The 288,358-nt window shown below is 43.2% G+C and overlaps 4 protein-coding genes across 9 annotated transcripts; 1 reads left to right on the plus strand and 3 right to left on the minus strand.

Moving 5' to 3' along the window:
- Window positions 1–46,386: 46,386 nt before the first annotated feature.
- On the minus strand, window positions 46,387–57,037 carry CASP3 (caspase 3). Its single transcript, XM_065404801.1, has 6 exons — window positions 56,951–57,037; window positions 54,966–55,090; window positions 54,286–54,414; window positions 49,704–49,879; window positions 49,065–49,182; window positions 46,387–48,031 (listed from the first exon to the last, which is right to left on the minus strand). Exons 1-6 carry the CDS (start codon window positions 57,022–57,024, stop codon window positions 47,805–47,807), a joined length of 849 nt encoding a protein of 282 aa, XP_065260873.1. The 5' UTR covers window positions 57,025–57,037; the 3' UTR covers window positions 46,387–47,804.
- Window positions 57,038–72,005: 14,968 nt separating this feature from the next.
- On the plus strand, window positions 72,006–113,552 carry PRIMPOL (primase and DNA directed polymerase). Its single transcript, XM_065405400.1, has 15 exons — window positions 72,006–72,049; window positions 86,550–86,641; window positions 87,394–87,578; window positions 90,816–90,907; window positions 91,704–91,845; window positions 93,218–93,365; window positions 99,659–99,952; window positions 107,204–107,369; window positions 109,071–109,168; window positions 109,845–109,931; window positions 110,035–110,143; window positions 111,283–111,365; window positions 111,452–111,498; window positions 112,888–113,199; window positions 113,535–113,552. Exons 2-15 carry the CDS (start codon window positions 86,623–86,625, stop codon window positions 113,550–113,552), a joined length of 1,800 nt encoding a protein of 599 aa, XP_065261472.1. The 5' UTR covers window positions 72,006–72,049; window positions 86,550–86,622.
- Window positions 113,553–114,554: 1,002 nt separating this feature from the next.
- On the minus strand, window positions 114,555–138,625 carry CENPU (centromere protein U). Of its 6 annotated transcripts, none has more exons than XM_065404987.1 (14): window positions 138,523–138,625; window positions 134,401–134,482; window positions 132,762–132,804; window positions 130,747–130,900; window positions 129,872–129,983; window positions 128,677–128,773; window positions 127,485–127,616; window positions 125,189–125,261; window positions 124,037–124,157; window positions 122,785–122,863; window positions 121,736–121,783; window positions 116,816–116,877; window positions 115,589–115,745; window positions 114,555–114,874 (listed from the first exon to the last, which is right to left on the minus strand). In XM_065404987.1, the coding sequence occupies exons 2-14, from the start codon at window positions 134,445–134,447 to the stop codon at window positions 114,737–114,739; spliced, it is 1,263 nt and encodes a 420-aa protein (XP_065261059.1). In that variant the 5' UTR covers window positions 134,448–134,482; window positions 138,523–138,625; the 3' UTR covers window positions 114,555–114,736. The 6 variants fall into 6 exon arrangements, with proteins under 6 accessions (XP_065261059.1, XP_065261058.1, XP_065261057.1 ...); XM_065404986.1 differs by having other exon boundaries at window positions 138,398–138,625; XM_065404985.1 differs by having other exon boundaries at window positions 134,401–134,518; window positions 138,398–138,625.
- A 7,383-nt stretch (window positions 138,626–146,008) lies between these two features.
- On the minus strand, window positions 146,009–203,541 carry ACSL1 (acyl-CoA synthetase long chain family member 1). Its single transcript, XM_065405332.1, has 21 exons — window positions 203,477–203,541; window positions 188,883–189,111; window positions 179,668–179,782; window positions 179,143–179,207; window positions 178,167–178,268; window positions 173,146–173,245; window positions 172,800–172,978; window positions 168,622–168,654; window positions 168,388–168,439; window positions 167,579–167,652; window positions 165,338–165,415; window positions 161,642–161,776; window positions 160,769–160,903; window positions 159,673–159,768; window positions 152,867–152,939; window positions 151,703–151,791; window positions 151,074–151,190; window positions 148,742–148,885; window positions 147,172–147,273; window positions 146,999–147,070; window positions 146,009–146,457 (listed from the first exon to the last, which is right to left on the minus strand). The coding sequence occupies exons 2-21, from the start codon at window positions 189,075–189,077 to the stop codon at window positions 146,317–146,319; spliced, it is 2,097 nt and encodes a 698-aa protein (XP_065261404.1). The 5' UTR covers window positions 189,078–189,111; window positions 203,477–203,541; the 3' UTR covers window positions 146,009–146,316.
- Window positions 203,542–288,358: the final 84,817 nt, after the last annotated feature.

Here is a 288,358-nt window from a genome sequence, read left to right on the forward strand (position 1 = left end):
AACTAAAGACACAAGACAGCAGCCTCATGTTTTTCCCCTCCTCCAAACAATCCACAAATAAGTGACTGGGAGATTGTTCTCTTCTAGGGTGGAGTGGGATTTTGGGGGGAAATGTCCCAATCTCCAGATCTCTATGGAAATATAGGTTTAAAGGGAAATAAATTTATGTACTGAAATTGGGCATGCACAAGCCTGAAAATAAAATGTTATGGAAAACAAACCTAGTGTCTAAAGTACATAAGAAATGGACCAAAATTAAAAGCCAAGTCAATATGGTTGATTGAAGCTAAAATAGGTCCACAAATTCAGTATGCTTGACAAGCACAACTCAGGTCTGTGCTACCACTACACTGAGTATGTGCAAAAACAATGAGGAGTCCTTGAGGCACCTTAGAGACTAACACATTTATTTGGGCATAAGCTTTTGTGGGCTAGAACGTGGGCTAGAACTAAAGCTTATGCCCAAATAAATTTGTTAGTCTCTAAGGTGCCACAAGGACTCCTTGTTGTTTTTGCTGATACAGACTAACACAGCTACCACTCTGAAAACTGAGTATGTATAAATTCAGCAGTTTGCCAGTGTATTCATGGCCAGCACATACTCAATTTCTTCACAGAAAGATCTATCTTATGTTCAGTTTGACCATTGCATCTGAAAATCTTAAGTTTAATTTTCAAGCCTTCCTTTAGTCTTTATTCAAAGCTTCAGTTGTCACTGAAATAATATATATTTCCCATCTTGGGCCCCAATCCCACATGTCTTTGCTCAAATGGAGTATGAGTAAAGATTTGCAGGAATAGGCCCTAGGATTATTCAGATCTTTGCAGTATGTTGTGTCGGAAAAGACATGGTCTAGTGGTTAGAGCACTATCCTGGGACTCAGGACCATTTCCCAGTTTCACCACAGACTTCCTGTGTGACCTTGGGCAAGTCACAGAGGCCTGGTCTATTAAAATTTATACTGGCCCATAGCTACATTGATCAGGGATGCGAAAAAAACCCACACACTCTAGTGACACAGCTATGCAGACTAAACCACCAGGATAGACGCAGTCATGCTGACAGAAGCCCTCTTCTAATGGCTAATGGCATTTGGGGAGGTGGTGTTCCCATACCAGTAAAACATCTCCTTCTGTCAACATACGCTGCATCTACACCAGGAGGCTATGCAGGCATAGGCTCTGTAGTGTAGTCATAACCTTAAGGTATGTCTACACTGGCAGAGTTACAGCGCTGTGCAGAGAGCGCTGAAAGAAAACCGCTGTTGTGTGTTCACAATTGTGTCAGCTGCCTGCACAATAGCATGTTCACACTTGCGGCACTTGCAGCTGTATTCGGAGCGGTGCACTCTTGGCAGCTATCCCACAGAGCATCTTTTCCTCTTCTGCTGCTAAGAGTTGTGGGAAGGCGGAGGGGGTTGCGGGGCATCCTGGGTCCTGTCCCAATGCTCCATGATGCATTGCTTCGCATCCCAACAATTCCTGTGCTTCCGTCTGCATTTGGCGCCATCTTTCAACGATTTGTGAACTGCGTGCTCCACCTCTTCAGTCTGCAGGAATGGATCCCGCACTGTTGACCAATATGCTGCTCACTCTGACTAAGGCCTTGTCTACACTGCCACTTTACAGTGCTGCAAGTTTCAGCTCTGTAAAGTTACAGTGTAGACAGGGCACCAGCCACTCGTGGCAGCACTTTAACATTGCTAGAGAACACATACCCTATCACGTCACAAGTGGCAATGGAGTTATTCCTTAAACTACAAAGGCAAGAGGAATGCAACATTGATCTCGCCACACGTAGTAGCTACAACATGAAATTGCTTGTGGCATTCACGGAGGTGCTGACCACAGTGAAAGGCCGCTTTTGGGCTCATGAAACAAGCACTGAGTGGTGGGATCACATCATCACGCACGTCTGGGATGACGAGCAGTGGCTGCAGAACTTTCGTATGAGGAAAGCCTCATTCATGGGACTGTGTGATGAGCTCACCCAGCCCTGCGGTGCAAGGACACGAGAATGAGAAGTTGCCCTTTCATGGGAGAAGTGCGTGGGGATTGCACTGTGGAAGCTGGCTACTCCAGACTGCTACCAATCGGTCGCTAACCAGTTCAGAGTGGGAAAATTACCTGTTGGACTTCTGTTGACGGAATAGTGCAGGACCATTAATCGCATCCTGCTCCGAAAGACCGTGACTCTGGGCAACGTGTATGACATTGTGGATGGCTTTGCACAAATGGGCTTCCCTAACTGCGGAGGGCTGCTAGATGGCACGAATATTCAAATTCTGGCACCAGACCACCTAGCCACCAAGTACATTAATCGCAAGGGGTATTTCTCAATGGTTCTCCAGGTGCTTGTGGATCACCATGGGCATTTTATTGACATTAATGCAGGCTGGTCCGGTGCACCTTTCGGAACACTGGCCTGTTCAGGAAGCTGCAAGCAGGGACTTTCTTCCTGGACCAGAAGATCACCGTAGGGGAAGTCAAAATGCCCATTGTGATCCTGGGAGACTCTGCCTACCCCTTAATGCTGTGGCTTATGAAGCCATACACGGGGCACCTTGACAGCAGCAAGGAGCAGTTCAACAACAGGCTGAGGAAGTGCAGAATGGCTGTTGAGCGTGCATTTGGCCATTTAAAGGCCCGCTGGCACTGCCTATACAGGAGGCTGGACCTGGCTGATGACAATATTCCTATGCTTATAGCCGCGTGCTGTACGCTCCATAATATATGTGAAGGGAAGGGTGAAAGCTTCACTCAGGGCTGGACTGCAGAGGCTCAGTGCCTGGAGGCTAAATTTGAATAGCCAAAGACTAAGGCTATTAGAGGGGCGCAGCTTGGGGCCATAAGGATCAGGGATGCCTTGAGGCAGCAATTTGAAGCTGAAAGCCACTAATATTTGTTCTATGCTCAGGAATGCAGTGCTTGTAATGCTAGGAGGTGATTGTGATTGGTGCAGACGATGCACTATGAAGGTATAAGAAAATTTTGCCTGTTGCTTTGCAGGGCTCTGTTTACTTTTAATTAATGGAATAAAGATTGCTTTCAAACCAAAACAATTCTTTTATTAAAAAACAACAACCGGCAGAGAGACAAACAAAAAAACACATCCGCACTGAGGGGGATGGGGGAAGGGAGGGTCCCAAGAGGAGGTGGGGTCCCGGGATGGTTAAAGATTTATGTATGTCCAGGTATCATATCCAACCTTCTCCTTTGGAGTACAGTGCAGCAGGTACTGTACCTCAGCAGAGCTAAACTGCAGAGGAACCGGTGTTGAGCGCAGTGAGTACTGGGAGTCCACAGGGCTGGACTGTGATGGGGCAGGAGTGGAATGCAGTGGGTACAGACTGGAGCCAGGAGGCTGATAAGAGTGTGTTGGCCGTGTCTTGGGGGCGCATGGGAAAGAGTTCTGTGACAGTGGCTGCAAGGGAGGGTGGGCGCGGAGCTGCTCGGTTTGCAGTGCTAGTAGCGCCTGGAGCATGTCCGCTTGGCGCTCCATAATGTTTAAGAGCTGCTCCGTGGCTTCTTTCTGGCGCACTGCGTTCTCCTTTCAGTCCCTCTTCTCGCTGTCCCACCACTCCTTCAATTCTTGCTTTTCGGCCGCGGAGTGCATCATGACCTCACGCAGAAAGTCCTCTTTAGTTCTTCATGGCCACTTTCTAATTCTGCGCAGCCGTTCAGCTGGCAATAACAAAGAGGGAGGCTGGACTCCCAAGATCATATCTGTGAAGCCAAAATGCAACATTTTACAGAAGCAGTATTGTTTGCAACACAGAGACCACTGATTTAAAACACAGTAACTATTTACATACCTATCACTAATTGGCTGACCCCAGGCAAGCACACCTGAGCCATAAGACCCCCAAAATGGTGAGTAACCGCAGAGGCAGGGGAAATCAGTGTTCCAGGATCGTACTGTGCACTGGGTACGTGGCTCTTGGGGAAAGCCAACACTGTAGTGGGGGCCTTATAATCATTCCTGTCCCCACATTTTCCACAGGCTGTGTTCATTATGGAAGATATCTCACTGCTGAGGGTGAGCAGGGAATCAAGGAAGGGTTTTCTCCAAGACTGCGGCTTCCACCCTGGCCCTTATGCGACTTACCTGTGTGCAGTAATGGTCCCTCCCCAGTGACAGCAGAGTGGTGCGGGAAAGTTACCCTTAATGGCGCAAGAAACAAAGCAGCTCTGCCAAAGAAACTGCAGCAGCGGATTGTCCAGTATCTCCATGGGAGTTTCCTGGAGATCTCCGAGGGAGATTCCCGTGAAGTGAGGGAGTCAATCAACACCCTGTTCCACCGCTCAGACTAGGCATGTGGTGGTATGTACATCATACAGACACAAGCCTGCTTTCTGCAACCCTCCTGCCCCCAACAACTCACTTCAACAATTCTCAAAATACAAGCCACTTACCAGGGGCCTCCTCTCCTGTTTCTGCTTCGCCAAGATCCGACAGCTGTGACTGGCTAGCCTCCTCCAGGGTAGAGAAAAGCTCTGGGCTGCATGCATCTCTGACCTCCGAGTCGTGCTCTGCCTCTGGGCCCTCCTCCCCCTCCACATCCTCGTCCAAGATTTCCTCCTCCTGGCTTGGTCCACTCTCGACTGGCACGAGAGCCACCGAAGTATCGACAGTGGCCTTCACAGTAGAGGTGGGGTCGCCACCAAGTATTGCATCCAGCTCTTTGTAGAACCGGCTGCCTGTGGGCGCAGCACCGGAGTAGTGGTTTGCCTCTCGTGCCTTGTGATAGGTGTCCCGCAGCTCCTTCACTTTGACCCTGGACTGCAGTATGTCCTTTCCGTCATACATCGTGAAATCTGTCCGTAGGTATCATAATTCCTATGGCTGGAGCGCAGCTGGGACTGGACAGCCTCCTCTCCCCAAATGCTGATGAGGTCCAGCAGCTCGGCATTGCTCCAAGCAGGGGATTGCCTGGTCCGTGGAGCTGGCGTGGTCACCTGGAAAGATGTGCTGAGACCACTGCATGCATCACCGAGCAAACAGGAAGGGGACTTTCAAAATTCCAAAGGAATTTAAGGGGTGGGAATGACAGTTGGTCACCTGAGGACAGGGCAGTAGAGTTCAAACCGATGACCAGAGAGGCGAGAACAGGCATTGTGGGACACCTCCCAGAGGCCAATCGCAGTGCTGTAATTGACCAGGGTGGCTACACTGGCACTGCGGTGCTGTAGCCCCAGCGCAGAGAGCTGTATGCTTCTCGTCAGGGTGGTTTTTTTATAGCGCTGCAACTGCGCAGTTTCTGTGCACTAAGTGGCTTGGCAGTGTGTACACCTCAGGATTTACAATGTAGAAAGCTGCTTTACTGTGCAGAAACTTACCAGTGTAGACAAGGCCTGAGTCTCTCTGTGCCTCAGCTCCCCATCTGTAAAATGGGAATGATAGTAGTTCTCTGCCTCTGAGGGGTGTTGTGAGTTTCAATACTTTATAGAGTGTGATGTGCTCAGCTACTACAGTAATGGGAGCCCTAATAATAAATACCTTAGATATTTTTTCAAACATGATGGTAAAATAGCATTGAAGATACACGTAGTACACCTCTACCCCGATATAACGCTGTCCTTGGGACCCAAAAAATCTTACCACGTTATAGGTGAAACCGCGTTATATCGAACTTGCTTTGATCCGCCGGAGTGCGCAGCCCCGCCCCCCTGGAGCGCTGCTTTACCGCGTTATATCCAAATTTCATGTTATATCGGGTCGCGTTATATCGGGGTAGAGGTGTAGTTAGGATGATATTTACTTCTTGAAAATATAGGCCCCAATCCAGAGGGCCAGAGGGAAGACAAATAGGGAACTAATCCTTACACTCTAACTCAATTTTGCACATGTGATAGTAATCCCATCGATGTGCATGCATCTTTGCATGATTGGGCCTCAAGTAAGATTGGCAGGCGTGGTTTGAATTTGTAAATCACATTATTTTTTTGTTTAAAGCACTGTATTCTAAATCTTAAAATAACAATAAGAAAGACAAAATGTGTATGACTGCAGATCATCTGTGACATGAAAATTCCCAACACACTGGCTCAAACAACTCATTCTGGAAAAGGAGAACAGTGACAAGGGTGAGCTTATGCAATATTTGGTGACTCTTATCATTTCCAGTTTGTTTACAGAATGATCTAGCTTTAAAAGATTTTAGTTTCTTTTTCACACAATTTACTGACATTTAAAATATTATAATACTGTTGTATTTAAAAATATACCTGCAAGGAAATCCTACATTTTTACAAAGAGCCAACAATGTCAATGACAATTGATATTTTAAAAAAATCCTTTGGCCCATCCAAAGAAAACAGAAATCAAGCTGTTTTAGTATATTTATTCATCTTTCCATATCTTATTTTTAGGGTTGTCAAGCGATTAAAAAATTAATCACAATAAATTGTGCTGTTAAACAATAATAGAATACTATTTATATAAATATTTTGGATGTTTTCCACATTTTCAAATATATTGATTTCAATTACAACACATAATACAAAATGTACAGTGCTCACTTTATATTTATTTTTATTATAAATATTTGCACTGTAAAAATAAAAGAAATAGTATTTTTCAATTCACTTAATACAAGTACTGTAGTGCAATCTGTTTATCATGAAAGTTGAACTTACAAATGTAGAATTATGTACAAAAAATAATTGCATTCAAAAACAAAACAATGTAAAACTTTAGAGTCTACAAGTCCACTCAGTCCTACTTCCTGTTCAGCCAATTGCTCAAACAAGTTTTTTTACATTTACAGGAGATAATGCTGCCCACTTTTTGTTTACAATGTCACCTGAAAGTGAGAACAGATGGCATTGTTGTAGCCGGCATTGCAAGATATTTACGTGCCAGATGCTCTAAAGATTCATATGTCCGTTCATGCTTCAACCACCATTCCAGAGGACATGTGTCCATGCTGATGATAGGTTCTGCTCAATAACGATCCAAAGCAGTGCGGACCAATGCATGTTCATTTTCATCATCTGAGTCAGATGCCACCAGCAGAAGGTTGATTTTCTTTTTTAGTGGTTTGGGTTCTGTAGTTTCCGCATTGGAGTTTTGCTCTTTTAAAACTTCTGCTCCAGGAACAGGTCAACAGTGCCTCTTCCTGCTGAAGACCCTGATCCTCCCGTGCCTGGAGGAACTCAAACTGCTCCGGGTTCCTCCTATCCATGTCAATCAGAAGATCCTCCAGGTGCTTTTTCCGTCTGGCTATGCTGTCTCTGGGGTGCTGCTCCTGCCATCCTGGTGGAATGGTTTCCCTCTTGGCAGCCGAAGGTCCTGCCAGTTCAAAGACAAGGCTGGCATCAGATTTTTTTCTTCCTTTTAAAGAAGCTAAGAAATCCCCACACAAACTTAGCAATGGAAGGCCACAATATTGATACTTTATAGCATGTCAGGAATGTGACTGTTACTATGTTTGCTTCTCAGACAACTTCTGCCGCCACAGAGGAAGGAGCAGAGGCTAATAATGGTAAAATACATGTAGTAATGTGGGGATTTTAAAATAAGTTTTACAATGTGTCAAGGGGACAGTGGGGGTGGGTTCTATTCCTTCCATAGGCTACATTACCAGTTGTCAATTTCTAGCTGGCTATCATTTGGAGAGCATAGCGATTTTCAAAGTGAATGGAAAAGGGAGGTGGCTTTCCAGTCCTGTGGAGGAATTCCAGCAATCTATGCCAGAGAGAAGTTTCTGCTAATGGTCACCCCCTGCATATTGCTGAATGGAGGAGTTTGGTCAGCTACGAAGGTGGACCAAACACTTCTGCACTGCTATTGAACTTCAAGAACCAGCTGGAATTTCTGCTACATCAGAGATTTCTGAATTATGCTTATAGGACTGAGAGGCCATTTGACAGGAAATTCATTATATTCTAAGCTAGCAGATGGAGTTTCAGTGGAGCGGAGAAACAAACCACTAACAACACCCACTCACCACAAACCCTCCTCCCAGCATTGCCAGAAAATCCAGCCCCTGTGTCCAGAGAACAGCAATAAAGGAACGGGGAAAGAAAGAGGCACATCACAACTTTATTTTGTTCCCTGAACTGTCCAATCAACACTGCAAGCTACTCACCTCTCCACTGCACTGTGCTTATGCAACCTTCAGAACAGATCCTTCACTCACCCATGCTTTCCAGGCTTTTGCAGCATGGCTCAGAGTGGGAAGAAGCCAGATACCAGGGACTGGGAACATTAAAAAAACGTTTTAATCTTGAAAAGGAGATTTGATGTTCCTGGGACAACCAAAGGATTCCCTTTCCCTTCCTGTACCTAGCTAGCCCTGCACCTAACCCCACCCCTTCCATGCGGCTCCCATTTGTAAGGGGATGGTAAAATGGAGGTGGAGGTAGAAGGTTAATCTGGGAAAATCACTGAAACTTTCTGTAATCTTAAAAGGAGTGAAAGACAGCTGTAACTCTCGACAACCATGAAAGTTTTCTACAATTCTCCTATATCCCCAACCAGGCCCTTTCCAAACCCGCCCCCTCCTTTTCTCCTGGTCCAGGCAGGCCCCAGACCATCACTGACAGTGTGCTGGTCAAGAAATGCACAGACACATGGGAACAATGATTCTTCATTAATGATCTGTTTTATAGCTTCTACCAAAGGCATAGCAGAGGTTCATGGGAATTAAATAAAATCATTGATTTACAGCCTTGTCTTCTTCGGGGACCATTTCAGGGTAGTGCGGAGTGGGGGCTGGGCTTAAAATCAGGGTCCATTATAACTTACCAGCTTTGGGTGCTAGTTCCTCCTGTGGCTCTGGGTCCTTCTTGAGCTCATCATGAGGGGTTGCTAATCCAGCTTCTCCGGGCAGAGGTGAAAAATGACATGCTCCTCTTCCTGCGGGACTTCCTCTGTATTACATGCTGCCTCTTTGCCTGGCATTGTCTGACAGGGCTGAGAAGGGGGTCATGAGTGGGTTCTATACTGGGAGCCCTGGACAATACTTGGTCCAGCTTGTCATAAAATGGGCACGTATGAGGATCTCTCCTGGAGAGGCTTGTGGAGTCTTTTACCCTCCAGTACAGGAGCTTCAGGTATGTCATCCATTCCCAGCACTGGGCCAGAGTCTGGTGAGCACCTGCCTCCTTCAGCAACTATGAAATTTCCCAGCATAGGTGAATGTTTCCTGCAGCTGCAGGCAGGGCCGGCTTTAGGAAGTGCGGGGCCCGATTCGAACAGTTTCGACGGGGCCCCGACAGGGATGACTAAAAAAAACCACGTAAAAAAACCACGTAAAGAAAACATGTGGGGCTTGTACTCACCGGGCCTCGCTCCTAGTCTTTGGCGGCGGGTCCTTCACTCACTCCGGGTCTTCGGCGGCACTGAAGGACCTGCCGCCAAAGTGCCACCAAAGTGCCACCCGGAGCGCCGCTGGGTGAGTAAAAATTAAAAAGGTGCATCTAGCCAGGGAAGGGATTCTCTGCCACTTGCACCCCACTCTGGGTGGCCCTGCCACTGAGCGCAGGGCCCTCTTAGGCGTGGGGCCCAATTCGGGGGAATTGGTGGAATTGGCCTAAAGCCGGCCCTGGCTGCAGGAGAAGTCATGGAGGACAGTGTACTCCTACCACACATCGAGTAGAACCTGGGTGTGGTCAGCAGGCCAGACAACTGTTCTCAGAACATGATCCATGTTCACCAGTACTAATCAAAGGAGAGCAGTGGAAAACTGTTCTCCGATGGTCAGCTCAGTTCCCTACTAGTAATGATAACAGAGGGGCATGGACCTTTATAGACTGGATAAAGGTCAGGTGGGAAAGGGGTCACTGCACTGTGGGACTGAGGCTGACGGGCTATTGAAACATGGGACCTGGTACACACCATTTTCCCCTGTCCACACTGTACAGTAGCATGGGAAAGGGGTCATGTCACATCCCAAGGCATGTACATACCCATACCCCTCAGGCGTGCGTGCTTGTTTTGTTTTTTGTTTTTTGCCTTCTACTCACCTTCAGACATGTGCTTCAGGGGTTTAGATATATGGACAGTAGGAGTTATGGCACTACTATGCATGGTGACACGTGTACTGTCACTAGTGTAGAAGTACCTTATTAGAACTGGGTCCCAGGCTAGTGCATTGTATCTTACTAAGCTCTATGTATCAAAGCTGTTTTAACTTGATGGAGTGTCAGGAAATCAGTAGATGAGAAATTATTTTAAGAATTTTCATTACAGGGCAAAAGCATTATAGTGAGAAGGGAGATTAATTATAAGAGTATTGTAATTCTTGTTTCATCAATACTAACTAATATCTTTATCAACAGTGCCCTGTAAATAGTCGCCTATATTTACTCTATTTAATCATGATGCAATATCAAGTTTCTTCATAGTCTGAATTAGTCTTGTGAGCTGCATTTTCAGACAGTCCTGATGATATGACCTGCATGTATGGATATTGTCAGAAGCTCCATAGGAATAGTCATTGGACCTCACTTTTCAATATAATGGAATAGCTGTCAGATTCCTGATTAACAGTTAGGTATGTACATTATTTGTTAATGACATTGGTACAGTTAATTTCCCCACTTGTAATGGAGAAAAACTTGGGACTGACTTCTCCTCTTACTTCAGTTTTACCCCAGTGTAAGTCATTGATTTTGGTTGACTTACATCATTGTAAATAAAAGGAGACTCAGGCTTTTGGTGTTTCTGGAAAAAAAAATTTTTTTGTAAATATATATATATATACATATATATACACACTGTTGTTTTATGTTGCTTTGAATAGAAAATATTTTTAAATGTTGCAAATCCTTGCCAATATGATAAATATGACCCTTCGTTGATCCTCTATTGAAATAATTATGGCATGAACCTTGAGAACAAGGACAGGACAGTTGGAAGGGAAGGCAAACAGCAATGAACAACTGGCAGTTCTGAAATACATTGCAGGCACAGGACATCGGGAACAGGAGACACATCTGGAGTTCAAAAAAGAACTAGATAAATTCATGGAGGATATATCCATCAATGGCTATTAGCCGGTTATTATCCAGGATGGGCAGGGATGGTGTCCCTAGCCTCTATTTGCCAGAAGCTGGGAATGGGCGATGGGATGGATCACTTGATGATTACCTGTTCTGTTCATTCCCTCTGGGGCACCTGGCATTGGCCACTGTCGGAAGACAGGTATACCGGGCTAGATGGACCTTTGGTCTGACCCTCTATGGCCGTTCTTATGAGTCCATGGTGTCTTCTGCAACTCCCCGGTTTGTTCTATGGCTTAATTAGGCCATGCTTGTAAAGCACTTTGAAGAGTTGTATAAGTGACAAGTTTTGTTGTAGTTACTATTATTGTTTATGCAATGACAGGATGTAACCTGAGGGAAGGGGGACAGGAATCATGGGACCCCAGCTCGACATTGCACACATTGTGCGGGCAGAACGAGGATGAGGACAACTTTTTTTCCTTTTTAATATTGCTGGAACTATGCCCAGTGTGGTCTTAATTCACCTTTGCCCTCTGCAGGCTGGTGGAGGCTGTGGAGATTGTGTAACCACTACTATCTGGGGCATCACTCAGAGCAGGAGCCAACAATCCCCAACTTCAGAGGTCATGAAGGGAAATAAAAAGTCAGTTTAAGATAGTTATGCACTGAATGTATGTCTTATCTTGGCTGCATGGGGCTTTCAGCAATTAGGACCCGATCCTTTATTATTACCATACTGTTTATTATTTGTATTACAATAGTGGCTGGAGAACCCAGTCAGGATCAAGGCCCCCACACTGGCCTAGACACTATACAAACATATATTAAGACATGGTCCCTGCCCTGAAGAATTTATATTCCTGTAGCTCTCAGCAAAAATAGTCCCACTGACTTCAATGAAACAACATGCGAGTAGAACTGTCTAAGTGGACCCTTAGACTCTAAGGCCCAGATCCTCAAAGTAATTTAGGCTCCAAACTTCCACTGAGTTCAATGGAAGTTAGGATCCTAAATACCCTTAAGGATCTGGGCCTACATTCTTACTCTACAACCTGCTGTTTTTAAATACAGACAGGTAACCCTTCAAGCTTAACAATGACTCACTTATCCGTTAATATTTATCTCCAGCCCTGCAGACAGATGTTGATGTTGGCACCGCTGTTAGATTGATGAGAAATGAGAAGCAGATGCCTTTTGATAATATAGGAACACCCATCCACACCCTAACCTTGATACTTTATACGATAATACATTATTTCTTTATATCTCTTGGTATTGATAGATTTCACTTAAGAATGTTATTCCTGATCCTTTGTTTTATCTCAGGGATTTTGTTAGAATTAATTGATGGATTAGTTAATGTTCTTGCAACATCCAGAAAAACAGTTTATTATGTGCTATGTATTGATTACTATTGTCATTTACTGTTCATTTTTAATTAGAACTCAGTTCTTTTCCATGTTAGTCCTAGTAGATGGACCTGACTAAACTACTGTTTATACCAGCTTTCCCCAAAAGTCTGACATGCATGCCACTGGAAGTATGCAGCCTGCAATCAGGTAGAACGGGAGTTGGTTTAAAAAAAATAATTAAAGCCCAGATCCTGGAAAGACTTGGTATGTGTTTAGCTTTACTCACTGAGAGTAGTTCCATTGCCTGGGATTATTACTCACAGTTTATTATGTTAAGAACATGTGTAAATCTTTGCTGGACTGGGGTCTAGTATAGTATCAGATGAAGAATCCACTATAACTACCCTGATTAAATTTTAAAAGATGATACACAATGTACTTTTTAATATTACATGTAGTATATTAGCTCTTTAATTTGAGAATCATGGGCTTATACTAAAATGTGAGGAAAAACATTTGATTTATGTACCATGTTGCTGTTGAATGATACACCAGTCAGATGCAGCAATAGAAACCCCAGCTGCAAAGGTGAGCAAAGGGGAAGAAATTTTGTTTCAGTTAAAAATTTCTCTACATTTAAAAAATATTTTCTTTTGCCTGTTTTTCTCTTTTCCAGATTTCACTTGCCTTTACCAGAAATACAAGTTATATAGCTAGTTACAACATCCCTTCCTCCTCCCTCATTTTGTAAATGTTTATCTGAATCCAAACTTGCAGTCCGAATTGCAAATAGTTATCTGAAATTTAGCTCGCCTCTATTCAGCAGTATTTACAGGAGGCATATAACAACTTTCTGTTCCTCCCCAAAGGAGGAGTAGAGACCCCAGGTCTACTTCCTGGGGGCCTTTTAAGGGGGTTACATTCAAGATCCCAATTAGGGAACAAGCCCCACGCCCCGACCCCATTTCCCCGGCAAGGAGACTGCAGGTGGAAGGGGTGGGGACGGGCCCCCACTTGCTCTGGCCCAGGGCCCCACAAAACTGTAATCCGCCTCTGGATTTATATCACGTCTGCCAGTTTGCAGCGTTGGTTGCTGTGTTACTGGAGTTTGTAGAGCACAAGGCCCTACCTCCGAAGACATTTTCCACAAATAGATGTTATTTCCACAAATCTAGATGGAAATCACCTTCATCTGTAACTCTTTCATTCAGAGAAAAGAACAGATTCTGCAATTAATTAATATTAGTGATCCCCTGAAATGATTATCATAACATCATAGTATTATTATGGCAGGTGTCACCAGGTGACACTGATACACATAGGCCAGGTCTACACTACAGACTTATACTGGTATAACTACATTGCTTAGAGGTGTGAAAAATCCACACCCTTGAGGAAGGTAGTTTTACTTAAGGCAACCCCCAGCTTTTCCCGTCGACATAGCTACCGCCTCTTGGGGAGGTGGATTAACTATGCCAATGGAAGAACTTCTCCCATTGGTGAAGGAGCATCTTCACTTAAGCAGCACAGGGGTGCACCTGCATTGGTGAATTTGCGCCTATGCAGCATTTTAAATGTAGCCCTGCCCTTAGTCTTTCAAGTCCTTTTTCTTAGTGTGCCAGGAAATATTCAGAATTAAGAAGACATGCTTTGCTGTTAGTTTTTGTTATGCAAGGGTCTGTGTAGAGCTTGAGGTCCTTAGAGAGAGCACTGTAAGAGCAGTGGGAGAGTTTGCTGTCTGCCTGAGGCCTGGCTCAACAACACAAAGTTAGGTCAACATAGGCCGATGCAGTCCAGTCAGTCCCAGCAGTTGAGCCTGGGCAAGCCTGATGCAGGGGAAGGAACCTGGGGTAAGTATGTAAATATATTTCCCATTACAATGAGGTACTGATGGCACCCCAGCTTAGCCAGGCAAAGCCATTGACTTTTCATTAATTTACTCTGTCCAGAAGAGGTAGCCAAAGGTGTCTAGGGATGGCAGTCTTATTTCTTCCTTCACAGTAGGACACTTCCCCACGCCAGTTGGTGGTAACTTTAGCAGGCACCATTGCAATAAATAGGCTAGCAGCATACAGGTCTGGGCAGCTTCAGGACACCAGCTGTGCTCTTTTTGCCGGTAGGTCCACAAGAGCCTGCAGCATCTGTTTGCTGCCAGAGAAGCCCCATTATGTCCTGGTGCATCTCCCTCTCCTTTTCCTACTGGGCCTGGCACCTGTCTGCTCTTTCCTTCTCCACACAGCCTGCCATATTCACCCTCCAGGCCCTGTGCTCACAGACTGATGCAGCACTGGCTTGCAGGATCTCACGGAACATGTCATCCCAAGTTCTTTCTCCTCCTCATTTCCATCACTGCTGGGGGCCAAACTCATCATGGCTGGTGCTGTGAGTGGTGCCATGCATAAGCAAGCTGAAGCAGAAGTGTCAATAAGCATGTCTTGATTAACACTATAGGGGGGCAAGGAAAGGGAGTAACTCTCACTTTCTGTTGTGATTATCCCGACAATGGTACCTCTGTGTGTTTTATCTGCAGCTGTTGCCATTATGGCCTTTAGGGGTCCCTCTTCTGCACCTGTGGAACTCCTGAGCCAGACAAGGAGGAGAAAGAAGAGGACTTGGGATGACCTGTTCAATGAGATCCTGTGAGCCAGTGCTGCATCAGACAGTGAGCAGAGGGCCAGGAGGGTGAATATTGCAGGCTGCATGGCAAAGGAAAGGCCAGAAGTCCCAGCAGGAAAAGAAGAGGGAGATGCACCAGGACATAATGGGGCTTCTCTGGCAGCAACCACAGATGCTGCAGACTTTTGTGAACCTACAACTTCAGCAATCACAGACTCACTTCCCTTTGTAGTTCATGGAAAACCGTAATATAGCACCTCCCTACACCCCCCGCCCCAATTCCACATGGCATCTGGGGCCGCATCCCTACCCCCACTGCTCCACACTGGAGGTCAGTAAGGAAAACCAGTTTCACATACACTGGCCTGTGAGAGTCACACTTTCTGTATGTGTAGCCAAAATAGACATGAATGTTCTTTCACCTTGTTAAGTTCTGGTCCATTAATTTATTTTATTTTTAATGTATCTGCTTTTAAATTGCACAGATTTTTTTTTTTTTTGCAGTGGTTTTGTTACTCAGCAAAATTCAGGTTTTTAGGGAAATAGTTCATCTTTATTAGTTCCCAACTTATGCTGCAGAGTGCCTAGAGGTACTGAAAATACTCACTCAGTTGTTATTATACAGTGTGCCACAACTCATAGGATCAGTGATAAACACAGCATAATAATCAAGATACAGCAAGCACTGCAAAGTTAATAGGTACATTGACAGTGTTCTATTCATAGATGTACACGAAGCACCACACAATTCCTACCTAGCAGGCCCCAGAACTGCAGGGCCAGGTACAGAACAGTCCACCACAACACATTACTGTGGCTCACTGTTAAAGTGCTCTTTCAAGGCCTCCCTCAGCCATATAGTTCCACATTGAGCTCTAATAGCTCTTGTACCTGACTGTTCAAACTCAGCAGAGTGCCCCTCCATCCCAGTGGAAACTTTTGCCTCACGGGTATTATCCAGGACCCAGCAGGAAGCTATAACCATTGGGATATTTTTCTCACAGAGATCCAGTCTTGAGAGTAAATACCACCATGCTCCCTTCAATCTACCAAAAGCACATTCAACATCATTCTACACCTGCTGAGCTCATAATTGATTATTTCCTTGGTGCTGTCAAGGTGGCTGTTGAACAGCTTCAAAAGCCAGCAAAGTAAGGGGTAGGCTGAGTCCCCCAGGATCAATATTGGCATTTTATCATCATCAGTGGTAATCTGCCAGTCGGGAAAAAAAGTTCCAACTTTCTGTGGGTTTTAAAGTCCTGTGTTCTTAAAGATGGAAGTGTCATGCACCTTCCTAGACCAGCCAACACTGATGGTGAAGCATTCCTGGTGTTCCACCAACGCTTGTATAGCCATAGAAAATTAGCCCTTTCTGTTGATATTCTCTGGGGCAAGGTGGTCTGGTGCCAAAATAGGGATATGCGTGCTGTCTATTGTTCCACCACGGGTCGGGAATCCCATAGCTACAAATCCATCCATTGTGTCTTGCACATTCCCAAGAGTCACAGTCTTGCATAGCAGGCCATGATTAATGTCCCTACACACTTCAGTGACAATAACCCCTCACAACAGATTTTTCCAGTTCCAAAATGATTTCCCTCTGACCAGTAGCAGTCCAGCATTGCAAGTTTCCACAGTACAATTGGCACTTGCTTCTCCACTGTCAGAGCAGATCTCATTGTGGTGTCCCTGCCCTGGAGAGCTGGGACAAGCTCAGTGCACAGATCCAGGAATGTGGTTTTGCAGATTCAAATGTTCTATAGACACTGCTCATTGTCCCAAACCTCCATTGTGATGCAATCCCACTAGTCAGTGTTCATTTCTCAGGCCTGGAAGCAGCATTTGCAGCTGCTCCATGAATGCCACCAGCAGCTTTGAACTGGCTTTGACTATGTCCCACAGCACTCTGTCCTCCAAGAAATTGTCTTGTTCCCTGCTGATTCAGTTCTTGAAGCTCTGCAAATACCGGAGGATAATGCATCCTGTGTTGGCAATGCTTATGACAATAGTGCAGAGCTGTGCAGGTTACATATATCAGTCAGAGATGGCGAACAGTGAGAAGGACCACATGCATTTCTGGGATTTTTAAAAAAAGGCATGAAAATTATGGGATATGGATGAAATTATGGGATGGAGAAAGTTGCATGCTGGGAAGTTGACCCCTTACCCCCAGTCACATCTGTGCAACTTGTTTCTGCCCCACTATGCATTGCCAAAACGTCCCAAAAGACAGGGTGCTGGACAGTGGTCTGTTGCACACTGTGATACCTACTGATGGTGCACCACCCTGTGCATCAACACAAGCACAGTGTGGACTCAAGAAGCCAAGTGGATATGCACACAAGCGATATATTAATGGTGGCAGCTGTATGCCAGTGTAACTTGCATTGGCCAAAGTATGTAGTGTAGACATGGCCAGAGGTCTCTGAATATAACCAATTTTGGATGCAGAGTTGCTCCCTGGGTTGGGTTGAGATTCCTGAAAGAAGGATTGCCCTGCATGGTGTTTGACCACCTTTGTTTCAGGGTTGGTGTATATGTGTAACTAAAACAAGTTATGTTTACAATATAGAATTTGTGTCATTGATTTCTCCTCCACTGGGAGGCACCTGCAAGGCCCTGGACTTTGGCCACTTCTTGACAAATGGGTGTCAGAACACCTGGGGTTGGACGATGGGGCAACAGTATTTATAGAAGGAACCTGAAATGCCTCTGACAGTTTTAGATGTTAAGCATTTTTTTAATGGTTTTAGCCTTTCTGATGCAAGAGCCTGATCCTGCCACCCTTATTTACACATGTAATCCCACAGAAGACAACTAGATTACACACATAAGTAAGGGTTTACACTAGGCTCATGTCGTTTAGATTCAGGCCTGCACTCTTGATGAGAGGGGCTATTGACTTCAATGGGAGTAGGATCAAATTTTTAATGAGTGTCTGTATTAATGTCAGGTGTTGTACATGGGCTAAATCCTGTTCACACAAGTCAGCCACTGAGCTCAGCGGGACTAATCCTGTGCACAAAATTAAGTTTTTGCATATGTGATTGCACAATTGAGGTGTTAAATGGAAGCAGGAACAAGGCTAGCATTGCCAATTTTGGTTGGACATATTCCTGGAGGTTTCACCACATAACATATTCTTTAATTAAAGATTAATCTTTAATGCCTGGAGACTCCAGGACAATCCTGGAGGGTTGGCAACCCTGAACAGGGCTCATTGATTGCTATGGGACTACTCACATAAGGCAAGTAGGATTTTTGCCCCATATAACTTAACTCCTTTCAAATGGCAGAGTGGCTGAGAGGCAAATAAAGCCTTGCACTTTTTTTTGAGAGAGACACATTGACCCCCATATGTAAAATAAATTAACTAGTGATAACAAAGGAAATTGCCCTAGAAGCACACATTTAGAATGAGGTTATAGAAAACAAATATTATTCGAACAATCCTACAGCAGATGTGGTCTGTACTGATTTCAGCATTTCTAAGGTCATTCACAGTAGGAGCCATTTCTTTTAAACAGTATAGATCAAATTCAGCCTGGCATAACTCCTTTGTTTTCAGTGCAGTTATACAGAGGAGGAAAGTTTTCCCTAAAAGTTTTATGAGTGCTCCAAAGTGTAGCGATTTTGATCATGGTACATAATATTTCCCAGCTCATACTAACATTCGACTACTTTGCCTCCTAATTGCTAGGAGTTTGCTTTTTAATAATAATTATTACCAAAGGTAAGGTAAGAAGGTTGCTATTTTAACATTAGGAGAGGGTTAATTTGTATCTGAATTAATACTGAAATGTTCAGCATTGCAGAAAATGTTCTGGATGGGAATTTTTTTAATTGCCAGTTTTTACGCCCATATAAAAATACTTCTCTGAACAGCATCTCTCCTTACCAACATTTGGATTATTATTTATATCATCATAGCACCTAAGAGCCCTAGTCCTGGGCCAGGACCCCGTTCTGCCAAGCACTGTACAAACACAGGACAACAAGATTGTCCCTGACCCCAAAGAGTTGCAGTTCTTTACAGTCCTCCAGGAAAACACCCGTGGAAGGTAGTTGATGAGCTGTCAAATGCAAGGGTTGGTTTGTTCACTTAAAACCTAAGAAACGTCCCCCTACCTCCTCCACTCCCACCTTCACCCCTCATAACAAAAATAAGATGCATCATTTGTGGCACTTTATCAAACTGCTGAAGAAATGCAGGCCAGGAAGACACAAATAATAGCTAATGTCACACACAATTGGTATTAAGCAAGCTATATTGCAGTGATGCCATTTTTTATTTAACATGTACATTATCAGCCGGAATGTGCTCTGCCATGTTGGCTGAACAGTAGGGTAGAGGAGTGGGAGGAGATCAGCATGCACTTAAGCCGACAACGTAGCGATGAAATAGAAAAGTATAACTGAAATCTAGCCTCTCTTTTCTCTTCATTTTATTGGTCATGTTCTTAGCTTTGCAGCAGTACATAAGCTCCATCTTTCTATTAAACAATCTCTCCATATGCATTTTGATATTTTCTTTAGGGGATGAGGAGAGCAGAAATAATACCAACAATGTGATTTTGCTTGTTATTTGTGTCTCTTGGCACTTTGACACTCGTGTTTTGAACGGTTTAATAGAGAGGAAATCAATCCCTTTTAAAACCTTTACGTTACCTTGAAATTTCAGGGCTGAAGTAGTTCTTGGTGTAAAGAACATGGAATAGAGCCAAACAGCTTCAATACACTTTAGCCGAAATTAATCTCAAAAGCTTCTGCACTTTACTAGACAATTTCACTCTAAATGGATGAATCTAGGGCAATTTTTTTCCCAACTAAATTGAGTGAAGTATAAAAGGGATAAGTGATACATCTTCACTCACTCTGCTGAAGCAGAGCAAATTTTATCTTCCAGAAACAATGAATTATTAAGATCTTTACCTCTAATTTTAGGTTTAAATGAAGATTTTGATTTAACCAGTTCAGAAGTGCTGTCTGTGAGTAAATCAGGCACTCTCTCTTCTTTTCAACATTTTTCTAACACCAATAGGCTTTTTTGGGGGGGGGGGAGGTTTACAGTTATATTCTGTGACAGGGCATCATCACTGTCCTATCTCTTTTCTAGCCACAACCCACTAGAACAGGGGTTCTCAAACTGGGGGTCAGGACCCCTCATGGGGACGCACAAGCTGTCAACCTCCACCCCAAATCCCGCTTTGCCTCCAGCATTTATAATGGTGTTCAATATATAAAAAAGTGTTTTTTAATTTATAAGGGGGGGGTCACACTCAGAGGCTTGCTATGTGAAAGGGGTCACCAGTAAAAAAAAAGTTTGAGAGCCACTGCACTAGAAGATCTTCTTCTGGTCAAACACCTTGTGCAATTTATTCACAGTGTTCTTTCCCAGCACCTTAACAAACTTGTGCAGCACTGTGTTTCCAATTGCATACAATCCTTAGCTCACTGATCCAAGGAGGGGAAAGACTGGTGGTATCTTCACCTGAGAAATGCAATGGCAACACCAAGGCCCTGGTAAGCCTGCCACTTTCTCCCCCCATCCCCTCCACAGCACTTCGTTCCTGTGCCTCTCCTATCCTGTGGGTAAAGGGTTAGTTAACCTTTGGGGCTCCTCTCAGCCCATCACAATTCACCAAGTAGGCACAGCTCCTGCTAATCAGGACTCTTCCTGAGCAACTACTTGTAGTTGCAGTGACTAGAGTACTGCATCAGTCGCTGCTTCCCAGAACTCCGTCTCAGATTCCCTGGTGTGAAAAAAATCTTTTCAATGACACAGATCAGTGGTACCACTAACTGAGAGTGAGTTTCTGTCCCTGAATGGGCATACTTCATGTGAAATCCCATTGAAATTAATGGGACTATCTGTGGAGTAAAGTAGAACTCAGTGTGTGTTCCTCCTTTCCTGCCTTGTATGGTGGAATGGAAGTGGGGGCAAAGGTGGCTTTAAGCTACCTTTGTGCTTCCTTAATTCTGGTTGTATGTGTAGCACTGGGTATGTCTACACTGCAGTTAGAGAGACAAGGTGGGTGAGGTAATATCAATCACTACACTCTCGAATGAACTCACACAGGAAAGTGATGAAAGACAGGAACACCCCATCACCTGCTGTGGGTGAACACTTGTCACAAAGCGATCACTATCATTCTGACCTCTCAGTCCAGAAACCTGCACAACGCTTTCAAAAGATGAGCCTGGGAGCTTAAATTAATAATTCTGCTAGACACTAAAACTCATGGACTGAACAGACACACTGGATTTATGGCTTATTACAACAATCTGTTACCCACTAACTCCCCCCCACACACACACACTTTGTCCTATGACTGCAGAAGTGTTAACGAGCCACTCACTCTACCTTGGATGTCCCTTACAATATGTGCTCACTACTTATGCTAAACAGTCTGTTCCACCTTGTGTTTTGCTGTGATCCTGGGAGTTCCTTTCCAAGATCTGAAGAAGAGCTCTACCTAAGCTAATCCATAGCTTCTCTCTCTCACCAACAGAAGTTGATCCAGTCAGGGATGTGTGCAGGAATTTAAATTTGACCCCATTTGGGGGCTCCGGAGGAGCTCAATCTTCCCTCCCTCCACCCGGCCCCAACAGGAGCTCAATCTTCCCTGCCTCTGTGGCTCCAGGGCCAGAGAAGTTCTGTGCCCCTGACAATTATTGGGGGGGCTGGTGCCCCTGCTTACCCCCTCTTGCACACACCCCTGGCTCCAATAAAAGATATTACCTCATCCAGCTTGTCTTTCGTATATCTTGGGACCAACACAGCAACAACTACACAGCACACACTGCACTATGACACCTGCGGTTGGCCCATAACCACTGGCTGTTTAATTGTGGTTTAGACACTTGAGTTAAGGCTAGAGCCCAGGCTCTGAGATCTGGTATCTGGCATGGGCCAGCTGCAGATATCTAATTGCAGTGTAAACATACCTATAGAGTGCAGCAAGGGATGCTCTAAATTGTGCCATCTTGTCATGACCCTCTATAGCAGTGGCTCTCAACCTTTCCAGACTACTGTACCCATTTAAGGAGTCTGATTTGTCTTGTGTACCCCCAAGTTTCACCTCACTTAAAAACTACTTGCTTACAAAATCAGACATAAAAATACAAGGGTCACAGCACACTATTACTGAAAAATTGCTCACTTTCTTATTTTTACCATAGAATTATAAAGTAAATCAATTGGAATACAAATATTGTATTTACATTTCAGTGTATACTATATAGAGCAGTATGAACAAGCTCCCGGCCAATGGGAGCTGTGGAGCTGGCGCTTGGGACAGGGGCAGCACGCGGAGCCCCCTGGCCATGCCTCCACTTAGGACCCAAGGGACATGTCGCCGCTTCCAGGGAGTCATGTGGAGACAGGTAGGGAGCCTGCCAGCCCTGCCAGACCCCCCGCCCCGCACCAGCAGGGGTCCTGGGCTGCCCCCACCCCCCAGAGCACCCACAGAACCCCAGGGTTGCCCCCTCCCCTCCCCCGAGCACCCACGGCACTCCTGGGCTGCCCCTGCTCCAGAGCACCCAAGATTAAGTCAGAGGTATATAGTACAAGTCATGGACAGGTCACAGGCCATGAATTTTTGTTTACTGCCAGTGACTTGTCCATAACTTTTACTAAAAATACCCATGACTAAAACGTAGCCTTATCTATAGACTATTATGTTGACATAGAAAAGCCAGAGTTCAGTGCTTTCTGACCATGCTGCCACTCACTTCTGCCTCCTTGAACCCACCCTCGACATGCCCCCCTATGTTAGGGACTGAGAGGGGGCAGCATAAAGCCATTATGCCAACTCTATGCCAGCACCTACAATGAGGGTGTTCTGTGAGGGCAATTTAAGTACACTTTTCAGACCCTTTATAACACTCTGGTGGCATCAAGGGGCCATGTTGTAATGCACAGTCTGTCTAATGTGAGCAAAGGTGGTAGAAATGGGTCCTAAATTTCTAAGAGGTTACTTAGGTGTTGCTCTTTCTTTTGGGAGATCCATCTCCCTGACTGGAACAGAGCTGGACTACTTGGTAGTTTGTCACTTAAAACCTTTCTATTTACAGAATTTTTTTTAAAAGCTCTTCTGCCTTATGTTAAAATAGGTATTAAATATTACCAATCCATGTGCAAGCACCTTTACAATTTAAGCTGTTGTAAGCATCATAGTCAGCACTTAATAATTAAAAGAAGAAAAATCTTTAAATCATGAGTTATTTCTGTTGATTGCCCTTGTGTATTTTTACAGAGCACATTGATCTGCCAAATGTGTCCGTGAGTCTGTCTATTTGTGAGAGAGAGACCCTAGGAAAGGAGCTAGGGAATAGATTTGTAGCTCCTTGCATACAAAACAGCCCATCTTTCCATATGAAGGGGACCAAATTCAGCCCTGACAAAAGCAGGGACAGCTCCTCCCACTGAAGTCAATGAAGTAACTGCAGTCATTTAAGTGCATCTTGTGCCCATGTGCTCCAGGACAATACTTTGCACAGGAAGTACAGCACATTCATTTTCTGAAATGATGCAATATTGTGACGTAAAACAGCTGGCCAGGGTGAGCTGTTTCTGGAATACAGACCACTGATGACTCATCCTTCTCTTAGCCCATCTCTCTGCACTTCTCTTTATGACAGGGCATTTCTGTCATTCTGACTGTTGCCCATTTTCAGATCTGCTAAACCGATATAACAAAGGCAAGACATATTTCATACACAAGATACAAGAAAAGTTCAGCATAGACAATCAGTGGCACGGGCTTGGACAACTATATCTTCATTGAGCAGTATAAATGCCAAAATTAATTTTAATTCATCCGTTCCCAGAACTTGCCATGTTTATTGAACTCTGAATTAATCATGGGGCAAGTTTACAAGGAGTCCGCCTGGTAAAATACTACTTTAATGCTGCTGGGATTGTTTTATATCATGAATTATATGCTAGGACGTCTTTTTACTATTCCACATCTAAGCAAAAATGTGCTTTCATTCTCTCACAAATGGAGTGTGAATGAAGGTGAACTTGTTGGTTTAGCCAGCATTGGTCACAAAAATCACTGGACAATTCTCTGCTGCTCTGTATTGGGGGAATTCTACTGCAGTCAATGGGTCGGAGCCCATTTGCACCTGAAGAGAATTTGGCCCATTAAAAAAAGAATCCAGCAAAGCTCTTTTATAGGTCCCAATTCAGCAATGTCCTTAAGTCTCATTGACTTCGCTGGGAGTTAAATGTACTTCAGTGCTATGCTGACTCAGGACAATAATGGTTTATTGATTACCATAGAGAAAAAAAGACTAGAGAAGGAATTTGTGCAAAGCGATTCTCCTTATGATTTATGGCTGAAATAGGGGGCAAACATATCAAATAAATCAAAGCAAGATCATATAACATTGATTTAAATACCAGGATCTTAATCGTGCTCCCAGGGAAGTCTGTGGGGTTTTGCCATTGATTTCAATGAAAGCAAAATCAGGCCTCTGTATATTAATTTTGGATTGTGTCATAAAAGTATTTTTTGATTTATAACTAAATGCATGATGAAGATTTAGTGTAACAATGCTGTTGATGATGACAACTTGTTTAGCATAAAACACAGGATTCATTTCTCCATTAAATTATTAAGAAAATAGTATTTAATGAAATATTCATTATACAAAGTGATACATAGCAAAAGTGCTTACAAAAAAACAAGCATTGCTATGACAAGTTACACTAGCCAATATGAAACAAGCAAAACAAAACAAAAGAAAGCTACATGGACCTTGTCCATATTAGAAAATTGTATGAGTTTGTGTTGGATTGAAATATTTATTTTCCACCAGTAAAGTTCCCATTATAAGAGCCATCTGCTAAAAAGTTGTTTGTGCACCTCTACATTTGGTAATCTCGAATGAAGCTATGTTCTTCTCTGGTTTTGTTTGAAAAAGGTGCTGTCCATCGTGTTAACCCTCAGCACTAGTTACCTTAAAAATGGTGTTTCGCAGGAAACAGAGGTGTTCAATATTGATGGAAAGTTGTCACTGTTTGGTGATGGCTATTTGGTGGCCTACACGATTTGTTCCTAGTAGACAAAACAGCCACCAAGTTTGGATCTGGAGCTGAACTTCCCCCAGGGTTTGGAGTTATTTGAATTTAAGACTATCTGAAATAGATGAGTCCACATAACAAAAAAACACTATAAAATTGGCACTAAATGGCATTTTTCCTGTCACTCTCGGTAGAGATACCAGGGTATTCCTGCCTCTGTTGCACAGAAGATTTCCCTACTGTCAGACCAGCAGCTTTCACCAGTAATGCCAAGGTCTGAATGAAGCTGGAGTCTAAAACTACCTCTTACCCTTAGAAGAGATTTCAGGCACATTGGCAGGACAATATGGGGCCCTTTCACTTCCACAAATGGTGCTGGACTGTGGATAAAAAGAGAACTTCAGTCTCAAGTGCTGCCAATCCAGCACTTTTCAAGAGCATTGAATTTACTTTAAATTGAAAGCAACATCCCCTTCCAAAACAACCCCCCACTTCCCAAAAAGCTGTATGTTAACATAGGCTGTGAGCCATGAATTCCCCCTTCTTTATAAATAATTCTTTCAGCAATGCCTCCTCCCCAAACCCCCACAAACAAAACCAAACAATCCCCAAACCAAAACAACAACATAAAATCACAACTTCTTGTGTAATCCCTGATCCAGCAAAGCATTTAGGCATAAAATGAACTTCAGGTATGTGAGGTGAGCAGAGCCATTTAAGTCAATTAAAGGTAAGCAGGTGTTCCAAGTGCTTAGCTAGATCAGGGCCCTAGTCATTTTCTGACATCGTTTCTAGAGCAGCTAGTCTGCAAGAGGTTAGATTGTGCTGCCATTGATTTTATTCACATATTCTTCCTATCATTAAATTGAAGATAGGTCAGCTATTGTAAACATCCCAACAATGCTTTCAGTGGAGATGGCACAGAGTCCAAAAACTGTGGCATGGGTATCCAGAAAACCTGAACATGACTATCCAGGCTTGGATCACATAATAGACTCTTACCAGCATTTAGTTACTATCATAGAAGCTCCCGGGAACATGACTGGACATTGAGCAGTAAATTATCCAGCAATGTGGATATACAAAAAGTTACACCTTTTAACAGAACTTCTGCCTGCCACAAGGACTGATTTTAAAACAATCCTTGTTAGTGAATTTAAAGCTTAATCCCTGGCAGTAGGAAACAATTCTTGGGACCAAATTCAGCACGGGTGCAAATGAACACATCTCCATTGATTTTAATTCCGTGTACGGCTCAACAGATGTTGATGAGACTTGGTTCAACTATAGATAGTTCAGGCTCTGTGGAGACTCACTGACTTCTAGAGGATTGTGTCTACTTAGAGCAGAATTGAATTTGGCCTTTAGAGTGTGATTATACTTTGAAAGGTGACTATAATTAGCATTGTGGGGATATATATGTATTCCCTTTCAAGGACTTCCATAGTGAATTCATTCAGTTTATAAGTCAAAGGACAATTTTTCTAATTGCCTATTTTGCAAACTATTCCTATTCATACTCATTTACTATATCTAATCAAATGTTGCTGTTAAATTAATTCTATCTATGCACTTACAGCAGAAGACTTTAGTTTCACAGTGTCTCTTCTGTTTCTGCACTTGATAGCACAGATTAAAAAAAAAGTAAAATATTAACAGAAAAAAAATCAAGCTGTGTTGTTCTTATCTCTTACTTCCCCACCAGTAATAAAGAACACAGACCATGTTCTTGTTCTATGGCAGGGCTGCTGTTTGAGGAAAAGTCACAAGGGTCATGGTGAAAAGAACAAAAGCTGTGGAATTTTTTTGAAATGTCCATCACTGGGGCATTGTTTTGAACCTCAGACAACCTTTAATTTTTCCATATTAGTGCAAATAACTCCTTGAGCTGAGATAACACGAGAGAGATATGGGTAGAATCATCACTGTACCAGAGCCAACCTTTGGAATCCTAATGGAAATCTCTACAGGATATTTGTTCATATCTTTTTGTTTTGTTACCCTGGGGAAGGGAAAACCTCTCTGAAAGTTCCCTGCTGTAGCCAGTGTGCTGTTGTTCCAGAACTCTTGTTCTCTGTTAGCCGGCCAGGCTGAGTCTGGCAACTCTCAAGATTTTCAGTGAAAATGATATAACTGTTTCCCATCCTGTATATATGGGTGCCTGCTCCCCCCATAAAAAAGGTCAAAAGTCAAGAATATCTAAAAAAATCAAACACGAAAACCATGACTGCTGTCCCAGCCCTGACAAACATGCAGCCCTAATGATACGCAAGGTGTAGCAGAATCCATTTTGCTCTTCCATAGCTCGGCCTTGCTAACCAGGGTACAGAGTTAGTTTGGGGTCCATCCTTGGCCAAAATCCTTTTGATTTTACTGTGAGTTTTGTCTCAGCAAGTACTGAATGAACACTGTAGGATCAGGCCCCTTGTCAACACAATTAGCAGGTGTGACTCAAGGACACAAAGGGCCAGATCTTCAACTAGTGTAAATTGGGATAGTTCCATTGATTTCAGTGCATCTAAACCAACTTATACCTGCTGAAGATCAGGCCCATTGGTTGAAATTCACCCCAAGCGATGCTTATGGACTGCCCTCTGCCTTTAGGTCTATTTCACTCATAATGAGTACTATGGTGAATAACACCCAGGGACAAATCCTGCTTGCCTTAGCCATATGAGCCACCCTGCAGAAGTCAATGGAACTAATTGCACGAATAAGGCAAGCAGGATCTGGCTCATGTAATTGTAACATAGATACTGTACTTCTCTAACCCAATCCAGGGCCGGCTCCAGGCACCAGCTTAACAAGCAGGTGCTTGGGGCGCCCAAGGGAGAGGGGCGGCACCTGCGGCAATTCGGGGGCGGCAGGTCCCTCACTCCCTCTAGGAGCGAAGGACCTACCGCTGAACTGCCGCCACCGATCGTGGCTTTTTTTTTTTTTTCCCAATTGCCGCTGCCGATCGCAATCGCGGCTTTTTTTTTTTTGTTGTTGCTTGGGGCAGCAGAAATGCTGGGGCCGGCCCTGACCCAATCACACTTTAAAGTAATCAGATTTGAATCAAAGTGTCCATTTCCCTGTTAAATCCACTGTTGAGTGTCGACAAATGCTGATAGGTGTGCAATAAATATCTGTGTTACCAAATTGCTATCTTTTATAAGAGCCCTGAGTAATCAAGCTTTAAAGTAAAAGGGGCCTGTTTGTTATAGGCTATACTGGCTGCATCTGTGATAAAGTGAACTTATCTCTGCAACTGGCATTTTAATCCTTTTGCAATATTTTGTAACCTGGTGAAACAAATGATCCTGTGTCTTAGAAAGTAGGCAAATGGTGAGCTATACTGCAGACATGTTATCTCTTCCAGTTATTGAGCAATCAGGATGTGAGTCAGAAGGGGAAATTTGTAACAGAAGAAATTTACCAGTCCTGCCTCTTTATTTTCACACCTTTCAAATCACAGGCCTGGAGTTGGCATTTCTGACATAACCTGATGAGTTTTGTACCACATCTCTTGCAGTTTCCTTGTTTTGTAGCAAGCTATTGTTCAATGCTAATATCTCCCAAATAAATCCAAGGTGTCTTATAATAGCATCTAAAAATATGTGTTTCATGACAGAGACTTATTTCAGTACCACAATGTTTTTATTTTTATGCAAATATGATTAAATTGCAAGTATAATTAAAACAACTGATCCAGAGCCCGATTCTGATCTCAGTTACTCAGAGTGACTCCACTTAACTCCACAGACTGAGATCACATTCTGACTCCTCAGAATTAATTTTTCCTTTTACTGCACATAAAATAATTATATCATACTTGCTAGGCACAGAAAAGAAAAAGAGGGTTTATTTGGGAGCTTTATGATTAATGCTGTTCAATGTAGTTTTTAAAATATATAGATCTTTACCTGAGGCATCAACAGCAGCTTAGTTTGTTAAAACAGAATAAATCCTAGCAATCTGATTTTACTTTTCCCATTAAAGCTGATTGCATTCCTTTTTGCACTGCATGCAGCTTGGATAGCGATAACAGTTGCTTTGGTTTCTATGCAGTTTAGTTATCAAATTTAGCTCTCTGAAATGGCAACTGCACAACATGACATCTACACCCTGAGCAAATGCAAGAAACAAAACATCACCCCAAGAGGTCTGCACCTTGCATTTTGCTGTGATGCTCAGAGTTCCTTTCCCAGACCTGAAGAAAGGCTCTGTGTGGCTCGAAAGCTTGTCTCTCTCATCAACAGAAGTTGGTCCAATAAAAAATATTACCTCATCCACCTTGTCTCTTTGGTTTCTGTTCTAGCTCACTTTCTGGTTCTGACAGGCTAGCATAGTTTGACAACGTTCAAGTTGCAAATACTACTGCAGGGGAATGAAGATATCCAAACAACAACAAAAAACAGTTACATTTAATTTATCAACACTAACTCTATGGAAACATTATTATTGATCTAGAGTTTTGTACAACCTGGCAGCTATGAAGTTTTCTGTTTCTTTTGTAAATTCAATAAAACCATCTATAAAACAATATGGCAGTCTCTGGATCATCTCTAAATGAAATATCACAACATCAATACTATAATACAGATAACTAAGATCCTGTATATCCCCTACAGTCCAGGTGAAGAGCATGATGATTTTAAAACAAAAACAATGCCTGTGACACTTCAAAATTGGTGAATACCATTTGGCACAAAGAGTCTTCAACAGGAATTCAGGGTGCTCTGCAATTTGCATGATTGGGCCTTTGTTTGCAATTATACATAAAAATAATGTCCTCACATTCCAGACAACAAGCTTCTTTCTTTCTTTTTCTTAAACTTCTTTTCATTACAGAATAATATTTCAAATAAAAGGAGCTAAGAAAAATCCTGGGAAAGAATACAAGAGAAAAAAAGAATCTAGAAAAAGACAAGAAAGCAAAGAATAGCCATCTGAGGAAAGAGAAGAGTTAAAGAAAAGAATAACCAGAGAGGAAATAAAAGCTGTCCAGGAGGATCACATGAAGATAATGCAAAACATTAAATTGTTCACAGTGGTTCATACTCATGGAGCATATGAGAATGACACAAGGCACTGCTGGCTTTTTTGTTATAACCCAGAAAATCAAGAAATAAAGCCCAAATAATTTCAAAATTCTGTAGCTCCTGTCATCTTCTATAGCCTGCTCTCCTCCTAAATGCCAGATCACACCAGTTCTTCACTTGTGCTGCCATATCACTGGAGACTCCCATCACTGCAGGAATATACAGGCAGTCCTTGACTTTACGACATTCGACTTAAGACAAACAGCACCTACAAAGTTTCTGAATTGACACCCTGATTCGACTTTACAACGCTCAGTCCGCATTGGAGTGTATTGCGGTTCCCAGTTACAATGTTTCAACTTACGATGCAATTTTCAGGAACCAATTGTGTCGTAAGTCCAAGGACTGCCTGTATTCTTAGCCAGCAAATGGGCCTGTTACAGGCACCTCTCTGGTGAATCACACAGCCCTTGTGATCTAGGAAGCATAAGGTAGGGTTAGCTGGTCCTGCCACTTTCATGGTCATGCTAATTCTACAACACCCCACTAGATTCCAAAATCTCATCACGATCAGACATTCCCAAAGAATATTAGGGAAAGATCACCCTTGGGCCTTAGACTTTCAGCAGTAATGTCTCAATACCTATTAAGCACATACTCTGTGGGTTCCAGTCAACCCACCAGGAAACATTTTTCTGTTTTAAAGCAAGTCAGCTAAGAAAGTGCATTTTGCCCTCTTTTCTCAGGAACTACAGTATGGACAGAAGCACAGAGAAGTATTTTTCCTATTCTAGTTTTAATCTTAAATTCCTGTAACTACTTTGTTGTTCCCTACAGACATTTCATGCACATTGAGCAAGTAGCATTTATTTGGAACAATGTGTGTGTGTAAACATTCAAAAATACTATGCTCAAAGAAAGTTAAGCTCACAAAGTCAAGCACTCAAGAAATTAGGATATGCCAGAGATTACCTGTGCAATATTAATTCAGCTCCCTTGTGCATATACATTATGATATAATCTTTAACCAGATGATCACTTACTATTTTTTCATAGTATCCCTGGCTCATTCATTGAATGAGTATTTCAAAATTTTTTTTATTCTCCTCATTCAATATAAGGCCCCAGGCCTTGTTAACCACATCCAAAGTTTGCACTGAGTACAGACTTATTAATTTCCTCTGGGGCACTTCTATGGTGCTTCACAAACATTAATGAATTTGTCTTGACAAAACCCCTGTGAGATTAGCTGTTGTCATCCCAATTTTACGGCTGGGGACTGTGCACAGAAATTAAGGCCAAAATTGTCAACGTATCCACCAATTTTAGGTACCCAATTTGAGACGGCTATGGCGTGATTTTCCAGAGTACATAGCATTTTTATATTACTTTATATGTTCAAAGCTTAGTACCAATCACCTTCAGTTGCTATTGCAAGCACTCAGTTCCGCTGCAAATCTTACTCAGGGTATCTCATCTTTGGCCCCAGAAAATGAGGAACACACAATTAGTGATCAGCTCTTAAAAGTTTGGTTTAAGTGACTTGTCTGGCCTCACATTGGACCTCTGTGGCAGAGACAAGGATATAATTCAATTCTCCAAAATGGGACTCAATTGCCTTAACCATGAGACCATCCTTTCTCTTCCGGCAAGCCCCTGCCTCAATCACTGCACATTGGAGTGTTCAGTGATTACTTAGTCTTTAAAGTGTTGGAAGAGCTTTACTTCATTCTATGTCTGGTACCAACTGGCTATGCAGAGAGCTTCATAGTACCCCACGCAGACTCTGTCTGGGAAGTTTGGCTCTTAAAGGTACAGCCCCTAACACCACACAGACTTCTACAACAAATGAAGTAGAAGTCCTATAGACGACAACCTAATTCACTACATAACTATGGTGGCCACTCAGACATACCCAGAATACCAGACATTTCAATACTTCCAGCAATGGTGTGGGCCCACCCCTTCCAGTGTGACCTCTCACGCACTGCAAGCTGGGACAGAGCAGTGCGTTCTTCAAAATGGCATCCTCCACGTGATACTGGACAAAACCACGTCCAATTTGGTCTCAGTACCAAGCAGTGGACAAATCATCCAAAAAGGGGACTGTCTGGTTCAAAACCAGATGAATGGCCTGCCTGTATGTTAACCTGATTCATTCCCAAAGTATCATGTATCCTGTACATTGAATTAGGTTGGGGTCCTGATGCCCTGTCTTCCTTCCACTGGCTCCTGTCTCCCACTTCTTCCCTGCTCCTTCCTAGTCTCAGCCTCCTACAAACCCAAGTCCCCCCTCACTCATCTGCATTCTAAGGCTGCTCCCTCCTCCTTCACTGCTTGGGTCTGTTGAGCATTTTTTTCACTCACACAGCTGTCCATTGACGAGCATACAGTATCTGAGGCACACTCCTCTACACTGGGATAACCTTCTTGTTTAATTGGCTGCCACAGCACATTTTAATCCCATCAGCAACTGCACAAACTATTTATAATCAGCTCTCTGATTACATTCCTAATGTCAATGTCCAAGTTAAAAGACTCTGTAAAAGTAGCAGAGGTACTGTATTATTCCCCTGTACAGCCCCTCTCTCAAAGGGGGCTGTCCTGGCTGCACATAAAAGTGGCTACTTATAACTTCATTGCTAACAATCTAGTAAATATTAATAACTATCCAGTACATTCATACAGTGCCTCTCCTAAGTGTATGTAAGTCAGTGGGAGACGTGGGTGCACACTACATTTTAAAACTGAGCCACTTCTTTAGGACAGGGCCAGCTCCACGCACCAGCACAGCAAGCAGGTGCTTGGGGCGGCCAACGGAAAGGGGCGGCACCTACAGCTCTTCGGCGGCGGGTCTCAGTCCCTCTTGGAGGGAAGGACCCGCCGCCGAATAATGAAGCGGTGGTGGTAGAGCTGCCGCCGATCGCGGCTTTTTTTTTTTCTTCCCCCACCACTTGGGGCGGCAAAAACGCTGGAGCCAGCCCTGCTTTAGGAGCCTACATATGGATAAGGTGCCTAGCTACAGGCATGCAGATTTGAACATTTTGGTCTGAACCTCTTGCGCCTTTGTTTCCATATCTATGAAATGGTGAGAACAGTATTTACCTACCTCAAAGGAGGGTTGAGGAGCTAAATTAATTCCTGTTTGGCTCCTACGCACTACAGGGATAAGTCCACTGGAAATAACTATTGTAAAGAGACCTACAGCAAAGAGAACAGCACCCCTGCACAGCACACAGGAGGGTGCTGGAAGGAATGCACACCTATTGGGACAGGCATGCATTCCATCCCAAACCAAAGGGGCATGGCCTGCACAAGCAGGTCCATCCACCTGCCTGGAAAGCTGTGTACTGCAAGCTGGCAGATATTAGGAAGCACAACTGCTCCTGAGAGGAGTCTTTGCAGCAACATATTGTGTAGGTTCTCTGGGGGCCGCCCTCCTGCCATGCACTCATAGGGTGTCACTGCTACTTCTCCCCCCATAGGTGTTCGTTTCTAGGGCAAGTCAGTAGAACCCCATTTATCCAAATCCTCCGTTATCCGAACAACCAGTGTACACAGGTCCTGAAGCAGGCGATTTCTCCTGTGGCTGCTGAATGGTGCTGCAGCCTCTCACTTTCCCATTCTCCAGATTATCCAATTTTTTTATTATCCGATCTGGCTCTGGTCCCAATTAGACCAGATAAACAGGGCTCTGCTGTATGTCATTTTAATGATTTATTTCAGAACCTATAGAACAGGGTCATGTTCACATTGGTGAATGCTCAGCAGCCCCAGATATAGACCCACATTTTAAAGGCATTTAGGCATTACTGCACTCAGAAGAGACTCAGGCAGCTCCTAAGGCCCAGCACTTCAAAGGTATGACTATGCCTACCTCCCCGTGAAATCAATGGGAGTTAGGCACTTGTATATCTTTGAGGAGCTCAGTCTGAGTGCTTACTTCATCTCTGAAAATGGGACGTAGACGTCTATGTCACTTAGGTTGTGCAATGCTGAGCAGAACACCACCTAAATACCTTTACTAAAACTAGGCCAAACCTGGAGCTGTGCAAATAATGGGGTTTTTTTAGTTCTCTGGCAATTGTGAAATTTTTTTAAAGAAATCATTTGGGTCAAACTGAAAACAAATTTTTCAAAATTTTTGACACATCCAGCAGTGGAAAAGAAAGAAAGCCTTTCCAGCTGAACCACATTTTGTCTAGATTTTGAGCAATTTTAAAACATTTTTTGGGGGAAAAAAAAAAAACAATTCTAAATAAGTTGTTTTGAACCAAAAATGTCAGATTTATTTTTCCAACGTAAACAATTCGGCAAAACCAATGTGAATTCATGAAAGGTTTCGGCATTGCATTTTTGGGGGCTGAAAAATTTCACCCAGCTCTAGCCATTATGTTCATGTGTAGCAGGATACCAAGATGATGTATGTTACAGCATATATAGTATACCATTTTAGAGGCTGGTTTGTGGGTTACAGACAATAATAAACATAAAATAAATGAACTAATGAAAGGAGCAGTTGTTCCTGGTTTTCATGTTATACCTGGATGCTTTTCTCTAATTTAGTTCAGTAGGCATCATATCAACCACCTTTAGACTTAGAGCAGACACTGTACTGGCTATTCATGTATGGCCTATTGTTTCTTGCAACTTGAGGTGCTATGAAGTTTCTGAATTCCCATCCCCATGCTTCCCATTTTAAAATTAAAAATATACATCAGAGATTATTTTATTATGATTATACTACCCAGTCAGGAGCAGGACCCCAGTGGGCTGGAAAATGTACAGACATAACATGAAAGATAGTTGCCTCAAAGACTTTACTATCTCGGTAGGGACAACACGACAGGTGGAAAACAAATGAAGGGGGGGGGGCAAGAAGGGTGGCCTAGGGCTGCACAGTTCAGAGGCTTTATGAAGGGGTGTCTTTTTACAAAAATAAGACAAGTGAATGTGAATAACTAACAGGGCAAAGATGCATCTTGAATTTGCTGGCCTTTCTGCATTAGGTCGTGCAGGGGAGATGTGGAGGGGGTGCAGGGAGGGGGGTTGAGAAAGCTACTTCCAGCTGAACTGGATAAAGCGGACCCATGTTCTTATTTTAACACCAAAACTTGAAGCAATGACAGGGAGAAAAAGAGGAAACTGTGACTTTTACTTTGAGAACATCTCCTCAAAAAGAAACTCCAAGGTAGATTTCAAAGAGCAGCATTAATTATATCATCTTAAGGAAAATTATAAGGTGCTGAGTGTTAACAGTTTCAACCACTCTCATTAAAGGTGTCATGGTTAAATAAGTAGCACGGATAATTTTTAATTAATATCAAGTGCTTATACTGTGATTTTCATCCATATATCTCAGACAACATAGTGTATGTTAACAGATCTTGATGCATGCCACAATACTGAAAAAGTTGTAATCTTACCTTTAAAGAAAGAAATAGGACACTTTGGAATGGCCTCCATTGCATGCTTTGGGTTTCTTTATTGTTAGTCACCAACATGTGTCTGGCTCCATACCAGTGCTTTGAAGTTTGGGTGGAGGTGCTGAAATCTGAACTTGATTCTGAATTTTGCACGTGGCCCCCTCTCTTTGGAGTGGTTGGAGCCAAATCCCCAACTCTCCAAATCCTTGAAATATGGGGTTGAAACCCCAACATGAATGCTGAGACAGGGCTTCATTCCTAATTATGATATGGTGTGATTATGAACCCTAGTCCAGCTCCCAGAGGACAAGTGTCTCCACCCCAAAAAAGCCACCACTTCGGCTGGTGGTCTCAGCAGAGAAACAAGGATTGACTGGGCATGGGGCTGGAACTCCTAGAGGGAATCATCCCTAATGGCCAGGGTTAAAACAGTGGTTGGAGCACTGTGTATTGATACAAACTTTAACAACAAGTATGACTGTGGTTGGAAAAAGGCACCTGCAGACGTTGCTTCTCAGACATTTGTACTACTGTTTTTACTGCAGAGTGGTGCAGGCACCATCAAAAAAACCTGCCCACTGAATTCTGATTTTTTTTTAATCTATCTTGTTTTTATTAATATCCACGACAATCCCAGCTTGATGCTTTAGCTCCAGAGTTACCTTTGTAGGCCTGACAGGCATAAAGATCAAAATGTGAGGCAAAATTCCTCTCTCTGGCCCAAACTATAGGTTTTTAATAACAATCTGCATTTATTCTGCTTGCAAAGCCGGTTACCGTACTGTGTTCCTCTCTAAAATAGCACTACCACAGACACTGCAAAGGATTTTTAGCACTACATTTCTATAATTGATGGATTATTTATTATAACTGTAGCACCAAAATCAGGGCACCATTGTGCCAGGTAGTGTCCAAACACATAGTAAGAGACAGATGCTGCCCTGGAGCTCTTGCAATCTAAACAGGCAAAGCAGACAAAGAAAGTCTTATCTTCATTTTAAAATGGGGAACTAAGGCACAGAAAGAGTAAACAACTGTCTCGGGGTCATAGTCTCTGACAGAGCTGGGAACTAAAGCCGGATGTCCTTAAGCCCAGTCCCAACCTCAACCACAAGAGTATCTTTTCTGTACAATTAAACAAATGTTCAGTATGACAAAGGCGAAAGAGCAGCATGACTTATTCAGCATTTGTTGAGATGTATTGGCATCTGTAACAATTGCATTCTTTCACTTTAAATATCCCATATTATAATGCTAATATGACACTCTAAGGTGATGCTTGCTTTAATCTGCAACCCTACATCAACAATAAATAAATAGGCCCCACAATATACAATAGGGGTGTGGTTGCCAGGAGGGCTGGTGCAAGCAAATTTGGGCCCCCCTGTGAAGATTGTTGATTAGGATCCCCAGGTGCAAGGCCCAGGATCCAGTGTGCAGTCTTTCTTCTCCTCCTGAAACTCATGTAGAGCTTCTCAATATGCAACGACAGTCAAAAAAGCTAACAGAATGTTAGGAACCATTAGGAAAGGGATAGTTAATAAGACAGAAAATATCATAATGCTCCTATATAAATCCATGGTACCCCCACACCTTGAATACTGTGTGCAATTCTGGTTGTCCCCTCTCAAAAAAGATAAATTAGAATGGGAAAGTACAGAGAAGGGCAACAAAACTGATTAGGGGTATGGAACAGGTTCCATAGGAGGAAAAATTAAAAAGTCTGGGACTGTTCAGTTTAGAAAAGAGATGATTAATAGGGGGTATGATAGAAGTCTATAAAATCATGAATGGTGTGGAAAAAGTGAATAGGGAAGTGTTATTTACCCCTTCACATTAACAAAAGAACCAGGAGTCACCAGATGAAATTAATAGGCATCAGGTTTAAAACAAATAAAAGGAAGTACTTTTTCACACAATGCACAGTCAACATGTGGAACTCGTTGCCAGGGGATGTTGCGAAAGCCAAAAGTATAACTGGGCTTGAAAAAGAATTAGATAAGTTCATAGAAGATATGTCCATCAACGGCTATTAGCCAAGATGGTCAGGGACAACCCCATGCTCTGGGTGTCCCTAAACCTCTGACTGCCAGAAGATGGGATTAGATGACAAGGGATGAATCACTCCAAATTGCCCTGTTCTGTCCATCTTGTATGAAGCATCTAGCAATGGCCACTGTCAGAAGACAGGATACTGGGCTAGATGGACCATTGGTCTGACCAAGTATGGCTGTTCTTATATTAGCTTGAGGGGATGAATTCCACGGGAGCAACTCAGGTGAACAGTAGATGATGGTTCTTGGTGAGTAGAGTTGGGAAAACCTGTGACATTCTCCAACAAGGGGCACAATAAAGGACGGACATATCTCAATTCATAAGAGGCAGAAGTTGTTACAATCTCAGAGCTCTCAATCAGCATGGATATGCTTGTACTTCATACCATGCAGCGCAGGTGCTGGAACAATCACACTAGCCTTTCAATCGGTCACTGGTAAGATGGGGCTCACCAATGCAGGAGTCTGCAAATTTGGTACTGTTGTCTGAATTCAAAGTCTAAGCTCCCCTGAGCCAATTGCTCATCAGGCCTGTCTGAACTGGGCCTGGTTACTAGAGAAAACCATCTCTCTCTTGGAACTCATTGATTCATTTTTGCCATGTTATGTATTAAGAAGAGAAAAAAAAATTCACATAGAAACCATTTCAAAATCCAAACAGTCTGATGTTATTAAGGACTTTTAGATGCAGGCCCACAAAAGGCAATGCACACACAGGCTGACTGAAATCACAAAACATTAATGTGCTAATGTTAGCCTGTGTGGGTTATTCTATTATCTACAGTGACACCAAGTGGTAATGAAGTAATGGTTCACATGCTGTCCTGTGATCTGCAGAGCTCTCTCTGTGTAGCTTGAAAGTTTGTCTCTTTTGTCAAGAGAAGCTGGTCCAGAAAAAGATATTGCCTCACCCACCTTGTCTCTGCGATCTGAAAGACAGACAGGATAGTCTGACAAGACAATTGTATGACCTATAATTATTAGTAGCATACCCTGTTTCCAAACATATATGATATGATGGAACAAAATGTATGGTGTGATTAAAAAACACCTTATTGTTACTGTTTCACTGATTTTGAATCATTTCTGCTAATTTTGATGATTTGTTAAACCCAGACAATCTGCTCAGCATTGTACCAAACACAAAATGAAGATAGTTTGAAAATGAAGAGCTGACAGTGCAAAGGAGCAAACCTACCCTGTGTGCTGAGGAGCTAAATATCTAACTTTATGTTTGGACTTTTTATTTACAGCATGTTTTGTCTAAATTACCTAATTTTTAAAATAGTCACAATAAATTAATAAGAGAAGGGAAAGGGATGGCTGTGGGAACACCAGGTAACATAACAGAGCAAGTTTTCAAAAGTGGTTTTTAAAAGTGTGCCTGCAATTTTTATTTGCTTACTTGGGAGGGAAAGGGTTAGTTTAAGAGAAAAGAAAACCATTAAAATGTGAAGGTAATGGCACAAAGGAACATTCACAGGGGAATGGAATGTTAATGGCCAATGAAGATGTCATGAAATCTATGGGGCAGGACTTGGAAAATTGGACCTGTACAAAGTGTGAATTACTAACATATAGTATTACCAAGGGACCTGGCTATAACTGTAACCATCACATATAAGAAAGAAATATAAGGCTTATGAGAGCTTATATAAGCATATAAGGCTAAAGCTGGTGTCATTGGGCCAATTCTCCCCTCAGTTACATCTGTATGACACTATTGACTTGAATGGTGTTGGGCAGGTATGACTGAAAGCAGAATTTTGCCCTTCATTTAAAGATTAACCTAAATTATCTTGGTAACTGAGAATGAACCTTGAAACAGAAAATATGTTTAGGGCCTGGACTGTCATTGAACACAGTTAAACCACGACAATTATAGAATAATCTTGGTAGCTTTCCATTTTTTAAACATTTGCTGTAAGAGACCTCAACCCTATTGTCCCTCTGCAAATTTGTGTACACAGAGTCAATCCTTTACCTCTCTCTAAAAATGCAAAGTTTCAAAAAATTCAATGAATAGAAGATTGTTGGGGGCAGACTAGATCTGGACAAGGAGAAGTCTGGAGATAAATGTGAGAAGGAAGGGACAGGCAGTAGAAACAAAAGTGAAACTGTTTGAGCAGCATATTCCAGAAGTCTTGAGGTCTTTCTGATTTGAGATCTACCATACCATTCTCTCACTAGAAGGGAAAACCTATAATGGCAGCAGGCCGTAAAAGAGACCCAGTTTGGGAATATTTTAATGAAGTTCCTCTACCTGTGGGTAAAACAGGCATGCATGCAAAATGCAAATAGTGCAACAAAGAAATGCAAGGCCTGGTTACCCAAATGAAACAACATTGTGAGAAGTGTTCCTCCTCAGGAGGAAGCTGCGCTGAAGATGATGAAAGGAACATGTCTGAACATGCAGGATCTTCAGGTTGATAAACTTTTTTATTTCATACTTCTTTCTTAAGGACTGCCTGTCTTCCCTCTGGACTATTCTTGAATTCTCATGTTTGAGCAAAAAATACAGTTGTTACTCTATGGTACTATCATTTTAGATGCAGCGGATATAAAAAATAAATAGCTGAAATAGGCAGATCTTCCTTTTATAATTTCACTTTTAAAGTAGTACTGAGTGTCAGTGAATGCAATGAGTAATACTAAATGAGCAGTATGGTAATAATAATTAAATAACTGTATTGACTTATTTTGTTTAGGAGAATCCATCCTCAACATACAAGATTCTGAAGACTATCCACCATCATATTCTACAGTTTCCGAGTTATCTGCCAATGACAGTGTTTCAGTCACATCATGTATGTGTCACAGCCACAGTATATCACTAGTAGCAAAAAAGAAAAAAGAAAAATCTCCATCATCCAGAAACTACCATAGTTACATTTGTGATAAGAACCAGCAGATTACAAAAAGAGGTAATTGATGAAAAAATTGCCCGGTTTGTTTATGCAACAAACTCTCCTTTCCGTATGATTGAGAACCACAATTCATTAATATGGTTCAGTCATTAAGATCAGGATACAGCCCACCCAACAGAGCAGATATCGCAGGCAAATTGCTGGATAAAGTGTATGAAAGAGAAATTGAGCAGCGTTCAAAAGGTCTAGAGGGTAAAATTGTTAACCTGAGTCTTGATGGGTGGAGCAATGTCCACAATGATCCTGTTGTATGTGCTTGTGTGACAACCGAAGAAGGGAATGTCTTCCTTACAGAAACATCAGGAAATGCACACACAGCAGAATACTTACAAGAAGTAGCAGTAAAAGCTGAACAAACTGTGAAAAAAAATTCAAATGTCTGTGTAGCGGGGCGGTCATCCCACTCTGGCCCTGAAGGGGTTAAAACAGCCCTGGGAAAGAGCTGCCCTGGGGAGTCAATACGGTAGGCTGATTGGGAAGGCAGCCACAGCTGGGGCCATGCCCAATTAGGAGACAGCTGTGAGCCAGGAGCTGTGGCAGTCTCTCTCTAGCAGTGGAGAGAGAAGAACCTAGCTGTGGGGAGCAGGGTACCAGAGGAAGAGCAGTGCTGGGGAAAGGCAAGAGGAGCTGGGGAGCTCCAGCCTGGCAACTCCCCAGGCTGCAGGCCTTGTGCAAGGCCTAAAGAAGATACTGGGGCTGCAGACGTACAGTCTGGGGTTAGGCAGAGGCAGCTGGTCCAAACCCCCTTGCCAATGATGAGTGACCATGACAGACTGTAGTTTCCCCCAGTGAGCGGGGGCTAGATGACGACTGGCAGTAGCCTCTGAGGCAAGGTGGGGATAGAGGGTTGGGGGTTCCCCTGGGAGGGGAGACCCAGACTGTGGGTTACTGCTGGGGGCAGAACCCAGAGAAAAAGGGACACGGGAGCCCTAAGGCAGGCAAGACACCGGCCTGCAGAAGGTGCTCCGGGCTGGACAAGAGCCAATTCCCAGGATAACTAGCAGGAGGCGCCGCGCTGGTGAGTCTCACTTCGCTACAGTCTAATATGCAGCTTGGTCACAGACAATGCTGCAAATGTATCCAAAATGAGAAGAAATTATTTAGAAGAGAGTCCCAAGCTAATAACATACGGTTGCAGTGCTCATTTGATGCACCTCCTAGCCAAAGACTTCAGTGTTCCAGAAATAAAAGCTAATGTTGTTGAAATTGCAAAATACTTCCGTAACAAACACTTTGCAGCAGCTGCTCTGAAAAAAGTGGGAGGAACCAAGCTAACTCTCCCATAAGATGTGCGATGGAACTCAGTAGTGGACTGTTTTGAGCACTATATCAAGAACTGGCCTAATCTGATGACAGTTTGCGAACAAAATCGTGAAAAAAATAGATGGCACTGTCACAGCCAAAGTTCTCAACATTGGGCTTAAGAGAAATGTTGAACACATGCTGAGTACCCTGAAGCCTATTTCTGTAGCCTTGAACAAAATGCAGGGAAATAACTGTTTATTGCTGACGCAGTTGAAATTTGGAAGGAACCGAGTGAGATCTTAAAAAGAGAAATATGCAATGACAGAGTTAAATTACAAGCATTAAAAAAACAAATGGGACAAGTACTATTTCCAGCTCATTTTCTTGCAAATATTCTCAATACTCGGTACCAGGGTCAAACCTTAACTGCTGAAGAAGAGGAGTTGGCTATGACATGGACATCCAGCAATCATCCCTCCATAATGCCAACTATAATAAACTTCAGAGCTAATGGTGAACCATTCAAGAAATATATGTTTTCTGATGATGTTTTAAAGAAAGTCACACCAGTGAACTGATGGAAGTCACTTAAGCACTTGGATTCAGAGACTATTTAAGAGATAATCTCACTTTTAACAGCAGTAGCTTCTTCTGCCAGTGTAGAAAGAATATTTCCTTCCTTTGAGCTAATTCATTCCAAATTGAGAAATCGTTTGGGACCTGAAAAAGCAGGAAAGCTTGTTTTTCTTTTCCAGATTATGAACAAACAGGATAATGAAGGTGAAGACGACTGAGTTAGCTGCAGAAGCCAATATTTTAAGTTTCTCATGTTGACCTGGCTGACATAGTCAATTTAATTTTTGGGTTTTTTTAACAAATATTTCATTTAACCATTTTAGTTAAAAACAATTTTAACAAAAACAAACCAACAAACCTGATTTTTAAAAAACGTGACTGTTTAACTAAATTAAAAAATTCATACACTTGTTTTGTTAAAATATTATATGTTTGCTGTTAAAGAAAAAATTCCAGAATACATAACGTTGTTGTTTTAGTTAAATAAAACCATTTAAATGTCTGTCTGGTGATATTCTCCTAATATATCATGTCAAGAAAGTCCTCCAAATATTAATGATTAACCTGTTGAATTGGAAATAGTTCACCTCCCAGTGACTTCATAAATATCTGCTTCAATTACCTTTGGTAAATGAAATAACCAAACAATCCTTTATCTTCTGATATAGCTGTAAAACGAATCTGAAAAGTTTTCAAAATAAATCACTTTAAAAATGAATATGTGTACCTTCTAAAAATGAAACCTACATCTATCTCTGAGTTGTGAAGGTGGTGTATTAAGGTTATAACAACCAACAAGAATGCACTTTTATGTAAAAATCCATGATTAAATCTTCCTGACTTGTGATTTAAATCAAATTGATTAGATCCACCCTGTTAAACAATTACAACCCCTACTCAATGGAGACCACAACCTGAAAGAAATCTTTCCCGAACCCCTCTGCTAGCCTTCCCAACCTCTCCAAGCTTATCATCCAGAAGCAACTTCCCACAGACCAGGACACACCAATTCAAAGCCGCACCAGACCTAGCCATAACAACAGACTCCACTGCTATGATGATCAAAACCCCATACAACACACCTTTCAAGATCTATGGGTCTTAAACATGTCTGTCACAACAACTATTTAAGTGAAAAGAGACACTCTCAAATGAACTCACATAGGAAAATGATAAAACACAAAAACATCAGGTGAATACTTTTCACAAAACGCTCATCCTATATCTGACCTCTCATCCAATGGAAACCTGGCAACACCTTCACAAGACGAACCTGAGAGCTTAAATTCATAACTGTGCTAAAAATAATGGTCTTAATAAAGACACTGGATTTATGGCTTATTAAAGCAATCTGTACCCCATCTCCCCTTTTTATCTTATGACTGAGGGGGTGTTAATGGGCCACTTTACCTTGAATAGTCTTTTAGAATGTGTTTTAACTACTTATGCTAAACAATCTATTCCACCTCGTATTTAGTTGTGACACTCTGAGTACCTTTTCCAGACCTGAAGAACTCTGTGTAGCTCGAAAACTTGTCTCTTTCACAACACAGGTTGGTCCAATAAAAGATATTACCTCACACACCTTGTCTCATCAGTAACAAGAAGTTATCTGAGTAGGAAGTAATTTAGTTACTGGGAACTGGGAGCCCAGGATCCAAAGTCCCTGTCCCTTTCCACTAGGGAAACCACGACTGGAATCTCACAGAGGGCCCAATACAAGATGTGAAGCAGCTCCTGACACACACACAAAATAGGAGCTAAGAGCCCATTGCAGGATCAGAGCCAGAGTTTCTGTCCCCAAGAGAGGAAGGCATACTCAGTGAAAGAACCTACGCACCAGAACCATTATCCTGCTAGTTAAGTGAAGTTTAAGGAGCATTCCAAGTTACTTTGGGCTAGACTCACAAAGGGACTTAGGCACCTAAGGAGGCAGGTAGTTACCTAATTCCAACATTTAGGCACCACTGGCATTCATAAAACCCTGCTCAGCTGCGACTTAATCCTCAATAGGGTCCTAAGTTTCTACTAGTACTGTCCCATAGGTGCCTAAGTTTCTACCAGTGGGCATGTGCAAAACTGCCTAAGTGCTGATACTGCCATGCAGCCTAATGCATGCCTCATTTCCTACAAGATTCTCAAACCCCACTAGTCTCATGGGTGGGACCCAATCTGGTTTGTGTGATCTGGGCCTGCCTAAATTACACAGGACAGCTGGTGCTGAGAATTTTTGGCACTGGCTGCCCATCCTATTATAGCCAATAGCCCAGTGGTTAGGGCACCTGCCTACTATGGAGGATACCCAAATTTGAATCCTCACATACCTGATTTGGAACAGGGGCTTGAAACAGGTCTCCCACTGCTCAGGTGGCCGCCCACTCAGCTTGCTGGCTTCTGTGACTCCCTTTCTTAGGCACCTAACTTGGGGGCTATGAATTCCACTGAGTGACGGCATTGCAACCCCTATATCCCCTTTGTGAATCTAGCTCTTCCTACCTAAAACTTTCATTGACAAACTTTAACAAATATTCCATGCTGATTTCTGAGGAGTAAGACAGAACAGGGCACTGATCCCCATTTCTCTGGAGGGCTCCATGTGCTTCATTCTTATTAGCACTAAAGTGAGTTACTCACATACACTAAAACAAACAAACAAACATAAACAGAGCTACCCACTCAGAATAAATTAAAGCAGTAAGCCCTATCTCAACAGAAATCAGTAAATCTTCCAAAATACGTCAAAGAACAGACTGTTCCGAAATAAAAGCATTGTTCTGTGATTTTTATGTCTGTGTGGCACATGATCTTTATTTTTGCACTATCCAATTCCTTTCAAGCAGAGCTCTTGGATAATTCCATCCCATTAGTTAAGGCTCTACTCCTTCACCTAGATAGATGAATTATTAATGCCATGCCACAGGAAAAGTTTAACTTTTCAGTACGCCAATCATCATTCTATTACAAGTAATTATTAGCTAGTTTACACCCACTTAACAAATGAAAAACTAGGACATATATCTTGCCCGGGGGCCAGTAGGTAAATGTGGAAGAATTTTGGAAGCATTAGTGTGAGCCAGAAGCCATCAGCTCCCCCCTTCCTGGATAACATGTACTGTGATCCCTTGCTTGAATTTTGAAATGTTATCGAAACATACAACCAAGTTGGTCCGGTTTATTCTTTTCAAACTCAAAGTTATGATTCTGTTTTGTCCTCAGGGTTCATCTACACTGCAGCTGCGGTGGTGGTGGTGGTGGGGGTTATCTGCAGCTCAGGTAGACTTACCTGCACTAGCTGTACTAATGAGGATATGGCAGCGCTGGCTGAACAAGCCAGTCTGATTTCCCTGGATAAGTACTCACTTGTGCAACCAGTGCTGAAGCTTATGTTGCTATGCATAGGTATTTTTAATGAGCTAGCTAGATTAAAGTTAGCATGGGTCTGAGTAAATGAGCTGTTAATCATACCCCCACCTGCAGCGTAGATATACCCTAAGTGTGAGATATGAGTTTTGCCACTGACTTCAGTGGGAGAGAGGGAGAGGGGAGTTATAATGATTTTTCTTTTAATATTTGTTCAATTACTTTAATTTTGTTGTAAAGGGGTGACTATTATCTGTAGTAAACTAGAGGCACTACTACGAATTAACAAAGAAAAAATACCCTGTAGAATGACAAAAAGAAGCATTTGCTGCTTTCAATCCATGCACATAAATCCTACTGGCAACAAATGAGAATTCTGCACTTAGATGAGTTAGATATTGACCTCATCCAACTTATTTTAAAGGCGTAGAACACATACAAACATAGGGCCAAATTCTGCCCTTAAATATATCTGCACAACACCAATTCAATTAAAGGAAGTTACATGCACATCTGAGGATATAATTTCAGAGAAATAACTGACAGAAAATTAGTTGCACTAATAACTCAATTGTTCGAATAATCAAATATATTTCCCTGGAGGTTTATAACTTTGCATGCATAATGCCAGATGTCCTGAGAACTGGGTTTCAAAGCATAGTATTTGAAGTTACCTCTCAATTTTTGGTGTGAAGAGGGGGAGGAGGAAGATGCACCATAACACACGGGGGGGGGGGAAAGCAATTAAATTAAAAGTTAGAACCTGATGATTTCTGCAGATTTAAAATGAATGGTAGAATAAAGACAGAAAAGCACTGTATTTAATTTAGTCAATACTTAATTTAATAAGTAAAAAAGATCCAAAGACTCCTTATTGAAATGACAAGGTGTAGTTGCTACCATTAGTTATGCAACTTATTTTTAAAAAAGTTTAAAAAGTCTTATCTGCAAGCGTTCAATGCAGCCATTACAATTCTGAGTTTTCTTTTTCATTAATCAAAAGGTGTAGATTGACACAGTCTGAATCAATGAAGATAAAAAATTATTATTTTATGATATAATATACAACAAAAAATCTGCTTCACTTCTGTTTTTTTATTTCCTGTACTCCAATATTAATGTAGTTTACTGTCTCAAAATGCAAAATCAAAAGAACTAATTTACTGTGTCATATTTTACTCAACATGCCTGTTTTACCAAACCTTTAAAGTTAATTATCTAATCTGATACTAGACAAAAACCACTGACTTTTCTCCAACACTACAAATCTACTTTATGGGACAGATGAAATGTGGTATTTATATAATGCAAAGCAAAACAAAAAATCCTATCAAATATGGCAGAAAAAGGAAAATTTACCATTCAGAAATGCAGTTCCATTTGCTGCCTTGCAGGATCGAGACCAAAGTGGTTGTGAGAGGTGTTGAGAACCCTCATATCCCAGGGAGTTGAGGGTGGAATGCAAAAAGCATTTTGCAAGACGGGTCTCTTAGTTCCTCAGCTCCAAAAATCAATTGTATGAATTGTATTTTTAAGTGGGTAGTAAGCACTGACAAGCTAAGTCTCATAACTTTTCATATTTGATAGAAAGTTAAAAAGCCAGAGTGTAGGACAAAAAATTGTTTGAAACTCTGAATAAGCTATAACATTGTATAAACGAATGTAATAACCTGCTTCTACAGTTTACACATTTCTCTGCAGTACTTTTAAAACCCACTCATTTGTAGTGACACTAATACAATATTGCCAAAAATAATAAAATGGCACTGGTATATGCCATATTCTGAATCTGTTCCCTAATTATGTCAAAAATGGAAAGAGAAACTATTTAGAATACACTAAATTTTTCTCTCTCTTCCTCCAGCCAGAATGAAATGTAATGTCATACTAGAACCGATAAGTGATTCAACCTCTCTTTCTTCCATTTTTCCAGAAAGTGGGTAATATAGATTAGTAGTAATGCTCTGGAATTACTTTCAAGTTTGTCCGTATTTAGTTACCTGAACCTGAGTTTCTGAGAGAGCAACACCAAATTCTACTGCTCTAATAATGAAGTTTAGCTCTGAGTAGAGTCTTAAAGTCTCATCTATATTACCTACATTGAGTAGTAAACACTAATTCAGATTTGAAAGTGATATTCAATGCTAGTTTTGTTTTCTCACAGTTTGTGCATACATTACAAATACAAATGTGTGAAATTATTTAGTGGGAGAAATGTAAGTTACAAGGTGAAGTTCTTTAGTGAGTGAAGTACAGTTCTTTGGTGAGCATGGACACAATACATGGAATCTGCTTCTTTCCATGAAAACCTGGTTGGTTTGAATACGAACTAAATTGTGCCACCTTGCGATTTACACGTGTTAGTATCTGCATAAGCTCAAGTTTCTTTGCATGTTGTTTCAGCATCAAACATAGCGACTGAATAAACCAGGAGCCTTCTGATGAGTTTCTCCAGGAGTAATAGCCTACAAAAGAATAAATTGTTAAGTAAAATACACTTAATTGGTCCAGTGTAGTGTCCTGTGACTGAGTAACGATCAGGAAAAAATAGTTTGTTTACAAGAGTAATTTTCTTGGGAACAATCAATCAAGAGTTAAAATAATTAAAAAAAGGTTTTAAAATAAATGACTCTAGCTTGTTACTTAAATAATCACAATATACTTTCAATAGACACGACCACTCCGTCTCCAAAACACAACACAAAGTTAGTTCAGATTGCCTAGCCCTGACCTCCTTTACTAATCTAGACAAACCCTAGGCAAAGGAAGAGTCAAAGCTGGGCAATCCATCTTTCACCACCCAGTGTTCTAAGCGCAGCAGCAGTTTCTATTTAATTACACCATTAAAAGATACATATACATCAGGAAGAGAGGACAGTATAGACAGATTCAGGTTGCTCAGACCTCAGTGTCACTGTCCTTGCCCTTCTCCAATCTACTGTATGCAGGAATAAAGCTAGTAAACTATTCCCTGCCATTGAAATTGTGGATGGCATTAGAGGAGTTCTAATACAATGTCTCATATGGACAATATGAAGAATTAGATGACCTCCTCACATTATGTTTGTATTAATCACTATTTCTGGGTTGTGCAGGAACTACAAGAGAGGGTGGAATCTATACATCAGAAGAAAACTTGATTGTCAGGTAATCCCAAAGGCATCCCAAATAGTAATGTACTTTTTGTTTCTTGCCATAATTTATTTGCATAGATCTGATTAACTGGGCACACAGTACTACTGCAAATGAATGTTTGAGTCTGGAGGGTTTGACAGTGAAAAAATACCTTAACATTCAATTTATTGTAGGAATAGGCATTTCAAGCGCTATCTTACTTTGCGCATAAGCACAAGAAAGTGAAAAAAGAAAGGCAACGGGAATTGTTTTATGAAAGAATAAAAAAATGTATTCAATCACCTTCAAATCAAGTTGAACATTAATACAAACAAATATCTATGTATTTTAGCAATGAAGAATTTTGACATGAGCCTCTCTTACCCGGAACAGTAGAATATGCATATAGGAAGTCTGCTTCTACAGGCATTTTCTGACATGTATTTTCCTCTGAGCTACTGTCTGTTTCAACACCAGAATCTAATTCTGTCCCTCTACAAGCCTGGAGAGAAGGGAGAGGAAACAAATTGAAGAAATAGCAAAGGTCAGCAGTAAACATCACCACGGTGTCCACTGTTAATTCAAACTTTGACATCTCCCTGATGTGAAAAACAATTAAATGAACTATAAAAAGAATGAGATTCCTATACTTAACATTTTTTAGTTCTGTTTGAATGCCAAGTACGGCAATCGGAGTTTATGTAATTGATTGCATCAGTTTGACTAAATTATGGGTTTATTAATTCAAAATTTTAGTTTTGCATATAAGAATCTATTGAAATTCTGACTGATGTTTCAAAGATTTCTGGGTAGCCCTGATGGAATGCATAACTTGACCTATTACAACATCCGCCTACTTACATAAAGCCAGACAGTGCCACCTTTACTCAAGGAGAATAGTATCTTACTCTGCAAGTAGTCCCTTTGAAATCAGTATAAGCAGTATAAAATTCTGAGCTTTGCCTCATCATCTAATGGAAAACTTGCATTATTCAAGTATGTAGCAGCTCAGCTGTGCTTTACCTGAAAGAAGAAGAGTTTTGGCTTTCCCACAAGACTCTTACATCGGTCTCCTCTGAACAGGCCTGTTAATATTTTCAATTCAAAAGGACCATCTGTACCATAGATTAATCCATCTTCACCATGACTTAACACAACACAAACAAAACTACTTCGATTGCTGTGATCATCTTTAGCAACTAGAAAAAGATAAGAGAAATAATTGGTGTTTGAAACTTCCCATGTGTTAGAAAAGTATGTTTATTATGATGTTAACAAGGACCTTATTTGGCAATATTAGGTTCAGCAATTGCTTACACATACACGTACAGCCAGGCATTGTGCCTCACCTGTGAGGATAAGAAACCGCCCACGGCAAACATTAGGAGTAGACTATGTAGTTGGCTGCCTTGGGCATCTAATTTTTGGGAGTAGCTCTTGCATGGCCACTCCCTACACTCCCAGCAGCCAAGACAGGTTCTGAGGATCTGCCCCTTTTAAGTCTCATGCATTGCTCAGAGCAGCAGTCATATCTGGGGCAAGAAGCAACTAAACAACCAACAACGCAACCCAACCCAGTCGCCTCCACCTGCACCAGCCGGGAGAACTTCGGGAGAGTGGGTGTTTGCCCCTTTAATGGTATCCTTCACCTCCTCTGCACTGCTGCATACTTGTAGAACAGAGTGCCAAAGTCTTTACTGCTAACTCTATAATACCCTGGGTAAAAGGCAAGGTGAATCTCTATGTCCATTTAGTCCTCCATTGAGAGGGTCAACAAGGTTGAAAATTGATGACAGCTATGATGATGATGGTTTTTGTGATATAAAAATAATACACCTCTACCTCGATATAACGCTGTCCTCAGGAGCCAAAAAATCTTACCGCGTTATATCAAACTTGCTTTGATCCGCCGGAGTGCACAGCCCCGCCCCCCCGGAGCACTGCTTTACCACGTTATATCCGAATTCGTGTTATATCGGGTTGCGTTATGTCGGGGTAGAGGTGTACATCCAATGAGATCTAGACAAAAAAACAAACTTTCTACATGGTAATGTTGGATCACTACCAACCTGGATTATATTTGAACCAGGGACCCTGTAGTAAGAGGGCATCTATCATATTACCAATCCCCCTCAATCATCTGTCTACTCTCTCAATGGTTAATTATCTACTACTTAACTTTTATTATAGATCCCTACCGTCTCATCCAATTTTATCTAGTGATATTTGATATTATTGACATTTATATTCTTAAACAAGAAGGCAGCATCCTCCAACACTATCTCCTAGTTTCAACAACTCCTATTTCATCTGTGTTTGTGGCTTTATATTTTCCCATCATTTACTAATATGAGTGTTCTAAGGCTCAGTTCTTGGCCCTTTTTATCATTGAGAACACATCAATTCTAGCTCATACTTAAGACATAACTTCTAGCTAAGCTTTTACCTATAGTAACCTATCTATATTTCTATGTTAATGACATCCAACTCTACATCTCCTTTAGTTAATTCAATGATCACTGGCTCCCATCTATTGCAATTAATTCCTTTTATAATTTTTCTAATCATTCTACTCTAACATCAAGCGATCCAGAATGTTCCCACCAGAATATTCTTTTCCTTCAGAAAGAGAAACCATGTTACAGGCTTTCGACCTCTGAATCCAATTCAAAATATCATTCCTGATTTCCAAAATTATTCATAAACTGCTCTACCCTTCCTCTAACCTTGCATTTGCCTATTCCTCATCTCACTCTGCTCCTATGATGTTATTCATAGAATCATAGAAGTGTAGGACTGGAAAGGACCTTGATAGGTCATCTAGGCCAGTTCCCTGCACTCAAGGCAGGCCTATGTAATAACTAGACCATTCTTGACATGTGTTTGTCTAACCTTTCCTTAAAAACCTCCAAAGACACAGATTCCACAAGCTCCCTAGGTAAATTGTTCCAGTGCTTAACTACCCTGACAGTTAGGAAGTTTTTCCTAATGTCCAACCTAAACCTCTTTTGCTGCAATTTAAGCCCATTGCTTCTTTCCCTATCTTTAGAGGTGTGGGGAAAAAGAACTAGGTAGCCTTCTTAATGACAACCAAAGTAACACCGAAGGCCCAAATTCAGGTCCTCTGACAGAAGCTGACTGCACAGACGGCCTTTACGTAAGGCAGTACAGGCCAGAACCTGAACTAAACTAGGCTGTGCAATCCCCTGCCAAATACGGTCATGGGCCATGACCAGAGGAGGGAGGGGAAGGAAGCCATGCGAAAGGCCTTAGCAACATGATAACCACTGGCTGATGGAAAAACATGATAACTGCTCATTGATGAAACATAGTAACGGCTTATATGAAGAAATTGCTTCTAGTAAAGGCCAGCTACCTGCCACCAGCCAATCATATCACCTTTGGGCGTCCTATAATAAACCCCCCCCGGAAAACAATATGTACCCTGACGAAAAACAACACCCCCGCTGGTGCCAAGTACCACCCATGTCAAAACCACCAAGAAACCCCCCCACCCATTAGGCACCCAATTCTCGTAAATAATGAGGAAGCTACCAGGAAAAAGGAACAGACCCCTACTCTTATTTCGCATAAATGACATATTATTTGTAATATGCTTGCGGTTTGACGGAATAAGCAGCCTGTGAGCTGCTGCTAGGTGTAGTAGTTTTCGGACTGCTACCCCAACGCGTTGGTATGTATTGCAATAAACTGGCCTCAGGCTTGAGTCTGTGAACTAAAATCAATGCGTGGGTGACTTTTTCCACGACAGAGGTTAACGAGAACAATTTTTCACCCTCCTCCTTATAACAGCCTTTTATGTACTTGAAAAAGTATGTTCTCCCCCAGTCTTCTCTTCTCCAGACTAAACAAACCATTTCCCCCCCCCCCCCCCCGCCCAATCTTTCCTCATAGGTCATGTTTTCTAGACCTTTAATCATTTTTGTTGCTCTCCTCTGGACTTTCTCCAATTTGTTCACATCTTTCCTGAAATATGGCGCCCAGAACTGGACACAATACTCCAGCTGAGGTCTTATCAGCATGGAGTAGAGTAGAAGAATTACTTCTCGGGTCTTGCTTACAATACTCCTGATAATACATCCCAGAATGATGTTCGCTTTTTTTGCAACAGTGTTACACTTTTGACTCATTTAACTTGTGATCCACTATGACCCCCATCTTCCATAGTACTCCTCCCTAGGCTGTCATTTCCCATTTTGTGTGTGTGCAACTGATTGTTCCTTCCCGAGTACTTTGCATTTGTCCTTATTGAATTTCATCCTGTTTACTTCAGATCATTTCTCCAATTTGTCCATATAATTTTGAATTTGAGTCAAGGGAGAGAATCATTCCAGGAGTGGGTGGGTCAGATTTTGTGGCCTGCATCATGCGGGAGGTCAAACTAGATGATCATAATGGTCCCTTCTGACCTTAAAGTCTATGAGTCTATGAATTTTAATCCTATCCTCCGAAGCACTTGCAACCCTCCCCCCAGCTTGGTATCCTCAGCAAACTTTGTAAGTGTACTCTTTATGCCCTTATCTAAATCACTGATGAAGATGTTGAATAGAACCAGACCCAGGACCGACCCCTGCGGGACCCCACTTGATATGCCTTCCCAGCTTGACTCTATTGTTCTCCTCCCCAGGATTTTACAGATTAGGTGGGGAAGTTGGTAGCTCACTTTTACTGTGCCATTATGTAGATTTCTCTCTCTCTAGCATGGTTTAGGGGGGCCATGTACTGTAATCAAAATGAGAGAGACTGCATTCTCAGGTCTGGACTTAGTTTTTCCTGCTACTGTTCTCCCAGAGACCGAGCAAATACATTTACAATACTTGTGTGTTAGGGACAAGGGCAGACCTTGCTAAGATGCCACAATAACCTCTGATAGGTGATATGCACAGAAGTAATGGCAGATGAGGGTAGCAGCCTTGTAGCAGAAATTAAAAAAAAAAAAAAAAAAAAAAAAAAAATCTCAAACATGTGCCTTTCTTTCACTATGAATGTAACAGGAAGGAGGTATTAGGAAACGTGAAAAGAAAAAGGTTAGTTAAACACAGTGGCATTTAAGTAGCGTAACTAGTTTAGAAATAGACAGTAAAGCAGACCCCTACATAAAGATACTTTATATTCTAAAATAGATTTTTTTTTTTTTTAAATCCTTCATTCTCTTTCCAAACTAGGAATTGTGACAGAAAAGTGACATGTAAATGATCTCAGTTAGTTCTGAACACCTACCTGGAGGTTAGAGAGTTCAGATTCTGAGGACAGCAGCAAAAATTGCACATAGGGCTCAGTCCTGCAAGGTGTTGAACATGGGGCTAATCCCACAAAGCACTGAAGCATGTGAGTAGCCATACATAGTCAATGAACTACTCACATGCTTAAAGTGAATCATGTCCTTTGCTGGATCATCCCAGAGGGCTCAGCAGCTTGCAGGATCAAGCCCAAATAACCTGTTTTTTGTTTTTCTTTTAGCATCCACAATTCTCCACTTGTAAGAAGTACTGGACCACTTATTCTTTTATCTAAAATTTTAAAGTATATAATTTTAGACTATAGATACATTTTAATAATACAGACGCAGATCATTACTACTTACCATTTTGCAAGATGTCAAACATTTGCTTCTCTGTACGATCATTGTGAAGATTGACTTTATATCCCAAAGTCATAAAAGTATCTCTGATGTGTGCAGCATCTGCATCAGTACCAGATCGGAATGACATTCCTTTGGATTTGAAAAGAAGAATCACTTTAATTTCATGTAAAAAACACAGTATAGCTGATTTGGGATGTCAGAGCCAAATTCTGCTCAGTTATACCAGGAGAAGTCTAGACCAACTCCACTGAAGCAAATACTCCAGATTTACACCAGCGTAGCAGAGCAGAATTTGACTCTATGCATTTATCACAAATAAAGCAAAAAGATTTTTCATTTCAAAAGGAAACTTGTTGGTTTTTTTTTTTTTTTTGCTTTGCAAAAACAGTCTATGGGCCTAAGCAATCACATTAATACCTCTAAAACTGCAAAAGTAAGATACTGGCTGTTAAAATCAGCTTGATAAGTATGATTTCCTACACTTGTAATTCCCCCCTTACAAATAGATATTTGGAAGTATCTACCATGAGAATTTACACACATTTAAACCATTACATTTTACATTTAAAAAAAAAAATCAGTCATCCGGTTGCATATTTAAGTTTGAAGAACATTACATTTTACCAATTTCTCTGAATTAAGAAGAGCTTTAAAATCAAAATAGAAATATGAACAGTTACCAGTGGCTGGCAGGAAGTTCTTATTATTTATTATTATACATATCCCAATTTCTGGATAATCCATTTTGTAACTCTCATCTGGCTGTATTCCAGAGTCCATGGATTTGCTAACAGGCAGGCTCTTTCTGTATGGAAACCAGATAATATAACAGATGAGTTTATAAAAACCAACCATTCTTAACAAGAGGAAACTTCCAAAACTGATTTACAAGCTTAGTCTTTTTCTAATTTTTCTCCATAATTTTGGTAAGGTTCTTTTGCAACTAGTGAAAGTGATGATAATTTTCACTACTTGCTCTTTAAATATTGTAAGTATCTCTATGAGATCAAAGCAACCCCTTGATTTTTAAGTCACTAGGGCTCCATATGGGTGTTGGAGTCATATGCATGCAACAGCTAGCAGGATTGCTTTGCATAGCCAGGCTCCAAACTGTGAAACTGATTGCATACAGTTCTGTCAAACATAGAGTTACACAAATGAAAAAAATATATATCTATTTTTAATCTCTCGTTTGCAGTAATATGCAACTTGTAACAATCTTAGGTAAAAATATTTAGACAGAAATGTGTCTAAGCTGATAGTACCCCTGCAAAGGGGAATATAAAAACCTAAATTAAGAAAACAGATGGCCAAAACAAGAAGCACCACCAACAAAAAATTGTATCCTTCATACTGTACCCTTTCATCCTCATTCATATACACACAACTCCTACTTACATCAATAGACAACAGTTATGTGTGTATCTGAGGGCAGAATTGGTGCTAAGAGTTTAAACTTAACATTCAATTCTATCAAAAAGCTACATTAACAGAAAGTTAAGATTGCACATGTAAGTGCTCAAGAGCTAGGAAATGACAAAGTTAAAACTTCATGTGCAAACTTAATTCTGTTCCCATGTGTACATTAATTGCAATACAGTCCATTACTCTGATCCTGCTTAAATTTTACTCATACAAATACTCACAGTAATGTCACTAATCACATGCCTGAAGTTAGCACATATGTAAGCTATTGCAAGATTGGAGTCTATATAATCACATCACATTCTATTTTTCAATATAATAAAATAAACAGGTTTTTAAAACCCAACAACAATAGGTATGTATGTGTAGCAGCTTGCAGTTCTGAGTAGCATATGTATACCAGATAGAGACCATGAAAGTAATTTATATTAATGCCCAGTGGACATACAAAATCCACAGAGCCCCAGGCAAAGACTAATGCAGAACATTTATCAAGTGTCTGCACTCTTTACAAGCTACACAAAAGTGTTCACAAAAACTGATATGAGTCCTGTGCAAAGTTATTCTCAATGGTGAAACTGTTATATGCCTTCTGGATAAAGTTGTCAAAGCACCAAGCCCATACAGCTTCACACACTCAACTTTATCCTTGCTGAGAATCCCTTGCCTTTACTCATTGTCTCCCTCCACTAAATGTTTCAACTAAGGTAGCCTCACCTTCATTGTACATATTACAATGTTAGTGCCATTGCACTTTAACCGTACTCTGCCTATGCAGAACCTGATTTTCAAAAGCTTGTAAGGCTGCCAAATCCAAACCAATGTTAATTGGAACACTAAAAGGAACTATTGGTCAGCTCTTAGGGGGTATACAGACTCCGCAGTCTATGTTTTTTCTTCTTTAATTCCTTGCATATTTTTTATTTATATATATATATATATATACACACATATACATATACATACACACACACACACACACATACATATATATATGTCTACTGCAAAACTGAATATATATTTATATATATCAGTTTTGCAATAGACTAAGTTACATTGGGTGTGAATCTGATTTTTTAAAAGAGTTATTTACTAACATTGCAATATTGATGAACTAATCTTTGTGATATTTATTCAGTTTGTGTTATTTGCAGTTTCGCCATACAATTTCATTAGAGGGCTACTTCTCAGGACATTAAATATAAAATTTATTAAAGAAAACTAGAAACACCACACTCACCCTTGGGAACCAAAGAGAGATTTTGCATCTGTCTCATCTTGACCTGATTGCAGTCCATCTTTTATATCTGCCATTGTTGTTCTTATTTATTAACTTGAAAACATAAGAAAATAGAAATGTAAGACACAAATTCCTTTTATTCACAATTTAACTACAGCTATTTCCTGTTGCTATGCTATTGTGAGGAACTCCAGAGGGACCTAACAAAATTAGGCAATTGGGTAGCATGATAGATAAAATCCAGTGTTTACAAATTCAAAAGAAGGAACTTGGGTGGAAGGAATCTGGATTCTATAGAAACTGTACCCACTATTAACTGTACCCACTCATTGTGGATGGTTTAATGAAAACACCAACTCAAAAAAAGCAATTAAAATATTAGGCTGTAGAAACAGATGGATAGAAAAAAATTCTGAAAATAATATAATGCTGTTATATAAATTCATTGTATTACTGCACCTTGAATACAATTCCGATCACCTCATCTCAAAAAAGCACAAGAGAAATAGAAGAGGTCCAGAGACAGGCAATACAAATGATTTGAGACTTCCATAGGAGGACAGATATTAGATTGTAAGCTCTTTGAGGAAAGGACCATGTTTTCCTATGGGTTTGTCATAGAAATTTCTGTCCGTTCCAGCTGAGGAATAAGGAGAGACGGACACTGCTAATCAAGCAAGGAGCCCCGGGAGGGGCGATCCGTTTATTTCAATTGCAATTAGGTTCGAGCTCATAAGTCAGCAAGAACAAAGAAAACACTTACACCAAAGCATTATATGCAGTTGCTTATGATAATCTATCGCTCTATGATTGGTCAAAATTTGCCATCATTACCATACATAATTAGCAAGCTACATGTATCTGCCCCTCTTATGTCCCCTTATTGTTCATTTACTTGCCCCCCACCTTTGTTATTTTGCAAACTAAGTAGTTAGTTATCTATAGGATACAGGCACAGGGAGATCCATTGTCTATAGGTTTGGAGTTTGGCTTTATTTCCTCTCGAAGGAACTTCCTGAGTTAAGACATAGCAATAGCTGTATATCTTCCATGTGTACGTGACAAATTTGCCCCCTGGCAGTTAAGTAGAATAATTTTATATCAGGTTCATCACTTAGCACAACTGGGTCTCATCCTAGTGAGCATATGGATGCTACTGTAACACAAATAATTAAAAAAAAAATTAAATAACAAAACAGTATAGAGAGCATATATTGGGTATTCCTATTTATCTTCCATCATAACACAGGAAAAGGAACTTGCAATGAAACAGAGGCAACAAGTTTAAAACCAATTAAATATATATAGATATATTTTTAAAACACACAAGTTATCAAGTCCAAGATTTAACAGCAATCTAAAAAGGGTTAGACATTTATACAGAGAGCAAGAACATTTATCGTTACACATTAGAGATGACAAAAAAGTGAGAGCTATAAACCCTCATGCTTCACGGACTAAGCCAGCTATGAAATGACAAGAGTTTGAAAGAAACTTCCTCGATGGGCTAGTTATTCCATATTTGTCCATTGCAAGGATTGTTGCATCACCTTCTGAAGTATGTGATAGAATGGATCTATATAAAATTTTAAATAACCAAAGATATCAAGTTGCAAGTATTGCTGATCAGACAAGATGAAGAAAAATAGTATTCTCTGCTTTGGTTAAGCGTGGAGCTGGCAATGCAAGTTTGATCCTTTCATAGCCACACTGTTGTTTATTGATTTCCCCCCTTGCTCTAGCCATATGTTGTCTTAATATACTGTGAATATCCTCAGAACCATGCAAGTCCCTCTTCTGTGGATGCAATTACTAATGCATCAAAAGTGTTAACACCATTACATGCACCTCTATTTTTAAAGACAAGTTTGTTATTTTTCAGTGGCTTCAAAAGATGTCCCATGTATACACTGGGTACATTTTCTATATCAATTGGGGCTCTAATGTAATTAAGACAACTCCTTGACCACTAAATGTTTCCAGTCTATTTTTACAGACCTGAAAGCTAGGATCCTGGAAATCAGCAGATTAGATTCCCTGGATGTGAACCTGCAAGGGGACCAAATATGGCATAATCCTACCCTAAATTTTAGCAGTTGCCTTCAGGACAATCAAATGTAGGAGGACATGTGTCTGCGCTGCTAAACTTGCCTGCTCAGCACTATGAGCACATACTGTTACACTGGGCAAGGAGCATCAGTTAAATTGCTTTAGTCTTTTTTTTTTAAATCCCAAAGAGAAGAATATAGAGGAAAAAAAGAAAAGAAGATGGTGGTAGGAGAATAGAAATATTGTGGAAAGAGACAGATACAGATAGAGAGGAGGTGGTCTAGTGGCAGCACATGTTCACATAAAACCAAATTTAGTTCTTTATATTACAACAACATGAGCGCTACCAGCACTCCTAGCTATCTTCGAGATACTACTGACTTCCTGAGGAAACTAGAATCCATCGGTGATCTTCCAGAAAACACCATCCTGGCCACTATGGACGTAGAAGCCCTCTACACCAATATTCCACACACAGATGGACTACAAGCTATCAGGAACAGTATCCCCGATAATGTCACAGCTAACCTGGTGGCTGAACTCTGTGACTTTGTCCTCACCCACAACTATTTCACATTTGGGGACAATATATACCTTCAAGTCAGCGGCACTGCTATGGGTACCCGCATGGCCCCACAGTATGCCAACATTTTTATGGCTGACTTAGAACAACGCTTCCTTAGCTCTCGTCCCCTAACGCCCCTACTCTACTTGCGCTACATTGATGACATCTTCATCATCTGGACCCATGGAAAAGAAGCCCTTGAGGAATTCCACCATGATTTCAATAATTTCCATCCCACCATCAACCTCAGCCTAGATCAATCCACACAAGCGGTCCATTTCCTGGACACTACTGTGCTAATAAGCGATGGTCACATAAATACCACCCTGTACCGGAAACCTACTGACCGCTACACTTACCTACATGCCTCCAGCTTCCATCCAGGACACACCACACGATCCATTGTCTACAGCCAAGCTCTAAGATATAACCGCATTTGCTCCAATCCCTCAGATAGAGACAAGCACCTACAAGATCTCTATCAAGCATTCTTAAAACTACAATACCCACCTGCTGAAGTGAAAAAACAGATTGACAGAGCCAGACGAGTACCCAGAAGTCACCTCCTACAAGACAGGGCCAACAAAGAAAATAACAGAACACCACTAGCTGTCACCTTCAGCCCCCAACTAAAACCTCTCCAGCGCATCATCAGAGATCTACAACCTATCCTGAAAGATGATCCTTTACTCTCACAGATCTTGGGAGACAGACCTGTCCTCGCTTACAGACAACCCCCCAACCTAAAGCAAATACTCACCAGCAACCACACATCACTGAACAAAAACACTGACCCAGGAACCTATCCTTGTAACAAAGCCCGATGCCAACTCTGTCCACATATCTATTCAAGTGACACCATCATAGGGCCTAATCACATCAGCCATACCATCTGTGGCTCGTTCACCTGCACATCTACCAATGTGATATATGCCATCATGTGCCAGCAATGCCCCTCTGCCATGTACATTGGCCAAACCGGACAGTCTCTACGCAAAAGAATTAATGGACACAAATCTGACATCAGGAATCATAATACTCAAAAACCAGTGGGAGAACACTTTAACCTGTCTGGCCATTCTTTGACAGACCTGCGGGTGGCTATCTTAAAACAGAAAAACTTCAAAAACAGACTCCAACGAGAGACTGCTGAGCTGGAATTGACATGCAAACTAGACACAATCAACTCAGGGCTAAATAGGGATTGGGAATGGCTGAGCCATTACAAACATTGAATCTATCTCCCCTTGTAAGTATTTTCACACTTGCTTCTTATCAAACTGTCTGTACTGAGCCATCTTGATTATCACTTCAAAAGTTTTTTTCCTCTTACTTAATTGGCCTCTCAGAGTTGGTAAGACAACTCCCACCTGTTCATGCTCTCTGTATGTGTGTGTATATATATCTCCTCAATATATGGTTCACTCTATATGCATCCGAAGAAGTGGGTTGTAGCCCACGAAAGCTTATGCTCTAATAAATTTGTTAGTCTCTAAGGTGCCACAAGTACTCCTGTTATTTTAACATGGGCAAAGTGACTTTGTAGACAATGTACTAAGCCCCAGGAAGAAGCCCCTAGCAACCTCTCCGGCCAACTGATAAGGCTGCATTAAAAGGTTACAGAGGCTTCCTTAGCCAAAAGCAGGGCTTACCTTTATGCAGTGCCTTTTTGAGTGGAGGGTGGGGAATTAGGGGATTGCAGAACCTCCAGAAAGAACAGGAGCATACACAAAAAGGAGTAGATTCAAGGAAAGAGGAAGAAAAAGATGCACAACAACAAGAAAGGGATAGAAAGAGAGACAGAAAATGGCAGAAAGAAATTGCTAGTAGAATGAGGGAAGGTCTCTAGAAGAAACAAAAAAGGAATATAAATCTTTCACCATTCTGCATATTTTTCCCATTTCATAATTCTTAGTTTGGCTACAGATTAGGAGTTTTTAAAAGGTGAAACTGCAGATATATTTTAAAATGAGGTGTATTATTTATTGGCATTTCTATTGCCCTCATCACTATAATATCTAAGCACCTATTGAATAGGTGTTTCTAATTCCTGCAAACTCTGCTCCAAAGTAGCTTGCAGGGATCAGAAACTCTCTCAGGGCTTGTCTACACTACCAAGTTTTGTTGACAAAACTTATGTCGACACCCAAAAGTTGACAAAAGAAAAATCGCCAAAGGGTGTTCACACTTGCTCCCTCTGTCGACAGAACGTGTCGACCTTGGGGACACCATCATCGACAGGGTGAGCGATGCACCATGGGTATCCCACAGTGCAGTGTTGTGGGAAGGAAGAGCTGATCGCTGCGTACGTACAAATATAATATAATTAAAAGAGTAACAATGAATACTCCAGATAGGAAGAATAAGTGGGGCCTTCAGCACATAATGACCTAAATTAATTCCTTCCTCCCCACAGCTTCAGGGTGACTGAAGTCAGATGTTTGGTCTGCTCCAAGGATTCTAAATTATGGTTTTTGTGACATCACTAGAGCCCACTTGACTTGGTCAATAGGGCCTCTGGTAAGTGGCACTTTTGAATTATAACACAATTCAGTGCTTATAAAAATATTTTATACACTATAAAAACACTTGGAAAAACCACGTTACAAAATACAAAAATGCCACTTACTACACCCCCTTTGGCCAATTCCACGGCTCAGCATGGTTCCAGTGGTAGCTGCAATTTCCAGTCTGATGCATTTTATGGCATCTGAGTGGAGATGGCCTGTGCACCTTTTGGAAGCTGCAGTGCCAGGAAAGAAAGTTAGGGTAAAATCAGTTATGTGCTGAATGTCCTATTTACCTTTGCTATTTGAGCATTAAGCAACTACAGATTCATTTATATCATTTTCTAAATGAGACCTGTAGTTCACCTTTAATGTTTATGGAATTTTTAGTCTCTTAATGAAGCAAGTTAGCTACACTTAAAAAACCAAAAAACAAAACAAAAAAACAGAGACCCATCAGCAGACATGTTTTGTTGCTGTGCACTCAGACACACGCTGTCAGTAATAATTTTTCTCTATTCCATAGCACTGATGCCAACACCAAGTAATAGCAATGCTCTTGGGAGGACAATGCTCGTTCTTGCTGACTCAGAGTACTAAGAATTACCTCACCTTAGCTAGCTAATGCAATGATGTAATTTTCTGTCATGGAAAATGCACATTTATCCAAGGAGGATGATCTCATGCTACAGGGGACAAAAAAGTACCTTTGAGCAAACGTGTTTAGAATTAATTATAATTGTTCTGCTCTTTGAAATTTTTTTCCTGAGTCTTAAAATATCAGTTATGTATATGCAGTCAGATAATAGGAACTTTAAACAGCAAAGGAAGCTTTTAAAAAAACCTGATGTGATTACTAGCAGAATACGGATCCTTTTTCCTTAGCTTTTGGGACATTGATTTACCCTTTAGGATCATTTGATTTGTTTTATTTAAAAAAAATCTGTGATCAAATGGATAAAAAACTACAAAAAAAAAAGATAGAAGATGTAAAGAAAGATACTTTTTCTAGAGCTTACTAAGGAGGGAAGGGGCAAAGAGAGAATCAGTTTAAACAGGTCCCAAAATTAGAGCTGCTAGCAAACTACAACAAATGACTGCAGTAACAGTCTCCCTGTACAATATATTATTCAAATAAGATTTTTTTTTTAAATGAGCAGAGCTGTTCTAAGTTATCCCTTTTGCTGGGACAATGATCAACTACTAAAATAATTTCTTAACCATAGTCAAATGACTTACAGCAACTGCAATCCTTAACTCCATCTGGACCTACTGAGATTAAACTCAGTCAGGCAATGCTTCATTGTATGACATTCATGTTTTAAGTCAATGCAATCACCAAAGATTTTTTTTTTTAGTACTATATGTCTGAATTGTGAAACATACAAGGGAAATTAATGATAGAGAATCACAGTGTAAAGAACATTAAAGTTTCTTTGACTTGGAAGCAAATAACTGAACCATCTTTGGTTTCTCCACACCCCTTGAAATATGCAAACCACAAGGGACAAAGACAGCACATGTTCAATATATGACAGCTATGTTATGAAGCTGTGCTCAGAGTAAAATAAATGTCTCAAACCAAATGTCTCAATGTCTTTTTTTATAATTACTCTGATTTCCCCCCACAGTTTACAATTTCCCACTTTACATGATTATAGTGGAATGCCGGAAATAGTCAACTATGTGAACAAATAGAATATATGCATGCATGAAATACTGGAATGAACAATACAGCTCTCTAAAACGAATAGCTAGTATATGAGAGGAAAAACTCAAACCAAACCCAGAATATTTGTCTCTTAAAACCTCAAATTACAAATGTTTAAACTACAGATTTAATTCTGTATATGAAATTATACCAATACCAAATATTACACTTTTTGTAACCATTATGCTACTGAAACCTTGGTTTGTGGTTACTACTGATTAGGTGAGCCGCTCACCTAACAAGAGACCACAAGCCACAAAGCACATGATCAGAAAAATGTCATTCAAGCCATTTTCTAGCATAGCATCCATTAGTATCAAGGACAACTTCAAAGTGAAAAAAATATCATCACAATGTGTACAAATCTGTAAAATGGTTACTAAAATAGTTCTACTCAAATAATTTTGAAAGACGGGAGTGCTGGCCCACTGTTGGGGGACAAGAAGTGAAAAGGAAAGTGCTTTGCAACAGCCACTTCCAGACAATTATAGCAGTGTGAAAAGTTCTAATGAGATTTTTCGTCTAGTCGTCTATGGATTGAAAGACGACAATAAATGGTCCTTGACAGTCAATACATTTCCCAACCCGGAAATAAGTATCTTTTCTGACCTCCGAATCCCCTAAAGCAGAATTTTTAAAGTATCTCATTGTATGAATGATCAAGGAAAAGCTTCACAAACTATTGGTGTCCACAGAACACAGTTGGTGAATAGTTGCGTTGGACAGTCAGTTAAATAAAAAGCAAAATGATGCAATATGGTCAATAAAAACAATACATATATGATACTTCAATTTCAAAATTCAGCTAGTCTCTTCAATACTGCATTTGAAACTGCCTATTAACTTATTGAAATGATCAGTACAGTAACAAATTTTCTTCCCCTCAAATTTCCTTCCTCTGTCCCCTAAAAAAATCCTTAACCCAATAATTTAGAGGAAAAAACACAATTTGCAGAATTCTGCAGAAGCTATATTTTCCAGGAGCAGCTGAAGTATGATGTGGATACATTTGTATTTGCTGCACAGGGGCTCCATTTTCAGAATGCTTTGAAGCACAAAGATTTTTTTGGAATAATACCAACTTTCTACTAAGCAATGGGCAAGTCTACAAGAAGAGAGATTTAAGGTGGAAGAAGTTAATACAGCCTGTTGGGAAATTTCTTCCAATAAAACTAATCCAAGATAAGTTTTATTTGTAAATTAATACTCAGAAAACGTGCTCAGACAAAATACAGGCAATACTCCACAAATGTTGAAGGACTGGAGAGAGTTCAGAGAAGAGCTATAAGAATGATTTGAGGGCTGGAAAACATGCTTTACAATGAGAGACTTAAGGTAAATAGTTTCAGATCCTTATCAGAGAGTGCATAGAGGTAACTTGATCACATACACAAGCAGAGGATATCCAATACCGGAGGGCTCTTTAACCTAGCAGACAGTGCCATAACAATGTTCAATGGCTGGAAGCTGAAGCTAGAAAAATTCAAACTGGAAATTAGGTGCAATTTTTAACAGTGTAGTTAATCACTGGAACATCTTAACCTAGGGAAATGGCAGATTTGCTATTACTTAAAAACATCTTTACATCTAGACTAGATACCTTTCTAAAAGATGTGCTTTAGTTCAACCATGAGTTCTCAGGCTCAAAGCAGAAATTTTGGGGTTAAATTCAATGGTCTGCAGAAAGTTAGACTAGATTACCATAATGGTGCCTTTCCCTACGGTCCAGAAAAGGGGCAAGACACACCCAATACTCCATCCCCACCGGATTCACATGGGGGTAAACTCTGCAAATGCAAATTACAGCTTTCCTTGCTTGCATTGGTGCAGATATTTCGGTGACTGGCAATCAGTTGCTGGAAACAGGATAAATTCTCAATGTAGATATGGCCCAGCTATTCACTCCTGACCATTTTAGCAGAAACACCCTGCTACACTGGGGCTGTGGACGGAGCTTAAAGTACCACCAACTTTCCCCCAACACCAATATGACCCCTAGCTTAAACAGAGCTGATTCTGTTTAAAATACATCAACTATATAAAGCGACAGAGTCCTCTGGCACCTTATAGACTAACAGACGTATTGGAGCATAAGCTTTCGTGGGTGAATACCCATTTCATCAGAAGAATGTAGTGGAAATTTCCAGACGCAGGTATAAATATGCAGGCAAGAATCAGTCTAGAGATAACGAGGTTAGTTCAATCAGGGAGGATGAGGCCCTCTTCTAGCAGTTGAGGTGTGAACACCAAGGGAGGAGAAACTGCTTTTGTAGTTGGCTAGCCATTCATAGTCTTTGTTTAATCCTGAGCGGATGGTGTCAAATTTGCAAATAAACTGAAGCTCAGCAGTTTCTCTTTGAAGTCTGGTCCTGAAGATTTTTTGCTGCAGGATGGCTACCTTCAAATCTGCTATTGTGTGTCCAGGGAGGTTGAAGTGTTCTCCTACAGGTTTTTGTATATTGCCATTCCGAATATCTGACTTGTGTCCATTTATCCTTTTACGTAGGGATTGTCCAGTTTGGCCAATGTACATAGCAGAGGGGCATTGCTGGCACATGATGTCGTATATTACATTGGTGGACGTGCAGGTGAATGAACTGGTGATGATGTGGCTGATCTGGTTAGGTCCTGTGATGGTGTCGCTGGTGTAGATATGTGGGCAGAGTTGGCATTGAGGTTTGTGGCATGGATTGGTTCCTGAGTTAGAGTTACTGTGGTGCGGTATGTGGTTGCTGGTGAGAATATGCTTAAGGTTGGCGGGTTGTCTGTGGACGAGGACTGGCCTGCCTCCTAAGGCCTGCAAAAGCGAGGGATCGTTGTCCAGGATGGGTTGTAGATCATTGATGATGCGTTGGAGAGTTTTTAACTGAGGACTGTAAGTGATGGCCAGTGGAGTTCTGTTGGTTTCTTTCTTGGGCTTGTCTTGCAGCAGGAGGCTTCTGGGTACACTTCTGGCTCTGTTGATTTGTTTCCTTATTTCCTCGTGCGGGTATCGTAGTTTTGAGAATGCTTGGTGAAGATCTTATAGGTGTTGGTCTCTGTCTGAGGGGCTGGAGCAAATGTGGTTGTACCTCAGCGCTTGGCTGTAGACAATGGATCGTGTGGTGTGTCCGGGATGGAAGCTGGAGGCATGAAGATAGGCATAGCGGTCGGTGGGTTTTCGGTATAGGGTGGTGTTAACGTGACTGTCACTTATTTGTACCGTGGTGTCTAGGAAGTGGACCTCCCGTGTAGATTGGTCCAGGCTGAGGTTGATGGTTGGGTGGAAGCTGTTGAAATTGTGGTGGAATTCTTCCAGAGTCTCCTTCCCATGGGTCCAGATGATGAAGAGGTAGGGAGTGTCCTGAGTAGATGGTGGAGTTTCTTAGTGTATTCCTCAGTGGGATCTGAGGAAAGTGGCCTGTAGAATTTGGTATTGGAGAGTTGTCTGGCAGCCTCCCTTTGGTAGTCAGACCTGTTCATGACAACAGCACCTCCTTTATCAGCCTCATTGATTATAATGTCAGGGTTGTTTCTGAGGCTGTGGATGGCATTGCATTCTGTACGAATGTTATATAGTGTTCAACTATATAGTATCTTACTGATGTCATCACCTTATCATATATATTTTTTGCTGCTGCTGCTGTTTAGGGAGCACAGAACATTTAACACAGTGGCTACATTACATTAATTTCTCAATAACTCAATGTGAATTTTTTAAAACTATCTATTCAGATTACAGTATTAAGGTAGGGAACATTTGGGTGTTAGGCTACTTCACAGAGCAGGGGTAGTAAACAGGCGGACCGTGGGCCAAATCCAGACTGCCAGACACTTTTGAACGGACCTCAAAATCTTTTTATTTACTTATTATCACTATTGTTGTTATTTTCGCTAGTCTGGATCTTGACTATACCTTGACCAAGAAATTTAGACCTTGACAAAAAAATAATTGACCACCCCTGCCATAGAGTCTCCTCTGTAATTTCTATAGAGCAAGACAGATCAAGGCTTATTTCTATTCTACAGGGAGTCCTCGGACTTATGACACCTGACTTACAATGGATGCCACTTACAACACTTTTTCAACTGACTACCCGTTTCACCCCTACGATGCTTGTTTCACCCTTACTACGCTCAATTTGCATAAAGTTCGCTTGAAATATTTCCTGGTTGCGTTATACTGGTATGGAGCTGGAAAGGGTTACTTCTGATTGGCTTCAAGGCAGTAGGGTAGCTTGTTGCTGGGTAGGGTTGCCGATTGTTTTTGATTGGCTCCTGATCCTGGGCTCAGCCAATCAGAAAGCTTGAACAATGATTGGCTGAGGCTCAGCATGTATGCCATTCTCCCTGGCTTTCTGAGCCTGCGAGGCTGGCATTCTGAGCAGCACATGTGAGTGTATATGTCTATTTGAATGCTGTTTACAAAATACAGTGTACAGTAAATACATTGATGTTGCAACATTAGTCATCTATAATTAATTTAGTACAAAAATCTGGGTTATTGTAGTGAAAATAGTGTATCAAGCCTTGGTTCAGGAATGAATCCCCCCCTTCATACCATTGATTCCTATGGGAAAAGCAGTTTCAACTTACAACGCAATTCTGAGGAACGAATTGTGTCGTAAGTCCGAGGACTTCCTGTATACAGGTTCTTATATTGAACTCTAAGCCCATTCCAGTAGTTCATTAAGCAATGTGTGGTTTTTTCTTTCTTTCATCTTCTTCCCAGAGGGAGAATTGGGTGTACTCTGTAGTATTTTGTTTTGGTTTGTTTTAAAGGCACATGTTGCTATGCATTTATGTTAGCGAAGACAGAGTTGAAGAAATGTGCCTTGCAGTTGGAGCAGAAGGTGATGAGGTTTGTGATGGTCCTTAGCTCCAGTGGGAGTTTATTCCACAATCTCAACTGGCCCCTGAAAAAGTCCTATATCCTGCACAGAAGTGCTTTAACTTTATGGTAGAAAGTCCCACGGTGCCTGAAGAGGTGACAAAGACCTGTATAGCTGTATATAACTCATCATTGGCAGTCTCCTAACCAACCAGAGATCGTGTAGCAGTCTTGGCCGAGGTTCGGCCCTCAGCGGGGCTGTGGGGTAGCCCACCGCCTCGCTACAGTCAGAAAAGAGCCCCGAGCCCTCAATCAGGGCGGGGCAGTAATCACACAGTCTGGAGCTCCAGCCCTCAAGCAGGGGCTGAGTCAGTAGCTCGGAAACCCAGGCCCTTAAGCAAGGACCGAGGCAATGTCTATAGCAGCCCAGGCCCTAGGTCAGGGCGGGCAGTAATCAAATAGTCAGGCAAATACCCAGGCCTTTAAGCAGGGGATGGGTCAGAGTTTGTAGCAGCCCAGGCCCTAGGTCAGGGCGGGGCAGCAAACAAATAGTCAAGCAGGAACCCAGCCTCTCTAGGACAGGGAAAAAGGGGGAGTCTGCCACCCAAGGAGTGGGTGGCAGGGGGGACGCAGGCCCTCCCACTCCACTGCGTCCCAGCCCGGGGCCCTAGCAGCGGCGGAAACTCGCTGCTGTCAGTGGGGATCCTGGCCCAACACACTGACATCGGCTCTGGCAGTGCAGCAGCCAGACTGGGGTCGGCTGCCCCCGGGCTACTTCCACACTCCCCCTCGGATGGTACCTGGGCCGTCCTAGTGTCGTCGGTGCTCTCCACCAGCATCGGCTCCTCTGGGTAGGTAGCGAAGGGCAGGCTCGGCTCCTCCTCGGGGTAGCTGGCACAGGGCAAGCTTGGCCAGTCCTCCTCAGGGTACCTGGCACAGGGCAAGCTCGGCTCCTCCTCGGGGTAGCTGGCACGGGGCAAGCTTGGCCAGTCCTCCTCAGGGTACCGGGCGAGAGGTAGGCTCGACAGGCCTGGTATGTCAGCAGGCCGGGCGCGGCCTACGGCTGCCTCCCAAGCGGGAGCTCGGCCACCGACGTCTGCTCTCTCCGCCGGCCTGGGCTCCACTGAGCTCTGGAGGCGGGCTTTTATACTTCCGGGTCGGGGCCGTGACCTCTGAGGGGCGGGCGCCGGACCCGGTGGCTCTGCCCACGTTGGTATTAGGGGAGGTTCGGCCCTCAGCGGGGCTGTGGGGTAGCCCACCGCCTCGCTACAGATGGTAAAAAGTCACTGATGGATACTGCTATGTGAGAATTTAGCATCAGCAAGGAATCCAGGAGCACTCCTAAACTACAGACGGAACTGACCAATTGTGGATGTGTACCTTCAACCAAAGGAGATGGCACCACGGTTGCACAATTTTCAAAATTCCTTTCTTTTCCCAGCAGCATAACCTCTGCTTTGTTCAGATTCAGTTTTAATCAGTTCTTCACCCATGAGCTGATCTCTTCCAACCACTGGGCTCTATTGGTGGTAGTTTATGGTGATATGTAGTGACAGGTAGAGTTTTGTGCCGTGTAGATGGATCTTTGTGCCTGTGCAGAAGCTTAGTGAAGCCAATGGAATATTGGCACTTGGGTCCAATTGTGCTCCCCAGTGCCATGCTGGAGCCTCCACATTTATTTGACAAATAAAATTTGCAGAATTTTAAAATATTATGCACAGAATTTTAATATTTTTGGTGTAGAATTTTATTTTTTTTGGCACCAAATGCCCTCAGGCGTATATACTCCAATTTAGTATTATTATATGCTGACAGTGAGAGAGCTGAAAGATTAGACCAGGAGTTCAATTAATTATTTATTATTACTATTTCCAAACAAAACCTTAAAGTCAATTAAATTAGATTTCAACATTCTCCCACAGCACCCTGTAAGAACATGAGAGCCAGAAACAAACTCTAGGAAACAGAAAATGGTTAGTCTATTCTAGCTGTGCAAGCAGAAGGGAAAGGAAAGCATCTTGCATTGCATTACACTAAAATATTCGTATTCATTAATTCATATTGCATCCATATTTTAACTTGTAATAGTACTTTACTTTCATATTTTGACATTGTAAGGCATGATGGGTACGGGCTTGTCTACACTTGGAAATTTCCTGGAATTGTTATTCCGAAAGAACTGGTCTACACGATTTAAGCTAAACCGGACAAAGGCTCTCACGGGCTGGGGCTGCAATAAGAGCGCCTTATACAGAAATAACTGTCGACAACACATAATTATTCCGGAAGAGCTATAGGGGACTTGACAAGCGCAGCCTCGGAACCCTGTTAACCCCACCCTGCCGCTTCACAGAAGTGGCTGCATTTCGGCGGCGGGTGCCAGGCTCGCAGCGCCTGTCGGCTCGGGAAGGGCGAGGGGGGAAAGTGCCTCGGGCAGTAACCCCGGATCGTCTGTTGCTTCCACGCAAGGCAGCGAGAACGAGCCAAGCCCCCTTTCCTGAGTGTCCCGCGGCAACCCGGGCTCGGAGCGAGCCCCGCTGCTCTGCTCAGAGCCCAGCCCGGGGAGCAGGGCAGCCGGAGCCGCCCGGGCTCTTTGTTCGCCCGAAGGCGGCGGGGCTAGGAGCTGCCCGGGCTAAGCGGGGGCAGCGCCACCGTGCGAGCAGCCAGGCTCCGGCAACCCCCCCACCCCGCGAGGGGACCCCCCGCCTCGATCGCTGCTCCCCCCGCGCGCCCCGGTACCGGCGGGCGCTCCCCGTCCAGTACAGCCACTGACCTGCCGCCGCCGGCCTCCCGCTCGCCCCTCAGATCCAGACTAGAGTAGACGGCGCAGGCGCGCCAGGCTGGGGTCGGTTGGACTCGGCTGCTCGCTCCGCCCAGCCCCGCCTTGCAGGGGGGAGGGGGCGGGCGCAGGGCGGCGGCCGGTTCAAACGGGGCCAGGCGGGCTCTGAGCGCGGGACTGGTGGGCGAGTCTGTTTCTTCCCCCAGGTGAGTGTGCGCCGAGTGGGGAGGGGCAGCCCCGGATCTCCCGAACACACAGGCCGGCGTTACCGCCGTCCCCTCGGCCTGCTCCTGGCGCTCTGCCCAGCCTAGCACGCCGCTCCCGAGGTGCCCCGCCGGGAGCGGGCCTGACAGCGCGTCCCCGGGCCCCAGCAGTCGGGCTAGTGGTGTCCCCTAAGGCGGGCAGGGCTGGGGCCGGCCGGAGAGAGGGTCGGACACCATTTGTACAGGGACTAGCGTGTCCGGCGGGGGCGATAGGGGGAGGAAGGCGGCCAAAACCCGACCCCAGGGGCAGGAGGCGGGGCTAAGAAATGGGGAGAGGTGCGGCCGGACTGTGCCGGGGAGGAGCAGCGGCGCTAAAAGTGACCCCAAGTGGAGTGAGCGGGCTGTTGTGGCGGCCAAAACGGTGAGCTGCAGAGGGACCTCTCAGCACCGCCTCCCGCCAGCTGTGTTCTTGAAGGTACAGCGTAACCCCAGGCTCAGCAGTTTTGTTTTTAGCTGAATTGCTCTCTCGAGAGCTGCCAGAGGAGACTTGATTCAGTTCAGTATTTTACACACACCGTCCGAAAACTCTTCATACGCATCGTACCTCTTTTTTGGTGTTAAAAGAATTCCTTGTCAGTTTATGTAGGGGTAACTTCTGGACAGCACTTCATAGCAGCTCACAAATTTCTTTTAGCTGGTGCTCGGATTGCCTCAGTAATACTCTGTTTCCTGTAATCCACTGTAAATGTAGTTTCACTCCATTTATTTTTGCTCTAGCGAAATTCGGATTTAAGTCAGCTGTATGTAGCAAACAGAAGCTACCTATGCCTGGCTTACACTCAAAAACTAAACCTACTCCATACAAACCACGCCTGCTTTGCAAAATGTCACTACCCCTGTCATAACTATAAAGGGAAGGGTGACAGCTCTCCTGTGTACAGTGCTGAGATCCCCCCTGGCCAGAGACTCCAAATCCTTTTACCTGTAAAGGGTTAAGAAGCTCGGGTAACCTGGCTGACCCCTGACCCCAGGGACCAATAAGGGGACAGGATACTTTCAAATCTTGGGGGGGGAAAGGCTTTTGTGTGTGTCCTTTGTTTGAGGGGTTGTTCGCTCTTGGGACAGAGAGGGACCAGACATCAATCCAGGTTCTCCCCATCTTTCTAAACAAGTCTCTCTTATTTCAAAATTGTAAGTAAAAGCCAGGCAAGGCGTCTTAGATTTACTTTTTCTCAACTTGTAAATGTACCTTTTACCAGAGTGCTTATCTTGTTTGCTATACTTTGAACCTAAGACAGAGGGGATTCCTCTGAGCTCTTTAAGTTTGATTACCCTGTAAAGTTATTTTCCATACTGATTGTGCAGAGATGATTTTTACCTTTTGCTTTAATTAAAAGCCTTCTTTTTAAGAACCTGATTGATTTCTCCTTGTTTAAGATCCAAGGAGTTTGGATCTGTATTCACCAGGGAATTGGTGAAAGGTTTCTAAGGCTTCCCAGGGAGGGAATTCTTAAGATGGTGGCAGCGGACCAGAGCTAAGCTGGTAGATAAGCTTAGAAGTTTTCATGCAGGCCCCTACATTTGTACCCTAAAGTTCAAAGTGGGGATACAGCCTTGACAACCCCTTCTCCCTTCCCCAAGGGTTCCTTGTGAGACATAGCCTTCACTTACCCCTCACAAAGTCCTGGAAGCCACTGTTCTCTATACCACCAGCCTGGTGATAGTCCCCATAGCAAGAAGAGAACCGTGTGCATCTTTATTGACATAGCCTGCAGAACTCAGTACTCAAAGCATAATTGATAACGTAAGAACGGCCATACTGGGTCAGAGGAAAGGTCTATCTAGCCCAGTATCCTGTCTTCTGACAGTCGCCAATGCCAAGTGCCCCAGAGGGAATGAAGAGAACAGGTAATCATCAAGTGATCCATTCCCTGTACACATGTACCTCTCCTCGTATCATGGTGACAGATCCGCCAACTTGCTCCTACTAATCCCTCAACCATTTAATACAGTGGCACTGAACACCATTAATGGCAGTTGGCGAGCATGTGGATAAATGCTGGGATTCAAATCTGGAACACAACACAAACAATGGCACAGTCTTGCAGACCTGCCTCATGTCTTCTTACAATGGCAGTAGTGCTACTGCACCATTCCCAGTAGCTATTGTGAGCACTGAGGGACAGAGTTTAGTGAAACTGAATTCAAAACTGGCATCAAATCTAGAGCAGGGGTTCTCAAACTTCATTGCACCACAGGCCCCTTCTGACAAAAATTACTGCATGACCCCAGGAGTGGAGACTGAGCATGCCGGAGCCCCGCCACCCCAGGTGGGAGGGCCAAAGCCCAAGGGCTTCAGCACTGAGTGGGGGGCCTAAAACCTGAGCCCTGGCGCTTTGGCCCTGGGTAGTGGGGTTTGGGCTTAGGCTTTGGGCCTGGCAAGTCTAACACCAGCCCTAGTGATCCCATTAAAATGGGGTTGCAACCCAATTTGAGGTCCCAATCCACAGTTTGAGAACCACTGGTCTAGAGCAGGGGTGGGCAAACTTTTTGGCCCGAGGGCCACATCTGGGAATAGAAATGTATGGAGGGCCATGAATGCTCCAAAATTGGGGTTGGGATGTGGGAGGGGGTAAGGGCTCTGGCTGGGGGTGCGGGCTCCAGGGTGGGGCCATAAATGAGGAGTTCAGGGTGGGGGTGGGGGTGGGGTGAGGGCTCCATCTGGGGGTGCAGGCCCTGGGGTGAGGCTGGGGATGAGGATTTTGGGGTGTAGGATGGTGCTCTGGGCTGGGACCGAGGGGTTTGGAAGGTGGGAGTGGGATCAGGGCTGGGGCAAGGGATTGTGGTGTGGGAAGGGGTGCAGGCTTCTGCTGGGGATGCAGGCTCTGGGGTGGTGCTGGGGATGAGGGGTTTGGGGTGGAGGAAGGTGCTCTGGGCTGGGATTGAGGGGTTTGGAGGGCAGGAGAGGGTTCAGGGCTTGGGCATGGGGGGAGGCTCAGGCTGCAGGCTCTGGGCAGCGCTTACCTTAAGCGGCTCCCAGAAGAAGCGGCCATGTCCCCACTCCGGCTCCTACGCGGAGCCACAGCCAGGTGGCTCTGCGTGCTGTCCCGTCCGCAGGTGCTGCCCCCGCAGCTCCCATTGGCCACAGTTCCCAGTCAATGGGAGCTGCAGGGGGTGGCGCTTGGGGTGGGGGCAGTATGCCTGGCTGCATGCCTGGCAGCATCCCTGGTTGCCCCTACATGTAGGAGCCGGAGCGGGGCCATGCTGTTGCTTCCAGGAGCAGTGTGGTGCGGCCCTGACCCTGCTCCCCAGATGGAGCACTGGTGCGGGGCAAGCCCCAAACCCCACTCCCCAGTGGGAGCTTGGGGGCCAGCTTAAAATGGCTGGTGGGCCGTAGTTTGCTCATTCCTGGTCTAGAGAATGAGGAAAGGTGAGTAGCAAATTATGACAGGGAAGATCACCCTCTGTCAGAGTTTGCTACTGTGGACAAGAGAATGGAGAAAGATGGGGAGAGCAGCAAATTATGACAGGGAAACAGCTACCTGACAAGCAAATGGAGAAAGGGGATGGTTAACAAATTCTGAGAGGGCATGTTGTATGTCCATATGTGCTACCAGTAGCAAGTTGTGCCAGGGACAAATATTACTACACTTCCCCAGCACAGTTCAGTTAGTCCTCTCCCTATTGTCTCACACAGTGGCCCAGTCACGCCCTCCACAATCCACTGCACGTATCAGTCCTGCTGGGAGCTATGAAATAATTTCCCTGGTGGCCAGGGCCGGCTCTAGGTTTTTTGCTGCCCCAAGCAAAAACATTTTTTGGCTGCCCCCGACCCCAGCCCTGGGCTCCCCCCCGCACTTCCCTGCTGCCCCAGTCCTGGGTTCTCCCCCCCCCCCCCACACACACACACCCTGCCGCCCCAGTGCTGGGCTCCTCCCTTTCCCCCCTCCCCACTAGTGCCCTCCCCCCCACCGCCCCAGCCCTGGGCTCTCCCCCCAACCTGCACCCTCCTGCTGTCCCAGCCCTGGGTCACTGGTAACTCGCTCCCAGGGTGGGTCATTCAGCAGGAATTTTGGATGTGCACAGAACACAGACAGGATTGGTTCTCATATGGTTACAGAACTGCAGTAAAGTGGAACAATTTTCAGCTTGTGTGATTGGAGGATATCTGGATGCACATTATAAGACTGTCCTACATAAATGAGGAAAAGTTGAGGTGCCTTTATTATTCTTTTGTTCCACTCTTTCTTTCTATGGGGAATTTGCCAATGCAATATCACTGTCTTCCTTTTAAACAAATAAAACAAAAACAAACAAACAAACAAAGGCAATGGCTGTTGAAAATAGCAATTCCAGTCCTAAAAACCACTGGGAAGCATTTCTTGCTCAATTTTATCCTACTTTTTCTACAGCAAGTTACAGTGGATCAGTATATTTGATTTGGGAGAAATGAAGTAACAGCTGCCCGAATTGAGCTTGAGCACTCCTGAATTTTGAGAGTGTTCAAATCTGGAAGGCAGGTGCTTGATTCCCTTTCTGAATATTAGCTATATCTGGAAAGGAAAAGTCAATTTCTGCTTCCATGGCTCCTACGTGCCTGGTACTGTATCTAAAGCTGCCCAGGTCCTCTAGTAGAGCCTCCCCTCCCTTACTTTTCATTTTAAATTCTAGTGGGATCCACGTACCTCCCTTGCTAGGCTTCAGATAGAGAGGGGCACTGTCCATTTAGTCCACCCAATTCCTTCTTTGGGGGCTGCAAGGTGAGGTCACACCAGTATCCCTAATCCAGTCTGGGGAAGTCTTCTGAAGGGGATATCTGGAGCAAAGCCTTCTACTCCTTGGGCATACTTGTTCCCCATTCACAGTGCCACCCCTTTCGACTCACAGCAAGCTGCAGCATGGCTCAGCTACCTCACTCCCTACCCCTCTCTTTCCTGTTGATAGCTGCTAAGGGATTGCTGGGAAATGTAGTTCTTTCCCTGCTCCAGGGCTGGCTCTATAGGCAGGGAGCTAGGCAAGGAACTACAGTTCCCAGGGTCCCGTGGGTTCTCAACTCCCATGCTGGATCCCCAGCTGCTCCGTGGCTCCGCTTCTGCAGGGTTGTGAGAGGGGAGGAAGTGAGGTTTTTTTTGTTTTGTTTCCTTTCGTTTTTTTAAAAAGGATGGCCCGAATGCCGCCCCCTGCAAATGTGCCGCCCCAAGCACCTGCTTGTTTTGTTGGTGCCTAGAGCCGGCCCTGCTGGTGGCAATGTGTTTGGCCCTCTTTACTAAAGAACTGCATGTGTAAGATGTGGGGATAAATCTAAGTGAAATAGGGTTGATGGTGAATAGAGATAGATAGCTCTAACGTGGCAGCTACACATGGTCCAGTACTAACACTTTAAACACACAGTTCTCCAATGTACATTGCTGAGAACTGTTTTCAGCAACAGGCTAATTTCCTATCATATAGGTTTCTTTCCCAGCAGCCTCTTTGGCTATATCTGTGCTAGTAAATGTCATAGCTGAAATTCTCTGATGGTGGATGCTATAACGTAGACAGAGCTCATGAGTTTGGGATAAATGACCATGTTAATGTCTGAGACCTGTCTCTGTCACAGCTTGAAGCCAATTCTTGGGATTTTATAGCTAGTCTTGTGATATTTGGTGTTTTTCTTAAAGTCCAAGCTCCTGGAGTCATGGGATTATGTGAGAATTTCAGCTTTCATTAAAATAAAAGGCAATTTCTGGCCCTCAGGGTTGCAGACCAAACCTGAAAGTATGACCCAAATGTACCCTAAAGCTTAAAAACTAGAGGGCAAACAAAATTTATATATTTTTTTTATATTTATTATAAAATTATATTTATTATAATTATATTTTATATAAAATTAAATAAAAAATCATAGTTTAAGACAGTTTCATGATTTTATGAAATACTGCTGTTGCTATGTCAGCAGCACTGCACTGCTGGTAAATTACAGGTCCTTAGTTTGTTAGTGTAAATAAGATTGCATAGGCTAAACATAATTCCTGAGAGCATTTTATAACATGATTTGGCAACAGTCATGTTTTATAAATGTTTAAACTAAACATATTTGCAGTGGTGTAGTAGGCCTCTTGGTCCCAGGGTATTAGAGTGACAAGGTGGGTGAGGTAATATCTTTATTGGACCAGCTTCTCTTGGTGAGAGGACAAGCTTTCAAGCTTATACAGAGTTCCTTTTCAGGTCTAGGCAATTAACTCATAGGCCATGTCTATACATACAGAGCTGCAGCTGCGGAGCTTATCAATGCGGCTGTGCCACTGCCACACTTCTGGTGAAGATGTTCTGTGCTGCTGAGAGAGAGATGGGGGAGGGATAGCTCAGTGGTTTGAGCATTGGCCTGCTAAACCCAGGGTTGTGAGTTCAATCTTTGAGGCGGCCATTTAGGGATCTGGGGCAAAAATCTGTCTGAGGATTGGTCCTAATTTGAGCAGGGGGTTGGACTAGATGACCTCCTGAGGTCCCTTTCAACCCTGATATTTTATGACAGTGGTTCTCAAATTTTTGTACTGGTGACCCCTTTAACATAGCAAGCTTATGAATGCGACCCCTCTTGTAAATTAAAAACACTTTTATATATTTAACACCATTATAAAAGCTAGAGGCAAAGCAGGGTTTGGGGTGGAGGCTGGCAGCTCACAACCCCCCATGTAATAACCTTGTGACCCCCTGAGGGGTCCCGACCTCCAGTTTGAGAACCCCTGTTCTATGATCTTCTATGATCTAACTCTCCCATTGGCATAAAAAAACACCTCCATTAATGACAGAAGTTATGTAGTGGGAGAAGCTCTCCCGCCAACAACGCTGTGCACATGAATGGCTTATGTCGGTGTAACTTATGTCGCTCAGGGAGGTGGTTTATTCACACCCTGAGCAACATACATTATGCTGACATAGGCTGTAGTGTGTACCATAGTGATGGTACACACTAGCGCAGGGGTCGGCAACGTTTGGCACGCGGCTCACCAGGGTAAGCACCCTTGCGGGCCGGGCCAGTTTATTTACCTGCTGACGCGGCAGGTTCGGCCGATCGCGGCCCCCACTGGCCGCGGTTCGCCGTCCCAGGTCAATGGGGGCAGCGGGAAGCCGCGGCCAGCACATCCCTCTCCCGCGCCACTTCTCGCCGCCCCCATTGGCCCAGGACGGCGAACCGCAGCGAGTGGGGGCCGCGATCGGCCGAACCTGCCGCGTCAGCAGGTAAATAAACTGGCCCGGCCCGCCAGGGTGCTTACCCTGGCGAGCCGCGTGCCAAACGTTGCCGACCCCTGCACTAGCGCTTACTTTGGTATAACTTAAGTCGCGCAAGGGCACGGGAAAGACACCCCCCTGAGTGACATAAGTTACACCGATCTAAGCACCAGTGTGGATAGGTCGGTGGGAGTGTGTTTCCCACCAATTTAGCTACCGCCGCTCGGGGAGGTGGAGTAATTATTCTCACGGGGGAGAGATCTCCCATCAGCATAGAGCATCTGCATTAGTAGTGCTACAGCGGCACAGCTACATCTGTGCAGCTGTGCCACTGTAGCAGTTCTAGCTCTGTGTCATTGCTAAATACAAGGTGGACAGATTGTTTGGGATAAATATTTAACGCATTTCAAGGGGCCATTCAAGACATGAAAAAGCATGGACTGAATAGAGACACTGGATTTATGGCTTATTACAACAATCTGTAACTCACCCTACACCCACCCACACACACCCTCTCTCTTTCCCTTACCCTTCCTTTTCTCCCTGTGACTGGACGGATGATAATGGGCCACTTTATATTGAACGGTCCCTTGAAACATGTTAAGTGCTTATGCAAAGAGCTTGTCTCTTTCACCACCAGAGGTTGGTCCAATAAAAGATTACCTCACCCACCTTGTCTCTCTAAACTAAACGTGGTAATTTATGTAGTTCAGATAGGACCTGACTTATGAGGAGAGGCTGAGGGAACTGGGGTTGTTTAGTCTGCAGAAGAGAAGAATGAGGGGGGATTGGATAGCTGCTTTCAACTACCTGAAAGGGGGTTCCAAAGAAGATGGATCTAGACTTTTCTCAGTGGTACCAGATGACAGAACAAGGAGTAATGGTCTCAAGTTGCAGTGGGGGAGGTTTAGGTTGGATATTAGGGAAAAACTTTTTCACTAGGAGGGTGGTGAAGCACTGAAATGGGTTACCTAGGGAGGTGGTGGAATCTCCTTCCTTAGAGGTTTTTAAGGTCAGGCTTGACAAAGCCCTGGCTGGGATGATTTAGTTGGGAATTGGTCTGCTTTGAGCAGGGGGTTGGACTAGATCACCTCCTGAGGTCCCTTCCAACCCTAATATTCTATGATTCTAATTAATTAAGGTTAAATGTAGCCACAAATGTAGACAAGGTCAAACTGTGTTCAGCACTGTGAGATAATTTTTTTATATATTGTGTGCTTGAGAAGTGATGTTTTAAGAGGGTGGGGTACGTCTTTATTTTTGGTTTATTTAGTTATTGTTATATTTTGTGGGATTGCTACTTTCCTCTGTTTGTATTGATTATGAACTTAAATAATTGTTAGGGGTCTCTGGAATATGAGACGAGCACCTTCGCTGGTTTCTGTAAATCTAAGTAAATATGTATATGTCCAAATATAGTAGTGTGGGGTTTTCACTTCATGATGTGTTTTATCTCCCACTGCTTAGCTGTACTGAGCCTGAACCTAGCAGGTTGTTTCCGGCTAAAAACTTATACTTTGTAGCGTGACTCAGCAACAAGTGTGAGAGATTAAATTTAGTTCCTTCTGTCTACTGAAAACCACATTAACTACACATTATCTTTATCTTTGTATTTTGTGGCTTTAAGATACGAGTTCTCTACTACTGCATCTAAATTCCTAGAATCTTTCCTTCCTTCTGGAAACTGTTCTGTCCCAAATTTCTCTGTTCTATATGAGCACAAGGCAAAAATTTGCCACTCTTCATTTGGCTAGAATGGCAGGCAATTGGTTTTCTCTAGCAATCATCTACTAATCTCCACAATTGGGTTGTGAACAGGAAGCAGACCTAGAGATGTCAGCCATGGAACAAATCAGGAATAATTATATTGTTCATCGTGCCAAAGGTGTGCATAGCAGATAAATGAGAAGACTGAGTCCCTACCTATAAGTGTTTACAATCTAAGTTCCTGCTAATATCAGTATTGCCAACCCTAAAAAGTGTTCAAAAATCTTGAGGCAGGCCCCCAAAATCATGAGGATTGGCTTTAAAATCATGAGATTAAAAAAGTGTTTTATTGCCTTCTGGTTTATGAACTATTAGAGTTAATGTTTTCCAGCCTCTCTCTGCAACTATGAGGTCTAAATATCTATTTTAAAACAATGAAAGCTGCGATTCTCATGACTCCAGGAGCTGAGGTTAAGAAAAACTTGAAGTATCACAAGAGTTGGCAAAACTGCAAATTGATCCACATGGGTAAATCATTGCCCACGTGAGTAAAACTTACTCATGAATGTAAACATCTTGACTTTAGTAGGACTACTTTCAGGTGTGAGGATTTTCAGAATCAGGCCCTCCATTATGAAGATCTTACCCTTGTTTCTACAGAATATCCTGGCTTTGTTGCAAGCCAGGGATGTCATTCCGACATGCCTCAGCCAGAGAAATTTAATGACTTGTATAATTCATGGGTTTTTCTGGTATAATTTAAAATGTATCACAGCACAGAGTTTTTCTTCTCCGTCAGGTTTATTAATGTTAGTAAGAGAAAGAGCCAAAACCCCAATATCATTGTCATAGCCAGTGCAAGTGTAACTAGTAGAGAATTTGCATGTATTGGGGTTTTTTGAACTAGGTGGAACTCCCCTGTCTAGAAAAGGCTCAGTTGTTGGTGGATGTTGGATAGGACCTTAGGTTTCCTTTTGGAAACCTATCCCTAAAATATGTTGCCCCTATAGGAGTTGTAGGCTCTGTTGCTCAAAGAGATTGCCTGGGGTAAGTGAGAATATTTCCAGTAATTTACTATGTGTTCTTTAAAAAGTATTTGACACCTTCCTTTCTTTCCTTTCCATCGGGTTATGAAATTTAGCACTGGAGGAGGAAGCAAATATAGAGCATTCTATTAAGGCCCAATACTGGGGAGGAAAAAACAGTTGAATCTGTTTCAAACCTGGGTTGCTTGGTCACTGTGGACCATGCATGACCATTTTTCTACCCATGTTTTCTACCATTAAACTATTACTCCAGGTCCACACAGGCCAGGGAACTTGTTGTTTAAACATGTTAGCCTGTACTGGTTTTTAAAAAAACTGTTTAAAAAGAGTTCAGATGTACTTTTATTTGGGAATGATGAAAAACTCACAGGTAACTATTGAACCAGTTACAAAGATCTAATTCCATGTGCGATAATGATACAAACAGAGTTTACTGTCTTCTCTTGTTCTATGGCAGTAATCTCAATTTTTAAGTGCTTTAGTCCATTTTGTTCTGTTAATTCTAAAATAAAGAAAATCTAAGACTATACTATGCAAAAATACCAAATCTCTGCTGTGCTTAAATTCATTTTCTGACTCCTTGTCAGAGGAAAGTGACATGAATTCTCAGTAGATACTTCTTCCAACTGAATCTTTGTTATGAGTAAGAGCATACTTAAACGATTAATTAAAACAATAAGAAATTAAAATCATGTCTGGGAAATAATTATAATCCTGATTCAAGAAGTAAATATAGTTCCCCCCGCCCCATTTCTGCATTGGAAGAGGTGATAAAAATGGAGTGGGAGTTTTCCAGTAAAAGCAAAAAGTTTAACAGAAAGCACGTGTCAGGGTTCCCTCCCAACTCTGAATTCTGGGATACAGATATGGGGACCCGCATGAAAGATCCCTCAGCATATTTCCACCAGCTTAGGTTAAAAACTTCCCCAAGGCACAAATCCTTTCCTTGTCCTTGGATGGTATTGCTGCCACCACCAAGTGATTTAGACAAAGATTCAGGAAAAAGACCACTTGGAGTCCCTATTTCCCCAAAATATTCCCCCAAGCCCCTCCACTCCCTTTCTTGAGGAGGCTTGAGAATAATATAACTAACCAATAGGTTAACAAAGTGAGCACAGACCAAACCCTTTGGTTTTTAGGACACTAAAAATCATCAGGTTCTTAAAAGAAGAACTTTATTATAAAGAAAAAAGTAAAAGAATCACACCTTCAAAAATCAGGATGGAAGGTAACTTTACAGGGTAATAAAAGATTTAAAACACAGAGGATTCCCCTGTAGGCTCAACTTTAAAGTTACAAAAACAGGAATAAACCTCCCTCCTAGCATAGGGAAAACTCACAAGCAAAAACAAAAGATAATCTAACACATTTCCTTGCTATTACTTACAATTTCTGTAATTTTAGATGTAGCATTTCAGGATCTTTTTAGGAGCTGGTTTACCTTCTTGGTCTCTCTCTCTGTCCCAAGAGGGAATCAACAAAGAGAGCACAAACAAAACCTCCCTCCCCTCCTCCCCAGATTTGAAAGTATCTTCTTTTCCCATTGGTCCTTCTGGTCAGGTGCCAACTAGGTTAATTGAACTGATTAACCCCTTACAGGTAAAATGATGCTGTACCTCTAGCCAGGAGAGAATTTATGTTACTGTATACATAAAGGTTGTTACCCTTCCCTTTATTTTTATGACAGCATGTAAATCTGCAGATTCTAAAAAATAAATTATCATGCACCAAGAGGAGACTACAGCCATCTATTTGGCAAGCAAAAGATTTAGGATTCTCCAAGTCTGAAATTTTCTTGAAAGAGCAACTGGTCAGGAGAAAAGAGAAAGATTTCAGATGAAAATGAGAAGCAACTGTTTCTATGCATATTCAGAAATCTACGGTGTGCATGTGTTTTTGAAAAGTTGTTTTCTGAGCTAACCAAGAAGTTAAACTGAGTGTGGGATTGTGGGAATTCCACATAGGCTCCTTCCCTTCCCTTCTTAAAACACTTTCTTGTGGGAGAGTGCCAACAAGGAGAATCCTACTTGTACTCCTGTATGCAGTGCATCCACAGCAGTGCCAGCAACATCCAAATGAACCTGATTAGGATTGTAACTACTGTATAGTCCATGTTAGCTGTGTTTCTTGCTAGTGCTGCTGAAAAAGGGTTAAGTGGAGGAAGTACTTTCTTGAGGAGGTTAATGGGAGCAGGAGGAAATTGATAACTTGTTGAAAGAAGTGTGCTGCCCTGGTGGTCTGTGGGCAGTACCTATTAATTTGGGATCTTGATAATTATCTCACTCAGCAGGCGAACATGGTCTGGGAGCATTATGGAAGCAACATGCTTGGCCACTGGATGGATGAGGTATACTGTGTGCCTCTCTCTAGTGATGCCTGCTGGCTGAATAGAATAAACATGATTGATTATAGTACTATGAGTATATGCAGTGTAGTTGTAGCCATGTCAGTCCCAGGATATAAAAATAAATAAATTAATGGAGATATCCTATCTCCTAGAACTGGAAGGGACCTTGAAAGGTCATTGAGTCCAGCCCCCTGCCTTCACTAGCAGGACCAAGTACTGATTTTGCCCCAGAACCCTAAGTGGCCCCCTCAAGGATTGAACTCACAACCCTGGGTTTAACAGGCCAATGCTCAAACCACTGAGCTATCCCTCCTCCTGAGATGAGTGAGGTAATATCTTTTATTAGACCAACTTCTGTTGGTGAGAGAGACAAGCTTTTGAGCCAAACAGAGCTCTTCTTCAGGTCTGGGAAAGGAACTCCCAACATCACAGCAAAATACAAGGGGGTGGAACAACAAGGAGATTGTTTAGCAAAAGTAATTAGCACATATTGTAAAGGACATTCAAGGTAGAGTAGCCCGTTAACACCACTGCAGTCATAAGACAAAGAGAGGGGGTTAGTGGGTTACAAGATTGTTGTAATAAGCCATAAATCCAGTGTCTCTGTTCAGTCCATGATTTTTGGTGTCTAGCAGAGTAATGAATTTAAGTACCCAGGCTCACCTTTTGAAAGTGTTACATAAGAACAGCCATACTGGGTCAGAACAAAGGTCCATCTAGCCCAGTATCCTGTCTTCCAACAGTGGCCAATGCCAGATGCTTCAGAGGGAATGAACAGAACAGGTAATCATCAAGTGATCCATCCCCTGTCGCCCATTCTCAGCTTCTGGCAAACAGAGGCTAGGGACACCATCCCTGCCCACCCTGGCTAATAGCCATTGATGGACCTATCCTCCATGAATTTATCTAAATTCTTTTTTGAACCCTGTTATAGTTTTGGCCTTTACAACATCCTCTGGCAAGGGGTTCCACAGGTTGACTGTGCATTGTATGAAGAAATACTTGCTTTTGTTTGTTTTAAACCTGCTTACTATTTCATTTGGTGACCCTTAGTTCTTGTGTTATGAGGAGTAAAACCTGTTGTGCAAAAACAACAAGGAGTCCGGTGGCACCTTAAAGACTAACAGATTTATTTGGACATAAGCTTTTGTGGGTAAAAAATCTCACTTCTTCAGATGCGTGGAGTGAAAGTTATAGATGCAGGCATTATATAATGACACATGAAGAGAAGGGAGTTACCTCACAAGTGGAGAACCAGTGTTGATGGGGCCAATTCGATCAGGGTAGATGTAGTCCACTCCCAATAATAGATGAGGAGGTGTCAATTCCAGGAGAGGCAAAGCTGCTTTTGTAATGAGCCAGCCACTCCCAGTCCCTATTCAAGCCCAAATTAATGGTGTTAAATTTGCAAATGAATTTTAGTTCTGCTGTTTCTCTTTGAAGTCTGTTTCTGAAGTTTTTTTGTTCAAGAATAGTTACTTTTAAATCTGTTATAGAATGTCCAGGGAGATTGAAGTGTTCACCTACTGGCTTTTGTATGTTACCATTCCTGATGTCCGATTTGTGTCCATTTATTCTTTTACGTAGGGACTGTCCGGTTTGGCCAATGTACATGGCAGAGGGGCATTGCTGGCACATGATGGCATATATAACATTAGTAGACGTGCAGGTGAATGAGCCCTTGATGGTGTGGCTGATGTGGTTGGGTCCACTGATGGTGTCGCTTGAGTAGATATGGGGACAGAGTAGGCAACGAGGTTTGCTACAGGGATTGGTTCCTGGGTTGGTGTTTCTGTGGTGTGGTGTGTAGTTGCTGGTGAGTATTTGCTTCAGGTTGTGGGGTTGTCTGTAAGCAAGGACTGGCCTGTGAGATCCCAAGGTCTGTGAGAGTGAGGGATCGTTTTCCAGGATAGGTTGTAGATCGTTGATAATGCGCTGGAGAGGTTTTAGCTGGGGGCTGTACATGATGGCCAGTGGTGTTCTGTTATTTTCCTTGTTGGGCCTGTCCTGTAGTAGATGATTTCTGGGTACCCATCTCACTCTATCAATCTACAAGATCTTTATCAAGCATTCTTAAAACTACAATACCCACCTGGGGAAGTGAGGAACAGATTGACAAACAATTGCACCTTGTATTTTGCTGTGATGCCTGGAGTTCCTTTCCCAGACCTGAAGAAGAGCTCTGTTTGGCTCAAAAGCATGTCTCTCTCACCAACAGATGTTGGTCCAATAAAAGATATTACTTCACCCACAGTGTCTCTCTACTATGAGTATAGTCAGTTTCATTCTACAGCTGTTGCCTTTGAGAAATTGCTGTGAGACAGACACAGGTGGGAGGTGGTCAGTGAGGGATAATCCAAGGGAAGAAGAGATGCGGAAAAACCGGGGGAGGAAAATGCAGATGAATAATCAAAGGGTAGGGGACAGAAAGTGGTACTGGTAATTGGTCTTGTAGACTAGATAAAACAACCTCTGTAATAACATCTTCCCCAATTCCCTTCCTCCCATTCTCTCTGCTTCCCAAGAATCTTAACTCTTATCCATCTGGAAGAATTTTGAGGGGGAAGGAATTTCCCTGAACAAAAATTATTAAATTGGAACTTGTCTGTAGTGATGCTAATGTTACATTTAATGTAGCTTTTTGACTGTGCATTGATTTTCAGAGTTCCTACCACGTGCTTACTTTATGTGATTAGAAGTCCAAAGGTTGAGTGATAGTGAGCACTGCTGGGCAAAATGTCTTTACTGAGTACTGGTAAGTTAACTATTTCAAAGTCCTGAAAATTCTGACAGTGAACACATAGATAATTGAGTAAGTTAATTAGAGTAACATGTATTGAGATTATTAAGCAGTTGAAAGCATTGCTGATATGGGTCATAGGCTGAGGATGCCCCTTGGTTTTGAATTGTATTGCTTATCTATTTGAGTGGCAATGGAGCCTTGTGGGCATAGGGCTGGGAGCTAGAAGCTACTGAGATCTAATCCTCACTCAGGTACTGACTTGCTGTGTGGGCCCAGATAAGTCATTTAACTTGTCTTGGTTGATTTCCTCATCTATAAAATGGGTCTGATATTTACCTACCTCCACAGGATGGTGTGAGAATGAATTAATATAAATGTGTACATTATTTTGAAAATATAAGCATTATTAAATACTATTCAATAAACAAAATATCATTCATTACCCTGAGATTTCCCCCTATTCTAAATTGTTTCGGTTGTGTTGATAATAAAATAGGCCTGGGGATTCTTGATACAATTGATGTTCTCATATTTTCTCAAACCAGCACAGGGAACTTAGTATTAAAGGGAGTTTCACAGCTAAGTTGTGTGTTGATTTGGAGTACAGGCTCCCCTTAGTCATGAAAGAGTCAGAGTATGCTCAAATACAGCAGATCACCCACAGAGATATGCACAGGTATATGAGAAATTGAAGCACATACAAAATGCTTTTGATTTGGTTATTTTTAATGTAGTATTAAGGGCTCATTTCCTGACTGCTTTAGGACAAATGAAGAGAAAATGGGAAGAAAGATTGAAGAATGTTGATGAACTAGCATCTCGATATAAAAGAAAGCCACTTTGCCCTGTTTACAGGCCACAGCTGTCCAAACCATGGCAACCGTGCTCTGTTTGGAATCTGTTTCGTCGACAAGCTCAAGCTTTTAACTATGCAAAAACCTGTAAGGAGGTAAGATATTAAATTGTTAGAAGGGTGTCTTCACTATTTAGAAACTTCATTTGTAAAGTTCTATTAACCTACAAAGTTCACTTCAGGCTTCAGGATTCTTTTGTTGTGCGATCCTGATACATCAGGCAATTTTTTTCCCTTACAGGTCAACATGATGCATAAGTTGTAATACGCAGTAGTTCCAACATTAGACTGAGTTATTAGCTGTAATGAGGGCTAGTTCTAACATAAGACTCTAGATGTGTTGTTAATGTTTAATAGTAAAAGTGCTTGTGGGGAAGAAAGACCAAAGTGGTGGGATGTGACAAGGAAGGTCTGGCAAATGATGTAGGTGAGGGAAAGAGCCAAAATGGCAAGAGGAAGCAGAAGAATGGGAAAGGAGTAAAAATCAAGTAGGAAGGAAGGAGAGAGAAGAGGACAGAGAATGAGGAAAGAAGAGGAAAAACAGAGAAGGTAAGATATAAAAGAGGTGGAGATGAATGAAAAGAGAGGGAAAAATATATCCCACAAGAGAGAGGCAACAGCTCAGGCACCAAGAAGTAAAAGAGAAGAACCAGATCACCTGAAATGAACCCTCAGCCTAAGGTGTAACTGTTTCTGAAAGGATGAGCTAATTATTTATTTGTAATTACCTACATTTCATACTCTGCAACTTGATTGCCTGTTTTTAAAAAGAACTGTGGAATGTGCAATTTCCTTCTGCCATTTCAGCTATCCCGATAATTCTGCAGGTCTGACCTATTTCTGTATATTACACTAACATTTAATGCCTGTCAACGATATCCAGTAAAAGCACCCAGTGGTGTTGAAAGAATTTGCAACACTCTGTGCCCAATTCTCGTTGCTCCATAAAGCAACACAGTCATCTCCTCACCTAGACAAAGAAATGATGCTATGTTGTGGTAGGAGGCATGAGGGCACATGTAGGCTCTTGAGGAGCCCTAACTGGTCTGGGGAAGAGGAGATAAGGAATGTTGTGATTCAAACAGGTATCCTTGTCACATGGCGGTTGTAGTAAGGAATTGTAGATCATTAACTAGTTTAAAATCAGCAAGGGGAAGAAAGGCAGAAAGAAGCCAAAGTTCACTATATTTAAAAATAGGGATTTTATATTAAAGTACCATATTAGGTGAATTACTTTGACTTAGAAAGTCAAGGTAACAAAATTCAGGTAATATTTATATCTGTCCTTCTAAAGACCCAGGGAGAAAGTGTCAAAAACACAAATGGCAGTTAAATGAAAATCTCCACCCACCCTGTTTTATAGCATGAGAAGTCCTGGCTTGATCTGAAGTCTAGCGGCAGCGCTTTGACGTGGCTTGTGTAGTCGTGGCATAGCACTGGGAGAGAGCTCTCACAGCGCTATAAAAAACCCACCTCTATGAGGGGAGTAGCTACCAGCGCTGCTGCCCACCTATCAGCAGGCACAGGTCATCGAGAAGAGCTTATTTGACCCTTCTGGCACCAGACAGGATGTAGTCTTGAGGGGGAGGCAATGTGATGGGGTGCACCGGGGGCGTGGTTCAGGACTAAGTATGTCTACATTACCCATGTTCCAGCATGGCCACGGCAGCGCTGTGACGTGGGCAGTGTAGACACGCTTTATCGCCAGGGGAGAGCTCTCCTGGCGATTAAAAGAAAAAAACACCCCGAACAAGCAGTGGTAGGTTTATCGCCGGGAGCACAGCTCCCAGCAATAAAGCACTCTCTATACTGGCGCTTTTCAGTGCTAAAACTTTTGTCGCTCAGGGGGGTGGTTTTTTTTCACACCCCTGAACGACAAAAAGTTTTAGCGCTGAAAGTGGCAGTGTAGACACAGCCTAAAAATAAAGCCCAGTTGGAGGAGAGCAGGTTTGTCTCCATAAAGAGCCAGGAAAGACCAGGTGGGAAGTGCTCTCTCCCTGGGAAGTAGCTGAAAAGAAGGTGGAGGGAGTGGGGGAGGACCAGACAGGTTCTCCAGAGGCAAGCCGAAAGCCTGGCTGAGATGGGGTTCCTGGTGAGCTGGAGCCTGCCATAAACTATTAGTTAAGGAGAAGTGTTCCTGCCCGTGGACTGGGGGGTTGAGCGAATGGGAGAGGAGAAAGAGCAGCGGTCCTCAGCACAGGTGTACCTCTGTTGCTGCTGTCTGCTGAACCCAGCCTGGCTGAAGGTTTGCTTTCAATACATTTTGTTGTTCTTCTTCTTTAATAAAGGACTTTGTGACCCTGTAAAGTGATCTGACTGCAGGGCCAAGTCACTCTGATGGTCAGAGGAGGCCACAGGACTATGTGTAGGGGAGAGGAAACTGAGGCACAGCTGCTGCAATGCCACAATTGGCATGGCAAGTTTGCCACAAGTAGTTTCTGGCATTACATCTCTCCTTCAATCCCCCAGTTTTTGTTGCCTTTACAATCATATCTTCTTATTTTAAGACATTTTTCCTCTCCACTCTTACCTGCATATCAAACCCACACAGATAACAGGGAGAACTGACTAAGGATCCTATCCTGCAGTTAGTTCCATGCAGACTGATTCTCTGAGAAGCCCCATTGACTTAAATGGAGCTTGGTGCAGGGGTCTGCCCGTGCAGAGCTTGCTGCAGGATCAGGGTCTGACTCACTATAGCGGGGAACAGTGCATATGACAAAGTGCAAAGTAAAATATTTTGAGACAGGTGTTACTAACCAACTCTTCAAATGTCATTAATTTCATTATAGAAGTTATGACTGTGTCAAAGCTGTTTCCTAATTATGTTGCGGTTTGGGAGCATTTTTCTCTGTAGGGTCACCTCTGGTTTTACATATAGTATATAATCAAAAAAATGGTTTGGACATCATTTTGCTTGATTTAGGTCATATGCTGCTTCTCTCTTCAGTGAGAATCCTCTTCTCTGTACACTGTTTCTCTTCCAATTGATGTTACCATGCTGCTGATCAAAATAAGATTTTACTAGGCAAATACCACTTGAGGGTTTGATTCAGATCTCAGTTACATCAATGCAAATCCATAGTAGCTTTATTGACTTCAGTCAGCTGCTCAAGAATTACGCTGGTGTAATTTAAATAAGAAGCAGGCTCTTAATTAGCAATAAAAGGGACTTAGGTTTTAAAGAAAAAAAAGCCTAAGCCATCCTTTGATAGGTTGTTACTAATTAGAAAATAATTACTAACCTTTGATCTGAGAAATTAATTTCAAGCAAAAGATTTTGATTAGTGATCTGAAAAAGGAAACGTTAACTCTTTCTTTTAATTTAAAAAGGATGTTCATGTATTTGCTTTGGAAATGAACACAGAAGATGGACAAAGGTATTATCTTGTGACAACATATACAGAGTTTTGGTTTTATTACAAGTGAGTATTTTGAAAAAAGTACCTCTCAGCTGCTTTAAACTTCATCAGGGCTGGGGCTGGTATAGACCCGCTCTCAGAAAGCAGAGCACCATAACTGGCTCCCTGACACTGATCCCCTCAAATGTGCTACAGTGCTTGACCACTGAAGAGAATTGGTATCCATAGTGAACAATCATCATCATTCTGGTGCATCAGCAGATAAAATAATTACATCTCCATGAACCATTTTATATATAATTCTTAACAGTCATTTAACAGAAACATATCACACGATCAAGTTCTGATACTGAAATGTCTAGTAAAGGTCTACGGTCAACTTAAAAAATAAAAATGTTTTAGCAATAATGCATCTGATTATTAAGTGACAGATTTCTAAAAATCCAAATTTTTTATTTAAGCTCTTTACATTTTGCATTTCTCTCAGTTTGGATATCAAAATTCAAAGAAGTTGGTCTCACTTTCATAAATAGTTTTACTTTAAGGTTCTCAGCACTAATGGATTTATTGTTTAAAATTACTGTTTCCATTAGTTATTTTTATTCATGAAAACATATCTGTTGGTCTTAGGTGTTTGTAAGAATTTATTTTTTACAAAATCTAAATTTTAGGCTAAATGTATATTTATGGTGTTTCTTTAATTAGTCACAAAATTCATACTTTACGTTGTTCAGAACATAGTAGGGCTAGTCTTTAAAACATTTCAACAAGTGTTTCACTAAAGAGGAATAAAAATCTTTAGTTTTTTGAATTATTGTTCATAAACATGGGTGATGATTCTTGACTACTTTCTGTTTAGCAAAGAACATAAAACAAGTCTTATGCATTGCTATGAAGTTATTCCTGAAAAAGCTGTTTGCAAACTGTATTTTGATTTGGAGTTCTATAAACCAGTGAATCCTGAAGCTGATGGCAAGAAGATGATTGCAAAGTTAATTGAGGTAAAACTGGAACAATAATTAGAATATAACATATTGTAGGTCTGTCTGTCTTGTTATGGGCCTTAATGTGGATCAAAGAGAGAATAAAGTGAACAAATTTTCCTTATAGTTATTCTAAAGCTCAAGTTATCACAAATAAAATGAAAATTGATTACATTTTTAGAGAAAATTAGAAACGCGTGTTTAGATATTGCTAGTTAAAGCAAAGTTTTTCTGGTTTTCCCGCTTTAGAGGAACAAGAGGCAAATGGTGGTTGGTATGACAGCATGTTCACCATAGGCCTGTGACATAGTAATTTCTCTTTCATGATATTGCCTCTGTAGAGTCACACTGGTGGATTATGTGCCCTGATACAAGAGCCATAGAACCAAAGAAAGCAGTAAAATTGTTAGGAAGCCTACAGGCATGCTCCTGGGCTCTAACAAAAGATTTCACCCTCTATTTTCCCCTCAGTTCTTCTTTTTCCAGTTGTTTCAAGTCCCTTTTTTCCCCAGTGTGGTTTTTATTAAGCTTAGGCCTTTTCTGATTGTTATATAGAGTCACTCCTTGTTAGTTAATGGTTTTATTAATTAGCACAAATGTTGTTTTCATATGGATTTGGTTTGGCTTATGGTGGGCCAGGACATTATCTCCAATGTGGCAGACAAAGAGACTAAAACGAGCTTTCAGAAATATACCTCCTTCTCTAGTAAAATATCCTGTCTCAGATAAGTATGGAGGTTTAAGAGCATTCATCATCCTAAGAGCCTTGTGCATGCCTCTCGATAGGAAGGAAAGAAGCCACACACTGAATGAGGCCTTTTCTCTTGGAGGAGTCCTTAGAGGATCCACCTCCTTTGTAGGCATGAGAGTCAGTTCTGAAATCTAAGGGATCCTCAAAATCAAAGGAGGAGATTGTTCGATCCAAAAGGAGGGATCTGAGGTCCTAAGATCTGAAGCTTTTGGACTCCTTGGATCTAAGGTCTTCATTCTGGCCCTAGATATAATGTGACTAAGTTGTCATAGGTTTGGATTGTAGAGTCTTCAATGCTGGTTTTCACTGGAGCTGTAAACTGTACTTTGGAAGCAGTGTAACAGAAACATTATAGATGAGGCGGTATATTAGGCTTTTAGGTGAGAAACTGGAAATTTGCAACAGTCTGCTACTGGTACCATAATCATACACTTATGCAATTTATAAGGTAAAATATGTGTTTGTATTTTGGTTACAATTTAATAAGCCATGAAACTTCATAGTCTAAAAAAACTGTATGTTCAAAAATAACTTTGAAATGAATGAAGACATAAAATCTGCCCTTCTGTCACGATCTATATGTACCTTTTTAGTTATTAAAAAAACAGAAAAAATAGCCTAATTATTTTTATTTTTCAGCTTGTTAGTAAAAAGCTGGAAAAACTTTATGGAGTTAAATGTTCAGTTGAAGATGTCTTGAACTTAGATTCCAGCACTGATGAAAAATTTAGCCATCACTTAATATTTCTGCTTTACAAGACAGCATTTAAGGATAATATTCATGTTGGTAAGCATATTTTCTTATTTCTAGTACATAAAAAGGAAATGTGTGGAATGTTTATATCGTAATAGTACAATCAAGCATTCAGATATTATGGTAATGGGGACCATAGGTGGAAACAAATATATATTTCCAGTTACATATTCGTGTTTTATTGTGCTTCAACTGATTTCCTGCTCATGTATTTTCTTTTGTTTTCTGTGACTAGTTGTGCAATTTCTTGTCAGCCTTCTACTTCAAGGAAACAGCTACTGTGTGTGTGTGTACTGTATTTACAGAACAAAGACATCACAAAAGCTGGTAAAAGGCTTGATGGTGGTTTTACAGTTGCTTACTTATTTTGTAGGTTAAGGTATGTTTTTTTGTTTTTTTTTTAATTGGCCGAAGTTAAACTTTATTGGCCAGGTTCTTGAGTCCAGCTGAGCTATGTTCAGCCCAAGCCGTTAGTGAAAGGGCAAAGGCATAGCTTAAAGCTGCCTTTGCATTAGCCTGATCTAGGGAACAGTGGGAAGCTCTTTGGTTCTTGACATAAGTTGGAATGTCTTCTAGGCTACAACAGCCCCTCATGGACCATTTTGCCAACCCAGGATTGCCAAAGCACAGTGGACTCCAGCCACACACTCTGATGCCACTTACTCTTGTGGGGCTTGGATGAAGTGGTGTAGTGCCTCCATAGCTAGCTTTGGGCTAGCCAGAGAGTTTGCTATGTAAGGGGAACATTCACAGCTGTCCTTCAGGGAAGCTTTCTGGCTAAATGCTCTGGAACGATACAAAGAAGCCAGACTGGAACCAAGAATCTGGCCCTAAATGCCCCCGTTGGCCCTTATCTTGCACCCATTGAACTCACTGGGAGTTTTGCTATTGACACCAGTGGGATTACAATCAAGGCCGGCTCCAGGCACCAGCCCACCAAGCTTGTGCTTGGGGTGGCACCTGGAGGGGGGCGGCGCGGCGCTCCGGCCACCAGGGAGAGCGGGGCCACGGCCGGGCTCACCGCCCTCCCCCCCGGCGCTCTGGCCGCCCTCCTCCCACATACGCGAATCTGTGATTGTACCATTCCCCACTCCACCCCCTTGTTTCTTTTCAATAAATGGATTTTTTGGCTTTGAAAACATTCTTTATTATTGCATAAAGTAAAAGACTCTTTAGCCCAGGAAATAAACAGGCACTGCAAGTCTGCTTCTCTGCTTAGCAAACACTGATTCCTAAAGATTGGAACTACTGCACTTCACTCCTGTGCAGGGCACCAGATATCACTGCTGGTTTTCAGCCTCAAATTGCTCCCTCAAGGCATCCCTAATACTTGCAGCTCCGGGCTGGTCCCCTGTAATAGCCCTGCTCTCTGGCTGTGCAAATTCAGCCGCCAGGTGTTCAACCTTGGAGGTCCATGCCTGAGTGAAGCTTTCATCCTTCCCTTCACAAATATTATGGAGGGCACAGCACGCGGATATAACCGCAGGGATGCTGTTTTCGGCCAAGTCCAGCTTCCCATACAGAGATCGCCAGCAGCCCTTTAAACGGCCAAAGGCACACTCCACAGTCATTCGGCACTGGCTCAGCCTGTAGTTGAACCGTTCCTTGCTGCTGTCAAGGCTCCCTGTGTAGGGTTTCATGAGCCAGGGCATTAACGGGTAAGCGGGATCTCCAAGGATCACAATGGGCATTTCGACTTCCCCTACCGTGATCTTCCGCTCTGGGAAAAAAGTCCCGGCCTGCATCTTCCTGAACAGCCAAGTGTTCCGAAAGATGCGTGCGTCATGCACCTTTCCGGGCCAGCCTGTGTTAATGTCAATGAAACGCCCATGGTGATCCACAAGCGCCTGGAGAACCATAGAGAAATACCCCTTCCGATTAACGTACTCGGATCCTAGGTGGGGTGGTGCCAGAATAGGAATGTGCGTCCCATCTATGGCCCCTCCACAGTTAGGGAACCCCATTTGTGCAAAGCCATCCACTATTTCCTGCACGTTACCCAGAGTCATGGTTCTTCTGAGTAGGATGCGATTAATGGCCCTGCAAACTTGCATCAACACGATTCCAATGGTTGACTTTCCCACTCCAAACTGGTTTGCGACCGACCGGTAGCTGTCTGGAGTTGCCAGCTTCCAGATTGCAATAGCCACCCGCTTCTCCACTGGCAGGGCAGCTCTCAATCTCGTGTCCTTGCGCCGCAGGGTGGGGGCGAGCTCCTCACACAGTCCCATGAAAGTGGCTTTTCTCATCCGAAAGTTCTGCAGCCACTGCTCGTCATCCCAGACTTCCATGACGATGTGATCCCACCACTCGGTGCTTGTTTCCCGAGCCCAAAAGTGGCGTTCCATGGTGCTGAGCATGTCCGTGAATGCCACAAGCAATTTCGTGTCATATGCGTTACGCGGCTCGATAGCATCGTCGGACTCCTCACTCTCACTGTCACTTTGGATATTAAGGAATAGTTCGACAGCCAAACGTGACGTGCTGGCGAGATAAGTCAGCATACGCCTCAGCAGTTCGGGCTCCATTTCCTGCAGACAGATCGCGCTGCACAGAAACCATTGAAAGATGGTGCCAAAGGTGGATGGAAACAAAGGGATTTCTGGGATGCGAAGCGATGCATCACAGGGCATTGGGACAGGACCCAGAATGCCCCGCACCCACGCCCCCTTCCCACAACCCACGGCGCCAGAATGACTCATAGACTTTAAGGTCAGAAGGGACCATTATGATCATCTAGTCTGACCTCCCGCATGATGCAGGCCACAAAAGCTGACCCACCCACTCCTGGAATAATTCTCTCCCTTGACTCAGCTGTTGAAGTCCCCAAATCATGATTTAAAGACTTCAAGTCGCAGAGAATCCTCCAGCAAGCGACCCCTGCCCCATGCTGCGGAGGAAGGCGAAAAACCTCCAGGGCCTCTGCCAATCTACCCTGGAGGAAAATTCCTTCCCGACCCCAAATATGGCGATCAGCTGAACCTCGAGCATGCGGGCAAGATTCTCCAGACAGACCCTCCGGAAAAAAGTTCTCTGTAGTAACTTTTAATATCCCATCATTGACCATTGTTACTAATTACCAGCGATGGCACATTATTGACCTATTGACTAAAATCACGTTATCCCATCAAACGATCCCCTCCATAAACTTATCAAGCTTAATCTTAAAGCCAGAGAGGTCTTTTGCCCCCACTGTTTCCCTCGGAAGGCTGTTCCAGAACTTCACCCCTCTGATGGTTAGAAACCTTCGTCTAATTTCAAGCCTAAACTTCCCGACGGCCAGTTTATATCCACAGGTGCTCTGTGGGATAGCTGCCCATAATGCACCGCTCCCAATGGCGCAGCAAATGCTGCAAATGTGGCCATGACAGTGCGCTGGGCAGCTGTCAGTGTGGACAGACTGCAGCGCTTTCCCTACTCAGCTGTACGAAGTCAGGTTTAACTCACAGCGCTGTACATCTGCAAGTGTAGCCAAGGCCTCAGTGTCAAGTGCGTGGCCTCACCTCAGCCTAAAGCAATAATTTCAGAGAAAGTCTGACTTTGCCCCTGCAGCCCTGGGCTGGAGCATGTGCTGTCACTCTGAGGATAGTACATACAATCTGGTCAGCACTGGGAGCTGTGAGGGGATGGAGCATGCTCAGTGAAGACAGAATCTTTGGCAAATTTAGCAATAAAACTGTAAGAAGTGTCTACTGAGCATGTATGAACTGAGATTTTTTTCAGAGGTTGATAACTTGGCCAAATTTTTCACAGTACCAACCCTGTCTCAAAGGCCCCACCCTGCCAAATTTCAAGTCCCTGGCCCAAACATGGGGGTGCTAGAGCTTCTCAGAGAAAAGGACAACAGAAGTTTTTTTAATATTGCACAACGTATTTTCCCCTAACCTCAGTTTCATAAGCTAAATCGTTTTGGCTGAAACCTCTTTCCCCTGCCCCAAAAGAAAAAAAAAAAAAAGAAAAACCAAGAAACCAGCTTGAGGCAGACACCTCATATGGAAAATTTCAAACCAAACAGATAAAAGACTGGCAAAGTTATAAGCAGCTGCAAACAGATTCCTACAATGAGAAGTGTTGGGCAACCTTAATGTTAGGCAGTGCTACTAGCCTCACCCGGCATATAGCATAAGCAGTATATTGCTCATTATTTTCATTAAGATTAGTAGAAACAAATAACCATTTCTTCTCCATGTTCCCCCCTACCTTCCTCCCCCGTGACTCTTCTACTGCAACCACAAAAACAAAATGATTAAATATGATCATTAAATTCTTTATCAATCCAAAAGTTTGATTCTGTAACCTCTTTCTTATAAAGTTATTAAAGAATGTGTGGATCAAAAGTATTTTATTTAAAACTAATTTAAGCCTTGTGCTCTAGATAGCTAAGTGTAGAACAAAACCCATACTCTTTCAGTTTACTACATCAGCTATTTCCTTTCAATAACAGCACTTGAGCTATTACTTCCAGCCCATTGGTTAGGCTTTTCCTAACCAATTGTGAACTAAATTATTAACGCTGCTGGACAGTAAATGTTTGTGTTTAAATCAGTCATAGTTATAATAGATTTATCAGGACAGTAGACAGAGTAAGCAGTAAATGGTTTATTCATTATTATTATTTTGCCTTCCTAGCAGTAATAGGAAACTAAATTTGCTTGTGATACAAAGTGTCAGTTTTGTAAACAATGTTACTCTTTAACGCATTAAATATGAAACTCAGATTTAGTTAATCTCATAATCATCTACATGTCAAAACTGTTTGATTGTCTCTTGAAGATTAGCAGCTTTATAGTTTGAATAATTCAATTTTTAAATGTTGGGCAAAATGCCTAATTATCTACGGATTTTTACATAGAAAACGTCTATGAATACAGTTTGCTTGATACAGTGATATCCAAGCATCTAAATATCAATCAGGAATTTTTGTATATGAAGAGAGAGGAAGGTCAACAGTTCAAATAAACTGTCCAGTGATATTAAAGCTATAAGCAATTTTCTCTCTCTTTTTTTAAATCCAAGTATTTATTGTGGAATAGCAGTTAATGACTAATAGATTATTTAATCTATTATGTTTACAGTATAAATGATCACAACCTGTGTGTTCTCTGGGACAAACTAGAAAATGAAACTGCAATCTTATCCTAATAAAATTAATGAGTATTTTATTAGAATTTTTCTGTGTCAGAAATTCTGCAAAATAAGTAATATCCTAACATATTAAGTATGTTACTCTTCTACCAACTCTAAGAAGGAATTAAAGCAAAGGGATTAAATTCACAGCTGGTTTAAGCAAGTTCAACTCCATTGATATCAGTGGACTTGCACTCATTCATGCAAATAAAACACCTGTTGTTCAGGCTCCAAGCTGAAGTGGCTGATGCTCCCTCATATGCCACAGTACTGACCTGTTGTCCAGTCCTGCACTTATGCATGTGAGTAGTCCCATTGACATTACTATAAGTGATGTGTATAAGTGTTTGCAGAATGAGACTCCAATTGTCTAAGAGAGTGGAGCATCACTTTTGCTCACTGGGAATCTGGCAGTCTAATGGGAGATCCAAGTCCATAGTCAGATGTCAAATCCAAAATTCTGGCTCATGCTGATCATTGGCAGTCATTCATTACTAAAACCGGCACCCTATGTGCTCTAATCATGGATGAAGTACCAGACCGTGACTCTTATCACTAGTAGTAACAGTCTTTGGGCAATAGCTTGGGTGTCCTGTGCCCAGCTGTCAGGTTGGTAGAGAAGAGTATGGTTCTCCTTTGAAACCCTGCACAAGGCTTGTTTACTAGGACTTTGAACAGGTATCCAAGATTTTTTCCTCAATGTGAAACTTTGGTTAGAGACGCTGTAGTGACATTACTACACATTTGCCATTCACAACATGTTCAGTCTTATTATTTTGTTTGTTTTGAGGTAGTACCCAGAGTGTCAAGTAGGACCAGGGCCCACTTGTGCTTGGTGCTGTACAAATATATAGAAACACATGGCTTCTTCCCTCAGGCGCTCACAGCCGTTAAGATGGTGAAGGGTGTGAGAGAATGATACAACCAAAATATGGACAGTTCTTGCATACCTGTTTTAACACAGTGAGATGTCTTAAAAAACAGCAGCACAAACTTTAGTTTCAACTAAAGTTAATGCCAAAACTTGGGCCTCCCATTTAGCAGTTTAAAGCTTTGGTTGTGCACCAGACTTAGGGAAAAGAGAGAGAAACTCTATCCATTTTTCATTTGAAAGTCTTTGCACAAAACATATTAAATGCATTTTTAACTTGTGACTAAAACAGATCCTGATCCGTTTCTTTTCTTCTTATTATTTTAAGGTAATTTTGTGAAAACAGTTTTGCAACCTGCTCTTGTTTTAACTGAAAATAAAGCTGATGCTCTGGTTCTAGAAGACGGAGCGGACAGTGTTGCTTCCCAGTCTTCCAAAGCAACAGTTGAAATAGATGGTACTGTTGTAAGCCTTGGTGCAGCGAAGGAGGCTTCTGGGAAATGGCAATCTAATATGCACAAAACGCTGGAAAATGGAAAACTGCAACAGAAAGATAATCCCAATCTTTCCTTTCTAGTTGTGAATGATAAGGAGGGAGGCAAGCAACTTGTCGTCGATCTGGGTAAATATAAAAGTTAGTTACTGACAGAATTCTGAGCCAAATTCTGCCATCTGATGCATGCACAGAAAATGTGGCCTGCGGGAAGGAGGCATTTGCATGCACATCTTAAGTGAGAATTTTGCTCCATATTATGTGTATTATATTCCTGTTAAGGTTGTGTACTGGAATGCAAGAAAGGTTAAGTAACCAGAGACTATTTATGCTTTGATCACAGCACTATTTGCACAGTGTTCGGTTTCCTGCTTAATGTACAGTAATATAATTAAGTACTAAACATACAACAAAATGCATGACGCAATTCAATAAAAATCAAACAAATGATCTTAAAAGGTGTATATTAAATTTGGCCTTAAATATTGACATGCTTGTGGAACTTTTAATTTTACTTGAGTTTCATAATGTTGTTCCACAGTAAATAAAAACTCTGTCCCTTGGAAACTTCAGTTTATCTTTAGGAACTCTCACTCCTTGATGATAAGGGGGACAATAGTTGCACGGGGTCATTGGTTCAGTTAAATGGGAAGTGGCATGATCATGAAGATGGGGGCTAGAGGGGCAGTCTGTTTGATAGTTGTGTATTTAAGATTTGTCATAGACTGCCTAAAGCAAGGGATGGGTACTCCTTTTTAATGGTGTGTATAAGTATAAAGAATGTATGATTCTGAACATCTTCTAGGCCTGGTCTACACTACGACTTTAATTCGGATTTAGCTGCCTTAATTCGAATTAACGCTTGACCCGTCCACACAACGAAGCCATTTAATTCGAATTAAAGAGCCCTTTAATTCGATTTCTGTACTCCACCCCGACGAGCGGAGTAGCGCCAAAATCGAATTTGTCAATTCGAATTAGCGTTAGTGTGGCCGCAATTCGATGTTATTGGCCTCCAGGAGCTATCCCACAGTGCACCATTGTGACCGCTCTGGCCAGCAATCTGAACTCGCATGCACTGGCCAGGTGGACAGGAAAAGACCCGGGAACATTTGAATTTCATTTCCTGTTTGCACAGCGTGGAGAGCACAGGTGACCACAGAGAGCTCATCAGCACAGGTAACCATGCAGGCTGATAATCGAAAAAGAGCACCAGCATGGACCGTACAGGAGGTACTGGATTTGATCTCTATATGGGGAGAGGATTCAGTGCTAGCTGAACTGCGTTCGAAAAGACGAAATGCCAAAACTTATGAAAAAATTTCCAAGGGCATGATGGAGAGAGGCCACAATAGGGACACAGATCAGTGCCGCGTGAAAGTCAAGGAGCTCAGACAAGCCTATCAAAAAGCAAAGGAGGCAAACGGTCGCTCCGGGTCAGAGCCGCGGACATGCCGCTTCTACGCTGAGCTAAATGCATTTCTAGGGGGGGCCGCCACCACTACCCCACCTCTGACTGTGGATTCCGAGCTGGGGATAATCTCATCAGGTACACCTGATGATTCCGTGGAAGGGGAAGAGGAGGAGGAGGAGGACGACGAGCTGGCAGAGAGCACCCAGCTCTCCGTTCTCCCCAACAGCCAGGAACTGTTTCTCACCCTGACTGAAGTACCCTCCCAAGCCAGCACCCAAGACCATGACCCCATGGAAGGGACCTCAGGTGAGTTTACCTTTTAAAATATAAAACATGGTTTAAAAGCAAGCATTTTTAATGATTAATTTGCCCTGAGCACTTGGGATGCATTCGCAGCCAGTACAGCTACTGGAAAAGTCTGTTAACATGTCTGGGGATGGAGCGGAAATCCTCCAGGGACATCTCCATGAAGCTCTCCTGGAGGTACTCCAAAAGCCTTGCCACAAGGTTTCTGGGCAGTGCAGCCTTATTCCGTCCTCCATGGTAGGACACTTGACCACGCCATGCTAGTAGCAAGTAATCTGGTATCATTGCCTGACACAGCCTGGCAGCGTATGGTCCCGGTGTTTGCTGGCATTCAAGCAACATCCGTTCTTTATCTTGCTGTGTAATCCTCAGGAGAGTGATATCGCTTAGGGTAACCTGGTTGAAATAAGGGAACTTAATTAAGGGGACTGAGGCGGCCGTTCCTACTGGGCTGTCTGCCTGTGGCTGAAAAGAAATCCTTCCCTGCATTTAGCCAAGTGCAAGGGGGGGGGGGGAGGATTGGCCCAGAGCTTTTCGCGTTTTGCTAGCAGGGATCTTCCCTGATACCAGCCACGCGGTGGGGGGAGGGAGAAAGCAATCATCCCAGAGAATTCATGGCGGGTGGGGGTGGGGGGGTGTTAGTTTGGTTCCTGCAGGGATCTTCCCTGATACCAGCCACGCGGTGGGGGGAGGGAGAAAGCAATCATCCCAGAGAATTCATGGCGGGTGGGGGGGGGGGGGTGTTAGTTTGGTTCCTGCAGGGATCTTCCCTGATACCAGCCACGCGGTGGGGGGAGGGAGAAAGCAATCATCCCAGAGAATTCATGGCGGGTGGGGGGGGGTGGTGGTGTTAGTTTGGTTCCTGCAGGGATCTTCCCTGATACCAGCTCCGAGGTGGGGTGAGGGAGAAAGCAATCATCCCAGAGAATTCATGGCGGGGGGGGGGGGGGGGGCGGTGGTGTTAGTTTGGTTCCTGCAGGGATCTTCCCTGATACCAGCTCCGAGGTGGGGTGAGGGAGAAAGCAATCATCCCAGAGAATTCATGGCGGGTGGGGGGGGGGTGGTGTTAGTTTGGTTCCTGCAGGGATCTTCCCTGATACCAGCCACGCGGTGGGGGGAGGGAGAAAGCAATCATCCCAGAGAATTGGATGGGGGGGGGGGGGTGTTAACCTTCAGCAGCAGAAAACAAGCTAACAGGAAAACTGCAGCACAACGGGCTTTGCTTGGTATGTGGGAAAGCAGGGCGCAGAAGCCTAAAGACAGTGGCTTACCATGGCAGCATGCAAGGTGAATTCTGTTGCCCCGACCTGCGTCTGTGATCTCTAGCAGCAAAGCCACAGGCACTCAATATTAAGAGGCAAAATGCGACCTTGCACAGAAATCACATGTGCTATGTAATGTGAATAGTATACACCGTGAAAGAGTATAAGCATTGTTCTGAAAAATGTATCTTTTAAAAAAATTCTCTCCTTTTTTCACTCCCTCCAGCAGGTGCAAATGTTTCAAGCCTCCCTCCTCCTTCCCGAAGGCTATCCCAGATAAGGCGTCGTAAAAAAAAGACGAGAGAAGAGATGTTTTCCGAAATCATGCAATCCACCAGGAATGAAAGAGCTCATCTGAATGAGTGGAAGGAGACGGTTTGCAAGTATAGGAAAGAAGCCAGTGACCGTGAGGACAGGAGGGACCAACGTGAGGACATGAGGGACCAACGTGAGGACATGAGGGACCAACGTGAGGACAGAAGGGACCAACGTGAGGAGAGGAGAGACGCTCGAGATGAGAGGTGGCGGCAGGAAGATCAGAGGAGTCGGGAAGCAACGCTGGGGCTGCTGCGTGAGCAAACAGACATGCTCCGGCGTCTGGTGGAGCTTCAGGAACGGCTGCTGGAGAACCGAGTGCCGCTACAGCCCCTGTATAACCCCCCCTACCTCCTCACCATGTTCCATAGCCTCCACACCCAGACGTGTAAGAACACGGGGGGGAAGGCTCCGTACACCCTCCCATTCCACCCCAGTGGACAGCCCAAGCAAAAGGCTGCCATTTTTTTAACCTTTTTTTACTGGGCTTTTCCTTCCCGCAGATCCTCCTCCCAAACCCCACTCAGGTTCTGTGCCGCTACAGCCCCTGTATAACCCCCCTACCTCCTCACCATGTTCCATAGCCTCCACACCCAGACGTGTAAGAACACGGGGGGGAAGGCTCCGTACACCCTCCCATTCCACCCCAGTGGACAGCCCAAGCAAAAGGCTGCCATTTTCTTAACCTTTTTTTACTGGGCTTTTCCTTCCCGCTGATCCTCCTCCCAAACCCCACTCAGGTTCTCTCCCTCTTTTTATAATCAATTAATAAAGAATAAATGATTTTTAAACAATGGTGACTTTATTTCCTTTGAAAGCAAGCTGGGGGAAGGGGGAGGGTGGGTTCCTTACAGAGAATGAGTCAATAAAGGGAGCGGGTTTTCAGGAAGGATAAACAAACATAAATTTCACACTGTAGCCTGGCCAGTCATGAAACTGGTTTTCAAAGCTTCCCTAATGCGCAGCGCTTCATCGTGTGCTCTTCTAATCGCCCTGGTGTCTGGCTGCGAGTAATCAGCAGCCAGGCGATTTGCCTCAGCCTCCCACCCTGCCATAAAGGTCTCCCCCTTGCTCTCACAGAGATTGTGAAGCACACAGCAAGCAGTAATAACAATGGGGATATTGGTTTGGCTGAGGTCTGAGCGAGTCAATAAGGATCGCCAGCGACCTTTTAAACGGCCAAATGCACATTCTACCACCATTCTGCACTTGCTCAGCCTGTAGTTGAACAACTCCTGACTCCTGTCCAGGCTGCCTGTGTATGGCTTCATGAGCCATGGCATTAAGGGGTAGGCTGGGTCCCCAAGAATAACAATTGGCATTTCAACATCCCCCACGGTTATTTTCTGGTCCGGAAAGTAAGTCCCTTGCTGCAGCCGTTTAAACAGATTGGTGTTCCTGAAGACGCGAGCGTCATGAACCCTTCCCGGCCAGCCCACATGGATGTTGGTGAAACGTCCCTTGTGATCCACAAGTGCTTGCAGCACCATTGAGAAGTACCCCTTGCGGTTTATGTACTGGGTACCCTGGTGCTCCGGTGCCAAGATAGGAATATGGGTTCCATCTATTGCCCCACCACAGTTAGGGAATCCCATTGCAGCAAAGCCATCCACTATGACCTGCACATTTCCCAGAGTCACTACCTTTCGTAGCAGCACCTCCGTGATTGCTTTGGCTACTTGCATCACAGCAGCCCCCACAGTAGATTTGCCCACTCCAAATTGATTCCCGACTGACCGGTAGCTGTCTGGCGTTGCAAGCTTCCACAGGGCTATCGCCACTCGCTTCTCAACTGTGAGGGCTGCTCTCATCTTGGTATTCTGGCGCTTCAGGGCAGGGGAAAGCAAGTCACAAAGTTCCATGAAAGTGCCCTTACGCATGCGAAAGTTTCTCAGCCACTGGGAATCGTCCCACACCTGCAACACTATGCGGTCCCACCAGTCTGTGCTTGTTTCCCGGGCCCAGAATCGGCGTTCAAAGCCTATAACCTGGCCCATTAACATCATAATCTCCAAAGCACCGGGGCCCGCGGTCTCAGAGAATTCTGTGTCCGTGTCCATGTCCTCATCACGCTGGTCGCTGCGCTGCAATCGCCGCCGCCTCCTCCTCCTCCTCGCCTCTTTTTTCTGGTCCTGTGTAAGCATAAACTCCACGAGAAAGCGCGAGGTGTTTATAATGTTCGAGACTGCGTTCTGGAGCACAACGGGATCCATGCTTGATGCAGAATGGAGTCTGCAGAGTTCACTCAGGAAAAAAGGCGCGAAATGGTTGTCTGCCGTTGCTTTCAGGGAGGGAGGGGGAGGCTGTACCCAGAACTACCTGCGACAATGTTTTTTGCCCCATCATGCACTGGGGTCTCAACCCAGAATTCCAAGGGGGGTGGAGACTGCGGGAACTATGGGATAGCTATGTAAAAGCTACCCACAATGCAACGCTCTGGAAATCGATGCTACTATGGTAGCTTGGACGCAAACCACCGAATTAATGGTGCCTAGTGTGGCCGAATACATTCGAATTTATAAAATCGGTTTCCTAAATTCGAATTATATAAATTCGAATTAATCCTGTAGTGTAGACATACCCCTAGAGATAATTTAAAGTTAAGGCCTAATCCATTTGAACCTATTGAATAGAAACTGCAGAATCCGTAATTTTAGTAAGCAAACAAGCTTCTGCATTTTGAATGGTGTAGAAAATTCATGTGAATAAAATCAAATAATGACCAACAAGAAATGCCTTGTTCAAATATATTCACAGTCAATGACATACATGTAGCTTGTAAATTGCCCTACCCCCAAAAAAGTGAAGATCTGTGTGCAATTCCTGTGTATTGAGCAGAATTTCTCTTAAAAAATACAAATTCAAATTAATTGGAAAGCACGGACAGGTCTACAATGACTTCTTTTTCCACAGTTTTCATTTTGGCTTCTGAATTGCTTTACTATGTTATCTTTCCCTGTGAAGTTTTGGAAGACTGGCTTATTGGTAACAATCTGGGTTTTTTTTTTTTTTTTTTACTTAGTAGGTGGCTCAGGTGAGTACAGTGACACAATAATACAGTGTTCTGGACACATCTATTTTTGTATTTGCCACAGAAAAGTTATTTTGTAACTACTCTCAGCAGTTTTCTTCCTTGAATAGCAGGTACCTAACTTCCAAGAGTTCGCTTGCACTGTTACTCTCGTTTTGGGGAACCAATGTAATAAAGTGCACTGTGACTGTAACTACGTTAATAACAGTAACTCCTGCAGAGACTAGTGAATAAAAAATAAGGTGGGAGGGTGCAATTATGTGGCACACTAAGCTGATAACGTGGTTTTTTTACTTCCGTTTTTGTTTTTAGTTCAGTGAACTAGAACATGGTGGGCGTACCACCCTAAATTACAAAATGATTGGTAGTCAGAGACCAAGAACGAATTGGAGCAGGATATTGCAAGGCAAAATTGGGGTGCAATATAGCAGTCATGCCAATGCTCTTAGTCCTTAAACTTTCTTGAGAACTAAATTCAGCTTCAGAGTTAAACAATTCTACACACATACACACACACACGAGTCTCAAGCAGAATTGCTCATACTTGCCAACCCATATTTGTTTTGAGATTGTGATGTGAATTGCATTTTTCTAACTACCACTCTTGTTGTTGAAGTGCGACTATGATATAGTCACACTGACACACAGAGAACAGGAAACTGATAAATTGCCAAACCATGTTTACAATGTAAAATAGTTACATGGTCTTTCATGCTAGGAAAAAGAACAATTAAACTGGAGAATGATCTGCAGAGATTTTGAAATAGTACCAAATAACAGTAGTGTATACTTAAAATTCCTGTATAGCAGTTTAGAGTGATTGTCCTTATACTTGAATATTATGGATAAATATATGGCTGCATGATTCATTTTTACCCTGCTATGTAACTCCTACTGTGAGAAATGAACTCGGATAAATATAACCGTTTGTGTTTACTCCTTTAAATGCTTTTTTCCCTCAGACACCCAAATATAGTGTATAAACAGTACATATGAGGGAACCTAGCCAATTGTAAATACATTATGAAACCTCTCTCTCTCTCTCCCTGTAGGAGTTTATACAAAGAATAGAAATTTCCGGCTGTATAAGTCATCAAAAGCAGGAAAGCTTTTTGCGACTTTGAAAATAGCTGAAGATAACAAGTTTGTTCCTAAACCCAAAAAGAATATTTCTGTTGAGGAGCAATATTTCCTTTCCTCTTTGGTCTGTAATGTTAGGTAACAATTTAATTACAGTGGTATTTAAAGTACTTTAAAATGTAGACTTCAGTAGCAACCACTACTGTTGGGGGGGCTGACATTCCACTGAGACTGATGCATTCTATTCTAGGAAAGTTCAGCTATTGGGGTCAGCAGGTAACATTTTCTGATGGTTATTCCTTGAAGCAAAGATTTGCCAGACATCCCATCTGCTGCACCTAACTTCAAATGTGCAATAAGTTCAGAGAACGTGTGCCATTTGTGATGGTTTCTAAACTGCACTCTTTGTGTGTGTGTATGGGGAGAGAGGTTGTGTTTTGGGGTTTTTTAAAAAATTTTGTTTGAGATGAAGAATTTGACTTGTTCAAGGTTATTCTGCTGAGAAGTGCTACATTTCTATCATTGTAAATTAGGTAAGACTCTGAAATTGACCAAAATCCAAAACTGCCCCCACCAAACCATTTGAGAGAGAATAACTCCAATCTAGACACTCATTCTAAACACAGAAGAAAGCGAAAAGCATTATTTTGTGTGTAAACTTTAGTGAGCAACAGCAGTTTTCTTTAGTGCTGCACAAATATATGCAACACAATCTATTATCAAAAGAGGCTAAAGTCTAAGGACCTAATCCTGCAACGTACTGAGTGCTTTTTGGGAGATGTGAGGCAACCAAAATTGCTAATGACTTCAGTGCTCAGCACCTCACAGGATTGAGCCTCAGTTGAGCTACATTTATTATAGACTTTTGATTGTCATTTTCCCCTAAATATATTTTTAAAGATGCATATTACATTCAAAATTCCTGTAAATCTTTGGTTGTCATGGGCCTCCATTTGACAGATAGTTAAGCACCTGTCAGGGATGGTCTAGATAATACTTAGTCCTGCCTTGAGTGCAGGGGACTGGACTAGATGACCTCTTGAGGTCCCTTCCAGTTCTATGATTCTAAGCATGTACCTAAATACCTTGCTGAATTGAGGCCTATATCCTATAGTATAATTAAAAAACAAACAAACCAGACTTCAGTGGAGTCATTCCTGAGTAAGGACAAGAAATGATCTGTTGTAGAATTTGGCCCTATATGATGGTTTGTCTTCATGCCAGAAACACAGCAAAGAAAAACCATAGTTCTTTGCAAATGATGATTCTAATTCTAAAAAGGTAAAGTGCAAGACTACTAAAAGCCATCCAAAAGTAAACAATACTTTTCAAGGACTACATATATAGCAAATAGGGCTAGAAGTAGTGCAGAGGATCCTGGGTTTGGTGAGGGTAGATCTTCCTGCCTCTGCTGAGGAAGGAGGAAACTTTGCCCTCTGCTGGAATATATCAGAGGAAACTTCTAAGTCAAAAAGAACAGGAGTACTTGTGGCACCTTAGAGACTAACAAATTTATTAGAGCATAAGCTTTCGTGGGCTACAGCCCACTTCTTCGGATGCATATACGGTATATGCATCCGAAGAAGTGGGCTGTAGCCCACGAAAGCTTATGCTCCAATAAATTTGTTAGTCTCTAAGGTGCCACAAGTACTCCTGTTCTTTTTGCGGATACAGACTAACACGGCTGCTACTCTGAAACCTGTCATTATTCTAAGTCAAAATGAATCCTTTATGTCTGAACAAGAAATAAAGGGGCCATGTGAATGTGAAAAGTAAGTATGGTATGTCCAGAAGTCTGAGAATTATGACTTATTTCTCCCTACTTTGTCTCTCCATTAGGTTCTCAGAAATTGAAAGAGCCCTAACTTGTGACAACCCAGAAGGGAAGGAAAAAATGCCTAAACAAACAGACTGGAGAGTTGCCAGTAGCACTTCAGGTACTTCATAACCATCTTTTGAATATGTGATTTTACTGAATAGAAAAATTTATCGTAAGTGTTTGTCATTAATTTGCTATATGTATTACAGTGCACCCGATCTAATTATGGACTATATCTCAAATTGTACATCTGATAAACTGCATCCTTGTTGGGCTGTTGTTCTTGTACATCAGTGGAAACTTTCTGCTGCAGCTTATTTAGGCAATAGCCTTTAGCTGAGTCCTGCAGGGGGTATGCCCTTCATTTCCCAGGGAGACTGCCTAACTAGTTACTCATGCACTAGTAAATTGGGAGCTTGCAGGAGCGTGCCTCTTTCCCTGGTCTACAGACCCTTCTAAAGTAAGTTACATGAGTTTTCTTGGTCACAGGACTAGTAAGCATTGACCAATCTCCAAAGTATAGGAGCATGTGCTAATTGTTAATTGTAACCTGCCATTCCCAAAAGTAGGGATCTGGCTCCAGAGTTCCTGAGCAAGGGCAACTTCTTCTACAATGAAAAATGCTTTCCAAGCTGTATACCAGTCAGACACTGGGCCCAGTCCTGCTTTATTGATGGTAATGGGACTAGGAGTAGGCCCTTCATGGTTAGTGAGATTCAAGTACACTTATTTTTATTTTGTTTGAGTTTATATACTCTGTAACAGTAACTCATGTGTTTTGTGTTTTTAAACAGATCCCATAGAAGGATATCAATATTCACCCTATCCAGAAATTGATTGTTTTGTCCTTTCTTTAGTTAATAAAGAGGATAATCATGGAGGTACAGACCACCACCCCCTTTTTTTTTTTTTTTTTTTTTTAAAGTGACAGACATATACTCTCAAGCGGTTATAAATTATTTTTAAAAATACTTAATTTTCCAGGGATACGACGATGGAATTATTTTTCCTTGGAAGAACTCCTTGTTTATGACATATCCAGATATCGCTGGTGTAAAAATATTGGAAGAGCCCACAAAAGTAACAATATAATGTATGTTCTTTAAGTATGTGGCATTCTCTACAAACGTTTTATTTAATAGGCACTTATACTTTGAAAGGTTTCAGATTAACTTTTTAATAAGAAATTTTTCATTATGCAACTAGAATATCCAGAAATGCTTGAACAGAAAACTGTTCAGGGAAGGGAGTGTGTTTTTACAGCACCTAGTACAACAGAGTCCCAACGCTTACTGGGTGCTATTCACTGGAAATGGAAAGAATTTGTTCAGTTTACTCTTTAACTGAACATACATTTATACCTGTTTAGGGAGTTAGTTCCAATGGCAGAGGATAATGGGAGGTACTGACCTCAGTGGGGTCAGCATTTCACTCAAAATGTTTACTTAATCTTACTTAGTAAACTAAATATTGATGAGAGAGACTAACTTAAGTTATTTAGAATTTGTAACCTAAAAAATTGTCATTTGATTGGCTGTTAAGAGGAGACTGTCAATTTTGAATAGAGATTGACTGTGAGAATAACCAAATGCATGCTTTAAAAAAAAAAAAAAAAACCTCTTTCCACTTGAATCCTATTTCTAAATGTAAATGTTTTTCAAAAGAATGACTATTAGATTGTTTTTAACAGCAAGAGATGCACAATATTCTATTCAACCACAGCTAAAACGGTATAGTATCAAATTATATGGTAAGATTTGTCCCATAACACAATTGCATAACCTGGATTTGCAGTAAGTACCAGAGTTTGTACAAGTGCTTTTAATTAAACTCACTGCAGGAGGGAGGGTTTTAACTCACATTTTATAACTATCTTAGAAAATAAGACTACCTTAAAAGATGTTGATTTGTATATCTTTGTTCAGAATTAATGTAGCCTGAAGATAATTGTACCTCACTTTCAAAACTGTGGCTTTGAAACAACATACCAAAACCCTGTACATGTAAGATACTGTAAATTTTACAGTAAGATTGTGTATTTCCTCTTTTTTTACATTGCATATTATATGTAATTTCAGTTGTGAACGGGCCAGAGTGCATGTACAAAGACTATTTTAGAAACAGAGGAAGGAGATAGTGTCTTCATTCTCTGGGTGAAATCCTTGCCCTATGTGTATAATGTAGCTAATTCTGTTCTTAAGTGCTAGCCAACACTTGCATCTGTATTTTAAGGATTCTGGTAGATCTAAAAAAAGAAGTTTACTATCAAAAATGTTATGACCCTGTCTGCAGAGCTAAAAACTTCAAATCAGAAAGTAAGTATGTTTTCAATAAAATTACACTTAACCATTTCAGAAACAATAACTTTAAACAAAATATAAACACAGTGTATTTGATTTAGGTATTCCATTACCCCCTGAGATATGTCTCCCTTTTCTTTTCAAAGAGGTATGTATTTTTTGTCCCTTTCCCCCTTCCCCATACAAAAAAAAAACAAACCCTGAGAAAAGGCTTAATGGTAACTCAAGTGTGTTCCAAACTGTCCTCCCTGGTAGCCCTTTAAAAGCCTTGCCTACACTAAGGGACTGATTGATTGTGCAATCTTTACTCACTTGTGAGTAGTTCCATGGATGGCAATGGGACTCATCAAGTGTAGTGACTGCATAATTGGGCCCCAAATATTTCAGAATTCCCTTGATGGTAGGAGTACTAGCAGGAGAAGTGGTAATATAGACTGGCTGTAGGCAAGGTTACCAATATTTTACTTAGACTAAGGCAAATCTCTTCCTTGTGGTCTAGCACAAGATCTTTTAATCTCTCTGGCTGTATCTACGCTAACTGACCGATACATGAGTGTCACACCTTTAAACTTCATGGAGGATTCAAAGAATACATTCAGTTTTCCATTTTTCTGATGCTTAGGCAAATCCAAGTCAAACTTCAACTGGTGTTTGCCGCACACAATATGATGGTAGCATAGTTAATACATAGTCAATTGTAAATCCTATTGTCTTAGCATTAGCGGTTTAGTATTCTGAAACAACTGCTTCACATTTTTAAAATGGCAATTAAATGTCACTGACTTTGAAGACTGAAGTTAATCTTCATTTACAAAAATCCTTTTGTGTAGTGTAGTAAAGCAATAAAAAATGTTTAATGTAAATATTCAACCTTTGTAGAGAAGACTATTGGCCAAGCAACCCCTACCCTGAGCTTTATAGATAACAGCTTTTCAATAGCTGGCATTACCTCTCAACCAAACTTTTCATGGTTTATTGATCTGTGTACTGCAAGTTTATGAAGTCCTATCTGAAGCAGAACCGATTGTTGGTAAATTACACCTATTTAGCAAAAAATTCTTAGTAAGCGAATCATCACTACTTCAAGCAGTGGTTCTCAGCCATTGGGCCACTTGTGGCCCAATCAGAACACAGCTATGGCTCATGTGACATTTGCAGGGCCACACAGGTACTCTGTGTGCGTGTAAATGTGTTATCTCCCTACAGATGCAGCTAGAGCAAACTCAGTAGTGCTCTTGCAGCATGATTTTCAAAAGCTTGCCAGTTACAAGGCACTGCTTTTAAGAACTAAATTTTGGTCCTATTGAAAACTGACTTTCATAAAATTAGGGTTTAGCTGTTTGGTAAATGCTCACAATCCAAAAACACAAGAAACTTGCCTTGCCAGCTGACCTACACAGTGTTCATTAGAGGTGACATTTTCAAAAGTGCTCAGCCTTAGCTTAACTCTGCTCCCATTATGAAGCCAACAATAAGATCTCCCCCCAGAAATAATGAACATTTACATGTTGAATAAGTAATTTTGTTTTTTTTAAAGGAAGAATATGTACTTTTTATGGATGAGTGTGGGAACATAGAAGAAAAAGCAAAATCACCTAACCTTACAGACTTCTCAGAAAGCACATCATTAAGGATACGTCAAGAAAATAAGGAGTCTCCTGACAAGCTCTGTTCAAATACAGAATGGGACAATGTGACTGATGAGGCCTATTTTCTGGAAGCTATTGAGGATGCTGAACTTGCAGAAGCTGCAGACAAAAGTCTGACCAAGCAGAACTGTGACCTGGAAGAAATACCCGATGAGCTGCTCATAGAGGTTTTAAGAAAACAAGAAGTTTGTGGTAACAAGGTATACAACTAGCTATCAGCTAAGGTCAGCTGTTTAGATTCATTAAGATATAGTTGAGTTAGCACATTATATAAAGCCAAAGTTTGTCAGAAGTCCTGTTTACACTGCCAAAAGCAACTGATAGAACCATGCCAGCATCCTCTCTTTATATGAAAGTGCATAGTAAACTTGCCATTAGCTGTGTTTTTGTACATTCGGTTTATATGTTAATGCTATCCTATTAAACCATGTAAATCTCACCTTTAATTTTTGCTTTAAAATTCTAGCTTAGTCAATGGTGGTTTTGCCACCTGCAGCGGTGCATATGGCACAAAAGCCACCCTCTCTCTTTGCAGAGGCCAAGGACTGAATAGCTACAGAAACTGAACTATCCTCTCACCCCTAGAAGTAGCTGCTCCTGGACAGGAAAGAAGCACCATGGAAGACCCAGGTAGATCAGTTTACCCTAGTGGTACCGGTGTTGTGCAGTGTTCTAAAGCTAGACACAGGCTATCAAGCTGGTACTTCTCAGGAGCACTAAATTCAAAAAGATGCTAAGTGGACAGTGTCAACACTCTCAAAAAACTTCATGGACAGTGATTCAGATAAAATTCACTTACTGAGGTGAGGGATGAAGTGTGGTTAAAACATGTTTCTTCCCATATGTCCAAATGTTTAGGATTTTGCCTACAGTCTGTACTGTACTTTTAGTTACTTTACAAAGGGCAGGCAGGATCTTACCTATAAGTGGGCCTGCCAAAAGTTTTTATCTAAAGTATGCATTTACCTTTTGAGAATTTCATTATGCTCACCACCTTCTGTATGACTTGTTACAACTAAGTTGTTTTAAAAAATCTACATACTAGTTTTAGAAATATTGTATTCATTACTCATAGAATGATGCAATAATTTATGGAAGCCACTGCTAAGAATTTAGACATGTCTATTTGTAAGTTGCCTGTTACAAGCCTATCTTTATGCTACTTTAGTTGGAATAACAACTGATATTTAGTGAAAAACCCGTTATTGCTCATTCTAAAGAAAATGTCTACTCTTGTCACTTTGGTATTTCCAAATGATTACTCTGGCAATCCAATAATAAAATCCTATTACTTTTAAAGTGCTAGATTTATCACTGATTTATTGAGATCATTAATGGTTTGTCATACTCTCTACTCCAGGCTGCCACGCACGCTATGTATGAGGTAGCACACTGATGTATAGTAAGTTTGAGTTGAACATTTAAGTGAAAAACCACACGTTCCCTTCACAATTGTTAGTAAATCTTTAGAAACATATCAACTTTTCTCACAAGAGGTGCACATCACTTATTTATAGAGGTGAAAGATTTAAAGTCAGAAGCAATTTAAACACATTGCTTTGTTTTATTAAATGCATATGGTAGTATTTAAATAATTGCTGCTTCTTTTATCAGAAGTTAGAGTGCAAATACAAAATCTAAATGGAATAGGAATGTCATAACTATTAGGTATATGAATACACTTAACTGATGTTAACTATGCTTAGTTGCAAGAAGAAGGTATATTGTATAAAGCATTTAAAATTTCTCTGGCAACTCCTTTTTCTGCAAATTCAGAACCTCTTGTAATCTTGTGCTGATATTTTGAAAATGACTTTCAGCTCTTAAAATTAGTTGAGATTCCACCAGAAGAGCAGGAATGCTGGAAGTTCCGTACTGTTGTTGGAGGAAAAAAATTACAAGGCTTTTTACTTTTAAACTCTTTGAAAACAAACATTGGCCAATTACTTGCCTATTATCCCAAGTATTCCATTTGTCTCTCATACTTGACATATTTGAAAGAGTGGATTATAATTTGATGTCACTCTCTTCAAATGTTCTATTCTGCATCTTTAAGTCAAGTTAAAGTTTGGCTATACTAAGCATAAGCAGATAGTATATCCTAAAGTGGACGGCTTCCTTAGATTGGGAGGTCAGCAGTGCCCGAGGAGAGTGTATTCCAGGCCATGACACAATTCCTGTACAGGTCTCCTACACTACTTAAAGTACATATTTGAGAAGCTCACTGTCAGTGCTATGCTGCTGAATAGACGTTTGAGCATTAAAGAGGGTTACAAAATTCACTGAGGTTTGAAAGTTAGCAAACACTACCATCTTGTATGTAGGGAAGTTCCTGGGCACCAGGGTTTGACCTACATCTATATTAAATAAGAAAATAAATTTACTTTGTTTCTCACTGAACTTTTAAAAAATAGTACACTACGTGTGTCCTGGATACAACAGCACTGAAGTTTTTGCCATGCTGTACAAGGCCTTGACAGACAACATAATGATATTGCTATCTGCCCTGAATCATCATTTAGTTTCTTCTCCTAAAGAGACAAAACTTGAATTAGCTAGTGCAACCTCGTAGAATCAAGATGTACTTACGACTACTTTTTCTTGTGGGTGGTCTTCTCTGCAATTTATATACTGTTGCTGCACCTCCTTTAAATCAGTTAGGAACTGGGTTGCGTTCCTGAGGGAAGATTCTCTCTCTTGTAGTTCAGCATATTCTCTTTGTAGTTGCTTCAGTTGTGGCCCAGTCCTTAAAAACCATCAATGCTTAAGGATTGTGTTGTGAATTTTTTTCTTTCAGGAGTTACTTTGAATGTACCGTTTCTACTGAACATGACTTAATGGGGTCATAAAAGTGAGAAAAATACCAGGCTGTTGTACTGTCTGCATTTTACAATTAGGATAAATCTTTGGTGACTAATTAATAAACAGTATGCACAATTTAAAGGACCATATTGCTAAGGTTTTATCTAATAAGGACACATATTTAATCTGGTCAATAATACAATAATTCTTCTGACAGGAATCCAGCAATCACATTTGTGATCAAGGGGATTCTAGGAGATGGCTTTTGCCAAGGTGTACAATTTAAAATAGACTCACACATAACATTTAAGTAAAATACAGCCAACAGTATTCTTCCTCTATTTTGAGAAATATCTTATTTCTTATAGTAATGGAATATGGCATTAGGCATTCTGTGACTCCACCACACCAGACTGCTGCATGTACTATCTTGGGAAATATCCTACCCCTGTAGGGGCAGTTAAAATCAGAATGTATTGCACATGTTCAAGGCTGAGTTCTATTAAGGGAATCAGGAAGTTTACCCAGCAAGATTAAGGTGAGCTATACTGGGAGTGGGAACAATGCCACACACACAGTTCCACGCTCAGAGTATGTGTTAAAATTTAAGTAGTCTTAACCTATCTGATCATGTTCTCACCTCCAGTCATGCAGCTGGTGTATTTCTTATGGAATGTGTAGCCCAACTGGCAGACATTATCCCAAGAATTTAGAGTAGCTGGAGATAGTTTGTGAAAATGACTCCCTGTTTCTATTAGGCAGTTCCACAACTCCTGTGGAGATGGAGTGGTTAATTTTAGCTTTTGCAAATAGGAAGGAATACATATTTTCAGCTGGTGCAGGCCGTAAATGTTTCATCTGCTATTTACAAAAAGAAAGTCAGTTAATGACAAGAACAAGAGTTACCTTAGATTTTCTGGACAGTAACAGGACTCCTCAATTTCCACTGATAGCCTATTATTGTATGCTTTCAATCAGTATAATCACTATACATTTCAGCAAATGGAAACTTACCGAATTAGTTCTTCTCTAACTTCCAGCAAACGCCGTCTTTTCTTATTGATGTCTGTGATCACCTATAATACAATTAAGTGAAATAGCAGTCTTTCAAGAGTAAGACAGTTAAATGACAAGGTAGATTTCCCCCATACCCCCAACTCTGCATTCTGAATTGACAATGCTCTGGGTTCTAGACATGGAAAATCTTGAGATACCAAGTCTTACAATTCATGACAATGTAATATATGGAAGTGCTATTTTAGGTATTTTTTTCAATAGGGTCTCTAAAATTTGTTAGAATTTTCTCTCTCCCTCCATAACGTGTACTGTTGAACTCACTGTAGTACGGGATCCTTGTTCATCCAGGCAGGTAAATCCCAACATTTAAAAAAAATTTCAAGCTTTTCAGTAACATTTGGCATAAGACGCTGGTGTAGAAAAAATTTGTTTTTTATTAATACTTATTTGGGAGGATCTCTAACTCAGGAATTGCAAAGCCAATCATAATATAGGCACCCCACATTCTCATCTATAAAAAATCTTTACACCACAGTATATATTACATACACTTTCACAATTTTTTTTTTTTTTTTTACATGTAAGAATAGCATGATGTTGTTCATGTAGTACTTTAGGATCCTTCAGAATGAAAGGTGCTCTTTACATTTAAGATTTTTCTATATTCTTTAATTCAATTATTTAAGTACTTAAAACTACAGCCCTAATCCTGCAAGTTGCTCTGCACAGAACAGCTTGTAGCATTGGAGCCTAAGTTCTGGATGACTTCATAGAAAAGTTCTGATTTAGAACTTGATTTTATAAAGACAGAAGTTTAAACGAGAAAGCTTGCATGCACTGTGCGACTTGGACTGACAATCACTATTTAAAAACAGCAAAGAGTCCTGTGACACCTTATAGTCTAACAGACGTATTGGAGCATGAGCTTTCATGGGTGAATACCCACTTCGTCAGATGCGTGTAGTGGAAATTTCCAGAGGCAGGTATAAATATGTAAGCAAGAGTGAGTCAGTCTAGAGACAACGAGGTTAGTTCAATCAGGGAGGATGAGGCCCTCTTCTAGCAGTTGAGGTGTGAACACCAAGGGAGGAGAAACTGCTTTTGTAGTTGGCTAGCCATTCATAGTCTTTGTTTAATCCTGAGCGGATGGTGTCAAATTTGCAAATAAACTGAAGCTCAGCAGTTTCTCTTTGAAGTCTGGTCCTGAAGATTTTTTGCTGCAGGATGGCTACCTTCAAATCTGCTATTGTGTGTCCAAGGAGACTGAAGGGTTCTCCTACAGGTTTTTGTATATTGCCATTCCTAATATCTGATTTGTGTCCATTTATCCTTTTATGTAGGGACTGTCCAAGTTTGGCCGATGTACATAGCAGAGGGGCATTGCTGGCATATGATGGTGTATATTACATTGGTGGACGTGCAGGTGAATGAACCGGTGATGGTGTGGCTGATCTGGTTAGGTCCTGTGATGGTGTCGCTGGTGTAGATATGTGGGCAGAGTTGGTATCGAGGTTTGTTGCATGGATTGGTTCCTGAGTTAGAGTTACTATGGTGCGGTGTGTAGTTACTGGTGAGAATATGCTTCAGGTTGGCGGGTTGTCTGTGGGCGAGGACTGGCCTGCCACCCAAGGCCTGTGAAAGCGAGGGATCGTTGTCCAGGATGGGTTGTAGATCACTGATGATGCATTGGAGACGTTTTAGCTGGGGACTGTATGTGATGGCCAGTAGAGTTCTGTTGGTTTGTTTCTTGGGCTCGTCTTGCAGTAGGAGGCTTCTGGGTACACGTCTGGCTCTGTTGATCTGTTTCCTTATTTCCTCGTGCGGGTATCGTAGTTTTGAGAATGCTTGGTGAAGATGTTGTAGATGTTGGTCTCTGTCTGAGGGGTTGGAGCAGATACGGTTGTATCTCAGTGATTGGCTGTAGACAATGGATCGTGTGGTGTGTCCAGGATGGAAGCTGGAGGCATGAAGGTAGGCATAGCGGTCGGTGGGTTTTCGGTATAGGGTGGTGTCTAGGAAGTGGACCTCCCGTGTAGACTGGTCCAGGCTGAGGTTGATGGTGGGGTGGAAGCTGTTGAAATCGTGGTGGAATTTTTCCAGAGTCTCCTTCCCATGGGTCCAGATGATGAAGAGGTCATCAATGTAGCGTAGGTAGAGAAGGGGTGTGAGTGGACGAGAGCAGAGGAAGCGCTGTTCCAGGTCAGCCATAAAAATGTTGGCATATTGTGGGGCCATGCGGGTGCCTATAGCGGTGCCACTGGTCTGGAGGTATATATTGTCATCAAATTTGAAATAGTTGTGTGGGAGGATAAAGTCACAGAGCTCAGCAACCAGTTGTGCTGTGGCATCATCAGGGATACTGTTCCTGACAGCTTGTATTCCATCTGTGTGTGGGATGTTTGTGTAGAGAGCCTCTACATCCATGGTGGCTAGGGTGGTGTTTTCTGGAAGGTCACCAATGCATTGTAGTTTTCTCAGGAAATCAGTGGTGTCACGGAGATAGCTGGGAGTGCTGGTGGCGTAGGGTCTGAGTAGAGAGTCCGCATATCCAGAAAGATGCATCCAGACTACATGCATCTGACGAAGTGGGTATTCACCCACGAAAACTCATGCTCCAATATGTCTGTTAGTCTATAAGGTGCCACAGGACTCTTTGCTGCTTTTACAGATCCAGACTAACACGGCTACCCCTCTGATATTTAAAAACCAGTATGATTAAAAACATTTTTAATCTACCAAATTATTAAATGTAATTTTACCAGGAATCCCTTCCTGTTTTCCCCTCTCAAATCTCCTTCTCCAAGAAATATTGAATTTACATTCAAAGACTAGGAGGAAGACCTAGAAAAAAAAGTGGTTTGAGACACTGATGGAGGACACAGAGAAGGTTGCCATCAGTGTCTGGAAGATGAACTTTACAAGAATGCTGGGAGACAAAGAATAAGAGCCGCTGACTCCACTTGATGGGAGAACGCAAAGAAAAGACGATGATTCAAATATACTAGAATTGCTGGGTGAGACTGATCTGCTGTTTTCAGGGCTGGATTAAAATATGCTTGTGAATTAGAGGTGGGAAACGTTTTTCGGACAAATAGCTTATTCAACGACAAATGCAGTTTCGATCAACCCAAAACTATTTGTGAATTTGACGTGAATTCATCAAATAGTTTCTGCCCAGAAGATTTTTTGAGACTTAAATGCCAGGAGAAGGAGGCATCCCTTATAAACTTTAGCTCAAGGGTTAGAGCACTCACTGGCGACATGAGAGACTCAGGATCAATTCCACCTTCTGTGTGATGGGGAATATTTGAAATCAGGTCTCCTACATTAAGAAAAATGCCCTTACCACTGGCCAATGGGATATTCTAGGTCTCTCTGCGTCTCCTACTGAAACTGTTCCACTTTGTATAAATAATTAAATAGCCACTGGAACAGGAACTTGAATGTGAGTCTCCCATCTCCTAAATGAGTGCCCTAAACCACAAACTATAAAGCAATGATACTCGGATCTCAGTGGTTCAGGAGTCAAATTAGCGATGAACATTACCCAAAAGAGCCACAGTAGTGTGATTTCATTAAGTATAGTACTATATATTCATATTTTAAACAGTATGACGGGGAAATATATATTATTCTCACAGCAAAATGACTGACCAAGTATTATTTTATCAACTACAATTGGTTATAACATAGTAAATGCATCCTGATTGCGTAATAATTAAAATCAGAATGTGTTAATATCATGTGCTCCAAAGAGCTGCAGGAGACACATTAAAGCAGCTCATAAGCCTCAGTCTGAGTATCACAGCTATAAAGTTATTCTCACTCTGTCCCAATAACTATTCATTAGTGGCAATTCATAGTTCAGTAGTGCTCACACTTTCTCTCAAGAGTACACCTTCATATAAAAGAAGCACAAGGCAAAACAGAGAACCATACTATAATTAAGGCTACGTTTTAGTCACGGGTATTTTTAGAAAAAACTCATGGACAGGTTCCCGGCCAATGGGAGCTGCAAAGCCAGCACTCTGGGCGGAGGCAATGCGTAAAGCTGCCTGGCCACGCCTCTACCTAGCAGCTGAGCAAGGGGGATGTCACTGCTTCCGGTGCACCCCCCAGGTAAGCACTGCCCAGAGCCCGTCTCACCCCACCCGGTGCCCCTGCCCCCTCCCACACGCAAACTCTGCTGCTCCTGGGGGTAGGGGCTTAGACTGCTCCAGCAGCAGCCAGTGCATCTGAGCTGCCCCTGGGCCAGGTGCACCAGCAGAAGTCAGGAGGTCACGGAATCCGTGACAAACTTGCAGCCTTAACTATAATCAGAGTACTCATTGCTTTTTTTTTTTTCCCCTTCCCCATTTAGTTGTAGTCACAGCATGCATCAGTAGCAAATCAATGGCAGCTCCAATAGTCATATGGTGCTTCTGAAAATAAACTGACAAAGGAGTTTAAGCATACATTTTGGCTTTCCTTTTAAGTGGTACTCTGACACCATTGCTGTGAAATAAATACTGAATAGTGTGTGTCAATTTGTTTACTGTACACTACACCCAAGATTGTTAGCAGAGATCAGAATCTGGCATTTAGCATATTTTACAACTTCTAGTAATTCTTGGTTTATACAGTTTGCTCACTGGTTACTGAACTAGCACAACTGGTTAACAGTCTAGCAAGTCTGGCAAAATAACAGTTTCAAACTGGATTTTTGTTCTGTTTGATTTTATAAGTATATTACAAACAGTGTTATTCCCAGATAAAATGTGTTTCACAAACTTTATCTAGGTATATTTGTATTCTAATAATTTTAAAAACAAAGATTCCAAGTTTGGTTTTGCAGTTGAACATTGACTCTATACATTTGTCTCTAAATACAACATAGCTTCATTTAAACACCATAAAAAGATCATTGCTCTATTTTACCTTAGCATTTTTTCTTTTCAAATCCTTCAGTTCCTGGACTTCTGTTATCTACAGGTAAAGGAAAACATTGTGTATTGACAGCAAAACCTTTCTGATCTTTTCTTCCCTATTCCTTTACTCTATAATCACTGCAATAAGAATTACTTTTGAAACACTTTGGCTTAAAGAAATTATTCACTGGTAATTCTGTCTGGCATGTTCTTTCCCCAGCCCAGAACAAGGATTGTTATAAAATGCTACTCTCTCCACCACCAGGAGGCAAGGCTGACACACTCTAGCTCCCTATCTAAAAATCCCAGGTTCTTTACCACCTTGTTATAGAAATGCATGAAGTTTTGTTGTCCATGCTAATAAATCATTTGAAACAAGTTTAACGTTCAACTATAATTTTAATATTGATTGTGGCAATGGTCATAAGTAAAGACCAAAATTCTCAATTTATTTCACTAAATATATCTATATTTTAAATCTTAATCTCCACAGCTATAATTACTGTTCTCTCCAGTCAGTGGGTGGGTAGCTCTGAAAAATCTATTGCGGAAGTCTATTCTCCATGCACTGTACATCAGAGGCCCCTTAAAAAATACCCTAATTTTAAAGCCCTGAACATGGCTTCTGAGGCAGATATACAAGACGTACTGCTTGTATCTTGGCAGACCTTCAGCTCTGTAAGTCTCAACCCTTCAACTTGCATCCACTTTACAGAACTCCTTGCTCATTGGTAACTGCACAAGAGAAGGTCCTTGTCTCCCCAAAGCTAATTCAATCCTGTAATTTATTGTCTGTGAGCAAACGGCTGTGCCCAGATGGAACCCCACTGGAGTTCTTGCACAGGTGCAGTAGTCTGTCCATGTGCAGCAAGTTGGAGCAACCGTGATTAAAGGTTTTATTTCTTAATTCATTCATAACTCACAAGGTGGATTAATTTTAAAACGCCCTGAGATGCATCAGTAAAAAACTATATAAAAAGTAGTAGGTGTACAAGTATTCTGACTAAAATTTTACAACCACCTCTACACAAATGTTTTTATATTTACTACTATACTTACAGTATTAGTGAGTTGGTCCTTGAAGCCACAATAGAAGCCCTCAGTAGCTTCCCTGCAAATCCTAGACTCCACCCTTTGTCTGGAAGTTGGTGAGGAAGGGAGTAAAATAAAACCACAGTTGGGTTAGTATAGGAAAAAGGTATCTGTGCTTATCTTAGTATTTCCTTTCTTCAAGTAGCAAGATCTACAGATTCTAACATTGGACTTTGAGTATAGGAGGCAGAGAGAGACCTGTCCCTTACTGGCAACAGCCTAGCTCTTCCCCTTGAAGAGTTTACCAGTTGTGATGACTTCTGCAGCCAAGAATTTTAGTGCATTCAACTTTTCCCCCACCCCCCTTTTTTTATGATTAGCATATGACTACTGCAGAGCTAAGGAAAGAAAACATTGGGTTGGTTTTTAAATCAAAAGTTTTTGGTTTTTTTTGTTTGTCCCAAGTTCACCTGGGACTGGTTAATTCTTTGGACATTGCTACTTGAAGAAAGGAAAGTTTCCTATTCTTCAATGAGGCAAGGTCCACAAAAATTAGCACTGGGATTTTAAGAGCAATGAGACTTTCTGGGCAGCAGGAGGTAATGCCAATAATAAACTACATATAGGGCTTCCCTTCTGCACTTTTTCTAACTTGCCTAGTGAAATAGTACATCATGAAGCACTGTTCTTTTTAGGGGTAAATCCACCCAAGCTTGCAAGTCAAATATGTAGAATTTAGCTAACTTGTGGGACCACTACCAGTGTTTTTTCACAAGTGCTAAGAATTAAGAAGTTATACAGTTATTAATTAACTACAGGATAGATGTTTTATATTGAATAAGCGCTTCAATTCTGATTAAGAGACCTAAACAACAGATTGAGAACATCAAAACCCTGTTAAGACAAAAATCGCATATTAAGTGAGCCTCAAAGCTGACTGCTTCAACAGAAATCAAACAGAGCCCATGAAACCAGCTTAACAAATGTAGGATATTTCCAGCCTCTCCTGGGTCTTGATAGATCAATGTGCATCTTCAAGCAGATATTGAGATATATCGTGTTCCGAAATAGCTCCCCAATCACAATAGCTATCCATAATGGCAATATTATTTATATTTGGGCAACACCAAATCTGAGGCCAACCTCCCTAGTATCACAGCTTAAAGAAAATGCCATTTGTATCACAGAAACTATAGTCAGTCATCTAATACAGCCTCAAGCAAACTAAATACATTGTGTCAATTTGGAGTTTTCAGTCCAAGGAAAGCAAGATATTTACTTGTAGTCTGCAGTTATCTTCTCATACTCAGCCAGAACAACATCCAATTCTGTAATATCTTGGGGAAATCTTTTCAGCCCTTTCGGGCACCAAATCTGTATAGAACATGGGCTATCATCAGCTGAAACAAAAGAAATGACTAGTTAAAATAAATATGAAATGAAAATGTTTGTTTTAAAATAATTTAATGCTACACAAACTGACTTGCGTATTAACTTTTTAACAAATTAGAATTTTCTAAAATGGTAATTATTTCACTTGTCTAAGATATATGCCAGCTACCTAGAAATTATTATGCAAATTTTAAATTAAAACAATGTGTGAAAAAGTAACATATAAATCTTATTTCATAGTCTAGTGATATACAGTAAGGGAACCTTAAGGTGGGTTTTGCATAAATAACTAAGGTACATTGGTGATTGTTAAAAATAAATTTTACTTTTACATCCAACATTCTGAATGTCACCAACTCTGCTCGGTAGTGAAATACAAAATCCTGAAATATAAAAGGTCTGATGCACATATTTTACTTTGCAAGAAAGTCTGCATTATTACACTCAAGGCATTTAATATAAAGCTTAAAGTCTACAGTTTTTCTGAAACATACACAATGTTGTTGTATGAAGGGTATATAGACACCTATTTGGGACAAACCACTCCTGGCCACTATGAGTTATACAGCCCTCCCAAACTCATGCTGATGAAATCTTTATATCACACCATCATGTATATATTGCATTTGTTAAGGGAAAACTATTTTATGAATGTTTTAGAGGGTTCTTAAGAACTGAACTGGGAACATATTTTATTTATCTCCATATATAAAGCTAACTGCATAACCCCAACTGGGCAGGATCCAGAGGGAGTCAGAAAAACATCTGAAAACAATATCAAATAGTTTGTTTATACCTAAAATGGTCACAATCTTGAAACCCAGTATCTCATGATGTTACTGTACTAGTGAGTGAGTGCTGAGTCCAACTATATAAGAATTTCCCTATTCCAATTATATAAGGCTCCCATTTCTAGCCTTACTGGGATGCAAAATACCAGATATCAAAACTATTTTTAGGAAAACTTATTAATGGCTAATGAGAAAAAGTTACAAGGAAGTTTAAAATTATGAAGAGAAAAGTATCAAATTCCTTTTACCAGAAGGATCTAATGCACTCTTTTGTGAAGACTTCTTTGGTTTCACATGGGATTTAACACTGTTCTTGGGCTTCTACAATACAAAATGCAGCAGATTAACTTTCAAGAACAATTACGTTCAACCATTTTAGAAATAGTTAATTATAATTATGGGTTTAATGACAGCAGTTGGTAGTAACACTAGTGTAGAACAACCACAGGCATTTTAACAACTGTGTAGTCTAGATCAGCTCTGTGCAGAGTTTTGACAACATTGATAATGCTGCCAGTGAACAAGTGATGCCAGATTGCATCACCAGTGATATCAACAGTGGGAATGCTAAAGTTGCATCAGTGGGAATATTTTGAAGAGAAATGCAGTTGGCAATATTATTGGGCGACCTTATTGAAATGAATGTATCTTTGGGGTCCATTGTATTAAATGAATGATTTATTATTGTGGTCCAGAAGTGTATGTAACTTCTTGAGGGGGTGGAGATGTGGCACCTGTGGGTTCAGAGGACAATACTGAACAAAGCATCAGATAAGAATAGACTTTCAGAACAAAAAGTGTTAAGTGGTTTTCCTGGGGATTCTCTAGGGCAGTGGTTTTCAAAGTGTGGGTCGCGACCCAGAACTGGGTTGTGGAATGGAAGGGACTGGGTCGCAGCAGCTCTGGTCAGCACTGCCGATTGGGCTGTTAAAAGTCCTGTCGACAGTGCTGCCCGGCTAAGCCAAGCTAGTCCCTATTTGTTCCAACACCATGCTGCGCCCTGGAAGCGGCCAGCAGCAGGTCTGGCTCCTAGGTGGGGGGGCCACGGCACTTCGCATGCTGCCCCCGCCCAGAGCACCAGCTCCGCACTCCCATTGGCCAGTTACCGGTCAATAGGAGTTTGGGGGAGGGGTGGTGCCTGCGGGCGAGAGCCACATGGAGTCGATTGCACGCTTCCGCCTAGGAGTCGGACTTGCTGCTGGCTGCTTCCAGGACAGGCAGGAAACCTGCCTCTGCACCCCCTGCTGTGCTGTTGACTGGGAGCCACCTGAGGTAAGCCTGTGCCCCAATCCCCTGCCCCAGCCCTGAGCCCCCCCAAACCCAGAGCCCCTTCCTGCACCTCAAACCTCTCATCCCCAGCCCCACCCCAGAGCCTGCCCCCACTCCCCCCAGCCCAGAACTCTGCCCCCTCCCATAGCCCGAGACCCTCCAAACCCAGAGCCCCCTCCTATACCCCAAACCCCTCATCCCTGGCCCCAGCCCAGAGCCCTGACCCCCCTCCTGCACCCCAACCCCCTGCCCTAGCCCAGAGCCCCCCCACACCCTGAACCCTTAATTCCCAGCCCCACCCCTCACCTCAACCCTCTTCCCTAGCCCTGAGCCCCTCCCACACACCAAATCCCTCATCCCCAGCTCCACTGGGTCGTGGGCATCAACAATGTTCTTCAACTGGGTTGCCAGAAAAAAGTTTGAAAACCACTGCTCTAGGGACATCTGGTTATGCAAAAACCTAGCCTTTTGAAGCTAAGTCCTGAGGAGTGGGCCATTGTCTGCTGATCACCTGTTGCATGAGACCAAGATCAAAGGCCCAACTGAACTATTCATGGTGGTTCTGGTTCTGAATCTGAGACAGTTATGAACTTGTAGACACAGGGATCACCCAGTTGTGGGTTTTCAAGGACTGACACCAACTGAGCCCAAAGTTGGAGCGACCTCTGGTAAGCTTTTCAGCATGAGTGTAGGTTCTTTTATTGTTTTTAATGTTTTCTCTGTAATGCTTTCCCCTCAAGAATAAATGGACTTCTAAAGAGTTGTGCAGTAACTTATGACTGCAGGCATAACCTCTGGAGAGAAAGCAAAGCACAGACACTGGCCAGTTTAGGCAGTTTGGCTTGCTGTGGATATCACAGTATAGGCAGGGAACTGTGACATCTGGAAAAAACCCCAATCAGTAGGGAGAGAGATGTGGATCTCTGCCCAAGAGAGGTGACAGCTGAAAAGCCAGAAGCTTAGCACTGAGGCCTTGAGGGATCACAGAGGGGGAATATGGGTGCAGTTGCCTTGAACTATGACAGGTATCACACGTGAAGCTGCAGAAGGTGAGAGTATTTTGAAGAGAAATGCTAGAGTAGACAAGACCTCTGTGTTCAGTTTTCCCTCTGTCCTACCCCCTCACACCCAAAGCTATTTTTCTTTCCTGAATACAAACATTCTCCCTCTTTTTAAACAGATGAGAGGGATCACTATGTGTTTTAGTGCTTAATTCTGAGGAGAAAAGATTTTAGAGGCATTTTTGATAGATTTTGTAGTTGGGACAACTTTTACCTTTTGTGCATTCAACTTCTTCACTAAATCTGTAACCTTATTTGATATGCTGCTTTCTGAAGAGCTGTTCCTCAATGCTAATGCAGATGGTAACTTAGATTCCTCCACATTGGTCTTGGCGTTTCCTGATATCTATATAAAGAATAATTTAAAATAAATCTTCAGATTTTTAAAAGTGCAAAAGAAAAAAGGCATCAACAGTAACCGTCTGAAAGATCTAAACTCTACTGCTTTAAAACTATAATAAGAACTTTTAAAGAAAGTTTGAGATGTCATGAGCAATCAAAACTACTACAGTATCCTGTGATGGTTTCAAAACTACATTTGAAGGTCTTTTAAAAAAAAAACAATTATTCACACTACATACTTCTGAACACTAAAAGTCAACATTAGTTTTGACTCTTTTCTGGCAGGCCAGCAATAACTACACAGTAGGGCTTCACACAGGAAGTTCTTGGTGTGAAAGACAGTAGGATTGTGTGAGCATAGTGAATTTAACACACCAGTCAGGTCAACATGCAAGACTTATATGGTGCACTACTGCATAGCTTCTCTCATTAAAAACTGACTGGCAGAAATCTGCCACTTTAATAGACAGCTTCCAGGCTGACAGAAGATAAGATTAGAAAATGTGACAAGAGAACTTTTAAGTATCAAGAGACTAAGTGTGGTGGAAATGCAATGCGTAAGCACATTGAAGGAAAGCCACTCATAAGTGTGTCAAGTTGATTAGCACCAATATAAGTTTTAAAAATTAGTTTTAGTAATTAACTGAAAATTCTACTCTTACAAGTCTATTGTAACTTTAATACTGGATAAGTAGTAAAGAATTATTCCTTATTTATCTATCTATATTTCCTTAAGAATGACAATATATTTCATAAGTAAACATTCTTTTTGTTAAGAAAAAACCTGCTGCACATCAAGTAAGGAAGACAGGGACTAATGGTCTGGTAGAATCCAGGAACTCCTGAGTTCTAATCCTTGCTCTGACACTCCATCGGTGGCCTTGGGCATTACACTTAATACTTGCCCATCTCACAGGAGTGTTTTGAAGATTAATTATCTATGAGGCTCTTCAGATTAAAATAACTATACAAGTGCTAAGGAGTGTCAAACCCTTTCCTCTGTCTAATCTGAATATGGCATAGAATATGTTCTCAATAAAAGTTATTGATATATTCTTACAAACCTTTTTCTGTATCTTATTCTCCTTCAGGGACTCATCTTCAGAATCCTCTGTCTCTGATTTGTTATCTTCAGGTATTTTCAAGCTACACTGATTTTTTCTAGAATAAAGATGAGCAATAAAAACTTTCCTGACACAATTAAAAAAAAATAATAATCTGTATCCATGTGTAACCCATTACATGCTAACCAACGGGTTGCACATTTGTCCTCAACATGCTTTATTTAAACCAAAAAACCAAGGGTTCATTGGTGACCTAATGGAGGTGGTTCTGTACGACCTTGCAGGAATCCCAGGTTTAATTTCTTCTCAGTTTTCAATTCCCAAGTCATCAGCTTCAAGAAGTGCTGCAGCAGCCACATATCCCTCAACAGCAACCCCCACTGTCAGTTTAAGAAACAGAGTTAAAAGGCTCTGAAAGAGTTCAGCCTGGTGCTGACTGGCCATAAAGATGCCTGTGTTGCCTGGGCCCCAAAAGCAAATGAGGTACACTTGGGAAATTGGGATGGAGGGGCTGGGGGAAAAATGATCTTCAGGAGTTCAACAGGGATGCAAAAGGTTCCCTGAAAGATCAAACCCCTATTTTTTTTGTCTTGATAAGTTCATTCAAGCAAGCATTACTTCATATTTGTACCAAATCTGTTTTAACAGAGCAGAAGTGTATGAACAAAAATTGTTTTACAATAATTTGAAATGAAGAGGAATTTTCTCAAAACTATATCAGACTCAAAGCAAATTAGATTCCCTTTCAATTGTTTTTTCTAATATTTTCTTTGCCATTTTTGCTGAATAGTAGTCATTTGCAAATAGAAGTCTCACTAATGGATCAAATTTTTTTTAAAAGCCTTTCACTTCTTCCAACACAATCCTGACACCCACAACATTACAGTAAGAAAGTCTTAACATACACAGATGTAAGTTATAAGCAGTACATGGTTGGCATAGTGCAAGCCAGAATTCTTTTCCCTCCGACCTGCTGACTGATTTGGGCTTTGGCTTCTTACTTGGACGGTTTTAAGCAGGAGCATTTTAAAAGACAGCAATTGAGATAGAATGAGGACATTTTTCACCATTTAAAGTCTCTCTTGAAATAATGGGATGATCCTGAGATCACACCAACGTACAAAAGCAAGCTTAAGTTTTCCAAACATTGTCTAATAGTTTTCCAGGACTGGAAAATATTTTATGTTCACTGTACCTTGTTTCTGCATTTTTCCCTTGTGGAGATGAATCACTAGCTGACATGTGTTCCTCTTCCTGCAATTCCACATTCCCACCAGCATCTACAGCAGTGCTGTGTAAAGGGTGATCTATATACAACAGAAAAACAAACACAGAAGTTTGCAACTTTGTCTGCTTAGGCAAAGCACTTGGCTACACTAGCACTGTTTTCCTATATTTCATACAATTGGGCATTGTTATGATTTGTATGTCTACCATGTGTCTCTTTCAAATGAAGTCTTATTTAAAAATACACTGTTTAAAATTTTTGAGAGAAGAAACTTGGGGAGAGCAAGTGGTGTCTATCAATGGGCCCCACATGAAGCATGAAAAGTGGTTTTAATATTTCACCAGAAAATAATTTATATATGGTTGAGAATAAGATCTTTCCTTTTAATAATATTTGAAAGTGACAGGACAATGCCTCTTCTCCTTGCAAATGTTTAAAAATATCTCCACATATATTCTTAGGATTGCAGAACAGTTTCTCTTCACAGTTCTCACCACCTACAAGCACAAGAATGGAGGAAGATGACAAACACCCAAGAACCATGAAAACACTGCCGTTTTATATACGACCACCTTACAAGGGATGTTCTGCTATGTACTTCCAGGTTTACTATCTGGAATTTACCAATCTTAAACTTTTATATAGCACCTTTCACTGTGGTATATAAGCACTACTCAAAATTAAAGAGTACAAAAGCCCAAAACAAAGAGGTAATTTTCCCTTGTCATTCCCATAGGCAAGGAGTGACACTAAGGCTTTTCTTTATGGTTTTTAAAATAACTTATGTGCAAGATAACTTGTAAAAATAATGTATTAACAATTTTAAAAAGTTAAATACTAACCAAATGAATCATCGGGCTCCTCAACTTGCCCAGTCTCAGTTATCTTCAATATCCTTGAGACATCCGGTTCCTCACATGGAAGTAATTTACTGTGAGGATGGGACTTAGCTTTGTATTCCTGGGTGGGTATTAAAGCAATGTCTTCTACATCCAACTTTCCAATGTAAAACAAATTAAATATAATGACAACAAATTTAAAATACTTGATTAGAATAGTATTTAGAATTCAAATTTAAAATAGAATCCATGACACTGAGCTATGGTGCAAAACATTTGAAAGGGGACATGCATGTATTTTCTTTTTTACACTTATTTTTCGTGAGAAAAATGTAGGTAAAAGTGAAGTGATACATATTACTATTTTGTATTATGCTATAACAGTAGTTTTAGTAGTAGATTATAAAACTTGTAAGAAGTGTTACTTTAGACACAAAAGATCAGCACATTCTAAGAACTAATCTCTTTTCAAAAATCTGATTTTTTTTCCTTCAGACAAGGGGGGACATTTTCAGCCACCCCCCTTGTTATTCATATTACTATTGTGTGTCTAGTCGTGGATTTCCACTGCTGCAAAACTTGCACGTTAAAAAATGAAATAATTTTGATTTGCTGAAAGTTCCAAACAGCAAGTATAAGTAGTTCATTCAGCACAAGTTGCTCTATATTAGGAGAACAGGGGAAAAGGCATGCTTAAAAGTCACCTGTAGGCTGAATTATTGGCTCAAACAGCCTGTCAGTTTTATGTATGTAACTCCCATTGATTTCAGTGAGAGTTGTGCAGGTGCAAACGAAGATCAGGGAATGAAGGGACATCAATCACCTGCATTTCTATTCTACAAGCATAATATAGTTTCCCAAGTTAAACTTTAAGGTTTTCGTTTTGGCAACTGTTCTGGATGGTCTCTATTTTTATCATGGGATAGTTATCAAATCTTTGTCCGGATTTGAAAACTAGCATCACATTTTCAAGCAAACTGTCCATTTTACCACAAGGCACATCACTCTCACAAAAGCTGCAAAGCAGCGAGATTACAAAACACAGTTCCCACAGAGGATGAAAGCTCATCCATGCAGGCAGACCCCTATGCCCACACATAAGGGTTAGCTTTCAGGATATAGACCAGGGTTGGGCAAACTTTTTCACCCGAGGGCCACATCGGGGAATAGAAATTGTATGGCGGGCCATGAATGCTCACAAAATTGGGGTTGGGGTGCGGGAGGGGGTGAGGGCTCCAGGGTGGGGCCAGAAATGAGGAGTTCAGGATACGGGAGGGGGGTGCAGGCTGGGGCGGGTGTGTGTGTGTGTGTGTGTGTGTGTGTAGGCAGGCTCCAGCTGGGGGCGCAGGCTCTGGGGTGGGGCTGGGGATGAGGAGTTTGGGGTGTAGGAAGATGCTCTGGGCTTGGGACAGAGGGGTTTGGAGGGCGGATCAGGGCTGGGGCAGGGGGTTGGGCTGTGGGAAGGGGTACAGGCTCCAGCTAGGGGTGCAGGCTTTGGGGTGGGGCTGGGGTGCTCTGGGCTGGGATCAAGGGGTTCGGCAGACAGGAGGGGGATCAGGGCTGGGGCAGGGGTTTGGGGTGTGGGGAGAGGCTCAGGGGTGCAGGCTCTGGGCGGCACTTACCTCAAGCGGCTCCCAGAAGCAGCGGCATGTCCCTTCTCTGGCTCCTACACAGAGGCGCAGCCAGGAGGCTCTGCACGTTGCCCCATCCACAGGCACTGCCCCTGCAGCTCCCATTGGAGCGCCGGAGGGGGCTATTGGAACACATAGGAGCCAGAGGGGGGCCATGCCACTGCTTCCAGGATCTGCGTGGAGCGGCCCCTGACCCTGCTCCCTGGCTGGAGCGGGGCAAGCCGCAGACCCCACTCCCCAGCAGGAACTTGAGGGCCAGCTTAAAATGACTGGTAGGCCAGATCCGGCCCGTGGACCGTACTTTGCCCACCCCGATCTAGACCTTCAACAGCATGGCACATTTATACTTTATTATTTTTAATTGACTGCAAAATTAAGGTAACTTACATCCAGTTTATTTCTTTTCAATGTTTTCTTTGAGGTCTTCTCACTATTAAATATGTATAAAATAAATTAAATGTACAGTTGAATATACTGAAGTTATTTAAAAATAACTCCACTATAAACCTACTCTCTTTTTCTCTTCATTCCTGCATCAGAATCAGGGCTACATTACATTATTACATTACCCGTGTCTAGCTTCTTAACAACAGAGCTTAACCCAAATGACAAAGGAAATGCTCAAATATAAGTTTAATATTATATATTTACTTTTTAAAGAAAAAAAATAACCAGGACTTACTCCTCAACAGACTTCTATTTAGGCAATACTTAATAAGAGGAGGGGCATGAACGGCATAAACCCAAGCGCTACTGTTTCTCCAAAGGGTAAACAGTTTACAGAGGGCCTTTGTCAGCAAGAAGTTAACTGCTCTTTTCTTGGTTCAGCTAATCTGGCCAGTTATTAGTGGGGATTAGAGCCATCTCTCTCCTCCTATTCCCTACCCACCCCCTGCAGAGAAAAAGCAAGTGAGAGAGTAGCCCTGCTTACTTCTACGTGACCAAACCTAAGGTCCAGGTAGCCTGCATAGTGTTGGGTGTCTCATGCAAGTCACAGTCTAGCCCAAAATTAGGCAACTGGATATTTTGCATTAAATTTAGGACCACTTCTATTACCCCCCCAAAAGAAAACTCTACTGCTGCTACAGATGATGATTAAATAGCAGTTTCAGAGTGAATTTCATACATGAAAGGGAAAAAACAAACTAGCGCTTTTTTGTTAAAGCAAATTAAATTTGAACGCAAGCCATAATAATCAAAAATATCTTAATACAAGATGCTAATTCAGAACATCTGAACAGTCAACACTTACAAGACTGGCATGCCACTGAAAATTATTACCTGTGGATTTGGAATAGGATTTTCAATCTGACTGATGACCTGAATGTCATGCTAATTGGGGCACTTGTAGGAAAGAGGTATATTACAAATGGTCCATTACCTCCACTAGTTAGTGGCAATATTGTTTGAGCAGGGTTTTCTGTTCGTTTGTTTTCTACTTAATATTTGCCAGGCGATTTCAATTTTAAAAATTAGCTAGTTTAAGAGAAATATGTTGTATGAAAAAGTTCCATTTCATGCTTAAAAAATTTAATGTACAACACCTATATTTTCATACTATATACATACACACAGCATTTTTAATAGTTTTTCCATTTGCAAAAGAGACCTGTTACCACACAGTGTTAAAGTACTTACATTAATAAATGCTTTCAGTTGCAAATTATTAATATAAGTATAAATTTGAAGACTATATGTTAAGTAAAAATTGCTGACAATCTTTGTTTTACTTGTCTTCCAAAGTTAGAATTCAGAGTAGTGTGTTTTATCTAAAACCTGGTGATAGCACTGATATCTGTGAGAGGTAGTAATTAAGTTGTCAACTAGTGAACAAGCAACAAAGGTCGAGATTTTTTAAAATGGGTACTAAAGTTAGGTTCTGATCTTACTTTAGGCACCCATAAAAAAAAAAAAAATCTTAGCCTCAGCGGTCTCAGTGTAGGTGTGTGCAGGTGAAATGTTTCAGTTCACTTTAAAGAAATGGGAGTTCATTGGTAAAGGAAAATGTACAGCATTGTTTACTTACAGAGCAGGCATGTGGCTTTTACCATGCATCTTCCTTTTCTTATCCATGTCACTTACAGAAGTTTTGTATTCAAATGCCTTTTCTGAAATGACACGTTAGTCTCCATTTAACGTGGGACCTGTCCTTTACAAAAAGAGTACATGGAATGCAATGTGTGCCTATAAAGTTACCTGTACATCAATAACAGCACACTACAGAATCAAGGTAGTGCATAGACCCATGCAGCACAGGGTAGTGCCGGGCCCAGTCCAGGGGAGTGAGGGTGGTGGGGGGAGGGGGAGCTAATCCAAACTGCTGCTGCAGGGGCCAGGATGGGGAGTTCAGGGCGATTTTGCCAAAGGCAGCCAGTGCCTCAGATTTAGCCAGGCAAGAAAACAGAATCAGTTCCCCCACCACCTTCCCCCATCACTCAGCCACACTTCTCCCAACATGCACTGAGACCAGAATAGATTTGGTCTCTCACATAGTTAGTTGCAATGGGAGATTAGCAGGGTCATGATGTGAACATATCTGACACACACATACCAGCCCCGCCTCCAACACCCAGTCGCCAACCCCTTCCACCCCCAGATATAATCCTTGACATAAACAGCCCCTTTGAGAGCCTCAGCCAAAGGAAATAGTTTCAATGTGTAAGAATTCTGTGCAGAGAAGGCTGACATCCTATCTGGAATAAAGCAGACACTCGCAGGGGTCAGGAAGGGATTCCCACCCTACCCATATTCTGGGTGTGGGAATTGGGATCTCCTTCCTCTGAAGCATCTCACTTAATCATGTCCCTGCCATTGAGGGGGCCTTGGGTGTTGGTATGCTTCAGTCTGTCCTGTGGGCAGTAATACTTGGGTCTCATTTCGGTTGTTGTGTTTCATGAGGAGGTACTGATGGTCTGTGATATACAGGCAATCAGACTAAATGATCCTGTGGTCCCTTCTGGCTTAAACTTGAATCTTTGACAGGGAAAGACAATACCACTAAACATTCCTGGCATGCACATTGCTGCAAAGGTTGAAAGCAGCCCCTATGGTAGCACAGTACTTGTATGTGACAAAAGGCTGGTAAAAAAACACTGTTGTGAAACACCATGATATAACAGAACTTAAGGTTGAATTCGACCAAATAGCAGTAGTTTCCATTTACAAGCCACCAGAAAAAACAAGCCTTGTCACAGGTGAATTCAACAGTCACAACACAATCTGGGGATACTCCAGCAATGATAACAATGTGGAAAAAGTTGAGAAGTGGAAGTCAAACAAACAACCTGACCTTGCTCTATGACTTCAAGGATAAATGTGCCTTCCAAAACAAATGATGGAACAAGGGATTCAATCCCAGCCTACCTTTTGTCACCTCTAAAAAATGCATGCTACTTCAGAAGGGAGGTCATGGCAGCGATCCCATGACCACAGCATAGACTGCATACAACATTTATGCAGGAAAACATAGTACCTGCCGAAATTCATTTTCAGAAAGTCTGACTGGAGAAGCTTTACCTCCAAATTGAATAGATCCATCTGTAATATTACTCCAACACAAAAGCACTACAGAGAATGTCTCTCTCTAATGTGGAAGACTACCCAAAAGCACATCCCCAAGGGATGTCAGACATTACATGTACCTGGGCTTTCAGAACATTCCAACAAGATATTTAGGACTATTTGACTCAGATCCCTTCAGAGAACTACTGGGCTCAGAAAAAAGAGATCAGAAAGAAGTGGTGCAACAGCTGGAGCAAGCTGATTGAAACAACAAACCTGTGCCATATCAGCAAAAAAGCATAGGCCATCATTTGTGAGCTGAACCCTAACGGACAACAATCAAAGTGTATTACTGAAGTCTCTCTCAACCAACTGGCACAGCAACTCCTCCTAAATGGTAAACCAGGCCACAAAACAAAGCACATAATGAAACAAGACAAGCAGGTACTTCGCTTGCTCCTCAGGATCAGAAAAATCTGCAATGAGCAGCCTACCATCAAGGAGCTGACAACAGTCTCAAAAACTCTGAAATGTTGAAAGGCAGCTAGACATCTCATGTACTATTACTACACTTTTGGACAAGAGTACAGAAGCGGCTACTTGATGTCTTTAATTCTTGCCTGGAGACAATGCAGATACTCAGGCTGTGGAGACAAGCTAAAGTGCATGTGCTACTCAAACCACCTGAAGACCTTAATTGCAAAGAGCTACCGACAACTATCCCTACTCTGCTCAGCCTACAAGCTATATGAGCAGATGATAACGGGGGAATAGCGCCAATAGGAGAAGGGCAGCTGCCTGATGACCAAGCTGGTTTCCACCGAGGACGTCAATACTGTCGTCAAGTTGCAAACTTACCCCAATAAACCCAAGATGGCTTTGAAACCCGCAAAATTACAGAGACTGTCGGTAGCTTATGACACTGAACCATCATGCACTTCTACTGAAAATGGCAAGAATTTTGAGAAATAGCAAGATGGTCCAGGTAATCTCTTCCCTGCTTGAGAATCAACATTCTTTGTCAAGATGGATAGTCAGAAATGTCAATGGAGTACTCAGCGAAATGGATTACCCCAAGGTTCAGTGCTATCACCCTTGCTTTTTTAATATGCCTTCACAAATGACCAACCAGAATCCCCTGATTTGCAAAGATTCATTTATGCAGATGATCCTTGCTTTGCTGCTACCCAATCAGAAAGATCTGAGGACACTGAACACATTCTAACTGGCTCCCTGAGTGTACCTGGAGAAGAATGCTAGTAAGACATAAATATGTGCCCTCTGGCTGAAACACCATCGGCCTAAGTAAAAACTCCAGATAATGTAGGATGCTACAATCCTTGAGCATTATAAACATCCGGTGTACCTGGGGGTCACATTAGATCAAATGCTGACATTCAAAGAGCACATAAGGAAGCTGAAAAACAAAAGTGAATTCCAGGAATGATGTACTCCAGAAACTGGCCAGCATAACATGGGAAACTAACCCCAAAGACTCCAAGCAACCAATCTCACCCTGTTTCTCTCAACTGCAGAGTACTGTGCCCCACTATGCTCACACTTGAGCCACGCAAACAAAATAGCAAACTTAATCAGTAGGATCATCACAGGTTCCTTGAAACTGACTTCCCACCTGTCACTATACCACTTCACAGGGACTGCACTACCATTAGGCAGGATTCCCTCAGTAGAAAGAAACAAAAAACAGGTGCATGATCCAAGACACCCACTGCATGGAAACAGGTTTCAGAGTAGCAGCCGTGTTAGTCTGTATCCGCAAAAATAACAGGAGTACTTGTGGCACCTTAGAGACTAACAAATTTATTAGAGCATAAGCTTTCGTGGGCTACAACCCACTTCTTCGGATGCATCCGAAGAAGTGGGTTGTAGCCCACGAAAGCTTATGCTCTAATAAATTTGTTAGTCTCTAAGGTGCCACAAGTACTCCTGTTATTTTTGCATGGAAACAGTTCACCATCCAATACTTGGAAGTCCAAAAAGAGCTTTGCCTCTAAAAGTCACTTTCCCTGAAAAACCACTTTGGAAGGCTCCAGACTAATAACAGCAGGAAAGCTGATGATCTGGAGAACCTGGGTTCCTGTGGAACAACTCCCCCAGGCACTGACCTCGAACACAAACACTCAGCTCTCAAGTGAGAGCTGGGGTGGCAAAGACCGGCTGCAACATGGAAGTGGAAGCTGAGGGTGGACCCCAAATGCTAATGGGAAGAGCCTGGGCAAACACTTGATGTAGCCAAATATGTGACCAGGGCCTGACTGGGGTTTTGGAACAATACTGGGATAACGACCCAGACACAGCCTCTCTGCCCCGCCCGCCCGCCCCCTCACCTCCTCAACCACCGCCATTGCCCCGCCCCCCTCCAAGGATCCAGCCCCGCCCCATCATTCCTACTGCCCCAGCACCCAGCCCCACCCCGACACCCCCACTACCCTCCCAGCACCGCCCGGGCCGCTCATGATCAGGCGGTTGGGGGGGGGGGGGAAAGAGGGACACGCACCAACCGAGAAGTAGAATGGGCTCCGGCAGCCCCCTGTCCGCGCTATGTAGGTGGACAGCGGAGCGGCGGCACCCGCGGTCGGCTCAGTAGTCGCGCCGGGGGCTGGGATACGCGCGCTCAGTAACTGACCCCGCGGCGCGCGCTCCCGACTCAGACAGCATCTTCCCGCGACAATTCTAACCGCCCCGGCCGGGGTGACGCACTCCCGGCCCTGGCACTGCTCACAGCCCCGCCCCACAGAGGGGGACCCGTTAACCCCTATAGAGCCGCAGCTGGCTAGAGCTTCCGGTGGTAGCTGTGCGAGTGAAATGCCCCCCTCCCTCCGCAGCGTAAATGGTCTGATCCGCACGGGGGCGCGCCGGGGACTAGTGCCCTCCTGCGACAGGAGGGGGAAGCGCCGCTGCAGGCGCCTAGGCCAGAGGCGCGGGCAAGAACCGCTCCCGTCCCGCGGTGGCTGGCCCCAGGCACCCGCTGGAGGGACGAGCCCGGAGCCGGCTGCGTTTCCTAAATATTCTAACCTAAATACCCCGCCCCGGGTCCGAGGCTCCGCCTTGCTCCCTCCATTTCTCCCCCCACCCTCATTCACTTTCCCTGGGCTGGGGTGCAAGTAGGGTGGTACCCACCAGTGCGCAGTACTGCCGCGAGATTTGTAGTGGGTACGGGGTACCGAAAAGACTTGGGGCCAAGCCCCCCTCCTCGGGAGCTGGGGGGCTGCACTTGGCGAGGGAGGACAGCCCTTATGCTTATAAGGAAAAAGGCACCGGCTCAGGCCATAAAGCTTTCATCGCTTGAAAAAAAGGCTGATGGGAGTTACAGAGTTAGACATTTAACATCCCACTGGCACAAACTATGAACTCAACTATTCTCCCAAAAGTAATCCAGGCGGCTACTAGCAAAAGGATAAATGTGTATTTCAGCTTGTAGGCCCATTTCTGAGTTTTAGAATGTAATTTAGAGATTAATTTTCAAAATTAATAGCAGCTGTTCACTGTCTTAAGTATCAGAGGGGTAGCTATGTTAGTCTGAACAGAGTCCGGTGGCACCTTATGGACTAACAGACGTATTAGAGCATGAGCTTTCGTGGGTGAATACTCACTTCCTCGGATGCTGCATAAGTCTATAAGGTGCCACACGACTCTGCTGTCTTAAGTATGTTACTTGTAAATTATTTAAACAGGCAATAGTTTTGAAATATTAGTTTCTATAAGCAGATTTTACTTAAACATCTCACTCTGGTGGTAAGTCACAACAGTTTTTGAATGCTTCCCACTGTGATTAAGACTTCCCAATCAATTCAAACAATACTAGACTACTGCCTATGCCTAATGTAGCAAACGACAACTGGCTGCCCTTTTCAAAAGGACAGGGAGTAAACAAACAAAATGTGGGGAGCAACTTCATCTCTATTCTGCCATAATTCAAGTTTAGTCTTAAATAAGTAAATGAAGATCTGTACAAATCCTGCAGCCACGTTCAGCTGTGATGTAAAATGTGAAGTAATTTATCCTTCCTCCCCCAGCCCCATCTTGAGCTGCAAGGCTGCCACTCACCCCCATATCGAGATTTGATTTGTTTCCAAATAAAATCTTGACATCAGCGATAGACAAAGAGTGCCTTGTTTCCATTGACAGATTTTTCAGAATCTGTGCTTCAACTAGTAGAAAGAGACTTACATATAATAAATTGGACTATACTAATTCTCCTGCTCTAGTGTCATTGCAAATAAACTAAATGCAGTGATACCTTAAAGATCTTAGAATACAGCTCTGGTATCCACTTATACTGATCGAGTAGTCAGTAGGTAGGGATAATACATCACTGCTAGGTGAATGGAGGTGCAATAGCCTGTCTACACCACCCTATTACTTTTTCCTGAGATGAACATTCTGACATTAAGAAATGTCAGACAGCTAGTTATGAAGTGACTATAGCAGACCTTTACTTCATGATGGATGGGTTTCCTCTTACTTGGGGAAGGCAGAATATATTTACTCTAACATTGGGGAAAGCTTACTATTCTTAGTCACATCTCTGCCTGTCCTTTATCTCTCCATAAGATAACAGGTCTAAAGGAAGGCAAAATTTGGTCTAATTCAATCTTGGTTAATAAATGTTAGTGATGCACAAAAGGAGATGTAGGGAAGAAAGTGATTAAACAGGTAAATGCAGTTTCAGGCACATGATTCCAAAAAAACTGGTGTAATGTAATTCATTGCACTGTTCAATAGTAGTAGCCATTTATTTAAAATACCATCTACTTAAATTTTCGGATGTTTTCTACATTTTCAAATATGTCAATTTCAATTATAACAATTGAATGTGTATATTTTTATTACAAATTTGCACTGTAAAAAATAGTATTTTTCAATTCACTTAAGTACTGTAGTGCAATCTCTATCATGAAAGTTAATTCTACATTTGTAAGTTCATGTATAAAAAAAAAACTGCATTTAAAAATAAAATTGACTTAGAATCTACAAGTCTACTTAGTCCTGATTTCTTGTTCAGTCAGTCACTCAGCCAAACAAGTTGGTTTACCTTTGAAGGAGATCATGCTCCCCGCTTCTTGTTCACAATGTCACCTGAAAGTGAGAACTGGTGTTCTGATGGCACTGTTGTAGCTAGCGTCACAAGATATTTACATGCCAGCTGCGCTAAAGATTCATATGTCCCTTCATGCTTCAGCCACTATTCCAGAGGACGTGTCCATGCTGATAAAGGGTTCTGCTCGATAACAATCCAAAGCAGTGCTGAGCGACATGTTCATTTTCATCATTTGAGTCAGATGGCACTAGCAGAAGGTTGATTTTCTTTTTTGGTGGTTCGGGTTCTGTAGTTTCCAGATCTGTGTATTGCTCTTTTAAGACTTCTGAAAGCGTGCTCTACACCTCATCCCTCTCAGATTTTGAAAGGCACTTCAGATTCTTAAACCTTGGGTCAAGTGCCATAGCTATCTTTAGAAATTTCACATTGGTACCTTTGAGTTTAGTCAAATCTGCAGCAAAAGTGTTCTTAAAATGAAGATGTGCTGAGTAATCATCTGAGATTACTATAACATGAAATATATGGCAGAATGTGGGTAAAATAGAGATGGAGACAATTCTCCCTCAAGGAGCTCAGTCAGTTTATTTAAATGCATAATTTTTTTAAATGAGCATCATCAGCATGGAAGCATGTCCTCTGGAACGGAGGCCGAAGCATGAAGGGGCATATGAATGTTTATCATATCTGGCACGTAAATACCTTGCAATGCTGGATACAAAAGTCCCATGCAAATGCCTGTTCTCACTTTCTGGTGACATTGTAAATAAGTAGGCAGCATTATCTTCTAAATGTAAACAAACTTGTTTGTTTTAGCTAGTGGCTGAACAAGAATTAGGACTGAGTCGACTTGTAGGCTCTAAAGTTTTGCATTGTTTTATTTTGAGTGCAGTTAGTGCAACTTAAAAATCTAGTTATTTTTTGTTACATTTCATGATAAAGAGATTGCACGACAGTACTTGTATGAGGTGAATTGAAAAATCTTCCAAAAATATTTAATGTCAATTGGTATTCTATTGTTTAACAGTGCGATTAGAACTGAGATTAGTCGCGATTAATTTGAGTTAATCATGTGAGTTAACAGCAATTAAATAGACTCCCCACCTCTCAAAGGCACTTAGGCTACATCTACACTACGGGGGGGGGTCGATTTAAGATACGCAAATTCAGCTACGCGAATAGCGTAGCTGAATTAGACGTATCGCAGCCGACTTACCCCGCTGTGAGGACGGCGGCAAAATCGACCTCCGCAGCTTCCCGTCGACGGCTCTTACTCCCACCTTCGCTGGTGGAGTAAGAGCGTCGATTCGGGGATCGATTGTCGCGTCCTGACGGGACGCGATAAATCGATCCCCGAGAGGTCGATTTCTACCCGCCGATTCAGGCGACTAGTGTAGACCAGGCCTTAGTTATTAGGCTGTTTCTATTACAGAAGTGCAGTATGCCACTACCACAACAGGACTGAGATTTAGGATATAACTGCACACACACGAAGTGTTAACTCAAGTTAGCTAACATGAATTAAGATAGCAGTGCTTTCAGTTAATCTTCAACCCCACACTTCCTGATAGCAGCTCAAATTCAAACTTAAATTCAACCCTAGGATGCCTGTTGAGTCAGTAGCTGGTACAGTGGCCATGTTTCCACTGCTGTTTTAACCCAACACTTAGTTTGCACTGTTCTGCAGTGTAGACAGAAGATGAGTATCATTAGTTACGCAACTCAGTAAATCCATCCAGGAACCAAAGTGAGAGGTAATCTAGGGTATATCTACCCTAGAATTACAAAACCTGCGGCTGGCCCAGGGCAGCTGATTCTGGCTTTGGCTAAAGTACTGTTTGATTGCAACAGCCCCTGATCTTAAGCCTGAATCAGCTGGCATGGGTCAGCTGTGGTTGTCTAATTACACTATAGGCCATACCCTTAAAAACCAGTCTTGAGGACTACCATTGTTAGGCAAAGTGATGACTGATTTAACTTGATACAAAGGAGTCCTCACATGGTTTAAATCAGTGTCCAGAACAAAGAAGTATGGTTGAATATTTTAATATTTATCACATAAGAGTGCAGAGAGCATATGGATATGTACCCTTCTTGGCACTTGATAATGATCAATAATATCCCAGCATAAATAAAATTGAGTAGAATATAATCTCACCAGCAAGACAGTATAAGGACTTAAAAAGCAACACACCAGCAGCACCTTCCCCCAACAATTCCCCACCCTTCTTCCAGTTTTCAAATCTGATGAGCTTTCCACTGTGGAAGATTTTAGACCAGGAAAGGAACTCCCATTCCAAGGCTGTGACTGCCCCATAAAATGCTCTGCCACCAGCCCATTCTTTATGCCAGTGAAGCCAAGGCACTCAAGATGGCATTCTCCACTCTAGTGGCATGCCATGTGGCTAGAAATGGTCTTGGGCAGGTAGATCCTCTTAATAGGGTTTTATAGGTCAAAAGTCGTCCCTGTGCACCTTGAACTCCACCCATCAACTCTGACAGCCAGGGTGGGTCCTGGAGCACAGAGATCTTATTGTTCATGGCATGACACTTCACTTACCCTGCTGACCACTGCATTCTGTACCAACTTCAGTTTCTACATTGTCAAGTTATAGCTCCTTCAGAGTTCATGTCAGTTTAGCCTGAACATTAGAAGGTGACCATTGCAAAGGTTTGCCTTTAAGATGAATAGTTGCAGCCTCCTAGACACATTTAAGTGAGGCAGTTGTCCTATTATGGCTACCTGATATTTAGTAGTACTTGAGTTGCAAACAGATCTATAGTTTGCAAACCCAAACAAGTGAAAGACACCTAGTAGAAAGGCTGATATTCTTGCTATTTGCATCCCAATTTCTCTCTTCTGGACTGGAGGTTCAGGTTGTCATGCAGGCCCTGATGTCACCCAGGCATCAAGTGTCACAACCATTTGGGCCAGACTGGAGAAAGGTGCAGGGACACAACAGTTAAGCCCCTCACTATCCTCCCAAGAGCATCATGTACATACTGCACCAGAGTGACAGGAGCTCTGCAGGAGTTCCCGAAGACACTCCCAGATGGGAGCAGTTTTACCATCTGGTTAACAGAACACTGCAAGGGAAGTACAAAGCCACTTTACAGTAGCCCCATCAACCCCCATCCCCCAACTTATCTGCCGATAAGCAGACACCACTCTGATAAGATACCAAGGACAGCTATAGCTGTAATTAAAGCACTGACACCTGATCTCCTATCCTTAGATCACCAACCAGAGCAACTAGTGTGGTCTCCAGTCCACACCTAGGTAAGAAACCAGACTGAAAATGGTCAAGGAGATGAGTCAACTAGATACCAAGAAAGTTGTAAGCCCACCACTCCTCTTAAAAAGGTTCTAGAGGCTGAATTTAAGGTGTTATGAAGTATGTCACAAGAGAACAGATTTACCTTAGCAATGACAACTTTTATATCAAGCTTCAGTCCCATGTGGTTTTGACAATCACAATTGCCAAAGGTTTATATTTAAGAATGTAACCTTTATTCATGCATCCACATACTGATTACAACAGCCAGCTATTTGCAAGGAAGTTCAGACCTGAGAAGGTATTTGCAGATATTTTGTGCTTCCTTTGAGAATGGAATCAATTTATTTATTTATGCTGATGAAGTATGTTTAAGTTACAAGGTATGCTTTGTCTTAATGTTATAGGCATATTAACCAAGAGTCTGTAGGTAGGTAGCAGTAGGCCAAGATGAGAAGTTATCCTTGGGTGTCTTAGTTTTGTAGAGACAAGTTTAAACAACCAGAACTACCACTTCTCCTGTATGACAAATACTGTAAGTATGAAGATTCATTGCTTACTAAGATACCCAAATGTTTAGTTACAGCTGTTGTCTGATGTATAGTCTTATTTCATGTTCTGTCAGCACATTATTAGCCATTATCTTCTTACCTTGAAAAATAAGTGCTCCACTCACATGAAATGCAGAAATATTTATTTTGGTTTCCTTCATTGGTTTTGGAAATTGTTTTGGTTTATAAAACATAGAAATAGCCAACACTAAGCAAACATTTGAACTCCCATCTAACAAGTTACTTGATATTCTAAGAGCATTGATTTGGATGTGTGCAATTAGGGTACACATGTATGAAGTTATACTAAATAATGCATTACAATCACACAAATCTTAGTGCAAACCTTGTGCTTGTATTTTACATATATTCATGTTTCCAAAAAACAGTAATGAATGCTAGTGGTCAATATTTATCTGTAACAAGGCTTAATTCTGCCAATTTTCCAAATGAACAGTGGACTAAGATTTTATTTATGTATTTTTATAAAATATGTGGGAATTTGTTCAGGGGAAGTCTCTCTCTCTCTCTCTCTCTCTCTCCTCTGCTGACTTGTCTGAATACTTCCAATTGCTTCAAAGTGTTGGACAGAAAAAAAAATCCTGCTTTCTGCTCCCACCCATTTCAATCAAGGTACTCAATTGCTCATACATTAAAATCAGACAGCTGAGGGAGTGACAGAAGCTATTCTGTGTTTAGAGCACCTGGCATATTAATGGAACAAAGCAGATTAAGTACAGTAGGGGCCCATTGCAGGAGTCACATGGCTAGTGCAAGGTGTAAGTTTACCTGGCCATTAGCACAGTCAACCTCTTGAATGGTTTCCTTTAAAATCCAGTCTTGTTCCAGAGTTTGGATCCATTTACACAACTATGTCTGAAGCTCGTGTTAAATAGTTTTTGCTACATTGATGAAATAGTTGCATCCACCTTCCTAATGCAGAAGAATTAAACGGAGTAATTTAGAGAGCCAATATTGCATCATTCACCTCCTGCACAGGGGTATATTCCTTTGATTGGTATTCAACTTCTAGCTTACACAAGAGTAAGCTTCTGAGTTCTCTTCAATGGGGCACGGTCTTACCCGATTTTAGGGCTAATGCAAGAAGCAGTGTTACCAGCTATAGCTTTTTATTTGATGATTAACTGTCTCCCCTGAAGTACAATACGGAGACCTCTCCAATATGCTAAATTCTTTGGAGTGGACAGTTGCAAAGTATCCTGCAGACAGGAACATGCTGGCAACATGTTAACTCCCTGGTTAACAAAAAAGGTCACATTTTTGGCTGAGGAAGTTTAAATAACTTAATCACATAGTTACATTTACAGTTTAAGGCTAATTTTGGAAATTGTAGGTCACCATAAAAATGGTCTGCAACATAACTGGACAGTAAGGCAATGTTCCATTTTCTTCAATATTCCTATGGCAGGTACCCATTTTTGTACAAGTTAATGATTGCACAGTTTCCTTCCCTATGTTTGCTGTAGTCAATACAAATATGAAGGCCAACAGTAGACTGGATGTTTGCCATTCTCTTCAACCCATTTTCCCCTCAGTTACATCCTGATATTAGTATAGAGTTCATCTATCTGGGACTTGAAGAATTTTTGTAGTTCTCGTCTCTTTGCCTTCAGTGTTGGTGTCAACAAGCCATTTTCAATAGAAAACATCTCCATGCTCAGGGCAATGCCTTTGACCTGGAAAATGAACAACTATTAACCTAGATTCACTTTTACTTTGAGTGCATCCCATAGTAAAAAGGGCTTACAAAATGTGGTAGTATACAGGTATTGTATATTTAGCAGATCACTTAGAGGGATGAAGAATATAGTTCAAAGCAGTTTCTCCATAGTCAGATTATGCAGGTATTGATACATTTAGGCCTGGTCTACACTTACCCCCCAAGTCGAAGTAAGGTACGCAAATTCAGCTACGTGAATAACGTAGCTGAATTCGACATACCTTACTTCGAATTTACCGCGGTCCACACGCGGCAGGCAGGCTCCCCCGTCGACTTCGCGGTACTCCTCTCGCCGAGCTGGAGTACCGCAGTCGACGGGGATCACTTCCTGGTTCGATTTATCGCGTCCACACCAGACGCGATAAATCGAACTCGGAACTTCGATCCGCAGCCGTCGAACTACCGGGTAAGTGTAGACTAGCCCTTAGAGAGCCAGGTAATGACTGAAAGTTGAATTCAATTCCAATTGCACAAATGCTACAATGAGAGTTTCTCACCTGCTCAAATGACTTCAAGCCAGAGTCTTTCCCAACCTTCAACATATCTTCCAGAATATATTTTTTGAGGTCCTACCAAGATTTAATAAAATAAAGTTATACCATATGTTGCATTCTACATGTTAAAGAATTGAAAAGACCAATGATTGGACTCTACATTTTAGAGCACCTACCTTGTTTTTGCATAGTTCTTCATATGAACCTTCAAATCCCTTTTTCTTGGCCCAGCTAGACAAAGTGTCTGCATCTGGTACGACAATAGCTATTAAGAAGGCCTAAAAATAATAAAAAAGGCACATTTGCTGAATAAACATTTAACTGAATTTCCTGGAAGCTCCCAGTTTTCCACTGATTGTTAGTCTACATGCAGATCACCACTTTCATAATTAGTTGCAAAAACTCTGGGAAGCAAAAGTTATTGTAACATATAACCAACATAAAATGTTGACTACAACTTTCATATCCAACTTTCTACATTTAGAAGCTGGAAGCAGTTACCCTGCATGTTTAAAGGATACTTTTTAAAGACTACATTTTAGGTTGAAAGATTGACAAAAAAGACTTGAATCTCAGTTTAAAGAAAAAAAAAAAAGTCCATTTCCCCTTCAGAAAGGTTTGCAACCTAAGCAGCATTTCATTGGTACCCAAAACCAGAAACTTCGGTTCCCCTGTCTAGCCTGGCCTGGATCCCAAATATCCCAAGAGAACCTGCTTCAATAAAGAAATTAAACTCCATCCAGCAGCACAGCCCTAGTTGTCCCCTACTACTCCACACTGGAACCCATACAAAAGGTATTAAACAACTACAACCCATACTTGTGGGACCACATCCTGACAAATCCTTCCTGAACCTCTTTCTTTTGGATTTCAGACTAACCCCAACCTCTCCAAGCTCATTAGAAGCAAGTTCCCCACAGACCAGGAAACAACTCACTCAAAGCAGCACCGGACCCTGCCAGAACAGATGCAAAACCTGTAGGCATATCTCCACTGCTTCAATGATCAAAACCTCTGCTTACCCCCTCCAAAACACTTTCCAGGTCCCTGGATCCTACATGAAATGCCCCAACAATATGTTGATAAAGCTAGACAATCACTACGCTCCCAAATGAGCTCTCAGAAATATTACGGAAGACAAATAAGCTGAAGGTGAATGTTTTCCACAAAATGATCACTATCGGACCTCTCAGTTCTCATCCTCAAAGGAAATCTGCACAACACCTCAAAAAAAAAAAAGAGCCTGAGAGCTAAAATTCATAAATTGGCTAGACACTAAAAATCATGGACTGAATAGAAGCACTATATTTATGGCTTATTACAACGATGTATAACCCACCCACTCACCCCAATCCCCCAACCCATGACAGGAGGGCTGTTAACGGGCCACTTCACTTCAAATGGTCCCTGGAAATGTTAGCTACTTATGCTAAACAATCTGTGCCACCTTGTATTTAGCTGTGCCACTGAATGCATTTCCCAGACCTGAAGAGCTCTGTGTAAGCTTGAAAGTGTCTCTCACCAACAGAAGCTGTTCTAATAAAAAGATATTGCCTCACCCACCTTGTCTCTTAGATCTGTAGTAAGTTATGCAAGTGATGCAATTAGGGCATTAAATCTGAATTTACAGTCAAATGTAGCAACAAGGAGAAATAGTTATACAATTTAACCCAGTGTCAGTTTTTAAAAAGGGAGATTGCATTAATAACCATACCTATCATTTGCATCTCGTTGAAGGATACGTACCTGCAAGCTTTCTCCATAGACAAACACCTGAGCAACAGGTTCACTTCTCATATACACATTTTCTATTTTCTCTGGTGCTATGTACTCTCCCTGCGCGAGTTTGAATATATGCTTTTTCCGATCAATGATCTTTAAAGTACCATTCTGTGGGTTAAGAGAATTTAATTTATTTCTCTTTACAGAAGGCAGGCATTGTAGAGCCATGTTACAAAGCTTTACAAACACTATGGCAGATTAAATACCAGTAAGATAAATACTTGGAGTAGCCCAAGAACCAACCAGTAATCCTATCATTAGTTTACTCCAAGCCTGTAACTGGAATAATTTTTGATGAATGTACTCTTGATTTAGAGAGACTGTTCTGATTTTTGCTGTCTATTTAACAGAGGTCCCATGGTATGCACTGTTTAAATACCACTCTAAGGAAAAACTGAAAGCAAGAGGGAAAGGAAGGCAGACAAGCCATTCAAATTATTAGGCTAGATAATGGATCTAGAGTCTTTTGCTCACTGAAGCCTTATTTGAGGCTAGAGGGAGGAAAAAAAAGGAGTGAAAAGTGTCATTTGTCCCTTCACATTTATGCATAGCCTAGGACTGCTTCAATGCTGCCACTAATCCGTTTTTCTGGCTCCTACCATTGATCCTTTCCTTAGTATACAGGACAGATTCAGTACCACTTATAAGCACTACGTTTATGCTATGATTTGTTTCACCTCACTCTCTTCTGTTTTATGGTCCATGTTTTCATCCAAGAAAACAGACCCAAACCCATCTTGAGTTGCAAGAGGTTTCTTAAATAAGGGCAGAGTGTGGTTTTGAATTTGTTAGCCATAGCACTGAACCTACATAATGCTAGAGGGAAATGTATATAGGCCATTTGGATCTATGGTACCCAATAGAATAACTCCAATAATTGAAAGTACCCGTCTTCAATACTATAAGTCTCTCAAATTTGGAATAAATGAAGATATTCCAAAATGCCTTGAGGAATTTTGCTGAAGCCTCCTGAACAGCATCATACAGTGGGCAGACTAGGGTAGTGCTATTTTTTTCATCTTCCAATAGTATAAAAGTGGCTAGCGCTTTGTTCCTGTTTCAAACTTCACTTATAGTTAAGGCTAAGATTTTGACATGGTTATTTTTAGTAAAAGTCACGGACAGGTCACAGGCAATAAACAAAAATTTACAGAAGCCAAGACCTGTCTGACTTTTGCTGCTGCAGCTCCATGGTTTCCCCTGCCACCGTAGTGGCTGGGAACTGTGGGGTTCCCCCCCGCCCGCAGTGGCTGGGAACTGCAGTGTGACCATATTTCCCAAAGAGAAAACAGGAAACTCCCAGCTGCTTGCCCAAGGTGTCCCCCGCCCCCACATGAGGCTGTTGCCCATCACTGGAACCTTGAGGAGGGCCCCTCAGGAGTCCCTCACTTAGGGTTACCATATTTCAACAATCAAAAAAAAGAGGACATGGGGTGCCGCCCTAGCCCCGCCCCTCCCACTTCAGAATTCCCCTACCCCCTACCTGTCCCCTGACTGCCCTCTCCTAACTGCCCCCAGGACCCCACCCCTTATCTAAGTCTCCCTGCTCCCTGTCCCGACTTCCCCAACCGCTTTCTACACCCCCTTCTCCTGACAGCCCCCCCAGAACCCCCGACCAATCTAACCCCCCCTGTTCCCTGTCCCTTGCCTGCCCCCCGCCCCCCCCCACCAGGCCGAGGGAGAGCTGCGAGCTCCACAAGCAGCCAAACACTGTGGCGCTGCTCTGCGGGGGAGGAGGGAGCAGGGGAGGGGGAGGCACTCTAGCTGCTAGAGGCCCCAGTGGCTGCGAACGGCTTTCAATCAGGCCCAGCCATCCAATCAGCCACGCTGCACTCCGCATGAGGGGAAGGGGGAAAATCCCGGACATTTCTACTTTATTAGAAATCCCCCCCGGATGGCCATTTAAAGCTGAAAAAGCCAGACATGTCCAGGGAAACCCGGACGGATGGTAACCCTACCCTCACCTGTCCTGGAAACTTGTAGGGGGCACCCTGTTGCTGCTGTCGCCTTTTTCTGGAACCCTGCCAGGGCCCCACTGGCTGCCAGCTCAAGAGTCCTGCAGCCCCTGGGGCTGAAGCAGAGAATGTCACAGGGGTCTCTGGAAGTCACAGATTCCATGACCATCCTGACAAATGTGGCCTTATAGTACTTTGCAACAGAATCTCAAAGCACCTTTGAGAAACGTGAACTGAGCCCCAAACCCTATGGAAGGCCCCTTGGGCAACTCAGCCATTGACAACATAACAGATAAAGTTAGTTTTACTAAAGCATGTTTAAGCAATACAAGCTGACTTACTGGTAGCCATTTTCCAATATCTCCTGTGTGGAGCCAGCCATCTTTGTCTAGAGCTTCTGCTGTTTTTTCTGGATCCTTCAAGTAGCCTTGAAATACATTTGGTCCTTTCACACATACCTGAAATGAGTTTATTAATCAAGATTGATGGGCAAGAAAGTTAGTAATAAGTGATTTGTGGAGGAAAAGAAACTTAGTTCTCAGAAGAAGTTCTCGTTTCCCCATTTGTCTCTAGAAGCACCAAAATGGAGCAAGTTTCTAAATTATAGCCACAAAATCTCAGCCCAGCAGAGTTCTCTTTACTATGCAGGATTGTAATAGAAGAGTTAATAGCAAATAACTCTTTATACTCAATTGCGGACATGTACAACTTAACAATTAGCCTGCTCCAGTGTCATTGAGGCAGAATGACTTAATATCCCCTGGTAGAGGTCCATTGTGTTTATGCAGTTAGTCAAACTCCTCCACTCAGAAGTAGACCAGGAGAACTACTTTTGTCAAGCACCTACTAAAGCTCACTAACTTCAAATAAGGCTATTTGATTTTAGCTCACCAGATAGCTAGAAAGGTTGCACAAGAACCCCTTACAAATCTCTTTAGAAACCTCTTATAGACCCTCAAATGTCACTCACCTCACCCTCTCCTTGGACAGCTAAGTAATTCATTTCTTCTACATCAACAAGTTTTAAGAGACTGCAAGGCATTGGCGCTCCAACATGACCTTTAATAGAACAGACATTGGCCTTAAATAGCGCATTTATGTTCAGGTTGCTTACCAGGCCTTTCAAGCTTACAGTTTTAGGACTAAGTCTAAAAACAAATCAGAAACCGGCATTCCATCCATTGGCTGACACTCTGCACTACAGCACTATTTTACTAACAGGAGTCTGTAAATCTCTTAGCTCTGACAGACAATGCAATGCTGGGCAAGTCAAGGCCATCTTTCCTTTCCACACAGCCCCACACTGGCTAACACAATACTTGTGTACTAGCTTGGAGGAATCAAATTTAAGGGCAGGGGCCGAGGTGGGGATGGAGGTATTACAAGAAAAGTGCATACTTCATCACTGGTTATCCACAGAAGCATCATTACCACAAGGCAGTATTTTGGGATTTTGTTTTTCAACAAATGGTTTAACACTGCATGATTTCACAGTGAAAGCCAACTGAGACTTCTGACTAGAGACCAGATTAAGATACTGCAGAATTATGTCCTGTTGGGACATGAACTTTTACATCATATTAACATATCCAGAGAGTTTTCCCTCAGGATGTGTAGAATGTTCCATTCAGAAGCAGGACACTTACATTTAAGTTGCTACAATTTCAGATTTAAGGCTATTTGGTTTAGCTTACCAGATAGCTAGATGTTGTAATTACATCAGAGAACAGGAGAAATGCTTATCTGCTTTGAGAGAAACAGGTACTGTACCAGTGTTTCAAATCGTGTTTGTAGACAGCTGATCCAAGTTCTCTGGACATCTAGTTCCTATAATGTTAATATACAGAAACTAAAGGATATTATGACCCATGTTTCAACTTCCGTTAAAGCCATACAGAGGGGTAGTCTTATGGTTCAGCCTTGTAACATTATGTTCACATCTAGTTATAGGTGGTGGCTTGCTGCAAGTGAAGTCTTCAAACAACCCTTTACTACTGCACTTGAGAAAACTCAAGTAGTCCATTACAGTACTTCAGGGACAGCTTTAAGGACAATATAAGTGATGTCCACAACAGCATCTAGAATAGATAACTAAATTAGTTCACTCAAGAGAAGAAGATTAGAGAAACCATACCAGCTGTCCAGTCACCAGGTATGGTCAGAGAGCATCCAGCTGTGCATTCAGTTTGTCCATAGCCTTCATAGAACTATTCAATTGAAACAAAAATAACTTGTTTAGGGGACCTTGATACTTGTCACTTTATAGTTTCAGTTTTAAAGTAGAATGGAGACATTTAATTTGTTCTTTAGCTCAGTGCAATTCAACTTTGAGTTGTGTAACTTGTAATCTAAGGAAGCTGCCAAGTTAAAATATTACCTGAAACCATATTCTACAATAGTGTTTTAAAACTCTAGTTTGAAGTGTCACAAGTGGGGGAAGTACCTATACATGTCACTCCACTAGAGCCCAGCATACCATACTTCACTTCGCACTTGTGTGGAGCTCTTTGGAAGATATAGATGCCTTACAGCATTGCTAAATTAAGTTTTATACCACCAAGAGGCAACTCTTGTATACAACTATTTAAGTAACAACTTTAAAGATAGAAGAAAAGCATTGTTGACCAATGTCACAAAGCTTACACAAGATGGTTAAGTCCCAGCCAAAACCATTTTCAAAAATGGACTAACCATGGAGGAAATGGAGGCTACTTACCTGTAACTGGAGGTTCTTTGAGTTGTGTGGTCCCTATCTGTATTCCACCTGAGGGAAGGGTATGCCTGAGACTGGAAATTTGTAACAAATGTCCACTGATTCATGCATGTGCCACTGCTCTCCTTGTGCTTTGAACAGAGAGCATAAGGGGCAGTGTGGAACCAACACCTCTCCAGTTCCTTCTCTTACTGGAAAAAAAAAAATCAGGGGAAGGAGGGTGGGCAGTGGAATATAGATAGGGACCACACATCTTAAAGAACCTCCAGTTATAGGTAAGTAGCTTCCATTTCTTCAAGTGCTGGTTCCTGTGTATATTCCACAAGTGGGTGGTTGGTAAGCAGTATTCAAACAGGAGGAGGATGCAAGGATTCAGTTGGTATGGATGTCTAACACTGTTGATATCAGAGCTGCATCTGCCAAAGAAGGCTGAACTAAGAAGTAATTCTTTGTAAATGTGCGGATGGTGCTCCAAGTAGCTACCTTACAAATGTCTGGTATTGTAATATCTCAAAGATGCAGTTGAGGTTACTTGTGCTCTTGAAAAGTGGGCCCTCACCCCATCTTGGAGAGGAATACCTGCCAACTGAAGACACTGAATAATGTATCCAGAGAGTCACTTAGAGTGTCTCTGGACTGAATGCAACCGTGCTGCTATAGCAACAAGTAGTCTGTGTTCTCCCAATTAGTTTTGTTCTTTGCAAATAAGAGTCAAAGGCCAAAGGCCAGTCTCATGTTGAGGGAGTGCAGCTTTTTTTGTGCTGGAAGCAAGAGGTTTGTGGAAAGAATACTGTTAAGTAAATATGCTGGTTCATGTGAAAATTGGTTAGGTTAGGATGAGTTTCAGGTTGGAGATGAAGAGGGACTTTAACTCTATGAAATATGGTGTATACTGGGTCAGCCACGAGTGCTCCCAATCTGCTTACCCATCTGGCTAAGGTGATAGCAACTAAGACAGCAACCTTCATGGAAAGGTGAGACATGGAACATGTAGCCCTCAGTTCAAAGGGTGGTCTGGTAAGAGCTCAGAGTACCAGGTTTAGATCCCACTGTGTGTGCACTTCATCACTCATGGGAAGGTGCTAATTAGGTCTTTCAGAAATCAAAGTTGTGGTAGGGTGAGTAGAGAGAGCAGCCCTCTGCTGGAGGATGGAAGGTGCTTATTTCTGCCGGTGGACCTTCAACAAGCTAATAGAAAGCCCCAACATTGAGGGGCAGGAGGAAAGGACAACATTCATAAAGGTCAAACCAAAACTGTCTGGGCCAATTGAGTGTGATGAGGATCCCCCTGGTGCTGTTGTAGCAAGATTTCCCAGAGAACCTGGGTAGCAAAGGGATGGGAAGGAAAGGCATACTGAGATAATCCATCCAGGATAACAAAAAGGCATCTCCCCTGGAGTCTCTGCCTCCTGCTGCTCTGGAGCAGTAGAAATTGCATCTCTTTGTTTGGAGGCAAACAGATCCCAAGATGGTGTACCCAGGGCCGGCTCCAGGCACCAGCGAACGAAGCAGGTGCTTGGGGCGGCCAAATGGGAAGGGGCAGCACGTCCGGGTCCCTCCCTGACCGAAGGACCCGCCACAGAATTGCCGCCGAGGAATGAGGTGGCGCGGTTGAGCTGCTGCCGAAGTGCCGCTGATCGCGGCTCCCCCCCTTGGGGCGGCAAAAAAGCCTGAGCCGGCCCTGGGTGTACTCTCACTGGGTGAAGATTTTGGTCATGACATTTATAAAAGTTTCCCATTTGTGGTCTGCAGAGGAGTGCCTGCTGAGATTGTCCCCTAGAGTATTCTGCATACCTGGTAGGTATGTTGCTGAGTGTGATGTGGTTCTTGATGCACCAGTTCCATAAATTCCTTCCTCTATGTATACAGAAATCTCACTGCCCTGTTTTTATAAGACATCAACATCAGACATGATTATCTCGATGTGATGTTACCACATAAGGGGGATGAATGCATTACAGGCTTCTGTCACCTTTAGCAGACAGATATGCATTCTGGCCTCCCATGAAATGCATGTGCCTTGTGCACTGTGACTGTCCATATGGATTCCTCATGTGTGGGTGGGAGAGATGGGAGTCCTACCTGCACCTATTCCCCATTTTGTCTGTTATATGGCAGATTGACCTTTTACAAGACTGACTACTACCATGAAATAAATGTTATCCTTGTCCAGTGAATAAAGGAGACCAAAGCCAGGCCCGCAGACAACAGAGGCGGAGGCTGGCAAGTGGCGTTACATATATAAATATGGCCAAGCAGGGAAAGACAGACCCTGATTGTGGTGCGAAGTCTGAGGGTGACTGGATTTATCAGGCTGCCGGCAGCCTGAAGTCTGTCTATGGGGAGGTAAGCTTTTCCCAAGGATGAGTCTAGGGTCACTCCTATAAAATCTATATTCCTTGTGGAAGTCAAAGTGGACTTGCTTTTGTTTACATAAACTTCCAATGATATCAGAAGATAGAGGAAGAATGGACCTCTTGGCTTGATCTGCCTGTTAGAAGCCAGTCATTCAGATATGGGAAGATGGAGTAGATGTTGCATCTCATCTGGATCGCTACCACAGAGCAGACTTTCATGACCACCATGGGTTCTGTTGCTAGCCCAAATGAGAGTATTCTGAACTTGCAGTGCTCTTGTTCTACCATGAATCTGAGAAATGTTCTGGGGGAGTGGTGAACATCCACATGCAAGCCTTTTTCATGTCAAGGGCTGCAAACCAATGTGTTCTCCTCCAGGGAGGGAATTACCAAAATTTTGATATGCAACTAAAGGTATTTCATTGACATGGAGACCAATTCTCAACCGATCCTCAGTTTTTCTTAGGATCTATAGGAAGTACAAGCCCTTCCATTGGTATCAGGGTGGCACTTCCTCTATGCTCCCCCCCCCCCCCCCCCATCTCTGGGCCATTCACATTCCTACAAAGGATGTCCCCCATGTCAATGGTCCCCAAGAAGGGAGTGGTAAGAGACTGGGAGGAGAGAGAACTCAATTGTGTAGCCCAACTGGATGGATTTCTAGTACCCACTTGTCTGTTACTTCACAAACAATGTGGAGGCAGTAAGGCAGCTAACAAAGGTTTGGGGGCAATGTGACATGTGTCAATATGGTACATAGTCCTCAGGCATCCCATCAAAAGAAACCTTTGGATGACAGGTGAGGCTGGGCAGTGGTTGTAGAGGTGGAGGAAGCTGCGTACCTGGGTCTTTGAAACCTTGGTTGTCTGTGTGGTAATTTATAAGGGCTTTTGTGATAAAATGCCTGGGGGGGGGGGGGAATAGGATGGGGCAGGAAGGAGGGAAGATGTCTGGGTCTTTAGGTTTGCTTGTGGTGTTGTCTTCAAGGCTGGGGCCCAGAGAGTGGTGGGTTGTCCTGGATGCAGAGAGTGGGAAGGGGAGGGAAAGAGGACTGGTCAGTCTATTTGAAGAGATCAGGATTACCAGAGGGGCCTTGCACTTTGATTATTCTGAATCTCCTTGGGGAATCCCAAAGAGTTAAGCCACAATTCAGGCTTCATAACTACAGCTGTGGTGATGGCTCTAGATGCAAAGTCAGCTGTGTCTACTGCTGCTTGAAGGTCTCTCAATCACCAACCAATGAGAGCTTGGAACTGAACCCTGTCTTCCTGGGGAAGTTTGTCTCTGAATTCCAGAAAAATCATACTTTGCTAACAGTATTTGCTAGTTAGCAACTCCAATTGGAGACTAGCTGATGAATACCCTCCTCCCCAAGAGGTCAAGGCATTTAGTGCCTTTGTCAGATGCAGCAGACTTGGTGCTGTATCATGGACCTCTCTGTAGCTGCCTGCACCACTTATGAATTGAATACTGAGTGGGTAAATAAGAACTCCACCCCTTTAGCTGGCATGGAAAACACTTTTCAGGCCTTTCCAAGATAGGGGTACAGGAAGCAGGGATATGGCACAGAGACCCATGGATTCCAAAATGGCCTCTGACTGGGAGAGACTCTACTGGGGCCAGAGGGTTGTAGAATGTCCAGTAGACCATGTTGTGTGTCCTAGACCTCCTCAAGAGGTATCTGGAGTTTGACTACCACCCTTTAACAGTTTTTGACACTGGGTGTAGTCATCAGGCAGGGGAGGGAATGATGGAGTAACTGCCTCATCAGGTGAGGAGGATGACATCCATCAGGACTGGTGGATCCAGTTTGACTTCTTCCTCTGTGAACTCTGACAGAGCCAATTGATATTGGCTGGGAGGAGGAGGAGGATCGGTGAGATTCTTGCACAGATCCAGGTCATCTCTTACATGAATCCCAAGGAGCCCAGTAAGGCCAATACGAAGGATCAACCAGCCACCTCCACCCCCAAGGCATAGGGTACCTACGGCATCCCCTGGGTAGTCATAACAAGGAGAAGGAGGATGCTCCAAGGCCTCCTATGGGTTCTGCCTGGGCTTGATTCCCCCTAGGGGAAGGCTTGGCTAGAGAATTGGTATTTGTCCAGTGAAGAGGTAGGCTCCTGTTCCACAATTGGAAGCATGCTCTGATTTGCAGACACAGAAGGGTAAGAGCCTCTTCTCCTCAAAGTGATTTCTGGTGTTTAAGTGTCAAAGGAGGACCAGGCCAGATAAAGAGGGGGACTGAGGATAGGAGAGTGAAAATATCTTCTGGTAAGGTAAAGTTTTCAGTCCTTACTGGACCAATGGACACTACTTGCCTCAAATCTTTGGTCTGAGGTGTAATGGGGCTCAATGTGTACCAGGTGTGAAATAAGCATACGGACCAGCACTTGAACAAATTGGATTTGGCAAAGTTTGGATCCAGAGGGAGTTTTTTCTGAAGAAAAACGCTTACTCCAACAGACGCTATTTCATAGGAGTAAAATAGGTGTTTGATTTCCCCCACCCCATAAAAATTCTAGATGGCATAGAGTAGTAGTGGTACAGCTTCACTAATTTTCAGAGGCCCTGGACAGTGCTATCATGAGCACCTCTATTTTTTTGTGCATTAAATCTTCATTCTTAGAATGAGTCAGAGCCACAGGAATCCTGCATCCTCCCTTGTGTCGTCTCCACATCTATCTGCTGCTGACAAGTTCTGTAGCAGAACGACGAAACACTGAACCCAACTGTTCATGTAGCCTGGTTAAGAATGTTTTTGCTGACAGCCAATTGCCAGCCAGCTATAGTTCCACATAAGCTGAGGGGACTATACTCCTGCCACATTAGCCAGTGTGGTTGTACACTACATGGCATTCCCTTCATAGATTCCAAGGCCAGAAGGGACCATTGTGGTCATCTAGTCTGACCTCCTGTATACCACAGACCATAGAACTTCCCCAACTCTCCTAGAGCATACCTTTTAGAAAAATATCCAGTCTTGATTTAAAAAGTGGTCAATGAGAATCCTCCACACCCCTTGGTAAACTGTTCCAATTGTTAATTACTCACTTAAAAGAAATATGCCTTATTTTCAGCCTGAATTTGTCTAGCTTCAACTTCTAGCCACTGCATTGTGTTATACCTTTTTCTGCTAGACTGAAGAGCCCATTATTAATTATTTCCAGTGCCAAATAGAGGTTTTTTACCTCTATTCCTACTCACGATTCTCATCTCCAAGGACACGGGGGTTTGTGTGTTTTAAACTGCCAGCCTTCTAAATGCTCCCAGAGTTAAATGGGGATATTTCAGCCTCACATGGACACTAGTTACCCAGATCCAACTGAAGTGTGAGATTTAGTTAGAGTATACACCAGTTACAAGGAAACCGGGCCAGAATTTTAGATCCAAGAACTGTCATTTAGAAGAGTGACTTGGAAACTGGTCACATTTGATATGGAGTGGGGAAAGAGAAAGAAAAAACCCATGGAATCTCATGCCACCATTGGCATGTCTTTTCATAGTACAAAGACACCTTAAGGGTGCTGCTAAGGATACTAAGACACCAGAAAGCAGTTGGATGATCAGAGAGTCTAGTGATAAATGCAAGTTGTGAATTCTGAGATATATAGTTTATATGTGTCTTTCTGCCTCAGCCTTCATGTACAGTTCTAAAAAGAGTCATTAGGCTTTACTCAATGTAGTCACTACCCAGAGTGCTCCATTGCTAGAATGTATTGCATTAGAGCTAATTCACCAAAATAGCAAAATCCTTAATAGAGCTCTTGTTGCAAGCTCCTAATGAGTATATTTCCAGCCAGTGTTTAGTACTGCATACAGTGTTCAGACATGTATGCATGCAATCTGGTCTCTGAAACCTGAACTCACCTGACAACCAAGAGCTGCTCTTAGGAAGGTTAGTACATTTGCAGACACAGGAGCTGCTCCAGTGATCATTAGTCTTACTTTTCCTCCCAGACTTGCCTAAAAAGAGACAGACAAGGTATTCTGGACACTAACAGCATTTTAATGAGAGATTTTCAGAAGTCGTCCTCCCACCCCAATAAGAGTCACAAGAGAAACCATAGTGCTGGGCACTCATGTCTAGTTTTAAAAGGTATCCTGTTCTAGAAGGATGAGCTAACTTTTTCTTGACTTGCTTTATCCTCAAACTAAACTCAGTTATTTGCAGCCATTTTCTGCAATCACTACCCACAAAGACCACACTATGCTGTTACTGCATCTCTGGCACAGACAACTGAGTCTACAGAGCCTTAAGCCATGTCCCCCCTGTGGGATTTGGCTTTGCAGCAGTCCTATTGTAGGGAGGATGGGTGTGAAACTGCTGATTAACCATGCTAGACAGAGTTACAGTATGGAGAGGGGCAGTCAGTGGCACAGGTCATCATCATCTATGATTAAAATGAAGCACCAATACCAGAAGTACAAGCAAACAGCTTACTTTGAGTTTCACATGTACACATAGGCTCTTGACTGGCCAAGACATCCTTTACCCAGACTGAAGGGAGTCCCAGCTAATCACTCCCTCATTCATATTGAGCGATTATAGTCTGACGCCTACAGCTCAGTTATAAGAAAGTGCTTTGGATATAGTGATTTCAAGGTCACTAGATGCATCAAATCTCTTAGGATGTTGAGCACTCAGCTAGGATGCTGGTAGGAGTTTTCACAGCTTCATGCACTTCAGAGAGCCTAAATAATCTATTAGAGAAAGGATAGTCAAGTGGGATTACTGAAGATTTGAAGCCTTTGTACAGCACATAGCTATCAACATGTATTGTAGAGAAAAGAAAGATTACTCAGATATTCTATGCTATTTGTTTGCCTGTCTGAAGCAAGACAGATTTGTTTCAGGAGAATCTATTTCATAATGTTTCTTTGCATAAGAACTAGTAAAGGAGTAATCCTCCAAAGATTTATAACATGAGAATTTGTGTGTGAGCAGAGAGAGTTTCAAGCATACCTGTATTTTGTGGAAGATCAGTTTATCCCACAGACTGTTCTTTCTAATTATGCCACTTCTAAGTTCTGCTTCTTTCCTCTTGGAAGCAAAGTCCAGGATCCACCTTTTCAGTGAAGTATTGGCTTGTCCAAAGATCTAATATGAATGAAATTAAATCTTGTATTAGAAAGTTCATAGGACACTGTTCCTTCATTCTTATGGCAAAGCACAAAGTCTTTTTTTTTTTTATGATAAAGTATTTTATCCCAGATGTGAGGCCTAAGATATAGAGAGGCTAAGAGCTTGTCTGCATAACTATTTAATTCATAGTAAGATCAGGTGTAAATCTACCATGCACTAGCCTGATTTGCACGAAGTATTCACATGGACTCTGCTGACATGCACCAGCGGTTCGTTAGTGTTGACCTACCCTGCTTTGAAACAAGGTTAGATCAGAGTACTCTGAGTAACTTATGGTGCACGTCAGCAGCATCCACATGAATATTTAGCACACATCAGGCTAGCATGGAAGAGATTTATGCCTCCGCTTGCCATGACCTAAGTGTTTATGGACCTAAGCCCTAAGCGATTTGCTCAAGGCTACACAGGAGATACAGCTCTACTAGTGACTAAAACCCAGGTCTGACTCAGTCTGGTCTCCACCAGAACATGCTGCCTTTCTAGGGATATCTAACACAGCCAACCATTAACCTAAAACTCTAAGGATTGAAACTATAGTTAACGGTATTGTATATGCAGGCATATGTTTTAGAAGTTAATGACCCATCCAAGGTTTTGGTGGCTAGCGAATCCTACCCCACTATTGGCACAGCTTTCTGAAAGTGGTTTTCAGTTTAATTTGATCAAGTTTTAGCTTAATGCTACTAGACTTACTTTGTCAAACATCCGGTTCAGCAGTCTTGGTACTACAGGAAATACAGTTGGCTGCAGTGTTTTTAAGTCATCCATAAGTAGTCTGATGTCCCCCTGGAAGAATCCTATCCGAGCTCCATGGCAGAGAATCACACACTGTTAAGATAGTAAAACTGCTTTTAGTACATGAGCTATAGTTAAAGAGATACATTTAGAGCAAGTTAAACGGATGATCCAGTATTTTCTCTAGTCTTGGCAGCTTCCACCCCACCCATGCTAAGTCCATCTTAAGTCTTCCCAATTGTTATAGGGGGGCTGAAGTGGTGGTAGTGGGAGGGAGCCTCTGGAAAAGTGTTTCATTTCAGGGTAGGACAGGAAAGATGAAGCACCAAGGGAGACAAAGCAGTTCATTGGGGAATTTTCATCATTGGAGATTTTTAAGAGCAGGTTAGACAAACCTGTCAGGGATGATCTAGATCAGGGGTAGGCAACCTATGGCAGGCGTGCCAAAGGCGGCACACGAGCTGATTTTCAGTGGCACTCACACTGCCCGGGTCCTGGCCACTGGTCTGGGGGGCTCTGCATTTTAATTTAATTTTAAATGAAGCTTCTTAAACATTTTAAAAACCTTATTTACTTTACATACAATAGTGTGTGTGTGTGTGTGTATATATATATAGAAAGACCTTCTAAAAACATTAAAATGTATGACTGGCACGCGAAACCTTAAATTAGAGTGAATAAATGAAGACTCGGCACACCACTTCTGAAAGGTTGCCAACCCCTGATCTAGAGAATACTTAGTCCTGCCACGAGTGCAGGGGACTGGACTAGATGACCTCTCAAGGTCCCTTCCAGTCCTATATTCTAAGCTGCAGAGGCAGGCCAGGGACCTTAAGACAGTGGGATAAGGCATGGGAGGAGCCTAGCAGCAGAAGTAAACTACAGTGTCTGGAGAGCACTGGCCAGGTAGGCAAGTGGTGGCAGGGATTGAAAAGCAGGCAGTGGCAAAGCTATATTTGTGACTACAGGAACTCTAGACCCATCTATTAAAATACTGAAACCAACTATGAAGCAGGATGTCTGTTCCCATTTACTTGGCTTCCCTACTGTAGGTCAAGAAATTCCCATGTCAGTCAGACTGAATGTGCTACCTTCCGTGCAGACAATATGGAGTCTCTGGTCTTCACCACTTATTTTATACTTCTGCATTTTGGTTTACCTGCCCCTGTTCCACAGGAGGATGGATTGAAGGGGGTGGATGGTAGAGGTGGGCCTGGGACAATTCTGGCAATAGAGGAGAAATGCCTACTCTTCCCCTTTCCCCTCCTTGAGAAAAGCAAGTTCACTCCCCCCCCCCCCCCTTTTGGGCTAAAGACAGGGAAGGAAATAGGAAGACTACATTGAACCCTCTGTTTTCCCTCTCAAACTATAACAAGGTGTTGGGATTAATCTCTATCTGTATGTCTCCCCTCCACCCCCCTGAAGTGATCTCCCTACTGATTCTTGCCGTTTTCTCCATACCTTCTCTTAGGCTATTCTCTATGCTTTTCTTTCCTTGTCCTCAGATTTGTCTTTGTTCTCTTCCCCCACAATATAGGCTCAATGTCCCTCCCCCCACACCCATGTTCTGCTACTATATGGCACATTCTTCCCCTGCACATCAGTTCAGGCAGAGTCACCAACCATCTGCATATGGTGTCCGTGCACTCAGCCTGCCAAAGTTCATTGGTCTACAGTTCTTTCAGGTGATGAAAGTCTGCAGTAGCTAGAGTCTGCTGGGATTTACAAGACTAGCTTTTCAATATGGACTGAGCACTGACACAGGTGCCAAGAACAAGGCAATCCTGTTTATTAGAAATATCAGTTCACCTCGGGGGGTGGGGGGGGAAGAGAGGTCACTCTTCACCAGTAACTGAAAGCCCTCTTGTTTTCCCTCATTATGTCCTCTGTACCCTACCCCAAATGCAGAGTCCAGCAAGAGTCTGCTGCTAGCTGTCAGGGTCCTTCCAGTTAGAGTGGTACCCTGTGATTTAAGGAAGGAGAGGACAGGGAGAAGCAGGCTGCCAGGGGAAGGAGGAAACTCTTGAGATTAAGACTGTAGGTCTCCTGATGGCTGCTGCACATTTTACCCAGCTTAAGTCTTAGAACAAACTGGCAAACGTATGTTCTTTATCTTTTTGCAAGCCATCTGCTTATGTTTCTTACTTCAGTGGCTTCTTTTAGAGGCCACCCAATCTTACTCATTCCCTACACCATCCTGAAGCGAGCAAATGTTACAACTATTACTACCACATACCACAATGATTATAGTATATTAGCATAGCTAATTTGTCTTGTCATTTGCTTACTATTCAACTTATTTCAGGTGATATACCTGCAATGGATGGCATGATATTTTTTCCCCATAACTTTTCCCACTTGCTGCCCCCAGCCAAGTGAGCAAAGGATTTTAAAGACTGTTGGGCCAAGAGCAGCTGTTTTGCCTAGAATTATACCTTCTCATGATTTCATTAATCATTCAGAGTGGTGTGCTATAACAGGGCTACTATTAGTCAAGTGGTAGCTCAAGGAGCTGCCACATGTGTAATCAACATTTGACTCCAACACTGGCAGGAACAAATGAAAGTCTGCATTCCCCCTAGCACAAGAGATTCAGTTGTGATGAATGGCTGCATAGGCAGTTTATGTAGCTTATGACTGGAGGTGGTAACAGTGACCTCATTCTGGAAAAGCTTTCCAACTATTGAAGTAGTGGAGTCAAATAAGTACACTGACAGCACCACAGTTAACCTTTCCTATATCTGAAATTGGGAGGTAGACTAGGTTTCAATCTAGAGATGTTGGATGCATGGTCCAAGTGGAAACCCAATTGCCTCCCACCACTGTGAAATTTGGGTTACAGAGCTGAATTACAAAATTTCTAAGCTCCAAATTATGTTTCCTTAGACAAAAGGAGGAGCGCTAGAAACTCAAAGCCATTACTTTGAATGTAGTTAGAAGTAACTTAATGAGCAATCAATGTGTCGGTCAAGATTGCTTTAAAGCAGAGTACTCTAGGTTTCTTACAAATACCTGGACTACATAGCACTCAAGTGCAGGTTTTTATCCCGCGAAAGATCTGTTAACATCACAACTTCCTATCTGTCTGGTTAGCCGCTTACGTCTTGCAAAATCATGAGTATTCTGAAGCCATTACAGATTGCTGAACTAGGAGAAAGCCAGTGTACTACAGAGACAACCAGTTCAGAGAGAGTTTGCTCTAGCAAGGTGGCTGCTACACTTTAAGTGATGAGAATATAAGTGTTGGTAGACTTGAGTTTCAAGAACCACTAGTCAATTTTACAGTGGTAATAGCCTCTTCATAGTGAATCAGTTCCACCCACCCTCAATTCCACCTTTGAGAACTCTTCTCCCCACTCCACTCACATCATAGCAGCAGCACTCCCAGCCTTTTGCACTCTAAACATTAAGACCTTTAGAGTTAATATTGCAACTAAATAACCAAGGGAAAAGCCTTAATGGTTGTGTTAGAGAAAGTCATGGCCAGTGTAAGTATTTTGAAAGAAGATTTAGTGCTCCATTATATAGTTCTTAATAAACTTATTCCTGAAACTACCTACTTTTCAGTAAAGCTAAAGCTCACAGTTAACGGGGAAGTGAAACGCCCAATACTCACATTATCCAGACAACAATTTGTTTCCTTCAGACACTTACCTGGACTAGTCTTTCAAACATGTGTGCAAGAGGCAAAAAGGAAATGTGTGTGTCACTGGGGTTCAAGACACATGCACTCTGTAAAAAAAGTGAGATTTCGGAATAGCAATGTCGTACATGCAGATTCCTACCTCCACAATTCTTTCAAACATATGGGCCAGGGGCAAGAATGAGATCAGAACATCTTCTGTACCAGGAATGATTGCTTTCTGTGAGGGAAACGCCAAGCAGGATAGAGAGATCAACTTAAATCTTCACAGTAATTACAATTTGTAGCACAAAGGCTTATTGCAACACTTCTCAACTCTAGGGCACACCCCAGACTCCAAATTTATTTTATTCGTAAAAGGTATGCTTGGCTTTTACATACTTTGACCAAAGTCCAAAATAGCATAGGGATGAGACTTTTGACACAAGTGTTAGATTTGAGGGGGGGGGTTTGGATGTTAGTGTTGTGACGTGTACAGCAGTCATTTCTTATCCTACAAGGATAGAGGAAGTCACTTTTGGGACAATTAAGAGTAGTCAAGTGCTCAGAAGATGTACACGTTGAAAAGAACCAGATTAAAGCGGTGTGCCATGGGTAGGAAGAGACATTGTTTATCCCACTCGGAAGTTTTTGCCCAATCTACCATAAGTAGACAAACAGACTAATAGCTAGCTAAAGCACAGTAAGCAGTGGTTCTCAACCTTTCCAGACTACTGTACCCATCTTATGTACCCCAAGTTTCACCTCACTTAAACTACTTGCTTACAAAAATCATACATAAGTGTCACAGCACATTACTGAAAATGTTTCATTTTTACCATACAATTATAAAATAAATCAAAGTACAATATATTTCAATTTCAGTGCAATACTTGAGCCTGTTTTTCCACATGCAAGCCTGGTCTGAAGCATGTAACTTAGCTTCACAGGGCCCACTATAGCATGGGGCCCTGTGCAATTGCCATTCTTGCATCCCCTAATGCCAGTCCTGCACTTGTAGCCTCCTAAACCTGTCAGGCAACCCCACCCCACCCAGGGTCACAATCCCCAGGTTGAGAAACACTGATCTAGATGAGTTGAGTACCCCGGGTAGACCTCTGCATATCCCTGGGGTACACCGACCCCTGGATTGAGAACCACGGAGTAAACAGGCTTTAGTCAGTCTGCACCCTAAACCAAAGATCTGCACCCAACAGCAAGTATGAACAGTTATGCTTCTTGCAGGCTCATCCACTTGCTTCTCCAAGGGTATGGACCATAAAATAACTTTAGCCATCCTGTTTCTAACTCAATGGGCCAGAGGCAAAGTAGTCTCCAAATTGGACTTGGAAAATTAGAGAAAGCTATTTTATGATCTGCTCTAGAGAACCAGTGGAAAAACATACTACATAATTTAATGGAATTAGTTTTACAGCCTGTTATATTGCAAGAGAGCAGCAGAGATGAAAGGAATATGGGAAACCACCTCATCTGACCCTTTTTCAGGATTTGTCTTTACTAAAAAGAGGGTAGGCGCCTAGGCTACATCTCAAATAGCTAAAAAGCATTACCCCCACCTCTACATTAGGAAAAAGTTTGAACTGGAATTAGCTCACGTGTTTAGCTGGAGCTAAACTAGACTGTCATTTTTGTAAATGGAGACAAGTCTTCAGATGGGGAAGTTCAGGGTATTGTCAATTGTTCAACTTGCACTACTACCCCAGACTTAGTATAATTAGCTCCAAGATGCCTAGAAGGACTTTGCTTCACCTTGACACTAGTTTAAGTCACTGCAATAATTTCTACACAGATCAGTGTAGGTGTGGGGAACCCATCTGTCAGAGGGAACGACATGAGAAAAATTTATGCTACCAGATTTTTGGCGTGAGTCTAAATCTTGCAGCTTTACCAATCTCTTGCCTTGGAAGTCACTAAATACCAAGCTGCCAAATCAACCACAGACCAATGGATTAAGCAATAGAGACTGATTTGATATTTTATTTTAAGGTTTTGGGGGATGGGAGAGCAATTAGCAAACGTTTCAGGAATTCAGTGTGTGGAGTTGCCAATTTCAGGACAGCTGTCTTATACTGGTGAAGTTTTGATAAGATGGGTTCAAGTAGTATCAGACAGACTTTAGGAGCCTAAAGAATTTAGTGAAATAGTGTGTGTTAGATATTTTCAATACCATTTCTTTCTGAAAAGGCTTTCCTTCTTATGGGCTAAGCCCTAAGAGTCCAGAAAACTTTGAGTGACTTAGCCTTTAAGTTTACCTCTGTAGCTTTCACAAAAGCTGAAGCATTGCTCACTATATTTTGATGAGTAATCATAGCTCCTTTGGGGTTTCCTAAAGAGGAAATAAACATTAAAATCCAACAGTGAAGGGTTTATACACATTAAAATATCAAGTGGAGATAATATTCACTTTATCACTTACCTCTAGGGAAGTCTAGAAAGGGCTTTAATGGATAGATGCACAACACTTAAAACAAAGGCTAATTGTATGAACTAAGTAAAACTTAATGAAGGGATAGAAATTGCTAACAGGTTTGCAAAGTTAGACAGCACCTGTTCTGTTCAAATGGTTTTGAGGAATAAAGACAGATAGAAGGCCTTTAATATCTTCCATGTTTGGTAGCTAAATATCCTCAGAAGGAAGGGATTTTGGAAAGAATTTGACAAAGAAGTTTAACACTGAAGTCAACTTCTAAATTCAATCCTACAAATTATTTTAATACAAGTCTCATTGTTTTTGAGAAAAAAGGAGGGGGTGAGGTATTTTGTTGAAGGAGACAAGCTTTTGAGCTACACAGAGCTCTTCATCCTGAGTTAGCAGCAAGCCAATCCTGATACCTCTCTTCTGAAAGTGCATTTTAGGCTCCAGGAATTGTGTGTCAAGCACTTCAATTTTCCATTGGCTAACCCAGAAAGTTTTATAGCAAGTTTGCCATCTACTACTTTCTGCCATAACAGGTGAAATGCTGAAGCAGCAGGAGAAACATTGAGCACGTGGTAAGGAGCCTTCCGAATGATCTTTGTCCATAAAAGTAGACTATAGAAAGTCCAGCATAATTAAGTGTACCTGTAGTTCCACTGGTGAAACAGATGACTGCTAGATCTTCTGGATTTGGAGGCTTTTAAAAATAATAAAAAAAAAATTAAGCCAATTCAGTATAAAGAGATTTTGCAGGACAAAATCAAAGTACCAATTTTACTTTGAGCCACAGAAGATGACACATTGGTGCCTTAGTTTGATCTAAAGACTGAAATTATAACTCGTGCAGATCAGTTCTCTTTTTGGTAGTTTAATACTTACCACAGGTTTTTGTCTGTGAGCTCTCCCCACCTCCTAAAAAATTTAGGAGACAAACATGAGTAGGATAATCACATTTGCTTTAATATATTTCCTTTCATAACAACCTTTGTCATTTAGACACCAAGCTGGTTAAAATTTATTCCTTTATGATCAAAAGTAACAGAATTTTTAAGTGCCATATGCTTGTGCAGCATATATGCAAACAGTGACCTGACAATGCCCCTTCAAAAACATAGCAGTAAATTTAGTGTCTTATTTATGAAGTGATAAGTAACCCATGATCTGTGGAATAAGATTAAGCATAGTTTCCAATTTACATGTGGCAGAGGAGATAGGCATGTCACCTAAATTCTCAGTGTGATAGCAACCAGTTCACACTCCTATTCTAATCTAGTGGACCATGGCATAGGTGTATTCACCATGGTCAACCTTTAATGTAACAGAAGCCATTGTTGACATTTTCAAGAGAAAGTACCTTTTAGCAGCATTGGTCCCAGATTATGACAGTCTTTACTTTTAAAGCCACCATTAATTCTGCACTTTGTTTTGAAAACAGACTCCTTGTTTCACATACTTCATCAATGCAGATGGGGCACTAACTTTTTAATCGTTGTGCTACTGTCAGATGTCACAGAAGACTTTAGCGTCCAATATCATGCCAATACCACCTTGAAGACAAGTCCATTATTCTAGCATGATGGTGCCCATGCTGTGGACTTACAGAGTTACTGTTGAAGTGACTATCGTTTATGAATTAGAAATATGCTCCCCTGTGACTTTTGAATGTCAATGTTTGGAACAGCCTGTCATTACAAGAAGGTGGGGAGCACCTTCTCCCTAGCTGCCTCCCACTGTTTCCCTACACAAGGGCCAAAAGCACTTACCAGCTCCATTCCTTCCCTGCCAACACTGTAATGGAGCAGAGAAGCTCCAGTTGCTTCGTTAATCACCAGGCTGTGGGAACTTCAGGGAGAGCAGGATAGGAGCTGTACATTAGGGGAGCTTCAGGCAGAGGAAGCTTCATTGCAACCAGGGGGTGGGGTGGGGTGGGTGCAGCTCCTGGATTCTCAGCTATAGCCCAGGTTACAACAGCTTGGGGTCTGTTCCAATTTACACTAGCTGACAGCTAGAGCACACTCCAGCCACTCTTCTCCACCCCCCATGCTCCCTACTCCAGAGTTTAGAAAGGGAGCTCGCAGGTGGTTTCTGCTCACTTTGCACCACAATGGGAACAGAGTAGGGCTTAGAATCTGCATCCCCTATTTTGATTAGGGCCTCTTGTCATTTGAGATTTGTCTGACCTTGTGGCTAAAGAAGCTGACAAACGTTCCAACATCTAGAAAAAGTTAAGTAGAGCCTGAAGTTTTCCCTTCTGACCAGTAGTAGAGATAATGGCTAAAAGCCAAGCATATTTGAGTATGAAATTTCAGTGTTAATGAGCTTAAAGGTTTCAAGACTAAGTGTTTTTAATCCTAATTAGGAATGACAGTAGTTAAAGAACCCATATAAATCAACATTTCAATTTGTCAAAAGATTAACAGTCTTAAACCTGAAATAATTCTATGTGTGTCAGTTTTACCATGGTCTTTACCTCAAGGTATAAGAAACTAAGCATTGAACATTTCCTTGTGACTGTCCCCACCCTGAATTAAAGGCTTAGGCTATGTCTACACTGCACAGCTTACAGAAGCTCAGTTGTGCCAATAAACCTTGCCACTGCAAGGCATGCAGCATAGCTGCTCTTTGTAGGCGAGCGAGAGCTCTCCTGCCAAAAAATAAAACCACCCCAACAAGGGGCAGTAGTTTTGTCAGCAGGAGAGCCAACAAAAACACTGTCAACATCGGTGCTTATTGTTAAAAGTGCAGCGTAGACAGCCTTAGTCTCTTCACTGTTTTGCTTTTTAAAAATTAGAGATTTTAGGCTGTTTAGGTCAAGGGTTTTTTGTTTTAATAAAGACTTAATGCATTGGGAAAATGCACTTAACATTTCCATGGCATATCATTTGTGACCATGTTATATCTTTTTCTTAAAATGTGATTTCGTGGACAGGCAACTATGCCACATTTGCAAGACTGGATTGGATCAGGGCACTGCTGCCAGATGTAGTACTAAACTTCTAGTGGCACTCTATTACTTATTCATGGTAAGACCCAGGAGACTATGTTGATTGTATTGTATACTCTTCAGGGTTAAGTCTCAATAGATACATTCTAATACTCATCTTATGTGCAGTGAGGACTGAATATTTTCCCATTAACTGGGCAAATGCAGGTCAGACTTTAGCTACCTTCCCAGGTATTGTGCACTTCAAGTTGTGGGCCACTTTTTTGATTATTATTAAATAAAGCACTCAGTACCCAGCAGCTCCCACTGGGGACAAATGGGAGCGAATCATCACTTGGAGGGAAAAAATTAACAGAAAGGCAATCTAGGAGCTACTGCTCTAGGATAGTTAGAATAAGCTGCTTTTATGAAAGCCTGAGTGTTACAAGCCACCAACAATCCACTCTTTAAATAAAATTACTTTTAAAGCACTGGAATTGCACTAGCCCTTAAGCAAAAGGACTGGCTTTAGTATCCCAGGTTATTCTTTGGGTTTTGGTCAAGTCTAGTTCAAACCTTCTCAGAATTATACCAGTTTCACCACTAAGAACTAGGTGTTTTGCAATATTATTGATGCCATGAAAGTTCACTATACCTAAGCAAAAAAAAAAAAAAAAAAAAAAAAAATGTTTTACCCCCTCACCTCCAAACACACATGCAAGTAGCTGTTCCTTGGTAATGACCTCCACTGTTTTGTTATCTGTACACCTTCACCAAAAGGAGAATGTTTTTTCCCAGCAGTCTAACTGCAGCAAAGATTTTGGTTCAGTGAAATTCAGGAGTGTATCTCAGTTAGTGAGGAACAAACATATCACTTGGGAGTTAGATATCAGTGAGTCTTGTGTTCACCAATTTCCCAATCGAAGCCTGGTTAAATTTAAAATTCTATAGCTTTACATGGAAAGATGTGCCACTTCTCTCAAATTCCACATCTGAAAACTGTCCATTTTACTGACTAGATGGTCTATTCAATTGAAGTGTCACAAGTGAGCCTATGAGCCCAGACATTTTTTGGTTGAAGGATGCAAACTGCAAGCCTATCCCCCAGTTCTGTACTTTGAAGTTATACTGCCTCAAATCAAAGCTCATTATGGCAGCCTGAAGCAGAAGAATGGTTATATACCTTCTGAATATTTTATGGGCTTCCAGATGATGGTACTCCTAGAAGGCCAGTGTTCCACTTCAGGCCATTGCCATTGTTTTGTGGGGCCAGTATAAGTGGTATAAAATCCAGCAAGACAGCTTCATGTTAAGTTTCCAAATCACTGAGCCAAGTTCAGTTGTGCTAAGCTCCAGAAAAAGAGTTTTTAGAAAAACTGGCACTCCCTCCCAAGTAGGTAATTTGTTTTTATTCACCATTGCCTTAGATTCAGAACTACTAAACAGATGAATCTACAAACACCTGCTCCTCTTTCCCCATATTAGCATTCCTCAGAATGAGGCTGTACTAGATTTTCTTGACCTCAGGAGACGTGTACGAAAGCTGTACCTTGTCCATTTACTAGCAGAGGCCGTAAGCCTTAATTTAAGGTTCCAACTAGAAGATGGCACAGTGTTGGTGTTTGAGTACCAAATTGTCAGGGACACCCAGTCCATGACTATGTGCACTGAACAAGATCAATACAAGTAGTTATTCTGTGTATAAACCCACCATCTGAGTTTTATTGCAGCTGGTACTTTATGAAATAGGACTAAGATAAAGGGGTAGCAGAATTGTTCAGACATCTACTCTAGATGTAAATATTAATGGTAAGATTTAGGTTTTAGTGTTACCCTTGAACCAATTTCACTAATTTTTGTATCCACCTTGGAAAATATTTTGTAGACTCATTTAAGCATTGTGAAACACTACTAGCGAATTGTTTACTTTCTAAAAAGGGTGTCCTGTGTAAATAGAAGTCAAACCTTTTCCCTTCACTCTTGGTCAAAGATCAAGATTTTGTAACCAGCCATCTGAACAGGATGAATTAATCTGCTGACTCCCCAACTCTCCAGGGCACTTTACTGTTTCCACCCAGTATCTCCTCTATACCCATAGTTGTACAGTGAAGTAGGGGAAAACTTCAGTGCTTACCTCCAATTCTCTCAGGCTGAGAATTTCAACCCCACACTTCTTCCCACGTTCTACAAGATCACTATCAAAGGATTCCATGATAACAATGGTGTTGAGGACTGGAGTTTCTCCCCTTTCCACATTATCCAGCAGAAGCTTGGCCTTGTCAGATTTGTCACAGAAAACCAGTCCTACATCAGCTAATTAGGAGAAGAGTGCTATTAGTAAAAGTTTGACTTATCTAATTATTAGACCTGATCCAGACAGGTTTGTATCAGAGGGTTATTTTGAATAAAGGCAACAATCATTTTTACCAGTCAAGCCTGTCATCTGATGTTTAGCTGCTGAACTACTGAAAGAATCATACCTTTGTTCACAATATAACTGATTGCGTCAGCTCCCAGCGTATCATAAAGTGGCACCACCACCATGGAGTAGGTGTAACATCCCTGTTCAATGAGAACCCACTGTGAAGAAAGAAAAGCACAAGTCAATATGAGTTTACTAGTCCAAACAGCAGAGTGCTAAGACTCCTGAAATGAAGGAACCTGATGTTAGCATTCAAATAAGGAAATCTTCAGTGTTTGGAGATTTGCCCAACAAGAGTTGCTTGTTCTTTTAACGGTCATTTGTTTACCCAGGAGTGCATAGTATAGGTGGTTAGTTTTCAGAGATACTAACAAGCAAGCTGGCCTACCAGTAGTTCTCAGTTATATGGGAGCAGATGCTAGTTCTGGACAAACCCCTCTCCCACAAACACACACACGAATTAGTCTTGCCCCTCTGAGGGGGGGGAACCCACCAAGTCCTTTTCTACTAGCTAGCTTCTCCTACATACCCTACATGCACCCATTCTATTCTTGTCTCCCTCCAGTTTCTTCCTTTTGATTCTACCTGTTCATGGGAGTGTGCTTTATAGGTGGGAGCACAGGGATTTCTACTCATTCAGTGCTTTTATTAGATTAACTTCAATCCCTGGCACAGCAACCCTCTGTATGAGCCAACACTGAAGTGCTTCAAGTGTCAGTGCTTGTCATTCAGTGCAAGTTGGTGCAGTCTGATAGTGGCTAGGTATGCAGGAGCCTTGAATATGTTTGGTAAACTGATGCAAGCCAGTCTATAGATGGTGGTACACTTCAGACAAAACTAATAATCCAAATGCCATATGGTCACCTTTCCCTCTTGAAAAGAAGGGGTCTACTACTTTGGAGATTGAGATCACACACATCACTTCCATAAGTAAAAGTCCAAATGGGCAGAAAAATCTCTAGTTAGTAAGGAGCCATTCTGTAATATATGCTGAGCTAGATATATGCCCTCTGCTTGGTGAGGAGCTCTCCACAGGTACTCAGACAGACAACTGCAAGTTGAAATGGGAATAGTTCACTGGATAATTTGTTACATATCTCAGCAAGCACAATAGCTATTACAACCTTATGCCAAGTAATTTAGGCAGGTTAGATCCTAAAGCATCCTTGTACAAGGCAGTCATGCATTCAGAGGATGTCTAAAAAACAGGACAGTGAAAGTTGTTCACTAAAGAGAACCAGTTATATGCAATACCCATGTAGCTATGCCAAATTCTAGGATTTGTGACTACCATGAGATGAAAGTCTCCCTGGCTTTTCTGTGTGCCTAGAAACAGACAATTCAAGTCTTCCTTCCTGGTACTTTGAGTTTTGTCACAAATTCTGCAATATTGTAGGACTGAGTATTTTTCAACATCTGTAATGTTCACCAATTCCAGTTAGTGGTGAAAGCAGCAGACATTTTAAAAATTTATCTGAAACTGGATCCATAATCCTAAAGGGCTCTCTAAGCTTTTACTAGAGCAAAAATATTGGGGAAAAAACCTCAGTGTTTTCAGAGGAAGTTAGCCAGTTACTTCATTGCCTGAACAAGTGGTACTATGTTTGTGTAACATTAAATTGGTTAATCCCCTAACATTTTGTTCAGTATTAAATATGCTACCAAGGTTGCTAAATCTCAAGCCTCTGTTATGTTTGTTAACCTGGTCTAGGAAAGCTTTAAGTTTCCTATACTAATGGTACACCTCTACCCAGATATAACGCGACCCGATATAACACGAATTCTGATATACCGCAGTAAAGCAGTGCTCCGGGGGCAGGGCTGCGCACTCCTGCGGATCAAAGCAAGTTCGATATAACGCGGTTTCACCTATAACGCAGTACGATTTTTTTGGCTCCAGAGGACAGCGTTATATTGAGGCAGAGGTGTACTATATATTTCCAGGCCGAATCAGCCACCAACCATGACAATTTTTTTTTTTTTGGAAAGAGTGCATGTTATAAGTAAGCTGTATCATCTTTCCATGCTCATGTTCCAAAAGTGTGCTTTTTGTAAAGTTCAGTATAACGACTCTTGACAGTTGACCCCAAGTTGCTCACACAGTAGAGACAGTGTTCAGGCCTGCCTGCTAGATTGGCTTGTAAGACTATCAAGCCATCTTGATAACGGCACCTGGATATTTTTGGACTGAGTATTACAACCCCTTTTATACTCACTGTTTAAACTTTTCTGAAAGTAGCCTCCATTTTAGTTGCTATGTTACCAGGTTCCTGTTGCAATAACACCTCGAAATCCACTGTACCAAATACTCCTGCACTAGCAGAATTCAAGCACCTTTGTGTTACAGACAGATAATGGTGGAGAAAGTTTCCCCATCACACCCTAAAGTTACAGATGGATCTTCAATTATAACCTTGAGTCCTGACACCAGTTCTTTTCTCTGAACATGAGGAGGCTATTTTGTCTCTATGTCCATACATGCTAAAGTGTTATATTTCAAAAGATTTCAACTTGGTAAGCTTTAAATTTCTATCAAGAGATAATTTATACTCTGAAAACTGTCTGACTATAAAGTTGCAAAATAGGGAGATTACAGTAGTTTGCAAGCATAAAAACATCTGTTTCTAAGTCAGAAGCAGCAGAGATGAAATCTATAATAAAAACTCATTCACTGGGAATACACTCAGTTTGAGCAAGGGTTTTTCCCTCTAGTTATTTATTAGGGATTTTATATTGCGTATTCCCATAAACTGGTAATGTTTTGAGGATATTTGACTCAAAGGCCATGCCAGCTCCCTAAAAATTGGATGGGGGAGGTTTCAGGGAACTGTGTGATTTGGAAGATACCAATATTTAAAATTGCTGGCTTAAGTGAACCTTTTCCATCTCACTGATGACCTAATTTAACAAACAAAACCACCACCCCCCCCTCAGGGACCAAGTTACATGGCTCCAAGGTAGGCCTTCCATCTGACTTGTCCAATGACAACATCAGGAGGTACTAAATGGCAGAGAAGTGTAATTTATATGCCATAAAAAGAGAGGGGTAAGGCTCAGAAGCCTTTGGCTGGTACAGCCATCTTCATTTACTGCTCTGGTACCCCAGCTAGCTAAAGCAGGGGTGGGCAAACTTTTTGGCCTGAGGACTACATCTAGGTGGGGAAATGAAATACAGGGCCATCAATGTAGGGCTGGGGCAGGGGGTTGGGGTGCAGAGGAAGTGCGGGGTGTAGAAGGGGGTGCAGTGTGCAGGAAGGGACTCAGGGCAAGGGGTTGGGGCATGGGAAAGGGTGTGGGGTGCAGGAGAGGGCTCAGGGCAAGGGGTTGGGGTGCAGGAGGGGGCTCAGTGCGGCAAGGAGCTCAGGGCAGGGTGTTGGGGTGCAGGAGGGGTTTGGGGGTGCTGGCTCTGGCCAGACACTGATTACCTGGAGCAGCTCTGGGGTGGCAGCGGCGCGCAGTGGGGTTATGACAGGCTCCCTGCCTGCCCAGGCCCTGCGCCTCTCCCGGAACTGGCTGGCACCACGTCCCTGCGGCCCCAGGGGGTGGGCAGGTGCAGCGGATCAGAGGCTCCGCGTGCTGCCCTCCCCTGTGGGTACCTCCCCCGAAGCTCCCATTGGCTGCAGTTCCCCATTCCCGGCCAATGGGAACTGCGAGGGGCAGTGTCTGCAGGCGAGAGCAGTGGACAGAGCCCTCGCCCCCAGGGGCTGCAGGGACATAGTGCTGGCTGCTTCCGGGAGTGGCACGGGGCCTGCAGCACCACAGGGGTGGCAATCCCGCAGGCTGGATCCAGCCCACAGGCCATAGTTTGCCCACCCCTGAGCTAAAGGCTAGCTTGGGTACATCTATACTGCAAACAGTGCAGCTGTAGCTCAAGTAGACATACACTGACTAATCCCCTTGAGTAGAAGGGGTCATGCTGCAAGGGTACCCCAGTTTTTGACCATTCTTCACCTATACCCAAAGAAGGTCTGCTAGTGAGAAGCACTATACCAAGAGACCACCATTCTGGCTCCTTCTCTGCCATTCCATCTCCTATTCTAGGAGAATCCAGGAGACTAGAGCCAATGAGTTTGTGGAAACCTATCATTTTAAACATCTTATGCTTTTTCCTATTAATCTTGTTTTATTAGGTGGGAGATGTCCTAGACTCTTTTTTCCTTAGTCTTAGGGGGTGAAATTGTGGCTGTGTGGACATCCATAAAGTCTACAGGAAAGCACCAGGGGGCCGTGGGGAGAAGAGGAGAGAAGAGAAAAAAGCATTCCCCAAGTTTTAAACAGCCTTAAATATGGTCTCAAAGACACTAGAAGTGTTCCATGTTTAGAAGTCTTGAAACCTTCATACCATATCTGCCAGTTGAACATACTATCCTTTGGAAAATAATTGTGGGCTCACTTCCAGCTCACTTGAAGGTAAGGTCCAAGACACTGCATTTAATAGAATAGAGCAGATTCTACACAGAAGTGGCAGGCATTTGGTAAGGTTGTAAACCACGGTATTGCAGCATGGACACTTGGGTGTGTCACAACATTTAGTGTTTGCCTATGAATGGTTAGCATCTCTGGGGAATTGCTAAAATCAGTTTCAAGACACTAGCAAGCACAAGTACAGCTTATAGTTTTATATACACCATACTAGACAGATTTCTAAGCATTTTAAATATTAATCCACAGTCAAAATGAGATACCCAGTTTTAGAGGGCAACAAACTAGCAAACTTTGTTGACATGAGGGATAAGTAAGTCCAGAGTGTTTAGTGGAAAAGGGGGAGGTGAGTTAGGTCCCCTGGGATTCCCTACATCTTTTGTAATTACCCCTTGCTTCTAGATGTGGCTCTGGTAAGAGTCTGTGCCAATGGGTCTGTCACAAGGAAGAACAACTACTACACACTAGATGCCAAGCTTGGTTTCCTAGTTATAGCTGCCACATGTATAATTGTAGGCCTACATGATAGTACCTCTCTACCCCCAAATGCATCTCTCTTACTAGGAGACTGGTACACTGTCCAATAATTTCAGAACTTGAATGGGTCAGTTTATTTTAAGTTTATCTGAAGGATATGCTAGGGACAAAGTTAGTTACCTCTGGTCTGTTTTGTGCAAAGATTCCTATGTACTGGTCTGGAGCTGGCTTGTAGCCTCTGTGAAGTAGTGCTGAACCCACATACTCTGCTCTCTCTGACACCTGAAACAGAAAGTCAACTAAGGTTAACAGCAAACTCCTCAGTACACCACATCTCAATCTGTTGATTGAGGCACTGGGTATTGGGATTTAAAGTGCACGAAGGAGAGAGTCTAGTGGGCCTTTTTATTTTTGGATGTTTCCATGACTTAAATGAGACGCATTACAATAGCCATCAGTCAGTCAATCTACTCCAGTTGGACTGTAGAGCATAGCATAGTGGTTAACAGTTAATCACTTCAAGACACTATTCTTGAGGGCTCTCAGGTTGATATGACTGAAGCCCATGTGACATCCTCAGGGCCATAACAGGTAGTATATATTGTGTGGGCCACATCCACACAACACAGAGCTGCATATGTGGCCTACAATGGTAAATTGGTTGAAAACCACTGAGCTAGATGGACTGGTAAAGAGGCTGTCTAAGCAGCATCTGGAAGATGCTTCCTTTTGAATGGGTCAGAGCTATGGAATAGAGCTCTCAGGAACAGTCTTGAAGTGATTAACTTAAGATGGGATCTGAAAGTTTGTGGAGTTGAGACACCCCCCCCCCAAAAAAAAAAACCCACAGTATCTGGGACTGCTCATACTCAGATTTATAGTCCTAAAATGCACACTCCTGTGAAATGCTTTTCACTCCATTTCCCTTTTTATATTAGCTCTTGTCCCTAGAGTGCAGGGCCTTCTTAGAATGGCATTGCTAGAAATTATCTCCTTGCAATATTTTTTGCGGGGTCAGGGCAGCATGAATTTGAGATACTACTTGAAACAGCTGCAGAGTTACAAGATTTCATACATCATTGGTATTAGACTAATAGTCATACTAGGGAGGAAAACCCAACTTGTTTTAAGATAGAGAACTAGAGTGGCTGCTTACCTCTTTATAAGAGATCCATTCATATGGCTGATCTGGTTTTCTAACACCCAAACAGGGACCATTATCTTGGAGGGAGGAGGGGAAAAAAAAAAAAAAATCATGTGGCAGTTATTCCAGTTTTGTTCAGGCTATAACTCTGTTCTCTCCCTTTCAATTATTTGATACCTTAGCTGTTCAGTTCAGCTAGTCTCCTGTCAGGATTAGGTTTTAAGAGACTACTGTCCACTGGGAACTAGACCACAGGCCACCTATAGAAGCTAAACCCACATTTGTTCCTGTTTGATCAGCGTACACTGAACAGAGTGCACCCTAGGTTGGACTTTTCTTGCACTGCCCTGCTTCACATCAGATCTCCAGTTTGTTTTGCTTTCCAGAGTTCTGAAACATTACCTTTGCCCTCCTCCTATGCTAGAGCATTATTTATCTAGCAAACAGGATAACATCTTATCCTGCAGCCTCAACTGTCTCAAACCCTATAAGTTAGGTCTCCTCACTGTCAAGAACTATTTTTTTATAAAAACTTACTTGACACCTCCAAACCTCTTTGGAAGATTTCATAGGCTGTTCTCACATCATCATAGTAATAGGTCAATAGCTCATCACTAGTAAGCAGGCATGATCTTCGAGCATGCTCACCACCCTAAAAAAAAGTATACATGTTTATAGCTAGGGAGGCTAATGACATATTAAAGACAGGAATGACAACAACATGAAGATACTGGTGGCTAGTTTGAGACCAAAAATGTTTCAAAAGGAATGAGCAAGTTATGAAATCTAGAAAGATCTTCTCATGTGTCCCAACATTAAAAGTAACAGCAAGGGCAAGATTGAGGTAGCATAGGTGCACGAAGGGGCAGAATTTGGCCATGGCACATTTGTTCTTTAAGAGCCTAATATTTAACACACACACACACCAAAACCATACACTAAGTGAAGTAGAAAAGCTAGTTCTTCTAGCCTTCTCCCCTCTGGAGACACACTTGAAGAGTCAATGAACTTCAAGTTCGAGATCTTGTTTGCTTTTGTAAGCAAGCTTGCATCCACCTATTTTATAACACTGTTTAACAGGTCAACTCTAGAGAGAAGTTTTTTTTAAGAGATCCTCAGTAGTACTTCAATGAAGTCAGTATTAGGTCACAAGAGCCAACTAACCAGAGCAGGAAGTAAGCTTTGAGCACAAGGCACAAGTTATTTAACCCTATTCCAGCATCTGTAAGTTTTTCGTTTTTACACTCCTTTTTAAGGCACTCAGAACCAGTTTTCTGGTCTAGTTTTTATAGGCCACTAAGAGAACATACCTTGGAATTTAGGAAGCCTCCTTTTTTCAAGCATGCTAGCATTTGCTGAGAGTAGAAGCTAGCAATTAACTTGAGAGTTCAAGTTCATAGCTTATTCTCTAGATTCATTCTACTGCTCAAAAAAAGAATCCTAGAGTATTTTTATTGATTGAGAATGCCTATTTAAGAAATTAAAGTTTTACATATGAGAATTATGCATGTTGCTCGCACCATCAGTGTGGCTCATCTCTATCTGAAAGCCTTCAACTACCAAGTTGTTAGCAAAGATAGTCTAGTTCAGTGGCTTTAAAACTGCAGGTTGCGACCCAGTACTGGGTTGCGGAATGTAAGGCACTGGGTCGCAGCAGCTCTGGTCAGCACCGCTGACTGGGCCATTAAAAGTCCAGTCAGCAGTGCTGCCCGGCTAATGCAGGCTAGTCCCTACCTGTTCTGACACTGCACTCTGCCCCAGAAGTGTCCAGCAGCAGGTCTGGCTCCTAGGCAGTAGGCCACGGGGCTCCATGCACTGCCCCCAACCTGAGCACTGACTCCGCACTCCCATTTGCCAGTTCCCAGCCAATGGGAGCTGGGAGAGGGTGGTGCCTGTGGGAGAGCCACACAGAGCCACTTGCACGCCTCCGCCTAGGAGCCGGACCTGCTGCTGGCTGCTTCCAGAGCCCCAACCCCACACCCAATCCCCTGCCCAAACCCTGATCCCCCAACCCCAGAGCCCCTCCTGTACCACAAACCCCCCATCCCCAGCCCCACCCCAGAGCCCTGACCCCCTCCTAAACCCCAATCCCTTCCCCAGGGTGAGCCCCCCCCCACTGCACTCCAAACCCCTCACTCCTGCAGCCCAACCCTCTGCCCCAGTCTTGAGGCCCCCACACCCCTCTGCCCCAGGTCTATTGAGTCGCAGGCATCAATTTTCTTCAACTGGGTCACCAGAAAAAAAGTTTGAAAACCACTTATCTAGTTAGCTAAACACAGGATTTCATGTAAGCTCTTCTTAAATAGTAGCAGTGTTCAGAGCTGACACCTAGGCTTTATTGCCTAGCCAAATTTTGGACTAGTTGAATCAGTGCCTGTGTGGTATACATTGCATTTGGACTACTATACATGGAATTGTTCGCATGTTAGTCTAGGCTCTTCCTCAAGGTCTATGGTATTCTCAATCTAGCACTGGGAGACAGTCAATTACCTAATTATGTACACTTTGGCAGTTCAAGGAAGAGGAAAATACAATATATTAGACATACTAACAGTTCGTCAGGGAGAGTTTTAATGGCAGAACAAATTACACTGGTTTAAGTCAAAAACTACGTTTAAGGCACTGTTTCAGTGGCACTCCTTCACTGTTAGACTGAGAACAAGTATTTGAAGAATAAAGTCTCTTCAAGTATTCCTATAGTACCTAGGTTCAGAAGCATACTGGCATACACTTAAGCCCTTTACTTACTCCACAACAAGTACACATCACTAAGATATGCTTGTACAGAGGAAAGGAAAACAAGGCTGCTCACTGTACTGTATTCCATTTCAAATGGAGCACTGTGTACTGGAGACTCTTATTCAGGTTCACTGAAAAGTTTAAAGCTTTTTCTTTTCGGCTATTGCACAGTTTCTAGGTTTAGGAATTGAATAGCTTATGCAATAGGCTTCAGACATGGAAAATGGGACTCATGAATTTGTGCACGCTCCTATTCCAAACACAAGAGCCAAGTTTGTTTCATGGGACCCAGTGGAAAGTCCTGTGTTAACTTGTAGCAGTCTGATTAGGTATTTGTGGAACGTGACCTGAACTAATATGAACTGGAAGCTAAGCTAGAGTTCTAAAGGTTATATTCCTGAAGTCCATTTAGGCCCAGATCTTTATTTCATCTTAAATCTTGTCTACCCAGTTAGTTTGCAGCAAGCTGGGGTGTGAATCTACACCACTCTAGCCAGCTGTGGACTGCCTCTGTGTACCCTGCTGACATTCCTTAACAGTTCATTGGGAGTAGCGCAAACTTTGATCTACTCCAGGCAGCCCATGGCTAAAGTTTGAGCTACTCCCAATGAACTGTTAAGGAATGTCAGCAGGGTACACAGAGGCAGTCCACAGCTGGCTAATGTGGTGTAGATTCACACCCCAGCTTGCTGCAAGCTAGCTGGATGTAGACAAACCCTCAGATTAAGTGTAGCAATTTCTTACTATAGTGCAAATACAAGACGGGGAGATAAAATCCTGCAGAATGGCCAACTGCACTCTCACAGTGTTTGAGAAGTACTCACTATAATAACATGCAGCAAAAGTTTTAAGGCCTGAAAATGTTGTGAAGTCAAAGCATTGGCTTCTATTCTGTTTAAAAACACAGGCATTTAGAGTACTGACTCACAGGTGAAGTAGTACTACATGGCCCCTAGACATGTGTGCCCTTACTGAGTACCTACAGGATCCACTCATACTTTGAGCTCATCCATAGATCAAGATTTGTCATTTGACTCAGCAAGAGAAATGCTCCCACTTAAAAAAAAAAAAAAAAACACACACAAACACCAATCACTGGTTTGTTTCCTGTTGACTAGGGGTTGTATTTAAGATTAGCATTGCCACCATGAAACAAGATTGTATCTACACCAAGAAATGCTTGAGTTTGCATCCTCAAGACCCAAGGAACTGTTCACCTTAGTTTGCCAAAGAGGGAAGCACACTGGCAGGTGATTCTCAGCAGCAGTAGTGATTTCAACTGCCCAGAATGTACTTAAGTAAATTTCAGACTAGGTGTACAACTTTATGACAATCCATAGGTAGGCATGTTAACAGCTCAGTTTGAGCACACAACTCCCTTCGAGACCCTTAAAGTTAGACATCTGCATTTAAAATGTTTGCCCTGAAGTGCTTCAAAGCTGGACACCCTTCATCGGATATCTGCCCCCCCCCCCCAACTGATCTAGAAAAATAGGACTGCCTGCAGATCAGAAATCCCTCTAGTGTTATAGTTTATTGGCAATGAGCTATCGTGTCTTTTCACGGATAAAGAAAAACAACCCCCCACCCTCCAAAAGATCATCTTGGCTGCAGCTCTAATGGTTTTTCCAGGATGTAGCAAGTGGCAATCCTTGCAATGCACCTGGCAACCATGAAGAGGTCTTCCAGTTGTTGTATGGCCCATACTATGCATGCAACATGTGAGAGCTCAACAGGCTATATTTCTGGAAGAGTTACAGAATCAGACATCTTTGGAGACACTAGAGGTCACTAGCATCCCTAATGTTTGTTTATCGGGATTTATTAAAAAAGTGCTAGAGAAAGCACCTGTCCATATGTTCCAAATGAGGCCCTTGATATAACTTACATACATTCTAAGTGCAGCAATTTGAGAATTTACCACCAACAGTTTGAGGCCTGGAGAGAAAGAGCCACTAAATAGCATAATGTGCATTGTCATTTTGAAGAGATTCCTGTCCTCAGTTTTTGTGCATTCAGATTTTAATGTGGAGTTCTACACAGAGTTACTTGGGCAAGGCACATGGCTATCAAATGACAGCTATGACTGTTCAGATATCCTTCAATGTGGGTAAAAGGTCAGTCTAGGTTTGACTAGGCAGTTTCAAGTGTGCCTGCAGATACATGCAGTTAGGGATGTGGTTATCACTGGATAATGCTCCTGAAAAAGTTACAGCCAGGAGAGTGCAGTATCACGCTAGCTACATGCCTTTGGAATTTTACAAAATGCTTTACATAGGGTTACCATTCATCCAGATTCCCCCGGACATGTCCGGATTCCCCTGGACATGTCCGGCTTTTTGAGCTAAAAATAGCATCCGGGGGGAATTTTTAAATGTCCGGACTTCTCCCCCCCCCGCCATGCAGAGCGCGTGTGGCTAACAGGGCAGCCGGCCGGATGGTGCCACTTACATGGGGCTCCGACAGCCAGAAAGAACCCCTCCTCTGCTTCCCCTGCAGCTGAGATCACTCCCTCCCTCCCTGCATTTGCAGTTCACCTCTGGCAGTCTGGAGCTCCTCCCCCGCTCCTCCTCCCCTGCTGCCCAGCCTGCTGGGACGAGTGGCACGGTAAGGGGGCCAGGGGGTCGGAGAAGGGGCAGGGAGGTTCTGGAGGGGGCAGTCAAGAGACGGGGGGGTTGGGAGTTCAGGGGGGGCTTTCTGGGGGGGTGGGTAAGGTTTTCGGCAGTCAGGGTACAGGTAGGGGGTAGGGTCCTAGGGGGGCAGTTAGGGGAAAAGGAACAGGGAGGCTTAGGTAGGGGGTGGGGTTCTGGAGGGCAGTTAGGAGCAGGGGTCCCAGGAGGGGTAGTCAGGGGACAAGGAGCGGGGGGGTGTTTGGGAGTTCTGGGGGGGGCTGTCAGGGGGCAGGGGTGGGGAGAGGGATCGGAGCAGTCAGGGGACATGGAGCAGAGGGGTTTAGATGGGTCGGGAGTTCTGGGGGGGGGCTGTCAGGTGGTGGGGAGTGGTTGGATGGGGTGTGGGAGTCCCAGGGGTCTGTCTGGGGGTGGGGATGTGGATAAGGGTTGGGGCAGTCAGGGTACAGGTAGGGGGTGGGGATGTGGATAAGGGTTGGGGCAGTCAGGGTACAGGTAGGGGGTGGGGATGTGGATAAGGGTTGGGGCAGTCAGGGTACAGGTAGGGGGTGGAGTCCTGGGGGGCAGTTAGGGGCAGGGGTCCCAGGAGGGGGCAGTCAGGGGACAAGGAGTGGGGGGGGGAGGGTTGGGGGTTCTGACCGGGGCGGGAAGGGGCAGGGAGTGGGAGGGGCAGGGGCGGGGCTAGGGCAGGATGGGGGTGGGGCTTCTCCCATCCTCTTTTTTGCTTGCTGAAATATGGTAACCCTACTTTACATTCAGCTATACATAAAAATGTGACTTAAATGTAATAAGATTTCAGTATTGCAAATAGGATCAGAGTGATATGGACAAGCTTTTACAGTAATGCCTATATGATTGCTGGGGCCTAGCTGGAAAGGAGTAATAGTAATGATATCTTTCTAAAGTGAAACTGGCCATCAGAGGGTCAGTATCCTTCCTTAAAAAGGCAGAGCAGAATGTGAGTAGTTGGCTCTAGCACTTAGAATTTGGCAACTTCACCACTCAAACTACTTGTGAATAGTTATTGTAATACCTATAATTACCCTGACTGTTCTTTAGAGGCAGAATGCCTGTGCAAGAAATGCATGTAAACTCCTGATTTTCAGGCTAGACTGGATAAGATTAGTTTTGTCTGGGTTATTTTTATAAATCAAGATTTAGGTTAAGTGAAGTTAAGATAATCACTGTGCTATGTATTGTGATCACCTGGGTTAAAAAAAGTGCACCACACGCAGACCAACCATTGAAAGTTTCAGCTATAACTCTAGAGGTCACTAGAACTTCACCTAACTAATCCAGAAGCCAAGTGGTCCACAAAACTGCTAACTCTACTCCTTTCTCAGCTGAGATTTTGAAATACTGTAATGAGAGATTTCATGTTACTATTACTAGAATGCTAGTTTCACAAACTTTACTACAGAATACTTGGAATTTACTTCTAAGACATAGTTCCCTATCATTGTCATTTACTTGACTACAACAGCCTAGTCTCATGGTACTGCGCTAAGGTCTTTTGGATAAAATTAAGAATATTGACTTATACAGTTTACTTGGCAATTCACAAGTTTTGTATGTTTCCAATGAGTCCTCCAAAATGAAATTTCTTCAATCACTACTGTAATTTGTTAGATTAATTTTTACTGAGTCATTCCAGTGCAGTCCTACTTTATTTGTGATCCAGCAAATCTGTCATTAGTCAGTACAATACAGATCTCAGTTGTTCCTATACTGGGGTTGTTTAAAGGGTTATAATATTATGGACTCATGATTCCAACTATAGAATCCATTTGAGATGGGAGCCAATTTAGATTATGCTCGAGAAGCAATAAGGAAGTTGATCAGAGACTGCATTTTATGTATTTGTCCATGGTCTAGGACTTGCTTTATTAAGTTCCAGACCACTGTCAAGAGGGTCCTGTTTGTCCAAGGAACCAGTGACAATTAAAATCCCAAAAGGGTGAGAGCTTTCCAGTTGTTACAGTACTGGCAGTGCGAACCTATACTTGGAGACATTGGCTCTTTGCTCAGCTACCAGAATAGCTTGCTGCATACCACTGCTCTACACCAGTGGTACATATACCCCTGCGGGTATGCAGAGGTCTTCGGGGGGGGGGGGGGGCATCAACTCATCTAGATTTTGTCTGCTTTTATAACCGGCTACATAAAATGCACTAGTGAAGTCAGTACAAACTAAAATTTCATACAATGACTTGTTTATACTGCTCTATATAACTATGCACTGAAATGCAAGTACAATATTTATATTCCAATTGATTCATTTTTACCATATAATTATAAGACAGTGAGCAATTTCAGTAATGTGTGCTGTGACACTTTTGTGCTTATGTCTGATTTTGTAAGCAAGTGGTCTTTAAGTGAGGTGAAACTTGGAGGTTCGCAAGACAAATCAGACTCCTGAAAGGGGTACAGTGGTCTGGAAAGGTTGAGAGCCACTGCTCTACACCACTTCTTCCAGTTCCAGCTTTTAGAGCTCTATCAAGCAGGACAGCCACCACTAACTAGTGCTGAAAGACATCTGAAAGCAGGTGGTGGGATTTTGCCACTTGTGACAAATTTTGTTTCACCACTAAGTTAAATTGTGAAGTTACTTCACTGACAAAGTACATTAATACTCCTGCTTTGACTACTACTCCCGGTATAGGAGTACATATTACTAGTTTCATACTAGTGCAATGGGTACATTAGAGATACCTACCAGTAGAAAATGGTTCTTGTTTTTAATTCATGCTATTGATGCTTCTCTTTAACATAAAGACTTGTTTTGTTACTTTTACTGGGCCATTGTAGTTCCTTTTGAATGGAGAAGCCAGCCAACAAAATCCAAGAAGATGATTTTTGATTTTTTTTAACACACTCAGGAATATTGCAGACAAGATGTCCATCTTTCAGGCTGAAGTTTGCTTTCTTACAACTTTTACAGCAAGTAAACTCTTGTTTTAGCAACTTTATACATTAGTTTATGTTAGTTTAGTTACTAACTGCTCTTACTTCAGTTTTATGAAGCTTAAGACAAGTTACTAAGTTAAAGGTAACTTGTATTAACAGGATTCCATGTTAGTATTCATAGGTCAACTTCATCTAGTACACAATGACTAGTTATGGACAGACAAGTCAAGTTAGAATAGGAGACTTAGCATTTGCTGTTAATATATTTTGAGTGTTTTTACAGTTCAACAGTATTGACTGTCTCTGGCTATCAAGGGAAGTTCAGACTCACTGACTCTTCACTATTCTGGCAGTTGAATCCTGCGTTTTTCTATAAGAGACAAGGAAGGAGGAACTACCACCAGGGTATCCCTACAGTTCACCAGCAACCTCCCCCAAGAAGTTCCTGGGACTGAGAAGTCTATAACCAAGATTGGGGAGGAGAGACTGGAAATATCCTTCTAGAATGCTAATTGCCATCTCTGTCTAAAGCCTTCTTAGCTCAGCTATAGAAAGCCCCCTATTATAGCCACTGCTTAAACAATTCTATCCACATACTCAGTTGATGCATACCAAATGCTGAAGTTTAACTAGTTAACCCAGTCTGATATTCTTGTCCACACCTGAATTGTGGATGAGAATCTTTATCCATTACTAAGAAAGCAATACTGAGCTAGGACACAGTTTGCTAGTACTCCTGCCCCTTGCCAACAGCATGCATTATCTAGCACCACAGAACAAAATCCAGGCAACTGTTTTAACAGGTTGCTGACTTGTGCACATATAAAAGGTACACCTGACAGTTAATTCAGACCTTTAAGGGCACACCTATACCAGGTAGTCTTGCCATGAAGCCCAGAACACATCTTTTATTACTGACCAACTTAAGAAGGAAAAAAAAAAAAAAAAAAAAGATAGTTTTAACAGTTGGAAAGTGATGTAAGATGACAAGTCTGCCATTTGCTGAAAGCCAGTAAAAAGCTAACTGCAACAGCAGGAATACTCAAGCGTTTGGTCTATATACTTACACAGCACTAACCTGGAGAAGAGACCTATTGCAACTGAATCCTGATCGACCAAGAACACTAGTTATTTAGATGGACATCAGCTTAACCAGGTGGTTAAGGGAGAAAAGTGGTTTCATGTTTATCTGTTCTGACAGAGCTTGTGCGCTAATCATTAAACAAAAATATTAGGGAAATAATTTAGAATGAAGCCTAATATCAATTAACATCAAGGAACTCAAGATATTCTACTAAGAGTGGAAAGAATTCAGAAGCCTAAAGAAGTTGCTTCATGTAAAAAGTTTCCCCATGCAGGAAGAGAGCACTTTCCAGGGAGATACTCCACACAGAGGTTAGTCATCCTTCCCACTGTAAGTACCCCCAGGTTTTAAAGCTGCTCGCTACAGGTATGGCTAGACAGAAATGCACTTACCTCTACTTCCACAGACTGCATGGATAGGTCGCATGGTGGTTTCAGGGCTTTGGGTCTTGTGGCATACCAGTATGTTGTAAGAGCTGCAAATGCACCAAACCCCATCAATGTGTTGGTTGGAAGTGTGCGTATATACTGTCTGAAATCATCAAGTTCTGGCATTCGCAGATGTCTAAACAATTCATGTGCTTGCATCGCGGTCGGTTGCAGTTGTTCCTTATGCTGGCAGCTGTTGATAGGAGAAATACTTTTACATAATATGATAATCCCTTTCCACTGCCCCTTCCCAACAGAAAGGGATATACACTTTGTCTTACAATTTCAGTTACTGAACAATACCTTTCTCAGCACTAAATCAGTAATTTCAGGTAAACAACTATTAGTCAATCCAATAACAGTTCTGGATAATAAGATGACCAGTTTATTAAATAAAAAAAGTAGATGGATCAGAGCTCTAAAATATCCTAATTCTAAGCCATTTTAACCAAACTGCTACTTTACCTCTCAAAAGGAGAGTTGTTTATAGTAGATTGTGCCTTTGGCACATATGAAATAATTATCTACAAAATAGCTATGTTGTAAGACTGCTTCAGCGACATTAGGAATCTAACCTGGGGGTTACGTCAAGAAACCAGAAGTGGCGGCATTTGCTTTCTTTGTTTTTTGCCTACATTTGAACATTATGCCTTAGAATGCCAGAATGTTAGTGGCAAAGCACCATAATGCCATGGTAGCACAGCAACAGGAGCATTTTCCACCTTGCAAGTCCAGCAAGATAAGCCTTTATGCTGAACTTTCCATAGCTAATTGAAGTGAGTTGTCGTCACAACTGACCTATGAAGAGCCACCAGATATGTTAGAGGCATCCCATTTCCCATCATGACATCAGTGTATCTTTGTTCACACAGCAGGACAAAATGACATTTCAAGGTTTTACGTAGTAGTACAAGGCAATGTAAATAAGCATAGGAAGTGGATTTTATCTGCTGCTTATGTACAGGAGAAAGCACTGGAGAGCCTTCTCTGTCTCTCGCCGCCTTCAAATACTGACTGACAACATACTGCAGCAAGAACAGACCATTGGGGGGGGGGGGGGTGAGAAGAGGAGGGGGCAGGGGGGAGTGTTGCTGTCAGCTCAGCTGGTGCTTTCCTCTCAGCCAAGGTCTCTCAGGCCATTAGTCACATGCTGAGCCCTACAGCTCCTGCCCACTAGGCTAAAGGTAACTAGCAGACAAGCCATTCAGGGGAGGGAGGGCAGGCGAGTCTGAAATCACACCACTGCACAAAAGGGCAACAAGCAAGACCACAATGTTTGTCTCAGAAACTCACAACTGGCAGTGACATTCATAAATGCCTGTTTCCAGCTCACGCCTCCTACCACAAGAGGAAGAGTCACAATAGGCTTTTAGAGAAAAAAAATGATGTCGTGGAGCAAATACTGTTTTCGGAAGCTGGTAGTTATTTACCCAGATGCTTAAAGCTGTTAAACTTTATTGCATGTTATGAAGTTAGATCAAAGCAAAACTAGAGAATATTTACACCCAATGTGTTTACATAGTATGTTGTAAAAAGAATGAACACCAAATAAAGTAGGTGTTGTGACAAAGTTCCTCCTCTATCTTGGTGGGTCCTGCGCTTATTGGCGGATTTTCTTGCCTCAGAGATTCACCATGTGGGTTGGGGAACAGCCCAGAGACCTTCCCCTCTGGAAGAACCCACAGTCCAGGTCAATTGGGAGGTTTGGGGGGAACCTGGGCCCACCCTCTACTCCACGTTCCAGCCCAGGGCCCTGTGGACTGCAGCTGTCTATAGTGCCTCCTGTAACAGCTGCATGACAGCTACAACTCCCTGGGCTACTTCCCCATGGCCTCCTCCAAACACCTTCCTTATTCTCACCACAGGACCTTCCTCCTGGTGTCTGATAATGCTTGTGCTCCTCAGTCCTCCAGCAGCACACCCTCTCTCTTAGCTCCTTGCACCTCTTGCTCCCAGCTCCTCACACTCGCACCACAAACTGAAGTGAGCTCTTTTTAAAACCCAGGTGCCCTGCTTAGCCTGCCTTAATTGATTCTAGCAGCTTCTTAATTGACTCCAGGTGTCCTAGCCTGCCTGCCTTAACTGGTTCTAGCAGGTTCCTGATTACTCTAATGCAGCCCCTGCTCTGGTCACTCAGGGAACAGAAAACTACTCATCCAGTGACCAGTATATTTGCCCTCTACCAGACTCCTGTACCCCACTGGTCTGGGTCTGTCACAGTGTTTACTAGTATAAAAATAGACATATGAAAACTACACTTAAATTCAGGATGCTAGTAAGATGTGGTTCCCTTTAAAATGAAGATGTTACTGCTACAGAATGGTCCCAGTTTACAGTCTGTTGAAATCTGTTACTGCAATGAGTTACTCAACTAGGCAACAGGAGAGCAGTCTAGCTCACAAGATGTCTACACAAGTGTTTGGAGAAGAATTAGGTTGCCAGAGATTGCAAAAAGTCATAGAAATAGTTCAGGGTTTCACAATACCAATAGGAGAGCCGAGAAGGATGGTCTTGCAATTAGGGCACTGGACTAGGGCTTAGTTCAATTCCTGGTTCTGGAAGGACTGTGACTTATGGGAAGTCACTTAGCTTGTTTCCTCACCTATAGAGTGAGAACACATGCCTTCTTTTCATACTTTGTCTTGTTTTTTAGGCCATAAATGCAGGGCATGGGATTGTCTTACTAATAGGGCCTTTATCTCAGTTATGGCTTCTAGGTGCTATTTAGTACAGAGAAATGCAAGATCTTTAACCTGTATTCTTGAGGGAATTCCTGGATATGTTCAATTTACCCCATCGGTGAAATGAATTAGTAAGTCAGAATAGTTGATGAAGCACTGTCATTGCTTTAAGTTATGCTCTACAGAACTGGAGAGCAGTTTATTTTGTGCAGCATTAAAAACTTATTGATGTTCGATATGGCATATATTTTAGATCAAGGGTAGGTCGGAATTAACAGCTGAGAACACAGTAGTGGAAGTTTGGTAAACAAAGCCCTCAATTTAAAAAGCCGAATTTAGATAGCAAGCTCCACTACAGAATGTGCCTTATTGCTAGTTTTTCTAGCTTCATAGCACTGTCCTCCTATCGGGCATTAGTCTTTCCTCCTACATAGGTGCCACACTTGAAGAGTTAAACACAAATTTAAAATGTAGTAATTAGCATTTTGCCTATTTGACAGGGGGCAATTTGAGCAGCTTTTGGTCTTAAAATAGCCATGAAGTGTCCTACATGTACCCTTAACATAAATGAGTTTTTGTTTAGATGCTGGTCTTCAAGGATAGTGTAATTGTTGAAGAATTTCCCATCTATAATGAACTCTAGAGATATTAGAACTAAATGTATTACTAAGCTATCTAGTGTAAATATTTATAGCCCATTTATGTACAGGAGTTATAGTATAGTCAAGGAGTTAAAGCAGAGAATTGGGGGCAAGAAAGCCCAAGTTTTATTTTTAACTGCTGTTTATTTGCAATGTGACCTACCGTAAGATTATAAATTGACTAAACGAAAGCAAAGGCTGTAAAATGGCTTTGAAGGAGTCCATAATAAATACGATTAGCTTTACTGGTATGCCAAGCATTCTTGCTATGTTCTGGTGGCCTCGTTTTCACTAAAAAATATTGTAGTTCTCACACAAGAGGTCACCCAACTGCTTTGTCTTTACTCAGGAACTAGCTAGAGGTAAAATCCTATTGAATGCCTTTTGTAATGAAGGTAAGGCCACAGAGGCGTAGGAAGAACAGATTGACCAGTGTATAATTCAAATGCCAAAAACTAAGTGAAACAGGAGGATGCAGTACCTCCCACCTACTTCTCTCTGACAATGCCCAGCAGCTCTTTGATTGCCTTGTCTTCACTGCAGAGGCAAATTAAGGGTGCGTGTACACACACACACACACACACACACACAGTCTCAGAGCCTGGGTCAACTGACTCAGCCTGAGCACTGAAACTCAGCAAGGGGGTGTGGCAGAGGCCTCAGAGCCCAGGCTCCACCCAAGCGGGAACATCTACACTTCTATTTTTAGCCCCATAACGCAAGGCCTAGGAGTCCAACTTAGTTGGCCTGGGCACAGAAACTCACTGCTGAAAGGTCTCCCTACCCCACCCCCACGTGTAGACATATCCTTTAGCTCCTGGCCCTTTTCTTCAAGGCCCTATGTCAGCCAAACTTAGGCTCATTGAGATGAGCAAGTCAGCATCTCCATAAGATGCAGGTCTCCCCCTTTTATTGTGACACCTTCCATACAATCCACTCATGTCTGGACCCCACACCCATCCCTAACAGGGCAGGCCTGATCCTCATCTCCAAATCCCTCCTTAAGAACTCTATTCAATTTTTTTCCAGCCCTTAAACAGGCAAGGCAAAAGCTGGCTGATCACTTGCTTTTGTTGCATGCCAGCCTCAAACCTTCATCTGTTTGCTTAGAGATGAGAGCGCCTATCTATTGGTCATCGGCAGGTCTAGCACACTGCTATCAAGGTTAAATTGTGCTGGAAAGTCAGCAAGACCAGGTGACTCATTTAGTAGTACTGCTCTTTTAGCAAGCTGGAGACCTATGTTTGCTTGTTATCCTGATACTATCTGAATTGCAGAGAATGTAATGTGACATGCAGGACACCCGTCAGACATGACAAGAGTAGCGGGCAGCACCATTCCTTGTAGAATGGAAGGCATAGCAGTACACCCTAAAGCAGTGGTTCTCAACCAGGGGTCCAGGGCCCTGTAGGGGGCCTCGAGCAGGTTTCAGGTGGGCCTCCAAGGAGGGCCAGCATTAAACTCACTGGGGCCCAGGGCAGAAAGCCAAAGCACCACCACATGGGGCTGAAGCCCAGGTCCCTGAGCCTCACCACCTGGGGCTAAAGCTGAAGCCTGTAGCAATGTAGTTTTGTGGGGGGCCCCTGTGGCATGGGGGCCCAGGTAATTGCCCTGCTTGATATCCCCTAACTCCAGCCCTGGCTTTTATATGCAGAAAATCAGTTATTGTGGCACAGGTGGGCCATGGAGTTTTTATAGCATGTTGTGGGGACGTCAGAAAGAAAAAAAGATTGATAACCTCTGCCCTAAAGGAAGCAGATTCTCACTCCCTGGAGCATAAGAGCTTGTGATGCTCAAACTGATGAGCATGTAGAGACGCACCAGGAGACAGATTATATATGAAAACTTTAAACTCTCTTGCATAAAGTAGCCAGTATTAAGAAGTTTTTACTGTACCCTGACCAAGATTAGCAGCTAGTTTTGCAGTGGGTTTTTTGGCAGAAAGAAAAGAGGTTAGATCTTTTCTCATGTTACTCTTTTTAAAGAGAGACTCAGTAATATACCGAACTTTAAACAGCATCAATTTCCAAATACTGACATGCAGAGTTGACTTTCCATTTGGGAAAGTGTCCTTCTAAGCTCTTCATATCAGTTCTGTTAAAATCTTGTGCCACCCAGGCAAAGCTCCCTTCTGACACATAAGTAACGAGCACAGCATACAAGACTGATCTTTACAGCAAGGACAGGATCATTTGAGGCAGTAAGCCAAATTGGCAAGATACTGCTATTCGTTGCTCCTCCCACTCATGGTGTACAATCATCTATTTACAGAGGACTAAAAGCTCCCCTATTGTCTATCAGTAACCAGACATCATTCGAGTGCAACGGAAGAAAACAGGAGAGTAGCAGTCAGCTTCTCTATTGCAGAGAGAAAACCCAAGAACCAATAGTTTCTCTCTCCACCCAAAGGCCATGGCTACATTATGAGAGCTTACAGCAGCACAGCTGCATCACTGTAGTGCTGCTAGTGCAGACACTCAGCTGATGGGAGAGCTCTCTCCCGTTGACTTTGTTACTCCAGCTCCTGCTAGCAGGGGCGGCTATGTTGGTGGGAGAAGCTCTCCCACTGACAGTGATATACACACTGGCACTTATGTCACTTGCGGGAGGGGGGAGTGGCTTATTCACACCTGAGCGACATAACTTACACCAATGTAATCTGTAGTGTACACATAGCCAAACATTTAGATTTAGCAAGACAGCTAGCAAAGGGGTTGAGAGAGTCTCGCACTAAAGAAAGTTTCAGTGACTAGTACTATGGAAACTTGCTCTAGTTTGATTGCCATTGCTGCCTCCTACAAAATGAGTGACATCTGCTAAGATTTCCCCTCTCCCATCATTTGGAAAGTGGCCTGAGCCCTCAAAGTTACCAGACTATGCTTACGTCTGAGTGGGCCATTCCTATTACATTAAGTGTACTGCGAGGCACCTGGATTGCCATCAATTCATTAGAATTTCCTCCCCTTTTACTGCTGCATGTTGCTGTACATAATTACCAGGGGATCTTCTTGTAGTACCCAAGTCTAAAAGCCTGAATGGGGAAGAGACCCAGTCTAGAACCTCATTCCAGCCAAGTATGAAACCACAGCACAGGAGAGGGTGCTGCTGCAGAAACGGATACCCACTTGAGAGATGGTTCTTCTAATATGAAGCAGACAGATTTAAGTTTAGTCTAGGTAATTTATCTAGCACTTATGAAAGCAAGTTTTCCTGAACTTCTCCTCCCACCCAGGCAGAGGTCTGGTCTATACAGAGAAGTTACCAGCTAACACAGCTACATTAGTCAGGTGTGTGAAAAATCCACACCATCTGACATAGCTATACCAACCTAGCCCCCAGTGTAGATGCACCTATGCCAATGGAAGGGTGCTTCCATCCACATAGCTACCGCTGTTTGGAAAGGTGGTGTTCCTACACCAACAGGAAAACCCCCTCCATTGCTGTAGGCCGTCTTCTACAGGATGCTGCCAGCCATAGCTCCAGCAACGTAGCTATGCTGGTATAGTCTTCATAGTTTAGACATACCCCTAGTAAAGGCTGATCAACTTACATTGGTAGCCCGTGGCCTCGAAGGGCTTAAACAAAAAACAGCAACAAGAGCTAAAGGAAGCCCAGCCACCCTCACACAAGCAACAGGGAAAGCAGAAGGCATAGAAGCTGCTGTACTGCTCCATGCCATTAGAGCTAGTGCCGCTGTTTTCAGTCTGTGGACCAAAAGGTGAGAGGCAGAGAGACAGAAAGAGCTTTCAGTTCCAGGGCACAGAAAATAAAGTTTCAGATCCCAGAAAAGGGCATTCTGTTTTTCTGATCAATCCAAAGTATGTGAGTACCCCCACCTACAGGTCAAAACCCAGAAGTGTTATAGTTATCATAGAAGCCCACAGTTTAGCACCTTCACAGTGTGTCAAATGCAGGGCCGAACTTGTTAGTTGAATTCTGTTCAGTCAGTTTTCAGTCCAAGAATGCTATGATGAGGGTCCACAGACCAGAGGTTGAATTTCCAAAAGGGTCTGGCACCTCCATTTGAAAAATGTTAGGGGTCTGCAAATGAAAAAGGGTTGAAACCCATTGTGCTAGTGTAAACTTCCCAAGACTAGTTATACTGATTCTACAGCCAGATTCTTCTAGTGATCTAGGGTTGCTACACTGTACCTGAAAATCTGGTCCGTCAGTCTCATATGGCCTTCCGAGGCCTTGTCTACACTAAATGGAAAAGTCAATCTAAGCTACGCAATTTGAGTTACGCGAATAGTGTAACTCAAACTGATGTAGCTTAGATCTACTTACTGCAGGGTCCACACTGCACGATGTCTAAGGGAAACACTCTGATAGACTCCCCTTACGCTTCTTGATCTGGTAGAGTACAGGAGTCGATGGGAGAGCGATCAGCGGTCAATTTAGCGGGTCTTCACTAGACCCGCTACATTGAACACTGATGCATTGATCGCCACAGTGTCAATCCTCTGGAAAGTGTAGACAAGCCCTGAGTGTTCCTAATAAAGTCTAAACCTGCCCTTGCAGCAGAGTGAATTTGATCAAGCACTTAAGATAATTTTCTCTTTCTACCCTGCAAACGGCAAGCACATTGAGCATTAGAGCATTTCTCAGCAGTCTTTATACAGCAGCACATCTAGGAAGTACATTCTAGGTGGGCACTCAATTCTGCCCTCAAATGTATGGCTAATTCCTTTAGAAGTTAATGGGAACAGCAGCTGTATTTTATAGTCAGAATAGTGTCCAAAAGGTAACTTGAGGGCATACTGAATTGAACATTAAGTTCTCGAGTCTGACAGTATAGCACTACATGACAAGACTCTGCCCAATCATCTTTTAAGAGTTAGATTATTGGAGGTGAAGCTGGGTAGCACCACATATTAAGATTGTGTAACTTATTATAACCAGTTGCTTTAATATTTAGACTGAGACCTACCCACTTCTGGATATATTGGACCACTCAATTGTTCTCACCTCCATAATCAGTAGGAAGCTAATTGTGAGTGCTTGCGCTGTCTCAGAAGTGAGGTTTAAGCCTATCATTCAAATTAGAATCAGCACATCTACAACTTTCTACTGAAGTGTGCAGCAACACCCCAGCTTCTCTGTTTGCAGTAGGTTCATTCACAAAAAGCACCCAAGATGGGCATCATTCTGCAGAAGCTTATTGCTGGTCATACACAGAAGCACTTTCCCGGTGTCATGAGCAGCATAACTGACAAAATCATGTTATTTTACTCATTCTGATAGTTCCAGGAAAATCCTGCTTGGTATGCATGTAAAGTCATCATATACCTTCTGAATGATGAAAGAAAGACAATGCAAGAATTAGCTTCTTATTCACAGTCACCCGCAATCTCAGAAAGGTTAAGAAAGTGTCAGGCAAGTTCAATTTAGATCATGTCACAAGGAACTAGCGTCCAGGCATTTAAACTCCAATCCTTAGAATAAAGTCACAATGCAACAGATAAATAGATACTGCTAAAGCATTCAAGATTAGAACAAGGAGCTCAATAAGTACCTTATAGGAAGTGACTGGGTTCACAACCCTTACTCTCACTCCTTGAATAGAATTACAAGAATCAGGTCTACAAATTCCCTCTTTATGTAAAAGAACTCAATGAGTCCCTTGTCCCAGGACTAAGGGCATGTCTTCACTAGCAACGTTAAAGCGCTGCTGCGACAGCGCTTTAACACGGCTCTGTAGTTGCGGCACCAGCTATTAAAAAACCCACCTCTACAAGGGGAATAGGTCCCAGTGCTGGTGCACTGTCTACACTGGCATTTTACAGCGCTGAAATGTACTGCGCTTGGAGGGGTGTTTTTCCACACCCCTGAGCGAGAAAGTTGCAGCACTGTAAAGTGCCTAAGACACTATACTGCAGTTCCTTTTAAATCACCTGCAACAAGTGTAAAAGTAGTTTGCATTAAGCCAGAAGAAATTCCTTTCCACTAATCTATTGCTACAGCTTAACATGCAGATGCCAAAAACTTATTGTGGGAGCAATGTGATTTAAGAAAAAAAAATACATTAGCTAAGATGTTCAAGGATGCAACCCAATGTTCTTGGTGTCCCTAGCCTCTGACTGTCAGAAGCTGGGTGTGGAGAAGAGGGAATGATCACTCAATAATTGCCCATTCTGTTCATTTCCGCCAAAGTACCTGGCATTGGCAATAGTCACTGTCAGAAGACAGGATACTGGGCTAGATGGACCATTGGTCTGACCCCTCATGGCCATTCTTATGTTAAGGGTTCTGGACTTAAGGACTGCAGCTCATGCAGAAAGAGCCTAAATGCTTTGTCCTGCAAGCCTCTCTCTCTCTCCTACACAGGACTGTGTGGAAGTGTTCGCAGAACAGGGCCTTAAGCTATCAGAAGTGATCAATCTATTGGGAAAATCAGTCACCAAGAGTGTCTTGGCTCCAAGTATAATTTTTTTTGCTTTCTGGTAAGGAACCTATTTTCATTCAGTGATAGACAAGCTCTAGTACAGGTGGCTTATGAGGGAAAAAAAAACCACCCACATACATCTAGTAGGCTTTTTTTTTTTTAAACTTCAATTAAAAGGACCATCGCTTGTCATTTGAAGACAAACTGACACCCATCGTTTAATGTAGCAACTAAGGGTATAGTATTTAGTGTTGTGAAGTGAACCAATTTTGACAGGTCAGGCTGGGTTGGAAAACTGCAAGCTCCTTCCCCTCCCTGCCTTAGAGGAGTAGTCTAAAGAAGTGATCAGGGCAGTGCAGCAGGGCATAAGTTTTTCCCACAGCATGGACCATGTCTTAGGGAAATTCTCATGGAACACCTCTCCCATTCGTAACTGGGCATATCACTTCCTCTCCCATTTGAGATTGCATAACATGCTTGTGGGAGCTATAGCAATCAGTTACATGCAACATACAAAGAAAATTTTTCATTTGTTTGGACTACATTTTAGAAATTAGAACATGGCAGCCAGCCAGAGGCCCATGGACCTAGATTCAAACAATATAGCTTAATTGGCCAGAATGCTTGCTTGTAGAACACAGGTAGAGAAAATAAAGTTTAAGAAACAGACTAGCGAAGAATTAGTAGAGCCAGCCACATGCTTCACTGAAGTGTACTTATGAGCAGGGACAGAAAAATCCATTAAGTGCTAGCACCGATTTTAGCCCAATACTATCATACGCTCTTGATATTAGTTATCTACTATCCATGGCAATCTCATTAGGGTGTCCACTGATTGTTAGTCATTAAACACTCCAATTAGTTTATAATATGAAACACATCAATTCCCACACAACCCACCCCAAAAAAACAAAACAAAATCCACACAGCAAAGTTTGCGGTTTTCCAATGCTGGAAGTAGTTTACAAAGGAGATGAAGGTGTCCCACAATAACAGCACACATTCCCTAGGAGCAGAGTTTTAAAGTGAAATTTTTCCACTTAGTAATTCATACCTTGTGATGTAACCAGATAGGTAGACTTAAGTTTATTCAAAAGCAGAAAATTTGCTTAAGATGACTCCCTTTTGAAGGACTAGTTTTGTTTTGCAGTAATATCAATCTTGCTTCCAGGACAGATACAAAACCCAGCAACTTTTTGCTTTATGAAATTTATGACCCAGATCCAACCTAACATTTGTTGGTTTATAGTTGCAAAATAAGTTCCAAATGCACAAGTTTAACATTTTTAGATTTAGTTTATTCACTGCACTTGTCAAGGAATACTCATTCACGTTGTTTGCTCATACTCTTGAGTGTGTGCTTTTTTCCCCCCCCCACATATGGAGATATACCTATCTCATAGAACTGGAACAGACCTTGAAAGATCATAGAGTCCAGTCCCCTGCCTTCACAGCAGGACCAAGTACGGTCCCTGACAGATTTTTTTTTTTTGCCCCAGATCCCTAAATGGCCCCCTACTGTTACTAATTAAATAGTAAGCTTTATTTTTTCCCCAACCAGACAGGGTCTGAACATTTCCTTAATTGAGAATAAGCATGTGCTGCTTTTCAGAGAGTGAGAAGTCATGACAACTCTGGCAGTTGACACTTGCAAGGCAAACAGCACAGCTCTAGACAGAGCCACATTATATGCTTAATTGGAACATTAAAAGAAGCTATTTGGACAACCTGTACTATTAAGTATCAGAGGGGTAGCCGTGTTAGTCTGAATCTGTAAAAAGCAACAGAGGGTCCTGTTGCGTCTGATGAAGTGGGCATTCACCCACGAAAGCTTATGCTCCAATACTTCTGTTAGTCTTAAAGGTGCCACAGGACCCTCTGTTGCTGTACTATTATTGTTTGCAAGAAGAGGTTTTTTTAAGTGTGCCTGTGTACTTGATGCACTCCTTGGAACCTTAAGCATATCAGGGTCCAGAATTTCTTGCCAAGCCACTTCAAGAGTATGCCCCCAGCCAGATTACAAATATATTAACATTAGTTAACTGGTTAAGAACAGGTTTAGAGACTGCTTTGCCTGAACCGTGTAAGCCAGGGGAAAGCTTGCTAAAGCCATTTTCGAACAGTTTTCCAAACTAGGTATGGAAAAGTAGATAGGGCTTGATAAGGCAGTTACTTTAGACATTAACCTTTCCTATCATAGGATCCAACCACTGCATCTTGGACTCTACCCTGCACCAGACGCGTATGTTGCAGACACCCCTTTGGACCCAATTCTCCAAATGTGTGATCGCCCATAGGTTCTCCTTTGAAATTCAGTAAATACAGCTTTGAGTGCTGTGATTACACATTCTTATTGAACACTGACATTTGAAGATATTTTGTTTGTCCTTTAAAAACAAAGGAACAAAAACAGTCCTACAAGAAGTTATTCTACATTAACCAAACTTAGTAGCCCTTAAGAATTAATAAACCATAATGAGAGATTTCTGAAAAGGGTAGAGTGTTTAAAAACTAGTGGTTTCAACTTAATATGAAGCCTTTAAAAAGCTAATTTTCCTTATTCTGTATTAAGAGACTGTACCTTTGACTGTTTATAATGAATACTGTACAAGTTCATACATCACACATAAGGGACACTCTGGTTCAAGTGTTAAATTCTTAGCTGTATTATTGGTAGCGTTATTAAAACCATTTTAAAAAGGCATCTAGTTACATTTAAGAAAGTAAATAGCATGATAAAGGTATCAGTTGTTTTAGCTTGCACACAGAGGTCCTGAGAGTTACATCAACTTAAAGATGAATCAGAGTCAGGCCCCGATATTAGAGTAGTCAGTTTCACTTTCTGGCTCTAATACATTAGAGCAGTGGCTCTCAACCTATATGCAGCCCACAATGTGTTACCTGGGCCATAGGTTGAAAACCACAGCCCGCCTCCCCCACCGACTCCTATGTCCAACGCCTCCCGCCCAGAGACCCCTCCACAAAGCGAGGCCAGGAGTGGAGCCCTGGGTGGCGGGCCCTGCGGCAGGGACACTGGACCCCACCAGACCCTCGGTGGGGCCAGCAGCCCCGGACTCCGCACTGCGGGGCCAGCCCATAACCCCAACCCCACCACACCCTGCGGGGCCCACCAGGCAGCCCATGGCCTTCAGCACACAGTTGGGCTGCAGCTGTGTGCTAATTGGGCCACATGTTGAGAACCACCGCATTACAGTAACACCACAACATTTGGACTATAGACCCTTCAGAAAAAGATGTGTTTAAACAGTTTCTCAACCAACATTTAACAAAGAAAGGCATTAGTCCAAGAGCTTTCAGCTTTAATTACAAAACTTCAAGCCAGTTTGACCTGACAGAATCCCTTTGGAGTAGAGTTTCTATTCAGTCATTGAAAGGAGGGAGAACTAGACCTGCAGAAACAAATGCCACTTAGTCTGATGAAAAAGAACTTCAGTTTACATGGTTTAGGTCTAATGCTTTCCTTAGCTTTAACACAAGAACAGCCTCAGATTGGATTTGAAACCCTGCATGGGACCTCTGATCATGTATCACTGTTGTTGTATACAAGACCCAAAGAAACAAAACTGGCCAGTCCAGTTTTTACTTAACTGAAGAGGCACAGATGTCTGAGGAGCACACTTCAGTAACATATTAATGTTACAATGCTTAGAGGGTTAATTCCAGTGTTCCTTTAAACAAGGGAAGTCTCACATAACTATAACCCCAGTAGTACAATACAGCATAGCACTGATCTGTACAAGTCTACCATTTCTTAGCACTAAGCAGAGGTTGTTTAATTAGATGTGACTTCTGAGATCCCAATTCAGCAGGATCACTAGGCAGTTTTCACTAAACTCACCACCACACCTGGCCCTATACACCTCTACCTCAATATAACGCTGTCCTCAGGAGCCAAAAAAAAAAAATCTTACTGCGTTATAGGTGAAACCGCATTATATCGAACTTGGTTTGATCTGCCACAGTGCGCAGCCCCACCCCCCCAGAGCGCTGCTTTACCGTGTTATATCAGGTCACGTTGTATCAGGGTAGAGGTGTATCTGTAGCTTCTATTATAGAAGTTCAGCAGTTCACCCTCTAGAACAGCATTTCTCAACCTTTTTGATACCAGGGACTAGCTTGCTGCCTTCCTGAACTGTGTCAGGGAGATCCCAGGGACTTGCACTGGTCCACAGACCAGTTGTTGAGAAACACTGCTCTAGAAAACTAGACCCAAGTCCCCTCCCACAAGACTTGTGCTCTTTTGTTCACACTAATGCAGGTTTTGCTTGTGGAGTGCATGCTCTTGTGGTGCATAGCACAACATGAACTGTCCTGCAGTGAATCCATGAAGCCAAGAGTACAGAGCCTGTTTTCACAGTCACCACGCAGAGACACAGGGATTGAGGGTTTTGCCAGCCCATCAGCCTCCCGTATTGGCGCATCCCTAACGCACGGAAATGGAGAGGAGGCTTTCAAGCCATCTGATCAGCCACAGCAGCTTCAGGCTGAGGCCCCTGCCAGACCCCCAGCTTCCTGGTGTGCCGGACAGCCCACTCCCCTCCCGGCACCCGGCGGGCTGGACACAGACAGCGGCGTGTCACCGAGAGCGATCAGCCGCGGAGCACCCAAGAGGCCCCGGGCAGGAGACAGAACAACCGCAGCCCCGGGGGCTCCGCCGGCCCCTCGTTGGCGTGCTGCGGGAGGGCAGAGGACGGAGCAGGCATCGCCCCATTGCGCCTCCGCGGCCCGGGAGGAGCCCAGGCGGCAGCTCGCTCGCCCCACAGAGCGGAGCCCCCTCCCCAAACACCCCTACAGGGAGCAACGCGCCCGCGGCGCCCCCGCCTCACTCACCTCCCGGCCTAGCAGCTGCAGCACTGACGACCAGCCCCCTCCACACTGACAGTGCAACGCCGGCGCCCGGCCCGCCCTATTTAAGCCGCCCCCACAAGCCGCCGCCGGAGCGGCGTAGTGCGTGTGCGCCGCGCCCGCCCCTCTCTGCCCCCGGAGCGGGCGGGCGCTAGGGCTGCGGGGTAGCCGAGCCGCCGCGGGCCAATAGCGAGGCAGCAGGGCCTGGCCGAAGGCAAGTAAACAGCGAGAGCAGGGTGGCGGAGTGGGGGCACAAAGACCCAGATCCAGTCCCGGGCCCAGCAGCGTCCTCCACAGAGCTAGCCCAGCTCCCAGTGCTTCCCGGAATTAAACGGGACCCCAGGCGGCGTTAGAGATGGGCCAAGATCTGTTTGCTCAGGTCCAGAGTTAACGGGCAGCGAGAGAGGAAAAAGGAAGAGGTATGGGGGAGGGAGAGAATGCATATGTGCAGCTGAGCTTTGAAAATGGAGGGTGGAGGAGACAGACAAAAAGCTATTCCAGAAACAGGGAGTTGCAAAGAAGGCTCTTGTTCCAACGGCGGGGAAACGGGGTGAAGAGATCTAAAAGGGACAAACCAGTGTCACTCGTCATCAGTCCAGATACATAACTGTCTCTGAGGTTTCTTCTCCTCTGCCCAAGTACACATCATATCCACAAATCTGGGTTCACGGTTTCACAGCTCCTAACTGGACCATAGCTGGGGAGGTCTGTTTGTATGACTAACAGCGCCCTACTTCCCCCAAACAGTGATTCACTTTCCCTCTCACCTTTGTAACTTTATAGACACTTTTAGGTCAGTATAATCTATGTTACATTAGTATAGTAAACAGACTAATATTTATATTAGGAAAGGAAGATGTCTGGGAAAATAATACCAAAAATACAGAAGCAGGTCACACTTTAATGAGCAGAAAGGATTTTTTGTAAATCCAGTCAAATTTGCACAGAAAGAACAGAAATGTGATAGTGACTGTTAAGAAGGTTAAACATGGGATTAAAGACTGAAACCATAGTGACCAATGTCATGTGCATTTTTCTCCATTGTTAGGTTTTACAAACAAGCATCAAGTAATTAGTACATAAATTGTTCCCTGGCGGTGCAAGTGTAAGACCGCTGTAAAAATCCACCATCATTTCATCCACGTCTTTAGTCAGAGTGGTTGGAAAATAAGGGCCTGGTTTTACAAAGTACTCAAAGCGTCCTCTGTGGGAGCTGAGAGAGATCAGCCACACAGGAGACACTCAGCATCTCACAGATAAAGAAATTGAGGTAAAGATTATAAATGGAGTTTATCAGACATCTAGATTTGTTTCTGGAGGAGTCCATAAAGTTGCCATCCATGGTGGATTTTCTTGTATTATTCAGACTTCCTGAAGATAAACACATGCCAGTGGTTACAGGATATTCATGGATTCCAAATTCACTTTCACAGCTTGCAAAACTTCATCATCTCGCAATAAAGAATCACAATGTGATAACATTTGTATGCAGTTATGGCATTTTAAGCATTGTAATCTGTCATACTGATGCCAAGTCACAATACCACAATGTAAACCTCACAATATCATAAGGGACAAGTTATAGAGAGGAACTGATAAGGATACTATTTACTATTACTTATACAGCATCAACATACTGATGACACGTAGCTGTTGAACTACACCATTAAATATGGTTGTGATGACCATGCACTTCAGATTAACACGGCAAGGAATCGGTTTGGAGTCTGGTACTATGTAAATAGATCAGCCTAGAGGCTTGGATTCATATCTGGTTTAGTTGATGTGGGAGAGTGATGTAGAGGAGCCCTGCCTAAGCCTTCTGATCCCACTGGTAAATGAACATTGAAACCCTGTGATTCAGGTGGAAAGCAAACAGATCTATCATTAGGAGACTGAATTCCTTTATCAGGAGATGTAACACATCCCAGTGTAGATTCCCATTCTGGATGATCTAATTTTTGCCTGCTGAGCCAGTCGACTGTAACTTTCATTTTTCCCTTGGATGTGAATGGAGTGCATTTAATTGCACATTTTCTGCTCTCCAAGTCATCAGGAGGCGAGCTTCTCCTTGAAGAACTATAGATATTGTTCCCCCTTGTGTATTCACATATGACCTGACTGAGAATTTGTCTGGCATAATCAGCACACGAGGGGAGTCTAGATATGGGAGAAGAGCCTTGAGACCATATTGGATTGCCCTGACCTCTCTCCAGGTTATGCTGTGCTTGTTCACCTTGTTTGGATCAGATCTCTTGGACATTCAAGAGATTGTATTCAATCCCACATGGACACCCATGTCTCCATGCTTGCATCTGTGGTGATAACTGTCCTGACTAGTTCACCTATTGGAAAGCCTGACTTGAATCTCCTTAGACTCATCCACCATCTGAATGACTTGAGAATCCTCCTGGGGAGACACAAGAGGAAGCTCTGTAGCAACCTCATGCAAGCACAGGCTCACACAAGAGGACACTGACCCCAGAATTGACACAGGTGAATAATGGGTACTTCCCTTGAAAGGCAGACTGTTTGAATAAGATTCCTCAGCTTCTCCTGTTTTTCCTGCAAAAAAAACCTTTGTAGAGGACAGTGCCCATCTCCACTCTGAGATGGGGAATCTGCTGAGATGGTGTTAACTGACTTTGTCCCAAACCATAGCTTGGCAGCATCCTTATCACCTGAGTGGTGCCATCTATGATTTTGACCCTGGATGAGGCTCGATAAGGAGATTACACAGGAAATGGTATACATGGACCCTTCCTGTCTGAAAGCAGCTATTAGTAGTATCAGTACTTGTGGTGCAGTTGCTAAACCAAAGGGTAAGGACCTGCACTGGTAGTGTTGTGTTTCAAGAACAAAGCACAGGAAGCATTTGTGAGACTGTCAAATTAGGATCTGGAAAGAGTCATCCTTCAAATCTATTGATGTCATACAGTCCCCTTTGATGATGGCAGCTAGTGAGGATGTTAAGGTCTCCATCTTGAATTTTGATTTCTTCATGGATCTGTTGTAATACTTGAAGTAGAGAACTGCTCTGTAGCCTTATGGCTTTTTTGGGGACCTGGGGGCAGGAGGAACTAGGAACAATATGGAATATCGGCCTCATTTCCTCCGTATTGCTCTCATTTGTAGGAGATCTAGGATGGCTGTCTGCAGAGCCAAACTCCTCCTGTTCCTCAAGGAGCAACACTTAATTTTACATGTTGTACCCCAGGATGTTGTCATGTTGTACTTCATGAGGGGGAACCTGGTACTGAGGATTATCTCCCATATGCACACTATGAGGGTGAGTCAGGAACCATGCACTGAGGAATACCTGCCCAGCTGCAATCTGCAGATTTCTGTGGCTTGAGGGAAACAATTTCCCTCTGTTCCTCTGAGAGCACCTCCTAGAGGACTCCCCTGAATCAGTCTTCAAAAAGATAAATGGGAGCAGAGAGGGCTCTTTTTGTTTCCTTAGAGCTTTTTATTGGGGTGTCACAGGGGTCTGAATGTCCGTTTCTTAACTCTTCATTGACCCTCCTTCTCCTGCTCAGATGGGAAGAGAAAGTTCAGACTGAGAGTCCTCTGGGGAGATGAGGGGAACTTTGTGATTACTCTTTCAAGCAGCTTTCTCACCCCGAGAAAGGGGGAGATGTCATACTGGAGCTTGTGCTGGACTGGGTCTGAAGTGGGCTTTCTAGGCTCCCACAGTTTGTTCAAGGAAGATTCCTGGATGCGGCCTGGGCACAGGCTGACCCCATCCCAGGAGCACCAAGGCTCCAACCCAGGAGGTTCAACAGGAGTCTTTAGCCCACTTACTGCACTGGGAAACAGCACTTAGCTGATACTGCTGGCAATCAGTGGCTCAGGGAGTAGCCCTGAGCCACTGAAAGACTAGTTGGGTGGGGGAGGAGGGGTGCTGTGTAATGGAGGGAGAGGCTGTGCACAAAGGTCCCTTACCAGACTCTCCTTAGTTTACTCTAGGCCCCTGTCCGTAGCTCCCTGTCACTGCAGCAGCTGCAGAAGAGGGGCTGGGGAGCTGCTCTGCAGTCAACAGTTGGTGCTGTAAGCACAGGCATTAGCAGATGGGCAGGAAGCTTCCCTGGCCTTTTGATACTGTGCTTCACTCCCACACACCCCTGCATGGGGGAGCCATTGCTCTCAGGACTGCCTCCTGTGCTGTGCCAGCCCGTGGGTGCTAAGGTGCTGCCAATTGCTTCTTGGGAGCTCTCTTGCTCTGGAAGGGAAGTGGGCTCAAGTGCCTGAGCATTTGAGGTGGCCTGGGTCTCCCCAGAAGAACAGGCACAGATCCCCAGCGAGTCAGCCACTCAATTCACAGGGAGGTGCAGGAGATGCAGCATCTGGCTTTCCCTCTTCTTAGTCTTCTCCACCAAACCACTCTGTATGGGTGAGCAGGGGGCACGGAGAGTCCCAGTGACCAAAGGGATTCCCTTTCTCCCCACTGCTGATAAAGACAGACCTTGACAGCCTGATAATTTTAAACCATTTTTTCCCCCTTCTTTAAGTTTGCTCTGCAGCAGGCAGAAGCTGGTCTGCAAGCGTGAAAATGATGAGGCAAATGAAAAACTGGCAGTTTCTCAGAGAAATACCTCTTACCTCTCCTGCCAGTGACTGACAGACAGGTTTGGTCTGCCTCCAAGTTTACTAGAGCAGATACCCAATGTAAAAGATTTGTGGACCTCGCTACAAATGAGAGAGGGAGTAAAATAATTTAGCATCGTCCTTTGAAAATGGAAATTTTGTGGAGGAGAACAGTCTGTTACCTACTGTCAAACTTTGTAAAGGAACCATACTTAATGACAGTTCCCAATCCAAAACGTTACATGTTCTGTCTGCATTCTGGAGCACTATGGAAAGTATGTGATAGCTGGAGGAACTGTGAGTGAGCCAGAGTTATTTTAATGATCTTTGTTACAAGATCATTGTTACAGCTTTGCTTTGCTTTATCTGCATACTTGAGCAGCCCACTGAATTTGGGAAACTTCAGCCTAAATTTTATGAAGTCATACTATGTGTGTATATTGTAGATTGCCATGGCTTTTCTAGTCTTTTCTAGTCTTGTGTGCACTGTGTTTCATGGGTGTTGTCAGGGTTTTTACCTGAGACTGGTTTGGGGTTAAGGCCCATCTTAAATGTTTTCCTTACATACATATCTGTAATCTTTTACAAGATGCTGGAAGGACTTCTCTTTGTAGAGACTACAAATCTATCTTGAGGCTTACAATTGTATTATGAGGATGTGTGGTGATTTGAAAAATATTTCCTAGGAATTACTTCTATAGCATAATAAATAGATAGCCCCTTGCTCCTCTGTGTGTTACCTTGTCACTTCACTGACTTTCATGTTATGTGGTTCATAGATTTATAGATTTTATGGCCAGAAGGGACCATTAGGTTCATCTAGTGCAGGGGTCGGCAACATTTGGCACGCGGCTCGCCAGGGTAAGCACCCTAGCGGGCCGGGCCAGTTTATTTACCTGCTGACGCGGCAGGTTCAGCCGATCGCGGCCCCCACTGGCCGCGGTTCGCCGTCCCGGGCCAATGGCAGCAGCGAGAAGCGGCGCGGGTGAGGGATGTGCTGGCCACGGCTTCCCGCCGCCCCCATTGGCCCGGGACGGCGAACCACGGCGAGTGGGGGCCGCGATCGGCCGAACCTGCCGTGTCAGCAGGTAAATAAACTGGCCCGGCCCGCCAGGGTGCTTACCCTGGCGAGCTGCGTGCCAAACGTTGCCGACCCCTGATCTAGTGTGACCTCCTGTATAACACAGGATACAGAATTTCACCAAGTGATTCCTGCATCAAGCCTATAACTTCTGGTTGAGCTAGAACATATCTTTTAGAAAGACATCCAATCTCAATGTAAAGACTTTAAGTGACAGAGAATTACTCCATCACAGAAATGTGCGCTTTTTTCCTAGTCTGAATTTATCTAACTTCATCTTCCAGCCATTGGAACTTGTTATAATTTTGTCTGCTGAATTAAAGAGCCCTCCAGTATCAGAAATCTTCTCCACATATAGGTACTTACCGGCCATTATCAATTCAACTCTTAACCTTCTCTTTGATAAACTAAATAGATTGAGCTCTTTTAGTCTCCCACTACAAAGTAGGTTTTTGAAATCTCAAATCTCAAACTCTCAAATCAATCATCACTTCCAGTTTGACAACATCTTTTTTTAAAGTATGGACATCAGAACTGGATACAGAATTCCAAGAATAGTCTCACTTATGCGTTAAACGGTGGTAATATCCCACCCTACTTCCACTCAATATTCCCTTACTTAAATCCATGGATTGTATTTGCTCTCTGAAGTTGGCCTTGATCGGGGGGTTGGGTACTGAGGAGAAGGGGAACATAGCTGGCTTTGTTGTACTAAAATAATGTGGTGGAGATAAAATACGTGGAAACAGGAAGGAAGGAGATTCTTCCTGACTGTAAATACAGCAAGCTAGGGCCTTGGCTACACTTGGGACTTCATAGTGCTGCCGTGGCAGCGCTTTGAAGCGAGAGTGTAGTCGCGCCGCCAGTGCTACGAGAGAGCTCTCGCAGCGCTGTATGTACTCCAACTCTCCGAGGGGAATAGCTTGCAGTGCTGCAAGCGAGCGTGCAGCGCTGCAGGCTCTGATTACACTGGCGCTTTACAGCGCTGTACTCGCTGCGCTCAGGGGGGTGTTTTTTCACACCCCTGAGCACAACAAGTTGCAGCGCTGTACAGTGCCAGTGTAGCCAAGGCCTAACTAATGCTGCCCATGTGCAAGGGACATGCAGTTCTCGAAACCCATTTCACTATAAGATGCCATGGTCAGCTATAGTGGACAGACAAAGGAGGATCTGAAATGAGATCCTGGCTACTGGCCTGCTAGTGCCAAGACCAGCAGTAATATGGATATCAATGAGCAGATTACCCAAAGTGGATTTCCAGTGAAATTCTTCCAGAAGAAGAATACCTGAAGAAGAGTTCTGTGTAGCTCAAAAGTTTGTCTCCTTCACCAACTGAAGATCCATCCTGATAGACAGATTGGTCTATTCCTTTGTTTCAAAGTATCTGCCACTATTTGCATTTAGAGGGAATCCACAGAGAGAGAAAAAAACAAGGGAGTGTTATGTAAGGAAGCACTTGCTTACTGTTAATACATTTACTTGATGTCTTAAAAACCACTTAAATGGATTGGTCCATGGATGAAGCCTGGTTATTTAAGTTATGGATTTTTTTTTTCTTGATGGGCATCTGCAAATGCAATATTTGTAACTGTGTTTGTAAAAAATCTACTTTATAACCTTGGGAGAGGGCTACAAGTCCTGATAATGATACAATTGTTCTACTCCTTGCAATATATTTGTCAAGTGAAAATGTATGAGAAATCTTACACTGTTGTCTGTTTGTATGCATAGCGAGATTTTGCTGAATGGGGAAAACTGGTGAGAAATGGCGAACTAAGACCCCCACACATTCCAAAATTTAAACCTGTAAAAGCGAAAATGAATTTTGGGGAATTTCTAAATGCTAACAGCTGTTTGGCCACATCACAAAACCAATATGCAACTTGGTATGATTGGCAGCTTTTCACAGTACAGGGGTTGGAGGGCAAAAGTAAATTATACTGGCAGAGCTGTGTGCCACGGTTTGCACAGCGCCAATCCAAACTATGCCTGGCTCATGTTAGTACCATCACTTTCATTAGGTAAACTTATAAAGAAAAGAAAGAAAACTCAGGAACTTGATGAGAGCCATGAAACATGGATTTTTTAAAAATGGGATGCCTATCCAGGAAGAGTGTTAATCTTTAGAAGATAGTAGAGCAGGGGTGGGCAAACTACGGCCCATGGGCCACATCCGGCCGCAGGACCATCCTGTCTGGCCCCTGAGCTCCTGGCCCGGGAGGCTAGCCCCCAGCCCCTCCCCTGCTGTCCCCCTTCCCCTCAGCTTCAGCTTGCTCGCTCCGCCACCGGCGCAATGCTCTGGGTGGCGGGGCTATGAGCTCCTGGGGCAGCGCAGCTGCAGAGCCCAGCCTGACCCGGTGCTCTGTGCTGCGTGGTGGCGGTGGCAGCAGCGTGGTCCAGCTCCAGCCGTAGTGCCGCCAGCCACCGGTGCTCCAGGCAGTGCGGTAAGGGGGTAGGGAGCGGGGGGGGTTGAATAGAGGGCAGGGGAGTTCGGGGTGGTGGTCGGGGGTGTGTGTGGATGGTGGTCGGGGGGGAAACGGGGGTGAATGGGGGCAGGAGTCCCGGGGGGTAGTCAAGAAGGAGGGGGGGTTGAATGGGGGGTAGGGGGCAGTCAGGGGCAGGGGTTCCAGGGGCAGTCAGGGGACAGGGAGAAGGGGTTGTTGGATGGGGCAGGGATCCCAGGGGGGCCATCAGGAATGAGAGGAGGGGTTGGATGGGGCGGTGGGGGTCTGGGGGCAGTCAGGGGACAGGGAGTGGGGGTGTGTGGATGGGGCAGGGGTCCCAGAGGGGCCGTCAGGGAACGGGGGGGTTGAATGGGGCAGGAGTCCGGGGGGGGGGCAGATAGGAGGTGGGGGCTGGGCTACGACCCCTCCCCTAACCAGCCCTCCATACAATTTACAAAATCTGATGCGGCCATCAGGCCAAAAAGTTTGCCCACCCCTGTACTAGAGGCTTTTTGATAGGGAAAACATTTTGGGGTAATCCCTGTTGTTCCTCCTATTTTGTTTCACAGTTGTATTGAGCAAAACCAGTTCACTTGCAGCTACTGAGGTATCTTATTTCTGTTTACTGAATGCCTCTTCTTTCTCCTTTGAGGTTTAGGCTATTGCTAAACTAGAGAGCTTGCAGCTGCACCACTGTAAACTCTCTAATGTAGCTGATCTAAGCCAAGGGGAGAGAGCTCTCCTGCCGCCTTAACTATTCCAGCCCCCGTGAGTGATGGCAGCTCTCCCACCGACATAATGTTGTCCATACCAGTGCTTAAATCAGCATAAGTTATATTACTCAGGGGCTGGCTAATTCACACCCCTGAGCGACATAATTTGTTGACTTATGCTGAAGTGTAACCATAGCCTTAGTATAAACTCACTAAATAAAGATATTTCTCAAATACTGCAAGTGAAACGGAAATCAACTACTGGGGACGGAGATTACTGCTCACTTCATCTGAACACTTCAAATGTGCCTTTTCAAATTCAAAAGTTAACTAAATAGTGAACATAACAAGGAAGTTTTGCAGTTGGTTTTGTCAGTGAAATTCAATGAGCTCAGCAAAACAATCAAACACTATAAGCAAAATAAACATTCCTGGCAGGACCCAGTGTTTGAAAAAGTATTTTATAAAAAGAAAAATCAACACTCATTGTTATTTCTTGGCTTTCATAACATTCCCCCTCAGTGATGAAGGTGCTTTTAAAATGTATGCTAAAAGCAAAATGATGATGATGATAATGTTGGGTCAGTTTATTTGAATGTGCCTCATACACTAGTATCACACGGGCTGAGTTAAACCTCACTAAAACTCAGGGGCATATCCGATACCCCTCATTATAGATAATAGCAAGATGCCATTAAGCTCCTTTCTTAACAAGGTAGCTAAAACAATAGCATCTTCCACCCAAAATACAAGCATGTCACTACACAAAACAAAGGCACATATGGGCAGAAGGGTTTCTCGGGGTATTGTTTTTGCCGGTTTTTATGTCTGTGAAAGAGGCAGGAAGACCAGAGAAGCTGAGAGAGAAAGAAGCAAGGAAACACTAGACACAGGGCCCCCGGCCCCTCCCCTGCTGTCCCCCCTGACCCGTACCGCCAGCGCTCTGGGCAGCGGGGCTGCGAGCCCCTGCCAGGCAGCGTGGCTGCGAGAGCCAATGGCCTGCCCCGGTACTCTAGACTGCGTGGCAGCGTGGCTGACTCCTATACATACAAAATGATGGAGTCTAAATTAGCTGTTACCACTCAAGAAAGAGCTCTTGGAGTCATTGTGGATAGTTCTCTGAAAACCTCTGCTCAGAGCACAGTGGCAATCAAAAAAACTGACAGAATTCTGGGAATCATTAGGAAAGGGATAGATAAGAAGATAGAAAATATCATAATGTTTCTATATAAATCTATGGTATGCCCACATCTTGAATTCTACATGCAGATCTGGTCACCCCATCTTAAAAAATTGGAATTGGAAAAGGTACAGAGAAGGGCAAAAAAAAAATGATTAGGGGTATGGAACAGTTTTCGTATGAGAAGAGATTAATAAGACGGGGACTTTTCAGCTTGGAAAAGAGATGACTAAGGGGGGATATGATAGAGGTCTATAAAATCTGGTATTTACTCCCTCACATAATTCAAGCACTAGGGGTCACCCAATGAAATTAATAGGCAACAAGTTTAAAACAAAAGGAAGTACTTCTTCACACAATGCACAGTCAACCTGTGGACAGTAGGAGAGCCAGGAAAAGAACTCAGGAGGTCTCTGCTCTAACCATCAGAAAATTTTGCCTAAGTGGTAATAGCAATGGCTCTGGTAACTTGAGCTGTTTGTTTAATATTCTGTAATTTGATTTTTACTATTGTGCATATTCCTAAAAAGTCAGTGCATAACATTATCACTGTGCTGCCTATGTGTAGCACTGTACATTGTTTTGGGCCTGACAGATATTTCATAATTGAAAAGGGATCTTAAAGTGGTGGAGCTTTTTACTTTTCTGGTCTGAAGATCTTTGTGCTGGTTGGCTTAAGCCAGGAGTGGGCAAACTTTTTGGCCTGAGGGCCACATTGGGTTTCCAAAACTGTATGGAGGGCCGGGTATGGGAAGGCTGTGCCTCCCTAAACAGCCTGGCCCCCGCCCCCTATCCGCCCCCTCCCACTTCCTGCCCCCTGACTGCTCCCCCCCCAGAACCCCCGACCCATCTAACCCCCCCTGCTCCTTGTCTCCTGACCGCCCCCTCCTGGAACCCCCCACCCCCTAACCGCCTCCCCGGAACCCCACCCCCATCCAACCTCCCCTGCTCCCTGTCCCCTGACGGCCCCGACCCCTATCCATGGCCCCGACCCCTATCCCCTGACAGGCCCCCCGGGACTCCCACGCCTATCCAACCTTCCCTGTCCCCTGACTGCCCCCCGGGACCCTCTGCCCCTTATCCAACTCTCCCCCTCTCCCCCCCTCCCCCGCTTACCATGCCGCTCAGAGCACCAGGACTGGCAGCCACGCCGCCCGGCCAGAGCCAGCCACACCACCGCACTGCCCGGCAGGAGCTCACAGCCCCGCCGCCCAGAGCGCTGGCGGCACAGTAAGCTGAGGCTGCAGGGATGGGGGATAGCAGGGGAGGCACCAGGGGCTAGCCTTCCTGGCCGGGAGCTCAAGGGCCAGGCAGGACAGTCCTGTGGGCCGGATGTGGCCCTCAGGCCGTAGTTTGCCCACCTCTGTGCTAGACTGACAGTCCTCACAACTGAAGTCCTCTTTTAACAAAGAAAGGTACAACTCAGTCAGCAACAGTACAAGCTTCCTTACTCTGACCACCAATGTGCTTTCAGATTGGCCCAGAGGGACAACTTGCAAGCGTGAGAGGCTCTCCATGCCCTTTCAATGAGTGGACTTTTAACTGACACTACCAAAAGGATGCCAATGCAAGTACTGTCAGTTAGGATGGCTGTTTTCATCGTATGGACATCTGTGTATTTTCCAAGGACAATGTTCCTAATGAGATGCTTTATGAGGGCTGTATATGCATTAAGGTGAATTTTATGTTGATTTTATGTGGAACACAATTACAGGAGCCTCAAAACTGTGACAGTTCTCTGATTGTCTTTTCTCTTAGGATACAAAGAGGGCAAAAATCAAGAAATCCACTAAATCCTATATTCTCTTCCCCATACACTACAGTCCTTCATGATGTTCCATAAATACGTGATGATGGTTTGTCATAAGGTTTCAATATCACAAAAGCAGAAAGAGCACACTAAGACCTATTATTAATAGTGAAAAAAATGTATATAAAATAGAACTCGTTGAAATAATGGAAAATATTGGCCAATATTTACTCAAGCTTAAATATGAATTTGCTATGGCTATGTTTAATTCCAACAGGCATTTCCACTCTAATCAATCTTTATTCACACAAATGTTCATGAAAGCAAATTTCAAACTCGTGCACATATATTCATGAAAGGTAAATTTTAAACAACAAGTAAATGAGCTAGACATCTGGCTGTGCACTTTGCAACAAGGACTGCATATGCAAATGCAATTATTTTGAATCAACAACTGCAGTAATAACTGAAAAAAAATCACACCAGTAAATTCACTTAGTATATTATATATGGGATGGGACACTGCTACACATAGCAGGGGGAGATGGTTTCAAAACCCTTAGCCACCGCCATGATACAAAAGCAATTAAGCCCAACGTCACAGAAACTTTTTTTTACTTGGGGAGGGGGCGAGAGTTAAAAAATAATAGCTGTTGAATATTGTCTCAATTAGTAGTTCTGTTCGGTCCACTTCTAATGAAATGAGATAAATAACCTTCTGTTCTAAACTCAGTGTTTCCATTCTTTATTAATATAATGCCTTATTTTTTGCTGGTGGGGAGTTAGCCTCCCCCCCCATCCTCTTGTTGTCTACACCCATGAAGCCAGACCAGGATCAGACCGTACCTTTCATAGTTATGTCCATGCATTCATTCACTGACCATTGCTTTGTGTGAATGAAATGTGAGAAAATTACATTTAGACTCTGCATCCAGATAATGAAGTCAATATTTCAAAAGCAGCAACTGATTTTGGGTGCCCAGCTTTCAGCTATGTTTTCACTGCCATAAAAGGAGTGTTTTTACAGCAAGATAACTAAGGCATGTAGCAATCTTGCAGTAAAATCCTAAAGAAGACATTTTACCTCAGTGTAGGTAGGCAAGGTCAACATTAAAACTTCTGATTATTTGCTATCACTGCCTAAATTGCTCGTTCTCTCCCTGAGAGAGTCCCATTTCCAGTGGCTTCTTTAGGCCCTCCCTGGTTATAAGAAGTACACTCCTCCAAGCAAGGAACAAAACAAAAACAAATCACAGTTGAGCAACACAGATCAAATTTCAAATATAGCGAATCCAACATCAAATACAATAAACTGTTCACAATCAATCCATGCAGTAAAATCATTCACACTGTCCCAATAAATGGCAAGGATATTTCAAAAGTGAATAACTCTAAGGACATTGTGATCTGCTTTATGAGCACTCCCCCAGAAGGAAATTCCCGACAGGTCTGAAATCTGGATAAACATCCTGAAGTCTGGATTACAGGGAGGCTCCTGCCCGGCTCTGTGACTCTCACCCACAAAGACACCCTTTCCCTAAACAGGTTCTGGTTCCCAGCTAGCGCAGGTGGCCTTACAGGAAATCAAGATGGCTTTCTCCACTCCAGTGTGGTTGAGAGGAAGCAAGTAGCTATGCGCCTTCTTACGGTGTCTTCAGGGGTTTTCTCTTCCCCCCCTCTCTCACCACCCTTCCGTGGCTTCTCCTTGTTAGGTCCCCTTCCACTTTCCCTTAGTTGCCTCTATTCGCCCCTGGGGTGTCTCCTTTTCCTCATCTCCATGGGGTTCCCCCTTCCTCTCCCCTTGTGGTCTGACCCCTCCTGCTCCCCTGTAATGCTTCCAACCCCCATGGGACCACTTCCTCTTGCCCCCACGAGGATCCCTCTGACTCCCTTCCCCCACCTGCCAGTGTCCTGGTTCTCCATCTTGCTGAGGGGCTGTCACTGCTGTCCCAGGCACAAGCAGGGGCATCGGTAGGCAACCACCACTTAGACAGGCCTTCCTTCCTTCCTGGCAAACCAGAAGGATGGGCAGGGAAGAAGAGCAGGAGGAGAAGGACAGGCAACCTCTGGAGGCTCCAACAGGGATAGTGACCCCTAGTAACAGGAGGAGAGATCTTCAGCCAATATTTCCCAGTCACCATGGCACAAACCAAACGGGATCATGGAGAGGGAGACAAGACAGAAACCAAGGACTGTGCTAAGAAAATTGGGAGTGTTTGCAACTATGGCACATGTCCTCTCAGCCTGGGGTGAGATCACAGGCTTCATCTCATTATATGTAAGCTGATACAGTAAATAGGCTGTCAGATGTTGTATTGGCAACCCCAAGCATTCAAAAATCATGACACTCACTCATAGACTCATAGACTCATAGACTCATAGACTTTAAGGTCAGAAGGGACCAATATGGTCATCTAGTCTGACCTCCCGCATGATGCAGGCCACAAAAGCTGACTCACCCACAACAGAATCTTCCAGCCTGCGACCCCTGCCCTATGCTGCGGAGGAAGGCGAAAAACCTCCAGGGCCTCTGCCAATCTACCCTGGAGGAAAATTCCTTCCCGACCCCAAATATGGCGATCAGCAGAACCCCGAGCATACAGGCAAGATTCTACAGCCGGACCCTCATTTTACCCGCGATGGCCCGTTAATGCCTATTTGACTAAAATCACATTATCCCATCAAACCATTCCCTCCATAAACTTATCAAGCCTAATCTTGAAGCCAGAGAGGTCCTTCGCCCCCACCGTTTCCCTCGGAAGGCTGTTCCAAAATTTTACCCCTCTGACGGTTAGAAACCGTCGTCTAATTTCAAGCCTAAACTTCCCCACGGCCAGTTTATATCCATTCGTTCTCGTATCCACATTACTACTAAGCTGAAATAATTCCTCTCCCTCCTTGGTATTAATCCCTTTGATATATTTAAAGAGAGCAATCATATCCCCCCTCAGCCTTCTTTTGGTTAGGCTAAACAACTCAAATATAATTAAATTTCCGTAAACAATAAATGTGGGGCTCTTTCTATTTGGTTTCTGTTTGAGCCTTTAGGGGATACGTGGGTCACATTTTCAAGCTTTTCTCCACCATGATTGCTAGAAATTTACTTTTTTAAAAAAGTGAAAGCTGAGATTCTCACCTAATCACATGCCTCCAAAGGCTGGTGCTTTAAGCAAAACACCAAATATCCTGAGACTTGTGATGAAATTGTGAGAGCTGGCAACACTGCAGATAGTAATGACATTCAACCCAGATGATTACTGCCAGATTCTTTCACTGCCTGTCTTTCTTTGTACCATCAACTGATGTATCATGTGTGACCAAACTATTCTGTCTATGTGTGAGCCAGGTGGCAAGTTCCTGTGGACAGTGACTGTGTTCTTTTATGTGTTTGCACAGTGTCACGCACAGAACTTTGGGCTCAGTAAGTACTAAATAATAATAATAATATACTGACTAATGTACTCTGACTTCAAACCAGTGGCACAGAGAAGATGAGTAATGAGATAGATACCTCCATATTCCATAACCAATATCCCCAACCATCCCCCAGCCCTTCAAAAGTGTTTTAAATGCCAATGATCACACCAATATGTCAGGAGGGCTTTTACCCACAGATTTTGATCAAAAGGAGCAAAGAATGAAATTGCTATAGACATAAATATTATCCCTGTCAGATGTTCGTTTTTTATGTCTATACAGCAGCTGCAAGGTGTGATTCCAAGCTTGGGAAGACATACCCACACTAGCTCTGCTTGAGCTAGCATACTAAAAATAGCAGCGTGGCTGCGGTGGCCTGGGCTAGTCACTTGAGTACATAACCGGGGGTTGGGCAGGATTGCACTCAGGCAACTAGCCTGAGCCACTGCTTTTGCCACCATGGCCAGGCTCCTATTTTTAGCATGTTAGCTTGAGCAGACCTAGTGCAGGTATCTCAACCTGAGCTGGAAATGACACCTCCCAGCTGCTGTGCAGACATAATTTCAGTCTGCCTTGGAGTCTTAGGTGGAAATCCTGGCTCCATTGAAGTCAATGGGTATGTTGCTATTTACTTCAACGGTGTCCGTATTTCACCTTTAAAGTCAGCCCAACGTACATAGCCATTTCTAGACATAATGGGTCCTGAATAATCTCACAAGTTGAGTAAGTTTTTTATTTTGTAACATTTACTTCAGTGGAGTTATCCTTGACATACACCAACATAAGTGAGAGGAGACTCAAGTCCTTGAGATGTAAGAGCATATCTCATTCTGTGACCCTTGCAATATCGAGCACAACAGAGTGATCCAAAGGGCACGATGGCAGACAATTCCAGATTTCCTTGGGTTTTTTTAGTTTAATTTAGACCTTACTATAACTTCATGTCTACTTAATGTCCTTTGTTTTTATAATGGTAGTAGCAAAAATAAGGGGGGTGAGGGAACTACAATTAAAAATGCTCCGCCTCCATTAACACTGTAATAGCCTTTACACTGACACTGCTTCCCAGGTTAGACAGGTTTGTATCGAAGGACTTAGTCCCAGGGGCCAAACATCAGAAATTCTTGGAAAGGCTGATCACTTGCCCTTACCGCCCCTCATGTTCCAGTCCATTTTTGTGATGTTTGATGAGAATTTCAGCAATGCAGTGTACGCTGGAAAGAGAAAACAGCTTTTCTGACAACTACAGAATGACACTTCTTGGAATTAGTGCATTGTCAGTGGCAAATAATTTGCCTATAGGGGCAAGAAACTGCACTGATCACTCTAACCACTACTGCCCGTATGTTTAACATTCTAAAAATTGTATAACCTGGTACTCTTTAATGACTCTTTTTGTACTTCTTGAACTATTTAAGCAATGCCCCCAAGAGGACCACCAGCAGAAGGGAGAAGGCATGCTCCCCTACTCTCCTGGCTCCCTCCATCATACATGCCGCAAGTCAGCTATCATCTTCCCTACCCAGTCAGACACTGACCAGAACCACCAGCAGAGGGAAGCAAAATGAACAGGCTGATTCAAGAGCAGGGAGCTTTACAACGTCACATTGACATCTGTTGAACTTTCCGACTTCTGCTTCCCTAATCACCACAGTGCTAGCATCTGCTGCCTTGTGGCTCCTATGCAGCCCTGATTCTCACTGGCCAAGTCAACTCTGTTCGGCATCTACTTTAACTCACTGCATTGCTATTCTGTTGGTTATCTGTGCACTCATTTTACTGCCTTGTTATTGCATTACTGATAATTTGCTAATTAATTTTCTTGCCAGTTCACCACACACTATTTTTCCAAAACCTATTTTCCAGGTTCACCAAACCTCTTTTCTGTGTCATTTTCTCCTCTGATGTTCCTCGCCTTATTCCTCCATGCACTTCTCACCCTTTCCCATGTCCACAGCCTCCTCTGCCAACAGAGAGCTGCCAACCGAGGACAAGTTAGTGGGTGGTCAGAAGAGACATCTGTTTATCTTATTTGTTTGGCCCATAGAAATGCATGTTCTTGTTAATGTTTTCCTCACTCTCCCTCCCACGTTCCCTCAAACCATTTGTTACCCCCGCCTGTTGCCTTTTGTCTACTTTTGACTGTAAAGTCTTTGGGGCAGCAGTAATCTTTTACTCTGCTTGTTGTTTTTATTGTTATTTGTATTATCATAGCACCGAGGAGCCCCAGTTATGGACCAGGACCTCATTGTGCTAGGTGCTGTGCAAACACAGAACAAAAGACAATCTCTGCTCCAAAGAGTTTACAATCTAAGGGCTTGTCTACACAGTGCTGCAGTCTGGATTACGGGGCAGAGAATTGGAGAGTGCTCTAAAGTGTTGCGCTAACTGCCCCATGTGGACTCTGCTAGCACTAAATAAAAGGTATCTAGTGCACATTAACATAGTCCTGTTGACTACATCAACAGGTCATGTCAGCCGGGTCTACACTGGGCAGTTAGGGAGCAAGGCCATAGAGCTCTTAACAATTCGCAGCCCCATAATCCAGACTGTGGCACTGTGTAGACAAGCCCTAAATATAAAACAAGAGACAACAGATGGATACAGATAGATCAATGGGGGAGGGCACAAGGAAACAATGAGATATTGGTCAGCATGATAGGCAATCATCTCAGCACATTATTGCCTAGTTGATGTCAAGTTTTTTGCCAGCCTCATGGCAAAGGAGGGTATGTCAAACCGGTGGTCTTCAACCTTTTTACGCACAAGATCACTTTTTGAATTTAAGTGCAACTCAGGATCTACCTCGCCCCTTCCCCAAAGCCCCACCCTTTCCCCGAAGTCCTGCCCCGCTCACTCCATCCCACCCCCATCGCTTGCTCTCCCCCACCCTCACTCACTTCCACCTGGCTGGGGCAGGGGCTTGGGGTTTGGGAGAGGGTGCAGGCTCTGGGCTGGGGCCAAGGGGTTTGGAGTGTGGGAGGGAGCTTTGGGCTGAGCCTGGGGTAGGGGGTTGGTGTCCAGGAGGGGGTGAGGGGTGCAAGCTCTGGGAAGGAGTTTAGGTGCAAGAGGGGGCTCCGGGCTGGGGCAGAGTGTTGGGGTGCAGGAGGGAGTACAGGGTGCAGGAGGAGGTATGGGGTGCTGGCTCTGGGAGGGGGGTCAGGGCTGGGGCAGGGGGTTGGGTGCAGGAGGCGTACAGGGTGCAGGAAGAGGTATGGGGTGCTGGCTCTGGAAGGGGGCTCAGGGCTGGGGTATGGGCTTCAGTCAGGCAGCACTTACCTTGGGTGGCTCCCAGTCGGCGGTACAGCGGGGCTAAGGCAGGCTGCCTGCCTGCCCCAGCCCCACGCTGCTCCCAGAAGGGGCCAACATGCCCCTGCAGCCCCTGGGGGGGGCAGGGCTTCACGTGCTGCCCCTCTGCAGGCACTGCCCCTGCAGCTCCCATTGGCCACAGTTCCCCATTCCTGGCCAATGGGAGCTGCGGTGGCGGTGCTTGTAGGCATGCTGGCTGCTCCCAGGAACAGTGTGGGGCTGGGGCAGGCAGGGAGCCAGAGATCACTTTTAGTGGCTGGAGATCATGATCGACTGGGAGAGTCTCCAGGACTGACCTGTCAATCGTGATCGACCGTTGGTGACCATTGGTCTACACAGTATGCAACCGCAAGTCTCCCAACCTAAGTTGGCAGATTCAGGCTCTAAAATTAGCTGTTTAAACAGTACTTAGAAGTTGCAGCTCAGGCTGACTTCAGAGACTCAGCTCCGGCTTGAGCCACAACTTCTAAGAGCTGTCTACACAGCTAGTTTTAGAATGTTAGTGTGAGCCCCACTAGCCCAAATCTGTTGACCTGGGTTGGGAGGCTCACTGCTGTGGGCTGTGTAGACATGCCTGGGAAGTTTTAAGGAGTGTCTACCACAGTGGAACTTGGGAACATCCTGACTGTGGCCTCGACATGCTTCCACAATGCAACTTACTTATAATTAACTAATAGGTCTGGCATTTCCTAATAGTAATGATCATGGCTCCTGTCTCTGTACAATTCCCTGGCCACACAAAAGGCAGCAGAATTGGGACCAACTAACAGAATCTAGTGTGTTCAACCTACAGTGAACTACCCTTGCATTTTCCTACACACATTCTGCTTTCTTGCTGTCAGCTCTTGTTCAGAAAAAAAACCTATACAGCACCTCTAAAAGGTGCATCTGTCAGAACACCAGACATCAAGGGCACTAAAAAGCCATGCTTTTCACAGGGGCTAATGTGGGGTACAGCAGAATGTATGTGGGCTCCCTGCAGCCTGAAGAAAGGGATGATGTGACAGAGGACTACTGAGTGCTAGGGTAGTGGATGCTATAAGGGAGTGACACAGAACAAGAGGTGAGAAGGAAGTGATGATATTTAATGTATTTCTGTTGGTTTTGTGCTAACTTGGTTCTGCTAATCTATCATGTTTGAGGTATTTCTTTTTCTGTTAGTTTTTATTTGTTTTCCATTAAGGTACTTGTTAGCTTTCAAAAGTATTTAATGTTATAAACACGTTTAAAATAATTTTAGGCATTTAAATTAACACATTGGGCTGTACCATTTGCAACTCCCTGCCCCAGTAACAGGTCATGATAATAGTCTGTGTGTATATAGCCCTCTCAGGATGTACTAAACAAACCAATGTATCAATCAGACGGCCTTACCTAAAGCAGCCCCATGGGAAGCAGAGTGCCAGGTAGGCAGCTTTGTGTGTCTGGCACAATTACCTGTAGAGAAGGGTGGCTCTGGCTGGGGCACCTCAATGCAGTGCTAGGCACTGTCTGCTTCTCCTCTGAGCAGAAGCAGCTTGCCAGTTCTTGCTGTTGCTTGCTGACACATGTTGCTTACAGTGTAATAAGAGCAGCAGGTGGTGGTTTTAGTGCAAGGTCACAGAGCACTATATTCTACTTGTCTGGTCATTTAGGTCAGTGGTTTTCAAACTTTTTTTCTGACGACGCAGTTGAAGAAAATTGTTGATGCCCGCAACCCAATGGAGCTGGGGATGAGGGGGTTGGGGTGTGGGAGGGGCTCAGGGCTGGGACAGAGGGTTCGGGTGCAGGGATGAGGACTGTGAGGTGGGGCCAGGAATGAGGGGTTCAGGGTGTGGGAGGGGGCTCTGGGCTGGGGCAGAGGGTTGGGGTGCAGGAGGTGATCAGGGCTCTGGGCTGGGGGTGCAGGATTTGGGGTGGGGCCGGGGATGAGGGGTGCAGGGGGACTCTGGGTTTGGGAGGGGCTCAGGGCTGGGGCAGGGGGTTGGGGTGTAGGAGGGGGTCAGGGCTCTGGGGTGGGGCTGGGGATGAGGGGTTTGGGGTGCAGGAAGGGGCTCTGGGTTTGGGGGGGCTCAGGGCTGGGGCAGGGGATTGGGACGCGGGGTTGGGACATGGACTTACCTCGGGCGGCTCCCAGTCAGTGGCGCAGCGGGGGTGCTAAGGCAGGCTTCCTGCCTGTCCTGGCACCGTGGACCGCACTGCGCCCTGGAAGCGGCCAGCAGCAGGTCTGGCTCCTAGGCGGAGGCACGCAAGCGGCTCCACATGGCTCTTGGCCGCAGGCACCGCCCCCCCAGCTCACATTGGCCGGGAACTAGCCAACAGGAGTGCAGAGCCAGTGCTTGGGGCGGGGGCAGCACGCAGAGCCCCGTGGCCCCTCCCCCACCTAGGAGCCAGACCTGCTGCTGGCCGCTTCCAGGGCACAGCACAGTGTCAGAACAGGTAGAAATTAGCTTGCTTTAGCTGGGCAGCACCGCCAACGGGACTTTTAACGGCCCGGTCGCTGGTGCTGACCAGAGCTGCCGCAACCCAGTGCCTTACATTCCACAACCCAGTACTGGGTCATGTCTCACAGTTTGAAAACCACTGATTTAGGTGATGGGAGGACAAAAATCATATTCAGACTTCCAGCTCATTCCTTTGACAGCAAATGTTGCTACAGTTAGGGCTACAAAATGGCTTCCATTGTAAAAACCTATTTGCAGATAGTCCTAACTTTGTAACATTCACATTTGGGGCTGGCAGTTTCCAGGCTTGGTGCCTGCCCAAAGGTGATTTTCAGTGTGTGTGGGAGGGGGGAGGTTGAGTCAGGGCCGGCTCCAGGGTTTTGGCCGCCCCAAGCAGCCAAAAAAAAAAAAAAAAAGCCGCGATCGCGATCTGCAGCAGCAATTCGGCGGGAGGTCCTTCGCTCCAAGGCGGAGTGAGGGACCGTCCGCCGAATTGCCGCCGAATACCTGGACGTGCCGCCCCTCTCCGGAGCGGCCGCCCCAAGCACCTGCTTGACAAGCTGGTGCCTGGAGCCAGCCCTGGGTTGAGTAAATAGATAAGCTTGAGGAAGAATGGCTCCGTGAGTTTTGAGGTTTATCCCCTGTTAGAAAAAAACATGTGACTGTTTTTAAATAGATCTGGAGCTGAAATGGCAAAAGCTTGAAAGATACAATTTAGCATAGAACTTAGTCCTCATTAAGGCCTTATTCCAGAGGAAGAAGGTTTGGCTTGACTGAGTTATGAGTGTCTGAAAAGTACCTACTGAGCATGCACAGCAGATTTTTTTGCTGAAGTTGTTAAGTGCATGCCTAAGAAATGATGGCTGCACATGCATGTGTAGCTAACCTTGCTTCACAATGAACTGACTAGTCTCCAGAATGAATTCAAACTGGCCTGGAAAACTTTCCAACTGTTTTGGGAAATCTTGGAACTGGTAAAAGGATTCATGTCCTACTTCCTCTCTTATGGATTTTCTCACCAAGATGCCCTTTAGACTATGGGAAATGTACACAAGGCTGAAGGCATGAATAAGGTTGAATATCAACCTTAATTCTGCTCTTTTTGACTAAATGCTAACATGATGGGCAATACTATACAGAGGTAATCCCTGGATAGCAATTACTAGTATTAGTATGACAGACATGCTATTCCTTAAGACAGTGGTTCCCAAACTTGTTCCGCCGCTTGTGCAGGGAAAGCCCCTGGCGGGTTGGGCCGGTTTCTGTACCTGCTGCGTCCGCAGGTTCGGCTGATCATGGCTCCCAGTGGCCACGGTTCGCTGCTCTGGGCCAATGGGAGCTACTAGAAGCGGCGGCTCGGCCCACGCCGCTTCCAGCAGCTCCCATTGGCCCGGAGCAGCGAACCGCGGCCACTAGGAGCCGCGATCAGCCGAACCTGCAGACGTGGCAGGTACACAAATTGGCCTGGCCCGCCGGGGCTGTCCCTGCACAAGTGGCAGAACAAGTTTGGGAACCACTGCCTTAAGATATGAACCAACTCTAGGACTTCAGTTCCTTTTATATGCACTTTTATCCATTTTTTAAAACTTTTCCCCTCATGACTATTGCCCTAGTCTCTCTATCTGCCCCCTCAATTGTTACATAACTTTCTAATACTTCTGACCCCAGTCACTATCCCTGTTCACGGTAAGAAGGCAAACCGAAAACATTGTGCTTGCTGTTTGAACAGAGGTGGAGAAGAAAGTAATATTATACTAGGTGAACCCTATTATGCCCATCTTACATAACACACCCTTGGTCTCCTATAATAATTGTCAGTTATAACTTCTAACTCTGAAATATGAGCTGAACTGATTTAATTTTCAGTTAGTGTATTAAGTAGTCTCTTCTTCTATTTAGAACAGGGGTAGGCAACCTATGGCATGTTGCCAAAGGCGGCACGCAAGCTGATTTTCAGTGGCACTCACACTGCCCGGGTCTTGGCCACTGGTCTGGGGGGCTCTGCATTTTAATTTAATTTTAAATGAAGCTTCTTAAACATTTTTAAAACCGTATTTATTTTACATACAACAATAGTTTAGTTATATAGTATAGACTTATAGAAAGAGACCTTCTAAAAATGTTAAAATGTATTACTGACACGCGAAACCTTAAATTAGAGTGAATAAATGAAGACTCGGCACACCACTTCTGAAAGGTTGCCGAGCCCTGATTTAGAGACTTATAGAACCAAAGACCACCTGAATGGTCTATAACTACTGCTTTCTAAAAAACATGAATGGTATCCCTAGCTAACTAGGGCCCAGACGAAACACTTAACCTCAGACCCTACCCCTTGGAGCTGTAATGTATGGGCCAACACTAGCCAGGCTCAAACCCCTAGCACTGCGTTGAGCACTATGGAGAGATCCTGCCCTGCTGCTTTCACCAGGGCAAGAAGCTCCTTACCCCATTCCCCCATTTTGCACTAATACAGCAGAAGTCAGAATTTTGCCACAAATAGAGGGATTATTTTTCCACTAATATAATACAACCACTTTTTGGGTGGAATGCAGCACTATTTAATAGCACCTAGCAATGTCAAACAGAAGCTTAGGACACAAAGTGAAGAACACCATATCCAATACAAACTTCAGGGGAAATCTAACTAGGCAGAATGTCATTACCTGATGGCAGAATTTAGCCAATTCATGATCAGCTACAATAGTTCACCCAGTCTTGGATCATTAACCAGCCCATCGCTAATTGCTAGGAAATACCTGACCCAGAGGTCATTATTTTGTATAAACAATGAAACAGAAAATGTAAAGAGAAAAATAAAATGAATTTACTTTTTATGTTGAAAAGCTAAAAGCTGACAGGCTCAAAACACTTCTCTGTCGGTTGACAGTAATGCTCTTTTCTTAACAGTGCAGTAACCAATAAGAAAATAGGACTTAATTCTTAACATTCTTTTAGATTTATAGTAACGTATGAAAATACTGATGTTAGCTAAAGGTATGATCCAACTTCCATTTAAGTCAATAGAAAAACTCCAATTGACTTCAGTACGAGTTGGAACAGGGAGGGGGTATAAATAAATTACAAATAAGTGCAGCATATTTTGCTCCAGAAGAGCTATTATTATTTAGTAATGTCTATTCAGTACAGTAGCAGAGGTTTTCCATATCCTACTATACACTTCTCTTATAGCACTGGATTTTAAATTTAAGCACAAACTAGTAGCTTATACACATTTCAAAAGAAATCATGTTAAAAAACTTGCAAACCCCTCTGATAATTTTAATAAATGGCTCCCATGGAACTGTTGCAATGTCAATGCAATTGTTTGATTGAACTTCATTAATACTCTAAAGATGCCTTAGAGCTTTATTGACTCTTTTAATGGCATCATTAAAGTAATAATATTTTCTGACGGATGGATGGTTACTGAACACTTTCTTCAGTGCAATAGGAATACCAAGACTTTTTTTCCCACATTAAGCATGTATATTTCACAGTTCCATCTGTGAAATATATACATATATTTCCTGATGTCAGCACAGTCAAACACTGCTATGACAGTATGTTTGAATTCCACTCTAAGGGCTTGTCTACACTACAGCCGGGATCGATGCTGCAGTGATTGATCCACTGGGGGTCGATTTAGCGGGTCTAGTGAAGACTCGCTAAATTGACCACCGATCGCTCAGATGTTGACTCCGGTACTCCATCAGATTGAGAAGAGGAAGGGAATTCAACGGGAGAGCGTCTCCCGTCAACACAGCGTAGTGTGGACCCCACGGCAAGTAGATCTAAGCTACGTCGATTTGAGTTACGCTATTCACGTATCTCAACTTGCGTAGCTTAGATTGACTTTCACCTTTAGTGTAGACAAGGCCTTAGATTGTGTCCTTCTTAGGTTGTCTCATCTAGAAGGTATATATGGAGTGAAGATCTTTTCCATAACTATGGCTTCTTGTGGTGTTCACTTGCAAAACTGTGGTGCCATGGAACTAGCAATATTTGCCAGTAGAGACCTTTCTGGATCCATTGTTAGGTTTGCTGGGTATTGAAACAGATATCCCTATTCTTTTCATGTAAAGGTCTTGAGAGAGTCCCCTCATCCTCACCCTCTCATCAAAGAATTAACACCAGTAACTAAATCAAAGGATGTGAAGACTGCAACTTTTTTATCTAGACATGTGGCCCCCAGTATATCCTGAGCAGCATATCCAGAGCTTGAGTTGGAGGCGCCATGTTCCTTGGAGGGACTGTTATTGACAGGACACCACACCAGGGCTATGTCTGCACTACACAGCTTTTAGCGGCACAGCTGTGTTGCTACAGCCGTGCCACTAAAAGTCAGACAGTGTAGCGCTGTTTGTCAGCTCTCCTGCCGACTAAAAACTTCCACCCCCAATGAGCAGCGTTTGCGTTGTCAGCAGGAGACAATGCGCTGTTCAAACTTGCGCTTGTTGTTGCCAAAACTTTTGTCTTTCGGGGGGAGGGGGGGAGGAAGGGGTGTTTCAACACCTCTGAAAGACAAAAGTTTTGTCGTTCAATTGCCAGTGTAGACATAGCCCAGGAAAACGAAGTTGGGGGTGAGGGTGTTAGGCTGGAACCAACTCCGCCACATGGACAAATCAGTGCACAGGGCTTAATAAAGTTCCATTTGTTCAGCTTAACCTGCATTCAGCTTCACTCTTTGCAAATGAAACTTCCAACATCTTTAGTATCGGAGCCATTCCCAGACTTTAATAAACCTAGCCTCACAAACCCCTGTGGGGTAGGGAAGTATTATTATCCCCATTTTACAGAGCAGGAACTACAACACAGAGATTAAATGACTTATTTCAGGTCATACAGAAAGTTTGTGACAGAGCCTGTAATTGAACATAAGTAGCCTGAATCCCAGTCTTATGTCTTAACCACAAGACCATCCTAGCTAATTAAATGTGTATATTGATGCCCAGCTCTGTAATATCCTTCCTCTCCTCTGAGTCTGCTCAAATGCCAATTGAAGTCAATGGAACAGCTTCTATTGACTTCACTGGGCACTAGAATGGGCCCTGAGAGAAAATGTGTGCAGCAGGTGGAATTGGGAATGTAGGTCAGCTCTGCTAGCAGCAGTACTGCTCTCTGGAGCCAACTCAATCTGAATAGTCAGCAGGCATGTTAACAGCAGTGAGAGCTCCTAGCATGGTACTACCATGGTTTTTGAAGCAGGCATTAGAAAACAACCAGCTTCTATGCTGTGTGTTCTAACAGAGGCTCCTTCTTTGTTGCTGAATGCAGGGAAAATGCACAGTCAACTTTAAGACATTGGTTGTTTTTCTACCATAGTCAAGAAAAGAAGAATTCGGTCTCTGTCTATATCTGCAGTCCACTCTTACATTGGATGTCAGCCAGTCCTGTCCAGGTGTTAGTATGCACATATGTATTTTGGAAAAAAGTCAACTATTAGAGAGTTTTAGTGTTATTGGTGATATCATAGGCCAGAAGTAAATGGAGCTCTGCTAATTTACACTAGCTAACAATCTGGCCATAATTATTTTGATAATACTTGTCTCTGTTCTACTATACAAGTACTAATAAAATATATTTAAATTCCAGAGCTTTGGAGCACTGCTGATGAATTTAAAGAAACACACAATTATATGGCAGTTATTTACATGTTTATGCTCCTGCTTTATTTTAATGTTTTTGCATAATAATGCATGAAGTAAAAAAAAATCCAACTCAAAACCAGTTCAAGAAAAATGAAGAGAAAATCTGGTGCTTTGTTTTTAATAACTGCTCCCTACATTTGGTTCTAGCTGTAATCAAGGAACAGACTACAAAAATTAAATTAGTGTAGGAATTAGTAATTAGTAAAGGAACAAATTGCACAGGATAAAAAAGAAAACAGATTCTCTGAAGAGCTAAGGGAAGGAGCTAAAGAATGACTTATTTAGAATGTGTAGGATTATTAAAGGATTTCTTCTCATTAAATTGGGTAATATTTCTAGTAAGACAAACAGCAGTCTCGATCTTGGAATACAAAACTCCAGAACTATCAAATGAATTGGAAAAAATCATTCAAACTGAAAATAGTTTTTTTCTTAATGTTGCCTAGCATATTATTGAGACTTATAGAAAACATATGGGAAAGGATGTAACCAAGTGATACCATTCTAAATAAAGAAGTTCTTATTAGAATGTAAATGAGAAAGAACTGTAGGGCATTACATGAGGACAACACAATTGTAACTAAATCAGCAGGTAAGCTTAGCAGGACATCATGGGTAACATTTTCAAAAGCCCCTAAGAGACTTAGGAGTTTAAGTCACTAAGGGCTAGTCTACACTTACCCGGTAGTTCGACGGCTGTGGATCGAAGTTCCGAGTTCGATTTATCGCGTCTGGTGTGGACGCGATAAATCGAACCAGGAAGTGATCCCCGTCGACTGCGGTACTCCAGCTCGGCGAGAGGAGTACCACTAAGTCGACGGGGGAGCCTGCCTGCCGCGTGTGGACCGCGTCTGAACCGCGGTAAGTTCGAAGTAAGGTATGTCGAATTCAGCTACGTTATTCACGTAGCTGAATTTGCGTACCTTACTTCGACTTGGGGGGTAAGTGTAGACCAGGCCTCAGTCTAAGCCTGGGGAAAGGAGTGGGCTTCAGAACCTGAACCAGAACATCTACTCAGCTATTTTTAGCGCTATAGCACAAGCTTGAGTCTGTAGACCTGGGCTCTTAGACTTGCAGCATCAGAGACAAAAAAAAATAAAAATAAAAATACAGTACAGTACTGTTTTAAATGTAAACTACTAAAAAAATAAAGGGAAAGCATCATTTTTCTTCTGCATAGTAAAGTTTCTAAGCTGTATGAAGTCAATGTTCAGTTGTAAACTTTTGGAAGAACAACCATAACATTTTGTTCAGAGTTATGAACATTTCAGAGTTACGAACAACCTCCATTCCCAAGGTGTTCATAACTCTGAGGTTCTACTGTACAATAAATAAAAGGGAGAAATATAGAAAAACTTGAAAGACAAAGATCATTCCTCAGTTTTGAGTTCAGATGTATCTATTAATTGTACAAAAGAAAATGACAGATTGATCAAGCAGGATTTAAACCATAATTCCATCAATAATGACGCATGTAAGTATTTCACTCAAGAACACTATGATGGTGGAACAGAAACTTAAAACCAAGACTCCAGGGTTCAGAGGATAGAGCTAGTGCAGGAGAGCAACATAGCAGTGTGTTAACTGTGTAGCTAGTGAATATAAAGAGGAAACATAGAGGATGCATTGTGAATGAAGGATCAATATAAAATAAAAGTGATTTTACTTATCTGCACTGCAAACATTGCAACACGATTACACTCCAACATATCTCGGAGTGGAACTTGACTGCACCCTCTCCTTCCATGATCATCTTGAGAAGATAGCTACAAAGATAAAAACGAGAGCCAACATAATCCAGAAACTAGTAGGTACAACCTGGGGTGCATCAGCATCAGTGTTGCAAACATCTGCAATAGCATTTGTATATTCACCGGTATGGAACAGATGCAGCCACACACGACTTGTGGATACTGAGCTAAATACAGTGATGCGGTGCATCACGGGAACCCTTAAGTTGACTCCAACACCATGGCTACCTGTCCTGTCTAACATCACTCCTTCGCCTATACGCCGAACTGCTGCAACATTCTGCAAAGCTCAGTGAATCCAGAAAAACAGATGCTTGGAAAGCAGATTAGGCTAAACATGACTTAAAAACAAGCACCTTGTGCCAGATCCCATGCAGAAGGTTCCTGGGTTTGATCTTCCATGGTCATCTTGGTCAACTCTGAACCAAATTTTAACCAACCATGGTTGATGCAGATATCTAATGCACAAATGGAAAATCAAGGACTCCCCGGTGTGCGAGTGTGGTTCCCCATGACAGACCATTGAACATATCACTACCTACTGCCCAATTTATAAATATGAAGGAGGCATTACTGGAATAAATTCTGCTACGCTTGATGTAGCCATTTGGCTCGATCAACTTCAGGTGAAATTGTATTTGCTGCTCTACACCAGCCATACGAAAGAAGAAGACTGCAAACATTGTAAGTGTAAGACTGGTATTTTATACAACTCTCTAAAATACCTAAAGACTTTAGAGAACATGCCAGGGAGACCAATTGTAGTAGGGCTACGGACCCACACAAAAACCTTAAATCAATAAACATTGCCATTCTATCTTTGAGATACCACAGAACTGCTCAATAGATTGAGAGGACTAGCAGTTAGATTGGAAAAACTACCACCCATTGGTTGCCCACTGCTTATATTTCCACAAACATGTCTTTTCCCCAACTTTTTTTCAAGACTAATAGTAGTTGGAAGAGACCCTCTCACTACCAAAACTGAAAGAGTTGAGCACACCTGGCAGCACTGGATATCCAGTCTGGGGTGGGGTCATGACCTTGAACCCCTTCTCCATTGCTCAGGAGAGTTGAGCTGGCCTAGAGCTGGGATCAAGCACAATATACTGTTTAAGCATGTGTGACGGTGCTGCCCGTGGGAGCCAGCTGAGGTCACTCAATCAGGGTGAACTGCAAACAAAACGGGGCAGACAAACCCCAAACGCTGGTGGTTATTCCAATACTTAGATTTACCAAGCCAGCACAAAACAGCTTCTATAGTACCTCACTGGTTACTCAGAAGTCCAAACAACGCAGTTCCCTTAAAGTACCCAACCTCAGGCCTCCATCCAGACACACCTGTCAGATATGATGATGATTACTGAAAATCTTACTTCATCATATAAAAGAAAAGGTTCTACCAATCCCAAAGGATCAGCCACATACCCAGGTTCAATTATAACTTAGATCTTACCCAAAATACACACTATAGTCAATTCTTATTAACTAAGCTAAAATTTATTAAAAAAGAAAAGAGAGAGAGTGTTGGTTAAAAGATCAATATACATACAGTCTTGAATTCAATTCTTGAGGTTCAGATGCATAGCAGAGGTGAGCTTGTAGTTGCCAAAAGTCCTTTTAGAAATAGTCCATAGGTTATAGTCCAATGTCCATATTCAGGGTGGCTCCAGTCAATGACTGGGGATCTCAATCCTTGTGGCTTAAGGTTTCCCCCTCTTGAAACCCAGAGCAGATGTGAGATAAAGACGGATTGTGTCCCAGGGTCCTTATACATTTCCAGCAGCCTTTCGGCCTGAGAAAATAATAGGCTTAACTCTCCTTCTCCCAAACATCCTGGCAATTAGCACAGGGTAATTTCCCATTAAACAGTTCAGATACAGGTTACCACAACCTTCAAAGAGACATATAGACAATAATATTATTTCACTCAAGTATCATCATAAATGTTAACATTCCTTTTTTGATCTTTAAATTAAAGTTATAGCAATAGACAAGACTTGTTTGCTTACATCACAAGACCTGAGCAAACATCTACCCTTGAGATCTCTAACACTGCAGACTTGCATTTCAAAGCTCTATTCATTTACATATCTTCCTAACCAGTTTCTACAGTTCACCATGGGTCAGGTCAGTCGGTGAGTTAATTAACTCTTTCTGGCCCTGTCATCTTCCAATGAAATATTATATTACACTCATAACGTCACAGCATGTCTCAGTAGGAACACCCACACCCTATTGAGAGAATTCTGATCATATCAGACAATATGCTCAATGCTTCAGAGTATCTCTCATCACTCCCCAATACTGGTAACAATATAGCCCAATGCAGTATGAATTTGGAAATCCCTAAAAGTAAATGAGAGCAGCAGCTCTCAAAAAAAAGTTACAGAAAGGACTTTTGTATTGAAATGTGAAGTGTGGATTGGTAGAAAGATGCATAAATAGGGACTCTATTGATTTCAAATAGGAGCTGGATAAGGTTCAGGGTGGACCAGGATTGGGATTGCAGATAGTTCCCATGCAAAGGAAGGGGAAGTCTCCTTGCACTTCTGAGATGGCACAGTCACAGCGTGACCCCTGTTTTGTGTTTCATAAAGAATTTCAAATTCCAGTGGGCCAGAGGTAATGCAGTCCAATAATCCCTTTTATTACTGCAGTCCCTTAACTGAAGATAATTAAAATAGTAACTGGAAGGCAGGTTATATTTATGTTAAAGAATAACAGGGGAAGAAATCCAATAGGTTTTAAAGTCAGGTGCATTAACAGTTCCCCTTAATTTTATCCTGCACAGACCGCCCAACTCTGGACTCCAGGGAGAATGAATAGAGCTGACCTCAGGCGATCAAATGTTTATTGGTTTCATGAAGTTGACATAGAAACAATATATAAATGCAGTTTGAACATCTAATAAGTTGGCCGTTATGTCAAACTGAATAGCTCATCCAGCAGCCTGTACACTCAGATTTTGCATTTCACCCTCTATAATATTTTAGATTTAGACTACCGATGATTTGGCTATAGAACATCAGGAAGGAAAATGGATAATACTGGCAAGTAAGAGTCCAGTTTTCACATTTGGGTGCCTAAAGTAACCTAAATAACTGGCTTGAGTTTTAGAGATGCTGAGCACCCATATCTCCTATTTCAGTGGAAGGGAGCTTTAGGTATACAGATTTGAAAATTATGGCCCTAAATCCTTCTGTATTTAGGTGCCTAATAGAGGGTTTCCAAATTTGAAAACTGGGACCTAAATTAGGTCCTCATCCTGCTCCCACTGATTACAACTGCAAAACCCCTGCTGACTTCAATGGGAGCAGGTTCATGTCTGCAATCATATACAATGGGAAAGAACATCTGCAAGTCTCAATCTCAGAATGGCCGAATATGGTCATTATTGTCCCTTTTAAGCCCAAGCAGCTAGTCAAAGTGCAGGGCATTAGGGATGTTCCATCTGGAAGTATAAATGTCTGGAGTCTGGTCAGGGCCGGTGCTTCCACTAGGCGACCCTAGGCAGTCGCCTAGGGCAGCAGGATTTGGGGGGCAGCATTTTGCCGTTCTCAGCAGAAATTCGGTGGCAGGGGGTCCTTGTGCTCCAGGTCTTCGGCAGAAATTCGGCTGCGGGTCCTTCACTCACTCCAGGACCCGTCGCCGAAGTGCCCCGAAGACGCGGAGCGGAAGGACCCCCGCCGCCGAATGCTCAGAGGAGGAGCGCTGCCGCCTAGGGCGGCAAAAACCCTGGCGCCGCTCCTGAGTCTGGTATTTTCCTTGATGCTCTCTTAAAAATTTACAAGGAATGACAAAGTCCTGCTTCTCTGCGCACAGGAGGACTCAAGAACAAAAGGAGCAGTTTCTTAGCTTACAGCCCCCAAGCACTTTTAGCCAACCCCAGACCCAAAAGCTCTCTCTAGCTTTTCCCAGTCACACTGTGCTCACAGGCTAGACTACTGCTTGGCTTCCTTTTTGCCTCTGCCTCTCGCTCTGTTCTGTGTACACTGCCTTCCCACCCCACCAACCCTTCTAACCCCACCCCAAACGATACGCACCAAAACCACTGTGCCCACTCAGCCTTTCTCCTGGGCAGGTTCACCACCCCATTTTGTCATAGGTGAAGGGAGGCTTCTGATTAACTCATCCTGATAGTTATGTTAATTGAAGAGTGTGTTCACATCCCATCCCTCCCCTCCTCTTCCTTTCCACCCCCCCCCCCCATGTCAACCTTGTGTTCTATTTACTTCTATTCTTCTTTCTACTTCAGCCAGCCATAAAGAAAACATTTAAAAAAAATAATCTCCTGATTTTTAAACTAATCTGATGAGTTTAGGAGGCCTAACTTGTGATTTTTAAATGGTTAGGGTTGGCAACATTGTTATCTAATCAAAGATGCCTACAATTAAAGGCCAGATTATTTCTTACCAGTTTATAAATGCACCAGGAGGGGGAAACTGCTTTAATTTATATCATCTGAGCAATCCCTGGCCTGCCATAGGAGTAGGGGACCATAAAGGTGGCTGGGAGTCTTTTGCTTCACACTTGCACCTTCCAGTCTTGCACTGAACACAGCCTGGTTGGGGCAGGGAATACGAGCCAATGTATGTTTATGTGGCTTTTTTATTCTTCAGGTAAAGATTTTATTGCAATTCTTCAGGTGATAGAGAAACATTTGCTGGGGAAATATGATGCTGGGTAAGCTGTGTTGCGTTTCTCACACTCTTTTTTTTATTACAAATTATACAAGTCACACATTTATACTAATTCAGTGGTGTCATAAAACATTTCCTTTTTCAAAGCTGTCCTGCCAGCTAGGATTTGTAAGTCTTTTTAATACATTCTATTTATTTATATAGTATGCATCCATCTGAAACTGAATATTTTAGCACAATATCTGCAGTTAGCAAATGTTTGAGTACATGCATTATATTACAGTTGATAATAGTTGTGTTAAATGGAATGAAAAACATGCTCAAACAATAGCTGTATTTGTCCAGCCTGTGCACAGAGTAGGAAATATTCTAGTTTATATGTACATCAGCTGAAAGTACATAGCAGAAATGCAATTCAAGATTACAGAATAGTAACATCTAAGCAAAGAAGGTCTCCGCACACATGAATTAGAAGTAGGTTATCAAGGTCATCTCAAACTGCCTGTGCTTGTAATTCAGTTCATTATTTCAATGAATTTTCATAGTATATATAACTTACCAATATTCCAAAACCACAACTGAAGCACCAATATTTAAAAAAAATAAAATCTATCTTAAAAGTTTTATCCTGCCAGACGTGACCATAGTATCTGAACACCTTCCACATAAGATTTCTAATTCTCTAAGCCCTGACCCAAGGCCCAGGAAAGTAATTCAGAATCTTTCCATTCATTGGATCATGCCATGAGAACAGTTCAGGTCTGTAGTTCACAATCACATTCACAATCTTCAACTCACTCTCATACAGTGAGGGAAGTATAAGTTATGGACCTTATGCTGCAACCCCTACTCACAGGAGTAATCATTATTTGCTTTCAGTTAGACTCCTCAAACTGGTAAAGATTACTCCCATGAGTAGGGGTTACAGAAGCCCATGTTTGTCTTTGAGCTAATGCTATTGTAGACTCAAAATGTAAGACAGATGGCACTATTAGTGTCGTGTACTGATATATATTTATACAGGAAGTTTTAAAAAACCATTTTTATTCAAAAAATTATTTTTTGTCTTGTATTATTATATAAAATTATCACATCCTTTTGCAGGGGATATTCCATAGAACTGGAGGAGCTCAGTGAACACTGTTAACTCTCTGCATTTAATGAAAGTTGGAGAGATGTAACTGATGAAAAATGGTCACCAAATGTTGATCACATTGTAGTACCATAAAATGTAGCTCTTCAAGCATCATTGGTAACTAGCTTTTGGCTGCTTAGGGCTAGATAGAGGCTTAGACTCTATGGCCACCCTTGTAGGGGAACAAGAACCCCATTTACACCCCCTCTGTAGCCCAGACCTTGGCTTTGGGTGCACAGAAACAAGCAGGCACCTGCAAGTGGGCTGGAACACATGAGGCATGGCACAGCCTTGTCTCTGTCCCTCCCCAGTGTACTGGCCGGTGCAGCTGTGTCAGCATGGAGGGGTATATTAGTTGTGACTGGTCTAGGTCAGAAGCAAATTACTACTACTCTATTATCCTGAGCAAGGCAGGGGGATGCAGAAGATGTCAGAGTCAGAATACCTCCCAGGGCTTTGTCTAGGGTTGTGCAGTTTACGCACCTCCCATTACTCAAGGCTCTCTAGCCTTAAATTACACTACATACAATTGCACATTACCATCATCTTTTGAGAATTTAGCAGCAGCTCAAAAGCAAAACAAATACTGCTTCTGTGGATAGGGCACTGGACAGTGACTCAGGAGACCTGGGTTCTATTCCCAGCTCTGCCACTGACCTGCTGTGCCTTAGATTCCTCATCTGTAAAGTGGGGATAATGATACTGACCTCCTTTGTCAAGCACTTTGAGATCTATGAATGAAAAGCACTACATAAGAGTGTGATTGGGTTCAGCAATCCAGACTAGCCTGTCACTCCCTGTCCTGTAACTCTAGGTGCCTTACTGCTGTAGCTCCCAACCTGGGCTGCTCATACCCCGCATGCAGATTGCCCTGCCTCTTGAAACAAAGTCACTGAACTTTGGAAGATATAAGCAAAGACAAAAGCCATCTTTGGCATCCATCACTAGCCAGACACAAGGGAACAGAGCTCTTGCAAGCTGAGAAAGATGTGGCCTTCAGTCAAGGAGGGGGAGGGGGTTTGAAGTCTCTGGAACCCAAACATAGATGAGAAACCTGCTTAGGCAAAGATCTTTCGCTTAAGATGACAAGGGAAGCCAACACCTTGAGTTTTTGTTGAAGGTCTTGACTGGGGGAAAGTCAGCCAGGGCTGGGAAGAAGAATGATTGGTGAGAGAAACCATCTTGAATAAAGCCTGTATCTTGCTACATTAAGTTCTAGACTTTTAGATGTGTGTTTTCATTTTTATTTGCTTGTAACCATTTCTAACTTTATTCCTTTCCCTTAGCACAACTTAACATATGTCCTATTGTTAATAATTTGTTTGTTTGTTTTTTACTATAAACCAACTCAGTGGAGTGTTTAAATGAAAGGGTGTATTTAAAGTGAAAACACGCATCTAAAAGTCTAGAACTTAATGTAGCAAGATACAGGCTTTGTTCAAGATGGTTTCCCTTGCCAGTCATTCTTCTTCCCAGCCCTGGCTGACTTTCCCCCAGTCAGAGCCTTCCACAAAATCACAAGGTGTTGGCTTTCCTTGTCGTCTTAGGTGAAAAGCCTTTGTCTAAGCAGGTTGCTCACCTATATTCAGTTTCCAGAGACTTCAACTCCCTCCCCACACCTTCATTGAAGGACCCATCTTTCTCAGCTTGCAAGAGCTCAATTCTCTTGTATCTAGCTACTGATGGATGCCAAACATGGTTCCTATCTAATCTTTGCTTGTATCTTCCAAAGTTCAGTGGACATTCCATTCTGTCTGGGCAGACGGACAGCCTAATATAAATGAGTATCCATAATTCCTTATATAGTGTTAATATATACATTTCACATTGATATCAATTTCAGAAAAGACCTCACTCTATACATTTTTAAAATACAGAAATATTGTATGCAATCAGTTGATTCAATTGCTTATCACTTGAGGTTCAATGCCCTCTTCTTTATAGCCAGTAAACCTTTGAAATAGATTCTTCTGAGAAGTAAAACCCAGACCAAGCTTCTTTTTCCTGCTGGGGCATAGATGCCATCAGGGGTGCTGGAACAATTTGTATAGTGGGGGTGATGAGAGCCATTGAACCAAACTGTAAACCCTGTATATCATGGAAACCACTTCAAGCCAGGGAGTGCTGCAGCACCCCCAGGTCCCCTAGTTCCAGCACCTATGGATGCCATGCTGTCTCCTCCCACACTTGTATGAGATTTGTCTTCACCCCTTGTTATTTGTAAATACATTTTTATTGTCTTTCCATGTACTTTGGTTGGTGCTTCTAGGTAGGGAAAATAAATTCCTTTGTCTAGTACTGTATAGATCTGTTTACCAGCTTCCTCCGCATACCTAGTTTACACACACTTAGTAATAACTCCAGCATATATCCATAGATCTTAACACTCATTGCGTACCTACATCACGCAAGAATTTTACAGATTAGTAATTAGTATTAGTTTTCAAATGATACCTCAAGGCAAATTTTGTACAAAGATTATAGTGCGTAGGGTGATTTTAGGAGTGCTTAGTGTCAAAGAGCTAGGTATTATTCTGTTGAAAAAGTAATTAAAATCTACCCAAAAATACAGGTAATATTCCAGTATGTCAAAAAGCTTTTTAAAGCGAGTTTAAATTAGAAAGAAGACCAATCAAAAATCCTGGATCTGAAAACCTCCACACCCTGGGGAAATCCAGATCTGAACTCTGCAGCTGTTCCCTATACCTATATGTCAAACCAAAAGCCTGGATCCAAACACCCCTGAACTCTGGGCAAGCTTGGAATCAGACTGAACCTTTACAGCTCATCACTATTTTAAAAACACATACTACTTTCTCTTCTTCTGAATTCCTTTCTTCTTAACCTGTACACACCAGGCACACACCAATCTATTTTTGAATCCTTATACGTGCATCAGCATTCCATGCTGCTTACACAGAGTGTCTGCTGAAAGGCTTAGTGACTCTGAACTATGCTTTGCTGGAAAGACCACAATATTAGTCAAATTAATGTCTTTTTTGGCACATTTCCTTCCCCAAACAGACAGTAAGCAAAGCAGCAACATGCATTTACTTCTGCTCACTTGCAGTATATGATTCATTGCTCTACACCCATTACAATAAAGTGGTCAGTTAGCAAGCTAACTTTTTCCCCACCCTTTATACCTCTCCAGCTAGTAAGATTGTTCCACTTGTATTAAACTCTGATTGAGAAATCAGCTGCATTTTTTCTAGGTCTTAAATACTACAAAGTGCATATATAGAGATGATCTATGAGCTCTAGGTGTAATACTAATAATAGGTATCTAGAACACTTTGCCATCAAATCACTTTAAATATAACTGTAACTCACAAAACCTCTATGAGACAGGTCTGAGTATTATTGTTAGAATATGGCTGGGGACAATAACTGCCCAAAGCCACATTCTGATTGGTGGGATGGGCCTCTTTTGATGATGTCACACCCATGCATCAGTGATCTGCAATCTATCATTATACCAGATTAATTATTATTTCTTGTACTGTTGTAGTACCCAGGAGTCATAATCAGGATCAGGGACCCATTTTTGGAACCTTATCACTGGAAAACAAAAATGAACTCTTACATGGAGGAAGAAGTGCCCTCAGGGCTTGGGCAGGTGGGTAATAAACAGCAAGAAAGGGCTCTGCTGATTTAAGGAAAATAGTGCCCTTTAGGCACACTCCAAAGTAAGGGACAGTGCACAGGGTCACCATTCCAGAGGGAACATTGTGCCTCAGAGCAGCACAACAGTTCCTGGGGTGGGGTATGGGCAAAGTATGCTGTATCCCTTTAAATGTGTGACATCCGCCACTACACCCAGATAGCCATAACTCTATCTACTCTCCACCCATCAAAGCCCACTGCCTACCCAAATGCTCCGGGGAGAAGCATCTCTGACACACCCCTTATGCCCTGCAAGTGGTGTGACAAATTGTGGGCAGCTCTTATAAGTGACAGTGACTTCACAAGGGGTTGGGAATCTTTACTCCCTGCAATTCTCCTGTTCACCCATGGATGGACTAGTCACAGTCTAGCTCTTAACTCATGGCAGCCTGTGTCACCATGGGGGACGGGGGACACCATGACTAGCTCTGTCAGCTTAGTCACCACATGCACTTTTAATCATTAGCTTGCACTGATACAAAAATGGTTTTATCCTCTTTTTTCCAAGTAACCTAATGGAGGCTTTTCAGATATTTATATGTAACACATGCATTACAGCACATAACATCCACTTTGCACAGGTGTAAATGACGACACAAGATGCACAGTCATGAAGAGTCAAGCCCAGACACTACAAGTAATTAGAAGATAATGTAGTGGAAGTTAGCTATAGTAAAAATAGAAAGTATCTGGGAATTGTGTCTCCCCCTTATGCATCTATTTCCTTCCTTTTTGCTTTTTGCAGATGCACTTAAGGGTCTGGGCTGCATCAGAGCTTTATCGTACTCTGCACCATAGCCAAACACATATCTTTGGGTTTTATCCTGCTGCACATCACCAAAAAAATCTGAGAGCCTCCCACATAACATCAAAAGCAATAGCAGAGTCTTTAGTAGATTTCATGGAGTCTCTGGCACTTCTTCCTTTTCAGAGTTAAAGTTCTAGTTTTAAATTGTATTAACTTTTGGTTGGTTGGGATGGTTTTATTGGGAAGAAGAGCGCGTCAGTGTTGTCAGTGTCATTCTTATGCCAGAAAGGCTTTTTCAAAGAGAGAGATTCTGCAGCATGCCTTAAAGAAGGTTACACTCTGGATCTACCTGATCTCCTCTGGAAGTTTGTTCCATAGCTGGATCCCCTTAATCAGGAATACTTTGTCCTCAGCTCTCCCATGCTTCATCTGGGACTTTGTGATCTGCATTACCCCACCAGAGTACAGTTTTCTCAGTGGCTCACAGGTTGAAATTCGGTCTTAAATGTAGCTGGGGCCTGTTCTATTAATTCAGCAGCAGCTTGTGTAAGTTCATAAAACACCGTATGTGGATTTTTTGAGACTTTATTTTTAAATGTATCAACACTTTACTAAGTAAAGAGTGAGATCTTGCCCTATGCAGCACAATACCCCATATGAAAGCTGCCGTAAAGGAACAATAGGGGATTCCTTTTGCATAAGTGAGCCCCTGTTGCATAAGTGGCATGAAGCTGGTATAGGGGGTGTGGTATGGTGACCTTGAGACAACAGAACAGCCTTGAGAAGGCCATTAGTGCTAGAATAAGCTACATCAGTCCCGAGGCCCTTCTAACTTGTGATGGAGGCTTTGGCTGCCCACAGGACTGGAGAGGGAGTAAAGGGAGCAATACCCCCTCCCCCCAGTGTTCTGAGATCAGCTTTGACACACCTGAGGATCAAGTCCATAGAATTGCCACTTGTACTTTGGAAAGTACAAAGTCAAACAGTACATGATGCAGAATTGTGCAAGAGTCAGGAAATGCCCACTATCTATTCCTATCTTAAGCAAACCATTTACATTCAAGAACAATTTTTCACAAATGGGGACATGCAATTGGGACTGCACTCATGAAGTGGAAGTTATACATATCAAATGTTCATTCAGCCTCAGCAATTTCATGTGCAAATTTAAGCAAGAGTAAAGAGGCATACAGGTTTCAAACTCAGGTCTTAAACCTTTTGGGTACTTCCCCACCCACCCAGAGTTTAGTTGTAGTATGCCCATTATCCCAGATTCCTGTTCACCACCTTTAACTCCTTACACAACACCCACCCCGCTTCCACATCCTCACCCCTCTGTCGGGTTCTCACTTTCTTCTTCAAAGGAAACATGGATAAGACCTGCCACAAGCTCCCTCCTATCTTGTTTCTATCCCTTCCTTTATCCCTAATACTGCTTCCTCATCCTTCTCTGACATCAACCCTGAGGTTTCCTGCTTGTCTTCCCTCTATAACTCCTTCACCTGCTTGGTGACCCAACCACTTTCTGCCTCCTGATCTCCATTGCTTCCACTTTGACCCCCTTGCTGGCTCCCTTCAAACTCTCCACTCTGGTTCCTTCTCTGCACAACATAAGCATCCTCTAATCTCCCCATCCTCAAAAAATTAACCCCTCCTGCCTCTCCAACTACCACTTCTTCCTTCATGTCTGAACAGCAGCTTCCAGACAGGGGATGAACCCTATTAGAGGCAGGAAAGTCATCCCACACTCCCCTTCGCTTAATGGTAGAATTTGAACCAGGAGCTCCCAGGAGTGGTGGTGGCACCAGCTTGATGAACATGTGATGCACCCTGTCTTCTGCAGTTGGTCTTCAGTCTTGCAAGGGCTGAATGTGCCACAGTCAATGTACTTCAGACATCCCTGGGAGCATCTATAGCCTCATACCATATGTAGCCCTAGTACTAAAACTCCTGTCTCCCTCTAGGCCTAATTTTCATTTACACTAAGGCTTCCTAAAATAGGCCCTTAGTGTAAGCGAGAATCAGACCCTCCCCTTCCCCTTCGCATTTCCAGCAGCAAAGTTAGAAGTGAGGTGGAGGGGGCAGGATCTGTCCCTGTTCCCTTTAAAAGTGAGGCAGTCAAGCTTCTTAACACACTAAATAGAGTCCTGCAGTTTCTTCAAGGATGGATGGATTAAGCCAGGTTCTGTTCAGTTACACTAGTAAATCTGGAATCACTTTTTTGAAGTCAGCAGAGTTACTCAGGACTTGCTTATCAGATCAGAAACAGGCCCTTGAACTGGAAAGTACACCTTCCTGACCTACAAATGATGATCTTCCTCTGAAAACTGTACAGTGGATAATCACCATCTCCCAAATGTGACTTACTGACAGAAAGGGGAAGTTATGACCTGCACTGCATCAACACTGACCAGCTGAGTTTGATATATTAGGAAACTTCCTTAAGACAGAACTGTCAATCACATGCTGTCAGTGGAGATTTCTCTGAGTCACAATTCAGGGAAGTTGCAAAAGATGAGAGGGATTTCAACACCTGCAAACATATTTTAACTTTCACATAGTATTAATTAATTTTGTACAGCCTTTTTCATACCCTTTCAACGCACTTTGCAAACCAATGTCTATTCTGAGAAAACCAGGTAGTCTAGTGGCCACGTCAACAAGTGTGGTAGCTGTTTCACACTGAGCAAGAGCTCTCATGCAGCTATAGAAGAGAGAAAAAAACAGCATCTACAGGAATACATTGTTAAAGGTGCCATCCTTCTGATGTGATGTTAAAACCAATATCCCTTGTCTCTATCCAGCTACAATTAGAGCAAGGTCCACATCTCACCCGTTAGTGGATCCTAACTTTGCATCCTCTCATCCTCTCCCTCTGACTCATTCGCTTGTCATTTTCTTTTTCTTTGTCTCAGTCACTTAATTTCTCTCATTCTGCCGTCTCAGTTTTCATTTAATACATATCGGCAAAGTTAACTGAATATTGTTAAACTGCCATAAAATGATAGTCTCCCTTTAAAAAAAGAAGCGTTTACTTTTTCTTCCCAAACAATTCACACTGGATCTAACACACTTTAAATACTTCCCTTCAAAGTTTTCAACCCATTGAATTTCACCCTCTGAGGTAAACGAAAGTGCTGCAACACTGCAATGTACTGTAAAGAGATGGACATGTCTAGTCTCACTTCCTCAGCTTTCCTCTTCCCATTTAAATGTATTACTGTATATACAGTAGTCACACTTATGACCTTTTTACTATGCAGTTGGCTGCAGAATGATGCATGGTTGAGTTTTCTTTATTGTGATTTGGAGTCACTCATTCAGTAGTTAATAAGAACATTGACGTAGGAGTCAGCATGACTTGGCTAGTAGCACTATTGCCTCGAGGTAAAGTTTAGTGTTTCAGAGGTTCAACTCCCACAGCAAAAACATGAACTTATACCCATTGCTGATGCATTACAGTGTATTACTAAGGTAGTGCTGCGCAGAGGTGCCACATACTTCTAAAACTACATTCAACTCTCTATGTGCCTCCAGCAGCCTCGCAAGATTGTCATGACAATTTTACCAGCCAAGGCACAAAATCTACTCATCCATCTTTATGTGGTGGTGATGATGGTGATGGCAGTAGTGGAAGGGGGGGGGAAAGTTACTTCTTGTAATTGTCAAAAAAAACCAACCACCCTATGGCATCTGTTCGGGAGGAACCTCATGACTTGACAGTGGTTTTTGAGCAGTTAGGTGATAACCATTGTATTTTGTCTGACATTGACCCTTCCAGTAAAACAGAATCTAACATTTAAAGATGTGAGGCTAATTGCTGAATGAATAGTGGCCACTATCCTCACCAACACCATCACTGGATAGCCAGTATCCAGTGCTTAGTTTGTGCTGGAGCTTGCTAGGGCTGAGCCCTGGCGCCTCTAGGCTAAGCAGTTCATAGCCCTGGCACCTCTGGGCTTGGCAGTTCATAGCCCTGGCACCTCTAGGCTAAGCAGTTCATAGCCCTGGCACCTCTGGGCTTGGCAGTTCATAGCCCTGGCACCTCTGGGCTTGCCGCGTTAGTTATGAAAGTAAAAAAAAATTGCTTGAGCCCCAGCACTGTATAAAACTCACCCCATCAGCGGTGCAAAATCCATGGGAAATCAATGATAGAGAACCGCCAAAATTTCAGGGTTTTGATAAATATTCTAAAGATTGGATGCTTATGTGGACCTGTGGAAGCGCCATTAACTCACATGGCCATTCAGTACACAGGCATCCTATCCTTAAATATGCTTAGGATCCTGCCGCTCTTGAAAGTAGGGCTAGTGGCCTCTATCCCCTTCCAGGACATTTTGTGGAGTAAGTCTGCTCTCTTTTCTGCCATTTTTATGGATCATCTCCCCATAGAGAAAGGGAGGGGCTGATGGCTGCCCCCTTAGCAAAACCTTGCGCAAACTTCAGCTGGAGCAGTGGCTAGAAGGGGGAACTTCACACCATTGTTCTCCTTGGTCTAGAGATACTCTGAACACAAGACAGAAACCTGAGACAATTGTTCCAGGAACAATGAGACTCTTGACAAATATGCTAGATTTTGTATTTAGATTTGTGATTTACTTGAAAAAAGTGTGTACAAAAAAAAATCACATCTAGATAATACTGTCTTAAGACAGCAAGTTTTTCCTTCTGAAGTATTCATTTACACTTAAATTTAATTTACACATGCAACACTGCCTCCACAACTGATTTTTCCTCAAGTTGTAGAATACAAATGCCATATTTGTTTCAACTAGAATGCCAATTTTTACACAAACCACATAGGTTTTGAGGGGGAGAAAGAAGGGAGATCTATCATCACAAACAAAGAGCACACATAGAGTTGAAAATCCATACTTCCTGTAGGATGGTAAAATACCAGCAGATGACAACTTTAGTATGGAGGCTGCTGCCAGCTCCTCAAATGCTTGACATTCACTGTGATTTTCACACATCTGCAATGCGACAGTCATAGTAAAAATGAAGTACAAAAAGTTCACATAGTTTATTGTGCATTCTGGGATATCCTTTCAAGTGTGGTGAAGTTATTATGGTCATGCCAAATGGTTGCGTTTTCCCAAAGTCACAAATCAAGACCCTTTGGGTGCAGATAAGGCCTTGTGTCTGGAAATAGAAAGTGTGTAATAATTGTAGATTTACAGTGGGGTAACTGAATTTGGGTACAGACGTTTTGGGTGCAGATGCACTTTGACCTTGTCTCTCTGCAAAATGTAAAAATCCTTATGCATATGACATGGTAGCCTGACCTACAATCAGTTTTTTTGAAGACACAAGCTTCGTGCAAACTCACACAATAGACAACAGAATTTCTTTTGGATAAGTAGAACTACAAACAGCTTTGTTTTGCGTTGTTAAAGCTAAAGTTAAACTCTTATAATTGTTGGAAATGGTTCATTTGTTTACATTAATAATCTAAGGGTTAGCAAAATAACCAATGGTACAAAGAGAGAGCGAGGACTAAGATTTTGAGTGATACAATTACACCAAGTAAGGCACAGATCCATATTCACTAGAAAATAGAACTTCAGAAGAAGTCCTGGATAAAAATAGACAATGTAAAAAGATGATTTAGTAATATTTTAAAGTTGCGTGGGCTTTGGGTTTTGTATTTTTATACTCTCAAAAGCATCTAGAGTGGACATTTTTCAATTTTCCCTCCACATGTGTAACAAGTGTTCATCATCATGTAAAATATAGTGACAAAAGAAAACTGCTGGGCCAAATTTCGTTCTGTTATACAGGTGCAGCCACATTGAAAGTAATCTGGTGTTGTATCCACCAGGCACAACCTCAATAGTTGTTGCAAGTTAGGGGTTACTTGGTTTGTTTTGGAAACAAACTGAAAAGGATCTGATGAATTTCAAAATGTACTTGCTAATGTATGGCCAAACTGACCTACTTTGCTAGAAAAAAAGATTTAAAAAAAATATTATTCTGCAGTGTTGGGGCCCATCTGAGACTGCTACTCTTGCAAATAGTCTCAATATGGGTAGTTCTGTTGATGTCAGTGGGATAGCTCATATGCGTAAGGGTTGCTGGATCAGGCCCTTAAGCATGAAGATTACCTGTACTATATGTTTCAGAGTAGCAGCCGTGTTAGTCTGTATCCTCAAAAATAACAGGAGTACTTGTGGCACCTTAGAGACTAACAAATTTATTAGAGCATACTATACTATATGCAAAGCCTAAAGAAATGTACGTAAAATCAGCCAGTCAGCATTTTTAGGCAGAACTTAATTACCAGTTTGTAAGACTTCAAATGAGACAAAGTCGTAGTCTGATGAAGCAATTTCCTAAGATGTTGTAATTCCTATCACTGCTTTAAGTAGCTGACAGAACCTCCATATCCACTAAAAGGCCAAATGAGCACTCATTCCATACAGCTCAGCACTTTTTCTTTCCTAAGGAAAAGTTCCCTTTAGACTGTAAGGCTGACATGTGGACGATGATCCTACAGAAATCTCTATAGCAGTTAAAACCCTGGCTACATGATGGCAATGTTAAAGGAGTTTGCTGATTGGCTAGGACACTGCAGCTCAAAGTATGTCTGGATGAGAGCCAAAGTCTTGGAATTGTTTTGCCATGAAATCTGCTTTTTTAGACAGGAAAAGAGCAGACAAGCAACAGGAAAGTTTGACTGACTAATAGCTGAAAGGGGTTTCTTGATGAAAAGTTTGGAAATCAAGCCCTTCTCTCCCCCCCTCCACTCCTTTGGAAATTGTTTCCACTCAGCTGCTCAGTATTTAATTCAGGATTACATTCCTGCTTTGCTAGTTCATTAAACTAGGCTTCATTCACAATTTGTAAGTCATATAGATGCCTGTCCTTTTTAAAAACCTGATATGAAAAATTCATCTCTCACCAGGAACATGCTGAAACTTCCAAATGGAGTAAGAATAACACATGCATAACAGATAGTAACTAGACTATACAGCATGGGTGGCGGGTATCATAGGCTGGGGGAGGCTGTGCCTCCCCAAACAACCTGGCATGGCCCCACCTATGCTCCACCCCCAGACTCCCTCCTGCTTGCTTCTAGTTCCCCTTTCCGCTCTTCCATGACTGAGAGGCAAGGGACAAGCAAGCTGGGGCCGGTGCTTGCAAGGCCCGGGGCTGGGGGTGCTAGGGCTGGGCCGCACGCCTGGCACTGGGGTTGGGGGCGCTGGAACCATGCTGCCCGCCTGCCCAGGGCTGGGGGTGCTCTATCTGCACTGCCGGCCCGGCACGCTGGGGCTGGGGGCACTGGGGCCGGGGGCACTGGGGCCAACCTGCTTGCTGGGGTTGGGGGCATGCAGGGTGGCTGCACTCCAGCGGGGGAGGGAGGCAGAAGGGGATGGGGAGGGGCAGGGCCTTGGGTAGAGGGGGAGGGGCTAGGGACTAGCCTCCCCCACAGCCCGTTCACCCACTGTCCATGCTATACAGTAAGAGCAGGGGCCAGCCAGACTGAAGTCTTAGACTACAGCTGGGTCTCAGAAGTGAAAGGTGTAAGCAGGGTCTGAATGAGCTCTCCCCTGACATCAAGTGATGAGCTGGGGAAAAAGACTTCAGGAACAGACCATGTTTGGATAAATACGTCTACTCTGCCTAGGTGCGCAGCAGGCAGAGCTGCGTTACCAAAATTATGATTTTTGGCTGGTTTTGGGGTTACAAATCACTCTAGTATTTGAATACAGGGGTAATGAAATGCTATCTTTATTGTACAAGTAAAGGGCAGCAGAACTGTGCTTACCATGCCCTGATTGAGGGGGTCACCCTAAACTGAACCTCACTTGCGAAGCAGAGGGTAGAAATGCCAAATCTCAGCGAAGATAAGAGTGGTCGGGGACAGATGTTTTTAGCTGGTGGTGTGAATATTGCCTAAAGAGTCCTAGATGCTACCTAGCCTGCCCCTCTCCAGCATTTAATGACAGAGCTGATTAGACTCAATTGGGAGTCCTTGTTTCCACTTGGTGATTCCAAGAGCCAATGTCACTGCTGAGCAGGTCTAGGACCTTAGACCTTCTGTGGGGACAGTGAAAGACAACACAGGGGCTGCACTGGCTGGGAGGTTCCCCACTACCTACTGAAATCACTGAGAGCTGGGTTAAGTGGTGGAACCTCAGAACAATGCATCATGGAAGCAGCAGCGGAAGCAGAGACAGTGGCCAGGAGCGGTAGCTGTGAGCCAGGTGCAGAGGCAGCAGCAGAGGTATTGCTCAGTGCCCCTGACCCCAGGATAGAGGTGAACCCTGTGAACACACCTCTGAACTCTGGGTCTTTGCTAACCAAAGACAGCCAACTGGGGTGGGGTGCAGTGAAGGGAGAGGGAAGTGACGTGATAAAGGGACATTCATTTGTCAGACTTTCCCACCACAAGGTGGGAAACTGAGGCAAAGGACACTGCCTAGTGCACTGAGAGGTTGGGTTTGCTTATGGTCGCATGCTTTTGAACGTGGTTCTGGCATTTTCCCAAACTAATGCTTGGTTTCCCTTTCCCTTTTAATAGAAACTGTCTTTTGTTATACACAGACTCAGTGCTTGTGAACAGGTAAGTATTGCCTCTTAAAGGTTCCCGGGGTGGTAGTAAATTTCCCCAGATTACTGGGTGGTGTGACAGAATACACCTTTCTATTCAGAGTCTACACAGTATGGTAATAATCTTTGTAAAAGGTATGCCTTGTAAGGTATCATTTCAAAACTAATAATTTTCTGGTCAATATTGTCTTGATAAAATATGTGTAGCAACATCGTATAATGTGAAGTTATAAGATTCCCCTCTACGATGTTAAAAATGCATATTCAAAACTCACTTTGCACCAAACTGGTCAACAGGCCTGTCTTGAACAAAAGAGTGTATGTTTGCTTTCGTTTGCATGTAAGCAGTAAACAGAGTCATTAGTAGATAGGGAAAACAAACAAAGCTCAAACAGGTGAAAAAGAAACAGCAGAGAACATCCTTCCACACAGACTCTGTCTCCGAGTTCCCAGTTGGAAATGTTTTTCAAAAGAGGGACTGAAACTATAAAAAGGGGCAAATGCTCCAAGACACACACACACCCTTTTTCTTCCTATCTGTCTCTCATGTTGCACCTAAGACAACAAAGGAAAACAGCCGTCGGACTACTGGGTGAGGTGAGGAGGGAAGGAGGGAGAGATCCTGAATTGAAGAGTTTGGTCAGTAATCTTGCTGGAAGTATGTTTTGAGAAATTTTGCTTGTTAATATAGTTTGTTAAATTAGGCACTAGTAAGCTTCTTATCTTTATTTTTCTTGAAACTATTTCTGACTTTTATGCTGCATTATTTGTACTCACTTTAAGTCTCTCTTTTTGTAGTTAATAAACATATTTTATCTAATCCAGTGTGTTTAAATTGAAGAGTCTGGGGGCTTGTCTACACCACACAGCTTTTAGCAACAAGGCCTTGTCATTAAACGTCAGCGTGTGTAAACGCTCTTTGTCGGCACTTTGTCCACACTTTTGCTGACAAAATACTTCCACCCCGCGAGCGGCATTCGCTTTGTCAGCAGGAGAGCGCTCGTGCCAACAAAGCCGCGTTCACACTGCCACTTGCCGCGGCAAAACTTTTATCTTTCGGGAGCGGGGGGGAGCTTTTTTAAGTACCCGTGAAAGACAAAAGTTTTGTTGACAACTTGGCAGTGTAGACAAGCCCTAAGTAACTATTTAAGATAATTAGCTGGCATATTATTGCCTTAAAGGAATAACGGACTTAGTATATTTGTACGTCCAGGAGAGGGCTGGGTAGTAGAGGACATACATTTCAGATGGAAAATCCAGCATTGGGGGTTTGTTGGGGTCACCCTACAGTATAATCAAGGCTGGTTAGAGTCAGGGTATAACTAGGGGAGGCTGCAGTTACACACACACACACACAGACACTCTGGGTGTGACTTGCATGCTGGAAGGCTGTTTAAGTGGCCCAGGTAGGAGCTACTTCAGGAAGGCACTGTAAGACACCACAGGTTACAGGGCAGGGGTGACACCTCCCCCCTCCTCCCCGGTCTGAACTGAACCCTGGTATGTCAGGAGTGGGGGCTTAAGTCAGTTCTGTTTTGCATTTTTGAGAGAAACCCCTAGCTATTGAACCCAACCCTTGTTGCTCCTGACTCCACCTGCCAGAAAGGTTACAAAAGTTTGGTCTTAACCATTGAGATTGTCTTGTGTATATTCAGTACAGTACTTGCAGTATTCTTTATACTCCAAGCTAGTCTTATATATGGGTTCACTGGCCAAAATACACCACACGTTTATTGCCATTATTATTCTCCAGGGAATTTTTTCCACTGATATTATTTCTAGAGAGTGGATCTGATTCTGTCTCCATTGAAAAATGTTTGCCCCTGATTTCAGTTGAAGCAGATCAATGGTTAAAGGTGATTTAAAAACAAAGTACACACAACAGCTACTCAGGGGAGCAGATTCTATCCCACTCGATTCCTTTTACGCCATCCAGACAACTCAGAGAAGGAAAGATTGACTACGTTCCCCTAGCCACGTATGCCCCCTGGCATGCAACAGTCCACAGAGGGTACCGAGCCAGCACAGCTGTCTCATACACCACCCTATGTACATCCTCTGGCAAAAGGAGACATGGAGGGGCATGGAAGAGGTGTGACCAAAGCCCACTGTTCTCCAGCTGTAGACAGTGAATGTTTGCTTGGGGACCACTGTCAGCTGATACATGTTAAAGCAACCCCACCAGCTGGTTTAAGTTGTACCTAGGGCCAGTGCCAGACAGATTTTGGGGGGGGGGGCATGCCCTATCTTTCTGCTGCACCCAATAGGCACTGGCTACAACACAGTCAGTCCCAGCATCTGAAAATGCAGCCACTGCATATTGACCTCATTTTATTTAATCTGAAACATTGCTTAGAATGTTTCCCGAAGGTTGAAGATGATCATCATCGGACAATCTTGTTAAGACACTTTTCCACTTTGACAACACCACATATCACTTCCTGACGTGACCATGGAAAACATTTCTATATCTGTATATGATTTGGGGTCAGGAATTCAGGGGAACCATATCAGAGCCTGAATCAGAACTAAAAAGACTGATCTATTTAGATTCATATAGTGGCTGTGATCCTAGGGTTCACAGACTACACACAACTGCAACAATATTTATACAAAATATGCCTTGTGAGGTATCATTTGAAAGCTAAAAACATGCTGGTTATTAATATAATTGTAAAATGCATGTTACCCTTATATGTGAAGTTATAAATTCTCTCTGTATGATGTTACTAGAACACGTTTACCTAGGCTAGGCTGTCCAGTTTTAAAGGTGATAAACAGGTGTGACCTAGTCAAAAGAATGTGGGCTTATCTCAATTTACATATTAGCCATAAACAAATCCATCAAGCTAAACTGGAGGGGTTATTCTGTTGCTGAACTCGAGAGACAGAGAATTAACCTGGCTCCTGCACCCCAGAGAAACACAGAATCCCCAGGAGGCCTTCCTGACTTGTAAGAAACAACATCCTTTTGTGGATATAAGGAACAGACTTCATCTTCATCCTTTGCCTCAGGAGATCAAGGCAAAGAAACCAAGCAATATAATCTCTGTGCCTGTAAAAATCTGGAAAGGAGACTGGACGTGAGAGAAAACATCTTGAACAAAGACTATCTTGCTAGACTAAATTTTAGCCTTTTAGATGCACATTTTCACTTTTATTTGCTTGTAACCATCTCTGCCTGTCTCTTTTACGTGGTATCACTTAATCCATGCTCTTTTGTTAAACTTGTTTTACTATAAACCAATTCCATACTATGTTGAAAGGGAAGGGTGTATTTACCCCAGTTAGACTGATAAGTTGTGACATCCTGACTAACAAAGCAGCAAACTTAATATCTTCTGTGAATGCACAGTGGTAGGGGCTGTGCATTATAGAGAAATGTTTCTGAAGAGCTCGGGGGCTGGAGTTAACTGATTGTTATCTGGTAGGCAAGGTCTGGGTCTGGAGAGACTTGAGGAGTTTGCTGGTGAGGAAGACAGACTGTCGTGGCAGGAAGCTGATAATCTATTTGCTCAAAACTTCCTCTTACTGAGGCAGAGCGGTAACAGTGGCTCACAGTTCTAGGTATCCCCAGCAGTACCTTCATCATCATTGGCAATTTATACTGGGTTTTAATCCACAGTTCAGATATGATAACATAGTCTTTCACATTAGGAAAAATAACTGTACCAAAGAAACTCCCTAGATGTGCTCCTACATGACTAGTGCATAATGTTCAGATGATTTCTAGGCTGTGTAGTGATAAAGGGAATAATTTAAAATGAACCTGTAGCAACAGTTTAGTTCTGAGTTATTTTTGTTATGAATTTGAGAGTGTGTGAAACTTTTATGCATACAAAGGTCAAATGTTTTAGTTATTGCTGGATTAATTCACATTTGATTGAATTAACTTCCTTTACCAATACATTTAGAAACTCTTTAAAGTCCCTTGTCTAGCCTCTGATTTTTCACCATATTGACAATTTCATAATTACAGGTTTTGTATAACAGCTTAGAGGAATTCTAATGCAACAGTGCTTACAGCAACTAGTCCAAAATTGATGCAATCCTTCCCACTTTTGAAAGTTGGCTAAAAGGTCACTAGGCCCCTCTGAAGGACCAGGTCATCTCATCCTGCAGTAATGTCTGTGGGAGAGATTCCTCTTTGTTAGGGTTATCTCTGTAAGGATCTGCTCACAAGCTCCTCCCCAACAGCGTTGAGCACCCCTCACATAGAAATGAGTGCAGGGCCCATCCTCAACCCTAGCAGATACTCCGGAATCAATGGGAGGCAAAGGATGTACATACTTCTGCACCAGCTCTAGACCCTAATGGACCCTAAGTTTCTCCACGCAGTTAGGGACTGCACTTGATCACAGCTGTCTCCACAACCTCCAGGAGGGCTCCAGAGAAGTGGTAACACAGATTGGAGCTGTAGCCTCTTTTCTGATAAGCCCCATGGGGCTGAATGCGGGAAATGATGTGTGTTCCCTGTCTCTAACCCACCCAGTCTCCACCTGCTCCCTTAGCACAGATCCCAGACTTGTGTGATACACTCCATAGGGTCTGACATGGGGAAAGGGTCTGTGCTGTGGAGGCAGCTGAGCCCTCCTCTGTGCAACTTGCACTTGGCTGCACATTCAACTTATAGTCCTCTGTATGTATCAGCTAGTGCTTATATATCCCACTTTCAAGCAGGTTTTTGATTCAAGTATTCTGTTACTTTAGTATTGCTTTGGGAAGCAGGGGCTATGATGCCATGGTTCTCTTAACCAGAGCTAGTCAAAACCTCAATTCCTGTGCTGTGGGAAATTCCAACACTTAGAAAAAAAATTCCCCCAGAAAAGGATATTACAAAGTGCTTTCATTTTGAAAAAGCAACCAAAAAACACCACCACATCCTGTTCCCGTTCAATTTTTTTTCCACAAGGAAATAGAGCAGCTGGCTCTCTGAGCTGCCCCCAATTCCTGGGGGACTCTCTGTGCTGCTCCCAGGCAGTCAGGGGTGGCATGGGAAGTCCCTAGGCTGTCCCTAGCTGCTGGAGGAGTCCCCCGGACCAGGGATACTGGCTACATCTACATGGAAATAAAAAACCCACAGCTGCTGCAGCTCAGTTGACTCAGGCTGGCGAGGCTCAGGCTCTGGCAGCTGGACCACTTTTCGGAAAGGTTTTACCAAGTACTCAGTGGAAGCTGTTGCTATAGTTGAGGATTTATAATTGTGAATGTTCTTCCTTGCTCTGGTTCACCATCTATTGTCTGAAAAGCAACAATGTGTCTTGGTGCATGGACAAAATTCTGTCATCTTCAGTGGTATTGTGAACAATGCTGTTTTTATAGGTTCCTTAATGTCAGCTTTTTCTATTTATGAGTCTATAAACATATTCAGATGCACTAAGACTATACATGACCCTTGTTGATTTCAGTGGTCAGACATTGCATTATGCTGCTGCCCTAGCACCACAGTGATGTCAACTGATCTTTTAAGTTAAGATGTATATACCTAAACCAGACCACCAAGCAAAACCCAGGAGCTGCAGAAAGTTTTGACATCTCAGCTGTTGGGAATTGTTTCTACTGATCCAATGATCCAAGCATCATGCTAAGGTACACTGCACTGGGCCAGATTCTTGCTCTTTTGCTTTACGTGAGCATAGGGGGGAATTCTCAGCTGGCAAACCCAGCCCTTTTCCAACCCACCCCCCTGTGCTGAAGCTGAGTTGGATGAGGGGCATGCCTGCAGCAAATTTTATTCTAGAGAGACTTAGCTAGCGTATGGTTCCAGGGAACCTAGCTTAAATGACATTACCTTATTGCAATGTTAAATATTTATGTTTCATCTTTACTTTTGGACCCAAGATACCATTGGAAAACAAGTATTCCCTCTTAAGATTTTGTTTTCCTGGTGATATATTTGGAATAACTTAAGAGCTGAAGCCTCCCAAGATTTTGTTTCCCTTGACATACACTGTGGTTGTCCCAAAGTTGGCTATTCTTTCTGCACATTTCAGTTTGCACTTTAACTCTTACCACTGAGCAAGTAGTGTTAAAAGTGTTGAAAGTCCAAGGGGTTTTATTAGTAATCAATTTAAACTTTTGACGTTACTCTTATACGCCTGTTTCTATTAACCAAACAGATAGCTGAGTCCTTTGAAACATCAGTGAGTTTGATGTGTTATGTTGATCCAGTGCTTACAGCGCAAGCTTAAGACTCGGGAAACCTTGGTTCAACTCCTGGCTTGGCTATGTACTTCCTGTATGACCTTGGCCACGTCACTTAGCCTCAGCTCCCCTTCTGTAAAATGGGGATAAATAGCACTGCACTGTTTCATAAGGGTGTTGCTAGCATTGGGAGTTGCTTGGATACTAAAGTAATGGTAGCTATAGCCATCCCATAGATATTTATTCCTATCTTTGTGAGGGATAGCCTTTCCTGATGTATTGTCAAATCCTAATACAATGTGTTGCTCAGTTTTGCTTTGGTTTGTCTTCTAAGAATATTAAAGTAGTTTGGTACCACTTGAATGGAGCTATCAAAGATACAGATGGACATTCTTCTACACAAGAGTTAAAGGCTCGGCTGCATAGAAATTGCTCCAGTTTGACTCGATTTATAAATCTATTTAAATCAAGGCAACCCCCTTCTGTGGACATTCTTAAAGTAGTTTTAGAGGGTGCCATCTATTGATTTAGTTTAGTTCGATTTATTAAGCTAATAGTAGGCACTCAAAATGATTTAAGAGTGTCCACACAAGGGAATATCTGTTGGGCCTAAGGTTTAGTGGTCATAGAGGACTGAATCCTGGTGTATAGACACCACATCTACCTTTGGGAATGGGGCTAAAATCCTTGTTCTTCAGCTCAAATGACAGACCTCTGCCACTTGAGCGAAGGGAACTTGCTTATGTAGCAGCAGTGACAGGTCCTACTATCCTCTGTGGGACAGTAACTAGAGAGCAATGTCGCTCACTGTGTCACACACACAAAGTAGGCATTTTGCATTTGATTTGTGCCAATACTGGCGCTTAACTTAAATAAACTTCTCCCTCCGTGCAACTTATCCCTCTGACTTATTTATAGAGAGCAATCATCTCTCTTCTCAACCTTCATTGTTAGGCTAAACAAGCCAAGCACCTTATGTCTCCTCTCACAAGGTTAGTTTCTCCATTCCTCTGATCATCCAAATAGCCCGTCTCTGCATCTGTTCCCGTTTGAATTCATCTCTCAAAAATGGGAGACCAGAATTGCACACAGTATTCTAGATGAGGTCCCACCAGTGCCTTGAACAAAGATAATATTTCCCTCTCTCTCTCTTAACCTAATTAGCCTTTTTCACAGCCACATCCCACTGGCAGCTCATAATCATGCTGTGATCAACCAATACACCCAGGTCTTTCTCCTCCATTGTCACTTCCAACTGGTAGGTACCCAGTTTATACTAAATAATGCATTAGTCCTTAAGTGCATGACCTTGCACTGTGCACTATTAAATTTCATCCTATTTCTATTACTGAAGTTAAGGTCATCCAGATCTTCTTGTAGGTTACTCTGGTCCTCCTCCATACTGGCAATACCTCCCAAAATTTGCAGATAAATTATTAGCATGGCACAAGAAGTGGGAGCAAAGTCCTTAATGAAAATGTTAAATAAGATTAGCTCCAAGACCAATCTTTGAGGAACTCCACTAGTAACCTCATTCCAGTTCACCTTTCAGTATGACCAGTGGTGGTCTCCCCTTTAACTAGTTCTTTACCCACCTTTCAATTCTTATACTAATCCTCATCTTCTGCAATTTAACAAATAGTTTACCATGTGCTACTGTATCAAATGCTTTACTGAAATCCAGGTAGAATAGATCTACTGCATTTCCTTGGCCTAGAACAGTGGTTCTCAAACTTTTTTTTCGCAGACCACTTGAAAATTGCTGAGGGTCTCAGCAGACCCCTTAATGATCTCTCCAAATGTTGTTTGTACCGTTGGCTAACTATTGTAAAGCGCTTTGGATAAAAGCACTATATTAAAAAAAAATCAATAATTCACATGTTTTGTTCTACAAATAAAAGCACACAACTCATATTTTAATATCTGTAGTCTTACCTTTCTAATGCGATGGATGTGCCCTCTCTCCCCCGCCGCAGCAGCTCCCGAGCTGGGTCTGGGAAGGAGGGGGGGTCTCACCCCTGCCATAGTGGTCACAGAGCTGAGGCTGGGAAGGAGGGCCGTCTCTCCCCGGCAACTGCAGCCCTGAAGCTGGGGAAAGTCACCTCTCTCTGGCCACCACAGCCCTGTACGTCCCAAATTCCCCCCACCCCTTCTTCTCAACGCATTGCCCCCTCCCACCTACCCCCTATTCCCCACCTCACCTGCCATGTGCTGCTCCACTAATTAGGTGGGTGGCCCTTCATTGTCTTGTGTGCAGCCACCCAGGCACGCACCTTAGAGGGAACTATCTGCGGACCACCTGAATGGAGCGTGCAGACCACTGCTGGTCTGCGGACCACAGTTTGAGAACCTTGGGCCTAGAAAATCAGTTATCTCAAGAAAAAGCTCAGGTTGGTCAGACACCTACCTTTTGAAAAAAAAGTCTTATTTTAGGCCAAATTGCCATTTACCTGTATGTCTTTAATTACTCTCTCAAAATTTGTTTTAAAACCTTGCATGCAATGGAAATCAAACTAATGGGCCTGTAGTTTTCCAGATAACTTTTTTCTCATTTCTTAGATAGAGGTACTGTATTTTCCAATTCTCCAGTCAGAGTACAACCCCTAAGTTTACAGATTCATTAAAAATCCTTGCTATCGGGCTTGCAATGTCATGTGTCATTCATTTAATATTCTTGGATAGAGATTATTCAGGCCCCCTGATTTGGCCCCATTAAGCTGTTTGAGTTTGGCTTCCACCTCAGATGTAGTAATTTCTAATTCCATGCTCTTGTTCCCATTAGCCACCCTGCCACTACCAAAGAGCTCCTCATCACCCTCATTAAAAACCAAGGCAAAATGTTCTTTTATGTTGGGCCATATCTAGATGTTCTAATCTTCACCCCATCCTCAGCACCTTGCAGTTCTACTTCTTTGTTTTCTATTTATATGGCTAAAGAAGCTTTTATTGTTGATTTTGATAGCCTTTGCAAAGTCCAGCTCTGCTTGGCTTTTGGCAGTTCTCACTTTCCCCCCTACACTTCCTGACCTTCAAGATGTAGCTTTCCTTGCTAATCCATCCCTTCATCCATTCCTTAGAGCCTTTCCACTTCCCCTTAATAACCAGTTTGAGATGCTTGTTCATCCAGTTTGGTCTTCAACCCTTCCCTATGAATTATTTTCCCCCTTGCTTGGGATGCAAGCTCCAGCCATTTTAAGTCAAAGTTGCAGAAACTAATTCCAAGCTTACTCCACATTCAGATTGCCAAATTCTTCAGGCTAGTCCACTTCCTGAACTATTTCCCTTCATTTTCTAAAGAAGTTTACCCCTTTGAAATCAACAACCCTACTTACAGACTTATTTGTATATCCTTCCATTTAGTTTAAAGGGAATTAACTCATGATCACACGAACCAAGGTTGTCCTCTACAACCAGTTCTTCCATGAGGTCCTTGCTACTTACCTATACTAAATCTAAAATGGCATCACCTCTTGTTGCTTCAGTGACTATTTGGTGAAGAAATCTGTCAATTGTCAGAGCCAGGAATATTTGGGCCCTATTAGTAGCATTTGTCCTTCAATCTCTATATAGGAAATGCTACTGGGAATTGTGTGATTATTAATATTTAAAAAGTCTATATCCATATCCAAAATCAGATCCTGGGTATTTGTAGCAGCAATCTGCATCCTCTCTGTTGATTTTCCTCCCACAGTATTAGATTCAGACATGGAAATTACAAGAGCATCTCAGCCACCTCCTCCAAATTCCTAGTTTAAAGGTCTTTAATCAGTTGTGCCAACCTCCATCCCAGAAGTCTATTTCCCTCCCTACTCAGGTGGAGTCCATCCCATGAGAACAAGGAATGCCTTCTAGTGGTTGAACATCCCAAAGCTCTCCTAAGAGCACCATTGCCTGAGCCATGTGACAACCATCATAATCTTGTCTTATTTTCACTGTCCTCTAGGAGGACAGACTCCCACTGAAGATCTCTTGAGCCTCCATTTCGTTAAATGTGTCTTCCTTGATGTGTCCCAGTGAGACTTTAGCAGCAGCATTTGTTCCCACAGGAAAAGTAATCTGATTCTTTCCTGCTCCTATTAGGATCTTCTTCAGACTCAGGTTCACATCCTGCATCTTAGCTCCAGGAAGACAGCACACTTCTATTCTCTGGATCAGCTCCAGTGACAGACCTGGCTGATCATCTTAGTAGGAAGTCCCAAATTATGTAGAACTGCCTCTTCATGGTGTTGATGCAAATCTCAGGCCTTCCCCCTTCTGTTCTTTCTGGCTACAAGTCTTGTCTTCCGTTTTCACTTGCAATCTTCTGCCTCCTGGGGCTTTAATCTCTGGCTACCTCCATTGTCTCTTCCCCGCTTCTTGTAGAACTAGTTGCTCTTCTCTTCTTCCTTGCCTTCTTATCTTCTGTTATTGGCTGTTTCTCCCCTTCATTCTGGGGTTACAAATCAGGAAATAATTAAAAATAGCATTTGTATTGTGGTAATGGCAGAGGTTCCAGTCAAGATCAAGGCCCTGTTTTGTTAGCAGTAAGACTGGATGCCGCAGGTAGAGGCAGAGCTGTAGGAAAACCTTTATTAAGCAGAGAGGCCAGTGTTTTGTCCAGCAGCCTGGCCATTAAATTGCATTCCTAAACTCTTGGAGACCTCACCAAAGTAGGCCTCTCCTGAAATCTGATCTTCGTCTTCCACGCCCTCTTATAATAAACACAGGCCTGTTCTAAGGGCTGTACAAACCAGAGCCGGCTCCAGCTTTTTTGCCACCCCAAGCGGCGAAGAGGGGGGAAAAAAATAAAAATAAAAAAGATAAAGCCACGATCAGCAGCACTTCGACGGCAGCTCTACTGCACCGCTTCATTCTTCGGCGGCAATTTGGTGGCCGGTCCTTCCCTCTGAGAGGGACTGAGGGACTCGCCACCAAATTGTCGCCGAAGACCCAGACGTGCCGCCCCTTTCCATTGCCCGCCCCAGGCACCTGCTTCCTGCGCTGGTGCCTGGAGCCAGCCCTGGTACAAACACAGGATGTCATGTTCCTTATCCTAAAAAGCTTACAAGCTAATTTGAAATAAATCACCAGTAACAATGAGAGGAGGTGGATAATAGGAAAGACAAAGCTAACAGTAAGAACTCCTATGCTTAAATTTGTAAGGTTGAGGCTTTGTTTATGGCATGCTTATATATGTATTCTTGCAAAGTTGATTTGATTTACTGCACACTTTTATATGTATAATTGAGTTACTGAGGGGAGGGATGTATTATGTCCATATATGTTCCCAACACCGAAGCTTGTTTACTGCAAGTGTTACTGGTATAACCACATTCTTAAAACCTAGATTTTGCATGTTTCATAGTCCAAGAAGCAGTGAAAGAATGGTTTAAAGAGGAGAAAAGTAATTCAGTCACAAGGGGGTAGGAGAAGCTTAGTGTAACATTCTCCATATTCCTATAGATCATAAGTTCAAGTATAAAAACAGATGTAGTTTGATTTGCAGTTTTAACTAGTATTTCAAAAAACATCCCACAGTGTCTGAAGTATTGCCAAAATGAAAACCACCACCAAATGTTATAGCTTAAATATTATGTCTGGACTTAGAGCTAAGGAAAGGGACAGGTAATCAAATCTCAACTTATGCCTTAAAACTTAAGATTTGATTAGCCATTTTTTACTATTGTCTTTGCTTGTATAGTTCTGGATGCTAATAGCCATAAAGCTATCCAACACTTAAAAAAATCCAGCCAGTGTGACTCAGTCACCTGTGGTAGTACATTTTAGAGATGGACTATGCCAGGAGTCAGCAACTTTTCAGAAGTGGTGTGCCAAGTCTTCATTTATTCACTCTAATTTAAGGTTTTGCATGCCAGTAATACATTAACGTTTTTAGGTGGTCTCGCTCTATAAGTCTATAATATATAACTAAACTATTGTTGTATGTAAAGTAAATAAGGTTTTTAAAATGTTTAAGAAGCTTCATTTAAAATTAAATTAAAATGCAGAGCGCCCCGGACCGGTGGCCAGGACCCGGCAGTGTGAGTGCCACTGAAAATCAGCTCGCGTGCCGCCTTTGGCATGAGTGCCATAGGTTGCCTACCTCTGGACTATGCTATATAAGGGAGTATTTACTTTTCTATTTGCTCTAAATTAGCTACGCTTTAATCAAATGTCCCTTTGACTCTCTGGATAAAGTGGAAGGACTGATCAGTTTATATTATTCTCTTCCATTAACTTCAAGGGGAAAAGTACAGAAGTCATCTGTTGTGTAAGCAGAGTTGAGGAATATTTAACTCAGAACAAAAAGTATTCCAAAAAGGCAACAGCCGCTTCTATGGTGAAATAAAAAAATAGTGCTTAAACTTCTGGTTCACTGACCCAGATTTCCAAACCATGACCTGTGGATCATCACAGTCACATTGTGCTAGCTTGCCTTTGATGCATTTAAAAACAACACACTGAAGGAAGATATACATAAACACTTTCTTAAAGTTAATTTTCTATGTGTACCATTGGTCAATTTGCCATGGGGGTGTTATTGGATTGCAAATGGGGGACAGTGGCCCATCTAACTGAATTGGAGGAGTACATGAGACTCTCTCAACTAACTTGTGGTCCACACTATTAAAAGTTGATGTGAAGAACAGTACGAAAGGAAGCCATTTGCAGAGCACAAGACATTGTAGTAGTTCTACTATACCCAGTAACTACACTGCATGTTCTTGAGTGCCATCTACTAGCATTTTATCTATTTACTAGCTCTGTAGCTATGTACAGACATCTTTTATCAAGCACTCCTGTAACATGCGCTATGAAAGCTTGAAAACCCCTAACTTATGGAAGGTACATGAATGTATGAAGCTGAGTTCTCTAGATGAATAAAACAGTTCTCTTCAGTTTTGTGTAAGATGTTCTTGCAAACTCAGATCACATAGCTGAGCTGCCATTAGGCAATGTCAGAACCACAGCATTTGAAAACTGAAATGGACCTTTGCCATTGAACGATGCCCTCTCCCTGCGTAACCCTCTTTGTAGTGTTGGTGTACTATTCAGAAAAACCTTATCTGAGATGTCTAGACATCTCAAATCATCTTAAACCTTTAGGGCCAGATTGTGTCACTCAAATTGAGTAGTACTTCACCCTGGGGGTGCAGAGTAAGGTGCTACTCCACATAAGAAAGGGTGGCACATCTGTCTTTCATGCTTCAGAGAAGCTTCAGTAACGTTCATACTTCTAGATGCTCCACCAGATCAAATTTCATTGGATCCAGTTGCATCCTCTTTACACTCTCAGCGTGGTGGCAGAGAATCACTCCCATGTCTGACTTACAGACTTCATCATTCAACAGTATTGTCACATTGTTTTGGGGAACTGAGCCCTCTTGATCTACGTGTAGTTTCAGTGGGTATGTCTACACTACAGGATTATTCCGAATTTACAAAATTTGATTTTTGGCAACCAATTGTATAAAGTCGAGTGCATGCGGCCACACTAAGCACATTAATTCGGCGGTGTGCGTCCATGTACCGAGGCTAGTGTTGACTTCCAGAGCGTTGCACTGTGGGTAGCTATCCCATAGCTATCCCATAGTTCCCGCAGTCTCCCCCGCCCATTGGAATTCTGGGTTGAGATCCCAATGCCTGATGGGGCAAAAAACATTGTCGCTGATGGTTCTGGGTACAGCCTCACCCCTCCCTCCGTAAAAGCAACGGCAGACAACCATTTCGTGCCTTTTTTCCTGGGTGAACTGTGCAGACACCATACCACGGCAAGCATGGAGCCCGCTCAGCTCAAGACAGCAGTCATGAACATTGTAAACACCTCGCACATTATCGTGCAGTTTATGCTGAACCAGGACCTGAAAAACCAGGCGAGGAGGAGACGGCGACGGCAGCGCGGCGATGAGAGTGATGAGGACATGGACACAGAATTCTCTCAAACCGCGGGCCCCGGCGCTTTGGAGATCATGCTGTTAATGGGGCAGGTTATAGCCGTGGAACGCCAATTCTGGGCCTGGGAAACAAGCACAGACTGGTGGGACCGCATAGTGTGGAAGGTCTGGGAGGATTCCCAGTGGCTGCGAAACTTTCGCATGCGTAAGGGCACTTTTCAATGGTGCTGCAAGCACTGGTGGATCACAAGGGACGTTTCACCAACATCAACGTGGGATGGCCGGGAAAGGTTCATGACGCTTGCCTCTTCAGGAACACTACTCTGTTTATACAGCTGCAGGAAGGGACTTACTTCCCAGACCAGAAAATAACCGTTGGGGATGTTGAAATGCCTATAGTTATCCTTGGGGACCCAGCTACCCCTTAATGCCATGGCTCATGAAGCCATACACAGGCAGCCTGGACAGTAGTCAGGAGCTGTTCAACTACAGGCTGAGCAAGTGCAGAATGGTGGTAGAATGTGCATTTGGACGTTTAAAGGGTCGTTGGTACATGTTACTGACTCGCTCAGACCTCAGCCAAACCAATATTCCCATTGTTATTGCTGCTTGCTGTATGCTCCACAATCTCTGTGAGAGTAAGGGGGAGACCTTTATGGCGGGGTGGGAGGCTGAGGCAAATCGCCTGGCCGCTGATTACGCACAGCCAGACACCAGGGCGATTAGAAGAGCACTGCGCATCAGAGAAGCTTTGAAAACCAGTTTCATGACTGGCCAGGCTACGGTGTGAAAGTTCTGTTTGTTTCTCCTTGATGAAAACCTGCCCCCTTGATTGACTCATTCTCCGTAAGCAACCCACCCTCCCCCTTCGATCACAGCTTGCTTTCAAAGGAAATAAAGTCACTATCATTTAAAAATCATGTATTCTTTATTAATTGATTATAAAAAGAGGGAGAGAACTGATAAGGTAGCCCGGGTGGGGTTTGGGAGGAGGATAGGAGGGAAGGAAAAGGCCACTTCAGAAGTTCAAAATAATGACAGCCTTTTGCTTGGGCTGTCCACTGGGGTGGAGTGGGAGGGTGCACGAACACCCCCCCCCCCCGCGTTCTTACACGTCTGGGTGAGTAGGCTATGGAACATGGGGAGGGGGTAGGGCGGTTATACAGGGGCTGCTGCGGCACTCTGTGATCCTGCTGCCATTCCTGAAGCTCCACCAGATGCCGGAGCATGTTCGTTTGCTCACGCAGCAGCCCCACCGTTGCATCCTGCCTCCTCTGATCCTCCTGCCGCCACCTCTCATCTCGAGTGTCCCTCCTCTCTTCACGTTCGTCCCTTCTGTCCTCACGTTGGTCCCTACTGTCCTCACGTTCACTGGCAGCTTTCCTGTACTGGGATACCGTGTCCTTCCACTCATTCAGATGAGCTCTTTCATTGTGGGTCGATTCCATGATTTCAGAGAACATTTAGTCTCGTGTGTGTTTTTTTCGCCGCCTTATCTGAGATAGCCTTCGGGACAGAGGAGGGAGGCCTGAAAAATTTGCAGCTGCGAGAGGGAAAAAAGGGAGAGAAATATTTTAAAAGATACATTTTACAGAACAATGCTTATACTCTTTCACAGTGAACAACACTATTCACATTACATAGCACATGTGATTTCGGTACAAGGTCGCATTTTGCATCTTAATATTGAGTGCCTGTGGCTTTGGTGTTAGAGATCACAGATGCAGGTCCGGGCAACAGAATTCGGCTTGCATGCGGCCATGGTAAGCCATTGTCTTTCGGCTTCTGCAACCTTCCTAAAAGCAGCACCCTCCTTTCCCACATACCAAGCAAAGCCCGTTGAGTGCTGCAGTTTTCCTGTTAACGTGCAGCAGCAGAAACCAACCCCCCCCATCCAATTTTCTGGGATGATCGCTTTATCCCTCCCCCCACCGCGTGGGTGGTATCAGGGAAGATCCCTGCTAGCCAAATGCGAAAAGCTCAGCGCCAATCCCTCCCCCCCCCCCCCCCCCCCGCTTGGCTAACTGCAGGGAAGGATTTATTTTCAGCCACAGGCAAACAGCCCAGTAGGAATGGCCACCTCTGTCCCTTTAATTAAATCCCCGTATTTCAACCAGGTTACCATGAACGATATCACTCTCCTGAGGATAACACAGCGAGATAAAGAACGGCTGTTGCTTGAATGCCAGCAAACACCGGGACCATACGCTGCCAGGCTTTGTCATGCAAGGATACCAGATTACTTGCTACTAGCATGGCGTGGTCAAGTGTCCTACAATGGAGGACGGAATAAGGCTGCACTGCCCAGAAACCTTCTGCAAAGGCTTTTGGAGTACCTCCAAGAGAGCTTCATGGAGATGTCCCTGGAGGATTTCCGCTCCATCCCCAGACACGTTAACAGACTTTTCCAGTAGCTGTACTGGCTGCAAATGCATCCCAAGTCCTCAGGGCAAATTAATAATTAAAAAACGCTTGCTTTTAAACCAGGCTTTATATTTACAAAAGTACACTCACCAGAGGTCCCTTCCATGGCTTCATGGTCTGGGATACTGCCTTGGGAGGGTTGGGAGGGTACTTCATTCAGGCTGAGAAAAAGATCCTGGCTGTTGGGGAAAACGGAGTGCTGTGTGCTCTCCGCAAGCTCGTCCTCCTCCTCCTCATCTTCCCCATCCACAGAATCCTCAGGCATGGCTGAGATTATCCCCTCCTCGGAATCCACAGTCAGAGGTGGGGTAGTGGTGGCAGCCCCCCCTAAAATTGCATGCAGCTCAGTGCAGAAGCGGCATGTCTGTGGCTCTGCCCCGGACCTTCCATTTGCTTCTTTGGTTTTCTGGTAGGCTTGTCTGAGCTCCTTAACTTTCACGCGGCACTGATATGAGTCCCTATCGTGGCCTCTCTCCATCATGCCCTTGGAGATTTTTTCAAATGTTTTGGCATTTCGTCTTTTGGAACGTAGTTCTGCTAGCACAGAATCCTCTCCCCATATAGCGATCAGATCCAGTACCTCCCGTACGGTCCATGCTGGTGCTCTTTTTCGATTCTCAGACTGCATGGTTACCTGTGCTGATGAGCTCTGCGTGGTCACCTGTGCTCTCCACGCTGGGCAAACAGGAAATGAAATTCAAAAGTTTGCGGGGCTTTTCCTGTCTACCTGGCCAGTGCATCTGAGTTCAGATTGCTGTCCAGAGCGGTCACAATGGTGCACTGTGGGATAGCTCCCAGAGGCCAATACCGTCGAATTGCAGCCACACTAACCCGAATTCGAAATGGCAATGTCGATTTCAGCGCTACTCCCCTCGTTGGGGAGGAGTACAGAAATTGATTTTAAGAGCCCTTTATCTCGAAGTAAATGGCTTCATTGTGTGGACGGGTGCAGGGTTAATTCGATTTAACGCTGCTAAATTCAACTTAAACTCGTAGTGTAGACCAGGCCAGTGTTTGCTTCTTTGCCAATAGTCTGACAATACATTGTGGTGTAATGAAAACTCAGACGAGATGAAAAGTGATTCTAAGTGCTTATATTTGCAGATCTCAAGCAGCTACAACAGTATGAGGAAAATCTTTTGCAAGTATATCTTAAGGGTTAGAGTACTCCTCTACAGTGTTTCAAGTGTAGAATATGTGACAGGGTTTAATAATAACTTTTTCAACAACAGCTATCTAGGTGAAAGGTTAAAATAATGTCATCTGCTTAGGTTTCCTGAAAGAATGTTAATAGTTACCTGGGATCAAAGTTAACCATTCACAAATGCTGATGTGCCTTGAGGGGATAAAACAGCATTTGCTCCATTCTGATTGGTGGAGATAATTAGAGGTTAGAATGCCAGGAGAAAGATAACCTAATAAAGAAACGTTTTAGATTACAAAGTTGCCTCTCCAGTTTTCATAATCATTGTACAACAGTGCACTGGGCTGCTGAGAGTTGGCTCTAAAAGCAATGTATTTAAAAAAGTAGTACATCAAGGTTTTTGGGGGACACCACAGACAGCATTTCACAGAATACACCCAAGGACTTTAGCTTCACTGCATATAAATATTCATCTCCCTTATTTGTATAACTAAAGCACAGAGGGAGGACTACATTTACTACATTTCTAAATGTGAACTTTCCCAGACTTTCAGTGTGGCAGCAGGGCCTGATCCTGCAAACATTTACTCATCTGAGTAATCCAACTGAAATCAAAGCTTTGCACACATGAATATGGGTTTGCAGAATCAGTCTAATGCTTTTAAAATTTCATATGCAACGGTTTGGCAAATACAGCCACTGTTTGATTCCCCCAGACTTCTCTTTAACAAGCTTTACCGCAAACCACAGTATTCTAAACATATCACCGAGGAAAGTCATGTGCATTGTCCAGGATTTATGTAAGTTAAAACAAATGTTAATGGCTCATTATTTGTGAAGGTTGTGGAAGATGCTATTTTTAGCACTATATGAAAAAAATAGGTCTGTGCTGTTGCAACAGGAATCTGAACAAGGGCTCTCAGTGTTATCCAAGGTGCAACACCAATTGTAAGCCAATTTTAAATAATTGGTTTAAAGAGTTTAGTCTTTGCCAAAAAGTCTAGAACTTAAAAATGCCCTTTATTTTCTTTAGTAAATAAAGGAGATGAAGCTTGAGGTACAGTGGCCTGGATAGTAACAAAAATCAGTCCTAGCAATCTTTATCCAGCTTGAAGTCCTGACTTCACTGAGAGATTTTTCCCAGTTAGGAGAACTGGAGGGTTGGGCACGGTCTAAAAAATTAGGTCACGGCAAGACAGAGAAACCAAACCAAGAATCGTTTAGTCACCACACCTCTAATTAAGAAACACCAAGTTACAATGCACAGAGAAACACACCCAAAAGAACTCCAAAATGGCATTTATTCTGCATGAGGTATTCAATTTTACATAATCCATGAAGTACTCCCTTTACCAGCTGTGAAGAGGCTCTTACATTTTGGGATACCACTTTTGTTGTCTCATGTCCAAAAAGCAAAAGGAACTACTACAAATATGAAAGAAACGGAATGAGAAAGTATCATAAGAGATTAACATTTTGAAGTGATGTGATGCCAAAGTTAAGGGATTCTCTCAAAGATATCCCACCTTAGTTCCATAAAGGTGAAATTACCTGTGTAAGATAAGAAGGCCATCAATTCAATACTCTTTCCCACAAGAAGGGTCAGTCCTCCAGCCCATGTTAACAACCTAAATCCACCAGTCCATCTACTCTTCCTAGGGCTCTGTGCCTCTTGATCCATCATGCTTTGTTCCCTTTCTCCTACCCTACCAGCTTATAGAGGCTGCTCCTCACAGCAGCAGCTGGTTGTTTTGCAGCTGCCACAGTCAGCAGTGGTGCCAGCAAGTCAGATTACGATTTGTGTGATACCATGTTTAGAACTAAATGAGTCTCATCTTTGACTTTCCTTTCCTACAATAAGTATTTCAGACACACATGCTTATTCCAGTTGTATTTAGAGGCCCCAGCTGATATCAGGGGAGGGATAGCTCAGTGGTTTGAGCATTGGCCTGCTAAACCCAGGGTTGTGAGTTCAATCCTTGAGGGGGCCATTTAGGGAACTGGGGTAAAAATCTGTCTGGGGATTGGTCCTGCTTTGAGCAGGGGGTTGGACTAGATCACCTCCAGAGGTCCCTTCCAATCCTGATATTCTATGATTCAGGGCCCCATTGTGCTAGGTGCTGTACAAATGAGTATGAGACAGTTGCTGCCCCAAAGAGCTTATGTAACCCACACACCTCCTGAGTGTGGTGTTCTGTCCCCTCTAGTGGCACTGAGACCACTTAGAGATTAATGAGTCTGCTCTACAGCCTTAGCTAAGGGCCAGTTGGGCTTTTAGCTCATGCAGTAGTGGCTCATGCACAGAGGTCCCAGGTTTGATCCCGCCCATTGACAACCGGGGTCTGTCGGAGTTACACTTACCGTCTAAATAGGGCAAGACAGAGGAAGTACTATAGGGTGCTGAGTACAAGAGTCTTGCCCAAGTCATATAGAAAGTTGCAGCAGAGCTGGAAATTGAGATTCAGGAGATTTGGGTTCAATATGAAGCACAAGACACACTAATCAAACTCTCATCTACAGGCTGGGAAAGACAGAAATTATTACTAGTGAGAAATGTTCTAGCTGTTCTAGCAATCGAGGCCATATGAGCAGATGAGACAACACTGCAGCTGCTCCTTCTGTCCCAGTGAATGCCTCAGTGAATTAAACATTAACAAGCAGAGCTAGCTTTAGCATTTTTGGACAGACCTGAAGAGCACCTCCAAATGAAGCCAATTCCTGTTCATTATCACATTGCTGTGTGCCTGCCTAAGAGCTTGGAGGGTTAGCAAGGTAAATTTGGGGCATATCCCATCTATAGCTATAAATGAGAGATCTGAAGGACTCTCCAGCCTTCCCTTGCAGAAGTAAAGCCCAGCTGCTCTACTAGCAACTGGTTTGCATTTCCAAGTCTCGTCACAAGGAAAAGGCTAGAGACTTTTTTTAAAAACAAAAAGCCCAGAGTCTGCTTCATGGAGCTCAAAGACTCTGTTAATTAGGGGCTCCAATGAGCCTCCAGGAAGCCCTGCCAGTTCAGGGTCATTGTTATACGCATTAAGTCACTCAAGACTATAGCAGCAGGATGCTTTTTATGTAAAGATTGATGTACAAGGAATGCTCCAGACTGATGGAGAACTATCCCCTATCTATTCCTCCAGATGGTATCAAGATGATCCTGGCCATCCATTAGGGAACATCTGCATAGAGTGATGCCTTTACTATGCTCTATAAAGTACTTATATGGCTCCCTATTGTCATAATAGAGTGCCTCACTACATCCGAGAGGTAGGGAAGTGCTATTATCCCCATTTCACACATGAGAAAGGCTCATGAGAGAGGCTAAGTGACTTGCCCATGGTCACAAAAGAAGTCTGTAGCAGAGTAGGGAATCAAAATCTTAGGCTAGTGCCCTGGTTACTGGACCTCTGTCCACTGAACAACTGCAAGTTCTGCAGCTTCTGGGCTCTCCACCAAAAGTGCTGTACTCTCCCTGCAAAACAGACTATTAGCAAGTGTGACTAGAGAATGCCATGAAGGCAAGGAGAGAGAAATATTTAAATATACATTGGACCAGAGAAAGTGACTCTATAGCTCAGTGCTTAGGGCACTCACCTGAGAAACCCAGGGTCAAGTCCCTGCTCCATTGACTATTTAAGTCTTTTATACAAAGTGGAACAGCTTCAATGGTGGAGACTGAGAGGCCAGCCCCTGAATACCTACTATCCCAGTGGTTAGGGTGCTCATCTGGGAAGTGGGAGATCTGGGTTCTTAGATTCCAATGTCAGAAGGGACGATTGCAGTCATCTAGTCTGACCTCCTGTACAAACACAGAACTTTCCCCAAATAATTCCTAGAGCATCTCTCCTTTAGAAAAAGATTAATCTTTATTTAAAAGCAGCCAGTGATGAAGAATCCACTATGACCCTTGGTAAATTGGTTCAATGGTTAGTTACCATCACTTAAAAATCTACACCTTATTTCGAGTAGGAATTTTTTTCTAGCTTCAACTTCCAACCATTGGATCATGTTATACTTTTCTCTGCTAGATCGAAGAGTCCATTATTTGTTCCCCACGTAGGTAATTCTAGACTAATCAAGTAATCTCTTAACCCTCTTTGTTAAACTAAATAAACTCAAGAAGCTCAGCCTATCACTATAAGATGTTTTCTAATCCTTTAATTGTTCTTGTGGCTTTTCTCTGAACCGACTCCAATAGATCAACATCCTTCTTGAATTGTGAGCAGCAGAACTGGACAAAGTGTTCCAGCAGCAGTCACACCAGTGCCAAATACAGAGGTTAAATAACCTCTGTACTCTTACTCAAGGTTCCCGTATTTATGCATCCAAGGATTGCATTAGCCTTTTGGCAATGACATCGCTCTGGGAGCTGATGATCAGCTGATTACCCACCATGGCCCCCAAATCTTTTTCAGAGTCACTGACTTCCAGGATAGTCTCCCATCCTGTAAGTATGGCCTACATTCTTTGTTACTAAACGTATTTATATTTAGCCATATTAAAACACATTGTTTGTTTGCACCCAGTGTACCGAGTGATCCAGATCACTATCAATGAGCTGTCCTCATTTATCACTCCCCTAATTTTTGGGTCATCTGCAAACTTTCAGTGAAGATTTTATGTTTTCTTCCAGGTCACTGATAAAAAATGGTTAGCATAGGGCCAAGAACCAATCCCTGTGGGACCACTCTAGAAACACACCCAGCTTGATATATCTCAATGTAATAGACCCTGTTTACAATCAGTTAGCCAGTTTGTAATCCATTTAACATGTGCCATTTTATGTTATTTTAGGTTTAAATCAAAATATCACATGGTACCAAGTCAAGAGTCTTACAGCAGTCTAAGGATATTATATCAACATTCCCTTTGTCAGCCACACTTGTGTAAAAATTCACACACACACTCTTTCCTCTCCATTTAACATAAACTCATGTTCATTAGAAGTAGAGTCCTGTATCAGCTGCTCCACTATCTTGCCCAGGATTGATGTCAGGCTGACAGGCCTCTAATTACCCAGATCATCCATTTACTCTGTAAGGCCAGGCCTACACTACCGCGGTAGTTCGACAGCTGGCAATCGAAGTTCCGGGTTCGATTTATCGCGTCTGGTCTGGACGCGATAAATCGATCCCGGAAGCGCTCGCCGTCGACTGCGGTACTCCAGCTCGGCGAGAGGAGTACCGCGGAGTCGACGGGGAGCCTGCCTGCCGCGTGTGGACCGCGTCTGAACCGCGGTAAATTCGAACTAAGGTATGTCGAGTTGCGTACCTTAGTTCGAATTTGGGGGTTAGTGTAGACCAGGCCTAAGATTAGCACATTAGCTTTCTTCTGGAACTTCCCCAGTGTTCCAATACTTAATGTTGATCTTTAATAATAGTCCAGCAAGCTACTCAGAGAGCTTTAAAAACAAAAACAAAAAAACGCCAACAACCTTGTGCAAATTATCTGGACCTTCTGATTTCAAAATCTTACTTTAGTAGCTGCTATTTAACATATTCCTGAGATACTAGTGGAATTGAAAATGTTATCACATGCCACATCACATGACAGTCACAAAAACAGATGACTGACTATTTTCCCCTCAAATAGCTAATTTATTGAACACTTCTGCCTTTTCTGTATTTTTGATAATTCTACCATTTCCATCTAGTAATTGACTAATACCACTGTTATGTTTCTTTTTGTTCTCATGACACTTTAAACACCTCTTATTATCCTAAACTCTGCTGAATTTCTTGTTGTGTCTGTTTGCTTCTCTTATCAATTTTCTACAATTCCTAGCTTCTGATTTATATTCTTTACTGTAGCCTTCCCCTTTCTTCCATTTTTTATAGCTGCCCTCACTTCCCCTTTAAACCAGTTCATTTAAGCCAATATGGCCTTCTTCCTTGGTTGTAAAAAGTCCCTGCTCTGAATCAGAGTGGGGAAATGTACCCAGATCTCCCAAATCCTGGGTGAGTGTACTCTAACCAGTGAGCTATAGTGTCCCCAGATTTGTTTTGGCACAAGAAAGGACTGACCTAGTTTAGGTCCTTAACGCCAGGAGTTAAGGACCTAAGTTCACAACTATGACTCCCAAGTGGAGATAGGCACCTAAGTCCTCGAAATTTCCTTGTGCCTAGGTTAGGCGACTTCCCATAAGGGTACGTCAACACTGAGCTGGAGGTATAGTTTCCAGCTTGAGGGGAGACACCTGCACTAGCTCAGAGCTAGTGTGCTAAAATAGAGAGAATAACCAAAGTGGCACAAATGGTGGGAAGTCCTAGACACCCAACTATATACACCTAGTACCTTGAACAGATAGTGCTCCGGGCAGCTAGCCCCTCCCACTGCTGCAGCTACACTGCTGTTTTTAACGCACTAGCTCAAATAGAACTAGCATGGGTATGTCTACTCAAGCTGGAAGTTAAGTCTTCCAGCTCCAAGTGCAGACATACTGGAAATCCCCTTTATGCATCTGGGCCTAACTGATTCTGTGCCACTGAAGTCAGAAGGAGCTTTGTCACTGAATTCAGGGGGTACAGGATCAGGCCCCAAGAACTCAGACAGATATTCTGATGTCTGCTAAGGCAACTGCAAGAACTAAGGCCAATGGCCAGAAAATTCAAAAGTCACTGTTTATTCCGACCCTACTATCAGCTTTGTGACAAAGTTATGGTTATGTCAAGGTCCTTTCTAATTCTTGGGCAGAGGGGGTTAAAATCTTTTAGTGTCTGCCAAAAGACAAATAAATGCAAGCATTATGTTTACAGAGCCTGTAGTGTGACCTTTTGCACACATTCTTTCCCAAGAATTTATCAAAGGAGGAAAAAAAATAACCCAGTTCAGGTGGATATTTTCAACATAGGCTGATAGGAGCAACAAGAAGGAAGTCAGTGGGAGAATTTGCTCAACATCTTACATGTCTATACACAAATGCAAGGAGTATGGGGAACAAACAGGAAGAACTGGAAGTATTAGTATATTAGCTACATTACGACAATTGACATCACAGACTTGCTGGAATAAGTCATGACTGGAATACTGTTTAAGAGAGGTATAAGGGAGGAGGTATTGCATTATACATCAAGAATGTGTACACTTGTTCTGAGGTCCACAAGGAGGTGAGGACCAGATCAGTTGAGTCTCTCTGGGAAAAGATAATAGGGGTAAAAAATAGGGGTGACTTAATGGTAGGGGTTTACTATAGACCACTAAATCAGGAAGAGGAGACGGATGAGGCATTTCTAGAACAAATAAATATCCAAAACACAAGGCCTGGCAATAATGAGAGATTCTAGCTACCCAGACATCTGTTTGAAAAATAATACAGCCAAAACAAAGTTTCCAATAAGTATTCAAATGTATTGGAGACAACTTTTTGTTTCAGAAAGTGAAGGAAATAAACCAGGCAAATAACCATTTCAGACTAATTCTGACTAACAGGGAGGAATTGGTTGAGAATCTGAAGATGAAAGGCAATTTGGGTGAAAGTGACCATGAAATAATGATTTCATGATTCCAAGGAGAAGGAGTGAGCAGCAGAATAAGGAATATGGACTTCAAAAAAGCAGACTAAAACTCAGAGAATTGGTAGATTATGTTCCCTGGGAAGAAGATCATTCTAAGGGATAAAGGAGTTCAGCGAGCTGCCAGTTTCTCAGTGAAGTAGTATTAGAGTCACAACTGCAAACTAGCCTGATGCAAAGGAAAGATAGGAAGAATAGTATGATGCCAATATGGCTCCATCAGTGGCTCTTTGATAACCTTAAAATCAAAAAGGAATCCTACAAAAAGTGGAAACATGGATGAATTGCTAAGGAGGAGTAGAAAAGAATAGCAGAAGCATATAGGGACAAAGTCAGAAAGGCTAAAGCACAAAATGAGTCACATCTACTAAGGGACATAAAGCAGTAAGAACAGGTTCTTGAAATATATTAGGAGCAAGAAAAAGAAATAAAAGAAGATCCTCTAGTTAGCAGGGAAGGAAAGCTAGCAAATGAAATCAAGAAGGCTGAGGTGTTTAATGCCTATTTTACTTCAGTCTTCACTAAAAAAAGGTTAATGGTGACCAGATACTCAGCATAATTAATATAAACAAGGGGGAAGAAATGCAAGCCAAAATAGGGAAAGAACAGATTAAAGAATATTTAGATAAATTAGATGTATTCAAGTCAGCAGGATCTGATCAAATTAATCCAAGGGCACTTAATGAACTAGCTGAAGCAATCTTGGACTCACTGGGAATTATTTTCAAGAAGTCATGAAGGATGGGTGAGGTCCCAGAGGATTGGAGAAGGGCAAACATAGTACCGATCTTCAGAAAGGGGAACAAAGAGAACGTGGGAAATTATACACCAGTTAGCTTAGATTCAATACTGGGAAAGATAGTGGAACAAATTACTAAACAATCAATTTGTAAGCACCTAGAAGATAATAGGATTATAAGAAATAAGAAATGGATTTGTCAAGAACAAATCATACCAAACCAAATCTAATTTCCTTCTTTGACAGGGTTACTAGCCTCATAGATGAAGGAAAAGAGTAGATGGGAAATATCTATTTTAAGAAGGCTTTTGAGACAGTCCCACATGACATTCCCATAAGTAAACTAGAGAAATGTGATTAGGTGAAATAACTGCAAGGCAGTGCACAAATGGTTGAAAGGCTGTACTCAAAGAGTAGTTATCAATGGTTCATTGTCAAATGGGGGAGACAGATCTAGCAGGGTCCCCCAGGAGTCAGCCCAGGGTCTGATACTATTCACTATTTTCATTAAAGACTTGGATAATGGACTGGAGAGTGACACGGGTTGGATCATAGAAACCCCCTTGGGGCTGCCAACTGATGTGCTGAGACTACTTCTAACCCGTTTTCCCTGCCAGCTTGGGACTCCAGAACCTTGCCTGTTTGAGCCAGACACGCTAGCCTGCTACAAACCCAGACCCAGGTCTGAACAACATCCCCCAAAAGCTGCAGGCTTAACTGAAAACAGCTTAAAAAGTGTTCCTGTTTCCAACACTCAGATGCCCAGCTCCCAATGGGGTCCAAACCCCAAATAAATACGTTTTACCCATATAAAGCTTATACAGGGTAAACTCATAAATTGTTTGCCCTCTATAACACTGATAGAGAGATATGTACAGCTGTTTGCGCGCCCCCCCCCCCCAGGTGTTAATACATACTCTGGGTTAAATTAATAAGTAAAAAGTGATTTTATTAAATATAAAAAGTAGGATTTAAGTGGTTCCAAGTGAGAACAGACAGAACAAAGTGAATTGCCAAGCAAAATAAAATAAAACACGCAAGTCTAAACCTAATACAGTAAAAGTGATTACAGATGAAATCTCACCCTCAGATGTTTCAATAAGCTTCTATCACAGACTGGACGCCTTCCTAGTCTGGGCACAATCCTTTCCCCTGGTACAGCCCTTGTTCCAGGTCAGGCGGTAGCTAGGGGATTTCTCATGATTGCAGCCAATTTGTTCTGTTCCACCCACTTATATATCTTTTGCACAAGGTGGGAATCCTTTGTCCCTCTCTGGGTTGCCACCCCTCCTTCTAAATGGAAAAGCACCAGGTTAAAGATGGATTTCACTTCAGGTGACATGTCACTGTAAAATTTCATTACTCACTTGCCAGCACACAGGTATACAGGAAGACTTACAAGTAAACAGAGCCATCTACAGTCAATTGTCCTGGTTAATGGGAGCCATCAAGATTTCAAACCACCATTAATGGCACACAATTTGCATAATTACAGTAGGACCTCAGAATTATATTTCATATTTCTAGTTTCAGATACAAGAATGAAAAATACAAATAGGATGACCACACTCAGTAAATTATAAGCTTTGTAATGATACCTTACAAGAGACCTTTTGCATGAAGCATATTTCAGTTACATTATATTCACACTCATTAGTATATTTTCAGACATTCATATAGAGTGCAACATCACAGAGAGTATGCTTATAAAATTTGCCAATAACACAACCACTGGGAGGGGTTGCTAGTGCTTTGGAGGACAAGATGAGACCTCAAAACAACCTTGACAAATTAAAGTATTGGTCAAAAAAAAAAAAAAAACCAAGATGAAATTCAGTAAAGACAAGTGCAAAGTTCTTTTCACTTAGGAAGGAAAGTCAATTGCAAAGTGGGGAATAACTAGCTAGGTGGAAGGACTATTGAAAAGGGTTGGGGGTTATAGGCATCACAAAACTGAATACAAATCAGAAATGTGATGCAGTTGCAAAAAAGTCTAATATTCTGGGTTGTATTAACAGGAGTGTTGTAAGACAGACACCAGAGGTAATTATCCTGCTCTACTATACTGGTGAGGCCTCAGCTGGAGTACTGTGTCCTGTTCTGGGAACCACACTTTAGGAAAGATGTGGACAAATTGGAGAGTCCAGAAGAGATCAACAAATAACAGGTTTATAAAAACCTGACCTATGAGGAAAAGTTTAAAAACTGGGTATGTTTAGTCTGAGAAAAGACAACTGAGGGGGACCTGAAAACAGTCTTAAAATATGTTAAGGGCCATTATAAAGAGGACAGTGATCAACTGTTCTCCATGTCCACTGAAGGTAGGACAAGTAATAATGGGCTTAATCTGCATCAAAGGAAATTTAGGTTAAGTACTAGGAAAAACTTTCCAACTTTCAAGATAGTTAAGATCTGGAATAGGCTTCCAAGGAAGGTTATGGAATCTGTCATTAGAAGATAAGAACAAGTTGGACAAAAAACACCTGCCTCAGTGCTGGGGGCTGGACTCTATGACCTCTTGAGTTAGGATGACCAGATGTCCTGATTTTATAGGGACAGTCCCGATATTCAGGGCTTTTTCTTATATACCCCCCACCCCGTGTCCCAATTTTTCACACTTGCTATATGGTCACCCTATCTTGTGTTACCTTCCAGGACTACATTTCTGAGATTCTCTAAAAGCACGTAAGATTTAGGATCACAAATCACATTGAGCATCTCCCCCCTTAAGCATGTGCTGAAGTATTTAAGCAGGTGCTTCATTCCCATTGACTTCATATTTCCCCAAATTCTACATATTCTGGGAGCTCTCCTTGGGGATATGCAACATAAGCTTGTTTTAAGATAAATTGCTAGTTACAGAATTCACTTCTGTGTGTCTGGAGTCTAAAATCTACACTGCTAACAAAGCATTGGGACCCAAAATAGCACTGAAGCGTTAAGTACAATGAAAAAAGACCTGTGCCCCCTAAAATAAAGTATGACCTCTACTATTACAGCTATTGCTGCCAATTCAGAACCATTAATCAAAAATTACAGCTGGAACAGGCCTAAGTCGTCATTTAGTTCCCCCTTTTACCAGTTTCTGATTGTCCTTTGTAGCCTGCTCTGCAGTGCCCTATCCAATTCATTTTTAAATCATTCAGGAAATGATGCTTCCATGTCCTTTGGCAGATTATTTCCCAGTCCAATAGATCAAGAGAATTGTTGCGCTATTCTGGCTAAATTTCTTGTTTTCCCCATTTCTCCTCCTAGGTATACTGCCTTGGGCCATGCTTAATTTCTCTTCCTTAGTTGTTTGATAACACAATGGCAAATGTATGAAAATGCACATTTAGTGAAGCAAGGAATTTATGAACTACAATGATGATTAGTTAGGGCAATATTAAGTGAAAACATAGGTTTTCTGAACAAGGATAAAGGTCATAAAAATGCATCTTCCTGGGTTTGTGGTCTTGTGTAAAGCAGAAAGACTAAACATTTACAGTGACATTGGGTATGTCCCTTAACTTACAGAGAGGACTCTGAGAAAAGTAGAGTTGCACAGCTGTACCTGTACCCACATTGAGTTCAGGAGTCTCAGACTTCTCCATAAAGCAAAGTGGACCACAGTTTAGTAGAGAAAGTCTGATGGCTACTTCTTCCTTAACATCCCTATGGCAATTGCTTATATAGAAAAGTATTAGAGAAATATTTATGCAACTCTGTCTTTCATGTGATGTAGTAGCTATAGATAGAGAAGATCCATAAACATGTAATCAGACAAGTTTCCATGGACCACCAGCAAGCGTGCCACAGACCAGAGTTTGGGAATCTCTGTTTTAGGGTTGTGACATGATTTGAGACTAGAAGAAGATTATGGCTGCTTAGGAATGTTGGATCAAATTTATCCCTAGTGTAAGTCCGTTAGCTTCAGTGGAGTTACAACAGGGGTGAAGTTGGCCCATTGTTTCCATATGTGTATTTGAAAAACAGAGTTACTACCACTCAGAGCAGAAATGTAAAGTTGCATCTCTCTTGGAGATAAATATTTGTCAGGTAAGAGAACAAACAAGAGTTTACAGGGAAAATCTGCACAGATAAGAAGATACAACTAAGGGCCTAACTACTGAAAGAACTGGCACATTAAGGAAATCCAAGCTAGTGTTTTTAGCTCCAAACTATAGGACTTCAAGCACAGTTGAGGAAAGTGTAAAGATAAATACACTTGAGACCATCATGAGACAATCTGAAGATGGAAACAGGGAACTAAGGGCCTGATCTAAAGCCCCTGGAAATCAATGGAAAGACTCCCATTGACTTAGATAGGCTTTAGAGCAGGCCCTAAAAGAGCTAGCATACTTAGAACTTGGGGGGGGGGGGGGGGGAGAACAAAGTAAACAAATTCCAGAGAATATAAAGATTAAATGTTTTAATGAAGAAAGTTATGAAAATATCCCACTGAGTTAGCAGTCTGATTCACATGACTGACTATGCAGAATAACGTGTGTACATAGGAGGGAAACATTGCAGGATTTTAAGAAATTTCTCTAAGACAGGAGGTGAAGTTACAGACATTCCTAAGGTTCGTTAGCCTAGGGCTTCTCTATGCAGGAATTTTAGTCCACACTAACTTGGTCTAAAAATGCCTGCGTACACACAATTCTTTAGAGCACGCTAAAACTCTGCATTTATTTTGAACTCTGGAGTCTTCTTTCAAAAGTATACTAAGTTTGATGCAAGTTGAATTAGTGGTATTTATTGTTCTTGTGCACACATTGCTGCTGCACACTACTTTGGTAGTCCTCCAATTTCAGTCCCACACTGCTTTGGGGTATCCATTACAGATGTGTCTGTTTACCTGTCTGCCCTCCAGTGCTTTGGGATCAAGTTGCTCAGATGCCTCCTCCACCATTTGAAAGCTGCCACAGTGTCAGGATTAGACCATTTGCTCCTGGATTTTAGTATATCACAGTATTATAGCAAGATTACTCCAGCAGCCTTACAACACGACTTGAGCAGCCACTTGGAACCATGCTGAGACCATAGATCTCATTGCATCCAGCAAGAAATGTTGGTGCAGCCAGGGCCGGCTCCAGGCACCAGGCAACCAAGCTGGTGCTTGGGGCGGCACCTGGAGGGGGGCGGCGCGGCGCTCGGGCCGCCGGGGAGAGCGGGGCCACAGCCGGGCTCGCCGCCCTCCCCCCGGCGCTCTGGCCGCCCTCCCCCCCCGCGCCCTGCGCTCTGGCCGCCGGGGGGAGAACCGAGCCCCAGCCGGGGCTCGCCGCCCTCCCCCCGGCGCTCTGGCCGCCGGGGGGAGAGCCGAGCCCCCGCCGGGGCTCGCAGCCCTGCACTCTGGCCGCCGGGGGGAGAGCCGAGCCCCAGCCGGGGCTCGCCGCCCTCTCGCCGCCCTGCCCCCGGCGCTCTGGCCGCCGGGGGGGGGGGAGAGCCGAGCCCCCGCCGGGGCTCGTCGCCCTGCCCCCGCCGGGGCTCGCCGCCCTGCGCTCTGGCCGCCGGGGGGAGAGCCGAGCCCCCGCCGGGGCTCGCCGCCCTGCGCTCTGGCCGCCGGGGGGAGAGCCAAGCCCCCGCCGGGGGTCGCCGCCCTGCCCCCGCCGGGGCTCGCCGCCCTGCGCTCTGGCCGCCGGGGGGAGAGCCGAGCCCCCGCCGGGGCTCGCCGCCCTGCCCCCGCCGGGGCTCGCCGCCCTGCCGGGGCTCGTCGCCCTCCTCCCAGGGCTCCGGCCGCCCTCCCCCCCCGGCGCCCTCCCCCCGGCCGCCGGGGGGAGAGCGGCCGCCCCCACCTCCCCCGGGCTCCGCCCCCCCCCCCCACGGGGGGGGGAGCGGCGGCCGGAGGCTTTTTTGCCTGGGGCGGCAAAAAAGCCAGAGCCGGCCCTGGGTGCAGCAAGTTCTTGTTGCCAGCCACTGCAATAAAGACATACTTGGGGACATTGCTAGTCAGATGTCTGAGCCCTGGTCTACACTACGAGTTTAGGTCGAATTTAGCAGCGTTACGTCGATTTAACCCTGCACCCGTCCACACGACCAAGCCTGTTTTGTCGACTTAAAGGTCTCTTAAAATCGATTTCTGTACTCCTCCCCGGCAAGGGGTTTAGCGCTAAAATCGACCTTGCTGGGTTGAATTTGGAGTAGTGTGGATGCAATTCGACGGTATTGGCCTCTGGGAGCTATCCCAGAGTGCTCCATTGTGACCACTCTGGACAGCACTCTCAACTCAGATGCACTGGCCAGGTAGACAGGAAGATCCCCAGGAACTTTTGAATTTCATTTCCTGTTTGGCCAGCGTAGCAAGCTGATCAGCACAGGTGACCATGCAGAGCTCATCAGTACAGGTGACCATGGAGTCACAGAATCGCAAAAGAGCTCCAGCATGGTCCGAACGGGAGGTACTGGATCTGATCGCTGTATGGGGAGAAGAATCCGTGCAGGCAGAACTCTGTTCCAAAAGACGAAATGTCAATATATTTGCCAAAATCTCCCAGGACATGATGGACAGAGGCTATGTGACGGTCCACGCCCCTAAGGTTGCGGGCGGCGTGGACTATCCGCCACCGTCTGTCAAATAGCCCTTTAATCCAGGGCCGTATAGCCTAGCGGCCAAAGTCTATGACGTCCCCTTTGCCTCAAGGGGACGCAGACTAACGGCAAGAGTCTGGAACCCAGCCCGTGGCTACCGGGCGGTAGGGCCTATAGGCCAGAGTCCCGGAAGCAACCCTCGGGAGGAGGGTAGCCTGGCCTAGCGGCCGGAGTCCCAAGAGCGACCCTCGGGTGGAGGGTAGCGTGAGGCTTTTTTTACCAACTCAGCGGGGGGGTTCCGACGGAAACACGCTGAGCTTCCCCGGGGGGGGGGGGGGGGGAGGTACCACTCTGTCACCCTCCCGGGGTCCCTTCCTACCAGAGTCTCCACTGGGGTCTCCCAGGAGTCGACGGGTCCTTGGTGCTCGGCGAGTTCGGTCATCCCCTGGGTCTCCTCTAAGCGCCGGGGCGCCGGCTGGCCGTGGACGGCGTCTCTTCCCGGCGTAGCCACCGGCTGTGGCTGGTCCGCCACAGGAGCTTCCCCGGCAGGTCCTTCGCCTACGGGCTCCAGCCCAGACTGAGCCGGTCTCCCTCCCTTTATACTCCTATAGCACTTGGAGCATGCCCAGTCCGCCCAGGGAGGCGGGACTTCCGCTGTCCGTCCCTGGGGCTTAACTCCTTCCGGGCTAAGGCGGGGTTGCCTGGCCCCGCCACAGGCTACAACAGGGATACACAGCAGTGCCATGTGAAAGTTAAGGAGCTGAGGCAAGCCTACCAAAAAACAAAGGATGCAAACAGTCGCTCCGGGTCAGAGCCCCATACATGCCAGTTTTATGATGAGCTGCATGCAATTCTGGGGGTGGCCCCTACCACTACCCACCACTGTCCATGGACACCTGCAAGGGGGGAGTCTCACGCAACAGGGATGAGGAGTTTGAAGATGAGGAGGAGGTTGAAGATAGCGCACAGCAGGCAAGTGGAGATTCGCTTCTCCCCGGCAGCCAGGAACTGTTCATCACCCTGGAGCCAATACCCTCCCAACCCTCCCAAGGCGGACTCCCAGACCATGAAGGCGGAGAAGGAACCTCTGGTGAGTATACCTTTGTAAATATAATACAGGGTTTAAAAGCAAGCATGTTTAATGATTAATTTACCATGCCAAGCCAGTAGCAGGTAGTCTGGAATCATTGCAGAACAAAACCTTGCAGCGAATGGGCCTGGGCTTTGGCTGTTTGCTGATAATAAATCATCCCCACTGTTAGCCATGCGGTGTGGGGAGGCCCGTTCACGGCTGACCGGGATCTTCCCTGATACTAGCTACGTGGTTGGGGGAGGGGGAGAGGTGAAGCGGTCATCCCAGAGCATTGGGGGTGGGGGGTTGGATTGTGCTGCACATTCACCCTAAAACCGCAGGCCCTCCTTTTAAATGGCCAACCCAACGGGCTTTGCTTGGTATGGGAAAGGAGGGCGCTGCTATTTGAAACTGTTCCCACATGTTATGAAGGTTGAAGAATCCAAAACCCTTTGCCTTACCATGGCTGCCTGCAAGCCGAATTCTGTTGCCCAGCCGAGCGTGTGTGATGTCTCACACCAAACCGGCAGGCACTCAATGTAAGAGGCAAAATGCGACCTTGTAGCAAAAGCAGTTGTGCTATGTAATGTGAATCACTTGATTCAGTGTGAAATAGTCTTCCCTTTGTTCTCTAAAATGTATCTTTTTAAATACTACTTTCCCTTTTTTTTCCTCCCACAGCTGCAAATGTTTCTACACTCCCCCTATCATCTCTGTCCCAGAGGCTAGCGCAGATTAGAAGGCGAAAAAAAACGCACTCGCGATGAGATGTTCTCAGAGCTCATGCAGTCCTCTCACACTGAAAGAGCTCAGCAGAATGCGTGGAGGCAAACAATGGCAGAGTCCAGGAAAGCGTTAAATGAACGCGATGAGAGGAGGGAGGAGCACACTGAGAGGAGGCAGGATGCAATGCTGAGACTAATGGGGGAGCAAACTGACATGTTCGGGCATCTGGTGGAGCTGCAGGAAAGGCAGCAGGAGCACAGACCGCCGCTGGAGCCCCTGTATAACTGCCTGCCCTCCTCCCCAAGTTCCATATCCTCCTCACCCAGACGCCCAAGAACGCGCGGGGGGGGGGGGGGGCCTACCGGCACCCAGCCACTCCACCCCAAAAGATTGCCCAAGCAACGGAAGGCTGGCATTCAATAAGTTTTGAACTGTAGCGTGGCCTTGTCCTTCCCTCATCCACCACTCCACCCGGTGCTTCCCTCCTCATCCACCCCTCCCAGGCTACCTTGCGAGTTTTCCCCCTATTTGTATGATGAATTAATAAAGAATGCATGATTTTGAAACAATAATTACTTTATTGCCTCTGAAAGCAATGATCGAAGGGGGGAGGTCGGTTGGCTTACAGGGAAGTAGAGTCAACCAAGGAGACGGGTTTTCATCAAGGATAAACAAAGAACTGTACACCGTAGCCTGGCCAGTCATGAAACTGGTTTTCAAATCTTCTCTGATGCGCAGGGCGCCCAGTTGTGCTCTTCTAATCGCCCTGGTGTCTGGCTGCGTGTAATCGGCCACCAGGCGATTTGCCTCAACCTCCCACCCCGCCATAAATGTCTCCTCCTGACTCTCACAGAGATTGTGGAGCACACAGCAAGCAGCAATAACAATGGGATATTGGTTTCGCTGAGGTCTAACCTAGTCAGTAAACTGCGCCAGCGAGCTTTTAAATGTCCAAATGCACATTCTACCACCATTCTGCACTTGCTCAGCCTATAGTTGAACTGCTCCTTACTACTGTCCAGGGTGCCTGTGTATGGCTTCATGAGCCATGGCATTAAGAGGTAGGCTGGGTCCCCAAGGATAACGATAGGCATTTCAACATCCCCAACGGTAATTTTCTGGTCTGGGAAGTAAGTTCCTTCCTCCAGCTGTTCAAACAGACCAGAGTTCCTGAAGATGCGCGCGTCATGCACCTTTCCCGGCCATCCCACGTTGATGTCGGTGAAACATCCCTTGTGATCCACCAGTGCTTGCAGCACCATTGAAAAGTATCCCTTGCGGTTTATGTACTGGCTGCCAAGGTGGTCCGGTCCCAAGATAGGGATATGTGTTCCGTCTATTGCCCCACCACAGTTAGGGAACCCCATTGCAGCAAAGCCATCCACTATGGACTGCACATTTCCCAGAGTCACTACCCTTGATAGCAGCAGCTCAGTGACTGCGTTGGCTACTTGGATCACAGCAGCCCCCACGGTAGATTTACCCACTCCAAATTGATTCCCGACTGACTGGTAGCTGTCTGGCGTTGCAAGCTTCCACAGGGCTATCGCCACTCACTTCTCAACTGTGAGGGCTGCTCTCATCTTGGTATTCTTGTGCTTCAGGGCAGGGGAAAGCAAGTCAAAGTTCCAAGAAAGTGCCCTTACGCATGCAAAAGTTTCGCAGCCACTGGGAATCATCCCAGACCTGCAACACTATACGGTCCCACCAGTCTGTGCTTGTTTCCCAGACCCAGAATCGGCATTCCACAGCATGAACCTGCCCCATTACCACCATGATGTCCAAATTGCCAGGGCCTGTGCTTTGAGAGAAGTCTGTGTCCATGTCCTCATCACTATCATGATCGCGCTGTCGTTGCCTCCTCGCCTGCTTTTGCAGGATCTGCACATACTGCAGGATAATGTGTGAGGTGTTTACAATGCTCACAGCAGCAGCGATGAGCTGAGCGGGCTCCACGCTTGCCATGGTATGGCGTCTGCAGGAGAGCAGAGTTGCAGCAGAAGCGGTGGAGGATGACGGTTAGCACCGCACACATTTCCCGAGGAAGAACACACGTACCCGGAAGCCCATGACAGACAACATGGAGAAATCCACTGTTGAGGCAATAGCAGCAGAGCAGAGTGGCAGCGGAAGCGATGTATGACGACAGTTTGCAGATCTACTGCACCGTCTGCTGCCAGCAGCACCCAGGACATAACAGTGATGGTGTCGGTGAGCTGAGCTGAGCTGAGCGGGCTGCACACTTGCCGTGGTATGGAGTCTGCATGGAAAAAAGGCTCAAAACAACTGTCTGCCGTTGCTTTCACGGAAGGAGGGAAGACTGACGACATGTACCCAAAACCACCTGTGACAATGTTTTTGCCCCATCAGGCATTAGGAGCTTAACCCAGAATTCCAATGGGCGGCAGAGACTGCGGGAACTGTGGGATAGCTATCCACAGTGCACCGCTCCATAAGTCGATGCTGGCCACAGTAGTGAGGACGCACTCCACCGACTTAACGCGCTTAGTATGGACATACACAATCGACTATATAAAATCGATTTCTAAAAATCGACTTCTATAAAATCGACCTAATTTCATAGTGTAGACATATGAGAGGGGTCACAACTGGGACAGCAACTGGTGCTGGATAAAGAGCAACCAACTCAGGAGGACTTGCATTAAAACCAGGGATGCCAGGGAACAGTCTGGCCATGGAAACAACCTGTCCATTTTTTGCACAGCTGGGCAGGATATTAAGCAATTACATCACTACTGCCCTTTACCCCGCCAAAGGGCAAGCAGCAAGAGCCATTGGAGAAGGGACATGAGGAAGGGAGTGAAGAGCTCTCCCTGGAAAGCCAGGATCTCTTCGGGACTTGGGACTCTAAGGGCATCCATGTAGGAAGCAAGCCTGATTCTCAGCCAGAAACTCAGCCTGGGACTAAGGAGGCAGGTCCTACTGAGGGAGCCTCAGCAGGTAAATCTCTCTCTTTACAATTCATTATTAATTAATTATAATTATAATATATGATATTTCTGAGCTAACTTCTGTTCTGGGTGCCACATAGCCACAGCTGTTTTTGATGGAAGTGAACTAGGAGCCTTTCTAAGTCTTCAGCCCTTACCTCCCTTTGTTTGCCCCCATAGTTTCAAAATGGCAGCTGGACCAGACAGTCAATGGGGTTCTAACTCATGCTAAAGCCCTGACCATCAACTGTTTACAACCCCATGCCACAGAGGGCATGTATCCATTTACTTATCCTCCTTTTCCCTCCCCACATCTGTTTTGCCCAGCGAACACCTGCACTTCCCCACGAGCTCCATTCATCAGCTCAAAATGGCAGCTGGCAGCAGGGTGCAACCAGAACCTTTACCCATCTTCCCACAACATATCTGAATAATGAAAACAGTCAGCTGTGCAAAACTCAGCAGTTTATTGAGACAGTTGTTACAGGAAAAAAGTTTGGCTTGTATTATCATAGAATCATAGAATATCCGGGTTGGAAGGGACCTCAGAAGGTCATCTAGTCCAACCCCCTGCTCAAAGCAGGACCAATTCCCAACTAAATCATCCCAGCCAGGGCTTTGTCAAGCCTGACCTTAAAAACCTCTAAGGAAGGAGATTCCACCACCTCTTCCTAGGTAACCCATTCCAGTGCTTCACCACCCTCCTAGTGAAAAAGTTTTTCTT

The sequence above is a fragment of the Emys orbicularis genome, chromosome 5, assembly GCF_028017835.1.
Source record: "Emys orbicularis isolate rEmyOrb1 chromosome 5, rEmyOrb1.hap1, whole genome shotgun sequence".
In the NCBI taxonomy this organism is placed as follows: Eukaryota; Metazoa; Chordata; order Testudines; family Emydidae; genus Emys; species Emys orbicularis.

Bases quoted from the DNA above. Each gene is read 5' to 3' on its own strand.
- PRIMPOL (XM_065405400.1), top strand. The intron at 111,366-111,451 runs GTAAGTATGTTT...TATTTGATTTAG, and splicing joins TAAAAACTTCAAATCAGAAA to GTATTCCATTACCCCCTGAG. The intron at 111,499-112,887 runs GTATGTATTTTT...TTTTTTTTAAAG, and splicing joins TCCCTTTTCTTTTCAAAGAG to GAAGAATATGTACTTTTTAT.
- ACSL1 (XM_065405332.1), bottom strand. From the start codon at position 189,077: ATGCAAGCACATGAATTGTTTAGACATCTGCGAATGCCAGAACTTGAT. The intron at 173,246-178,166 runs GTAACTAACTTT...CTTTCTTCACAG, and splicing joins TTGCACAAAACAGACCAGAG to TGGGTTCTCATTGAACAGGG. The intron at 152,940-159,672 runs GTGAGTTCAGGT...TCAATTGAATAG, and splicing joins GAGCAGCTCTTGGTTGTCAG to TTCTATGAAGGCTATGGACA.
- CENPU (XM_065404987.1), bottom strand. From the start codon at position 134,447: ATGGATAAGAAAAGGAAGATGCATGGTAAAAGCCACATGCCTGCTCT. The intron at 132,805-134,400 runs GTAAGTAAACAA...CATATTTAATAG, and splicing joins AAAAGCCACATGCCTGCTCT to TGAGAAGACCTCAAAGAAAA. The intron at 125,262-127,484 runs GTAAAAGTTGTC...TTTGTATTGTAG, and splicing joins AGAAGTTGAATGCACAAAAG to AAGCCCAAGAACAGTGTTAA.
- CASP3 (XM_065404801.1), bottom strand. From the start codon at position 57,024: ATGGCAGATATAAAAGATGGACTGCAATCAGGTCAAGATGAGACAGAT. The intron at 49,880-54,285 runs GTAAGTAGTAAT...ATCTTTTTCTAG, and splicing joins GTTTGACATCTTGCAAAATG to TTGCTAAAGATGATCACAGC. The intron at 48,032-49,064 runs GTAAGAGAGGCT...ATTCTTTTGTAG, and splicing joins TGCATATTCTACTGTTCCGG to GCTATTACTCCTGGAGAAAC.